The 288,358-nt window shown below is 35.9% G+C and overlaps 3 protein-coding genes across 3 annotated transcripts in view; 2 read left to right on the top strand and 1 right to left on the bottom strand.

Annotated features, from left to right (window-relative positions):
- Nucleotides 1–14,792, bottom strand: part of Ccdc178 (coiled-coil domain containing 178) — a 386,593-nt gene extending 371,801 nt beyond the window's left edge. Inside the window, 2 exon segments of the mRNA XM_087188664.1 lie at nt 14,368–14,458; nt 14,721–14,792. Coding sequence (XP_087044790.1) covers nt 14,368–14,458; nt 14,721–14,792 — 163 coding nt within the window.
- A 101,464-nt stretch (nt 14,793–116,256) lies between these two features.
- LOC147830127 (putative Polycomb group protein ASXL3) lies at nt 116,257–174,168 on the top strand. Its single transcript, XM_087193633.1, has 4 exons — nt 116,257–116,509; nt 146,217–146,299; nt 160,585–160,782; nt 161,212–174,168. The coding sequence occupies exons 1-3, from the start codon at nt 116,456–116,458 to the stop codon at nt 160,703–160,705; spliced, it is 258 nt and encodes an 85-aa protein (XP_087049759.1). The 5' UTR covers nt 116,257–116,455; the 3' UTR covers nt 160,706–160,782; nt 161,212–174,168.
- A 4,334-nt stretch (nt 174,169–178,502) lies between these two features.
- Asxl3 (ASXL transcriptional regulator 3) lies at nt 178,503–288,086 on the top strand. Its single transcript, XM_021236659.2, has 10 exons — nt 178,503–178,611; nt 179,906–180,011; nt 196,636–196,757; nt 203,162–203,279; nt 204,253–204,372; nt 215,192–215,355; nt 268,194–268,290; nt 270,087–270,192; nt 274,555–276,514; nt 279,425–288,086. The coding sequence occupies exons 1-10, from the start codon at nt 178,534–178,536 to the stop codon at nt 283,154–283,156; spliced, it is 6,603 nt and encodes a 2,200-aa protein (XP_021092318.1). The 5' UTR covers nt 178,503–178,533; the 3' UTR covers nt 283,157–288,086.
- Nucleotides 288,087–288,358: the final 272 nt, after the last annotated feature.

Here is a 288,358-nt window from a genome sequence, read left to right as displayed (position 1 = left end):
TGGCAAACAGGTAACATCAGAGAATGCTGTGATGGTACAGTCAAGTATCTTGATTGTGTTGGTAATTATACAAAGCTAAACGTGACAAATTTCATAAAGTTTTACACACAAATATCTACAGCTATTACTGGTGAAAAATAAATAAGCTGTATGATTTGTATCAATATGAATTTTGGGGAGGTAGTCTTATGTTACAGTTATATACAATGTTAACATAACATTGGGGATAGTGGGTGAAGGGGATACAGGACCTTCTTTATATTGCTTTGTAATTTCTTATGAATCTAGATACTTCAAAATAAAAAGCTTAAATAAAATGATAATGAAAAAATAATAGCTAGAAAGCTCTTACACTTGTGGACGTTAAGAAATACAGTTTAATCCATGTGAAAGAATTATCACAATGTAATTTAGAAAATATATTGGACAATGATCATGAATATAAACTTATTGTAACATGTGGAACACAACCATAGCAGCAAAGAATGGAGATGATGTGGAGGAGGGAGGAAGTCTGTTAGGCTGTTCTGAGAAGTCGTATTTGAAGAAGTGACATCTGACCATGAGAAACTGAAAGAATGTGCTAACAGATGCTAGGGAGAAGTTTTTCAGGTAGAGCTGACAAAGATACAAAGGTCCTAAGGCAGGAATGTGCTTATAGTGACCCAGAAATAGCAAAGGAAAATAATCATTAATTCTAGAAACAGTTCTAATGCAAAAGTGTAAATTAACAACAAAAAGGTCTGTTGCATTCTAGGAATATTCAGTGTATCCCCAGTCTCTCCTACTTAGAACCCTCAGGCTGCTTCCATCATGCCAGGAGAGCTTGGTAGTTTTCTAATAAGGGAAAGTCTCAAATCTTTCCATGCTCTTGCCTAAGAACTTCTTTTTGCCAACTTTTAACTCATAATACAGCTGAGATTCAAATTGAATAGCCTGATTCCAACAAATTGTCTAACTATATCACTTCTAGATCTATACAATAGATTAAACATAGCAAATAAAGAGCACAGACCACAAACCTGAACTATCAAGAATGGCCGAAATTAGAGTCAAGGTACTGACTCTGGTCCATAGTTAGGGATTTAGAAGTAGAAGAGTAACCCAATACTATGGAGATTAATAATCTACAATATCTAAGCCAGGTTGCCATTACATTAGTTCTCCTATTGCTCCAGAGGAGAGAAACTCAGTTTAAGCCAAAACAAACAAACTAAAAACAAAAAACCTACAACATCAAAGGCACTATTGGGGGGATGGGAAATACTAGCTCTCCCATCTGTAAGAAGAGCAGAAATATAAAGACTTGAGTTCTGTTAGCATTCTCTCTGCCTTGGCCCCAGATTCTTTCTTCATAGTCATTTTAGCTCTCTTTCTACAACGTGACTTCTACATGTTTTAGTAATTTTGGCTGCTAAAAAAATCCTGAATATTTTATTTCACTTCAGCCATTCATTAACTCTTTAGTAATGTTTGGTATGTATCTTGTTTATAAAGTGTAATAAAAAATAAAGTGAGTGTTGATGCCGCATGCCATCGTACAGAAAGGCAGTCTCATAAAAACGTTACAGTGTGTCCTGATCACTTTATTCACTGGATCTAGCACCATACGACTTTCAGCTGATCCTCAAATTCAAAATGACTGTGAAAGGTAAACATTTTGAATCAATTCATGACATGGAGGAAGCCATGACAGCACAACTAAGGACACTCACAAAAGAGCACTCCAGAACTGTTTCAGAAAGTGGCAAGAAGGAAAGGATAATTGTATTTAAAAGAAGAGGGTATTTATTTGAGGGAGTTAATAGCAATGTGTCATTTACCTCAATCAATTATTTTAAACATTCACTGTATCTTTTGATCACACCTTATATATCGCTATATAACTTATTTAGGGAACAAAGACAAGTAAGATAATCTGTGTCCTTAAGGATTAATTAGTGTAGTAGCAATGAATTTTTATGCAAGGCTCAGAAGTTACATATTCAGGAGCCAATAAATTCTCCCTGGATACATGTCTGTCACCCCTCACTTCTTTACTACGTACTCTACACGTTCTGTCCTTGGCCATCACAAAGCAAGCCGTATCCATCCATGCTGCCATCCCTTTGTGTGGTTTCATCTCTGCCTTTAGTTAGGTCTCTATTTAACATAAAGTCTCCTTTTATTTCTCACTGTAAACCACTTACTTTCATCTTCTCCCCTGTACTCTCAAAACTTAGTATCATATTATACTTAATGTTCTAGAATAATTCCGTACATGTATATTTTTCCCTCTGGATTATGAGGCCTGAGAGGGCAAGGACATTGACTCTTTTTTTAATAAGCAAAGCTCAACTGAGTAAAAATTTTTGAAAATCATTTACTGCTTATTTGTAATAAGGAAGATGATGAATAGTGGGAAATTTTCTGATAAAGTATGATCTTGAAAGTCAAGGTTTGAGTTATTGTTCATAAAACAAATTAAAATAATTGACATTTACAAAAAATTTTAAAGAGTTTGAAGATGTAAAATTTTCTCCAGATTTTTCAAAGTTGTACAAGTTGTCTTGAAAATAGGGGTTTTATTTATGATTAAAGTGTAAGTTAGCATTCCAATCACAGATTCTAGGGAACACATTCTAATTTTCAAGATGCAATCACTATGATCCATTTCTGATAATCATTTCAAATTATTTTATGCAATGATTAAGAAAAACATTTGCCAAATAAAACCAAAACAATAAAAACAGATAAGAATACTAAGCATGTAGCTATCCAGTATTAACTTTCATTTTAACTAAAATTTTAAAATGTTAAAAATCACATTGGAGAAAATTAATAACATAACAGAAAACAGTATAAATCATACCTTGGCAGCTACTTTCACAGAAAACATTTTCTAATAATCTATTTTTATTATATAGTAATTGATTATTTTATGACAATGTTGAAAATAGGCAAAATAGTAAAGAAAAATCATAAAACATGGGCAAGTCCACATCTTTCTTACACATAATAATTTCTTTTATAAATCTTTAAACTCTATCACTATGTTTCCTAATCACTCCTTTCTTGAAGTTCTATTGACTTTTTTTATGTCTGTATTACATCCAACAGATTAGAGTTAAGATGCAGTAAGTACTACATCTCATGGTTTTGCTAAAGCCAAGCACATCTTTAGAAAGATTAAATATCATCTTTCTCATACAAATCAAATTAGCAGGGAAAGAGTCAGCTTCTACAAATATTCACAAAGATATCTCATATTGTATTCACAATTTGTCAAGAAAAGTCTGAGCCTTTCACCTTCTGGTAATTACTTGAGACTTAAAGAATCACAAGCAATTCAAATAAGCTTTTATGCTGTTAAATTATTTCATAGGTCAATATCATATATTAAATTATTATTTCACCTCTGAGTTACATCAAACAATTTTACAGCTAAGTATACCAAGAATCATTTACATTTTCTGGCAAAATATAAAATATTAAGTTGTTCATTTTTAATAATTGCTTTTCATCTCAAATGTAAAATAACACATTATTATAAACTTGAAGTTTACAAATTCTCATGTAAGAAATAACTTTGACCATTAGAAAATATTGCCATTGTATTATACCACTTTTGCTCCTCAATAAATGTGCCTTTCAGTTCTACTTTTCTTAGAGCATAAAAAGCAGTTTCTTGAACACTTCTGTGTATTTCTGCTAGATATTTTAGGACATGCAAGAAAAAGCTAAGACATAACCTTTGCCCTCCAGAAGTTTTCATTTATTGGGAGATATTACAAACTCATGAAATATCCAGAGCTTTTTGACCCAAGCAAAACAAAAATGATAGTTGTACTTAAAACATACCACATGTTTATCTACTCCTCACCTAAACTCATGGGCCCTATTCTGCAAAGGTGACCTCAAAGCACTGAGGGGAACCACTTGCTATGACTCTATGACTCTGCAGCTGGGAAATGGCAAACACAGATTCAGCCCAGTGTGTGTCTTCAATATACTTGCTACAGAGATCAGGGAGTGAGGAAGATTATAACCAGCATCCCTGGGACGAAATGAAAATAGGAAAAGAGTTCTCAGAACCCTTAATATGCTACTGTGGCAGTAAAAGTTTTAATTAAGAATAACATGTGTAGCATTTCCCAATCAAATTTTAATATGCAAGCCTCGTTGAATGAAATGAGAGAAAATGATTACAAAGTCTCTGCTTGAAATATGGAATTAATTTTGAGAGTTAAACAGATTTAAAAGCTCAAATTTAAAAGAAAAAGACACAACTAGATACAATTATTTTTACAGAAATAAAATGAGAAAGGCCTCTCTGAGCATTACACCAAAAACAAAATAATTTATAGCTTTGCTTCCATAAAAATATGAAGCAGTTCAGCTATTTTTAAAAATCACACAAACCAGGAAAAGATACCTGAAATATGAATACAAAGCATTTGGGCCTTAATATATCGTTAGAAACACTAGAAAGAAAAAAATATAATATTCAAATAGAAAACATGAACAAATGACCTAGAGCTGGTCATCCTTACACACGAGAAAGAGAGAGAGAGAGAGAGAAAGAGAGAGAATAAAAAAATGTTGGGTCTTTAGTGACCAATAACAATATGAAAATTTTTTCGCAGAAATCAGAATACAGTAAAGTAACAGAGAGAACAGAGTTGAGCTATTGCAGAGTAAAATGTAGGAAAGACGTGCAAACTACAAAGCAGTAACACATGAGCAATAACATTTAGTTTGTGAATGAATATATTACCTGAGTCCTATAAAGGAAAGAAAATAATATATAAAATAAATAGGATACATTTGTCTTTAAGAAAGGATTACATATTTTTTAAAGGACTTCTTTTAGTTCAGGTAACTACCCACATGAAATAGCAAATGCAAAGAAAGATCTATCTCATCTGTAAATTCTACCTATTTAGGTAACCATGTTGTAAATCTTCACTCCTCATTCAAAATAAGGACATAGAAAATTTGCAACCTGGGAAACCAAACAGAGACGCTATCGTTTGACAAAAGTAGGCTTAAACTTGAGATTGTGTTGCTTTTAGAAGTAGTTTATACATGCCATTATTCAGCCATTCAGTAGAAAAAGATAAGTACCTTCTTGCTATAAAATCATTTTCTCTCCCACCTAAGATAAAAAACTTTTTGTTATCAATGCACATTTAGTATATGTTTAGATAATTATGACACATGATAAAGCATAGCTACTATGAGACAATATTGATTCATAAATTGGACTTAACTGTAATCACTTCCGTAGACCTATACTTCATAAAATTATATGCCAAAACGATTAGCTTTCTCTGCAAAATCAAAAACAGCCTTGCTGGGCCAGGGATTTAGCTCAGTGGTTCCGTCGCTTGCCTTGCAAGCGCAAGGACCCAAGTTCAATCCCTGGTACCAAAAAAAAATATTTAAAAAAAAAACAAAAAAACAAAAAAAACCAGCTTTGCTAAAATAAAAAAACAATTCTAATAGCTACTAAACCTAAACATAATAAACCTATTTGGAATTCCCTATTTATTCTCAGACATAATTTTTACAACAATGTATAGCCTCTCAGTAGCAAATATATGAAAAGTACCATGAAGTACTTTTGATTAAACATTTTTGTATCTTAATTATTCTGAAGTGTGTACCGAGATTGTGGTAAAGACAATAGCATGTGTTCATCACACATTTTTTTTCTTCCTGGGCTCATGGAGAAACTATATTTGCCAACCTCTCCCTTGAAAACAGTTTCAGGCAACATAACTGGAGTTTTGGCCATTGGAAAGAGAATCAATCTTGATCTCAAAGATGTTCTGTCTGCTCTTGCAGCTCTTTTCTCCTTTCCTTCTTTCCCCCTTCCAACTTTGGTAGTCATGTGCTCCATATGGTGCAGCTACCATGTCAGAAGCTGGATCTCTGGAGCATGGCTTGCATCAGACACACCAAAGAAAGGTACCTTGCCTGCATCACTGTGATAGCATCAGAAAAGTCCTTTGTTTGGGTAAGCCATTGCAATTTTAGAACTTTTACACAGTATATTCTAATCTGGGCAAACAGAGGTTTTCACTATTAAATTGATTAACTGACCAAAAGTATCAATCAGAACCTTAAAACCATAATTGTTTAAAAATGAGCTGGAACAATAATTAATATGAAATAGAAATGGCTTAAATGACTCACTGTCCTCAAAACAAAAAAATCAAGTCCACATAAGTAAAATGTATACTTTCAACATAGTAACAGAATAAGGAAAACAAGCCATTTATATGTTGGGAAATTTTCTCTGTGTTGAAAGCTAAAAGAACTTCCTGTATAGTAAAACCTTTGTGGCAGTATCAGTTTTAATTAAGAATAATATGTATCCTGATCAATTTTTAATATGGAAGCCTAATTGAAATGGAATTAGAAGAAATGATTACAACGTGTAGTAAAAACCTTCACATTTTCCTTGGAATACTTAAAGTACACACATTCTCAATTATAAACACTATTTTTTTGAATTTAAAAACAGGATATTTTACAGAAACAAGGTATATCCCCATTATTTCATGTCTCGTCATCTGTATATCACCATCACAGTTTTTACTGTGTTAACATACTATCAGTGGTATTATTCAAACCAAGATATCCTCATTCACATTTTAATAATGTATTTTCTACTACATACTAAAATGAAGACATAGCAATTATAATACAAATTTTCATGTACAAAGTCACACTATTCTCGTTACTGCAAGTGATGTAAGTACTCCAGTTAGGAACTACCCTTAGTGTTAGGTTCCTGAGTAATCAAAATGCACTCTCCTTACTCCAAATAACAGCATGCTTGTTAAAATATCTATCTATCTATCTATCTATCTATCTATCATATATATAATATATATAAATATTAATTTGCCTCTGGTCCCCCAACTCACCCACTGCCATTTTAATCTAAATCTTTGTAGTTGTTTGTCTCAAGTGGATGGGCCTAGAGAAAACCAGAAATGATCTGAAATCTCTTTGATCTTTAACTCCTGCCACATCCTGGACAGGAATAAGGCTGTTCAGTCAGTAGGCAGAAGTATTCCCCAAGATCTGGTGATGAAAGAGGTCAGTGAGCCCAAGGAGGCTGTGGCAGCAACAGAGGAGGTGACCAGATTTCAGGGGGATGACTGCTGGGTGCACTTAGTGTCTATCACAGGTGTAAGGACTCCCATCCACACCTCTGCTCCTGGTAGGGTCAAGCCAACCGAGTAACTTGAGAAGTTCATAAGAAGACTGGTAGTTTCATGACAGAACACATGGCAAGAGGGTGCTAGGTGGAGACAGGGACTACACTTGACAGAGGCAAAGGCCCCAATAAATTTGGCAAAAAAAGAATGGTTTGATTGGGTATAAGGCTGGGGCAGAGGCAGAAGTGAGACCAAGACTACTGACTTCGAGAAAAATTTCAAAGGGTGGATTCGTTACACGAATCTGTGTGTAGGCTTTCTATACCAGTAGCAGTATATTGGAAGTTGAACTTAACTATATATTTTAGCAGAATTTTTCTAAGGAAACTATGAGTTTACTTAAGGAAGGTAGTAATATATTTCTCCAGTATTTCTGTAATTTAGTACTAATCTTTCACGCCTTCCACATGCACACACACACACACACAGACGCACACACACACACACACACACACTCCTCAATACACTACTTCTAGGCCCATAAACCTGTAAGGTCTCTTCCTTCTAATTTTATGAACTCTAGACCCCCTCAGCAATAAATAAATATCTTTTGAGAAGTACATCCAGTAACTTAATGGAAGAAGTACTGAACCTACTAATGGGGGAAGCATTTTCTGTATCCTGTTCTATCTTGAAATACTTATGCTTAGCAAAAGGAAGTATAGAAAATATCTTGGTAAATTACATGCATTTGTCCACCAATTAAAATACTTTTCTTAAAGATATCATCAAGCACCTGCCTTCAATTTTTTCAAGTCTACTGCCTATTGAAGAACTGAATGTTGAAAACTCAGTTACATTTATTGAAGTGGTATTAAAATATACAAAATGAATTTTCTGGAGATTCAATAACTGCTTTAATCAGAAAGATAGATAAAACACCTATTCCAAAGTTATATTTATAGAATAAAAAATAAATGATTTAATGTTTAACATTAGTTTAGAAATTTTAACAGTACCCATCAAGAAGTGTTTATCCTTCTAAGTCATCACATTTTATTCTTCTAGTCCTTTATCTAAAGTCCTTGTAGGGTTGAAAGGCTGGATAAACTGAGAGGAATTTTGAGTTTTCCCACAAGGCTGCTTCTAACATACTATTGAGAATGGTTACTTAGGGCTGATGTTTCTACTTTTGTGAAAAGATACCCATACATTGGCTCAGAGTCTCCAGAGTGATTTAGATTTTTGTGCATCCAGAGCCCCTAAATGATCTTCCTCAAAATGGGAACTACTGAATTAATATAAAGCACATGTTGCTAAAACAGGAAGCATTCTAATTTGTAGGAGTTCCCAAATTAAAGTTTAATCAAAATGGAAAGTCTAACTCTCCATTAAATTCGACCTCAGCCAAAGGTCCTGGTGCCTTTTCCTCCTAGAGGTCTTCAAGAACTAAATTAAAACCAGGCAGTGCTCTGCTGCCCTGCGCCAACTTCCTAGTCCCTCTGCATTTCTCCTCTTCTGTTCTTTGCCAGAACCTAGTGAGATATCTAAAGAGGAGGGAAACATGATACTAAACCTAATCAGAAAAGAAAGAATCAGGTGAAGTTTGACATTGATGCTTTATGTTCTCTACCTATAGCTTCAAGCTGTTAGTTTAGAAAATTTAATAAAATGCTGAAGTTTCCTGTTACATGTTTCATTATAAACAGTAATGCAGCTAAAGATCTTCCCACTCCACAACTGGCCAATAATTCCATAGCAGTACCTTATCTTTACAGAAAGGTAAACTTTCCTATGCATATTATTAAGAAAATCAGAACAGCTATCACAAATAAGCTTTTTGTGCTGCAGGAAAAAGTAACATCCTTACTTATGATGGTATTACTGAATTATTCTTAAATATAAAGATTTACGTTCTTTTTAAACTACTATGATTTATAAAAGATAACATTGTGAGAAATATTTAGTATATTTTTCTAGAAATTATAAAATTTAAGTACTAATTGCTTTGAATTATTAATGTTCAATATAGAAACCAAAATCCATCCAACAATACAGCACTTGAGAAATATTAAATTGGACTGGAAAATTAAGCTTCCCACTAATTTCCTATTGTTCTTAAATTGTCAGTTAAGGAAAACAGGTTTTGTTTGCTGCAAAACAAGCCAAAAATATAAATAAAAATAAATAAAAAATAGTACCTAGTAAGAAATCTGCACTTAGTGAAATAACAGACAAATAGAGTGCAAATGTTTAGCCATCTGGAGAATAAGAAAATCAGAAGCAATAAGCAGCATTGGGAATTTATTACAAAGAAATTATGCCCAGAGCTTCTTATAGCCATTTTCTATGGAAATGTTCAAATTAGTGGGCAAAGAAATACACTTTATACTACATATTTGAACCCTACTGGTATCATTTTAATACATGATCTCTTGCATAATATTTTCTAACTAATCTAAATTAGCATGGCTATAAATGCTGTCATACTGATGCAAATTCTCTAGCACACTACAAAGATCCAGTTACAATGAATGACAGAGTTTGATGGGATTGTCTAGAGCTAGAGGGATATGATATTGGGTCTTCTATGATATTGTCTTACTGAATTGCAAAAAATTAATAAATTTGAAAGTAACGGAGATACCAAGAAGATATAAAAGAGATGGTGGAGAGGAGATAATGAATATTACATCAGTCCAAGAAACAAGCAAGAGTTCATCATCACCATACTTCAGGGGTATATAGTGGGATCTGAAATGGCTGTGACTATCATAAGCCACTTTGACATTTCTACTCATATTTGCTACTTCAGAGTCTACATGGAAGAGGGGGAAGAGGAAGACAAGAAAAATGATTAAAATATTCTTTCCCACTGAGTTAAACTTTCAAAACTTTCCCTCAATTTTTAACATTTCAGGCATCAAATTTCATTATCCAGTGCTATTTTTTCATTAATTCATATTTATTCTTATCCTCACTTAATTTTTTTCCAACTCTAATATATATTCCCCAACATACACAGATGTGCAGACTCACAGCTATAAGATAAAAAGAAAATAATAACATAATTCATTAAATTGTTTACTTTATACCATGATAATTTTTTCTGATATCACATATATATGACTATATATAATGTTGTTTATAATACACAATATCACCATGTAAGTACTGCATAACTATTTTAGTTTGCAGAAAAAGAATTTAGCAATATTTATTTCCAATAAATATTTTATATAATCTATATATATTATATGTATTTTTCTGTTCAGTGCCATTCTTACTTCCATATATTAATTAAGCACTTAGAGTGCATTGAATATATTGACACTGTGATCAAGTCACTGGACAAGAGTGAGCCTAAATAGCGTACAATAATGACAAATTCTCTAAATATAAAAGTATTCTTTTGTTATGAGTTTATTTTAAAGTATTCTTTTTAGATTGGAGAGAAATTTTTCTTGGTGCAACATGGAATACAGAAATTACGTATTTTTTTCTTGGAATCCATAATTCCCGTCAAATGTTGTATGCTTGAACAGAATTGTCAGACTATGTAGACAAGAGTACCTCCAAAGTTTTAATTTGAGGGAGTGATGATGTGGTTCATCTCCAGAGCTATTGACCCTTGCCCAGAGCTGTGAGATGCATAAACTACAGATCAATGATGGTGTGTGAGTACGGACCCTTGTGTTGTTTCAGAGCAAGATGTACCAGCCAGTGTCGTTTAGTAATTGTAATTAGATTGGTAATTGCATTAATTTGAGTGGAGGGAACGTTGAAAGTTCAGACTGGTCATGTAGCTAGAATATGCCTCTCTGAAGAGATCAATGCAAGAAACCTCCACCAAAACCTGATTTGAGTTTCCTGCTACATTGATGCTTCACATATGCACCATCAGTGGTTGTGTAAATCATTGGATCTTTTCTGTGCACATCTTTCTGTTGTTTCTGGGGTTTGCTATATTCTCTGCCTATAATAATGCTGTTCTGAGAGCATACACTGAGCAAACTGAATTCTACAAGGAACAAATATTTAAGCAGGTGATCATCACATAATTAATATGAACTAATATAACCAAGATTTGCAAACCTTTTTAAAGAATGTGTCACGAGCATAACTTTGAGACCCAACCATCACAGTTCCTGAGGACAGTTTATTTTTTCCACTAGGAAAAATATTAAATAATATTCTCATTTCCACAAAAAAAATAACAGAAAGAAAAATGCTTGTCTAGTTTGTCTACCAAACATCTTGTTCACTATCAGCACAACGATATTCTTATAGTTGATTTCCATACAAACTGTACCCTCTTAATTATGTTCTTTCATTTTCTTCATTTGGTCACCACTCTTTTGCTCTCTGATGTAACATTCCTAGGCATCTCATCCATTTCACTGGATTATGGTTAAATTCAATATGTTGCCAGCATCTAAGGCTAGCTTGGATCCCTTCAGTCCATGCAAAAAGATCTTCTAATCTCTACCTCAACATCCTATAAGTACCCGGAAAAGTAGGCTAGAGGACAACCATTGTAGGTATACCCTGACATAAAATAGACCAAGATGGTGAAGAAAGCAGAAGGTTACTAGGCAATTTAACAAAGTACCAAAGAACATAGCTTTTAAATCTATTAGACATGGGATTAAATTCCAAGACCACCTTACGAGCTACACAACCTTTGGAAGAGTACTTAATGTTCTTTGAGTTTCAGTCTTTTCCTGTGGAAAATGGTGAAAATAGTCATGCTTCACAGTCAGGATTAAATAGGTAATATATGCAGATTGTTTAGACCAGTGACTAGCATAAAATAAGCACTTAATAAACAGTAGTGATTTAAATTCAGTGAACTAAGGTTGATTAACAAATTAGATGTTCATAAAAACAATACTTAACCTGCCCAAATTTTCATTTTGTAATGTGAAGATGAATTTGCATGAGTATTAAGAGAACTGAACATAGAGACAGTGGCCAGACCTCATGTGACAATAGAAGTGCAATCCAGAACCCTTGCATCTACCACTTCAGAAAGCCAAATTTTAATTCTGCAGTAATCATCCCAGAAAAGTCAAAACTGTGTCAACAGATGCCAGCTTTCCTGAGTTTGCTCCTCCCATTCCAATTTAGAACCAAAGAAAACAGAAGAGCTCCCAGATCAATCATCTAGGATGCCTGCTTCCAGTTTGCCCGCCTCCAGCTTTCCCTGTCAACAACCACCTTTCCTTTCCTTCACTGCAAAACTGGCCCACTCCTCTATCTGCCCTTGGGTTTCTGCCCAATCCAAGCCATGGCTGCTGATTTCCTTGTTTTATCAAGCTCTGAATAAATAGCCTATGTTTATTCTCATTTCGGTGCTCCTCATTTCCACTGAACTATCACTGAGATGGACAGTTCAATGTCTATTTTAAAATGCGATGCTATATGTTTCATTACTGGTATTGTGCAGAAAACAGATGTGAGGACACTATGGCCATGAGCACTCGATATGTAACAATCAGCTTACAGACATAATCCACTGTTTATAACATGATCAATCCTCTATTTTCAACTCCAACTAAATTCAACTACTTACTCTCTCCATTTTTCCCATCTTATTATATATCTTCTTTTCCCTTTCGTCTAGACTCCAGAATCTAGCATTTTGGCAGGGAATATCCTCAATAAACTTCAGTTCCATATGCCTAGATAAAGTCTTAGTAGACAAATATTGTTTCTATTTTTTATCATAAATTGTCCATTAAAAGAAAAAGGGATTCCTTTCACTCAAGAAATTGTTTTCCACTCCATTCACAAGGTTTGAAAAGTTGCTAATCGCTGCAGCCATGTCCCAAAGTGAAAGGTCTCAGGACAGGTAAACCAGCTAGCTGGGCCAGGATGTTTCCAGATTTTCTCTTTAGGTACAAGTTGGGAATTTGGTGAGTCCAGAGCTCTTGGAAATTACAACTTTAACCTGGAGGAAGAGGCCAAAGTGGGAATATGGGGTCCATTTCCAAAGGGAAAAAGAAAGGCGACTGTAGGCTGATAGCATTTGCTACTGTAGAGAACAGAAAAGGAGAGAAACATAGAGGATGTAGTCACAGGTTGGCTGAGTCTGAACTTGAGGTGGGCGCAAAGGAGAGAACGTTGGGTTGTAGGTCACCAACACAATGGAGCGGCACCTAGGGACTGATAATCACACTCATATGTTTGACAGGTCCAGAAATTAGATATATAAGGTTTGTGATAAAGCCATAAAATACAATTATATAATAAAGAGTATTATATTCTAAGACAGAAATGTACTAGCCTCGCATATAAATATCTGGTCAATAATCCAACATAAATAGCGGAAAATTTTACAGATTGTTGGAAGCATCTTCTTATTAGTCATCCATTTGTGTCTGAGTTTTAAATTCGGTCAGTGGTACTCTAAAACCTATTGCCATAGCAGGTTCAAGAAAAAAATGGGGACTGGATTACCTCAAGAATGTTACATTTGGGTTAAGATGCCCAAAGAAATATACAACAGGCCATGCAATAAAGAGGAGTGGGAAGATACCAAGTGAACTCACAAATATTTATTGACCAGAGGATGAATGTCGAGAAAGAAATTTAAAAATGCTTCGAATTGGGAGTAAAGAGACCCTTACGTGTCCAGGGTCTGAAGGGGCTGCGTTTGACTGGTCAATTCGGCTCTGAGCACCACGTTCTTGTCTGGAGAGGGAGGATCTGGAGCGACTTGCTTCATTTGTGGTGGGTTAGAGTAAATAAAGAAATCAGATTCCAGCCTCTCACACAGAGTATTTGAGCTGATTGAGCGGATAGTTGCGGGAGATAGAAATGCAGTATGGAAGGAAGACATCAGCACAGGTCCAAGAGAATAATACGTGAGTTACCACAAGGCGGCCTTGTAAGCAAATTAAAGGCAGAAATAATTATTTTAAAAGAATAGTAAGACCTAAGGGAAGCAGTTCTGGATGGCGTGAATTCAGCTGAGCCGCCAGCGGAGGGAGACTCTGCGTCCCTAACCTAGCCCCGGAAGCGTTCCCAAACTCGCGGAGGGGTGGCCTTCCCTCCCGTCCACTCGGGGCGCGACAGCAACCCCGACCCCAGGCCGACCCCTGTGTGTCACCCCGGCGGCACCACGTCCCTCTGTGGCTGCTCCGCGGGGCGGCACAGGTGGCAGCCAGAGAAGCGGGCGCCCAGGAAAGAGATCCACCCGCCGACTCACCGGCGCCCCAAGCGAAGCCCGGAGTCGCCGAGGCCCTGGCTCTGTTACCTTGGTGAACCGCAGGCCGCGGAGGCCGCACTACGCCCAGGGGCTAGACAGTTGCCCAGCGCCTGGCTCGTGCCCCTGCATTTGTGCACCGACCCTCGCATCTGCAGCTCTTCTGTGTGTGTGTGGGGGGGGGATACCTAAGGATTGAGGCTTTCGCACTGAGCTACATCCCCACATCCCCAGCCCCTTTCAAAAATTTCTTTTGTTGTTTGAGACTTAGCCTTGCCAAATTGCCCAGTGCCCGGGGATACCTGGTTTGGTTACTCTTTCCACGGTAACTTCACTATGGAGAAACCTCCACAAACTGCTCGGGAGAGTTGTGGAATATGTTTTCTCTTGGAGGGTTGAGGTGGGGCAAAGTAGCGAATTCCAGCCATTTGTCTTAGAGTCTATTTCTGACAAAATTTTAAAGCATTGCTCCTCTCCACAAAATATTAAGTGGCACAAAATACATTACCTAAGTTTTGTTTCCTTTCTGTGAATATCTACTATGACCAGAAACAAGCGTCAAGGAAAGATTGCTGAGTCTCAACGCTTTTCTCACCATCTGCTTTTTTCTTTTTCTTTTTGTTAGTATGCTTTTGTTTTGGAGTCCATGCAATTTATTTTCATCTTGGGGAGTGGGTACATGTACGCAATACAGCTTGTTTCTTGTTTTAATCCCCTTCCCACTCACCTCTCTCCCAAAATCTCTAAATCCTGTCTCCCCTTTTTCATTTTTGTTATTATTATTCTTATCTCAAGTCTATGACAAATAATGTTTACACTCATTGAGGTTATTAGGCTCCTGTACACACCATCTCTTATTGTATGTACTTCCCTCCCTCTCCTCGCCCCTGTCTGCTGGGACCCCTTCCCATTTTCACCATCTCCCTTCTTGAATGGAAACTGAAGATGGTTAAAATCATAGGGTGGGGATAAAGATTCCTACTCTCTTCCTGACCAATATTTCCAGGCAACAGGAAACAGGTAACTGCTTGCCAACGTTAAGTCAGCAAAATCCATTCCTTTAAGAGGCAATTCAAATAATAATCCTTTCTAATGGGATGAAATCCACAGGGCCATACCTGGAATAAGATCCTTCCTGTGGAAGATGCATAAAGTAAGAGTAATAACAGGCAACTGGACAAGGATCTTAATTTCACATTAATATAGACAGAAGCCTCTTTTAAAGATTAAAAAAATAGATTTCAGAATGGACTCTCCACTCTCCCATCTTCCTTTATTTATTATTTAAATTTGACTTGTTAAGAATACAGTGTTGGTTTGGTATTCATGAAGTTCCTGAGGTGCTCTTTGTCATGAAAGTATCTTATTTCTCCATCAATTTTGAAAGATAGTTTTGCAGGGTACATTAATCTAGGTTGGGAGCTGTTTTCCTTTAGGGCTTGTAATATGTCACTGCAAGCTCTTCTTGCCTTGAGGGATTGCACTGAGAAGTCTGCTGTGATTCTGATGGGCTTTCCTTTGTATGTGACTTGTTTCTTTTCTCTCACTGCTTGTAGAAGTTGGTTCTTCGGTTGGGTTTCTGGAATCTTAACCATTATATGCCTATGTGTAGATTTTTTTTTTGATCAAGGCTATTTGGAGTCCTATATGCCTCCCTTATCTGTATGTCAAGTCCTTTTCCCCTCCTTGGGAAGTTTTCTGCCATCACTTCTGTGAAAAGTTGTTTTATGTCATCAGCACTCTCTCCTGTGTCTTCATTGACTCCAGTCTTATGTTATCCTTCTTTGCATCATCTAGCAGCTGCTGGATTGATTTCTCATTGTCCCTTAGTATTTTAAAGAATATTTTCTTTTCCTGGTCACTAATTGCAATCTTATCTTCTATATCTGAAATTCTGTCCTCACATTGGCTCATTCTGCTGTGTAGACTTTCAATGGAGTTTTTAATCTCCTGGAAATCTGTTTCTATCTGTTTTATGATTCCATTTGTTTCCTATGTTGGGATTCCATTGTGTTCCTCAGCTCCTTTATTTTTTTATCTGTATCCTCTCTAGATTTATTAATCATGTCCTGCACTATGGGCACAATCTCTGCTGTTATTTGAGAAATTATTTCTGATTTCATTTTTTCCAGATCCTCTTTTGTTGCCAGTTCAGGGAATCCAGGTGGTTGAGTATCAGAGTGTTTCTTCTCATTTCCCTTTGAGGTTGCAGTAGGTGATCTGAAAGTCTGGTTTTGAGACTTGTTTACATATCTTCTCATTTTGATGGGGTGGGGGTGCTGTTGGTGCCCTCCTCTGTGCTGGGAGTGGTGGAACAGTGGCACGGAAGCCCCTTCCTCTGGGCTGGGAGCAGTGGTGTGGTGGCCTGGAAGCCCCTTCCTCTGCACTGGGCACCTTAGGAACTTCATGAATACCAAATCAGCATGCCAAAAAATTTTAGATAATATCCTAGTAACAGACAATGAGGATCACAACCCTAGGAAGCACAGCAGAATGAATCCATCGGGCATGATAAGAAATTAAATGTAAAGGAGGAGAATCCAACAAAAAGAAAAAGTCATGACAATGGTAAGTCAATATGTATCAGTTATAATCATCAATGTTAATGGTTTCAATTCAACAATCAAAAGAAATAAACTGGCAGAATGGGTCAAGATTGAATTGCTTTTCCTTATTCTTTCTCCATAAGTAAACAACAAATCTTGACATCAGATATAAAATAAACAGGATTGAAAGGTGGAGAGACCAGTAGCCTTGGGAGAAAATCCATCAATATGCTATATACAAGAAACAAACTTAATTAAAAAAGAAACTCACAGATTGAAAGTTAAAGGGTGGAAAACAATACTCCATGTGACAGGAACCTGTAAAAAAGCAGGAGTAGCTATCCTCTTTGCAGATGAAGAGGATTTCAAACCAACACTGATTAAAAGAGACAAAGAAGGATGCTACATCCTTGTAAAGGGAACAATCCAAGAGGAAGAGATGGATGACAATCATAAATATCTATGCACCAAACACTAGTGCACCCAACTATATAAAAAAAACCAACATGAAAAGTCATAGAAGCACTAATACAATAGTAGTGGGGGACCTCAATAGCTCACTGTCACAAATAGATACATCAACTAGACAAAAAATAAGTAATGAAATAGTAGAACTCAATCGAACTCTTGAACAAATGAACTTAACAGATGTTTACAGAGGGTTCCACCCCACAAAATCAGAATACACATTCTTCTCAGCTGCACACAAGTCATTCTCCAAAATAGGCCACATACTTGCTCACAGAACATGTATAAGTAAGTGCAAAGGAATCAAAGTTATCCTCTGTATATTATCAGACCATAGTATGATGAAATTGAAGATCCATAGCAAAAAACCCGCAAAAATTTCATAAACACATGGAAATTGAACAACACAATTCTGAACAAGCAATGAGTTCCAGAGGAAATTAAAGAAGAAATCAGACAGTTCCTTCAGTTAAACGACAATGACAGTACAACATATCAGACTCTATGGGACACAATGAAAGCAGTCTTACGAGGGAAATTCATAGCAGTAAATAAGCATATTAGGAAAACAGAGTGAGCCCAATTACACAACCTGATGCCGAGCCTCAAGCTTCTAGAACAAGAAGAGAAGGACAAAACCAAAGCTCATATAAGGGAGGAAATTATAAAGATCAGAGCAAAAATCAAATCAATAGAGACTAAGAGAATGATACAAAAAAAATCAATGAAGCCAAGAGTTGGTTCTTCAAAAGAATAAACAAAATTGAGAAAACCTTAGCCAACCTTATCAGAAAAAGGAAAGAAAAGGCCCAAATCCATGCAATTAGGAATGAAAAGGGTAAAATTACAACAGACCCAGCAGAAATCCAGAGGATCATAAATACCTACTTCAAAAATCTATATGCTAATAAGATGGAAAACACAGAAGAAATGGACAGATTCCTAGATATGTATGAATTACTAAAGTTGAACGAGGAAGACCTAAAAATTCTAAACAACCCAATATCAATGAAATTGAAAAAGTAATTAAAAACTTACCAACTAAGAAAAACCCAGGTCCTGAAGGCTTCTCTACTGAATTCTAGAGAGGAACTACTGCCACTACTGTTTAAACTCTTCAATGAAATTGAAAGGGAAGTAATACTCCCGAATTTATTCCTGGAAGCAAGATCACCTTGATCCCCAAACCAGGAAAAGACCTAACCGAAAAAGAGAACTATAGGCCGATCTCACTAATGAGCATAGATGCAAAAATCCTTAGTAAGATACTGACAAATAGAATGCAGAAGATCATCAAGAAGATCATACACCCTGATCAAGTGGAATTTATCCCAGGGATGCAGGGATGGTTCAACATATGCAAATCGATCAATATAATAGACTATATCAATAGATCCAAGGACAAAAACCATGATTATCTCCATAGATGGAGAAAAACCATTTGACAAAATCCAACACGCATTTATGATAAAAACCCTAAAAAATTGGAATAGCAGGTCTCTACCTCAATCTGGTAAAAGCCATCTATGAAAAACCAACAGCCAAAATCATACTAAATGGTCAAAAACTGAAATCCTTGGGCCAGGGATTTAACACAGTGGTTTCGCCACCTGCTGCTCAAGTGCAAGGACCCAAGTTCGATCCTCAGTACCAAAAAAAACCCAAAAAACTGAAATTCTTCACACTAAAATCAGGAACAAGACAAGGATGTCAACTATCACCACTACTGTTCAATATAGTTTTGGAAATATTAACCATGACAATTGGACAAGAGAAAGAAATAAAAGTAATAAAGATAGGAAATGAAGAAGTCAAATTGTCATTATTTGCAGATGGCATGATACTCTATATAGAAGACCCCAAAAACTCCACCAAATGTCTTCTAGACTTAATAACCAAATTCAGTAAAGTAGCTGGATACAAGTTCAACACACAAAAATCAATAGCTTTCCTCTACACAAACAACAGACTCACTGAGACAGAAATAGGCAAACAATTCCTTTCACAATAGCATCCAAAAAACTGAAATGCCTAGGAAACAACCTAATGAAAGAAATCAAAGGCCCTTTCTCTGAAAACTATAGCACTCTGAAAAGGGAGATTGAAGATGATATCAGAAAATGGAAAGACATCCCCTGCTCCTGGGTAGGAAGGATTAATAGAGTGAAAATGGCCATACTTCCAAAACTGCTATATAGATTCAATGCAATCCCCATTAAAATCTGAGCAGCATACTTCATGGACCTTGAGAAAACAATCCAAAACTTCATTTGGAACTATAAGAGACCCAGAATAGCAAAAGCAATTCTAGGCAATAGAGACATGCCAGGAGGTATCACAGTCCTGTACTGGAAACTATACTACAAAGCTAACATCATAAAAACAGCATGGCATGGTACTGAAAAAGAAATAGACCTGAGGATCAGTGGAACAGATTAGAAGACGCAGAAACAACTCCAGACACACTCAGCCACCTCATCTTCAATAAAAGAGCTAAACACCCTCATTGGAGGAAAGATAGCCTCTTTAATAAATGATGCTGGGAAAACTGAGTTTCAACTTGCCAAAGATTAAAACTAGACCTATATCTCTCACCATGCACTAAACTAAAATCAAAATGGATTAAAGATCTAAATATTAAAATAGAAATGCTGAATCGAATGGAACAGAGGTTAGGTAGAACTCTTGAAGATATTGGTGTAGGAAAAGATTTTATGAACAAAAATTCAGGTGCCCATGAACTAGCACAAACAATCAACAAGTGGGATCTCTTCTTATTAAAAAGCTTCTGCACAGCAAGAGAAACCAACAACAGTGTGAAGAGACAACTCATAATGTGGGAAAAAATCTTCATCTGCTTTTCCTCAGACAAAGGTCTACTATCTCAAATGAATCTATAAAGAACTTAAAAAGATCAGACCTCCCAAATTTAAAGACCCAATCAAAAACTGGGCATCTGAAATGAACAGACATTTCTCAGACAAATAAGTAGAAATAGCAAATAAACATATGAAACAATGTTCAATATCACTGGTCATTCGAGAGATGCAAATGAAAACAATGCTGAAATTCCACCTCACACCAGAAAGAATGGCTGCTATTATGAAATCAACCAATAACAAATGCTGGTGGGGCTGTGGGGAGAGAGGAACCTTGCTTCACTGCTGGTGGGAGTGTAGACTGGTGCAACCACTGTGGAAATCAGTATGGAGATACCTCAAAGAACTAGGACTGGAAGTACCATTTGACCCAGCTATTCCCCTGCTGGAGATCTTCCCCAAAGAATTAAAAGAATCATAGCACAGTGATATATGTGCACCCATGTTCATAGCAGCACAATTTGTAATAGCTAAAACATGGAAGCAGCCCAAATGCCCATCGACTGGAGACTGGATAGAGAAAATGTGTTGTTGTTTTTTTTATAAAATGGAGTACTAATCAGCCATAAGAAATGAGAAATTAGAAACATTTATAGCCAAATGGATGCACATTGAGGCAATACTCTTAAGTGAAATAAACAGGACACACATTTGTAAATACCAAATAGTTTCTCTAGTGTGAGAAACTGAAAGTGTAAATAAGGACTAAAAGGTATAATAGATAATGTGAAATAGGAAGAAAAGGGGTAAAGGGGAAGGGGAGGGGGAAGTGGAAGGGGTAGGAAAAAGGAAATAAGGGAATGAAGTTAATATTAGAAAATGAAAAAATGGAAACAAAGTCTTTGTAAATAGGTAGGGTTGGAGGGGTTGAAGGGAGGGGAGGTGAAGGGGGAAAATAAGAACCAAGAGAGATTATGTAAAGGTGCAAATTTCCAATGATGAATGTCATTATATTGTATACCTAAAATGTACCAATAAAATAATGTTTTAAAAAAAATATAGTGTCAAGTTGTAAACCAAATGAATTATTTGCATACTAGGAAATATATATATTTATGAGAGTTCAAACTATTTAAGTAAATATATTAAAATTATACCTAGATATTTTTTCATAAAGTAAAACTTCTCCTTACCAAGGTTTTTTAAAAATTAATTAGAACTTATGGACAATTACTACCCCTATTGCAGTAAGTACAATTGAAAGTTAAGTCCCAAAACTTTGAATATCTTACGTAGTCCTCAAGACTTAGAATGGAATGCTTTATTCCTGTGATCAGTTTATTACATGACACAGTTAACTCAAAAGGCCGTAACCCAAGATGAGTTAGCCATAACTGGGTGGGGAGAGGGGACTTTAAAAAGGAATGGCTCTGGCCAGGGATTTAGCTCAGTGGTTTCATCACCTGCTGCACAAGCACGAGGACCTAAGTTCGATCCCCGGTACCAAAAAATTAAAATAAAATTAAATAAAATAAAAAGGAATGGCTCTTCCTGGAGTCTGAAATATGAAGCTTAAAAGAAAAGGGATTTGGCACCAAGAAATATTTTCTATTGGCAACTTTGAAGACTGAAGGGATTATATAGCATGGAATGCAAGCAGATTCTGGGAGCTGAGAATACCTCCAGGTGACAGCCAACAAAGAAATGGGGACCTCAGTCCTCTACCCGCAAAGAACTGAGTTCTACCAACAATCTGAGCAAGCTTGAAAAGGATGCTGTGGTCCAAGTGAGAATGCATCTTGCCAGTGCAGTGCCAACAGCTTTGTGGGATCCTGAGCAGACAACCAGGAAAATCCTCACTAGGACTTCTGACCTACAGACCCCAGAGATATTAAATGGATATTGTTTAAAGCTGTGACACTTACAGCAATTTATTACATGGTAAAAGGAAGCAAATACTGTGTGCACATTAACTTCCAATAGACAAAAGTGAGCATTTTTAAATAAAGATACAGAAGAGTCTCTAGAAATCTAAGGCTGAATAGTAGATGAAACTCAAAAAAAAGAAACAAAAAAAACAGTAGGTGAAACTCAAGGACAGGTATAAAACAGGGAAAAATGAAGTCAATTCTAAACATATTGTCATAAACGGGAACATAGTAGTAATGGAGTTTAGGACACCTTACCCCCAAGTTTTATAAGCTGGAAATTTTTAAGAAAAAAGGCGGAAGTAGAAAGGTCACTCAGATCTTCCATACCCTTCCACCTGAAGCAGATCTTAAAGTCTACAAAGGATTTCCTGACCTCCTCTTGACACAGGTTATAAAACCCTTCATGAGAGGTCCCCTCCCCGTTCCTGAAGGATAGGAACATCATTATTCCTGAAGATACAAGGACACAGAGAAGAATTAGAACAGGCCTTGTTCATTTTCCCTCAGTTCACAACTATTAGTTCATATTCCTTTTGTCCCATCGTATTTTTTCATCACTCCTCAAAGCTACTAGGGAAAATAATCACAATTAATTTTTTCTTCAGGTCCTCATTTCTGAAGTCTCCTGGATCTCATAAAACATATTAAATGTGTTTGTTTTCTCTCTGTTAATTTATCTTTTGGTATAGAGGCCTCAACCACGAACCTAAAACATGTAAAATCAAAGCTATACTTCTTCCCTGTTATGGTTTAGATCAAGACTGACCCCCAAAACCATCATGAACTTAGGAGGAACTTTTGGAAGATGATTGGATCATGGCAGCACTATAGCTGGTTTGCAGTTGGGAGGTGTGGCCTGTTGTAGGGTCACTGGGAGTGTGGCCTGAAAGAGTAGATCTCTCTCCCCGGTCTTCCCCTTGTTCTCTGCTTCCTAGGTGCCATGATGTGAGCAGATTTCCTCCACACCATTTCTGCCTTGGAGCCAGACATCCATGGACTGAAACTTCTAAAACTGTGAGCCAAAATAATCCTTTCCTCCTTTAAGTTGTGGATGTCAGGTATTGTGTGCCAGTGAGGACAAAAGTTACTAAGTCATTCCCTTAAAATGACAAGGTGATCTTACTAGCAAATAGAAAAAATGATTTTCTAGAAAACTAGAGCAAGTAACAATAAGCAGATTTCCTATGCTGATAATAAAAGTCAAAGAGTAGAATGATATATTGGCAGTGTTTAGAGTAAAAAAATAACCAAATAAAAATATTATCCTTGCAAAAGTATAATTCAGGAATGAGCAAAAAGGAAAGCTAAATGAAAAACCATATATTTTCAAAGGATAAAAAGAAATTTTATCATTAGCAGACCCATACTGAATAATTTACTTCAGGAAGAAGTAAAATAGTAAAATCGCCAGAAAGAAGTGTAATTAAATCTGAATAAGCTTTGGCTATGTGAAAACATCTTCCAAGATCCACTTGTACTCCAGTTATTATTCATGGCTTTGTCTTTCTAATCATTCCTTATCCGATTCATATTTAAGACTTGAGCATACTACTGTTTTAACGTATCTCCTGGCAGTTATTGCAGGAATTGGCTTTAATTTCTGGACCCCTTTTTAAACTTACATCAGAAAGATGCAGAGATACTCTTACATTACCTAAATGCATACCATACCTGCCACTGAGAATGCACTTGTCTTTGTCACTTTCTTGTGGCTGAAATGCAACACCTAATACTCCCAAATTAAAGGAAGAGAAATTTGTTTTGGTCACAGTTTAGTTGACATTTGGTCTCATTTGGATCCAAATGAGAACAGCATGGCAGAGGGACAGACAGAAGAAAACTGCTCGCATCATGGTGGCAGGAAGCAGAGAAAGAAGAGAGGAGCCAGGGGCCTGGACATGCCCTTTTAGGTCATGCCCTCAATGTGTCGCCTCTAACCAGGCCCCATCTCCTACAGCAAGTCAGCTGCAGCCCCATGATCCAGTCAGCTTACACCAGCCCTGCCCCTGAGCACAGAAGACTTTGAGGAGCCATTCCAGATTTAAACCACAACAGAACTACATCCTCTTTTTACTGGGAATAATGTTCTTTTAAGGAAAGGTGACCAAGAGGTGGAGGAAAGGGGAAGTGGGGAAGGGGATGAAAAGAAGAATTAAGATGTATTATGTACATGTATCAACTCCAGATGAGGAATGTAGTCATTAAGTATTGCAAATATGAACCAATGAAAAAGAACTGAATGACCCCTAACTGAGAGAGAGAGAGACAGAGAGAGACAGAAAGAGAGAGAGAGAGAGAGAGAGAGAGAGAGAGAGAGAGAGAGAGAGAGAGAGAGAAAACCAGAAATGCCCTTGGGAGAAAATTTCAATTGGAACTAATATCTAATTATAACTGAAAGAGAAACAGAATACCAGTTTTTCAAAATTAAAAATTATTGTCTTGGGCTGATAATCTCCAAAATGCAATATACTTACATCAAATTAATTCCTACAGTAAATAAATGCATTCTTATTTTGTAAGGATTTCATGTTGATATACAATGAGAAAATAAGAAGTTCCAAAAGAATATTAGACATTTCTCTTACAGTGAAATATGTTTTGAAATATTTCAAAATCAGACCATTTTGCCTATTCATAAGTGGTGTAAAATTTGGAGACAACATTAACTTTGTTCATACGCTAAAATGACACTAAAGCTTCCTCGGGTAAATATCAATTGTACCTGCATGCTGACCATTCCTACACATATACTGTTGTCACTCTGTGTAAGTTGTAGTCATTTACCCTGTATTCTGATGCTTAAGTTTCATCATAGCATTTCATCCACATCATCTGCTCGCCATAAAGCTTGTGGATCTGTCCTTCATCCATGTGTTTTGTAGAATATCTATAATTCAACACTTCACCAGAACACACAACCTCAAACCCTGGGCCGCATTAATAAAAGTTAACCTGACAGGATACAATTTATATGATATTAGGTATTATAAAGATGGAAAACATTATGCTTTCTCATCATGCTTTCAATTCTTTTCTTGACTCAGATGAAACCATCACCAGATGCTCAGATATCATCACCTCACTACAATACAGTCATTTTTACTGTGTTACATTACTCTTTCAAATTTTTCAGATGGCATTGTATTAAAAAACATATGAAATGTATCATTACATTTTTTAAAAGTTGTGGATGATATTGTCCATCCTATCACTCAATGGTCCCATTTAAAGTTCTATGTAAGCAATTGGTATGGAAGCTGAAGGCAGGGAAGGAAAGTTTGAGTATGTTGAATGTTAGGGATGACCAGGCACAATTTTTTAATCCAAGAAGTCAATGTAAATCACGAGGAAGTTATGAGGTTTATATAGTTATATAGTTATTTACAAGTTACATAATCATCTCCTTAAATCTTATATTAAGATCACTTATGGCAATTATGTTAGCTCTTTGTTCCTTATTTTCTAGAGAAATCACATTATACCAGTATTTTTCATATATTTTGTTGTATCAATACTAAATTTGTGAGAAGTAGTGAGTTATAGAAAAATTAAAATAAATCAAAGTGACTATAAAACAAATGCCCAATAAAGATACAGCCTATGAAAATCATGTAATTTAACAAGCTATCAGTTTAATTTATGCACTATTTAGAGAAAAGTACATTGTTTTTCTCTAAGACTGTCATAATGTTATGTGAGCCATTACACTCTCTTAGTGCATTTAGGTATTGCCTATATGATAATACTGTCTAAAACTGAATCTAGTATCGTAGACTGGATCATGATTTCGGAAAGTAGCAGTTTCATAGCCTGCTAAAATCACGCATGGTTCTTCCATCTCCAACTCCTCTTGGAAACAGATCTAAGTACTGTAGTGAATAATATATTTTTTGCTGACTTTGGCTTATTATGAGTGTCAGATTTCCTGTCTCAACTACTCATGCATAACCAATCCTTTTAGTAGAAAGCATCTTCCCATATTTTATAGTCTGTGCAGTCTTTGATTTTTCCTTTTCCTCCCAAATGGGAGTCACCTAAAATTCTGGGATGAAACTTTCTTTCATCAATCAAAATAAGGCAATTAAAAATATAGATAGATACATATACATACACACAAAGACATATGTATCATAGTTAGGTCTCCCAATTTGTTTTTCACTGAAAAACAAGTAAAAGAAAATGAAGAAACTTCTGTATTTCCTTATGATTATTGCTATAATCAATGAGAATGATCATTTTTTGATTTCTAAGTTTATTCTTTGGTATTTTGTTTTCCTGAAAAGGTTTTGGATAATAATTACAAAAGTTTTGTTACCACTAATGTATCAAATACTATCACAGGTCAGACTACATACTTTCCTGTACTAAGATCTATCTTTTACAGAAATAGTTATTATCTCTCTTTTTCATAACAACTGTGATTTGAATAAGGTTAAATAACATGCCCAGAGCCACACTGTTGGTACAGTGGAATAATATTCAAACCCACTGTGACTCAACTTTGTGCACTTCACAATACATCACTCAGCCTATTTTATTAGGATGTACAAAAGATTGTATTTAAATAGTGAATTAATTATTGTTTAAGCCACATGTTTTCTATGAAATGTGAACCAAAAATTAAAATGACCACAATAATCATGAGGGAGATGGAAGATGAGAGTCAGAAAGAACAATGTTGTCCTCAGTTGGATCATTAAGTGAGGTTGCTGTGTAAAATCTAACCACATTCTTCATGAAGTGTCCATAAGGCTACAATTTGCAGAAAGCTGTCACCACCCAGAAGGCAGGCACCACCAACTACCTGAAAAAGTACAGTGTGGGGGCATGCTTAGATCTTAGAAGTCACCACTTCATCCTTAAAAATCAACAAGTCTTCTTATATTCATCAGAGAAACAAGGTCATAGGCAAAGATTCCATCCATCACCTGTTTTATCTTTAACCTTCACTTGGACTACTGTGCCTTGATAGCATCGGGGGTCTCCAGAGATCATTATCATTTCAGAGAGAGGGTCTAAGAAGGCTGAAAAGTTCTGTGTGGATTCCTGGTAGATTCTTTAATCTAATGCGTATGTAATGGACATACTTCCTTCTGAGTAAGGATTAAAGAGTCAGTTATCATGTTTCATGTCTGAGAAATAGATGAGACTTGCAACTATTAAATCTCTTAAGGAGACTTTACTTAGGGTTGCCCACAAGATCTAGAGTCTATCTGCCTGTGCATATCAGGAAATACCTCATATACTGTCTATTTTATTGCTAGAAATTCTATGTTCCTATGCAGCATTTCATCTGATTGTTTTCCTAATCCATACTGCTAATTATGATCGTTGTTCTAATTGTATTTGACAGTAGAGTATGTCAACCTGGCTTTTAAAGAGAGGAGATGATCCTGCCACAATGGAATTCACTGAGATTTGGGGTTCACATTCCACATCTTTGTATGTGTCTATCCAATGTTTCCCTTTTCATTGACCAGTGGCTCTCTGCTTTTCCATCAATACCCTAAATGTACCAGAGAGACCTGAAAATAAGGAGCACTTAATGTGCTGGATCTCCTAAGTCTAACCTTCATCATAGTCTTCACTGTATTTGCTTTCAGACTTTAAGACATAAACGAGTCCCTGAAAGCTAACAGAGGTGCTTTCTCATTTTTCACTCATGTTCTGAATTAGCATGGAAGGCACTAAGTTACTTACTTTCTCTGCATTTACTATGCAGGGTTGCCTGAAAATGTCAGCTGACCACCCAGCCTTCATATTTGTTATTGTTGCCATAAAGAATAATTTTAAAACCTATTAACTTCCCACGTGTTGTCTTCATTCCATGCTTTTACTGGTAATAATCTGAATAACAGAAAGGGCATCACAGGACTCAGTTTATTATGTTACATTTGTCTCTAGCAAGTTGGCTATGTGCTCCTTAGCTGTATCCAAAAACCAATCTCACAATCCAAACTTGAAGATCTGATTCCTAGGGCTTCTTATGATGTCAAAAGCCATACTAAAGGTATTATCAGCAAAAAGAGGCCATTTTAAAATGGAGAACTAAATAAATATATTCTGCAACTTGTACACAGGTTTAAGAGAAACCAAATTATTGGTTTAAAAAAATCCTAGGGCTAACAAGGGGTGGGGGGGCTTTAACCAACATAACTTGATAGTGTATGGGAAATACAGGTTAGCAGAACCCAGAAAAAGTTTAGTCCTGTCATCTAACAGGAATTCTGACCTTCAGTCACCTTGTAGAAGTGAAATGAAAGAAAAAGCACTGTAAAATCACTGACCTCCTTTCTTTCTGTCTTACGCTATTATCTCCCATTAAAAGACGGAAACCAGAGATCAAAAGCCCCATTCTCACTGTTCAAATAACTCAGCCTTCAAGGGAAAGAGGAAGAGGATGAATGTCGGAGAAGCAGTTCCAGAGAAGACAGTAACAAGTACCAGCAGGATGGTAAATGTATCTATAAATGTCAAAGAGGGTGTCCCATGTAAAGCATCAACCTGGCCTCAGGCTAAGGCATAACAGTAAATAATAGAAATTTGATAGGAAAGCAGGATACATGAGCCTCTCTTTCTGTTTGAAACCCAGAAGATACCAATCCTCAGGGTGAAATATCTAAAGTCAGCATGGTATAATGACAGTAGATTAAAAATTATGACAGAGCAATTCCATCTGAGAATCTCAAAAGGCTTCGCACCGTGCTGAAATCTCTCATAGGTACAGAGAAGGGAGAATGTACAGCTCAGTTTCTCAGGCCCACCGCTCCCTTGAGAGGATTATAGAATAAAAGAGCTGTCAAGATGCACGAACAAATGAAGTCAAATAATCCACAAATCAACTAATAAATGCTAAAGTGAGGCCTTAAACATAAACTAAGATGTCAAAGGTCTAGATGCTAATGGACTTTAGGGTCCTTCTCAGTTTGGTGGTGCAGGACAAAGAATATACCTCACTCATTGATGACAAGATGCTCCACGTAGAGAGAAGAGACTTGCATATATTCTGAGTCGATTGAGTACAAATAATAGGAAAAATATTAAAATCTGAGCCTAAATAAAATTGTCTAGATTCAATGATCAGCCTATCACTCAGAATGGGTGTTCAATTGAAAATTAAAATGCTGCATTTGCCACCTGAATATATGACTTGAAAATTTCTGTCTAGAAAGCTACACACACACACACACACACACACACACACACACACACAATGTTGCACTAGAATAAGTTTGAGCCAAAGTTTATATCAAGGTGAACACAATTTAATATCCGTAGATCTATTCTAATAACCATTGGGCATTTCAATTTATAATCCCAACATATTTTATCCAAATACCTTCCTGTGTTAATCAGCACTATTCAGCTTATAGTGCAAGTTTTCTCTTCTGCATACATATTTTCTATAACTCAATCAAAAAGTTGTTCCTACAGCAGCCAAGACATTTCCAGCTATTTTCTTTTACTTGAATCAGAGACTAATTGTACTTAAGGTTTATAAATTTTACAAAAAAATCTATAGCTATTATCCCTAATGAAGCCCCTGTGGTGTGTCAGCCCCACCAGTGACGACTCCCACTTGTCTTGTTAAGCCTTCAGATTTTCCCTCTGCCATAACATGCTACTAGTAAGTAAATTATAATCTAGAATGCCCATTAAGTTTATGTGCATGTGTTGCCTTGCAGCCTTCAATATTTAATCATAAATTTTATGACAAAAACTTCAAAGTAGTAAAACTCTACTTTCCATTAAACTTTAATGAATTAGAAATATAAAGCTAATGTTTTTCATGTTTTTCAAAAAAATAACAGTGAAAGTGTCTATGTAATGGAAAGCTGTTTGTGCTTCAAATGAACACAGCATATGCAGGCTTCAGCCTCAAGACAATTTTTATGACCAAGTCACCAGATCCTAGAAAGAAGCTTTTATGGTAGAAATGTCAGTTCTTAACATATACACAGTACTTTCAAGGCTTTTGTCACATTAATTATTTCTGTTAATAATTTGGAGGCTCAAAAGCAATTCATGATTTTAAATATGGCACAATATCTGTTAAAGTGTTTTTTTATATCTTCTATCTTCCTATTTCTGCTACAAGCTGTATTGTTTGTTGTAAGATTTATGCACCTACATAGAAATACACTAACCAAAATAATGCTTCTGAAGCTTTGTTCAGGAAACAGCTACATTGAAATGATTAATACTCCTCTTAAATTATTATTTAAAATAAAGTATTTCCTCATTTACTTACATAGCAACTAGCTCCTTAAATTCTTTGGTTCTTGTCTTCATTAACCTGCAGCCTCTTTTAGGAGGAACAGTGATATCTGGCAAACACTTATTATACCTAGTGTAAATGTATATACTCAACACTGTCCTAAAAGATTTACATTCATTGATTTATTTAATAATTACAACAATCCTCTGGGAACAGTTACTATTCCTACACCATTTTTGTAGATGAATGAAAGAATACATGCCCAAGACAGCACAACAACTGGTAAGAAGACTGTCAAGTTAAGCAGCTGAAACACAGAGCCCCTTTGGTGCCTGCCCTTCCTTACAGGTGAGAAAAGGTGGGAAAATATTAAGTACTCTAAAATTGCAATCTTCTACTTTTACAGTAAAATTTAGTGAATTAGATTTAATTCTATACCATTGTACCTGTTTCAAGAATCAACTGTATTTTGGAGAGCTGAACTAAAGCATATGGTTAAAAAAACTACCAGAAAGGAAATTTGCCATGAAGAATAATTTTATATTCCTGAAGGATGCATTTTTCAAGTCTCTCAGAGCTAGGTTATGTGTCAACCTCAATGAGAGAGGCAGTTATTGCCTAGAGTATAATTTTCTAAGACTAGAGTCTATTAAGTCATTCAAAGGCATACTATAAGTTTCTGTGCTAAGGGGCTACTTCTAAATACATAAAACCTACTTCCAAATGATAATTAGTTCCATTTTGCTATGCTATCAATACTAAAAACTCTCTATGGTAAACATCTTTGCGTCCACATTACAAATTACTCAATTACTCATGACTCCAAATATTTATCAGACCAGCACATTATATAAGAAATGCTTCACCTGTGAATGTATGAGCCAACTTAGTCCTCCCATTTTAGATTTTTTGTCTTACCTCCCCCACCCTTCTTTGCTTTTAACCCACTACAAACTTGCATGCATTCCCATCCCCACTCACACCTCATAGAAGACTTTCTAGCTCAAGGAACATAGAATAGGATAGTAAACTCAAGGAAAGTTCTAATTGTGCTCAATCAAACTTTTTGTTTCTCTGAAGAATTTTTATGATCGGAAAATGAGAGTCCCTTCTTCTCTCTCACACTAGAAAACAAACAAAATAGTCTCAGATAATCACAGCCCTGAAAGAAAGAAGTAACTGGGGAGCGTAAATGTTCATGTCAGCTGGTATTGATTCATTGACTATCTCATTGGAAAATAAAACATGTAAGTAAATAAATGTATGTGCGTGATTGTACTCACTTAGACTTCATTTTTTTCTGATTTAAAGATCTGGCTTGCCTACTATGCCACAAAGCTTTAAATTACTCTACTGAAATTATTAATGGCAACATTAAGCATCCTTAGGCAATTTTTCTTAGTCAAAAGAAGTTCATTGATTATATTTAAGTTGCTAGCATTGATTTGTAGCTACATGTATTAACTCCGGAAATTAATTTTTAAGTTTGAAATAATTTCTTTTATTTAATATGCATTTGAAAATTAGAAATTATTTTTCTAAAGTTTTCTGTAGTACAAATATTTATGGTAAAATTATTTATTACAAGAAAGAACTCTTTGCACATTGAGTATTTACTTACTCAACAAATGTTTATTGAGCACTTAGCTAATATTTTATTGCAGTGAATGAAACAAAAAGTCTCATATTCTTCTGGTGGAAGGAAGACAATTAATACACAAACAAATGAATACAGAATGCCAAGTGGTAAGGGAAGATCAAGAAATCTTCTCTTGGGGATAGAGTAATAAGAGTAGGTGTTATCCTACATGTTCAGGAAGTCTTCCTCTCTAAGGCATCATTTGGATAGTTAATTCAGGGAGCAAGTCATGAAGCTATTTGCAGAAGTGTTATTGACTGAAGGGATCACAAACACCAATGCCCAAAGGCAGGAACATGTAAATGCTTCTGTTATTTTTATATATTTATATAGCAGTTGAAAGCAAAAATTTTTTCTGTTGTGTCTGGTGGGTCTGGATCCAGGGTCACCAGATTCACCCTTGTGGGGCTTGTCTCTCTTTGTAGTGTAGAAAGAGGGAGAGGAGTCAGAAGACCAGGGTAAAGTAAAAGTAATTTTATTGTAGGTATTGCAAGAGGAAGTGGTAAAAGCCAGTCCAGAGGAGTAGGGATGCTCAGAGCTAGGTCACCACTGAGTGTGGGCCAGCACTTTGGGGGTTTCTAGTCCCCATGGAGCATTTTGATGGACTTCAAAGTAGGCATTGTCTACTTTTGTAGCAGAAACTGGAACCCTGTCTCTTTTTCCCCCTTGACTGAGAATCTCGCTGAGAAGGATCATAACATCTACCCATGTCAGTTTGAATAGCGAGGTCACTTTTCTAAAGGCCCTAATATATCTATTAGGGTCATCAGTAAAATTTTTCAAGTCTAGTTTTATTTTCCTGAATTCTGGATAAGTAAAGAGGACCTGTTTTGATATCCCCTTGAAGTTGGCATGGAGGGGAAAAAGTTTTTCAGGCAGGGCTGTGTAAGTCTAAGGAGCAGCCTCTGAGTGAGGTGGAACAGGGTTCTGACTCATTTTACTCTGGGGAGTGCTCTTCACCAACAGGCAGGAAAGAGGCAATGTCTCGAGGAGCAAGGGGTCTAAGGAACATGTGGACATCTATTTAGAGTGACCCCAAAGAGCAAAGAAAAGCTGGACATAAGGTGCCTCACTCCATTTGCCTTCACTCTTGTGAAAGAGATCTAAGTGGAGGTTGGTCTTATAATTCAAGGACCCTTTTAGGGTCTACTGCTCTTGGTCCTCTAATGGGTACTGTATCCAAGCCTCTGTACAATAAAAGATAAGAACTGTTATTTTTAAGTGACTGAGGATCTAATTCCTTTGACCAGTAAGGCCAAATCACAGAAGCTCTCGTATTCCTGGGAAGAACTTTAGTAAAACCTGGTCAGCAGGGAGTCAGACAAACAGATCAGGGATTCAGCAGTATTCTGAGATCCACCACTCTACCAGATGAGGGTGAAATCCAAATCCTTCCTTGACAGTCAGAGATTATACTCGATCCTGCTGGCACCTGGGGCCCTCTAACCCTAAATAGAGCCCAGCTAGAAGATTTCCAGTGTGTTAGATCATGGTGGGAGGTATCTCTGGAAAACAAGTTGAGAAGAGGATGAGTGTCCTCCCACATTCGCTCAGGTTTACGCTGGGGATACTGACCGTGTCTGTTGGTCTTAGTAGTCTTTTTTAAATCCCAGATGAGCCCCCAGATTATGTTATACCTGGTGGTCCTGGGGTCTAGGGTCCCTAGACTCACCCTTACCAGGCTTGTCTCTCTCCAACATAGAAAGAGAAGAGGAGTCAGAAGACCAGTGCAAAGCAAAAGTAACTGTATTGTAGGTATTGCCAGAGGAAGTGGTACAAAGCCTCTCCAGAGGAGTAGAGGTGCCCAGAGCTGGGTCACTGCTAGGTGTGGGCCAGCAGTCCTGTTTTTATAGAGTTGGGGTCCTATCCCCACTCCCCCCTTTGAGGTGTCACTACTTGATTGGTTATTGGACTTGTTGCTAGGGGGCGAGATTTGGTGAGCTAATAGGGGAATTTTGAGGGGAGATTTTGTAGGGAGAAGTAGCCCACCTGAAAAGGTGCTTAGGCAGGCCAGTGTCAGCAACACAGAGGCAGGTATCAAAACTGCAAGCTGTCAGCTCAGTGTCAGTGACACAGAAGCAGGTGTCAAACCGAAGGCTGTCAGCTCAGCTGCTAGCTGCAATGCAGAGGTTATCTTTTTATTTCTTAAAGGGCCCAGTTCCCTGATCCAGCCCTAAGGATCCCATTTTTCCCTATGCTGCAAAAACATGTACCCAAATTAATTGGATTTAAAGGGGAATTAAGATTAAGAGCAGATTGTGCAAAGTCTTTTCATCTTTGAAACCAGAAAATATAGACATTGGTACCACCATCTACATCACCCAAGCAGGCAGTTAACCGAGTAGTGGCTACAAGCAATAGATTAGAAATCAGTTAACAACACAATATCAGAGCAGAGGTAGCCAGAGTTGAGAGAACAAAGAGTAAAATGAAATTCCAGGAACATACGACAGCCATCAAGTGGCATACGTACATTCTGATCCACAAAGCAGGGAGCCACAAAGTCTGGGGCTGCATTAGGGCAGGAGATGCTGCTACAGGGGCCCTGTTTTTTTTTACAGTGAGTTCCAATGCAGCAGCTGAGTGAAGGCTTCTTTCTTTCCTGTGGAGCAAGTTGTGATTTTCTCTTGTCATTTTTGTTCCCTTTGTCCAAGAAGAATCACACATAAACTGAGTGCAACCTCACATCATGCTGAAGTCATTGCCCTGTACATGATCAAATGGAAGCTCATTTGCATCGCTGAAACGTGTAATAGAGAAAAAAAAAAACATTTGGTGGATCAGAAAGAGAAATATTAGGGCAGTGTGTCTGGGGGTCAAGGGTGAGCGAAGTATTAAAACATAAGCTGAGGACCAAATCCTGTGACACTTATGTAGGGCAGCCACGGCAAAATAACACAGTATTTAGGTCTTTAGCTTTTACTGTAAATGTGATAACCAGTCAGAAGATTATGAACTAGAGAAGGAAATAATCTGGCTTCCTTCTTAAAGGAACACTCTGGTAGTTGTGTGGAGAATAAGGCCTAGGAATTAAGGAAGGAAACCTGAAAATGTGTTAAGTAGCTATCCTGATAAGAGATTATTACTGATTAAATATCATCTAATTATAGTCATGCTAATAATTGGTCAGATATTGAATATACTTTAAAGACAGAGTAACAGGACTTTCTTATAGATTAGATGTGAATTGTAAGAAATAGAAATCAAGTGTCACTGCAAGGGATTTTGTTTTGGTTTGTTGTTTTGTTTTGGTTTTACTTGATCTGATTGAATAAAGATGGCACTCACTGAGATAGGATGAGCAGGAGGAGAAGTAACTTTACAAGAGATTTTAAAAAGAACCAAGTTCATTTGGGACTTATTAGGACTAAGATATCTGATAGAAACCTAAGAGAAGATATAGAGTCCCTAATGAAAGAGGCTGCTTGGGCTAAAATTGTACATCGTTGCATCGGAAGAATATAGATACATTTGAAAATATGGAAGTGGATGAGCTCACCTAGGAATTAAAAAAAGATATTTCAAAAGAGTACACCAACATTAGTATTTTTGAAAAACCAAGACATGTAATAAGAATCAAGAAAGAGAGCCTGGGATTAAGAGAAAAGTGAGAGAGACACTCAGACAGTATTAGCAAATTAAAGCAAAGAAAATCATTTAAGAAGGGAGAAGTGTGATCAACTGTGTCAGGTGCTTTTAATAAGCTGTATGAAGTGAGAATCTACAACTAGACACTGAATTTCAGACGTGTTTCACTGTGAAATCATAACTGCATGGTCTTAGGCAAAAAAAAAATGCACTGAGAACAGAAAGGGAGAAGAAATGGAGTTGGCAAGTAGAGACAACCAGTGTGAGGTGTGCACTGAAGTAGAAAAAAATGCGGGCTCTAGCTAGAGGGAAATGTGAGGGATAGGAGGTTTGTAATAATATTGGGAACAGTACAGCATGTTTATGTGGTAATAGTGAAGGTCTAGCACAGAAGGTCACTGGATGCAAGGGGACTGAGGGATAATGTGGGTGCAAAAAAAAGTTAAAAGAATGAGAGTAAAGATGCATGGTATATTTACACTCTGAGGAAACTACTAGACTCAAACTCACAGAAAATAAAAAGAGAAAAGTTTAGAAAAATATTGCTGGCTTCACAAACTAAATATTTCTAAGAGATGAAACAGAACAGAAGTGGAAAATGGCAAAAGAAGCAGAAGTTTGTGCCCTAGAAATCAACAGTGGCACCTAGAAGTTGTGTCATATGGAACAGGAGAGACTAAAAGTACTTGCAAGAATCCATGATTGCAGTCAAGCTTTCTTCTGGAAGTATTTTGTACAAAGGCATCTTGCTTTTGAGCAAGTGCCAAGGTCGGGGAGGAGCTAACAATTTGTTGGGTTTTTAGCATACATAAAATACTGTTTCAGGAGAAAAAGAAGGCAAAGGTAAGTGTGGACAAATATCTAGTAACTGAGCCAAGTCACTTTTGGGTTAATGACTTTTTTGAAGAAGTCTTGAATAGTAGCATGGAAAAGAAAGCCCATAGGAGCATTAGCAGACTTGGGTTAAATAGATGGATCTCTGTTTAAGTACTAGGAGAGAAAGAGGAGTATGTATTTAATTCAAATAACTCAGCAAATCAAAATTGCGAACCAAGAAGAAAATATAAAAAAGAGAACCAACAAAATCAATAATTTGGAAATAAATTTAACTCAGGTAACATAAAAATTAGAATTGTTTTTGCAAATTGCTTCAAATAATTATATTTAAAATCCTAGATGATACTTAACAAATATCTATGAAATGCCTATGCAGTGTGAGACACAATTCTAGGTGCTGTGAACAGAATATCAAAAAATAAGACAAAAATAGCATTGCCTTCAAGGAACTTAAATTTTAGTAGGTTAGATAACTAAAGAAATTACATCCATAAAAATTTATAGGACATGTAAAAATAGAACAAGAAGAAATGAATCATATGCAGTCTGTATAAGTTAATCAATGAAAATATTGGAAATGAGATAGTCATTGACATTTTAACGCAAAAGCTCAGTAAGACCTAGATTGAAAACTTGAAGAGAGTCAACAAATAGGAAAACCAAGGACACATACAAAAATGGAACACCATTTGAAAACGTAAAGAACATGTTAGAAAAGGTAAAGTAAATATTACTTCAACACACTTTTACATAAAAGAAATTCTGGAACAAGAGTCAGAAGACTTTTTCTAAAAAAGACTGATAGTAAAAATTTTCAACTTTGCAGGCCAGTTTCTATCTTTGTAAATACTTTCTCCTTTCATTGTACTTCCAAAGTAGCTATAGAAAATTCATAATTATTATGTGGCAGGCAATACTCTCCAGTTTGGTCTATGGACTTAGCCATTCTCTCTTCTAGAACCAAAGAACATAACTGATGAAAAAGCAATATTTAGAAATATGAATATAAAGAATTTTCCAGGAATAAAAAATTTATTGATAACTCTATTTAAAAGGACTCTCTGAGAGCTAATCAGAAGTCATAAAAAAAGGCAACACAGAGACACATTATAGTAAATCCACGAAATATCAAAACTAGGAAAAATTTTAAAAACCATCTAAGAGACAGAACTGTTGCTTTACAAAGGAGCGATAATTTGACTTACAACAAATTTCCTATTGACTTAATAGTGCCAGGAGAAAAAAGTATACATATGCAAATTATCAACCTTAACCTAAATTTAATACCTTACTAATTATTTTCCTAAACAAAGGCCAAATTGAATGACTTTATGATGAAAAAGGTGAAGATAGCTTATCACTATTGAAAACACACTAATAGATAATAAGCATGAACTTCAGCAAGAAGACAATCCGATAGAGACTGAAGAAATGACATCAAAATGTAAAGACATATTTGTGATCCCACGCACTCAGGAGTCAGGAGCAGGAGGATCCCAAGTTTGAGGTCATCCTTGGAAATTTAGCAAAACTGTTTCTTCAAATTTACAAAATATAAATAAACAGGACCAGGGATGTAGATTAGCACTCACTGGATTCGATTCCCAGTATCACAAAGAGAGAAAAAGACAGAGACCCATAGAGAGCAACAGTTATTCTCATTACTCATCATAGTAGTTAAGTTCCATTAAGTTGCTGAGAACACAATTCATGAATACTGAACCACTGCTCCTCGTGGAGTTATATACAGAGGTATCTGCAAGTGACCATCTATACCTATGGATATATACATAGAGACTATAATCTAAACCCTAAAAATGATTCATCTTAGTGCATTCTTTTTTATTTCAATTCTCAAAGGAGAGACTCAGGTTCCAAAGTAAGTGACTCGAAACCTCACAAATATGTGTCAAAGTAGAGAATCAAACTCAATCCACCTGGCCCCTCCTCTGGCACTTCCTGTGCACATTTTAAGCCCATGCCCTGTCCATTCTTTGGCCATTGCTCTATGAACAAGGAAAGAAGGGCAAGTTCAGCCTTGTGTAGCCGCAGATGTTAATGTGTGTGTTGGCCGACTCAAATTTCTCTTTATCATGTGCACATCGACAAGTAATTATGAAAGTTGTGAGTGTGGGTGTTAGAGTTCCAAATAAATTCTAGAAAATAGGCAAATTTATAAATTAGGCATCTGAGAATAATGAGGATGGACTGTGTATCTATCTGTAGTCAATAATATCAATATATTTTGCTACTACTTGAAAATTAAATATGATATATTTTGTTCTTTAAAAACAAAAGCTTAAAATATTAGACAGAAAATACAAGAGGGGCACTGTTCGTGAAATGACTAGCTTATGTTAGGTTATGTGTCCCTGGGGAGTAAGCTAGAGCTATCAAATTGTGCAGAAAAGATTTAACATAATAGATCTAACACAGCTATTCTTAGAAACTTGTAAGGTGAGCTTTTGGCTAGAGTCTGGGAATAACATTTCAGGAAGGTTCCCACCAATTCCTAAATGATAAAGATGATTCACTGGAGCTAAAGGATTTGTGCAAACAATGTGGTCTGTGTTGAACACCTGTTTTCCTTGTAGGACTCTGTAATTTTCTAATCATGCTAGGTGGAGGGCAATGAGTCTGAAAATCCTGGGCACAGGGTCTCTAACTAGCCTCCCTGGCACACAGAATTTTATTCAAATTGCCCCAACTCATTGCTGGAGAAATTAAGTGATCGCTGAGAGAAAACTCGGGACAGCTATTGTCTTGTTTCCTCTAGACTTCACCCCATGTACCTTGTTCCTTTGTTGATTCCTTTGCATCTTCTTGCTGTAACAATCAAGAAATCATAGCCACAAATATGATTATGTACTGAGTCCTGCGAAGTCTGCCTTAATGGATCGCCAAAGCTACAGGCTACAGATGCTCTGGGGGACCACCACACACAAGTGAATTTGGGTATTTTATTCAGTCTTAAAGAGAAAGATCATGCCATTTGTAACAACAAGGATGAGCCTGGAGTACGTGATGCTGACAACATTAGCTGGACATGATGCAGAATCTCATTTACATGTGGAATATTAAAAAAATCAAATGAGTAGAAACTGAGAGTAGATCTGTGGTTACTAGGGACAGAGATTTGGTCAAGGGTACAAAGTAGTGGTTATTTAGGATGAATAAGTCTCGAACTCTAATGCACATCATGAGGATGACCATAGTGATTATATTGTACCGTACACTAGAAGTTGAGTCTATTTTAAGTACTCTTACCATTCACCAAAAAATGCTACTTATTTGAGATAGATATGTTAATTTATTTACCCACAGCAATCATTTCATTGGATAAAGTTTTACTAAAACATGATGTTGTACGTCTTAAATATATTCATTACATATTTAACAATTTAAAAAACTTCTCAAAAGAAATATTTATAATTTGTTACATAGAGATTATAATCTAAACCCCAAAAATGATTCATCTTAGTACATTCTTTTTTATTTGCTACCATGTATAGACTTAGTGAGTGTTGCTTCCATCCATAATGGTATACCCACTAAAGGACTTATTTTCCCCTTATGAACAATAATAAACTGGACAAAGTACAGAAGACATCTCTTTTTTGCAGCATTAAAAAGCAGGCAAAGCAAGGTTGAAGAGAAGAGAGAAACATGAGATGAGCAGCGGGTTTACCCAGTGCTCTGCCTGGGAGACCCTTCCCCTTGTGGTTCAAGAAACTGAGGCTCAGCAGTACTGGTGGCCTCACTGAAATGAGGAGGGAGGGCTTGTACAAGGCTAGCAAAGCAAGTACATTGGGGCAAGGAAGTAGCAGGAAATAGCTGCATGGAATGGCAGACCTCTGTACTTCCACCAGGCATTCATGAGGTTTGGAGATACTAGAAAGATCCAGAGAGAGGTGATTAACAATTTTTAACAGGCCACGAAGATTCAGTGGCAGACACAAGAGCCATTGATTCAGAGTTCACCCTCATGATATCCATGCAGTAAGGCACATGTCAGACAAGGACTAGGAAAAGTATGCAGTAGAAGCAAGGGAGTTAAGAATTCATTTAAACTGGGTGTGATGGTACAAGCATGGAATCCCAGCATTCTGGGTGAAGGAAGCAGAAGGATTGCAAGCTAGAGCCCAAATCTTTGGGCAGCATAATAACTTGGTGAGAGACTGCCTCAAAATAAAAAGTAAAAAACGGGCTTGGGATGTAGCTTAGTGTGAAGGTCCTAAATTCAATCCCCAGTAATGAAAAAAAAATCTGATACATCTGACAGGCTACCTGACCCCAGTACTGAAAATGCTTACTGTTAATGCCAAGTACTAACTAGCGTGGGACAGAGGCCTGCAGTCCATTAGACTCTTAGTCTGACACTATAGTTTCTTTGCATATTTTACAATATTTTATCTGTTGCTTACTTATTGTAAACAACAATTAAGATATATTGTATGAAAATTTGATTGAAAATGTATCAGTTTATGAAGGTCAGTGAAACAAGTCTTCTCCTTCTCATTGCTAGCCTCCTTCTTAAATGCAGATCCAGACTGTTTAATATTCAGAATGACTCCAGAAATTTTTAAACTGCATATATCATTAAAACACATTAAGCAGTTTTCCAAACCTGATTAATGCAAATTAATATTCACAGTGCCTCCAACCCAAGACTTCCAAGTCGTATTTTAAAACTCCAAAATGAGAGTTCTAAACTCAGGGAGCAACTTTTGAAGACGTTTTTGTTCCACCACCTCCTACCCTCCTTTGCACAGAATCCAGTCAGGTGCCAAGTCAGGTAGATGCCATTCTGTGCTTGGTGATCCAAGCAGATTAGCATTCCCAGACCACAGCTCCAACAGTGTTATTTCCCTGCCCTCAAACCACTCTTCCCCTGATGCACATTAGTTTAATTGTGTAGAAGCACTGAAAAATAAATAGTTGCATATACTAAATTTATAATCTTAAGTATAGAAAAAGGAGTAATGTTGCAAGAATGCTGAATCATCTCAGCTCTGAAGGTTAAGGAAAACCCTCTGCACTATTACACCACTAATGAAGTACAGTAGAGAAATTCAGTTATAACACAAAATGGCCCTACAATAAATAACAGGAGCCTGTTTAATATGTAAATAGCAAAGTTTGCCCTCAGCAGATGTTGGTTTCTATTTGTTAGTTCTCAAAAACTTTAAATATATTTCCAAACAGTGTGTGTGTACATGTGTGTGCATGTGTGTATGAGAGAGGAGAGAGAGAGAGAGAGAGAAATTTCATTTACTTTTTGTAATCTTTTTTGTAATCTATTCTGATCACAGCAATGCCTGCTGGCAGAAATACTTCGATTTAAGAGGACAAGCATATATCACTAGGCAAATTTATTAAGATATAAAGGTTGCTTGGGGTATAATAAACACATTAATTCACAAAAATAATAATAAATATTCTTAATAGTTGTAAAGCCATCTTGCATTAGCATTACATGTTAAATAAAAAAGAGGGGGAGGAAAATTAGTTATAGAAAGAAAGCTAAGAGGTAATCTTATTTGTATTGCTACTTGTATTAGTTACTTTTCCGTATCCTGGACAAAATACCTGCAACTGAAAGGAGGAGAGGTTTATTTTGCCTTGTGGTTTTTTGAGAATTTAATCCACCTTCACTGGGCTCCACTGCAGAAGAAGCATGGTGGAAGGACCTAAAGCTTACACCATGGCAGCCCGGAAGCAGAGAGAGACAGGAGGAAAGGAGGACAAGACTACACCCTTCCAGCTCACAGCCCAGTGAGGCACCTCCACCAAGATCCCACCCCCTAACAGCACATTTTACTTAACAATGGATGAATATACTGCTGAGTATAGCACCCCTACCATGCAATCACCTGGTAAACACCTGAGATTTGGGGGACATTTTAGATCTAAACCATAATAGTGCTGCTTTACATCATGGCGGTCATTGTTTCTGAGCACTGTCACTCAAAAATTATTTTTATTTATCTCCTTTAACTTCCTCTCTCGTTAACATCATCACTGCTCATCTAAAGCTAGCCAGATGATCTATAACCCTTAGCCACCCTGTTCACTGAAAAAGTGAGCTTTCAAGAACATTATCAAATCTCTGTCAATCTTCTTCCAGAAAATTACTCACATTTACATTTCTCCTTTTCGTCTAACTTCCTGTATGAGCATAATGTAGTTTTCTTGAAATGAATCAATTCCTTCACCTGTATTTTCTTTTATTTTTATAAATAATTTAATTCCTATTTTTAAAAGTAACAAACCCATGTTAACATAAATTTTGAAGAGTATACTGTAAAAGTAATATTAACGAAAAGCAAATCTTAGATCAGATTCTTAGTATCTTCTCCTTGAGGCACTCTTTGAAGCCTTCAAGAAATTTAACAACTTTGTACAGAAATGAAGGTGCGCTACTTATTTTTTGTGTACCTTTTGATCCATTATACTCAATTCTTCTTCCTATATTTCCAGCCTTTCTCATGTGCGTGAGTGTGTGTGGTGTGTGTGTGTGTTTCATAGCCTCTTTTACTTGACTCTTAAGTTTTTTATATTCTACAAGTCTTTTATGTTTCCCATTACCATTCCCTCCAAATTTTACTATAATTTATTGCTTGACATTTACAAATCTTTCATCATGATCCAAGTTTGAGCTGGCTTAAAAGCATCAAGTGCAGTGTATATGTACACTTATGATGTATCCAAGGCCTCCTAAATCACTCAGTCCCAAGCTGAACTTATCTTTAGGAAATTTTTTTAAGTCACAGGCTTTTTCTAGTCTTACCTAGTAACTTACAGAAATAAAATCTTTATTTCTGACTCAAGGTGCAACAAGCACTAGTGACACATTATTCAAGACTTCTTAAAAAGATCACATATTTCAGGTTTAGAATTCCTGCATCTACGCTTCCCACATTCCATCACTTTTAATTGTGGCAGAACATATGTTAAGTCAGGCCTGGTTGGCATACACCTGTATCCCATCACTCTGGGAAGCTGAGACAGGAGGGTTGCAAGGTCAAGCCCAGCCTGAGCAACTTGGCTATTTGGGGCAACTTTGTCTCAAAGTTAAGATAAAGAAGACCCGAGGATGTAGCTCAGTGCTAAGACTGCCAAAAAATATTATAGAGTCTATTATTTGTAGCATCCCATGCCCAAGTACAAGCTCCTATTGAGTAAAAATTATTTCTGAGTTCAAACAAGAAAATGGCTAAGTAACAATTGACAATAAAAACAGCGGATACATATACAGGAAGAAGAACTGAAGAGATAAGAATTTATTGCCATTGGTCCAGTTGTTCAATTACATTTCTGAGGACTCAGCTGTACCCTTTCTACCCTACCAGGCACAGAAATTTGATTCATTTAAGGCTTCATTATGTCATATCCATTTTTTAGAAATGGAAAAAATGATTTGTAAATGATTTGTATTCTCTTAAGAAAGTATTTTTCCATAGATCAAAGCATGTGCTCTTTTGTACTTCACTGTTAAAACAAAGTGGCAGAGAAAAGTAATTCTAGTTTCTAAATTATGTAGGCTACTTATAAAGATACTAGATTAACCAATCAAGAGTATTTGGTCCAAGAGTTCTCCAAAATTAATGTTATTAAACAACCAATCCAAAAATATATAACAGATTACTGCCTTAAGATTTGATCCACCTATAATCCCAGTGTTCTAGGAGTTTGAAGCAGGAAGATGATAAGTTCTAGCCTAGCCAGAGCAACTCAGAGGCTTAGCAAGAGCCTGTCTCAAAATAAAAATAAAACTGGCAGACCATGTAGCTCAGTGGAAAGGCCCTGTGTTCAATTCCTAGTAACCACACACACACACACACACACACAAACACGCACACACACAGAAAGACTCCTTTCAGGTACTCTAAGAAATATAAGCCTCTTTCATGTATCTAAATAAGCAAAAATAAGTGTATAGGTATGAAATAACTCAGGAAATAAACTAACGTGATGTTCATAGAACTTCATCTGTGAGTCTAGGATTGTTGTTGTCAGTTCCTTTTTTCTGAGTTTTTTTCCCCTAACTCTCCAAATTTTGTGCCATTAAAAATACTATTGAAATATATTTTAAGAGAATTATATAGAATTTAATGGATAAGTTTGTAGAAGTGCCAAAATATTTTTAATATGAAACTATTTTTCTGCATATACAGACATGAATATATACTGTGTCTAGATACATGTACATACACACTGTATACATGTACACATGAAAAAGTTTCCTATTAACTCTACTTTAATATCTCTAAATGTATAGGAATAAATACAAGTATGTTTCCTCAAAGTTTTGCAACATATTTATAAATCTTGATATAATGATTTGTCTAATTTAAGAATTTTTGGAGACTGGATAAAGAAAATGTGTTTTTTTTATAAAATGGAGTACTACTCAGCCATAAAAAATGAGAAATTAGAGACATTTATAGCTAAGTGGATGCACATTGAGGTGATACTCTTAAGTGAGATAAATAAGACACACGTGTAAATACCGAATAGTTTCTCTGGTGTGAGAAACTGAAAGTGTAAATAAGGACTAAATGTATAATAGGTAATGTGAAATAGGAAGAAAAGGGGCAAAGGGGAAGCAAGTGGGAGGGCTAGGGGAAAGGATAGAAGGGAATGGGATTAATATGAGAAAATGGAAAAATAGGAACAAAATCTTTGTAAATAGGGAGGACTGGAGGGGTTGAAGGGAGGGCTGGCCAAGGGTGAAAAATAAGGACCAAGAGAGACTATGTAAAGGTGCAAATTTCCAATGATGAATGTCATTATATTGTATACCTAAAATGTACCAATGATTAGAATGAATAATTGATAATGTAAAATAGGAAGAAAAGGTCCAAAGGGGTGGGGTAGTGGGAGGCACAGGGGAAAGGAAAGAAGGGAAAGGAAAAAATGCTGAGAAATGGAAAAAATGAAAATAAAGTCTTTGTAAATAGGGAAGGGAGGAGGGCATGAAGGGAGGGCTAGGAATGGGGAAAAAATAAGAACCAAGATGCGTTATATAAAGGTACAATTCCCAATGAGAAATGTAATTGTGTTGTATACCTACAATGTACCAATAAAAGAATTTAATACAAAAAAAAAGAATTTTTGTCCTTTAATATTTACCAAAATCACAACCTCATGATTATTTTTTAGCCAAATAATATATGCATTATCATTTTTATTCAACACTTTTATCTCTTTTTGTTCTTATTGCACTGAACTTGTCACTCGTGGTGCTTTAATTAGCTAACGACATCCATGAGAATGTGTTTTTCTTTCACTCATTCAGAATCGTTGAAAGACACTAATATTTCCTAGTGTAAGCAAAGGATTGATGTGGGAAACACATAGGATAAATGGGTCAGATATGTGTACCTAAGTAAAGCTGGGTGGGGTGTAGTTACAGAAGGTGAGCTGGGGAAGTATTAGAAATGTTTCTCAACAATAGTGACCTCTGATATAATGCTAAGAATTTTATTAAGCAAAATTCATTTGGGGCCCATTATAAGTAGAACTTTCAGTATCATTCAATATTAACTGCTTCAAATGTATATTAATTCCTTCTGTCTTAGTTACTTTTATCTCATTGCTGAGACAAAATATCAGACACCCAAAGTTAAAAGAGGAAAGGTTTATTTAGCTCCTAGTTGGTAGAGGTTTTAGTTCATAATCTTTTGTCTCCAAGGCAGGGTGGTACATGGCAGAGGGCAGTGCATGGTATAGTTCTTAGCAGCTGACAAGAGGTAGCAAAACAACAAGGGAACTTAACAGTGTCTTTCTATCCCTTTTATGTTATCCAGACTACTTAGAGCAGGTAGCACTCAGAACCTTAATCTTGGTGCCCTTGAGCCTAGCATTACACCATAAATCAATCACACACTCTAGATTCAGCCACCTCTGAAAAAGCCCCACCCACAACCACATGAGGCTTTGGGGGAACATCTAAACATAAACCATAATACCTTCTTATAGCAGAATGTCTCTTTCATAACACCTCTAGCTTCCAGAAACAGAGTTACCGAAGCCTAGGTTTTTAATTTAGCAGTCTGTGGACAGTACAAGGCAATTAATAAATCAGCTGTAAATCTATTGCTTTTCTAATTCTGATAATTTCCAAACCTGAAAACATTTTGGTCTTAGGTAGGTTTCTTGTTTTAAGTACGATTGTCATGTTTACACATAGGGAGTGATTAAATTGTGCTCTTCAGTTTTACTTTGATAATTGATACTATAATTTAATTTCAATTAAGATCCCAGCTTATTCAGATAGTATTTAATTAGAAGGATGAGAAAGAACTGGAGGCTATCTTTTATGCATCAACAAAAAAATGTGTTGTTTTTACAGCCAATTCAACAAGGCACTGTGTAATTTACAAAGGAAAGCTCCTAAATTTAGCATAAAAATATTGTTTTGTAGATGGTATAATGTTCTCTGTACTTTCTCTTCATATAAGAATGAATGCAGACTCTATAATATGCTCTGAGGTGATACAGATGAGGCGTAGTTTAATTGTTGAAAGATTTTACTGCAGAAGATAAATGCTTGGGATGTAAGAAGTCATTTTTACATGATGTTGCTGCACTTTTGCTGATTTCGAACAGATGATTGTGAAGGCATCTCAAATGGGCTTAGATTTGTGCCAACGATTTTTTTATGAGTAAAAGGAAGAAAATACCCTTCAGTCACTCTAAATATCAGAGAACTCCAGTGTGTAACCTCTGAATGAGGGCTTAACTAAGTCACAGGGAGAAAGAACAAGAGAAAAAGCTTATCAGAAGCTATAAATTGTGTCGAGATAAATCTGACTGTGCTTGGCACCTTTACCCATCTGTTTAAATTACTTGAAAATGCTTTTTTAGGTGAGAGTGACCTTGATGAATTAGATACTGGGGAAAAATAGGCTGGCTTATTTTCTCTTAAACAGCAATTTTCATATTAACACAAGTGTAACCTATTTAAAGAGGAACATACTACTAAGGAAAAGAAGATCATAATTCAAGAAAATTACTGAATAAGTCTTAGTTAAAAATAAACTTTGTGAAATATCCCTAACTTTTGAAACATTTTTCATCTTATTTTTCAAATGGAATTGCCACAGGAAAAAAGGAAAGGAAAAAATAACTGGAGCACTGAATAAAATCTAAATATTAGATAAACAAGACATCAATTTTTAGTATAAATGTGTCTTACGATATATTTTAGAGACTATTAAACTAAAATATTATCATTTGTCTGCTACTATTTTCATAGAGAAAAATAAATAACTACTTTTTTTGGTAGTAATGTATTTGAAATTATAAATACTATATCTGATATACGTTGTCTTTATATTTTTATTTCTGTTACATTCAATTTTATTATGAAGACTAACTGAAAATTATATAAATACAGAAAAGAAAAGAATGAACATTGAAAAATTTTCTTCCAACATGGTTGGATATATTCTATAGGTAATTTAATACAGGCATATTGTTCACATTAGTAACTATGAAGTGAATGAAAAGATTCATTATAATACTTGTGTACTCATTAAAACACTGGGTATATTTTCTAAGTTACATGGAATAATTCTAACAGCAAGGCTTTTGATGGATAGCAGTGAAAAAGTTTACCAGACATATTATAGCCTGCAAGCAATTCCTTTTGAGGAATTTCCCCAATTCCTTTTGGGGAATTGGTACATGTACATAGCACATCTTAATCATTTTTGATTCCTTTATTTTTCTTCCTATCCTGTCTCCCATCCCTTTCTTCATCTGCAACAAGTTTACCTTTTTTGTTTTCTACTTTATTTTACTCTTGTATTTATGTTTTAGGTTTCTCATATAAAAGAAACTATGCAATATTTAACTTTCTGTGTTTGACTTGTTTCACTTCACATTACAGTCGCAAGTTCTATCCATTGTCCTGCAAATGACATAACCGCATCCTTCGTTATGGATGAATAATATTTTACTGTGTACAAGGTCTGATGAAAACATATAGTGTGTGTTTAAATTTTTAAAAAGTATTATAGTAAAGACACATTGTCATTAATATCCCTCAAAATATGCCCTATTCATTTGAATACATTTACCCCATTGTTCTTGCTACTTGCTGAAGCGGTTGTGGAAGTCTTCTTTTTTGAGTGTCTTTATAAGGTTTGATAAAAACTACAGTGAATGCTGTGGCTGAGTGCCATCCAAGGAAAGACAGCTTGCAAAAATATTATGGCTTGCCCTCATTTACCTTATTCACTGGATCTAGCAACATGTAGCTTCTGGCTCTTCACCAAAATCAAAGCGACCATGAAAGGTAAACTTTTTAAATTGATTTAGGACATGGAGGCAGCCATGACAGCCCAACTGAAGACATTCATGAAAGCCTATTTTCAGAACTGCTTCATAAAGTGGCAAAAATAATGAGATAAGTATGATTAAACCAATAGGGAGAATTTCGAGGGAGAATTATGGCAGTGTGTCATTTATTGTAATAATTTTTAAATTTAAACATTCGCTGCTTTTTGTAATCATATCTTGCATATGTATCTCATTCTCTTTATAAACTCATCTATTGACTCATGTATTTCCATAGCTTGACTATTGTAACTTGCACTGCTATAAACACAGTATGTGTAAATGCCTATAACATGGTATTTTTAACTCTACCAGTAACATGCCAGGAGAGGTATAGATAGATCAAATGGAATTTCTATATTTAATTTTTGAGGAATATCCACACCGATTTCCATAGTGATTATACTAGTTTACAGTTCCACCAACAATATAGAAGTGTTCCTTTTTCCCTCCCATCCTCATCAGCATTTGTTGTTTTTTGTATTTTTCCTGATAGCCATTCAGATTGAGGTAAGATGGAATCTCAGGATGTTTTGAATTATATTTTCATAATGGCTAATGAATGTGAACATTCTTTTTAGTATTTAATTTCAATTTGTACTTCTTTTTGAGAAGTGTCTATTCAGTTCACTTGCCAATTATTGTATTGGATCATTTGTTTTTTGGGGTTTAATATTTTTTGAATACTTTATATTTTCTAGATATTAGTCCTGTATCAGAAGAGTAGCTAACAAAACAATTTTTTCCTGTTGTGTAGATTGTCTCGTCATACTGTAGATTGTTTCCTATGCTGTAAAGAAGCTCTTTAATTTGATATAATCCCTTTTGTTAATTCTGGATATTATTTCCTGTGCTACTGAAGTTCTAATTTAGGAAGTCTTTGCCTATGCCTATGGCTTCAAGTATTTCCCCTAAATATCTTCCAACAGTTTCAAAGTTTCTGTTTTTATATACAGTCATTGTTTCATTTTCACTTGATTTTAGTGCAGGGTGAGATATATGGTCTAATTTCAATCTTCAACATGTGGATAACTAGTTTTCCCAGCAACATATGTTAAAGGGGCTATCTTTTCTCCACCATATATTTTTGACTCATTTGTCAACACTCAGCTCACAGAGCATGGATTTGTTTCTGTCTTCTCTTCTACACATCTATTTTTGGGCCAGCCTATGTAGTTTTTGTTACTACTGCTTTGTAGTAACCTGAAATAAAGAATTGTGATGTCTTTTGCTTTGCTTTTTTGCTCAGAATAGTTTTGGCTAATATGTGTCTCTTCTGGTTCCAAATAAATTTTAGGATTGTTTGTTCTACTTCTAGTTGAGTGAAGAATGTGGTTGGTATTTTAGTAGACATTGTATTAAAACTATAGATCACCTCTGATAACGTGGCCATTTTGACAATGTTAATTATGTTATCCAGGAACAGAGAATGTTTTTCCATTTGCTTCTACCTTTTAAACTGCTCTCTTCAGAGTTCTGTAGTGTTCACTATAGACATCTTCTTTCACCTTCCTGGTTAAATAGCTTCCTAGACTTTTTTCTAAGCTATCATGAATGGAATGTTTTCCTAAATTTTGTAAGATTTAAATTTTATTTAAAAATTTTATTTACTGTAATGAAAGACACTCTGCTGTGAATCCTTTTCACAGTACTCCCCCTCACTTCAAACACACTTATCCCACGTTTTTGGTTTTGGTTTTGGGGTTTTTTTGCTACTTTCAGAAGTAGTTCTTCCACCTTTCCTGGTGCATTCATTATTGATGTGCATGAATGGTATTGATTTTTGTGTATTGATTTTTTCGTCTTGCCATTTTGCCAAATTTATCAGCTCTAAGAGTTCTGGCAATTCTGGGGTCTTCTATCTATAGTATCATACCATCTGCAAATAGAGGCAATTTTTACTTTCCTTCTTACTTATATCTTTTTTCCTCTCTTGCCTGATTACTCAGACTAAAGTTGCAAGTCTTTAAAAAATTTTTTATTAGTATATGTTTGCAGCACATAATGATTACATTCATCACGGAGAATTGATGTTGTGTAGAAGTACCAACCTGAGTACTATTTTGAGCAAAAGTGGTGAAAGTAGACACCTTTGTCTCATTCCTGATTTTTAGCAGAAATATTTACAGATTTTTCCCATTTGATATGATGTTAACAGTGGGCTCACCACATTGGCTTTTATCAGTTTGAGTTAAGGTTCCCTCTGTATCTATTTTTATCATGAAGGGGCACTGGATTTTGTCAGAGACTTTCTCTAAAATTGTTGAGATGATCATGTGATTTTTACCCTTGATTCTATTTATGTAGTATATTACATTTGTTGATTTATATATGTTGAATCATCCTTCCATCCCTGGGCCAAAGGCAACTTTGTTGTGATATATGATCTTTTCAGTGATTTGATTAATTCTGTTTGCAAATATCTTATTGAGAATTTTTGGATATATGTTCCTCAAAGATATCAAGCTGTAGGTTTTGAAGGTTTTTGTTTATTGTTTGTTTTTTTCTAGTCAGGAAGTCTTTATTCAGTTTTGGTATTAGGGTAATGCTAGCTTCAAGAACTGTTTGGAAGTATTCCTTCCCTTTCAATTACATTACAAAGTTTGAGGAGTATTGGCATTAGCTCTTCTCTAAAGTTCTAGTAAAATTGAGTGGTGTGGTGACTCCATCAAATGCTGAGCTGTCCTTAGTTGATAGTTTGTAATGCTACATACATTTCATTGGTTGTTATTAGTCTGTTCAGTGTTTATATCTCTTGATTCAATTTTGGTATGTCATATGGTTCTGGGAGTCTGGATTTTGTTAGTGTCTGTTGTAAGTTCAACTTTTTCATTCCTAATTATATTGATGCAGGTCTTCTCCCTCCCTGTATGGTTTTTCTTTGTTAGGGGATTGTCAATTGTGTTTATCCTTTCAAAGAAGCAACTCTGATTCATTGATTTTTGTAATTTTTTTTAGATTCAATATCATTCATTCACACTTGATCTTTAAAATTTCTCTTTGTGCTAGTTTTCAGTTTGGACTGTTCTTCCTTTTTGAGGACCATTTTTTTGAGGATCTAATTTACTTATTTGTGATCACTTTTTTTCTAATGTAGCCACTCAGAGCTACAAACTTTTTTCTTAGAACTGCTTTAATTGTATCTCAGATTCTGATACATTGAGTTATGATTATCATTTGAAGCCAGGAATTTTGAAATTTCTTCCTTGATTTCTTTTGAGATCCATTGATCATTCAAATTTCTGAAAGATCTTGCCTACTGCCAAGACTTTCAATTGAATTTCCAGGATTTCTGCTTGATTCTTTTTCACTACCTCTAATTCATTACTGAAGTGGTCTTTCACATGCTTCATTACACTCTTTAATTCATTCCATTGCTTTTTTGTATCGTCTGTAAGCTTGTTGATCATCTTTGTTGATCCCTTCATCTACTTATTTGTGTCTTTATTTTGCTCATCAAACATCTTAACTTTTAGTTTTCTAACTTCTTTGGAATGCATAGACTTCAATGTCTGTGAGATCAGCTTTTGGGGAGTTCTGAATTTTTGGAGGTAACCTGTTACCTTGTTTTCTCATGCTTTTTGTGTTTTGGTGTTGAAGGTTGTAGATTAGTCTGGATAGAATCTCTGACACTGTAGTAGTAGAAATGTCTTTAGTAAGTGGATTTCTCCCTGCAATATGCCCTTGACTTTGGCTATGATTCAATGTGCACACATTTAACTTACTCAGAGTATTAGTATTGTAGACAGCTAAGATAATTAGATATGTTATAGGCAGTTAGACAGGACTGGGCCCTCAAGGGAGTCAATACAGAAGAGAACAGTGGCACATTTACTAAAGGCCAGGATTCAAACTACACTCACATATTTCTCCTAGGGATGCACAGCAGTGACTGATACTCTAAACAGGCATCAATCACCTTGGGTGCGGACCAAAACATCCTTAGCCCATTCCTTCCTGGAAATCCTTGCTCTTTCCACGCATACTTGCTATGTGACTTGCTTCCCCGTTTGATCACCATTTAATCTTGCCTAAGTGACTATACTTGTAATCTTATTGGTTGACCACAGTTTTGTCCCACTTCATACCCATCTTGTGTTTTTCCATTGGATCTTATTAGTTTACTATAATAGTGTCCCACTTTGTACCCACCTCACCTCATGGCTTTGTCCCATAAAAGTCCCCTGAGAAGTGGGGTCCCGGGCAACCGCTTTTCTGGGTGTCTGATCCTGTTCTTCTCAGGGAGGAGCTGTCTTTCCCTCAATAAATATTCCTTACTCTTAACCTTCATTGTTCTTAGAATTCATTCTTCGATTTTAGAGAACACAAACTTGGCATTTCAGATATCTAATAGGTTGAGATTTATAATATTTTCCTTATATTATTTAGATCATTTAGAGGTCCTATATCACTAGGATCAGTCCCCAGCAAGGAGAGAACCAGAACTGGTAATAAATCCCAAAAGTCAATCATATATCAAAATATAAACCTTGTTTAAAATTTTTCAATTCTTTCAATAATTTAAGAAGATGAGAGAATAGTAATAAAGAATCAGCTGGAGATTAGGAGAAGGAAAAAGAAAGAGGACCAAAAGAAATTTTAAAAATAGGTTTTGAGGGTATTATTTTATTTTTATGCCCCAAAAGGAGAGCTGATGAAGAGGAGATTTGAGAGGTTATCTGTGAGTGCAGAAAGAAGAAAAGAGAAGAAAATATAAATATAAATATAAATGTGAGCAGCTATATGGAGATTGGGTCTAATTAATGAGATAGCTGTAATCCAATTTTAGAAGACTCAAAAAGCAACCCTTAGTGAGAGAGAACCTGACAAGTCAATGTAAATCACTGTAGATATTAAACAGTAATTAACAGTCATACACCACTGCATGTACACATACACTTCACAATACACAATGAGAGTGAGGAGTACCAAGGAACTCCACAATCTGTATATATACACGTACATATATGTGTGTGTATATATACAAATCATATACATATATATGTATATATACAAATCTAATTATATTCAACAACATACTCATAGACAAGAAAAGCAAGGAAGGGGACACACACACACACACACACACACACACATACAGATATAGGGCTAGAGGTAGATAGGTGATAGATAGACAGGTCTGCTCTGCTGGTTAGAATGAATGTCCCTGATTAGTTCATCAGTGCTGCTGTCTTCAGGTCACTACATTCAGAAGCCTCCAGGTTCCCAGGGACCGTGGAGTGGAGTTGGTGTACCCCTGCCTGGCCCGTCTTCCTCAAGTCCCTGCTGTCACTGCTTTGGCTTTCTTTTTTCACTCTGATACTCTCATAGGCCTGCTGCCTTGGTTTTGCGGATTTCTCTAGGGCATGCAGTTCCCACCGTGCTGGGGTTCCAAGGGTGGGAGGAGCCAGTGAAAGTGCCAGGCAGGACCTTAGGACCATCCCAGTGCTCAGCGTCTGCCAATGCCTCAGTCTCCGGAGTCTCCCTCTGGGCCATAGCTCCCTCAGTGCCCACGCTATGGAAACACAGGCCTGGGCCTGGCCCGTGTGGTCCGCAAGACCTATTTCTAACTCAGTCCCATCTTCCATACTCCTGTCTGGCTCTTAATGCCCACAGAGAGACCTGAATCAGGGACACCCGCCTTGTGGCAAATACCTCCAGGTAGGTGGTCCCAGCGGGAATTCCACTAAGTTCAGCCTGCCCTGTGGTCTGGGGGTGGCAAAGTGAGCACTAAACCAACTTCCACCTCCAGGAGCTTCTGTTTGGGAAGAATTTGGAGCATTTCAAAATGTAGCAAAATTACCAGACCTACAAGCAGCACTGATGTAGGGTGGCAGCTTCGGGTTGTATTGTAGCTTCTCCTCCACCTATATCTCACTTGTTTGCTCTCTTTTTCAGTTTATATTCCCGTGGGGGGGGGGCGTTACTTCCCCAGGCAGCCATGCAACTGCTAATCTGTATCATGCCGTAGGCACCCCGTGAGTGTTGTTTCCTCTAAACCGCCATGGAGAAATCATGAAATATCCATGAAAAAAACCTCATAATTAAACTTCTGAACATTAAATACACACACACACACACACACACACACACACACAAACTTTTAAAACTACACTTATACAAGGATGATGTATTACCTACAGAAGAACACCCATGAGAATGGCAATGTATTTCTCAGCTGAGACAGGGAAGGCTATAAGCTGTTTTTAAATGACAGCAGTGGTAATTGCTACCCAGTAAGAAAATTATAGAGTGCAAAATAAAAGACAGACATAGGAAAAAAGGGAAGGGTATTGTAATCCAGTATGGGTAGTGTATTTAAAGGTTTACCTTGACTTAGTATAATTGTCTTATGTGTTTTACATGTTTTGGGACCAAAAAACATAAAGAAGTAGAGGGAAAGGGGGAAAAAAGAATTGAGGTGTATTATGTGCATGTACCAGTTCTCCACAATGAGTAATCATTGTGTACTCCAAACTAATAAAATAAAAATTTTTTAAAGATAAAATGAACTGAAATAATACTCAAGTTCAAAGTAAATTCAGGCCAATAAGGAGCAGAGGAAGAGGCCAGCTCTGGAGGAAGGCAAGTCTGAGTCTGCCTTAATGGTGTACTATAAAGTCCCATTCGCCATGTGTGGTACCATTTACAGTGGTAGAATGGGAAGCAGAAATATTTAGGTGGTCATTATTCAACCTACCACATAGTGCATCACCTAAGAGATTAAAAAAAAAAAATAGACAAAGGGAAGTAAGGAAAGTAGAAAGAGGAAAACAATAAAGGCCATTCAGCATCTTGTAGATAAAACCAAATCCAGCACAGATCTTGACAAAGCATAGATCGAAAGCAGTTCATCCTCATAACCAAATGAATTTCACATCCCTGAAAAAGATGTAATTTGCTGACATAAAACAAGGTAAGGGGAGAACGCAATGCAGGTAACACAAAGGCTGTGCAATTTGAAAAGTACCATAATCTAGAAGAGTAGGGAAGAATTTTTGGAGGACTCCACTGCAAAGATTCAGAATAGAGGAGAAAATAACAAGCTCCCATTTTCTTGCAGCTGAAGGGAATCCCTGCAAAGGAATAGGCCTTTCTGTAATGAGTTTGTAGCCTTTCCTGCCCACAATCCTCCCTTGCTTTCAGCCTGATGGATCACACTGGAGAGTTCAGTGGAGGAGAGTGCCACCCTCTGTTTGATTTCAGTCATGACAGATCCTGCAGCGTGCTAGGAAGGAGGCTGCCGTGGGCGCTGTCTGCCCTGGGGAGGAGGCTGTGCCACTCGGCTTGGCTGGGTCAATACTGGGCTGTTTGCAGCCTATTTAAGAGATATAAAAAGTTACCAAATCCGTCAGTGCATTTACATTCTGGAGACAATTTCCATATAAAGGGCTCATTCCTTCCTATATGGCCAGGCACATAAAAGCTTTGAATTTTAACGAAAATAGTTAATAACATGTTAATTTACTCACTGGAAATCCTGGCTACAAATTATTTTTGTCAAACTTGTGTTTTTAATAGAGAAACAGTGTTAATTATTCATAATACGTAGATATCTGATTTGAGCTATCTTGTCATGTCATTAAATTAATCATGAATATGCATTTGTGAAACATATTTTCATCATATCTTATGATTTACAGATGCTTCTGAAAATGCCTGTAATTCAGCCTTTCATTAACTTTGCTGAGCGAAATGTATTTTCAAGAAAGAAGTCTTAAAAATACCATGAGATGTAAGCAAAATGACTAAACTGAATCTTAACATGGAGATTTGTTTAATAAAGATTATGAGAAAAATATTCATGAAGCACAAAAGGAGAAAGTTATTATTCAAATAAAACAGGAAGGCTTTCTATTTTTGTATACAAATGACAAAAAGAGAAAAAAAGGTTTTTACTCTCAATATAAGCAGTAGTATGTCTACTAGAAATGAAAAAAGCAGTATTTCCATTCAATGCAACTAATGTCATATTTGTTAATAGAATAAAAGTAGGAATTGGGTAGATAGAATTCACAGAGAGCTACAAATTTCATTAACTTAATGCCACTGCACAGTATTTGGAAAATAGACAAGAATAAATAATTACAACATATATCAAACCAATTCACTATAATTTAAAACATATGGCTAAGAGAACATGTCATTCATGCAAATTAAATATAGTTGCAGAAGCCAAAATGAAAGGGAGGAGATACAACAGAGATGCCATTTTTCAAAATATTTTATTAGTAAAAATCCAGAAGTGTATGAGTTATACACCCTTGCCTTCACCATTCCTCAATCAAGTGTTTATCAAAAACTTATTCTATGAATAATTACTAGATGACTAGATGAGATATTTTATTAGCTGCTGCTCATTGCACTCATACAGTGCTCCACGGGGAAACCTTGTCCTCTGGATCATCCTTAGGAGAAACTATGAGCTACATTACACTGGAAGCTTGCAAATTTTGTGTCTCACTACACAGACAACACCATCCCGGTGTCTCTTCATGTCTTCTCCTACTCAGCTTGGGCCACAGGCTTAGAAGATTTCCTAATGGCCCTTCCTAAACCCAGTATTTGAATATTTATCCCATTTTTTCCAGGGTCTTATGTCATTGGCTAGTTAACTGGGAAGATTAATTCCAGCTGTGAGGCACTAAAGACAGATAATACCATGCTTGTTAAATTGTAGTCTGAGCTGGGAGAGCAGCCAAAGCCACAGGACAAATATGGAGAATTAACATTAGTTTCAGGCTCTCTCAAAATACTTTTGTATGTATAGTCTCCATTTTAGCCACAGTAAACTATCTTTAGGAACTATGGTATATCTCCTTGAAAACTTAAATCAAACTATATTAAATATAATATGTTGATATTAGGCTGTGAAAAACTTACATAATACAAACTGAGAACTAAAAATTATTTCAAAAAATCATAATTATTTAGTGTGCAATTCTTGCTTAAAAATAAGTCATTGTGTGATAATATACCTATAAGCTATGAAAAAAAGTTTTGTCTTTTTCTAAAAGTAACAGAAATAACTGTTGGAGTTCATCTATATGAAGCCAGCTATTGAGTGGCTAATCAAAATACCAGAACAGAGAAATATAGTGCTAGAAAATAATGTTCAATGAAAATTGATAAATAATTATTATAATTATTTCTATCTTATAAACTTATTTTGTGGGATTATTGTGCTCTAAGAGTACAGATGTTTTAAGTTTGACAGAAAAAAAATTAACAATTAACTTTTGTTCACATTGCAATGAGAAAAAACCCTCAGATCCAAATTTGGGCAATTTGGGGCCATCTCAATGACCCATTTAGGCACAGCACAGTTCATTAAGTAGATTGGACCATGTTAAAGTGGACTAAGAAACTAAATCAACTGAAAAGCAGCTGCTTGGTTGGTATGGTTTGACATAGCCTTAGTAAGTGTAGGAATTTTCTCAATATTTAATAGTACTACTTCATTTAAAGGAACTTCTATCCAAATATGGAAATTTTACTAAAGTTAAGTTTTACATTTTTTATGATGAAAGGATACGCTAAAAAATTGACAGATACAGTGTTTAGGGATGTTTATTTGCAACTGTTTTCAAATACTGGAGTAGTAACTATTGGTATAAAAGTGATTTTAGTTTTACTTTTATTAGTACATATTAGCAGTACATAATGATTACATGCACTATAGGGAATTGGTATATATATATATATATATATAAAACATATTTCAATTCTTTTTTTTCTTCCACCTCACATTTATTTTTCTAGCATCAGATTCATTTATCTTAGAAGACCTTATAAAATTTATTATCATGGATACAGACTGAAAAACCAGCCTAGTAGGCCAAAGAACATATAAAACATGGAAGACAATTGTACTAATGTGCATGTTAGACGTGTGGCCTTATTCTATTCCTTTAAGCAAATTTAGCAAGGCCTCTGCTTGGCAGATCTTTGTACTTAGTTTAAAGAATTGAATGTACTTAGAAATGATATTGAAAATTGGAAAAAACAAGATTTTTAATTTTATTTGGCTCATTATTCCCCAGATTTGGGTGTCCCAATCATCAAAGGCATCCTGGGAAACACAGCAGCTGCCTAGCATAAAGCTCTGTGCCTGCATCATTAATTTATAAAACAGGTGTTAGCCCTGTTCTTTCAGTCTTCATCGTCATTGTTTTTTTTAAAGAGGCTATAACTGATCTATAATTCAAATATGATCAAATTTATCAAGGTTTAATATATAAGAGAAAATTGGTCTACAAAAAAATTGAAAGTGACAAATTAGTGATTTTTAAGGTTAAGCACACTCAGAAGCAGCAGAGAAGAATCCAGGAGGGGATGGGTTTTTGTTGTTTTGGTTTGGACTTTTTGTTGGTTTTTAGTGCTGGCTGTTATTTCTCTGTTTGCTATTTTTGGCAGTGTATGTGGTTTCCTTCCAATGCATACAGCACTTTGTTCCAAAAGTTATATTCACAAGACCAACTTTCATAGGACCCAGGTGCTTAGTCATAACTAATTTAGATGAGCAACTAAAATTTCTATGGCAGTGGCATGACTCTGTAGGGTTTTCCTCTGCTGTATCAGTTCTACTTCAGTGCTTATTCCTTATATGTACACTAACTTATTAAAAGTCATGTAGAAAAATATTTAGTGAACTCATGTTATCCAAGAAAAATAGGGGAAGGAAAGACAAAAAAATAGAGAAAGTAAATGTATTATTTTTGGTATTGTAATGATCCCCTCAAACCCACCTGCAGAGAATCCAACTATGAAAAACTATGTCACGCTGGGGGAAAGGAGAGGTTCATGTCCAGAAGGGAGCTCAGAGGGGCTTCTGGTAATGTTGTTTCTAGGTCTATCTACTGGCTACAAAAGTGGGTGTAACAATTCATCAAACTGTACACATATGATTTATTTCACTAAAATATCTTAAAACTGTAAAACAAGGCAATATGCATTAGATTCCACTTGTTTCAAGTGATTTTGAAAGTGACTTTAGGCATTAACTTCCTAATCAAATATGGTCTTTCTCTATTGAAGGAAGATAGCACGGGACTGCTAAGGCTGGGGTTCAATTCTGGCCTCTTGTCCTTTAACAGCTGAGTGTTCTTAGGCAAGTGCCTTTACTTCTCCACCAAGGCTCAGTTTTGTTTTGGAAATTGTCACAGACTCAATTGCTGAGATACAAATCCCTATCTTGTTTTTCTGCAGTATAATGGACATTCAGTCTGATGATTTCTGGGCTGTTATGCTCCAGGACTAATCAACTCTCTTTGGGTTTCAAGACCCATCATGAGAAAACCTCAAACTAGACTTTGTTGGAAAGAACCACACTGGTCTTTCCTTGGAAGCTGCAATTTTAGCCTTGTTAGGTAGGTAGAGGGCAGCTGATGTATGTTGAGATAGAGGGAAGTGAGCTGGAGTCCTGCTGAGAAAGAGAGAAGCGGGCTGGAGTCCTGTGTCTACATGGGTGGAGGAGAAACAGGCTCTCTGACTAGCTGAGTGCTGGTCACACTTCTTAGTTCACAGTCAACAGCAAAATCCACATGGTCTGTAGCATCCACCATAGTTTAGAGCAGATCTGCACCCGACTGATGTATTGGTCTGGATAAGTCATTGTTGTCAGAGCTGTCCTGGGCAATGTAAAACATTTGGCAACTTCACTACCCTCTACCTACTCAAAGCTATTAGCACTTCCCTTGCTTAAAGTACTAGATGCTGATTTGGGCATAGAAAGAATGAAGAAAATAGATGTCAGAAGCTACAAAGCCACTAGCCTTTGTGCGGGCTTTGCAACTCGCAGAAGGAGCATAGGAAATGAGCTTCATACAAACTAAGCAAAGACCAACTTCTCAAGGTTGTTTACATCTAGATTTTATAAACCTCATATCAACCCCAAGTGTTCTGAAGTGAGAGTCAATTGAGAATGTTTCTTTCATAAACCCAGGTAGGTGGGAATTAAGCCTGATTCGGTTTGATTTGACTTGAAAAACTAAAGAAATCTAACAGTTATTTTACATGTCATGATGGAAATTTGTACCCATTATGTCTATTTTTTAAAAACTTATCAATGTCCCTAACATGTAGTAAATACTCAATAGATATTCAATGTGTTATTTTCACCCCCTACTTTATACCTGATGAAAGCCACAAAGAAGCCAAACAACCTTAACGAGAAGGGGAACCAAGTAATAAACAAAATGGAGACCAAAATGAATTACTCTTTGTGTCCTTATTCTGCATAACATTGTTGCCTTTGCTAATAGTGAATTTTTATTAGAATGTCTTAAAAGTACTGCTGTACCTCCTCTCAGTCAATTTAGAAATACAGCATCCATTAAATTCCTAACATGTTTCTTAATCATTTCAGGATACAAGAGTAATATCTCTCTCTCTCTCTCTCTCTCTCTCTCTCTCTCTCTCTCCCCCCACCCCCACCCCCACCCCCACCCCCCCGTCAGGACACCTGAAAAAATGTAAGAACCTGGTAGGATGCAGGTGTTAAATATTACCATTATACATTGTTGGTGGAAATGTAAACTAGTAAACCACTATGGAAATCAGTATGGATATTCCTAAAAAAACCTCAAAATTGAGGGCTGGGGATTTAGCTCAGTGGTACTGCCGCCTGCCTCACAATCGCAAGGTCCTGAGTTTGATCCCCAGTACCAAAAAAAAACCACCTCAAAATAGAAATTCCATTTACTCCAGCTATTCCCCTTCTAGTTTTCTTCCCTAAAAGAGTTAAAGACATCATATTGATATGAGCATACCCATGTTTATAGCAGTACAACTTACAATAGCTAAATCTTGGAAGTGGCCTATATGTCCATTAATAGATGAATAGATAAAAAATGTGACATTTATACAGAATGAGTACTACTTTGCCATAAAGGATACATTTAAGTCACTTGTAAGAAAATGGATGCACCTTAAGACCATAATATTATGTGAAACAAATCAGACACATGACTTACACGTTGTGTGATTTCTCTTTTATGAGAAACTCAAAGTTTAAATAATTTAAAGAGAAAAGTAAAAGATAGATAATGGGAAACAGAGTTTTTTGTAAATGGAAAAGTAACTAAGTATGATGGAGGGACTACGAAGGGAGGAGAATGAGAGGGAAAGTAGAAAGAATTGAAATGTGTACATGTATCAATTAACATGTATTAATAATTTTTTTTAAATTTATAATAAATAAATAAATGACTAGATAATTTTGAATAAGAAAGCTCAAAATAAATCAGGATAGTTGAGGAAGACGCCATGGAGTTTAACTTCAAAATCCAAGCCAGAACGAGTCAAAAATTTGAGGAAAGGCTCAGAGATAGATAAAACAATGTATGTATTTCAATCATATAAAGTGCAAAAATCCAGCCTGAATGGTCATCTCTAGCCTCTGGCCACCTTACTGCCATTGTGTCCCTTCCCTCTGTGCACACCACAAACCAGTCTTTACAAGTCTGCTGTGTCAACTGCGTCAAAAGCTATCTGAGACTCGGACCTTGGTCCGTGATGGAATCATGACGCTCACTCTGACCCACTTCTCCTGCAAATTTCAATCTTTCCTTCAAATTCAGAACTCAAGTTTGCCTCCTCCTATTTCATAAGAGAAAATCAGCAACTTCTCCCTCTCCATTTCCAATTCTATCATGGCACTCACAACATTATTTGGTGATTTAACCTTATAACCCAAACCCAGACCATGTATCAAATACAGAAGCTCTAAGTAAACTTGTATTCATCCAGCATGGTACAAAATTCTGCTTGACCTTTTAGTTGATCATCATCAAAATTTATTAGCACAAATACCCTCCAGGCCCTTTCAATTCATTTTTAATTTTACACCCAAATACATGAGTCTAACTTCATTTTACATTTTCAAAAAGCTTTGACATAAATCTAAAAAATTCTCTTTGATTACAACCCCAATTTAGTATTCTCTATCATTACCATGAGGAAATTACTATTTTGTCTTTTGTACAAAATTCCTGAAGAACTTTTTTACCTTAATTTAGCATATATATGATGTTTAAACTATTTTGTGTGTCTCTTTGCAGTTAGGTGGTATCATATTCTACTCACTATCTAATATGTGATTTTTAAAGTTATCTGTATTGATGCTTGTGGGTTATTTTTTTTAATTCACAGACAGTATTCCATAAATGATACATTCCACATTTTTTAAAAAGGCATTAAGCTTCTTTTAAGCATTGCGATAGTCCAAGTAATGCTACACTGAACATTATTTGCCCTCAGGCACAGATATCTAGAAGTAGAACCACAAGGTCACAGGCTCAGAAAATTTACTTTTAATTATAGTTAACAATTTTCTACATAAAGTGAGTAAATCAATGTATTCATATTCTAAAAGTAGCTTAGAACAAGACCTATTTTCTACATATTTTCTAACACTTTTTATTGCCAGATTTTTTTCTTTTGCAAAGGGGTAAAACTAATTTTAGTATATGTAATAAAAATATATTTGAGTGAATTACTTTGGAGAAGAGTGAACATTTTCATGTACTGAATTTTTTTAGATCTATTTATACCATTGAATAAAATTTTATTATTTTCTCCATAAACATCTTGCACTTCAAAAATGTATTGTTGTTGTTACCAAATACATTATATTTCTGTTACAGTTGTAAAGCTCTTATTTTCTATTTTAATTTTCAATTTCTTGTCAATGAAGATTAGAAAATGCTGATTTTTTTTCATGGAGAATTTCCTCTAGCCTAAGTTCTTATATTAGTTTAATTTTTTCATTCTTTTAAATGCTCTAGAATGATCATCAGTTAATCTCTTCAATCTTTCAGCCTTTTTCTTTGTTTTCTTATTTTAGCTTAAGTTGCTAGCTTAATATAATAGCAGTAATAGGAATTATAATTATTCTTCACTAATTTATATGTTATAGGTTATATCTGGATGTACCCCCAAAATCTCATGTCCTCAGAGACAGGGATTTTTGAAAGGTTCTTGAGTTTGGTAGGCATTATAGTTGACTTGCAGTTAGGAAGTAGTGTTGGGGAGAGGAAGGTCACTGAGGCGTGACCCAGAAGAGTATGCAGTATCTCCCTTCCTGGCTCGTCCTTTCTCTGCTTCTTGGCTGTCATGATGTGAAATTTCTTGTTGTGTTTTGTTCTGTTTTTTCTTCTTCTTCTTTTTTTTTTTTCTTTTACACTGTTCCCTTTTGCCATGCTTTTTCTTCTGTGGAGCTGGCTAAACATGGACTGAAAAGTGAGCCAAAATAAGCCTCCTTTAAATTGTGTGTGTTGGATATTTGTATCTCAGCAATAAGGAATGTGAATAAGATACGACATTGATAGGCATATTTCTAATATTTTGTGATTCACTATGATGTTACATAATGATGATTTTATGAGATATCTTAATGCACTAAGAAAGTATTTGTCTTTCTCATTTAGACCTGTTACCATGAATGGATATTAGATTTTGTCAAATTATTTATCAGTATCCACTAAAACAAACATATAATTTCTCTTAGAGTATATTAACAAAGAAAATTACCTTGAAATAATTTATGTCGATCCATCTTTACAATACATGGATAAATATTTTGTGTCAATGTTTCAGTTTGGAATTACATTCAGCTACTAATAAGAGAGACTTGGCTATTGTGGTTTAAGTACACAAAAGCTTGTACTCCTGAAATAATCAGATGCCTAGAATAAAAGTTTCTGTCATTGGTTCAGCAAACTGAGAATATAAAAGAGAAAGTTTTTGTTTTCTCTTGTTTTTCTATTCTTGTTTTTCTGTTCTTCCTTGTAGTCCTACGTTCCCACTAGAGATCCAGCCATCATGTCCTCATCAAAGGCAGGAAAAATGAATAAAACGGCAGTAGGAAAACAGAAAGCAAAACCCACAGTTAATTCCTGCTTTTCATTGGCCACTCAATCTCCAAAAGGTTGAGGGGAAAATAATTTTTAATCTGTTCATGTCAGTGATTAGATCAAAGTCAGAGTTATGTGATTAGAAAAGAGAAATGAGTGTTTAGTCGGTAGCTAACAGTCCTCCCTACAGTCACGATACACTGTTCGGTTACCATGGGGCTTGATTTGAATGACTGATGTTTTCTTTGTAATTTTTCATTGTCATTCATACAGTGAGTATCAATTTAGAGTCTATTCAGATTTTACTGGTTATGTAAGCACTTATTTGTGTGGGGAGAGGGAAGGGGCAGAGTTTATGCAACTCTGCTCTGTTTGAAGCATTAAGTAACCACCACAACAATCAAGATACTTAATTTGTGTCTATTCTTCTACTGTATAGCCATGCTGACTCCTGCCTCCTTGTCCTAACCTTCAGTAATCAGTAATGTGCAATTATATGATTTCACAAATTAAATATGAATGAAATCACACCAAATATATATGTGTGTGTGTGTGTGTGTGTGTGTGTGTGTGTATATATATATATATATATATATATATATATGGTGATACACTCTCTCAGTATAATTTCCTTTGGGTTCAAACAAGTTATTGAACATTTTAATAGTTTGCTTCTTTTCACACCTGAGAAGCATTCCATGGTGTGGATGTACTACTGTATTTCATCAACCCTTTGTATTAGTCAGCTTTCCATTCCTGGAACAAAATGCCTATAAACAACTCAAAGGAAGAAGTTCTTCTTTTGGCTCACAGCTTCAGAAGTTTCTGTGTATGGCTCCAAGACAGAAATATCATGGCAGATGAGGATGGTCGCAGAAAGCTGCTCAACTCATGTCATTCAAAAAGCAGAGTCCTCCAACTAGGACCCTCCTCCTAAAAGCTCATTAAGGTAGAAATTAGGGTTCATCCATTGATGAGATCAGTGCCCTCACAATCCAATCACCTCTCCAGTAGTCCCTTAATAGAGTCAGGTTGAGAGGCAAGATTAACCAGCCCACCATTCCCCACTGAAGAACATTTGGTTATTTTCTAGTTCTTGGCTACTACAATAACACTGCCATGAATATTCATGTATGTGCAAAATAAGTTTCTGTGCAAAAATAAGTTTTCATTTCTTTGACATATTTGCACAAGACTACAATTGCTGGGTCATATGGTAAGTCCATTTTTAGCTTTATGGGAAACTGCAAGATATTTCAGAGTGTTTATAACATTTTATATTCCTACCAGTGATACATGAACAATCAGTTTTTCTATGTCTTTACCCATATTTAGTATTAGTGCTCCTTTTTATTTGGGTTTTCTGATGGTTATTTACTAATCTCCCAGTGTGGTTATAATTTTTATTTATCTAGTGATTAATGATGCTCAACATGTTTCTTGCATTTTTTCCACCTGCATAACCTCATTGGTGAAATATCAGGTCAATTTTTTTGCCTACTTTCTAATTTGGTTATTGTCGTTTTAATATTGAAATTTGAGAATTCTTTATAAACTCATCCTATACATCCTTTATCAGATGTGTGATGTCCAAATAATTCCCACACTGGCTGGCTTTGTTAGTCTCTTAACAGTTTTCTACAGAGAAAGGATTTAACTTTGATGAGGTCCAAGTTATCAATTTTTCGTTTTAAGAATCATGTTTCTCGGTAGGCATTGTACTATGGAAATTTCCCAGTCCCATGACCCTTTCATTAGCCCTATAGTAACCTAGAGAAGCAAGTTACAAAATCATGATAAATACTCTTACATGGTGATTATGTGAAAACCCTTCAGTCTACGAAGGAGAAAGAACAAGGATGGATCTCTTCCAATGCCTAATTTCCACGTAACTGTCATTTTTGACCCATCTGGCAGCTACTTGAGTAAAATCACTAGTGAAGCTTGTCATTATTTGACCTGATACAGACCTGACCCAGTGTTTCAGCCTTTTGACTGAAAATGTTTATCAAAATCAATCAACCACAATTATTAAGTATCCCAGGTGCCTGAGCTGGTAATAAGAATAAGGACAAACAATAAGTAGATCCAAAATCTGGAAAGGCAAAGTTTGGGAACAAAATATACATAGGTGACAGAAGAGCTCTGACATATTCCTAGTAATCTGGGAGATGAATGTGCATCCATGAGTCTGTTGACATGGCCATGAAAGACCTGAGTTGGCTCAAAGTTCTCATTGTTGTACGAAATTGAAGGTCTGCAGAAATAGTAAAGGTAAGGTGAAATAGGAAGTGAGGATAAGGTAAATGCCAAAAAAGAAATAGGGAAGTATGACCCATACTTGGGGAAAAGGCAGCTGATGGAAACTCCCTAATGATACCACAACATTGGACTTGCTACACAAAGTCTTAAATGGGCCATTTTAAATAAATTCAAAAAACAAAGGGAAACTGTATTTTTTTATGTCTCACACATTTTTACTTTATTTCAAATAAGATATGTATATATAAGAAAATGTATATTGAAATGGGAGATTTGTATGTCCTTTTTCCTCAGATATTGCAAGTCCTATGGCAGTTAAGATGAACTGATTATTATCCTCTTGGAGTCAAGTAGAGCAGAAGTTATTCCTTAGTTTTACTTAGACCAGTTTCTCTTTTTATGTTCCCAACACCCAATCTCTGACACACCTGCCTTATCTACATAGTCACTATTGGAACTGGAAAATGAAGCTGGACTTTCAGGTAATCTGGTTCACCTTTGAATTCAACTCAGCCTGGGCCTTTGATGTCAATCACCATATGAATCCACAACACTAAGTAATTTTTCTTTGCTCCAAATACCTTTTGCACTCCTGTTTCTTTTGTTGTTGTTGTCGTTGTTTGTTTTTGTTTATTGTTTTTGCTTATTAGCTCGTTTTTTATTTCTAGTTTTTGCAGAATTTGAGAAGGTGGATACACATGTTGTGAAAAAAAATTGTTTGACTATTCAGTTTATTTGGGGGTTTAGGGCTCATCCAGATTTCGATATATTGTATACCCTCAACCCACAGTTGACTTCTCAATTCCTGTGGTCAATCCTTGTAAGGCAAATTGAGTCTCCATCCACCTGAATTCAGACAAGGTGCTCAGTTTCAGCTATAGAACCCGTCTGAGCTCTGTACTGACCTGTGAAGGGCTTATTTTTTTCCCCAATGAGTGGTTCTTGCTGTCAGTGTTACCATGGGACCAAAATTGTATTACAGCCATTTTACATGTTAATCAAATGAAAAGTCTGTTTACTTCTTATCTTTTTTGTTTGCTAATAAATATATTTCAGTTCTGCATTTTTTTCAGTAAATGATAGGATTTACCTATCATTTGTTTCTAAAAATTTAGTTTCTACTTTGATGCTCTCTTTGATCCATAATTGTGTTCCAGATTCCTTGGACAACATGGTTATGGGCAGGATGTTCAAATTTATTTTATTATCTACTTTTATGTGCATTGCATTTTTGTCAGGGCATAGATTGCTTATTGTCTCTTATGTTTTAGAATATGTTCAAGAATTTTATGGTACTCTAGCCTATTTACTTTGGTCTTTTAACATTCTTAAATGTAATATGTAAATTTTGGGTGAAACTCATTTATTTTTTTTTTGAAACTCATTTATTTTTAAAACTTCTAGTGTCTTACTTTATGTCCATCAGTCTGAGATTTTACAATATCTCCATGCTAGATTTGTCAGCTTTTCATTGCATTTTTTCAGTTTACTTAGGTTGTAAGAATCATGACCCCTACATTATTTTGAGAAGTGTTCATTTTATCAAAAGGAAATACCTTTCTTCAAACCTTTTAATGCTCTGTGTCTAGGATTCTGGCTGTTTAAATAGAGTTTATCTATTTTCTTTTTGTTAGAATTTGTTAGGCTTTTTTCTCTACTTTTTTCTTTTCCATAATCCTGTGCCATATTGCTTTAGGGATGTGTCTAGTCAATAAAATTTAGTGGATTGTTAAATACAAAGAGTTAAGATATTTAAATTCTATTCATTGTCATTGTTAATTTATTTGAACTTATTCCTGGCATCTTATTTGATGTTTCATATTTATGATGCTGTTTTTTATTTTTTTAATCTTTTTTATTATTTGCCTGATTACATTTTCTTTGTTCTATTTTCTTTTCTGTACAAATAGAAGTTTTATAGGCTCTTTTTAGTTATTTGCTTTAATCTTTATTATAAATATGGGGTTGGATTTTTTAAAGCGTCTAGATTTGATCTATTCTCAGTTTCTTCATATAGCTAGCCTGCCATCTTGAAGCCAGATGTCTTTCCCAGATATGTAAGGTTATACTTCACTGAACTTTTAAAGGAGATGCATTTTATTCAGATGTCAGCATTTATGCCTTTAAAATTTTTCTTCTCCAACAGTGCATTTTAGTTCTCAGTGCTTTACTAAGTTCAGTTTGGCCACTGATTTAGTAAAAATGGAAGGGTGATAAGATGGAAAGGTCCTATTGATCCAGTGGAACAAGGACTTACACCAAAATTACAGCAATTAAAAAGAAGAAAGTGAACCAGTAGGGTTTTATTTGCACACAAATAATACTTTCTATATATTTGAAATTCAACAGGAAAATACTTTACAGACAATATATCTTATCTGTAGGTTGTGTGCAAGGATAACAATGAAATAAATCTTAAAATTCCAACATATATATATATATATATATATATATATATATATATAGTGGTCCAAGGATTATACAGTGATTAGTTGTACAAAGACAAACAATATAGACATGTCATAAAGACTACAAACAAATAAGTCACACAAATAAAGACATTGTATTAGGATGTTCCCTGGGAGATGAAATATTTAGATTATTTTATTTTTTTCCATAGAGAGAGATGCCAAAAACCACACAGACTTTTAAATAAGGTAACTGAAGAAGGCCCCTTTTCTCCCTCATGAATAAGTTTAGTAACCCTGAAAGCATTGAACTATTTAATTCAGTTGTCTTTGGAAAGCTAAAGTAATTATAACTTTTTGTTATGTGGGTTGAAAAAAATACTGTCTAAATTCTAGGGAATAGATCCCCCCCCCGGGAGAATATTAAATATATATACCGAACTCTAACATTGTCCACCCTGACTCCTATAAAATATGTGTGTTTATCTGTGTTATTAATGTTATCCCTTTTACAAGTGGAGATGATGCTTTTGTATGTCTTAGGTAAAACTTCCAACATAGAAGTCCTATGAAATGCTTAGGATTCAACAACTTACAAATAAAAGGTGGAAAATAGAATGGAGTATAGCACACTATTTAGAGTATCAAATTAACAAATCAGTGCAATATAAAATGGTGACGGGTGGGCTATGCCTTGAATTGATAAAAAAAATCTGCTTTCTTCATGGGATTATGAAAAGCTCTGGAAACAGGAATCATATTTTTGCTAACATGAAAAATTAATTGAACTAGTGTCATTAACAAACAATTAAACCAGGAAAACTAAAGTCAAGTTCATTAATCATTTTTAATTAATTATGACAATGATGTTAATGATAATTTTTACATTTGCATTTGAGTGAACATTTTGGAAAATAAATATGTGTATATTAGAGACTTTGGAGTAGTAGTTATCAAAATATAACATGAATCAGAATCTTCTTGGGAGAAGAATCTTGTTAAATACATATAACATCAAATCTTGCTCTAGAAATATAAGTTCATTAGCTACAATGGATTCAGTGGATAGCTCTTCAAGAACATGGCTCATGAAATAAAACACTGATTTTGAAAAAGAATTGTTATATGATCTGTTGTGAGTTACTATGTATTTGATTTTTTAACTTTATAATATTATATTTTTAAGTAATGCTTTCATTGCTAGGTAATGAGATTTAATTATCTGTAGATAGTAATAAGAATAAATCTGTAAACTAATGAAATTACTACAAAAACAAGCCAGCATAATTAATTTGAAAAGTGATCTAGATTGGTCTACCAGTGAGGTGCTAAAATGGTATAATAGTTGGCCACTTCCTCCAAGAGTAGCCACAGAAAAAGTTCAGTAAGGAAAATAACACGGAAGAAAGAAAAGTGTGAAAGTCTTATGGGCCCAAAGTAGAAAAGCAGTAGCAGGAGTTCTGCTTTTGCAACTTCCCTGTCATTGCCTTGGTACACAGTAGGTGCACGTGTCTCTAGGAAGCAATTCCTGTAAGGAAAACAGTAGAGCTTTGGGTCATCAAATTAGCTAAAGCACCAAGAATGGAGATTACTGGAGCCTCACAGCCTGAAACATTTGCTGAATTTTGTAGTTCTGTGAGCTGGGAAGTAAACAAGCTGAAATAAAAACCAGAGTTAAGTTGTGTGCAATCTCAGGAAACAAAGATCTTTCTTTCCAGCAAAGAAGCAACAGTGAATATACCAGGACTACTGAACTGATGATCTGAAGCCAGTTTTACCAGTGGGCATTTTACTGATTCGGGGAAGTTGGGGCTATAGGCTGAAAATTATGGTTTAGAAAGAGGACCAAGAGTAAGACTACAGCCAACCCACAAGATTGGAGATAAAAGTAGATAATTATGCAGTCTCAAACACGCAAGTGGTTTTCAAAAAAAATTTACAAAATTTCAAATCTCTTAAATTGCAGAAAACTAGAAAGTTAAGCTAAAAATCTAAAAGGAGCAAAGAATTTTATGGGATCTTGCATTGCTGAAAGGATCCCATCCAACTAGCGGTAGATCCTCAATGAATACAAGTTTATTCTAGTTGAAAATTGCTAAAAGGCTGTGCTCCAGCAATAGGACAAATGAGTGGTGGACTAAGATTTACTAAAATATCAGTCAGCATCCAACTCCACTTCACTGGAGGAAAATGTAAGAAGTATCATGGACATGGTAACATCATCAGAGAGACTCAATAAAATATTAAGAAAAATATTAAGTATGCCAAGAGAAAAGATAATACAACAAAGCCAAGGAGAAATAGGCAGTAAAAACTAAAAACTAAACAAAATATTCGAATTGATAGGCAGACTTTTAAATAATTATAATTAATATGTTCAAGAAAATAGAGAAAAGTTGTAGAAAATACATAAAAATATTAAAATTTTCAGAAAATTGGGATGTACAAGAAAAAAAAACACAACTGAGATTATAGAAATTGAAATGTAATGTCTGAAAAGAGAAATTTAATCGATAGGTTCAACAACAGATTACAAAAGACAACCCAAACTAATGCACAAAGAAAGACCTAGTAAATATGTGTTAATAGTTCCTGAAGAAAGGAAGAGGATGAACCAGAGAAAAGTCATAGCTGAATATCTTCAAAAGTCCCTAGAAATCCTTAAAAGAATAAATGAAAAGAAAGTCTATCTAGGTCATGTGTTATGGTTTGAATCAAATGTCTCTTAAAAGATTTATGTATTCAGTGGTGGGGATTGTGGAAAGTGATTGTGTCATGGATGTGCTATGATAGCTGAATGTACCCCCAGGAGGTAGGGCTTTGTTAGAGGAATTAGGTCAACAGAGGCATAACCAGGAAGGGTTTATTCTTTTCTGTGATTCCTTCTTTCTCTAGCTCTTCCTCTTCTCTCTGCTTCCTGACGGCCATTGGTTGAACAAGTTTTCTCCGCCATGCTTTTCAGTCATGCTTCTGCTTTGGAGCCAGCCACCTATGGACTGAAACCTCTGAAACTGTGAGTCAAAATAAAACTCTTCTCCTATAAGTACCAAGAATTTTGTCCCAGTCATGAAAAGCTGAACAATGCAGCACACCATAGTAAAATGGCTGGGCACCAATGATTAAGAGAAAATGCTAACCACAGCAAGGTAGTGAAGACAGTTTACCTTCAATGGAGTAATGATAAGACTGAAAATTGATCACAATTTATGATACAAAGTAAAGGCCTAAAAAGAAAAGCTGACAACTTAGAATTCTTTATATAGTAAAATACTGTTCATTGGAGGCAAATAAAGAAGTTTTCAGATAAACAGAAACTGCAAGAATGTGTTGCCTAAAAACTTGCCCTAAAAATATAAAGCATTTAAAAGTATAGACTTCTGCTATGTAAAGAGCTTGAAAATTGTTAGGCCCATGCTTAGAACAAGCTAAATCTTGAACATAATGAAAATCAATGCTTTTTTTTTTAGACCCATCAGAAAATCAGAATCACAGGTCAGATCATCACCTTGAAATTTAGAGAGATCCACAGCTGAGATCTGCTTACCCAGAGCAGAAACCTCAGGAACATAATCTGGTAGCAACAATTAAATGACAGTATTGAGAAATTGCTGGAGATTAAGAGTGGACTAGCATTAAGAGAGAAATTCTGGCCACACTCCTCCCCTCAAGGGGCCATGGATTTACCTCTAGGAACCCTTCCAGCTTCTCATGGGAAAGATCTAAGAAAAAAATCTCCTGTTTCTGGCAGGAGGAAGGGCAAAAGTATCCATTTCGAAATACATTCACAGCATTGTACATTCAAAAGGCGGCGGGGGGGGGGGGCTTTTTCTCCAAGGGAATATACTTTAACCAAGGGAATGGACAATTAGCCCTCTCTAACCTTCCCATCTCTCCTACAGATGAAACAAAGCTGTGAAACATTTTGAAAGGACTTGAGCCATTAAAAGACTGATGAGATTCAGCCCGACTAAAGCCTAATTTTAATGAAAAGATTACAAAATGCTTCACCTTTTTACCATGTCAGTAAGACTACAGTATTAGAACTTTGAGTGCAACCAGAATTGCTAGGAGACACACAATTTGTTTAAGGAAGAATTCTAAGGAAATCCAAAGAAAACAAATAAAACAACAAAACAAAGTAAAGGAACTGAGGATTCTGGACCTACAGCTACAGAAATATGAAACATAATGCAATGATCTGTTAAGAAAATGGAAAACAAAATTATCTAAAATGCTCAATTAAAACCTGAGAAGAAAAAAAATGAGGGTAAAATAAAAAACAATTATAACTAATAAGAATACTTACAACATGGTAATACTAATTCGACTATATCAATAATAACTTTAAATTCAAGTGACCTAAATATTCCCATTAAAAAACAGACTATCAGAGTTGGGGAAGAAGAAGGTATTACCACACTATCTATGGTCTACAAAAGTTTGCATTAATATAGAAATACAGATAGGTTAAAAGTAAAGGAATGGAGAAAGATATTACCACAGTAATACTAGTCAAAAGAAAGTAAGAATATCTATGTTAATTTCAGAGAAAGAAGATTGCAGAACAAGGAAAATTTTGGGGGATAATGAGGGTCAATTCTCCAAGAAGACTAACAATTGTTAGTATGTATACACATGCCTAACAACAAAGTACACATTTCAAGATGGTAGCTATTGACCCAAGTATATCAATAAATTTAAACCAAACAAATATTTCAATAAAAGAATATCAGATTCAATTTTTAAATGGCATGCTAATTAGAAGAGATATATCATAAGCTCTATAACACAGAATGTTTGAAAGTAAAAAGATCAGAAACATTAGCAGAGTCACTTGGGCGCACTTGATAATTATGAAAGAGACAGTCCATCTCTTTCCTAAGTCCATGTGCATACAATTACATATTTGAAAATATATCACACAGAAACTGACACAACTAAATGGTGACATAGACAAATCTATAATTCTATTATGAGATTTTAATGCATCTCCTTTAATACCAGAACTGCAGAGATAACCACCTTTGGCATTTATTAAAAGACAAAACTTGAAAATCTAATGAGAAGGGTTTCCAAATAAATAATTATCTGTGATTTTCTGTCATTTGGATCTCTCTACACATAGACCATGAGATTCACTCTCAGAAGTCCCGGGGCTGTACAATCTGAGATCTGACCCCAGGTACTCATTGTTTGACAGGATTATCTGATGTCCCTAAGAGGAAATGTCTGCACAGAATGAAATACCGAGATATTTGAAGAGAGCACCCATTTGCCAAGAGGAAAAAAAAAGAAGTTTCAAAACAGTCTTTCAGAAACAAGCATTATAAGAAATAAATCAAATCATTTACATAAACCTAATAAAACAAACCAAACATATGGAAAGATTAACAAGACACAGTTTTTTTCTTTTTAATTCTTTTATTGCTACACTTTAGGTATACATTTACATTTATCATTGGGTGCTTGTACCTGTACATGATGTATCTTAGTTCTTATTTTTTCCCCATTACCTGTGCGCCCTTCACCCCTCCACCCTTCCCTGTTTACATAGACTTTGTTTCCATTTTTTTTTCTTTTCTCATAATTTTTCCTTTCCCTTCTTCCCTTTCCGCTTACCCTCCCACCACCCCTACACCTTTGGACCTTTTCCTATTTCAAATTATCAAGTATTCATTTTAATCATTTTAATCCTTATTTACACTTTCAGTTTCTCACACTAGAGAAACTATTCAGTATTTACACGTGTGTTTCCCAGTTATTTCACTTGAGAGTATGGCCTCAATATGCATCCATTTAGCTATAAATGTCTCTAGTTTCTCATTCTTCATGGCTGAGTAGTACTCCATTTTATAAAAAAAAAAAAAGCCACATCTTCTTTATCCAGTTTCCAGTTGATGGGCACTTGGGCTGTTTCCAAGATTTAGCTATTACAAACTCTGTCACTATAAACATGGTTACACATATATCGCTGTGGTATGATTCTTTTAATTTTGAGGAGAAGATACCCAGCAGGGGAATAGCTGGATCAAATGGGACCTCTAGCCCTAGTTCTTTGAGGTGTCTCCATATTGATTTCCACAGTGATTGCACCAATCTGCACTCCCACCAACAATGGAGAAGGGTTCCTTTCTCTCCACAGCCCTGCCAGCATTTGTTATTGGTTGATTTCTTAATAGCAGCCATTCTTTCTGGGGTGAGGTGGAACAAGACACTTTTATCCTGAACCAGAATAAGAAACACTGAGGGAATACACAGAAAAACTAATTGAAAAATAAGATAATTGATTCAAGGGGCACAGTATTTAAGTAGAGCTAAAATGAAAATTACAACTAAGGGAAAATTCGTAAATAGACACCTCAGTTGAGTAACTACCCAAAAGGAAGAAGTAAATATAATGAAAAAGATAATAATTTTTCAATTTAAAATATGGAAAGTAGAATAAAAATGCATACAATGGAATCCCAAGAAAAACAGAATAATAGAAATTGAGAGAAGGAAATATTTAAAGAAATAATAAGAATCATATCTTAGAATTACAAATAAATGAAACATATTTTTCCATTCAGGCTATTATACCAAAAATACTGGATAGCTTATAAACTGTGGCATATAAAGTGCAAATATTTATTTCACACAGCTCCAGAATCTAGAAAGTTGAGATCAAGGTGCCAGGAGGTTCAGCGTCTGGTAAGACTCTTCCTTGTGCATCAGGCCTTGTTGCTGTGATTTCACATAGCAGAAAAAGTCTCCCTGGGTCCTTTTTTTCTACAGACACGACTCCCATTTATGAAGGCTGTTCTCATGACCATATCGTCTCCTAATGGCCCCATTTCTACATACTATAGCCTTGAGAATGAGGTTTCAAGCAGGAAATACGGGGGGACATGAACATTCAGATCATAGAAAATCAATTCCTTCCACAAAGACTCATAGACTGTTAAAGTGAAGCTATTAGTAAAAGGGAGCCATGAAACCGCAATTTCCTTGCTCCTAAGATCTGTTCAGGCTGTTCTCAGGGTGCAGGTAAAGAACCTGAGGACCTGACCTACAATGACCTTGAGAGCCAGGCTTTCACTAGGGAACCTAAGAACAGAGTCAGGCCAAACTAGATGAAAAAGAGGGGTGCTGCCAACAGGTGAAAGATGGATACGACTTTTCCTCAAGATCCAGCCAAACCTGTGGACTATTCTTCTACAACTCCTGCTTACAGCCAGTCAGTACTATACTTTCCTTACCCTGTATCAACTAAATTTCTTCACTACTAGCTGACCCCAGACACAGATGTGAATCTGCCTCCTGTCTCTTTATGAAGCAACAATGAAGCTCTTTTTGCAGAAGCTGATGCTACCATACTGGCTTCTTTGTACTCTGGGCACACAGTGACATTACTGGAAGAACATACTTGAGAATTAAAGTACATATCAGCCAAGAGGCTTCTAAAATCTTCAGAAGAAAGTAGCAGATCAAGGAAAATAATCAGGTCAACATATTTTTCTTTTTTTTCTTTCTTTCTTTTTTTTCCAGTACCAGGGATCAAACTCAGGACCTTGTATTTGCAAGGCAGGTATGGAACCACTGAGCTAAATCCCCCGGCCTCTCAACATATTTTTCAATATCACTGGAAGCAGGATGAAGACTGAACAGTATTTTGAAGAGATTGAAAGAAAAAATTTGACCATGTTTACTTAATTCCAGCCAAACAAATTCAAACACTAGAATATGATTTTTAAAATCCCATAAATTCAAAACCTCAGGGTTTGGGGATTTAGCTCAGCAGTTCTACCACCTGCCTCACAAGCAGAAGGACCAGAGTTCGATCCCTGGTACCAAAAAAAACCCAAAACAAAAACCTCAGCTCCCCCCGAAAAGACTCACATTAATACTAAGACTCATAATAATATTATTTTGGATAACATTTTAAATTATAAAAATTTAATCTTTCGATGTATAAAATTCTATAAAAGGCATATGAAAGACAAATTAAAATGTCACACATTCTTGCTGTTTTCTTTAAAAACATAGTGAGCATTATCAAGCAGACTATGTAGGTCTATTACACCAGAATCAAAAACCAAATAACCTCAAGCAAGGAAGGAAAGATGGTGTGACAAAAGCATGAGAAAGTATAGTGAATACATCATCTTGTTAGAGATGAGATACAGATGACATTCGAAGAAAGTAAGTAAAACCATCAGATGTAAAACAGAAGTGTGGAATTGAGATAGATCAGGTTGTGGCAAAGCTGGCTGGGGAAGTGCTATAGATGTGACTTGTTAGTAACAAAGATCCTGGACACAAGCGTAACACAGTTCCGACTTCAGCAGGTTTTCAATAGGATGGCCTAGATCTGAGGTCAGCCTGAGGTGTGGGATCTCAGGATTGCCTCTCAGGACTCGGATGCAGTTCTCACAGGTTTTCTGGAGATTTGGACGGCATAAAAGACACAGGAAAACTTGCTGCTCTGACTTTCTTCATGGTAGCCCACTCTGCTTTCTCCAGGATGTCCTTTTATTGCTTTTCCTCTTTTTACTTGGCCCAAGCTTGCTGGGCAGAACCAATTTCCCTCTCACTCTTCACGTTTACTTTTTCAAATAAACTTGGCCACTGCTTTTTGTTCATTTCATGCAGTTCTTTGTTCAGACAAGAACCTGGAATCTAACTCCAGAAAGAGAGGCAAGCAACCCAGAACCCGGGAACATTTGGTTGGTGAGCCACTTTTAAAAGGACCAGCCCAATAACAGAATGACATAATAAACTGAAATCTTAAAATTAGATAGAAAAAATGTAAGATATAGACTACATGTTTCTAGCTTCGCAATTTAAGACATGTTTTCAGATTGGATTTTAAAAGAATGAACTCAAGATGTGTGTTGTTTACAAGAGAAAGACCTAAAGAATAAAGACACACAAAAAAATCAAAGTATTTCTTTTAAATGAAAACATTCTACCAGATGAATAGTAACCAAAGTAATTTGGTTTAGGTAAACTGCTACTAAAACTTGCAGGAAACACACACTTACATGTACAAAGCAGGATATATTCTGCTATCTCCCTTATTTTTTGCCTGAAGATGTTTCTGATCTGCAACACAGAGAAGGAAACCCAAGCTAGGGTCATGCTGGGTAGAGGTCACAGAGCTCAGAGCTGTGGGGAGCAGAAGTAGTTGGTAATTGTAAGATTCAGTAACAAAGATGGAAATCCCACACAGTCACCGAGTAAGGGATCCAGAAAATTTCAAATCTGTTCCTCAAAGAGCCAAAGAGGTGTGAACTGGATCCACATCCTGCAAAGCCGACATTCCCGTCAGTTAGAACAGAGTCTGTGGAGAACCCCTGAAACCTTCAGAAGAGGCTCTTGAAGAGCCAGGCATTAGGACAGGGCTAAATTAGCTCCAAAAGAAAAGCTATGATAAATGTACCACAAGAGTCTTAAAAACAAACATCCAATGAAAAACACTGAAAAATCTAAACAACCATATGTCTTTTTGAAACATTGAATTCATAAGTGAAGCAGCTATCCCAAAAGATTCCATTCTAAATGGCTACAGTGGTAAATTCTCTCTAATATTTCATAAGAAATAATAGCATTCCTACACAAAATCTTTCAGACAATAAAGAACACATGCCAACTCATTTAATGAGAACATATTACCCTCCTACCAAAAAAAAAAAAGCATTACATAAAAAGAAAATTACACACCAGTTACTTGACTAATAGATAGAAGACACATAGCGTAAACAGGATTTTATGTCATCCGTTTGTTAAATGATCAGGACATTTGCTGTATACTTCGAGGCAAGATGCAGGTAAGAGTTTGGATGGGTTAAGGACTTCGGCGAATGGGCGATGAATAAGAAAAATCAATGTAGTTTTAGAAAATGGTCTACATGGAAGTATATGGTCAGGAAATTGACAGCCTCAAAATTCTTGTTACCCCTGTGCCAAGGTACTAAGTTTGCAATCCTACGCTAAAATGCCAGTCATATTGGACAAGTACCTGCACTGTTGCCTGAATGAGGTTTCCGGCTTCTTCAGAACAGAAATTTGGTTCTAGGACTTCGTTCTGCTCCACCTTTTAAATAGTTCACAATTGTGTTTTATTTACTTTTCACTTGCTCTATATTGTTTGTGCTCACAGACATGAGAAGCGTAAAGATAATTTCATTTAAAAATCTCCCTTACAATTGAATCTTAAAGTATTTATTAGAGTTATTGTTATTTATTTAGGCTTGAGGATTTCCTCCATCATCTGATTAGATATTTACCTGATCACATTGTTAGAACATTGTAGCATCTGCCTCCCATGAAAGTTTCATGCAAAGTGTTTTTATCATAATTCCTTAAGGACAGAGAAGTGAGCCTTTACTACATCTAAAAACATAGGTTGTTTATTGTTTTTATGCTTGCCTGCTAATAAATATTTAATGGTGGCAGAACTTGCCCAAACATTGCTTTTATTATAACATAAAATCCAGCAGAAAGTTGCAAGGGAGTCCCTAATGCACTCATACGCAACAAATTGTTTCAGAGTGCTATAATTATAGATGGCCAAACTGATTTGGGGCAGCTCAATTACAATACTCCTCTTACTCCTCTATTCTCCTTTGTCTTCCTTCTCCCTCTTAATATTATACAGACATTCCAAATGCATGCACAAATATTGTAGCATATTTAATCCCCATTAAGTAGGTTCTTAATGATCATTTCAGATCTAAACAACTTCCTAAAAATAAACAGAGCATTTTGAAAATTCATCACTATTTACTGGAACGCTACAGTGGCCTAAGAATATCTCAATATTTCTAAATAATTCAATTTAAATTTTAAAATATTTAAACAATTGTGGAATCCAATTTTAAATGTTGACTAATATCATTGATTTCTGTTTCACTACCACTTAAATAGTGATTGGCTTTTTCCAGTACAAATCAAAGTTTGGTACAGAAAACCATATACCGTATCCTTTTCCTCTTTGCAACTGTAACCTTAGCTGCCAGCCAACAAAGTTCCTTGGGAGTTTTAAAAACATCCATCAGTTTCACAGCTGGAGAGAAAGCATTTTCTTAGGGAACAATTTTCACTAAAAGAAGAATATGCTTTGTCATTTTTGAAAACATACAATGAGTTAAATTTAAGAAATTGGAAGAAACAGCTTTTCACTCACAACTGACTTATTTGAACAGAAAAAAATAGAGTAGGTAAAGTAGTCACTTACCAGGTTCCTCACATCCCAGTTACTCACTGGCCTGCAACAGTGAACGGTGCCGATGACTCCCAGACAGGCCGGGCGCCGGGCATGCAGGCTGTCTGTCCAATCCTGGCAAAAGGATGATGGACCAAGGCTAAGACAAAGCACTTTATTATGCACACTTCTCCTTGAGGTCAAAGGTCTAAGCCTCAATCTAGGTAAGCATTTCCATTGATTCCGTTTACAAATTCTGCTTATTTAACTTTCCCTTTCCCTTAAACTTGATTTTTATTCACAAACATAACAAAGTTATAGAGATAATATCATCAAAGGATCTCCATTATAATTTTATCTTGAAATATTTATTATAGTTATTATTAGTTCACTTAGATGGAACATGGTGGTATATCCATAGTATCGTCCTCTCATTTTAAAGGAAAAATATGGTTCTTAAAGGGAATAATTATTTGGCATATCTAATAAAGCTTGGATCATGGAAATTTGTTTAAAATGAGAACATTTGTTTCCCTATGTCATCATAATATTTTGATGAATATGCAGAAGAATCAAGAGGATTCTTTTCACCAATTAAGATAAATGTAAAATATACTATTGAATAAAGCTCATTCATTTTTTGCTGGTTCATACATATGAAAGAAAACTAACATGCTACATAAAAATTGAGCTATTGCGCCTCTAAAAGTTAATATATCCGTCGGCAAAAATGCATTCATCTGTGGCTGACATATTAAATAATAATTTGGTAATTAACATTTAATTCCACTCAAGGAATTATTTTAAATAAACCGTAGCAATTCCCTTCAGAAAAATCTATCAAACATAGTAGCAAAAAAGAGAATGTTTTATTTGTTTTGTAATTTTTACTAGCTTCTATGTCTGAAAATTTAAAAATCACCGATTGTGAAGATGGATTAATCACTTGAAACTCTCATTTTGATTTTTACTGTATAAATGTAAATGTATCACTAATAAGGACTCAAATGTATTTTGAAAGAGCAGCGTGAGGTTGTCATTTTTTTATTATAGATTTGCTCATACTATTTGTCTTGTGCTATTTGGTTTTTTTGCTTTGGTGTCTGTTTGGTTTGGTTTGGTTTGTGTTTTTGAGACAGAGTCTTGCTGTGTAGTTGAGATTGGCCTTGAACTCTCAGGGATTCTCCTACCTCAGCCTCCTGAGTGCTGGTATCACAAGCATGTACCTTGGGCTATTTGTTTGAACTGGCTCTGATATGAAATGAACGGTTTTATTCCAAATGTATTTGTCAGATTTCTCCTCAAATCCTAATTGTGGTATCTTTTATATCATTGGTTTAAATCGTGTTCTTTTTCTGTTAACAACAACAACAAAAAATAGCCACATTGAATATAACAGCTTGATGGTGCATGGGGAAGCCCATGGAGAAAGGCAGGAGAAACAGTGAGCAGTGTAAGAGAGGAAGTAAAAGTTGAACATCTCATCTATGTGAGATGATTCTCAGCATTTTATCTTTAACCTTCACAGGTATATCATTGTTAGGTAATTATAATATTTCATATTTTACAAATGAGAGAATTTGGGACCAATAAGATGAGGTAACTTTCCCGAAAGTCATTGATCCATGGTGAGCAACATGGCCCTTCTTCATAATCCCACAGAGGTGAGCCTCAGCCTTTCTCCAAGAGCAACCACAGAGCAGATAAAGATTTAAAATCTCAAAACTTGTCAATGCTTTCTGTTCTATACCATACTACAAATGCACTCTATCTGGTCTCACATTCACCCCGACAGCCCTGAGGATGATCTTCGCCGTCCCTCCTATTTCTTCATGACTTACTCTTTGCTATTCATCCTTCTTACTGTCCGTTCACACGTGTGAACATTTGCCCACCGAATACTGAGTGTTTTCCATATGCCAGGCATTGTTGGGCACTGAGGGTCCTAAAGAACCCTATCCATAGCCTTTGTGGAATTACCATCTAATAGGACCTGAGAAGACTCTTATGAAGATTGTCTAATTACACACATAGTAAGGGTTTAAATAATAATAATTCCTTATTCTCCCTATCATCAGTTCCAGTCAAACTTATCTCTAAGGATGGCTTATGAAAATGCAAAGTAAGTTAGAAATCTGAGCATCTCATTTTGCCATATTCTTACAAGAGTTTGCATCAAGCTAAAAGGTGGCAGGGATGGTGGGATGACACAGGAAGAGGAGACTTTGTAGGGGACATCAGAGGTAGTACTGATCAAAGGAGCAAAACGAGAGGGTAACCTGTGAGATGATTAGTCAGGACTGAAAGACAAGGCAAAAATATAATGTTTAAAAAACTGTATTAAAGTGAGTCTTGATTAGCAAAGGAAGTGCACTCATCCCTCTACAAACTTCCAACTCCTTAAGAGAGGAAGCAATTGGACTTATTTATTATTTATTTGTGCATCATCCCCATATCATCTACTCTGTTGCATGTACAGTAGCATGCATTCTCTAATGTTTGTTGAATGAAAGTAGAAAGGAGAGGAAAAGCTCATTATATTGGGCTAATATGATTTTAATATCCTTTACTGATGATTGATAGACAAGTTGATAAACGTATATAACTCTGTGTCTTTTGGCTCCCACAGTATGGTAACTTAAGAGATCTGCTTGTGACTTTCAAGTATCAGGTTTATTTTCTGTGGTAATCATAAAATCTCTTTCAACCCACGGAAAACAATTTACATCAAATGAGTGAGGTTTTTTCTTCTACCAAAGACTAGTTTCCAACTCTCCAGACACTAGCTGGGTGTTCTACAGTTTATTTAAATTCTAACACTAATTACCTAAAGTCAGCATTAGACTCCACAATTGGAGGGCTCAGTCCCACAAGATTGCCCCCACTTCAGATAGCAGTTACACATCCTGGACCACCAGGACTTCTGACCTTCGGGCTATAAATTTAGAGGTTTCCCACAACTCCATCCTCAGGTTTAATAATTTGCTAAATCAGCTAACAGAATGAAGGAAAATACATTTACCAATTTATTATAAAAGACACTATAAAGAATAAAGATGAACAACCACATAAAAAACATATAGCCTGAGGTCCAGAAAGGTTACAAGTGCACATTGTCAGGGAATACCACCCTGCCTGCACAAGAATATATTCAACAACTCCAAATGTCATCACTTAGGAGTTTTTATGGAGGGTTCATTGAATAGGAATGATGGATCATTAACTCAATCTCTAGCTGCTCTGTCTTCCTTGGAAGTTGGGGGAGTAGGACTGAATATTCATAGTTCTGATCACGTTTGGCCTCTCTGGTGACCAGCTCCCATTCCTGAACCTATCTAGAGTCCGATCAGCAGTTGCCTCATTAGAACAAATAAGGCTCTTATTACCCAGGAAATTCCAGTAGATTTAGGAGTTCTGTGTCATTCTCAAGAATGACATTCTCATCATTCCCTTCACTCACAAAACTACAGGGTTTTACTGTGTATTAGGAACGGAGATTAAAGATCAAATATGCATTTCTTATTAAGACAAATTCATATACTAGTCTGTGCTGATTTTTTAGTTCTAGACTAAACATAAATGTCAATAACGTGAAAATTTTTCAAACCAATGACTGACACAAGTACTTTCTTGACTCTTTGCTATGAGAATCCTCATATCTTTTATATGCCCAGCTTGACACCGTGCACTTCAATCAAGCTGACTGTTAGAAGGCACACTAACCAGCCTGCACCTCCTTGTAATGATCCAGGGCACCCTTGGTTTCTGATCTTTGATCTGATCTCTTTTATCTAACACCATGCATAAATATTGCCTTGGACAGAATTTAGTTCTCCTTATTGTACCTCAGAACTCTCTGGTTCAAGACTTCACCTCACCCTTCAGTTCTTTCTATTCTAATAACCATAGCATATAACCAAGTTTCTAGTCCTAGATCAGCAGTTTAGCCAGCCTGCTTTACTACTTGTCTGAGGCCTACTCTGCCTCCTCAGAAAATGAATTAAATTCTCATCCTGCCTATGCAAAGAATCTTGAAATTAGATTGGACTCCGCGGTTCTTTCTTACCGTGAATTAAACTTATTTCTGCCTTTGACTAAATTTTTCACTTTTTTTTATGTTCCTCTTATCTCCTCAGGTTTAGCCTCTGCTGCTTTGTCAACTTGAACAACAGACACTAGGCTTTTCTGTCAGAATTTTCCATTTTCTACTGCTTAGACTCTGTGCTTCTTTATTAGATGGAAATATCTGGAAAACCAATTGGATAGGTTACCAAATCAGAATACAGTTAGCCAATCTTCCCAAGGAAAACCTAGTAAAAGTCCTGAAGTAAATTCAACAATTTTAGAAGAATATGAACATAAGGCTTTTGCTCTAGAGAAGTGACTGACAGAGAAAATAATGAGGGCTCATGCTGTCTCTTCCCTCAGATGATACCTGTGATCCTCAGATTTGAAGAGGGCACAGCAGAAATACTAGACATTATCTCTCTTGTGACTCTGTATTATCAAGTCAGATGTTGATATGCATGTTGTTACATGTCTTTGTTATCATAGGTCTCTTTCCAGATTTGCTGGGAATAGAAAAGCAATTCACTCGGTGCAATTGCTATTTATTTCTGTGACACTAATATACATTTATCCAAGTGCCAAGGAGGTCTTCTGGTTCCAAATGCTGCCAGAACCAGAACTAAGATACCTGAACATTTAATGGATATCTGAAAATTTAAGGTGTATTTATTTAAAAGGAAAAAAATAGATGCAAGTATAATGAAAGGAATCCTTTATTCTGAATTCCAGGATATCATTGTGCCTCTGTCCTTCAATATTTAATTTATAACTCGATAGTTACAGCCATATATATATATATATATATATATGTATATGTATTTCTTATTGCCTAAGGGAAATGTTATGCATCTTTCTCCGCTGAATAAATGCATACTTAGCTGTGTTTATAGAGAAACAGAAGAACATTTGGGCAGGAAAAAAAGGAGGATACTCAAGGGCAAGTGTGACTCTCTGACCTGAGATTTATGGCCTCCCCTTGATGTGGAGACAGTTATGCACGTAAATCTTTAGCTACTAAAAGTGAATCTATTCCCTATGCTCTGTGTTAGGTGGGGGCAAAGAATGCTCAGCAAGAACAGATGTGGCCATTTGTTCAGTTTCCCAATGAAAACAAGTAATTGCCATGGCAACTAGAAAATACCATGTGGGACATGAACTGACCTTCCAGACTCAGGGTGCTTTGCCCGACAGGAATTGCATACGTATACTTGTTAATAATGTAGATTTCCTCCTATGTCAGAGTACTATGTTGTTAAAACAAATATGTTTTCTCTTTCTCTAATACCCTCTAGCTTTACTTTAATCCAGATCTGAACAACATGGAAAGAATACATAGTCCTTGATGTCAGAACTAGAAAAGGAACCATTAAAAGATGTAAATAAGTGCTGAACTACCATGAAAAGATGAGAAGACTCCTACTTACAAATAGCTTGGAGAATAAAAAGCTCAGGTTGTATTTGAAAGCCTATCAGCAGCCCTGCAAAATTGTTGTGAAAGACCCAAAGCTGTATTTTTAGTCATATTTGTTTGATTCTTGTACCAACCACACATTCTTTCAACAGGAAAAGTAACAACAAAGCTGAATGAACAAAATGATTGCTGTAACTAATGGATGTGTGTGGATAAAGTACATACACTAAAGGTAAAAGTAAGTAATTAAGCATTTAGAATGTTTAGTACTTTTCCAGTTATGGGAATTTGTTATAAGCTTGGGACTCTAAGGGGATAATTACAGTAAAATTTCTCTGTGGTTAATGTTCTCCATAATATGAACAATACCTAAAGCTTAACTTTTGCATGTGAAAACTAGAATTAGTTCAGCCTTTACTAGAGCATTTCTCTGACTATGAGAACAGTGTTCTGGGAAGTGAAATTAGTAAGCTTCTATAAGTTAGATTCATTTCTATTTGGTTTGCCTCCCACCTGCAGAGAGCAGGCCACAGGAAAAGAAACATGTGTGGATAATACCCATGCATGCCCTTCTCCTTAACTTGCGGGTTTAAAAAATCTTTTGAGTTGTGTTCTTACTCTACCCCATGTTAAGAAAGTTGGTGTTATTTAAAAATCTGAGGATTTAAAACCTGAGTTTCTAAAATCATATTTCTGGAAGGAAAAGAAATACACTGTTAGGAATATTAACTGACCCTGAAAATTGAAAGGCATCTATATTTTTCCTCAGTGATATTTTGATTGTGGTTTATTGGAAACTTCCGTGAACTAGAAATAAATATTGGTTCTACCTGCAGGTGCTCCATGGATAGAGGGAGTTTGATCACAACATTCTCTGGACTTTAGTTCTTTCTTGTGTAAATTGAAGAAAAGATTACCTCCAAGGACACTATCAATCCTAAAAGTAACAACTATGTAAAAGTAGTCTTTAATCAGTAACATATAGTTCCATATCCTTTAAGAATTCAAAGCTCACTGATGTTATTTATCAAAAAAGCAATTAATTATAATGTATTCTCAATAAAGCAATAAGGCAATTGTTAAAAACAAATGTTTTCTAGAAGTTGAAATATTACTTTTTTAACCTGAATGTCAAATTGGAATTATATGTCAAGAAGAACTGGAAGAATTATCAGTACTCCGCTGCCTGCCTCGCAAGCACAAGGACCTGAGTTCGATCCCCAGTACCCACCCCCCCAAAAAAAGAATTATCAGTACTCTTTCCTAGTCAATCAGAATAAAGAGACATTATATTCTACATTTTTAATAATTAAGAACAAGTCATATATAGAATACATCACGAAAGTTAAAAGAGAAGCAACATATTTAAAGTTATTCACAACATAGAACTCAAAAATATTGTGTCTAGAATATATAAATATATTCTATTATTTATTAATTATTCTATGTAAATATATATCCTGAAAACAAATAAGGAAAAGAAAAAAATGCAATAGAATACAAGGAAGACAAATGGGAAATTCATGAGAGAGGAACTGCATGTTAGCCGCACATATTCTTCACAAGAGAAGGTCTGAGGATGAGAGAAAGTACAATTAATGTAATCAAATCTGTCATTCACTGTATTGGCAAATATTAAATGCCTGACATATTGTGTATTGGCTTAGTGAAGAAATTGAGATTTATTCCCAGGTAATAATATAACATATTAATTGTTCGACACATTATATAATCTAGTAAAATTGAAAATATGAATACCTTAAGGCCCAGTAGTTTTCAAATTACTACTCTAATGGAAAAAATTATCACCCAACTGGTCATAAAAAGACATAATACAAAATTATTCACTGTAAAATTGCATATGAATAGCTATGACATGGATTTGAAAATGTAGATTATCAGAATGGAGTAGTATGCAGACAGTAGTAGGGAAATAAAGTCGTTTTATACACTGGCAATGATAAATGTTTTAAAAGGCAGTTATAAAATAACATGATACCATTTATAGATTTTAAACACTAATAAGTTGTATTTTCTTTATGAAGTAATATGTACGTATGTGAAAATACAGAATAAGAACTGAAAGAAACCAGATTATATCAATAACTTTGAGTGGAAAGAACAGGGATAGTGGACAATGGAACTTTTCCTTTTTGAGAATAAAATTTTTAACAATACCTGATTTTTCTTTTACTATAATTTATGAAACAAATAAGATGAAATATTAATGTTTACTAATTCCAGTGATATTTCTGCATACTACTAGTTTTAATTGTTTTAAAACACTTTTTAGAAATGATTTGATTTATAGATATACTTAAATACTTATATCCTTCAAAGTAGGAATAAGCATGTAGGAATCTAAAGTATATATTTAAATGAGTCAGGCATCTTTTATAACTAAATTCTGATGTATTTGTTCAAACTATTATTCTCTGATCACACTAGCGACGGTAAAAACTAAAACACACTGTCTCTTTATTTAACATAGGACAGAATGACTTCATCCAACAAAATTGGTGAGAATTAAGCATAATCTGGGGATATAAATCTAAACAGTGCCAAGAAAGTGTCTTAGAGCTCTCAGCTGTGCTGACAACGCCGCAGAAGAGCTGTGAGAGAATCTTTCATTTATTTGTCATTAGAAAAGCACTTATGAACTGAATGACCAAAGAATTCATGATCTGAAATATGCATATTTTTACAGCATTTCAAACTGAAAGAAGTGATCAATCAGGACTTTGGCTTCCTTAACATAATGATCAAACTCTAAATTAAGAACCTATGAAAGCATCATACATCACAATTGACTGAGATTGGTACAGTGTGACAAGTACCAATCCAGTCGTTGATTGTAATTACTCAGTTAGATGAAAAGTGAAGTTGAATGCTGTGAATTTAAAGGATGGCACCAAGGAATCTCTAGAGATATGTGACATTTCCATTGCTTAAGAAAAGAAAGAAATATTGAGGTCCAGTGTAGGGCACTCGCATGTTAAAACAGTCCTGGATTTCCTAGATACTAAGCATTCTAAAAAATATCAGTAATGTCTCTTAAAAGAGCAAGGGGGGAAAATACTTGTACTTTGTTAAGAATGATAAAGAGTGGGTAGGAGCCCATTAATGGATAGTTTTAGAGCTTTCTGGCTTAGAGAGCTTACCCTCAAGTAGTGCTAAACCATTAAAAAGCAAGCAAGCAGGTGGGGAACCCAGTGGATTATGTTCTCAATAGGGCAAGATTTTCACTTTCCTGTTTATCTGAAACCCAAACCAACAATCTCATTATTTTTAATGTTTCTCTGAACAGAATTAGTCCATTTAAAATAAGTATACTTATCTAAGAAGGAGCTTGTTTTCAAGGGTGGATCTTAAAAGAGTAAACATGAGGTTTCCTTAATTGGAGCCAGCTAGTCCCTGACAGAAGAAGCAGGATAAAATCAGTGGAGGAAAAGAGGGTGGGTTAGAGCATGAAGGGAGGTTGGGAAAAAAAATTTACTTTAGATGAACTAGAAGAAGATAGTCTGAAGAGTCTAAGCAGGAAAGGAATAAGCAAAAGTATCAAGAGAGAGGAGAAAGGACCAAGTAAATCTGAATTTTGCTTGACTTTATAAGTAGTTAGAAAAAGTGACCTCTCTTAGACGGATGCAGCTAATATTTGAGAGGAGCACAATTCAGATAATCCCACTTGCAGGAAAGACTTTTTTTTCAAATTAATTCCTGAATTCCTGAAAGCTAGGAAGTTATACCACATCATGAAATATGAGACAAAACAAAAAACAAGACTTCACAAGTTTGTTTTATGATCTAAAATTTAATTTAAGGAGACATAAAACGTTAGACCAGGGACTCGGGCAGAAGTTTCTGGGAGGATCCTCTCACACTCTATTGGCTGTACAGGGTCTTTCTAACAGCTTTGAAATTTAGGTCTACTGGTGCTGTGTTTTCAGTGGGAATTAAATGTAGATGAATTAGAATTAAATGTGGCTTGACAGCTCTAGAGAACTCAAGTGACTTCCTCAATGAAATGAATATATTCTAGAAATAATCATAAAATGTAACAGCTGAAATGTAGACTTGAAATATTTTATTAACTTGGAGAAAACGTAAGGAGGAAATCTCTCTGACTCCAGGACCTCCCTTTGAACACAGCTGGTCTGTGAGATGCACAGTGTTAAACAGTGTAAATTTTATAATACAAATTCTAAGAATTTTACCCACATATTATAACAGAATTCTGATCTCTCTGTTTCTGGCCTTATACTTTGTGGTGTTGGTAGTACCAGGAATTCAGGGGACATCAAGGCAAAAAGGATTATAATAGAAGAAACAGAATAATTTCCCCACATTAAAGGATATTTCTCAATATTTTAATGCAAAACCACCCTCAGGGCCCAAGGGCAATTTCTCTTAGAATAGATTTGTTCACCAGAGACCACTAGGAACTGGCACGGATTATCATCACATGTGCCCAGGCAGGCACAGCAGGGTTGGTTTTTCAGAAGGACTTGTAAGTTTAAGGAGAATATTTTCAACTCACAAGGCTTGACTGTTGTAGACTCCTCCACTGGTAGTTACAGTCAATTATGTTGAAAATACCGACTCAGGAGAAATGTCTAAAATAATCTTTATCTTGATAATTACAAATAATTTATTAATCTGAATGAAGAGAAAGATCAAGAAACATGAGAACTCAAAACTGAATGTCAAATATTCATTTCAGGGGGCATTAAAAATGGCAGAGTAAAGACCAACAGAAAATATAGCCCCTTTGGAATTGAGATGCCTGAAAGAACAGCAATTTACTGAAGGAATAAAGAAGTAGATGTACTAAGAAGGAGCCAGCAGGAAAAGTAAAAATTATAGAGAAACTGGAGAAACTAAACCCAACAGAGGAAAGAAGGAAGCAGTTTAGAAGCCTTCTCTCCAGGAAAGTGCCTGCCTCTGCCTGGAGAGCTTTGGCAGTTCCGGGGAGAGACAACAGACTTGGCTGGCTGCAGCACAAGCCCATGGTCGTTATAAACTGCATCATAGCATAGGGTTTGAATCTGAATGTAACTCCTTCAGCGTGGCAGGCTAGAGTTGGAGAAGAAATCCATTGCAGGGACTGCCATGTTTAAGAGTGATTAATCAGGAGCCATTTTAGAAAGGGGTTAATTGTTGAAAGATTGAGCTACGCTGGGAATCAGAAGCCACGAAACAACTGCACTTTCGGTTTTCTAGGGTCACTCTACCACAGCGACTGGGTGGAAGATGACTATAAGAAAGTTGTAGAGAGGGAGTGGGCTAGACATAGACTTACTGAAAAGTTAAGCGCAGTCTGGGAAAGATGTAAGGAGTCCTGTCCTCCGTGATGAGAAGCCAGGCAAGTCGCATATAGGGTCTTTGGAGGGGGCAAGGTCTGCAAGTGTTGGTATCAAGTCCAGTGGACTGCTTGCCCACTCACCCTTCTGCCTATGTCCAACACAGACCTCGGGCATCTATTTGCTTTCTCCATATGCCAGCATGATCAGGGATACACCTCAGGTTGAATGGTAGCCTCAGTCTGAAGTGAACAGATCAGAGGGTCTTGGGAGCATGGGAGGCAGCTCACTAACCTACAGGCCATAAAGGGGGCACACAGAGGAAAACAGAAATTTGGGAGTGGCAGGAGTGAATGCAGTCCCAGAGTAGATATCATTTACTGACCACACCCAGCAGAAAGGCAGGGATGAACTCAGCATTCCCACACAAAAAACATGAGCATGAAAATAAAATAGGACTTAATAGTAGCTCATTATCCCTTCCTCATATCTGGTAGATCCTAATATTGCAGACCTCAAAAAGAAACCATTCATTCAAACATATTCAGGAAGCTTTTGGACTCATTTTTTTTTTTTCATTAGTTTTTGTGGGGTTGGAATATTTTTCTTTCATTAAGTTTTCTTTCTTTTTTTTTGCCTTTCCTTTACTCTTTTTGCTTTTCTCGACCCCAAAATCACTCCTAGAACTAACATTCAGCAAGGTCTCAAGATAGAAAATCAACACATGGAAAATCAGTGGCATTCCTGCATACAAATAATAAACTCACTGAGGAAGAAATTGGGAAATTGTCCCCATTCATAATAGCTTCAAATATATTAAATAATTAGGGATTAATTTAACAAAAGAAGTAAAAGTCCACTTTACAGAAAAAACTATAGTATTCTGTAAAAGGAGATTGAAGAGGAAAATAGAAAATGGAAACTTATCTCCTGTTCCCGGCTAGGCAGAACCAATACTATAGTCAACTGGCCATACTACCAAAACTAACATACAGATTTAATGCAATCTGAGTCAAAACACTAACAGCATTCCTTACAGAGGTATAAACAATCCTGAAATTCATGTGGAACCAGAAGAGACCCTTAATAGCAAAAGTAATTCTGGGCAACAAAAGCAAAGCTGGAGGCACCACAATCTTGGATTTCAAGTTATTCTGAAAAGCCACAGTGATTAAAAAAAAAAAAAAAAAAAGCACAAAAAACAAACATGTGGATCAAAGGAACAGAATAGAGGACATGGAAACAACCCCCAGCACATTAAGCTATGTGATCTTTGACAAAAGTCCCAGAAACATTCATTGGAAGAAAAATAGCCTCTTTAACAAATGGTGCTGGTTAAATCGGCTATACCCATGCAGAAGACTGAATTTAGATCACATCTCTCACATGACAAACCCAAAGCTCATACAAGAGAGGAAATTATAAAGATCAGAGCAGAATTAATTAATTAATGCAATGGGGACTAAGAGGATGATAGATCGCATCTCTCATGATTTGTTAAATTAAAATTAAAATGGATCAAAGATCTAAATATCAAACAGTAACACTTCTTCTGTTGGAAGACAAAATAGGTAAAACTCTTGAAGGCATAAACATATGTAAGGATTTTCTGAACAAAATCCTAATTAAACAAGCAAGATATAACATCAAGAAGAAATAAATGGGATTATATCAAATTAAAAAGCTTCTTTATAGCAAAGGAAAAACCACTAGAATGAAGAGACAACCAACAGAATAGGAAAACATTTTACCATCCAGCCCCTTGGACAGAGGATTAATATCTACAATAAAGAACTAAAAAAATAGACCTCCAAAAATAAAAGGTGAATGTCTGATATTTATTTTATGAACTCAGCAACAATTTATCCCTAGACAACTTAATGAATAAACTGCACTTTATAGGAAAATGGGCGGCTGAAATGCAATCTTAGCAATCTCAATAGTGTGATCCTTTTTATGTCTTCTAGCCTCTCTTCATACACTTTTTTATATAATCTCTAAAATAGAGGAAAATATCTCCTTTATAGATCTGCAAACTTCACTGTAACAATCAAAACTGATAATGGATCTGAAAATCCTATGTAAATTTTAAATAATATGTACGTAGTTTACAAGGTATTTCTTAGAAGTAGGAAAGCTAGTCATGCATTTATTTGTAATTCATATTTATAAAACATTTATCTTTATAAGTAAATAATGTTTTTCTATTTTAAGTTACACATTGAACATATCCATTATTAAGTGTTTATAGTAACATCATATAATATTTACATATGGTTTAGAGAAATTGAGTAAAACCATCTTAGATTAAATAACACTAGAAAAAATAAATTTATTGATCTAACATTCATGTAGACAAGACATAGAAGAAAGTGATTAATGACAACAGTTTACATTTTCACTTAAAATATTTCAAAATGCTTTACACATGTTCAAATTACCTACCCTTTACAGTATTTATTGTGTTTATTTTCTTCCAACTTGCCTCATTTAATGAACTAAGCCACTTATTTAACTTCCTAGTGCACTTCATTAAATTAACTCTAAAATGTCTTGTTAGAGGCAATTTAGCCAAGCAAAAGCTCAATATTGTATTCATTAACATCCATTTGTTCAAAGAAACTGTGGTGGATTTGCCCACAGACTAACTCAGAATATGAAGCAAAGCTACAAAGACAAAGCAATAAATTGATTAGAGGATGAGGCAAATAAATTTGTTTTTAAAACCTGAATTGCCAGATCAGTTAATATAAAATCAGGATGTAGATATGACTTCTGCAATCAAATGGTTGTCTCAGTTCAATTTGTCAAAAGACAGTTTTGCCCAAGGCTCCCTATTCTGAATGTATAGTTACTCTCAAATACAATTCAAATAATAAGAGTGTGGTTTGTATTAAGTATCATGGGGATCATTCTACACAAGAGACAAGATTATGACAAGGAGGTTTCAGAAGTAAAGTGAATTACTATAATACTTTCAGTTCAAGACAGTCATAATGAAACCATCTACAGTTCTTCATATATTAGAGATACTATTAAACCCATTAGCTGACCTGTACATTGCAGGTTTTTCTCCCAATTTTCATATGTTCTTAGGGGTGCCTTTTTCTGTTCTTACCATGCAAAAGTACTGGTTTAAAAAAACTATGGAATCCACCAATTTTTAAACATTACATTTGAATTTTAACGCATTTCTAGAATCCTTTTCTGCACACAGGTTATTGAGGAACATGTATATGTTCCCTTTTACTGCTTCCATGTTGTTTGACTGTTTAGGTCACTGGTCTAGTTGAGGTTTATTTTTTCCTTACATATGTTATGAGATATGAATTCTCATTGTCATATTTTTCAAAATGGATAGCCAGTTATCTCAACATCATTTTTCAAAAAGCTGATTTAGTATGCCATTTTTATCATATTATTTCCATATATGCTTTGGTGTGTTTCCGAAATGTCTGCTCCCCATCAGTTCATCTGTTTATGGGCCAATCTTATACTATTTTGCTATACAGACTATTTCACCTTGTGACTCTGGTCCCTTATACTTTCCCTTTTTCATTATCTTTCTACCGACTTTTGCATGATTATTTTTCCACCTTCAATTTTGTTTCAAGTTCTCTAGTGGCATAAAACTAGTTTATTGGTACTTTGCTGAATTGTGTAAAATTTACAAATTCCTTTTAGGAAACTGACGACTTTATGTTATTAGCTTGTCCTGTTGAACATGAAGTGAATGTGTTTCTTTGTTTAGACCCATCTTTCTTTTAGGAACATTTCAAACTTCTTTATACAGGTTTCTTCTTTCTTCTTTATACACATTTCCTATTAAATTTGTTTCTAAGTATTTTATTTTCTTTAGCAATAAAGCTTTCTCTACTATTTTATCATCTGACTGGTTATTTATATCTATAAAGGTTGTTGATTTCCATACATTATTTGTGTAGCCTATCTTATTTTTTATTTGATAGTTTTACTGATTCTCAGATTTTCTAGGTGTATTGTTGTACCTTTTGTTAACAGAATTTATTTTTTCTAATGCATATGCTTTAATTGATTTATTTATCTGACTTGAACAATACATTCAATATAGTCATGTATATAATAGATGGCAGAGTGGAAATACTTGCCTTATTCCTAATTCATGCATGTTCATGCACACATACACACACACATCATGGATTGATATAAAAATAAAATTTATATGTAATGAAATATATGTGAGAGAGCACCAATTTAGCATTTCTAAAATGAATTCCACTGGATTGTGGTTACATATGTCTTCATTAGTATTTTATTTTTTCCAACTCTATTTTGTTCTATCTTCATGTAGTTTAATTATCATTTTGAATTTGCTTGGAAAATGTAGCATTTTTCTTCATTTCCTCCATTCAAGACACATTATGTAGTATTGTGAATATCTGTTCTTTAGAGATTTGCTAGATTTCCTCTGGGAAACTAACTGGGCCTGGTTCTTAATTATACAGAATTTCCTTAATAACTTTATTTTCTTCTACAAAAATTAGTGTGTCTAAGCCTTCTATCTCTAATTGAACTCACTTTTGTAAAGAATCATTTTCCTATGAATTTAATAATTTCAAGTAGATTTTTAGGTCTATTTGTGTAGAGGTTTTCAAAGTAGTCTTTTCTAATACAAAAATTTCTCTTCTGCTTTAATGTTGTTACCATCATTTCTTCTCTAAGTCTGGGAGTCCATTTTCTCCATTGTCTTTGCTAAATTATTTAGAAATTGAGTATTTCATTTTTCAAGTAAGTATTTTTTATTACAGTTATGAATTTTTTGGACTTTAGCTTTTTAATTACTGCTTTTACATTTATTATTTTCTTCATTGCGCTGTATTTCATTTAAATTATTAGTAATTTCTAGCTCAAGTTTAATTGAAATTTTAATGTCCTTATTTTATCTTTCATTTTTCTTGATATGATATTAAGGCTGTTTTCACACACACCCCCCATGAGGCCTGCTAGATAGCATTTCCTGTGTTATTATTTAAAAAATTTTATAATATTTGCTTTTATTTCTCCTTTTGTCTAACATTGCTTAATAAAAATGTTTACATAACTATGAATTAAAGGTCTTGTTTTTTCTTTTTAATTCTCTTGCTAATGTATAGTTTTATTGCATGGTGATCTGAGAGTGTTATTCATAATAAATACATAATTGCTAATGAAAATTAACAATACATTTTTGTTGATCTAGTACATGATTAAATTTTACAAAATTTGTTAGTTTGACAAATTTTACAGTATATCATAATGTGAAGTTTGGTATATATATATGTGGGATATACTAATTATGCTGTGTAGGTCTTCTACATAATATACTGTGTTCTTGCATTATGAGTGTTTCAAATCTCATTGTATTATTTTTATTTATTTCTCTTTCCATTTTCTCCTCTTTAAATGTAAATGCTATTTTATTTGAAGGAAAAATATTCCTAACAGTTTTATTTATATTGCAAAACAGGGCCTTTCAAAATAAAATGTATCTGCTTTTGTCAAGGTTTAATGCTTTTTCTTTTTTCTCTCTCTTCTTTTCCTCCCATGGTTTAGTATGTTTTGACTTGACTTCTCCATTTACACCACCCCCGGAGGGTTGTTAGTTGCAGGTGGGGGTGAAGATCCAGGGTGCCACATGGGCTCCCCTGACACTGCAGAGGTAAGGGAATTTCATTTATACCAGGCATGGATGAAGGTCCCAGACACCCACTCGGGCTTTCCTGTTCAGTCAGGTAAGGGTAGATATTTAGGCTCTTCACTTGGCCTTTCTACTTGAGTAGGAGCAGAGTCACAATTTTTTTTCCTTGGAGTATTAAGCAGATGCAGAGTTATCATCTAAATATGTCGTATTTTGCTTGGCTGCTCCTTTCCTGGTCCTTTGCCTAGAGAGAGCAGGCCTTTGGTGGGGCTTTTATATTTTTCCTGTATCTTTTGGCATTTTTGGGTAGTCTGCTTCTCCAATACCCTGCGAAATATATATGAGATGAAATGCAGGTGATATATCACTATGTTATTCCTTACATTCCAAAATTCCTAGCCAATCTTCCTCTCTTTACATACTTTTCAGAGTTGTCTTAAGCTTATTTATATATAATGACCATGGTGATTAGTTCTATTTATCAAGAAGAAAAGAGGTAAATATATCTAATCTATGTAATCTTCCCTGAATATGCAGTCTCTAGAACTGTCCACTTTATTCTTCTATAGGTTCAGTGTAAACCTAGGTAGTTTTAAAAATATAAACATTTGAAATTATATATATTTACTCTTTTATCAAACACTGAGATATTGAAATAATAATGACAGTGGCCAGTTATTAAGTACTTTGTATACATCAAACACTATATTAAAAACTTTCATACATTAAATATGGAGAGAAACGTGTGAGGCGGGGGTTAGTATTCTCATTTTACATTTATGAAAACTAAGGCTCACAATAACTATTCCACATTAGCTCATACAGATAGAAAAGAATAAAGCAGGAAATGTATCATTGGCGGAATGTGGATCCAAATCCAGGCCAGAATCTGAAATTCTTTTTACGTAGTTAGTAGCCGTGTGATTGCCTTAGGAAGCCATAATCAAATGGATAAAGATAAGCACATAAACCAACTTGACAGTTACACTGAAATATGAAGATTGAGTTAGTAGCTTTCAGCATAATACTTTATAATGGCTCACAAACATTTTAAAATAATATCTTACAAAGTGTAAGTGTAATTATCTTCCATATTGTCGTTAATCTCTCTCTTGGCTCTTCCTCTCATGTATTGCAGGCCTAATCAAATTCACAGCCAATTTTGATTGCAGAAAAGAGAATATAGCATAGATTCTGTTACAACATTGAATGGGTCTTGGAATAGCCCAGCTTATGTTTGAGATCTAATGGCTGATCCCAGATAATGTGTTCTTTCATGCTTTCCCTCTCTTCTCCCACCAGGCCTCTCCACTGTGAGCTAAAGGGTGATCAGGTATAAATCATACTGGCCTGAATCATACCCAGGCACTCCAAACAAAATGGGCCTATCCCAGGTTACATGTAAGATGTTATACGAACAAGTTTGAAAAAAATATTAAACTCTCTATATTTCTCTACATTTTCTTTGAAGAAGAAAAATATAAACATGCATACTATTATTTAATGCATAGAGTGATAGTGTTATACATGCCATGGAGACAATATGAATTATCCTGAAGGAAAAAAACAAAGTATACCCCATGAAGGGATGGACAGTGGCTTTCTAACTCACCGAATGAGTTCTAAGACTTTTGGCATATTGTGAAGTAATAGATTGATGTGATTTTAAAATGGTGGAATCTTGGAGCCCTTTGTGAAGACATCAGAAGTAACAAGGAAAACCTTTGGGATAATACAACAGTTTGAAGATTACCCAATATAAAAGTACTTTAAAAATCATTCAGTTTAAAGTGAATTACATAATGTTTTTAACAGAAATATATTTGTTCCAATTTTCAAATCTATTCTGTAATAATACATGGTTGTCAGGCATAGGCTGTCTAGATATTAATACATATATATATATCTCCTTTATAGAGTATCATTTTCATTTTTAAAATAATTGAGAAAATAACTGCTTTTTCAAAAGAATCTCCTAGAATAAAAGGAGAAGTTAAAAATGTATGCTTGAAAAATGTTACTATCACTGTGCAATTTTTATCACCCAAATGATAAGTATTTCAATTCCAAAGAAAAGGTTTTAATATTTGAACAACTTAAAACACCTGAAAACTATTTTGCAATGTATTATCTTGGAAATGAATAATTTCAGGAGTTAATTTTTATCCAATTTGCTAAAATTATTAAAATCCAACATTTTCCAATTATTTGCTAAAATAACTGTTTGGCATTAAGGAGATGGAAGCAAATTACCTGAACTCCAACAACCTTTGCGTGATTAGTGAATATGGTTGAAAAATGTGTATCATGATGTAGTAACTGTATCTAATAAAACCTTTCTGCCATTAGTCTATGTGTCTTTGTGAAATACCCTTTTCAGCTTTCCTATCCATTAGAAACAAAATTTCAAGGAAGTCTAATTTAGAACAAAAGTAGGTTTGCTTTAATTTAGTCAATAAATATATTAATTAGTTAATTTAGAGTTACACAAGCTTTTTCAAAAATAAAATATTTTAATTACAGTGCTCTCACCATAAACTAATAGATTAGTTGTTATTTCAGTGAGCAAAAAAAACTCCTTGGTATTGTTAATGAATTAAGGGAAATGAAAAATAAATAATTCATTTAACCACTAGAACTTCCTTTATAATTTGTGGTTTTTTTATGTTTAATAATAGATAAAATTTGCTACAGTATAATACAGTATACAGTAGCATAGCAGCACATACGGAGGGTTTTGACATAGCCTTTTACCCCTTAGGGGGTTCATGTTTTGATACCTACATCACAAAACCACTGCCTATGAGCCTGCAGCTGCCTTCTAGGTCCTCTTGGAGGCTAATTGTACCCTAGCACTTCACACCAGTGTGAACAGGAGATAAAAAAGGACCCCTCACCACACACTCACAAATGTATAGCCAGGCTATTTACACATAAATACACAAATGCACAAAGAGAACAAGTGCAAGAGTGACCTATATTGGCGAAATATTGAATCCTTGGGGAGAACACACATATTCATCCTCCCAGCTTTTAGCTTTTTAAAATCACATTTCAGGTAAAATATTTGATGGATAAAGCTCTTTGTCTATACATCCAATATGAATAAAATAAAATTGTAATATTAATGTATTTCCTAAATACCATGTCTATTCAACAAATAATTTTGGATTCTTGTTATATTCAGATGTTTAATTGAAAGAATTTTTATATTTACCTTATATTTCCCACTTCAATTTGCTCACACACAGATAGTGCATATATATAACATCAAAAATGGCTTTGTTATGTTTGGTTTTTACTATAAACAAGTTCTAATACATTAGCTATTCTAACACAGGATTTATTCTTGGCAGAATGCATTCTGCAGCCCTACTCATATTCATTCTATTTTAATATTTTCTTTATAAATTTGTAAACAGGAGCCCCTATTTAAAAGAAAAAAAAGTGATGAAAAACTCAAAAGCGTTGATGTTGCCTGTAAAAAAGAGGCTGAATACTGTTCACCATGGGAACCATCCATAATTCAAAACTTACACAGATTTTCAAAACACCCTTTCAAATCTCAATGCCATTAAAGTTGAATTTCATAGGTTCCCCCTACTGCATATGCATAACCCGAGAATAGAAGCCATTCCTGTAAGGAGACTTATATACATATATCAAAGAATTCTGATGATATTATATTAAGCAGTAGAGTGGAGCTGGGGCAGTTTATGATGATTTTGGAATCTAAAGACATTTACTTTTTGTTATAAAAGAGTAATGAAACAACTGACAGACTAACAAAATTATAAAAGAGGACATTTCCTAGGAGAAAAAAAAGGGTGGCATTTGATTTGAACTGCAGAGTGGGTGTTACAAACTCACAGTTGTAGATGTACCTACTATTACATTTATGGTAGTTGTGTTATCTAGTGAAGAAATGCAGTGCTTCCAGAGATAGATATCAATGTAACAATTTTCATTCCTTGGTGGTTGTTATGGTGCAGGCAAGAATTTGGGTTGATGGTGTCCTTTGCTTTTGTTTAATATAGAAAGAACTGTTTTTGCCTCAGGCTAGGGATTTAGCTCAGTGGTTCCTTCACCTGCCTTGGAAGCACAAGGTCCCAAGTTCGATTCCAGGTACAAAAAAAAATAAATAAATAAAATAAATAAAGAACTGAGTTTGCAAAACTCATGTGGACAGGTTTTTGTGTTTTGCTATTAGGTGTTTGTGACTCCAAGTTCTTTATTGCTGCAGGAAATTTAGGTCAGATTATTTTTTAAATTTTATTTTACTTATTTTTTATTTTTAAAATTCTTTTGCAATACTGGGCAGCCCAGGATCTTGCACATGCTAGGCAAATGCTAGGCAAATGCTCCAACACTGAGCTATATCCCCTTTCCTTTAAAAAATTTTTTAAAAATTCAATCACATAGGCTGGCCCTGAAATTTTCATACTCTTGTCCCAGCCTCTTGGTGGCACATGCCACTATGCCTAGCTAGAGCATGGAATTTTTTTTAAATAGAAAGAGAGAAATAAAAATGTTTTTGATGATCAGAAACATTTTCATCCACCCAGGAATGCAGTAGCATAAGGTGCTATAGGCACAAAGTTTAGGGCAAGAAGACCAATACTAAGTGTTGGGAGCTAGAAAGTGTTAGAGGAAGTATTGTCACATCCCAGCAGCAGAACATTGTCTTCTTTCACCGCTACTGCTAGAACAACTCCCACACATGCTCTTCCTCCTTTTTATCTCCAGTTCATGACGGCACCTTGCCTCCTAGTTCCCGGAGCTAGGATGAGAAGCTGCATGAGCCAAAGTAGCTGGCTAGTCAATGAATATTAGGAAAAAGTAAATTATTACCAATGTACTTACTATTAATCTGGATACTAATTCAGCCCAGAGTTACCTATCTGCTGGGGTTTTGTTATATGAACAATAAAGACCCATAAATTATTTAGTGTATTTTCTCTTTATGAACAATACATCTGAAAATCAACAGGCAGAAGTAGAAGCCTGGAAAATTAACATTACACAGAGGTGTGTGTATCCAAACATTTGTATTTCTATGAATCTAACTTGCTTGTCTAAGATTTAATTTCAGTATTGAACTTATTAACACCATATTTTAAGCAACTGAGTTAACTAAGCATATATTACATAATTAAATTTTTTCTTAAATGATCTTTTAGTTGTAAGCCCATTTCAATGAAGAAATAATAGTATTTTAAATAAATAGTGCTAGAACAATTGCACTTTCATCTGTGAAGAAGAGGAAGGAGGAGGAGTAAGAGCAGAAGGAGGAGGAGGAGGGGGAGGAAATGGAGGAACACGAACCTTACACCATTTCAAAAGTTAATTCAATATGGATAATAGGTCAAAATGTAAAATATGAAACTATAAAACACAGCAAGAAAACTTGGAGGGGAAACTAGGAACCTTAAATTTGATAATGAATTTTAGCTACAACACAAAGAAAGGAATCCATGGAAAGAGAAAAGTAGCAAGTTGGATTTAATTCAAGTATAAAGCTTTTACTCTGAGAAAGACTCTAAGATAACAAAAAAGACAAGACCCAGAGTAGGAATTAATATTTTTCAAGACACACATGTGATAAAGGACTTATTTCCAAAATACGTAAAGAATTCTTAAAAGCTCATAATTAAAAACAACTTGGCAAAAATTTGCACAGATAATTCAAGAGTTCACCAAAGAAGATTTACAGATGTCAAATTAGTATATAAAAATGCTCAACACCATTTGCCTTTTAGGGGATACAAATTTAAACTACAATGAGATAGAACTACGCATTTATTAAAATGTCTAAAATGCAGCAAAACTGAGAATACCAATTACAAGCAAAGATGCAGAACCTATAAGCATTTTCATTCACAGCTGTAGGAAATGTAAAATTATGCAACTTCTTTGGAAGACAGTTTGGCAGTTTCTTACAAAAGGAAAAATTAATACATTTTTACTGTATAGCCCAGCAAATGCATTCCTAAGTTATTTACCCCAATGAGTTGAAAGTTTACATAAGACAAAAATTAAGTATTTAGGGCCGAGAATTTAGCTCAGTGGTTCTGCCACCTGCCTCGCAAGCACAAGGACCCGAGTTTGATCCCCAGTACCACACACAAAAAAATTAAGTTTTTATAGTAATGTTATTTATTCATAATTGCTAAGGATGCCTTTCAATAGCTGAATGGATAAACTGTAGGACATTCTTAAATAAAATGTTATTTAGGAACAAAAAGGAATGAGTTACCATGCCGAAAGAAAATGTGGATGAAACGTAATGCATATTGCTAAGTCTGAACAAATTAAATACCATATGATTAAAATTATATAACATTTTGGAAAAGGCAGAATGGTAAGACAGTAAATGAACAAGTAGTTGACAGAAATTTGGGAGAGGGGACGGTTTGAATATATGAGACATAATGGATTTTTAAGGCAGCAAATCTATTCAAAATATTCTATTTGTGAGAAGGTTGATCTGGATTGTCAGTTTGGCTGGATTGGAAAACACCTAGGAAACTGTGAAGCACACTTCTGGTGTGTCTGTGAGGATTTCTGGATTGGTGAGTGGGACAGCAGACAAATGGGAACGACCACCCTAGATGGCCAGAACTGTCCAACAGCAGCACTAGGGCCCAGATGGAACAAGAGGGGAGCAAGAAGGAGGCCTGGGAGAATAGGTTGTCTACTCTCTCTTTACTCCCTGCCCACAGCCTCCTCTGCCACTCCCTCTCTCACTGTCATGAAGTTCTGACTTGGCTCGGGTTCAACTTACTGGAGCCAACAGACCAAGGACTTAAACCTCTGAAATTGGGAACCAAGGTAAATCGTTCCTCCCAGAAGGTGATTTTTCCCAGGTATTTTGTCACAGATCCAGAAGGCTAACTAACACAACAGGTGGATGTATAGCATTATAGAATGGGAAAGTAGAATTCAAAGATATCTAACTTTGCCAGAAATGTAGGAAGCCACATCACTGAAGAGAACAGAGGGAAACATTATTGACATAACTAACTTTGGAGATGAGCGGACTTTGTAAAACTAAAGGCAAAAAGATCTATATATGAGAACTGTAAACTTGTTTGTTTTTCTTCCTGTGGGGTTATTCTTTAACAATTCTGATACAGCTGTGAGTGAATGCTGAAATCGAACAGTTATGTAAACAGGTGGAAGATGGTGTGAACCAAGCTTTTCACTGTTGTAATTGGAGGTTACATATGAGCAAGAAGCAGAGGCTAAATTGATCCTTTTGATAATGAATTAGAATTGAAGATATCAGTAAGAACTTGTATTTTGCTTAATATAGATACAAATTGTTACATTCACACAATGTGCATAGGCATTTGAGCACAAATATCAGTTAGTAGCCAAATAGGTATTTTCTTGCTTTGCCAGTTGAGAGGGGCTAACATTAAGCACAAACACACCTAGCCTCAGATCTTGGTTTCTAATACCTTTATTCAATTAAAGAGCCAAGACTTCTTGGAGAAATGCTGACTTTAGGAATGGGGTAACAGATATACAGGATGAACCTGTTGCATGTTGTAGTTCCAGAAAGTAGAAAATGCTCAAAAAATAAACAAAAAGAAAATACAGTGATGGTGGTATGTCAAACGGACATGATAGTCATATGAGAGAGCTCTTCAAACTGGAGCAATCTGAGTACCAAACTAAATAGAAGTGTATTGACTTACAACTCAAAGGATAATATAAATATTTGTGATTTTGTAGTAATATTAACAAAGATTGAATCAAGAAATGAGGAGAAGAAATGAATTTCTCACGTGGAAGAAAATAAATGGTTTATGTAAATACTCTACTTCTTAAGTGTTTCACACAGTGATTTCCTTCCAGAAAGGTCAGTATGGAAAGGAAGAGAAGGAAAATGACTTCGCAGTAAAGAAAATCAACAACCACTACCTCAGTTAGGAGATCAAGGTCAACATCAACAGTGTAAATCTTGCTGATAGTATTTACTTTTCATATGATATAATAAAAATGGCATCTTAACTTTATGGTCTTCCTTCTAAAAAGCCACAAACCCATTTTAATCATGAGAAAAACATCAGGTAAATTTCAAGGGACACCAAACAAAATACTTGAAAACATATCTGATCACTATTCCTCAAAAGTGGCAAAGTCACCTAAAATAAGGGAAGTCTGAGAAATTGTCACAGTCTGAAAGAGCCCAAAGCACCATGATATCTAGATATAATATGGTATCCTTGATGAAAAGAAGAGAAAAGTGACATTAAGCAAAAATTACGGTAATACAAATAAAGTACTTTTGAGGGTGGGGATTTAGCTCAGTGGTTCTGCCGCCTGCCTCGAAAGCACAAGGACCAGAGTTCAATCCCCCCATACCAAATAAATAAATAAATAAATAAATAAAGTACTTTGGTTAATAACAACATATTAATATTAACCAATTATGACAAGAACATCGCAATAAGATAATAACATGGAAAACTAGATTAGGGTATAGGGGAAACTGTATATCTTATAATTTTCCTATAAATCTTAAACTGTTTTAGTTTATTAAAATAATTATCTCAGAATTTCTAAAGTACACAAACACATGTTGCATAGTAATTTGGAAATGAACATAAGTACTCACAAACAAAAAGGAAACAAGTACCTTACTCTTTTTGTGGCATATATACTGCAAATAATCTTACATATTATAAATTATATAGCCTTATTTTCACACATATGAAATAAAAAAATTTTATAGAAGAAAAATTGTATACTGCTGTGGCAAAGTACAGCTTTTTAGAGTAAGTGAAAGTGAGAAATTTTGACTTCTATATTCTCAAAGCTTCATCTCAGCTTTTGCAAGATGTATGACATTTTATAATTTACCCAAAGCCTCAATTCCTCATTGTTCATAGCTCGTAATACTCCCAAGTAACAAGTACAACAATGTCAATGGCATAATGAGTGATCAATATAGATCATAATTGGCATTCTCTCAAAACCATCAATTTCTACAAATGTATTATCTTTACTATGGAAAAATATTTGACTTTTTGATACAGAAAAGTGTCAATAGAATTTCTCACAATACAGCCTTGCAAATATGAAAGGCAGAAAAATTCCATATTGATCATTAAGGTATCAGAAGGACCAGTCCAACGGCAACATCTCTCTTTTCCTCCCCCTCCATTCCTTCCATTTTTTCCTTTTCTATTCCTTGCCCCTATTACAAAGAATGACTATGATTGCAAAGAAATACAAGAGAAAATAGAGAGCATACTTTGGAATATACTGGCCTGAGATGGTTGGACTTGACTAGACTGAGAATTACTGTATAATCAATCCAGAGTGGTGGTTGTGATCACTTCATTATTTCTAACTAAATGTAGTGTTTTTCAGAGACATATTGCCTAAACAAACCAAGTGAGTACAACAAATGCTGCCTTTGTTTCTTGGAAGTTCATGCATTTAGTTCATTTGATATTGGTTGATAACTAATATGTACTCTGACCTAAGTTACTCTAAGTGCTACAATGGTCTCAAAAAGGACATCATTCCTTTCCTTAGAGAATATCCAATCAATGGAGAGAATGATGACTGATAATTACAAAACAGAAAAGACATTTGAAGAAAAAATGGCTGAAATTTCCAAATTTGGTGAAAACTTTGTATCCACAAATGCAAGAAGCTCCACAGACCCTTGGCACAAGAAATATGAAGCAAACTACGCTAAGATATTTTATGCCAAAATTGCTCAAACTCCTAATAATAAAAAAAAATCTTAAGCATCCAGAGAAAAAAATTGACTTATTTTGAACAGAGAAACAAAGATGGAAATGAGTGCAGATTTCTCATCATAAATAATGCAATTGCAAAGAGCACGGAGGAATTTGATAGGGACTGCTTGCCAGTAACTTCACCTCTTCTCCCATTTGGGGTAGAAATTGACAAGCTGCTTCTAACATTTATGTGGAAATTCAGTAAAATTTGAACAGCTGTAACAACTTTTAAAAGGTGAATAAAGTTAGAATCTAACATTACTTGATTTCTCAATTCATAATATGCTACAGTAATCAAAACAGTGTGATAATGACACAAAGACAAGCAATATAATAAACAGATAATTATAACCCATATAATTATGGTTGGTTAAGTTTTGACAAACATGCTAGTACACTACAATGGGGTAAAAGGATAATCTTTTCAAAAAGGATTAGGGAACAATTGCCAAAAACAATAAAATGATACTCATACTTCAACACATGCAAAATCCATACCATAACTCAAAATCAATTATATACATAAATCGAAGAACTAAAACTAGAAAACTAGAGGAAAATCTTAGATAAATATCTAAACATTAGGTAAACATGCTTTTCTCAGATATGATAAAGTTTCATCAAAATTGAAATAGTTTAGCTTCAAAGGACAACATTAAGAAAATAAAAAAGATGAAAATATCTTAGGGAAAATATCTGTAATTATGTATCTAATAAAGAACTTGTATTCAAAATATATGAAGAATTATTAAAAACCAATAATAAGACAAGTGACATGATACAGATTAGGTAAAATTTTGAATGTACATTTCACCAAAAATAATTATAGCAATGTGGAAGTATATAGTTTAAATAAGATACATCAGGGCCAGGGATTTAGCTCAGTGGTTCTGCCACCTGCCTCACAAGCCCAAGGTCCTGAGTTCAATCCCCAGTACCAAAAAAATAATAATAATAATAAATAAATAAATAAGATATATCAATTCAAACACTTAGATGTACACTTAAAATACAAGAATTTTACTTGTATTTACCAAGAAAAATGAAAACATATGTCCATACAGAAATTTACACACAAATGTCTTTAGTATTTTTTTTTTTTGGTACTGGGGATCGAACTTGCATCCTTCCCTTTGCGCAGCAGGCGGTGAAACCACTGAGCTAAATCCCCGGCCTGTCTTTAGTATTTTTTATAATACCCCAAACTGGAAACATTTTAAATGTGGTTCAACATTGGTAATGGAAAAAAAGTTGTGTGCACATTAGAATACTAGTTAGAAATAAATGGATGCAAACTACTGATACATCCAATGAAATGGATAAATGTAAAATAGTTCATATTAAATGGAAAAAGCTAGACATAAAAGAGTACATACTTTGGGTGATTCCATATCATGGAGGTGGGAGCTAGATTTGATTTCAAATGGGAAGAAGATACTTTTGTAGATAGCTGAAGGATTGTAAACTTAGATTGCTTATGGTCATATAACTGTACAGATTTATAGAAACAATAAAGTTCTATATTTAAAGTGTCTACATTTATAGTATGCAAATTGTATAAATTTAAAAATCCCATAAAAGTGATAAAACTTTAAAAAAATTCAGAGAAAGAAGAATAACATTAATAAACTTTCATATATGATAGAAATTTAATTTGTTGGCAGAAAATGTTTTACACATATACATACATGTGCACACATACTAACAACTTTGTTTCTACATAGATTCAACAGTGAATTCTAACAAACATTTGCAATTGCAATAATTCAATGAAAATTGTTCCACATTTCAACATACACAGGAACAAACTTTCCAATTTATTCTATGACTTAGCTAATACTATGATACTCACATACCTCAAAGATATTAAAAGAAAAGAAAGTTAAAAATCAATATTTCTGTTGAACATAAAGACAAGTTATTAACAAAATACTAAAAAATGAATCTAGATACCTATAAAGGTATACTTTAAAAGACCAAGTAAGATTTATTTTAAAAGTGGTTTAACATTAGAAAATCAATCAACATAACACATTACATTAACAGAATAATGGAGAAAAATCTTATGATCATGATCATCTCAACAGATGCTGAAAAGCTTTTAATAAAATTTATGTCTTTCAGGCCCAGGGATTTAGCTCAGTGGTTCAGGTGCCTGCCTCGCAAGTGCAAGGTCCTGAGTTTGAACCCCGTACCAAAAAAAAAAAAAATTATGTCTTTCTTGTCAGGGCTTGGGGAATCATTATTAGCTTTCTAGGAAAAAAAGAGAACTTTCCTCAAACAGAAAAGGCATCTGACAAATTCATACAGTTAAACATGATAATTAAGTGAAATATGTATTTCTTTATTTCAATCTTTGGGAACTGGATAAGTTATTTCTTCCACCATTTGCATTTATAATTATTCTACAAGTCCCAGCCAGTGTAATAAATTAAGAAAAAAACATAAAATGCATTAAATCTGAAAAGAAACATTTATGGACAATATAATTATACATATAGAAATTCCATAACACCAATAAGTGAGTTTGGCAGAGTTACAGTACACACAATCAATATTTAAAAATCAATATTATTTCTGTGCATATTTAGCAAATAATCTAAATACCAAATTAAAATAATATTTCAAATAGCATGGAAAATATGAAGACTTGAGAATAAATATAACAAATATGCCCAAGAGTTCTACCTTAAATATATATATATGTGACTGAGAAAAATTAAAGAAGTCCCCTTAAATGACTTTACCTTTATGGATATAGCAATTTCAATATATTCATTCATCCATTCCTTCTAACTTAGTTAATTCAATACCAATATAAAATGTCTGATATATAAAAATTAAAATATATAAAATATATAAAATGTCCAATGTATAAAAATGTCCGATCCTTTAATTTATATGAAGATGTGAGGAGCTAGAAAAGCCATAAAAATCTTGAAAAAGAACAAGAATTAACATATATGATTTCAAGTTTGCTCTAAAGGTATAATAATTAATACAATCTATTAAAAGTATAAGAACAACTAAACAGATAAATAGAATAAAATAGGGAGGCCAGAAATAGGCCCACATGTATGCAGTCAACTGACATTTGGCCACATTGCCAAGTCAATTCAATGAGCAAATAGTAACAGTAAATTACATTAAAAATTTGGATTCCCCATTTTATATACAAAATTAATTATAGTTACTAGATCATACAAACATGTAAAATATATATATTTATATAAATTCAGCTTCATTAAATATACCAGACATCATTACAAAATAAATAGATAAACTTTTAACAGAGGAAAATCGTAGCAGTCCTTTAACAAGTCAAACTCATCTATGGTAAGAAAGGTGCTTGCTTTCATAGGAGGTGAGGAATGGATAGAAATGTGTAAGGAATCATCGTGATGGTGAAGGAAGCATTCTGTATCTTGTTTTGAATACCATGTGCTTACAGTTATCAAATTGAACACTTGAGACATAAATAATTCATGTTCATATATCTTAAGTAAAAAACTCCCACAAAAATTAAAAGAAAATTTCAGAAATGTTACCAATGTGCCTTTGCCTGCATAGAGAACTCAGCAATAAAACCATGAAGAGCAAAAGGTCAAGGGGGAGTGTGGAGTTGATCTCATATAATGGAAATTAATGAAATATTACGGGCTATGTAGAAAAGTTACGATCTGGACATTTTGGATCTTCTACAGTGTTAATTACCTCTTGGTCTAAAAAAGGAGAGCATCTCCAGAGAAAAGAATTCTCTACTAAAAATGAGCATTGATCAAAGTTCTTACCAGCAACTCAATCCACGTATTGTTAAAAGGCACGATTCATTATTTTGACATCTAAATGTCATAACTATCTTTGATCTTTTTCCTTGGGGGATATCTTGCCAACATGCGATAGAGTGGTAGAAAGTCAGGGGGAGCAGGTGAGCAAGAATCTCTTTTGCTTGGTCTTTCTATTCTCAAACAAGGTAAGTATACTTAGCTCTCACCCACCCCTAGCCTCACTGGGGCTAAGAAAATTCGAGACGATTTGGGACACTGAAGGGTCTTTATTGCTTTTTCTTTCTGACATATAGTCCTCTTGCCTTTCCTTACTCCCAGGTGGGTCTCACTGAGGGTGGCGATTCTTGTGTTCCCTCCACCTTCTTCTTTCTCATCACATAAGCCAGTGAACAATTGGATGGGATTTCCTTGACCACAATGGGTCCTAAGAGATCTTCCAGTTATTCCTGCTATATGACTAATCAATCATGTCATCCCATGGTTACTGGAAATGTGTTGGCTACAGGTGATCAGCCGTGTCCCCTGCGATAAAACTCAACAGGAAGGCAATAAGAATTCTTCAGTTACAAAAGAAGCCCTATCTCACCATCCCTTCAATCCATCCTTGTAAATGTTGCAGAATAACCTTCTATTTTCCTTTGTGCTTTTAGTGCTATTTGTGGAATGGACAGGAAGTTACTGTACAACTTCAAATAGCAGCTACTGGAAGTCACTGGAATAAATTACTTTTTAGTAATTCCTGTGCATTTCACTTTTAGGGTATCAATCACCTAGATTATCCTTTTGGTAAGCATGGAAACAGGGATGCAGAATATCAGTAACATAGCCAAGATTCAATTCAATGTTAGTGGCTGAGACAGTAGTGGTAATCAGAATTCTAGTCTTCTTCATGAACTAAGAACATTCTTTTCACACAAAGATGAATTTAGCAGCATGTAATTTTCCTTCTTATCCACTAAATGTAGGATTGAATTAGCATTTACCTAGAGAAATCTAATTCATAGTTTTGAAAATAAGCAAAAGCTGTTAGACTGCAATGTTGAAATTCTGATCACATTACATATTCATAAGAAGATAGTATCAAGCAAAGCTTTATTTACATTTCCTAAGTGGGTTTTTTTCCGTTTTATATAAACTAATGAGTTGTGCTGTTAGGGAATATGTGTATTCCTCTTTGTGTAATGGATTAAGTGTGAGTCCTGTTAAACCCTAGGCCATAAATCACACTGTGCTCTCTCTGCCTAATTAACAATTTAAAGGGGTGAAAGGTAAATTCCTGAATGAAGGTCTGTACTCAGCAGTCCTGTTTGTTATCGTAATAAAGAAGTAGACAAATAAAACAAAAAAAGGGCAAATTTCAGAAAATGAACAAGGAGAAAATTATGAAAATATTTCACTTAATTTATTCTATTTCTCTTGGTTTTAAAAACATTTTAGCTGCTAAGATTCTATACCACAAAAATTTAATTTAATAGGTGCAATGATATGTAATAATATTAAACATTGATCAGAGAATTAAACATTTCAAACTATAATTAGTTTTAAGTACAAAACGATATAAATTGGCAATATAAATAAATTCAGCTGCAGGAAAGTTTAGAAGAAAAATAAAATTCCTAAGTTTTTAACATTTTAGATATATGTATATCCATAGAGTACACAGAATCTTAAAATAGTATGCTATTATAGATTTAAGTAAGAATAGAAGGACCACAGTTAACACACTCATTTCCTAGTGGAAGAATTTTTCCAAGTTAAGATAAAATTAGCCTCAGACAATATATTGTCACAATATAAACTAACCTAAATGACTATTTTGAAAAACTTCAAAGTATATTACACAGAATGTTTAGGGTTAGAATAAAATGGACAAGTCAAGATTCATTAGTGCATCACTAATATATCTGACTATACACAATTAATAATACTGATACTTGGTTTTATTTCACTTTAGTTTGTGTTATGCCTGCACTGCTCATTGAAATATGGGAAAGAAAAAAATTATTAAGAAGAAAAAAATGAAAATATATCTTGATTCACTGGACTTTTACTGTATTTACAATAAAAGAGATCAATTTACTAAATCTCTAATTATTTTTATTAAGTAAATGTTTGTTGTCTAGATTATAACAGATAATTAGCTTGGTGCTGGAAATTCAATGAATTCAGTAGTGGACAAAGGAGACAAGTTGACCAATTTCATCAATTTTCCAGACTGTTAGATCTTTACCGATTATTAAAAAAATATTTTTAGAAGAAAACTTATTATTTGTAGAACTCAGAGATCCTGAGCTTGTGCATAATAAATATATTTGCAAAATAAAATCCATGCTGCATGATGAAGACCACTAAAGCCTCTTTCATCTTCCCCTAAAACCCCTGGCATCTTCTCATCTTTCCTTCCTCACAGCACCATCTGCTGGGTGGGGATGTATGTGGGAAGAATAGAAGGGATTTGCATTCATTCTAGATTTCCTGATGTCATGGGCACCTAGGGGCATAGTAGCTGTGTACACAAGGGGTTTGAATGCCAAAGCAATTCCTGCCTCTTTTTCCTGTCTGCAGCACCTAAACTTTTCCATTTCTGGTGAACTTTTTGATTAGGTTTCATGCTGAAACCTTGTATCTCCTGAGGGACCCAGACATGGCACAATTACTTCTGTTACTGAATTCTAGAGTCTCTTCTCTTAGTATTAGAGTCTTATATAAACTTTGACAATTGCTCAGTACACTATCACCTCTTTTTGTCTTATGTAAATTGGCATTTATTGTTGCTTGGGTTCTGTATCTATAAAGTGTTCCTCAATGGTTAAACATGTTGCAATATTTAAAAATAATAACATTACAGGACAAAAAAAATCTACTAGAATTGTTGAAGAGAAATGCACCAAAGGAATTTGAATTGTTGGGTTCAGAACTAACAGCCGGAAAGGAAATGAAGAAAGCATGGAAATGCAGAAAAAGTGCTGTTACATGTCAAATGAACTCAGGAGCACTGACAATTGCTGTAATATTAGGATGGGGACTAGAAAAAGGAAGAATTTATAGGCAGTTCTAACTGGAACCTCTGCTTTGAATTATCACTGGTCTCATTTAAAGGAGGGGTTGTGGAAATACACATGATCTGATATGAACTTTACTGAATGTTAAGAGTACTTGATAGGTGTCATCTATCTGTTTAAATATTTTCCTAGCTTCTAATTGTACTAGCTGACCTTTACTGCATTTGTGTTTGGAAAAGCTTTTCACCCTTCTTACAAATGTGAATGTTCAAACCCTATGAAATCTTCAGATTCTATTCCAAAGGACCTGTATCTATTAAAAGCATTTTAAATTTCCCCAGCAGAGAATTATTCATCTGATTAATTTTCACATAATTTTACTTATATATATTTGTGAAGTTTACCAGTCTGTTAAAAAAGTTATTCATATAATTTAGCAGACTCTAAAAGATCTATAAGTGACACATATGTATTCTCTCCCTTGCCACAAACATATATTGAGAGAACAAGTGAATCTTAAGGAAAAGCAATTGGTTCAATGTAGTTAGGTAAGTGTAGAAGGAAGGAATATAGTAATGGCCTCTCTGGAATTGTGGCTTGTCTCTATTCTGACCTATTTCAAAAATACGTTATTTTGACATGGAACATTCACCAATATTTGAAACTAGACCTACTTCTGATAGACTATTTATATTCATGTACTCCAAAGTGGAAGTAGAATCCAAGAGTCAGTTCATAATATTGGTTATTTATCTCAGCTCCCAACAGAATGGGTGCATAAACAATAGACATCAATTTACATCTGCTTCAAGGGGACTATAGAGTTTCTCTTCTCTAATAACCAGAATTGCCCTTTCTGTGAAATAACTGATTATGGATGTTTTCCTTTAACTGGCTCCAAAAATTATTAAGCACTGTTTCATAGAAAAATAACAAATTATATGTTATGATCTGATTGCTTAATATAGGTACGTCTGAATAGAAGAAAAAACATTAGAATCAAAGTACTTTAAAAATATATCAATTACTTTAGTCATAAAGAGCATTCTGTAGAATAAAAGCAGATGTGAACATGACTCAAATTTAAAATATTTGAAATGTAAAGCAAAAAGATAATACACCTGGATAGAGTTATGTAAATTGCACGGGTAAAATTGTCCCCTAGGGATACTTCAGCATGTTCTCTTAATCCATGTTTTAAAAAAGAAGAAAAATGAGCATAATCTTTGGATACTTCCTTATACTGATGCATAACATTTTCTTATTCTAGTTAATTAATAAAACATACGTTCTTAAAGAATTAGCATATGCAGCTTTTATGATTATAAATTATCTGCTTAATTTTTATAATCAAATATTTTTATTACTTCAGTCATTTGACAGTGTTCTCAAAGGAATTACATGACCATAATCGGTCTCATTCTTAGACATGTGTCTTTTCATTAGATTTAAGTGTTCATTTCTTAGAATGAGTATGTATTTTTAAGAATAGTACAATGAGAGTGTAAACAGCAGGGGTTAGGGTGAAAAGATCTGGGTTCAATTCTTAAAAGTGATTTAGCAAGGGAACTTGGATACAGACTGATTTTTTGAGGTTCCTCTTTTGCGCAGAAGGGAAAGTATATTTATTGTCCAGAATCAGATAATGTAAATAAAAAAACACAAAGTATTATATACATACCATTATTATTGTTACTTTAGATAAATAGTCTGCTACAAGTGATTTGTTTTGATATTCAAGACAGATACACACATCATTAACGTGTGGGTCAAAGTATCATTCCTTTCTTTAACAATTACAGTACTTTATGGACCTAAATAATTCAGCGGTGTAAGAAGTTAGAAAGGTTACTATAAACTTTTTAACACTTTTTTTTGTAGTTCACTAATATAATCCTACCCCTCATGCATCCCAAGTCTGCACATTATGAATAATTTTTTTAAAAACGCAAACGTTAGCTTTCCAGGTGTTTACATATGTATCATGTTTTACGCTGTGAATAAAGACTACACGTTACGGAAATATAATTAGTACAAAGCAATAGCATTGCACTGATCCACGGCCGGGCTCTTCGGTGTTGCATTGTTCAAGAGCACCTAGGCGGCTGGCTGGCTCAACGTTAAACCAAGTTGCACACTCAGTATTAGCTCTGCATCCGAAGGGGCTGGTTCTGTTCCACAAGGTTCTGGGAATTCGCCCAGTGGAGCAGAAACAGGGTTAAAGGAGTCCAGTAGAGGGGAGCAGTGCGTGTGTGTGTGTGTGTGTGTGTGTGTGTGTGTGTGTGTACGCGCGCGCCCGCGCCCGCCGGGCAGAGGCTCCGAGTTGCGGAGCTGACTCCCTACACAAGTTCCAAAGGCCACCTCGTCCGCGGGGTTTGGCCCTAGCGGGACGGTGGGACAGAAGCGGATCCGCCGGCCCAGAAGGGGCAGCGCCAGGGGAACCCGGGGTTGGCTTGGAAGCCGAGGGGTCTCGCGAGGGTTTCAGGGCGTGGCTGGAGGAGGGGGCGCGCGGCGAGTGTGCGCGGGGGTGCGCGCGCGGAGGGCGAGTGTGAGCGCGGAGGGCGAGTGTGAGCGCGAGGGCGAGTGTGCGGCCGCGGCGCCATTCCCCGTGACGTCAGAGTGTATTGTTGTGCGCGGGGCCGAGCGAGCATCCCCGGAGCTGTCACCGCGGCGGCCGCGGCGGCGGCGCAGCACGAGCCCCGCACGAGCGAGCCGGCCCGGCCCGAGCCTCCCAGTCCCCGCCCCACCCCCGGCCCGGGCCCCGCTGTCGCCGCCGCCGCCGCTCCCGCCCCCGGCCCGCCCGCCGCGCGCCGCCGCCGCCTTCGCCGCGCGCCCCCACCCGCCCCTCGCGCTCCCTCCTCCCTCCCGCCGCCCGCGCGCCTCCCCCCGCGGAGCGAGTGCGGGTCACCGGGTCACTGGGTCATTGTCTCCGCGCCCGCACCCCGAGCGCCCCGTGGAATCCCCCACGTCATCATCAGCACCATCAATGAGATGCAAACATGAAAGACAAGAGGAAGAAGAAGGACCGCACCTGGGCCGAGGCTGCCCGCCTGGTACGTGCCGTTCCCCGCCCGCCGCCCGCCGCCTGCCGCCCGCCCGCGCGTCCCACCGGCCCCGCTGCTCCCTGGCTGCCGCGCCGGAGACGGCCGCTTCCCCCCAAGCCGCCGCCCGCCCGCTCGCCGGGCTCCTGCTCTTTGTTATTCCGCGGGAGTGGGCTCGCCCGGGGCCCCTGTGTGTGCGTGCGCGCGCGGAGGGCGCCGCGATCGTCTCGGGGAGCCCGGCGCGCCCCGCACCGCCCGGGACACTTCTCCCGGGACTTCGCGCTGGGCCCGCGGAGCCTTCTCCACCCGCGAATCTCCGCGCGCTCGGCGCCGCTCCACTTCTCTCTCTGCCGCTCCGGAGACCTTTGTGTGGCAATTACCACTCCCTCCTGGCCCCTCCACCCCCCGGAATTTCATCAATAACTCTGTGCACGGTCTGGGTGTGTGTTCGGCGTTTGTGAGTTCAAACATTTCACACGTGCATGTGTGGTGTGTGTCCGACACGGAGTTGTGGGGCGTGTGCATGTGGGGCGAGATCGTTGCGTGTCTGTGTGCCGCGTCGTGTGCATTATGTATGCACACCGATACGTGCATGTTTTGCGTGGATCCAGTTCGCTGTGTTTGTAGGTATTGTGCTCTAATCGATGTTTGTGTGTACATTCTGTGCACGTGTGTTCAATTCGTGTGTGTATGTGTGTACCGCGTGTGTGTCTGGTGAAGTTGGGTCAGTGTCATTTGTCCTGGGAGGTTAAGAGTGTAAAGCTAGGTGTGTTTTTACTGCTGGCTTTCTGGGCGGTGTTACTTGGCTGCTTTTCTTAACCTTTCTGAGCTAACGTTTTAATCATGGAAAGAATGTCTCTATAGAAATGCTGGCTGGCAGAGGGGCGTCGGCGTCTTCGGTTTGATGCATGTATATATGTGGGTTTTTCTTCTATTTTCTTTTCTTTTCCCCCTCGTCTTCTTTTAAAGGACAGCTGTAAACGGGCTTTTAAAAAGGATATTTTGTACAATGTGTCTCACGGGAATGCACAGCATTACATTTGAAGCGGAGGCTTTCAAGGTTTGGGCTGCATAAATTAAATATTTATCCACCAACTTACTATCTGTTATAAATTGGCCAAAAGAATGCAGGCTGCATGCAGGGGAGGGGTGGTGGTGGTGGCGGGGACAGGGACTAAAGGCATGTTATTGGATTGACTTTGTAAAGATTGTTTTACTGTAACTGTAGTCATTTTTAAAAGCTTTTGAGTAACTACATTATGCTCTAGGAGAACATTTGTCAAAAGTAATTATCTAAGTTTCTTTGAAGGGCCTTGCTGGCATGGCTTTGGATTCTAGCAAAGCGTTTTAGATAATTGGCCCTATTGCCCTGCAAAGAAGTGACAAAAGTCTTTTTTAATTGCGGTCTAGTTATTGGTGGCAGGAGTGGCCGGGGCCTTTTACTTCTTCATCTCTTCATTTGGTAGTGGTGTGTTATCATTTTGCCCCTTATCTGTGATTGTATTAATCGCTAAATCAGTCTCCGTGGGTGAATGGCCAGGTAATAGTCATTCTCTAATGAACTGAGTCTGGGAGAAGAAACTTAGTTGTGGGGACCATGTGAGAAGTAAGCAAGTACGCAGTAAGTGTTAAGTAGATGCCAGATTGATGTTACCACTGAGGTTTTTTTTTTTTTTTTTTTTTTTTTTTTGCCAGAACGTAGTACATTACTTACGGTTTGTTGGGCCATTAATTCAGAATTGTGTGGGGGTGTGCAGCTTCTGAAAATGCATTATTCACGTTCCTTGGAGTGGCAATCAAGTACTATTATCAGGGTTTAGTGTAGGTATTTTAAACAAGTGAACAATGAGTTGATTTATAAATATTTTAAAATAATGATTCATGAATTAGCTATATCTGCCTGTGGAGAATTATTTAATAGATAACACTCTGATGGAATTTAATGCTACCTATTTGCACTCAATCAGGATATGTTACTATTCTCAGAACTACTGAGCATTATTTGATTGACTCATGATGTATTTGTATTGATATATCTTGCAATAGATTTCTAAGTCTCAGGCTTTTTTTGTGGAAAATTGAATTTTTTTCTTGCAAAGTTCATTAATGGGAAAAGACACACTAGGAGTCATCAACACAAAAGAATTAATGATAGACCAGATGTCTCTATTTTAACCAGACATGTTGAACTAGTAGTTATGGTAATTTTTCAATTTGGTTCAAGTTATTTTTCCCCTGGTAGTTGTACAAATGTGTGTATGTTCAAAATGTGACAGTTGAAATAAACTATTGAATAAAGTAGCAAGTAATTGTACTGGAAATATCATTTCCAGAAATTTGTGATTTGTGAAAGTGAATTATGGTATTTCTTATTTTGTGAGTAAGGAGAAATTAATCCATTTGGGTAGTAGTAACACATTTTATGTTCTCTTTTTCATTACGTGAAAGTATATGGCCTTGAACTTTCTTCCAAACTTGTGTGATAAAATATTTTACTTATAATTGATAGTATTAATTTACATTCAGTGAAAAAATTTTTTAGCATCTCTGTGCTGTATTGTCATTCTGTATTTTATAATACTTCTGATGATTTTACTGTCATTTAGGACTTTTTGCCTTATCTCCAACAAATAAAAACTCAGGTATCTGATTTTAAAAGTAAAAATTAAGGATGAATGGAAAATATTCAACTCAGTATGTTTCTTGTAAGATGTCATTTACAGAGCCAGTACTCAAATTGCCATGAATCTTCCAATTCATACAGAGTATATGTGTGGTTTTCTTCAAAAAAAAAAAGAGGACACAGGGGGAAAGAAATGCAAAAGAGATATTTTGACCAAAAGCTTATGTTTAACTGTAGTTTTGTCTGCATTTTAAGAAAAACATATGGAAGAAAACTATTTTTTTCTACAGTAAGGATTTGCGATTGACAGCAGAATTTCTGCTTTCTTTGTGAGAAAAGTATACAGTCTCCAAATCTGTGAACTCTGAGGGGCAACTCCAGGGATTTTGTTTTAGATATGGGTGCAGCTATGAAACTCTACCATTTTCCTCATAGAGTATGTAATGCTTGTATGTACAAAAGAAAGAATAGTGGTATAATTTGCCTGTATTTCCAGGAAGGCAGAGATTATTAACAGGCTGCCATGTTAAAACAGTAATGCCACATTCTCCCCCCACCCTTTTTTTTTTTTTTCTCTGTGCCCTGCATCAGTTGCAGAATTTCAGCCTTTAGATTCCACCCCTCCCCCTCGGCCTTCTGCAGTTGTAGTTGTTACTTTGCGCAATGCCATTTAATATGGAGTCTGCTCCCAAACCAGATGCATTTTCCTTTGCTTTATCTGCTCTTCTAAGGTTGTAGAGTCTCAGAGGAACCCATAATCAAATGGAAGTATCTTCTGTCTTAATATTTGTAGACCACAATAAGAATAAAAATCAAAACCATAACTCATGTCGAGCTGGGGCTTTGACTTTAATCCTTTTGACTTTTATCTCAAGTCTTTACTCTGTTACTATAAATACAGTTTAAACCATTGTGAAAAGATCTTCATGCTTCTTTGTAAAAAATGAGGATTTGACAGGACTTTGTTTTACTGCACTAAGGGGTTTCTTTGTTACTGACTTAACACAGAACATACTGTTATTTATATATTTATTCTAGGTTAATTCTTTTTTTTGACATGCAAAAATGTTGTTGCTTTGAGGAGTGCTTTTTGATAGTTTCATCACTTTGTTCTATAGGGAAGGCTGCTTTTAAGATAATGACTTAAGGCATTAATTTGTTCCCTGAGTTTCCTTTTATTGGTTTTATTCCTCACAATCTTTGTTAAGTCTCAGTGGCACCTAAAAATAAATCATAACAATTTCAATAGCTTTATGCTTGGTAACATGACTGATTTACTTACTCATAGTTTAGATGTAGATAATGAACATCAATTTGTTGGACTTTTTTTTTTTTTTGGTAGTTCAAGGTGACCTTTGGGGGATTTTTTTTTTAAATAGCAAATTTATCTCATTGTTAGAAGCAGGCAGGCATATATGCCCTAATGCTATAGCAGGGTTAGTGAGGTTTTAAGTAAATTGATTGAAGTTTGATAAATCATATTATATTAAAAAGTAAGTAGGGGTTATTAATTAAGGCAAATCTGTGTGAAGATTCTTTTGCATCATGGATTACATTCTAAATAAACTGCTAGGGTCTCTGTAAAATAAAGCTCAGTGATACTGTAGTTGTTAAAATGGAACAGTTCATAATTATTTGTGTACTGGTTGCTGTGCCTTTTGTCTTTGTATCTCAGACCTAAATATAATTTCTCAGGAATGATAAGCCCAGAGATGGAGGAATGTGTTCAAACTGCTTTTGCCACTTTCTCATTGCGCTAGTTGTGCTTATGTTTAGGTTATGATCAGTTCTCTTTAGCAGTAAAGGCAATTTTGACTGGTGATTTGAGGTCACCCTAAAGGTGCACATGAGCTTAATTATGAAAATTCTTATTGGCTCATAAGCCTGGTTAATCTGTTTCTGCAAATGGAGTTTTGTTTTCAATTACTAGCATTTTTACTTGGTTTGATTCAGCTGTTTTCTCTGGTCCACACTTAGCATCATCTCTTTATGTCTATATCTCATCATCTCTTCTTTCAAATATGGAGCCAAATTTCCATTTTGCAATCTGAAAGATAGAAAAGAATTTAATGGTTTCTATGCGTATTTAGAAAGCAAATGAGTTTCAAGTTTGGAAAAAAGTATTTATGATTATGAGCTATGTGAACTTAGGCCTAGTGTTTAAGTTGTTAATATTTTTCCCTAATGACGTGAAAGTTAATTTTAAGAATTGATTCTTTTTTTAAGTCATTTTCTTCTTTGAGAATTTTTTTGGTAGCAGACAATTCCTTGGCTGTCAAAAATGGACTCTTTTCTTGGTATACTATTGCCTTTAGCCTTGTTTCACCAAGAAAAGATAAACAGTAAAGGAATTACAGCCTGTGAAACTTGACTGAAATGTATTGGAAATGTGAAGTATCAGCCCTAAATATTTTGTAGGGTCCTTTATCTTTGGTTTACACGCCCGGGAAGATCCAAAGGTACATCCTCAAGGAGTATAAAGCTCAGTAGAAGAGCAAGAACAAGTGGAGGACAACTGAACAGGCACCACCTGTAGGTGACACGTGGATGATCAAGCAGGTGCTGGTTTACACATTTACAGAAGGGAGAAGCTATGTGGTGTGTGGAGATTGTGGAATTTAATGGATTAGATGAAACTGAGTTTGCCATTGAAATAGGATTAAGTTTAAACAGGTGATGAGAAGTGACCTTTGTGAGAAGAGAGAACTACTTGGGCAAAGGTGTAGCGTCAGGCAAGAGGTTAAGTTTAGGAGGCAATGAACAGATAAGTCTAGAAATATCAGGAGACTGAAAGGAATAGGTAGTGAGATATAACTGAGAATTAAATTGTGGTCAGATTGGAAGGCAGTTGAATAATAGTATGGAGCTGGTAGAGTAAGTGATTGTAGTAGGAAAATTAAAAACACTCTACCTTCCCCACTCACGTAAAAGCACAAAAGAAAATGCATATCCCCTATAATATATGTGTTTATACAATGAGAGAGGGTATACCAGTTGTCCGGGGTATCTCTGCATGCCCCCTTTAATTGGCACTAAAGAGTGAAAACAAAATTTAGTAATACAGCTTCAGTCAGTCCTATATCCTTTACCAAATGAGGCAAAGTAAAAATCCATAAATATTATACATTACATTGGTAGAAGACATACACAGAATGCTCCATTTGTTCCCTAAAATACTCTCTTGGAATTGATAGGTAGCTGGGATTATCTCAGTAACTGTCTACCGGGTGCTTTAAGGACACCTCCTCATCACCAAGTCCCTAAGGAGCAGGGCCAGGCGAATTTCTCCCTCCCCTCCCCCCTCCCCTCCCCTCCCCTCCTTTCCCCTCCCTTCCTTCTATTCCACTACCTCTCCTTCTCCCTCTTCCTCTTCCCTTCCCTCCCTCCTCCTCCTCCTCCTCTCTCTCCCTCTCACTCTCCTTTTTAAAAAAAATAACATGGGCATTTTAACTGATAGAAATTGAACTGATTCGTTGCTTGATAATATAAGAAGGATTCAAGCCTGTATCAGACTTATTCTCAGCCTTCTAGGTTGCTTGCATTTTCTTTTTCTCCTCTCCACCCTCCTGTTCACTTTCTCTGTCCTCTACTCTCTCTCTCCCTCTGCCTTCCAACCTTTCTCTCCCTGTAGGAAATTCTGCACGAAGTTATTGCTGTTCTCATTTTGTATTTCCGCCTTCCCCCCAAAGCTTGTGCTGGTAGCTCCGTCTCCTTCCAGATTGGGCCTGGAGGAGGGGCGTCTGTGTGGAACCACTTTCAGCTATTTGCCAGCACTGAGTGCCTTGATTGTTCTGCCTTTGTCCTTGCACAGTTGGTAGCTGCTGAATTCTAGCCCTGCCTGAAACTTTCCCTGAAGAGCCCTTGGGGAACAAATAGAAACATTATATGATTAGCCACATTGTTTTCATTATTAAACAAATCTACATAAAAGGGTGGCAATTAACAGCTTTATCAGCCTGAACTTAGACACCTTCCTCTCCTCTTCCCTTAGTATTTCCACTTGAAGGGTAACAATTAACTGTTGCTGGTTTTAATGTCAGTAACTGACAACACTAAATTGGGAATAGGCACTTCTCCCGGTTGATTGACATATAGCCCTCTGACACATTCTTATGTCAGTTTAAGGCAAATTCATGCCCTGGGGTTAGAGCCAAAGGGCTTGTCAGAACACTGACTTTAATAGCTGAAATATACAACTTAAATGACATCCAGGACCTCAGCTTTGGTGGAACTTTTAGAACCTAAAGAATTCTCCAAGGCAGTGTAATTTATACTTTGTGGACAGGCTTAACAATTTGCAGATTTTTCTAAATATATACACATCTAAACTTAATTTATGATATAATTATTTATCATGAGTTTATTTTGTGTAACTTTAGCATAAATTAGTTTTTGGAAAAGTTGATTATGATATTAAAAATTTTACATTTAGTAGTTTTTGGCATGTAGTTCATATTTAAGCAACACTATTATGCAGCACTTGATTTCTGAATTAACCTGAAGATCAATAATAAATCATAGGTATCAATGACTTAGAGAAAGGAACAGGACGGACCCTGTTCACCTTTGTCACAAGACAGATGGGACTTCTAAGATTTCATTAACTAACATACATCAGAATATATTTTAATCATTTCAAAGGATTAGAAATTGAGTTTGGGTCCTCAGGCTTGTTTTGCAGCTCAGTCACAGGAAGTAATGATACAATGAAGCTATTGTTTATTCTTTAGCTTGTTAATGTCAAAATTAAATGACTGCATAAGTAATTTGTATACATATCAAAACATTTTTGGCATGGCCAGAGAATGACATTACTGTCTGGACCATTGGGATTCTTTGTGACCCTCCATCCCTCTCAGTACCACCCCTCCAAACACAGATGAACTCTTACTTTAAAAAATTTTAAAAGAAAATTGCCATTCTTTTTTTTAAAAAGTGTTGTAATAGCTTCATAACTTTGTAACCATAACTTGTATTAACTTGTATTGTCTTTACTAAATACTTTTCATTTCTTGTTTCACTCTTTTAAGTCAATCCTATTATTGGATTACATTTTATAATCAAACTTCTTTAATATTCTTCTTGTTCTTTTTCCGTCACTCTTCTTATTCTTTCTGTCCATCTCCTTCTGTCTATTGACCCCTTAATGCTGACCTCAGTCGGGGTTCTACCTGTCTCCCCTTTTATTCTCCTTGCCCCCTCACAGTCTTACCATCCCAGTGGCAGTTCTCCCATGTTGAGGATGCCAGCCCTGATATTTTTCCTGAATTTCAGATTTATATTAATTTCTATCTCTTATATCTAGGTAGGATGAATATTTCAATTGAAATTTAGCCAGTTCATTTAAATATTTATTGAACACTTCCCACAAATGTGCCATCCATTGGGCACAGAAAGAGAATGTGACAGCATTCCTGTTTACCTATGGGTACCTAAACACAGAGTCCTAGGAGAATGGGTAGTTCTGTCTGCTAAATTTAGCTCACCTTCAGCTTCTCTTTTCATCCATTACATATTAGCCAGTTCTGACCTTCCAAATAATTTTTGCCTGTAATCTTTTCCAAATCATAATTTACTAAGGCTGTATATTATCTTTCTAGAACACATCTTTCTCAGCCTTTCTTCTGCTTAAAAACTTTTGTGATTACCAGCTAAAAACCAGCAGCCATGAAGAACTTTTCAATACTGAGAACAGCTTTTAAAAAGTGATGTTACGATGTTATGATTATCAAGTTCTGTGCTTAACTTCTTGTGCTGTACCTCCTCTTCTGAAATTGCCTCCTTTAGCAGCTTTTTAAAAATTTATTTTTTGTGTGTGTTTGAAAGCCTTTGGGCCTAAACCCTTAGTTTTTGTTGTAGTTAATTTTGAAGTATAGACTACCATGATTTTACAAGAATTAGAAAATTGTGAATAGTTATATACTCTTTATATTATCTATATCCTCACCTAAAATTATTTCTACCCTTACAAATTGAGTCAAAAATGATCAAAAACAGTTTTTTTTGGAAGCATTACTCCCAAAATATGTAGATTACAATTCAAAAAGTGGATTCTCTACAAAACTCAACATATTTTTTATTTTAAAAAGTAAAGGAAGTTTGCAAGGGAAAAAGTCAAAGTCCCATGTTTTCACCTTTGAATGATAATTTAGCTGGTTATAAAAGTTTGATTTAACCATCCTCAGTACATTAGACATGTTTTCTCATTATGTTTATGTATCAATGAAAGTGACCCCTGCTCTACTGTGATTTTAATTGTGAGTCTTTAGGAGGCAATATGCTTTTTAATATCTAACAGTTGGTACATATTCTTTTCATCTTTGAAATTGTATAGTTTTAGTATCCTTATCTTCATGGGTGGTTTGTTTTTATTCTACTTGATATTTACAGTATATTTAATTGTCACTATTTTATGGTTTAAAATGTAGATTTTGTTGTTTTTTAGAACTTATTTATTGCATTGTATTCTTACCAGATCCTGAATTATTTGAAATCTTCCAAGAGTCCTTTAAATCCAGCATCTCTAATTTTTGGATTAGAAATTTTATAAGAACAATGGGGAAAGGACTCCTTTAATTCTGAACCAGATACAGTGCTGAACATGTTGATTTTATCAGACAGGATTATGTGTTCTGAACAACAAAAAGCAACTCTTATAAACAAAGGCAAACAAGCAGGGTGTTTTAGAGGAAAGAGGTTATAAAGTAGTTCATATAACCATCAGCTATGATCTGGAGAATCAAGCTTGAAAAATAGACAGGAATCCATACAGTCCTGGCCTGAAAAAACACAGAAGGTTATGCTACAATAGTTGGGATATTGCTTCGAGCACCATTCCCTCTGGCTACTCCTGGATCATCACCCCTGGGACTGCGCTTAGCGGACTCTAGACTGCTGCCAGCAGGTCATGACTGCATGGTAATCTTCTGTCTTTGCATCCTATGTCATGATTCAAATTCCCAGGCAGAAGCATCTAACTAGCATACTCAAGGCCCCAGTTCTGTTCCTCAGCTGCTAGGAAGTAATGAGAAGTTATATTTGACCTCCTCCTCCCGCAGTCCCTGGAGTGCAAACATCTCTAGTTTCATTTTCATAGCAACAATAAAGTCCGTAAGATTAAAGCTGACATCTTGGCCTCATCGCCACCTCCTGTTCTCAGCAACGCTGCTCCCCTTTCTTACATCTCTCAGTGAAAGTCACCCCACAGCTTTATAGTTGCTCTAACTGCAGACCTTCTTTTTATCATTAATTCCACCTTGTAGTTTTTTCTTTTTTCTAGTAAATCACTGAAGTCTATCAGTTTTATTTCCCTTTCTTCAACTCTTCAAATCCTTATCTTTAAATCCTATACTTATATCCATTCCTGTTTCATTTGGCTTAATTCAGGAATTATATGAATTAGGGAGACAGTTTAATTATAGGCCTAAAACTGGCAGGTTTGTGTTTGAATGCAAATTCTGCTACTTCCCATGCGTTTGACCTTGAGCAAGTTATTTTACATCTCTCAACTTTAGTTGCATTGTTAAGGAATAATAATATCTACCTTAAAGAGTGTTTAGAACATTTAAGATAATGTGCATAAATGTGTTTAATACAGTGTCTGACATTATAAGATGCCAGTTATTACTTTCTGGCAATCTGTACTTGTAAAATTGCTGTAACCAATTTGTACCTTGTTTCACTGACTCTAGACTGGTCTTTACTAAGAATCATTTGAGCATCTGTAACCACTTATTTAAAAGTAAAAGTGGTTCATAGTAACTCCCTTGAGTCCAACTTAGTCTCTGTTGTGAACAAATGGCATTGTCTTAAAGGAGCAATTGAGAAAGTTAGGGCACAGTTAAAGAAAAGAACAAGGAATAGTAAGGCAAGTTAGGGATAGCAACATCAGGAAGTTGTTAGAATCCTTAGACTTGAAGGGTCAAGAAGAATGGAGTGGTGACTGACCTGAGGTTGGCTAATGCTGTAGGAAAAGGCTGCCTGACAAGAATCATGGCCTCAGGTCATGGAACATTATCTTCTTTCCTGCAAGGAGGAACCATGGGCATTGATATTCTGACTCCTCCCTGGTTCCATTCTCTGAGCTCTAGTTGGTGCCCTGCCTAGGGGCCAAACTATCCAGAAACCGTAGTGAAGGAGAACTCCTTTGAATATATCCATAGCCTAACCAGATACAGAACTACATGGAGAAAGGTAGATGATCAATCTGGAGGTGCTTATAGAGACTGTCCGACATAAATTTTTTTGTTTTGGTACCAGAGTTCGAACTCGGGACCTTGCGCTTGTGAGGCAGACAGCAGAACCACTGAGCTAAATCCCCAGCCCCGACATACTTTTGAATACATCTTTTAATAGCTTCCCATTATTTCAAGAGGACAGTTCCCACATGTTTCAAAACCTTCATATCTGCCTTCTGCATACTTCTCTGGTGTCATTGTTTATTCTCCTGCCATTGACATTCTAAACTGCAGATCTATTAAAGTGCTGTTGGGTCTTTGAATTTATCATGCTCTCAGTAGTTTGCCTTGACTTTGTACATGTTCATTCTCTTTATAAAACCCTCTCTTGCCACTCTTTCTCTTTTATCTGATAAATTTTTAGGCGGCTTTCAGATTTCAGGTTCCTTTGAGAAGCTTTTCTAGGCTCCCAAAGCACTTTGGAGTTGTCACAATATATTATAATTTTCTGTTTGCTTTCTTGTTTCTACTTTTTCTTGAGTGATGCTGCACTGCCTAAGTTGGTTTTGGTTATAGTTAAGTGACTAAGCCAAAGAAGATTTTTCAGAGAAGATGATAGAGCCAAGTCTTTAAAAGTTTTTGATAGAAATTTTCTGTATAAATGGAGAAAGGCTTCTCCATACAACTTATGTCTTCTTGATTTATTTCTAAATATCAGTGCTACTGTGAAGTGTAAAGAGATAAAATTTTCTAAGAATCAGTTGAGAATTTATGAATTTTGAAAATATATGTCTGCTTTCAGACCAGTAGTGGCCCCTTTTATTTCATGGGGATAATAATTTTGATAGACATTATAATTAATAGCCCTGACAATACTCACTTCCTGTCATTAATATGTTAGTACTGTGTGAATGAAATAAGTTCTGGACCTTAATCTTTGGGCAATTAACTTAAAAAAAGAAAATAATCCTGGGGGCCCAAATGAGATTCTCCTCTATAAATTTAAAACTGTGTGGCTTAGTAGAAATCTCATCATTTAAAAGTAATCTTATGTGTTTGATTTTAATAAGGCAAAATGCTGGTTTATAAAAGCTCACTATGACTTTCAAATCAGTTACAAATCAAATTGGAAATATTTGCAAAGTAACTAAGGGTTTTTGTATGTACAAGTAAAATATTAATAAACTCCGTGTCCCAGTCTCCCTTTGAGAGCATGGGACTCGAAGAGAACGGTGAAATATTTCTAGCCTATGAATTATCATAAAGTATTATCCCCACAGTGCAGTGCTGTAGTTTGGAACTGATGTGTCCCCCAGATGTCCAGGTGCTGAAGGCTCAGCTCCTAGCTGGTGCTATGTGGAGGTGGTGGAACCATGAAGAGATGGGGCCTAGAGGGAGGCCTTAGGTTGCTGTGGGTGTGCTCTTAAAGAAACTGTGGGAGGCTGATCTCTTCCTCTCTTTCCTTTTTTAGTGGTTAGTCCTTAGTTAGGTTAGTTGAGGTTGATGTGTTTCTCCACCACACGTGCCCTGATGTGATAGGTTACCTTACCACAGGCCCTAAAGCAGAGGGGCAACCAACCATAGAAGGGAACCTCTAAAAACTGAGAGCCATACTAAATTTTTTTCTTATCATATATTTATTATTTCAGATATTTTTTAGACTAACAGAGAACTAAAATAAACACTGATGCCTTTTTCAATAGTGATAGCTGATAAAAACAAATTTTAGAGGGGGATAATTATATGCCTAATATTGAAAGAAGCTTGTTGTATGTATTGTAATGATTAATCCTATGAGCTAATTTAAGACACATTTTGTAGTATCATCTACATTTTCAAATAAAAAATTTAAGATTTAAAAGTGCTGTTAGTTGAATTTTTCCGAATTGCAGTGTAATGAATTTAACTCAAATGAAATTAAAGAGAAAGGCTGATAGAGCTGAGAAATCCAAGAATAGACTTCAGTTTTAAGAAGATATAGAGATGAGAGAATGTCAACGAGATACTGTCTTTTCCTATCTTTTGTCCTTGTTTTTTCTTTGGCTTCATACTGTGGGCAGGGTTCTACCCAAATCTTGGGGAAGATAAGGTGGTCAAGGCATTACAGACCTGCGTCCTCCAAGCTTAGCCATACCAATGTAAAGAAAATGAATCTCAATCAATTTTTTTCTCTTCCTTTCTTCCTTTTTCCCTCTCAGTCTCTGTCATTTTTAAAATGCCAACCCTGGGAAAGACTTCCCTTTGTCCTTGCCTGGCTGATACACCTATTCCTACATCAACAACAATGGCCACGATCAGGTAATATGATTGATTGCCACACAAGGATCACATGGAACAGAAGAAAACTACATAAAAGCACCAATAAAAGGCAGATGGAAAATGTGCTTGGAAAACAAATTATAAATGTCAGTGCCTTTGCTACACACAGAGTGAGTTAAATTGCTCAGGTAGTAAGAGGGAGAGGAATGATTAAAACTTATGTCTGCATGACTTCAGTGCTCTGAACCTTAAGTGTTCTCATATAGGTACTTTCTTATTATTTTTGGTGTTATTTTGTGATATTTATTTTACACTAAAAATATATGAAAGCCAAGGCAACCATTGAAAATATCCTCAATATTTCTTCGGTTTGTTTCCCCTGAAACCTACTTTCTTGATTTAGAAGCTAGAAGTTTCCATAGGTGGTTTCTGTTCTGGTTTCCTCCACAGATTGGTTTCATTAGAGTTCTATATGAATGGTCTCTCTATTATATTTCTACAACACTATGAATGGTATTTATATAATATTTATAAGACATTCATGGTTGGATCTATTTAGGTCTTAACATACTTAAGTAGATATTTCTGCATGATGTTTCCAGATACTTTTGGGATGCAAGTAAATATGTTTATTCTGCTAAAATGCCAAATTCCTTCCCTGGGTTGATCATCACCCTTCCAGGTTAACTTAGCCAAAGCAAACCAGCCTTTCTTTTCTCAGGAGTGAATCATCATTCCTTCCCCTGAGTGCTGAGATAAGGTCAGCTGAATCAGACAGAGAGTGACTCCTTATTTCTGTTGAAGTCTGTGGACTCAACAGTGTTAGTACTGTGATGTCCTGTGACATTTCTCTTCTTGTAGAGCCCAAATAAATGAGATGTGATGCTTCAGAAAATTTCTGTCTCCACTTCTTCCTCTTTCAAAGTCTATCACTCAGCTTTGTGGAAATTTGCCTTATCTTTTCAGCTTAGAAGAATGTGAATGTTCTGAGGATCAATGTTTATTCATGCTCTGTTCTAGGCAGAGTTGCCCACTGTATAAAGAGACAAATACATTTAGTCCAGATCTATTAGGATCTTCAAAAGAAAATGAGAAAAGAAAAAAAAAGATTCTATTTAACATAAACAAAAATGTTATCTCCTTGTTCTCAGCTTTCTTTCAATTTTTATGTCTGTCTTGTTGCTCTATGCTAATGCTATCTTTACCAACCATGTTTCAGGAACTAAATACGGATAGATGGACTGTCAGTGGGAAAAACAAAGAATCAGTGGGAAAATACAGATGTTACATTTCCTTTTTAATCTTCATATGACTCTAGTCTTTGATTTTCAGAATTCCCCATTCACTGAGCTCAATTTCATAGTAAGACATGCATTCATGAAAGTTAAACACTTTTTTTTTTATTTGTTAAAAGCTTTAGTAGAGAATGAAGCCCTTTCTTTAGTTAACTAAATCAAATCCATCTTTTCATGAAATGTTATCTCTTATCCTTTCAATGCTAAGGGCTAGTGGTCAACAATTTTAGTACAGAAAGCAACTCTGAGCACTTGAAAGCTATTATCCAGAAACATGAATGATGGAGAAACCAACAGTAGGACTTTAATAAAACTTAGTGTTTTGCTATAATTTTTCCATGTGTGTTTGTGCATACATCTTTATGTTGATGAATAGCATGTACAAAGGAAAAAGATAAGTGTTCAAAATATTTCTCTGTTTTTAATACATGGGCGAGATTTTATTTTTAATCAGTAAGTTGGTGCGCAGTTCTTTTCATTTTTCCACCCTAGAGACCAGAGGTGGGATTGCTCTTCTTTTCTTTCTTGAAGTTACGTGTGACTACTTTTGTTACCCCTGGTTTGAAACATTTTACAGCCAGTGTTTGACTGAACTGATTTCTTTGCTGGGTGTGTTTGTCACCGAAGCTAGGGGCAAGGTGGAATTTTAGCTAACTTGATTTTTGGTTAGACAGCTAGATGTGAGTGAGAAATAAGTATTTGTTTTAGTCCACTGAGATTTAGGGGTTGGTGCTTACTGTTGCATATCCCTGCCTATCCTGATGGAGACAGTACTTATAGCAAACCTAGTGTTTTTATTTCATGCACCTTTTACCTTTGTTTAGGAGACACTAAATATATAATTCTGTGCTTAAGTGGTAAATTAGGTTAAGTCCCCTTTTCTTTCCTCTGCATTAAATTGATTTATAAAATCTTCCTCTGCAGAATTGTGCTTTGGTATTTTGAAGCTGTAAACAATAGAGAATTGTTATTACTGTGAAAATTCTTCTGTATTCCATCTTAGATAATTCTGTTTGTGTTTTTGCCTTATAAAATAATTGTTTTTCCTCCCATCTGACTTCTGAGGAACATTTTCTAACCCAACAGAATAGAACAACTATGGTTAACAGGATTGAATTCCAAGATAATTGAAGAGATAGAAAAAGAGCACCTGATATTTTAAATACATTAAAGTTTCCATGTTGAAACAAATTATGTGTCATTAAAAGGGTAGGGTCAGGTTGCCACACCACTCAGCAGAAAGCTGATGCTGTTGTAATACTACTTTCTTGTCTTCCTTTGCTTTTTAACCCCCACCCCCTTTGGCTTAGGGGAGTAGTGGTCACCTCACCTAATGGATTATCTCCCAGTTGTCTGTTTAACTGATGCCCACGTATGTTTCCATCCACTGGGCCCCTGATCACCCTTGGGCTCATTTCTACCATTACCCTCTTCTCTAGATACAGACTCCTTACCGAGTCCCAACCAGTTTTATAGGAACAGAAAAATTGGAAGAGAACTAGTCTTGAAAGCCTATAGACTTTCATACCACAAGAAATGTGTTGACCGTATGCATCCTAAACCAGATGAGCAACATTGTCCAGTCCTTCAACTCACAGAGTCATCCAGGTCTGCACTGTGCAGCACCCCAAACCCTAAACCAGGATGCTTTTTAGAATTTTCCACCAATTCTTCCCCCAAATGGAGATGACGTTATAAATGCACAATCTCTGACATGTTACTTCATTGGCCATTTAAAAAAATCTCTGGCATAGTTTATCTGGTGAGGATATTGATTTTTTTCACTGATTTTCTTATTTACAAAATTTTGTCCTTTACACAGGGTACAGCCACTTCATTATAATAATTATGAGTTAGGCTGAATTGCTAGGGTCACAGATTTGTACCTTCTCATTTTTAATTTCCCATAGTGTACATCAGATATATTTTATCTTTATATACTTTCAGCGTCAGAGTACATACAGGTAATTCAGAGGTTTTTCATCTTCTGTGTTCTCTATACCATAGGACATGCATAGTTCTCTTAAAAGTGAGTGCAAGGGTAATTTGCAACACTCAAATTGTTCTATAGAAAGCTTGCATTAAGAGAACTGGTTCCTTCTGAGCCTAATGTCGGCTGTCTGTAGTTGAGCGAATATAAGAGAATAACATCTGGTCTAATTTATCTTCAGGCATAATTTAATAATGCTGAATGGTAACCTTTGGGATCAATCGAAGTAAGACTATATGTGAGGGCTAATTCAGAGTTGCTTAATAGGTAACTTGTTCTTTGTATTCCTACTTTCAAAGGGATAGATATTTTGATCACATCAAAGTTAATCATTTTTATTTATTCCAACATTAAAATGTGGTATTAGAATAGTGAAATCCCATCCTGGTTGTAAGCAGAACTCAAATTCTAAAATCAGAACTGAGGAGGGCTAGGAAGCAGTAGGAGCTATCTGATTTCATAAAGAATCTTTTGTTGGCAAAGGTAAATTTTAATATTTCATTGCCTCCTTAAAGAGACTCAGCCTATATTTCATACCAATAAATATTGACTGATGAAAACCAATTCTGCTTGCTGTGTGCCCTGATGAATATGGCCTTCATTTTTCTAGCACATGGCTTAAGAAACGGAACAAGAAAGAGGAGTAGGGTTGGAAACTTGTCTACTATTAAGGTAGTACATCAAGTGACATATAAAAAAAACTTCAAGGGTTTATTCAGCATAAATCCTGATGTAGATATTTTCATGTATTGTAATTATTTAAGTACAAAAAATTGGGGTTTTTTGTACAGAGCATTACGGTTGATTTTTATGCATGACTTCAGTTAGAAATAGGGACACAGTATCTGGAGAAAGGCCTTTGGATCATATTTCTAAAATTGTAGGACACCTGTTTCATATTTTTTAAATGTTAGTCCTCTTCTGAAGCCTAGGAATTAGGAATTTCTTCAGCTATTACTCATCACATTTAAGTTCTAGGTAAAGATCATTTACTATTAGAATTATTTATAGCTTTTTCTAGGGAGATCCTAATATTATAAAATTATTTAAGTTTTTAGATATCTCTTTACGTAGATCAAAATGTATTTAACAAAGGGGTACATTCTGCCTTCTCAACATTTTAGTTTGCTTAGGATTTGAGTTCAGAGTGATAAAGAGGTTTTTGTAATGGCTACCCTTCTATTTGTCTTTACAGTGAATCAGAAAAATTAACATTGAACCTAGAAGCATTTATTACTACTACTACTACTACTACCACTACTACTACTACTACTACTACTACTATGTGGGGCATCAAACTCAGGCCTTTAAAAAATCTCCTGTGAAAGGAACCAACCATGGGCTTAATAATTAATGTAACAGATACAGTGATCTTGAGTATGTAGGTATCTAACTTAAAGAAAATAATTTATTGGAAGACATATACAACTGTAAGCCAGTAAAGGAGATTGCCAGGTCCAGACTAACACCTGCAAAGAAGCAATGGACATGTCCAGGATGTTGTCACCTTTATTGCTCACTGTACACCAGCCTTATTTTCTGAGGTTGACTTCTTTCACATGGCTCGGACCATAGCTTCTAGCAAATCTCAGGGTCCCATCCCCTAGTGCCATTACCAGAAAGCAATGGAGTTTGTTTTTGTTGATTTTTAGGCTTATGTGTCCTGGAGAAAATAAATGATTAATCCTCCTTGTGTACCCAACCCCAGCTATCCCTTCATTTCATTGTTAGTAGTCAACTCTCAACTCTTTTCAATATCTATGAGAATATGATAAAATTCATTCAAACTAAAATACAGAAGGACATGCTTCAGAAGGAAATTGGTAGTTGTTCACACAAAACATTAAATTGAGCACATGAATACATAATTATTTGTCATTGATTCATCTTGTAGTCATTTATTAGCCATGTTTATATTAATGCCTACCATGTGCTGGGGACTAGAATTATACCAGCAAACACACAATCACAAATAGTATAATAATCACACACCTATAGAATCTGAAGTACAAGACCACTGCCTGAAGTAGGTAGGCAGTGGTCATTTCTATGTAGACCAGATTGGCATTTTGAATAAAGATGGAAGAAGACATATAGTAGTCTCCTTCCTTTTATTTTAAATCTATTTTTTAAGCAAATTGGGTGCTTGCCACTCTTCCATTTTCTACTGAAGTAAGCCAGAGAATAAGAATCTCCAGTGATGGTGATAGCATATTTTATTCTATTTCATTTTGGTGTGTCAACTTGGTAAATATTTGTTGAATCAATGAATTATTGAGGAGGTAATGCTTTGTCCAACTATAGTCAGGATAAAAGAGTTACTATTAACTGTAACAAAATAAGCATCATTGTCTTTGTCGTTCTTCAACATTTAAGGGGGTAGAATCAAATATTTCCATATAACAAAGTTGTTTCATACAATTATTGAGAGATATATTTTACAACTAATTTCTGCTGGCAGATACATCTGGATGGCATGTCATTTGAGACTAGTTTGTGGGAATAACATTAAGGAAATTTCCTGACTCAGATTGAATGATGATTAGTGTTTGCTTTAGAGAATATTCAATCTACCTATATTTCCTTTTCTTTACTGTGGTTTACAGTATAAGTTATATAACTGTTTCTGTTCTTGTTTGAGTATTCATTTTTGGTTCTTGTTGGAGTGGATGTTTTAATTAGTTATTAACCACTATATAATTTATATAAAACATGCATAATTAATATAATTTATATAATATGCAGATTATGTAAGTATATAATTTAAAGATTATGCCAGTCATTTGTGTTTTTAAATACAAAAGCATAATAGTGTATGAATGTTTATCCTTTAGTGTCCACCTTATGATGTAACAGTTGTTAATTAACTCTTAAATATTTTTAAATTATGTGAATGTGGAGGGTGGTTTGTGGATTGATGTATATGAACACTATGTACACTGAATGTATACCTTACCCTATAAAAGATTTTTTAACTTGCTTGTTTTTACTCATCACTTTCTCTGGACATCCTTCCATGTCAGTACATATTTTCTTATTTGTTATTCTGTTTCTTATGATGAACATGCATTATTTTGTGGTATATATGTAATGTACCTTCATTTATTTAACTATCTTCTTAGATTGTGGGGTTTTTTTTTGGTAATTTCATATAATGTTTCACCGAAGGTGCAGAATGAGTTTTAGATTTCTATAAGAAAAGTACTTAGCTGGGGATTTAGCTCAGTGGTTCCAGCGCCTGTCTCACAAGCACAAGGATCCGAGTTTGATCCCCAGCACCAAAAAAAAGAGAAAAGTACTTAAATGTGAATTAGATTTAATAAATAATATGCCTATCTTTTACAATTTGAAGTAAGTACTGCTGAATTACCCTCCAAGTAGGTCTGTACTATTCAATTCAAGCTAGTGTATTGGTGAAACACATAGACTAGGAGGGGCTGGGTTTGAATCCAGAAGAAGCTCCGCTTCTTACTTGGGAATACAGGTATACATGAATTAATGTATTGGTGTCTCTGTTCTGTCGTCTGCCAAAAAATATAATAAAAACCTACTGAACAGATGATTACAAAATCAAATGTGTTAACACAAGTTGAATTGTTAGAAAAATGCTTAACATATTTTTATTACAAAGTGCTTTCTAGCATTATGTAACTATTAATTGCTGTTATTAACACTAGCACCTTGTAAGGACTCCCAAAATATCTAGTGATTGCTGCTTCAAAAGAGTACTGCAGAGGATGCTGGCTTTGACCATACATATTTCTGTTCATTTTCATAAAGATAAGGATTTGGTTCCATATGTGGGTAAAAATACATATTAAGAACATTAATTTTTTATAATGTTGCTATCTGAAAAATCTAGTTTTTAGTTATATGCTTATCCATGCTTTGTAATAAAATATAAATAAACTCCAAGTTGTTAGATTATGAAACATTGATTTAATCATGTTGAATCTTGAGAAAGTTTTTCTATTTGGATATTTCACCTAATAGTCTCCATTATATTTTTGTGTTACATTTGAATTTTTATGGGAGGACTCACAGCAAAACTTACATACATTCTATGTTTGCTTTTGGAAAATCCTTATTGAGGATACTGTTACCACCAAGGACTTTGTGAACTTCAGCTAAAACTAGAAATTCTATTCAACCCAGATATTCCACTTCTAGGTATCTTCCCCAAAGAGTAAAAGACATCATATTACAGGTGATACATGCACATCCATGTTTATAGCAACACAATTCATAATAGCTAAATCTTTGAAGTAGCCTGTATGTCCATCAACAGATAAATGGATAAAGAAAATGTGATATTTATACACAATAGATCAATACTCTTCCATAAAGAAGGATAAACTTGAGTCATTTGTAGGAGAATGGATGTACTTTGAGACCATAATATTAAGTGAAATAAATCAGACACACAAGCTTAAATATTGCATGGTTTTTTTATATGAGAAAACCAAAATATGAATATAGAGCAGAATAAAAGATAGATCATAGGAAATAGGAAGATAGATGTTTTGCAGAAGGGAAGGGGATCAAGAGATAGAGGGAGGGGGGAGGATGGAGGGGAGAAGAAGGGGATGGAAAAATAATTAGTATGTGTTATATACATATAATGACTTCCTGCAAGAAGTGAAATCATCGTGTACTGCAAACAAGTCCTAAAAGAAAAAAATAGGAAAACCTTTATCTGCTCTGACAAACATGTTTGTTTCACTCAGCTAGTGTGAGTTAACTAACACTACATTTTGCTGCCACAAAATTAGGACAGTGTTCTAGATCAGTCATGGCAACTTTGTCATTAGACATGATTTTTCATTTTTGAAGCATTTCATTGTATTTGTCTGTTTTAAAATTAGGGAAAGTTTCTCTCAAGGAAGTGTGATAAGGAAAGTAAGATAGAAGTTATATAGGCTGTGAATGGGGTATGGAATGGTGAAGTATGAGCTCAATGACAGGACACTGAAAGAGTTTACAGACAGAAACAAGGTTATTGGGCAGATAACCATGGGAATAGTCACAGACAGTCACCCAGATGTCCTGGGTTTATATCTTAGTTCTACCCTTTGCTAGATATGAAACTTTAGCCTCATTTAAAGGTATTACTCTATGCCTTAGTTAGTTCATGAATCATTTTTAAAGTGAGGGTGATAGTAGGCCCTATGTGATTGAGTTGTTTGTAAGATTAAATGAGCCCATGTGCATGGCAGCATAAGGATTGATGCAGAGTAGCTGTTATGTAAGTATTTGCTATTATTTTTAAAACGGAGAGTAAAATTTTTGACATCACAGAATATTGAGCTTTATCTCAAATCTTAGTAAAATTCTAGAGTATATTATTAAAGAGATGACTGTGAGCATTTAGAAATGAAAGTAAGGATCCCTGGAAGACATTATGGATTCTTGCAGTTAATTCATGTCAAACTAAATTAATTTATTTTTGATAGGATTAGTAGGCTTATCCATCAGGAAGATGTGCTTGTTAGAGGTAAATTTCAGCCAGTCCTTTGACATGAGTTTATTGTGAAACTCTTTTAGAAGTGATGGACAGTTATGAACTGAGTGATAGTATAATTAAATGAATTTGTAGCAGATTGAACATCTATAGGCAAAGAATATTGATTGAGTAATCAGCATCAGTCTAAAAGAAGATCCCAGCAGCAGCCACAAGGGTTTGTTTTTCATTGCTTCATTTGGCTCTGTCATGAACACTTAAAAGGTGTGCATCAACAGTGTGCTTGTCAAGTATAAGGATTACACAGAACGAAAGGGGAAACAACTAGAAAACAGAGTAATGATTCCAAAAGAACAGTATAAGCTTGAAAACAATCTCACAGATAAGATAAAACTTACCTAAGACTGTAGTGTCTTTTTCTTACACGATTTTTTTTTCTGGGGTACATAGAAAACTGGGGAGATTTCTGGGATGAGTTGAGCTGTTAAGCTTAGATAATAAAATATTTGTGACTAATAAGATTTCAGAGACTGCCCAAATGGATTAAAACATACACAGTGTGTTAAACAAAGACATATTTATGTTTGACAAGTTTGGAAAATACACCAGAGCAGATATAATTTCAGGAGAAAATGTCGAAAGAGCTGGGTTTTCATTGACTGACATTATGAGTTGCTAAATAGAGCAAGTGTCATAGTGGGATACATCAACATACTTCCATGGGACAGGAGGAGCAATTTAATAGTTTTGTATTTTATTCTGATTAAGCCTCAGGTAAAGTTAGTATCAATGGTATTTAATTTATTTTAATGAGTACAATTGTTAAAGACATGCAGTGTTTTAAAAAATGACATTGGAAAACTGAAGAATTATCAAAGAAGGATGATTTGGTTGGCAATATTTGCAAACTTTTATTTGAAATAAACTGATTGATAAAAGAAACTAAAGTTCCATTGGTCTGGACACAAAGGGCATTAAAGACTTGGCCCTTAATGGTGTAAAAATCATGAGGCATCCTATCCTATAAAATAAGTTACTGGACCTCATTATATAAATCAGTGTAACACAGTTGCTTTTGAGACTTACATTTTAGGAGAGTGCTTATAATTTAATATAAGATAATTATTGTTATATTCAAAGACAAAAATTAGAAGTACTTGGTAGAAATAAAAGAAAGCAAAGGAGAAGCTTTACTTGATGCACAGAAGAAAGAGGCTTTTTAATAACTGCTTGGCTCTGAATAGAGACTGCCTACAGACTTCTGCAATGGGAGAATCTGTCTCTCATGAAAGAGATGTTTGACTTTTTGAGACAGTTCTCATATTTATAATCATTTAAACAACTGTTATTTTTCATTTACTTTTTTAAATCATCATGTAGGTTCTGTGTGTCTCTCACTTTCCATTGCTATCTGTATAAAAGAAGAACACCTATGCCGTGGTGAAACCAGGTATGGTGTGGTTCAGGTTAGCTTTGGATCTCTGGTAGAATACATGTGAGGGTGGCCAGGAGAGGAGGGATGAGAATGTCTGGCTAAACCTGATTTGTAGAGAATGGTGTAGTTTGCTCACAAAATCTCAGAGAGACCACATATAAATGTCTGTCAGTGTCTTAATAGCTGTCTGGTGTGGGTTGACAAGATCTGTGTTTCTAGGCTGAACACGAAGGGGGCTTTTCTCCTATGGGGGTATTAGCTAATGTAAACTCTCACTGCTTTTGGAGATCATTTGGCTCATTGCTGTAAGTGCTTTACATTTGTTATCTCATTTAGTCCTCACAACGTTTTTATGAATGATAAAGTGAAGAAACTGAGACTCAGGGAGGTGAAATTTCTATCTAACATCACACAGCTAGTGAGTAGGGATTCCGAGCTCATCTGACTCTGAAGCTCATTATCTTCATTATTATTCTATAAAAATTCTAAATATTGAATGAATCAAGCCATCTTCCCAAATTACCTTAGTCTTTATTTATTAAAGCCTATTTCACAGTGCTGCAATCTGGGGATGTAGATATGAATGAGGACTGAGGCCTTTCATCTCATGAGGCTTGCTTGCAGTGTAGTGGCAAGAATATCATTAAACAGGTTACACTAATTAATGACAGTTTTGACAGATATTGCCAAGGGAATGTACAGTTTAAACCACATCTGAGAGTTCTATGAAAATGATTGTTCTTGAGTGTAAGATTGCCAAAGTGGGACAGAGCCTGTATATAATATTGCCATTAGGCCATGGGTTTCTGAAATAGCCCTGGGCTACTGATGAAAAGCAGTTCACCTTGATAGAAAGAACAGACGTCAGTGTCCGATGGGCTAACTTCTAGCCGTGCAATTTTGGGACACACTATCTTCTCAGAGTGTGCTGCATTTGTGTGAAGTAGGATTCATTCTCTGGGCTGTTGTAATGATTCTTTATGTCTTGTAAGTCATACATTCATGACTACTACAGCATATAATTTTCCCATAAAATGCATTCAAATAGAATAGAGAATTCTATTCTTTTTAACACCTTAATTAGTAACCACGTATGCTAGGAGCAAACAACTGACTTGATCTGTGAACTTGGTAGTTGGCAAGGTGTTGTAACATTTTAGATGATTTATTTTCTCATCTGAAGAGTATAAGTGATCCTAATTCATGTGTCATCAACATGATATTGGTCTTTTGAGGGTTTTGAAGAGTCAGAGATAGGAAAGGTTGCATATAGGATTCTAGAGGTTAGTATAATAATGTCAAACTACTACAGAAGACTAGGTACGCAGGAGTTGTTTAATAAGTACTAACTTACCCTATTATATTTAAACATTGTTTTATCAATATCATCATAAATACAAGTGCTGTTCATTCACTTCCTAGCTTTATGGCCTCAGACCAATTAATTCAGCTCTGTACATCTCACAGAATGTTAACAATGCCTCTTCTATGAAGCACACGGATTAAATAAAATAATGTTATATAAAAGCAAATGAAATAATTTATGTTGTATGAAAATAATCTGTAATTGTGGAGAACTATATAATAGTTTATTGTTATTATAACCCCATAATCCTTTACCCAGGACATGGGGCCTTAAACATCTAAGCACTTTAATGAACTGCCAGTATGGATTAGGAAAAGACACATTAATGTTAGGAAAAGGACAGAAAGCCTGTCATTAATACCCATTTAGGATTCCACAAATGTAAACACTGAAGTGATTTTTAAATGGTGGCGAGGTTTTTTTCTTTTTTTTCATTTCTTCCCTTTTTCTTTTTGCAATCAAAGAGGCTCTCACAGAAAGTTTTATTTAAGTCCTGAAAGGGCAAAATTTTAACCTTCAAGTGAACACTGGTCTATTGTATTTATGTTAAGGACACTTAAAATGAGTTTTCTGTTTGAGAGGCACTAAGGAATTCTTGAGTAAGCCTTTAAGATATCTGAGCCAGTGTTCTTGGTTCAGAAGAGTGCTTAAAGAGTGAACTTAAGCATGGAAAGGCACATTCTCTGTGTTGCAGCCAGTGCCCTAGGTGGTTCGCCACTACCCGGTCACTGCGCCTCCCTTGCATATGTTGTTGTCTTTTGGGGCAGATTTATTTCTTCCCCCAATGAGGCATGTGGAAGTCTGCGAAGGAAATTTCTGGGATGAGACTGTATTGCTTCTGATTTGCATGAATCTGGATGTCTGTGAGATAGGCTCTGATTCAGCCAGGCAAGGAGGTGAAATACAATCCTGTATTTGCCAGTTCTGCACATTTGTTCACCTCCCGTGAAAAAGAAAAGATCCTTTACTAGGAAGGTAGCTGATGATATGTGCCCAGTGTGTCCCTGACTGTGCAGAGTTCCCCCTTTCAGAGAACAGTGTTGAATTTGAAACCTTGCCTGGAAAACAATGCCAGAGAAAGAAAGTAGCTGAAAACTGGAAGAGGTGGGCAGATGCAAGGCAGCTCCTGGAGAGGGAGAGTGAAGTAGGATCACGAATGAAGCTCTGGCACAGGAGAACAATCTGTTGTACAAAGAAAGAAAGGACATTTTATGTTAAGATTGAACACTTGGACAGATTGATTTGTACAGAAGAGACAGTGACGTCTGGCCACTGGTTTCTAATTACACCCTTCAATTGACAGCACTCATTCTAATCATTCTGGATATAGCCAGATGTGTTAGCCCAGGCCTGTAGCCCCAGCATTTAGGAAGCTGCAGCAGGAGGCATGAGTTCCAGGACAGCCTGGGCTACATAGCCAGACTGGTCTCAAAAAAATGCTTATCTTTAGCAACAAATGGCAGCAGGAGTGTTAAGGGCCTGTTTTTGAGGAAATAAATGATAAAATTTTCAAATTTTTTTGTAATAGAAAAGATCACTTTTCAGCCAAAGTAAATAATATGAGAAGCAAAGTAAAACACACATGTTAGAAAGGGGAGCCAATGCATCTTATTTGTAAAAAGAAAGGTTCTTTACTTTTGTATAATCAGAACTTTTGAAAATTCAATTAGTTGTTTGTATAGGTAATTTTCAGAATTCAGTGGCTGTTGAATGCACTAGTAATAAAATATGAAAATATTACAGAAAAAGTTCATAACTGCAACTGAAAGATATAAAGCAATAAAAAGGTTATTGTACATTTAAAAATAGATCTTAAGTGGAATAATGTGTGTACATTCCTTCCAAATTTAATTAAATGTTTCACTCAAATCCAGTCTGAATTTCATCTGGAAAAATAAAGTGAATAATTAAAAATGTAAGAAGAAATAATAAGAGATGTGTCCTGTTCAGAAAGTGAAATGTATTATAATGTCACAGCAATTACAACAGTGTAATGCTCACATAACAGTTGACTGAAAGAGCAGTGGAACTCAGCGGGATCCCTGGAAAGCCCCAAGAACTGTGATTTGCAGGTTAGAAACCCTCAAGATTCCTAGATATACCTGTAGCCGTTAGAGGGAGTAGTATGGGGGTTCTCATGTCTCATCTGCAGCTCAACAAAAACAGTTCTGTATGTGTTTTTATGTAGGGTTCCCACATTTATATGTTGGTTTCACATTTTGAAATGTTCTAGTATACTCTTATATTTATATTTGATGTTTATATTTATATATGGTAGAGAATGCCTCACCATGTGTGGGTTATGGAACATGATAATGTTAGAGAAATGTGGCTTATGAGTGGGAAGTTGGGGTTTAAGTCAATATTTCAGCTTGGTACAAAAATAAAAACTTCAGATGAACCAAAGAATAACTATATAAAAATACTTAAGAGAAACATTTGTAGGTATTTGGATGCTGTCTGGATAAAAGGAATTTCAGTGCATAAAATCAGAAACCAATGTATGTGTAAGGTGATAGAATTGCTTGTATAAAAATAGAAAATTTTGCATATATAGTTACAAAATCCAAACAAGTCCAAGGTCAACTAATGCCTCATGCCCAGGAGCCTGCTGAGGCCGTGACAATTAGTCTACCATTTGGACCTGAGAGCTTTAGGATGCCAGTGCACTCTGACTGTGAGTGTTCCCCACTCTAATGTTTGGAGTATGACTGTCTGTGAGTCTGATTCATGTCTCTACCTTGCCTCACATTATTTCGATGGTATCAATGTTTTGTTCAGCGATGGTAATTTCTATCTTGTTCTATTGTGTACACAGCTAGAGTTCAGTAAAGCTCGCTTACACCCAGGAACCTCCTCTTCTCTGTCTCCTTTCTCTGTCTTGCAGGAACTGAGGGTGGCTTCTGGTGCTCTGTGTGGCTTCATCATTTCCTTCCTGCCACTCTTCCACTTCCTGATGTAATTCTTGGCACTTTTACTTCCTTTGTAGAGTAGGATGTGATGTCATAGAGAAGGGGACAGGGCTATCCAAATTCTCTCAATTGCTGGGAGGAGCTGCCCAGGTGTGCTGAGGGGCCTGTACTCAGGAAGAGAAACAGGGAATCCTCCACAGTGAGTAACCCCACTTTTGAGTGCACCAAAATTTCTGTTAAAACATTGCCCAGTACACTGGAGTTTCCTCTTTGGCCCTTTCTGGATTGAACCAGTTTGCTTTTAGACATTCCCAGTTCAGCTCAATTTTCCTCCTTTATTTCCCATCTTTCCTATGCCCCCTCATCCCTCAACCCTACTTTCCTACTTTCCTGTTCCCCTTGTCCTTGCTTGCTTAGTGTCTGTCTGTGTCTATTGGCCTTCTGCCCATATCTTTTATGAGAGACCATTAGTCTTCCCCGCATTGCCTCTCATTTGGGATGAAGCCCACCGTATATGTAGACCATGTGACCACAACATCTCCTTCCTGTAATTCATAATTATATGCTGTTCTACTTACAATCTCTCTTTTTTTGAAAATTCTGTCAGCTATTTTTGTTTTCATGTCTTATTTCTTTCCTCCTTTCTATGTGATCAAATCTTTTCCCCCTTTCAGCATTATTATACAGTTTCCTTATTGCCTTTTTTCCAATATTTTTTTGCCTTTGCTCTTTCTCCCCCATACAGTTTTGCCTGTTTCTTTTATCCCCTTTCCCAGTTTTCAGTTCAGCTCTTCAGTTTCGTCCTCTGTGAGGACCATTTTCCTTCTTTCCTGGGGACATACTTACGTCACACACTCTTTCTAGTGTGACTCTGATTTCTATATTCTTACGGAGCTTACTGACCAGGAGTAAGGAACTGATTAAGATTGAGAAAATGGAGAAATGGCCCATGAACTGGAAAAGGGGGAATAGGGAGCTGCCTAAATGTGAGGGTTTCATGTATCTTGCTGGAGGACCCGGGTGGACAGAGACTTTACTATTGAGCTAGTTGAAAGTTACCGTTGACAGTAGAAGAGATCATAGAGCTTTTGTCAACAGATTGGGAAGCCTTTTAGGGTAACCCTGTTAATTCTTAATAATTATAATCCCTCTAGTAAATAATCATAAATGAGAGTTCTAGCACCATCCAGTTGAATGGGGCCATGACTTGTGAAGGAAGCTCCATTATAACATCTTTAATTAGGTGTAATTTCCCTTAGAGAGGAGGTCATTTGAAGAGATGTGTAGTCTTGTTTCATATACCCAGAGGTGGTCCCTGAGGTCCATGTGGGTGAGCAGTGTGGGATCTTCTGTTGATTGCTTCTGCTGCATGGAGTTAAGTCCCTGGATAAATAAAAAAATTTGATTACCAGGGCTGGTGGTCTAATGCCTGTGGAAATAATCAACTGTGTTGCATTTATTGCCATACCCTTTGTTTAAGAGAACCCCCTTCCCAAAAGTATAAGCAGGGCAGAAGAGGAGAGAAAGAAAATGGGACTGAATTCATAAAACTGAGATGGGCTGAATAGAAAGTGGAAAGGATTTACTTAAAATTAATTGGAAAAGGCAAAGGAAAGGAAACTGAGCTGAACTGGAAAACACACAGCAGCAACTGCCCTTGGCTTCTGTATTCTCCTTCCGCTATTTTAGCATTGAAGATTTAATTTTGTTTCTTGTTTTTAAAAATACCAATGTGGTTGATCAAACTATGAATATTGTGAGACTGTTTTTGACCATTTTGTTCTTTGCTATTGGTAACATCCAGGCTTCATATTTCCAAGGTCTGAGAACTAAGGAAACATTTTAACAGCCTGAAGATGTGTTTTTGGCTATAAAATATTAGCAATTTTTAAAAATAAAGATTATATCCATATATTGGCTTGGTTTCATTAAGTGTCACTTTTTTTTTTTTTTTTTGGTTTGTGTGTAAACCTCCTTGACATTTTTTGAAGAATGGCCCCATATACTGCAGAAATTGCTGATTTAGAAGCCCAGCAAAATATTACATTTTCCCTTTGGACACCTTAGCTGTTTGATGAGAACTTAGTTTGATATAAAAGCTCCTTCCCCTTTACAACTTTAAGCAATGATTGCATGATTCACACACATTTTCATTTGTATACTTCCATCCAATAATTAGGAATCTTATGTTTATATTTTAGGCACTAGAAAAACACCCCAACTCACCAATGACAGCAAAGCAGATACTGGAAGTCATTCAGAAGGAAGGATTAAAAGAAACAAGGTCAGTATTTGTTTTTGAAACTTTTCCTGTTATGATTGATTAATAGTTTCCACTAGATTCAAAGCAATAGGTAATCTAGATTTTCACATTGTAGTTGATTGTGAATTAAGTAACTACCTGCAAATTCTTTTGTGATTACAAAATATTTGAGTGACCTAAGATTTCCTTGGAACTGCCTGTTAATAAGTAAGTTGATAGATTGATATAGACTGAATTGTACTTTGTGAACAAGGGGCAGTGCTTTGTGATTTAGCCCCTCATTAGAGTTAGCCCTGTTTCTGTTTCTTGTAAGAAGATTTTGTCTTTCTGAAATTAAACAGTGAAGGATCGCAGGATACAAAGATGAGCCAACACTAATAAAATTGAAAGCACCAATAAACGTAGCTAAGAGTTTAGTGTCTTACTTTTAAGAGTTCTTATTTCAGGGTATCTTTTATCAGCTGTTGGGCCCTCCTACACCCCCTTTTTAAATAAAAGCTTTATTGAGCTAGAATTCACATATTATAGAATTCCCCCTTTTAAAATATACAAGTTAGTGGTTTATTTTGTATTCACACAGTTGTGCATTCATTGCTACTGTCTAACTTTAGAACCTTTTTATCACCTAAAATAAACCCCATCCCCATTAGCAGTCACTCCCCATTCCCCACTCCCCTGGCCTCTGGCAAACACTAATCTTTATGGTTTCTATGGATTTGCTCTTCTGAGTATTACGTATAAATGGAATTCATATAAATGTAGCCTTTGGCTTTTTCACTTACCAAGTAATTTTTTTCAAGGTTCATTCATGTTGTTGCCTCTGTCAGAACTTTGTTCCTTTTTGATGCCAAACAATATTCCATTTATGGTTCTACCACATTTTCTTTATCCATGATGGCCCTTTATTTTTATTTCTGTATTAGTTTTATAGATTTGGCCTAGCCAGCAGTCTAGGGGTATGTAGGTAACACTACTTAATGAGGAGAACAAGAGATTAATTCTAAATTAAAATAGGGATGATAACATCATATGTGTATGCCATTCCCCATGTTACAATGAGTACACTTTATACGTGAGTTGCTGGCTGCAGTTCATTGAGATAGCAACATCATAGTTACAGCAGTTTTACCTTGGTTAAAATGAAACCTACTAAGCTACCTTTTCCAGGTTTTTTGATTGCTGTAGAACTGCTGAGAGAAATAAATATTCTGAGGCCAACTTTTTCTTTAAAAATGCATTCCACCTGTAATTTATGTAACTTTAAAGTGTGGGTAACGGCATCTTCTAGCTGATTAAAATGTATGCTTTGCGAGTTCGATCCAGGGGTATCACAGTTCAGTGGGATATCAGGCGCCAATGCTCAGAATTTCATCTGTTTTGGAGGCATTGTTGTGCTTGCTCTGAAGAAGCAGCCTGAGATGGTATCACTGCACTGTGCTGGCAGGTATTTGCCCCCTCATTCAGTGGTGGCAACAACCACAGACTTGCTGCTGATGGTGCTTCATAGCCCTGTTGAAGGTAATTGTGTTCCGAATCAGAGGTCAGCCTGAAGAGTTAGGGAACCAAACGTGGAAAACTGGAAATTAATTTTATCCTTGCCATCTGTCAATAACCCTGAAAATATTTATGCTATTTAGAAAGCAATAAAAACATCTGTGACACAACCAAAATTAAAAATGAAAGTAAACATGTGAAGATAGTAGTTCCTGTTGAAAGTGCACTCTGTGGCAGAGTTGTCTGCCAATACTGACATGGGACACATCTCCTAGACATAGATGTTTGCATCCCGTTCAGTAGGACAGCCTTTTGCACGGGAGTGGCTGTGTTGCTGTCAGTTGGTATGTACCTTCAACTGTAAAATTCCTGTTTGGGCTCCCAACAGCACTTTAAAATTTAAAAGTACTGATGGACCAGTATAGTGTTATTAGAAGTCCTACTTGAAAGCAAGCAGTTCTCAAGTTGAAGAGGAAAGGGAAAAGGCAAAAAAGGAGACTACCATTCTTTTTAAGTTCTCTTTTGTAAAAGTAGGTCTGCATTGAGTGGCTGTAGTCTACGTATTTGTGTTTTCATTTCTCTTCACTGTTTCTGTAACTCTCCTACTTCCCATCAGTTGTGACCTGTTCCTTACAGCCCATGTATCTCTGCTCACTCTTCCTCTGTGTTCTAGCTCTTGTTTGTTTATTAGAATCATCTGTAAAATAAACATGCTTAGTTTTGAGTGAGTTTAGGGACTGTCTTATATGACATGAATGTTGTTTTAGGTTTTACACACTGACATTTATTTGCTGACTAAATGTACTGTTTTTGTACTTTTCAAGCTTTGAAATGTTTTCCAAATATTTAAGGTTGCTCAGTAAATGAAGTGTAACTGTGTATGTATTTTCCTCAAATTTAGAAATTCCATCATCAGAAGGTCAAACAAGTCTGACTAATTTCTTGGTACTTATTAATGATATGTTTTTCTAGAAACGCAGATTGCCTGATAAAAAGTTGCTGATGTGGCCGTAGCCCTCTGGTCTCTGGATAGGTGATAATGTTAATAGTCCTTCCCCACACGGGCCACCACTGTACCTAGCATTTTTTTTTTTTTTTTTTTTTTTTTTTTTTTTTGTACCTGGGATCAAACTTGGGTCCTTGCGCTTGCAAGGCAGGTGGCAGAACCACTGAGCTAAATCCCCGGCCCTGTACCTAGCATTTCTAAGAAAGAGAAGACAGGGTCTGTATCCAGCATCTTTCTTCTCTGTAATTAATAAAAAGCCATTTGTGTCACTACTATGGGGGTCCTCATACTCTGTGTGCCAGCCATGTCTCCTCCTGCGTTTACCTTACTGTACTGTAATTTTGCTTTTGTATGTCTTCCCTCGTGTCTGTGAGCTCTTTAAGAGCAGCATTCTGTACCTAGGACTCCTGGTACTTGGTAGATACTCAATATATAGTTGTTGAATAAATAATCTTTCTCAAGATGATACTTTGCTAGTGCTTAGTGATGACTGGCTTGGATTCAGACTGAAGCTTCTTAACATAATGGATTATACTTTTCATCCTATTCGGTAGTTGTTTTTAATTCAAAAGGAGCCTATCCATTTTGAGGGAATTCTGCTAAGTATATGCATGTTGATAATCTTAGCAGATTATCTCTGAATAAGTAAAGTGGTTATTCTGTTGCTTTTTTTCAAATACAGTACTATAAAAGCCACTGGTTTTCCTTTGTAACTTACAATTTAAAAAAACTACACAATAATTTTGGCAAAGCTAATATGGGTATTTGAATATGTTCAGTATGTGTGATGTTGTTATTTTATCTGAGACCAAATTTTTGACATTGTACTGTTTTTTATCTTTTCAAGTGACACTTTATGTATTTTTACAGAGACAGATAAAGAGAGGACCACTTTTGTACATCATATTTTGTGTAGCATCATGTTATTGAATGAAATTTGTAGTGTGACTAGAGTCTATCTGAAAAAGCCAGAATGAAATAAGTAATTTTTATGTGAATTTAAAAAAAGATGTCTGAATATGATACATTGTCAGGATATGTGGTTTTTGTTGAAAAAATATTAATGATATGGTATTAGCATGATTGTCCTAGATCTGGTTCTTCTTTTAGTGAAAATATATTTGGTAAATTTTACTTCCCCTTTATATAATAGGATAGAAGGATTTATGCACATAATTGTATATTATAAATTGTCTCATCCATATATACATTTGCTTTACTGAGGATTTTAGGCTTCCATTCTTTTATGTATATTGGCTGTCAGCAATTGATCAGTCACAGTTGTTTCGAATGTTTTTCAGATGACCAGAATCTTCTGTTCAATCAAATAGCCATGCTACTTAGCCAGAGGGGATTACGTGCATATTCTAGTCTGCTGCTTTTGCAGTGGGATATTTGATACTCTTGTGGACCCTTTAGCTAAACATTTCCTCTTCTTCAGGGAGTTTGTCTGCTGTTGTAGAATATGTTCTTGTCTGCAGTATTTGTGTAGAAAAAGAAAAGCAACTACGATTACCCTGCTCTGGGTGATTGTGGGGGTTATCCTAATTCTGCTTTTGATTTGCTTATTGAGAACTTATCTTTCCTTTACAAAGAGGATTGTGGCACTTTTGATGCCAGAGGATTTGTTTATCTCTGCCCTGTCTAGTGTAATTTTTACAGTGATGCTTTCAAAGGAATGTGTGCTCTGTTAATGTGACAAGTCCAGGGGCTGCAGGGTCATGGAGTAGGGCTCGCCTTATTTACATAGCCAGAGCAAAACAACCATTCATCAGTGAGGACTGATTTTTTATGTGCCGAGTAATACCATTACAAAATGCTTGTCATTAATGTGGCATGAACCATGATACGATTTTATGTTACTTAATAATAGGTGAGTAGTTTCTAATGAGGGTAAGAGAGTCATAAAGAGAAACACACACACGAACCACAACCATACAAGGCAATAAAAATTCTGTTAGGTTAGAAACAGGGCAATATTTATGAGGCAGGTTTTAATAATATCATAGATGCCTTACTGTAAAAAAAAAAACCTGTTAGATGAACTATTTACAGAGCAGCAGCCTCTATTTACATATCCTGGTAGGGACATTTAAAATGTTTTATAAACAATCTCTATTGGGTTTAATGTTCCTTAGACTATAGAGATACTGTATAGTAGATTTTGCAATGTGGAACATTCACTTGACAGCCCTAGATTTTGTAATTCTTGGCATATGGATGATTTTTTAAAATTCCTGCTAATGCTTAGAATAAATTTGTTTTTACCTCCTGGTTTAGATCTTTTTATGTTTTCTGTTTTGCAGTCTCTGTGATGATATGGTGAAATTAGGATCTCTGCTTTGTACTGTGGCTTATTAAAGATGTTACATTTTTTAGAGGAATAAAATGTCAGAAATTGTATTACCATGTATAGTGACAAACAATAAAATATCTTGGCATTGCTCTTGGTGAGATTTACGTTGCTAATTAGTGCTATAGGAGATGATTCTTTCTTGCTGCTGAAATGTTTTGTCTGGAGATAAGAAAGAAACACAAATAATTTTTATTGAAAAATCAGTTCTTATCTGCAGTCTCCATGTTGGCAACCCTCCTTTCATGCTGAAGGGGTGGTCTAGTTTGTTTGTGTCAGGGCATTTCAGAATTACAGTGTTAGCACATGGTGTCATCCCTGCCATTTGTCAACATCTAATTCTCTCATTGTGTGAATGGTGTGCACAGTCAGCTACTGAGAGAGAAATGTATGAGACAATGGTGTTATTAAACAGAAATATAGAGCAATTTGCATATGTTTATGTGTGTGTACATGTGCATAAGCAAGCCTCCGGAATAATCTAGCTCTCGGTTTACATAAACTTTTATTTGTCAGCATTAGTTAGATCAGAAATCTACATTAGAGTCATTCTTGGCTCTCTTCTCCCACTCCCTCATGGCCAGTTGGCTCATGGATAGTGTCATCTCTGCTTCCTAAGTACAGTTTCCTTTCTTTCTTACCTGGATTATTGCACTATCTTCTTATCTGGTCATCTAACTCCCAGTCTTTCCCTTTTAAAATCTGTTCTCCCTTCAGATCACTACTAACATTTATAGAATAGCATTTCTTATATCCCAGAATATTCCTGAGTCAGTATCACATTTAGTGAATTATGAATCAGAAGCTATTATAAGTTGTATGCTTGGTGATAAATAGCTGAAGTTAGGTATATATTCCTTATAAAAATGGTATCTAGAGAATCCATGATATTCTGATAATAAGTTACTTATGATTAAAGTATACACCATACATTATGTTTAGGTGAAATTTTGCACTTTTAATCTGATGATTTTCATATACATTTAGTTTTCTCCAAATTGTGTCATTAAAAATATTTATTGACATTAATTGCTTTATGTACATAATTAATTCATTTAAAATAAATAGTATGACATTGATTAAATATATAGTGATAGTTTATACGTGAATATCACTAATTGTTTAAAAATGACTTTTTCATCTGTCATGAATTAAGCTTTCTTAAAATTACTGTTTTGCACAGTGACAAAATAACTGAGATAATTCCTGAGAGGGATACACTTGGATATTACTGTGGAAGCAGTACCTAAGTTAACAAATAATTATATGGAAATTACCTCATAAAGGAGTTCCAGCTTCTTAGCACAACCCTATCCAGCGTGGACTTAGGTGGCTGTAAAACCCTCAGAGTTGACCATCTGATGTTGTAGCCACAGTTGATTATTTGCCTTTCACTGTGAAACTCCCCCCATTAGTTTTGTTTCTTTTCCTGTCTTGAAAAATAGTAGAGCCCCAAGGCACTCAAGAGCTTTGTCGTGTGTGTGTGTGTGTGTGTGTGTGTGTGTGTGTGTGTGCATGACTCACATGTATTTAAGGTAGTTATTACATTTTTGATGGAAGATTGGATTGCTGAATAAGGACAAAATACTTTTCAGATACAGTATTTCATTTACAGTAATGTAAAAGGTGTGGATAGACTCTTGCTGGTTCTCAGATCAAAGTCATGTTAGTAGTGATTGTCTGCTCATGCTGCAATAACTAAGTGGCATAGACTAGGTGTCTGAGAAAGCAAATTTATTTGCTCACAGTTCTGGACCCCAAAGGTTCCTGGTCAGGGCCTGGCAGGATTAATTTCTGGGGACCTCAGCTGTCTTCTGGCTTGCACCTGGCAGCCTCCTTGCTGTGTGCCACATGGTCTTTCCTCAGTATGGCTGCACAGAGAGACACATGCTCTTTGGTATCACTTCTTATAAGGACCACAGGATCAGGGCCCAAACCTCATTTAAACCTAATAATTTCATTAGAGGCCCAACTATAATCATATTGATGGCTCAGAGTTCAACATACGAGTTTTAGGGAGACAACAACATTCAGTCCGTAACAATGATTCAGAATTTGGACAACTTCTAGAATTCATAACAGTATAAGAATATTTATTAAATTTTGAGTATCTGATTTATTTTGGAAAGTATTCACTCAACACAGTACTGTGTTTCTGTTTTGTGTACTGCTAATGTGTTTTCATGTTATTTCTTACATAGAAGCCAATGAAATTCATGGTTTAAGAAGTTTCATGTTCAAGTAAAATGTGTATATTCATAAAACATAAATTGATTTGCATTTTGTTTGAAGCCTTTGGTAAAAATAGCTGTGGTGACTGCATATAACCCTCAAGACATCAATATCCACTAAGCTATGCAATTATAACTATGAAATGGCTGTTGCTTAATATATCTTTTTATTCTGTCAAGCTTTCTTTTTCTATTCTTTCAAATAATTGAACAAAAAAGGTAATTTAAATGATTTCAGCTTTACCAAGATCTAGGTATAATTTACTTCAGAAACACTGAACACTCTATAAATATTTCAGTGCAGAAATAGAACCAGAAATGGATATGAAATTACACTGTGCATGAGTCTTTCTAAGTATTCTATGTAGGTGAAAATCTTTGGGGAGGAGTAGGCATTTAACTGGGGTGATTTTATTTAATTTTTTTTTCTAAGTGGTGCTTTTCTCCTCATCTTTTTATTTCATTGCTTATGCTCTTAATTGGCACATGCCTAAATGATTTTAGTTTTGCTCCATTGTTTTGGACTTGACAACATAATTCAAATGCAAAACAGTTGATATGCTGACATGGGGACTTCTTTTTATAGTTGATTTGTTTTCAGTAGGAATAAAAATCATGGTATTTTGTTGAGCCAGGTTTCCTAAAAGCTATAGTGAATAATCTCTAAGAACACATTCAAGCAAAGTTAAATTGATAATTGTTGGCTTGAATTCTCTCTGAAATTCAGGTGGCTATTAACTTTCATTTTTGGAAGTTCAGCCCTGTGCTCGATTTGGTTCAGGATTTTGTATTTGGTCTCCATTCTCTTCAAACTGTTAGTAATCATCTCCTGGGCAGTTCTTAGTGTGCAGGTGTAGATGTCTAGGGTGCTTTGGAGTCACACTGGAGAGACATCAAAGAAATTAGAGGACATTAGGGAAATTAAATTTGTGGAGATATGGCTATCATTACACAAAGTTAGCCTATTAAATGCCTACTCAGTACTTACTTGTAAGATCCTGGGGGCCTCGTAGAAGATTTAAGGCAAGTATTTATTCGATTAGCTTTTATTAAGTACATGCTATATTCTGGAGACTTAGAAGTTATTGGAGTTAATATATGAGCAAAATGTAGTCTTTACTTTGGGATTTAGCAGTGTGATTCCAGATTGATCTGCGTGTTACTTAATTAGGTCTCTTGACCTCTGTGAAGCCTGTCTTAAACCTAGTGCATAAAGTTTGTATTACATTTTATACTTGGGAATTTCTACATTCTCAAATACTTTATAAGTACAGTATATGACATTCCAACATGTCAGCAAATGTCTTTCCTCCATAAACTCATATTAAAGAAAGTAACTCACATCTTTGTATCCATTAATTTTCTTGATATAGCACTGAGATTTACTGTGTCTCATGCAGTATGCCAAGCAAATTAATGAGTAGGAGCTTGATGATAAAAAGAATACTGAAGTTTATTGATCCTTTATATTAGGCTTAATCCTAAGAACATTACATAAAAAGTCTGTGATGTGGGTAGATATTCTAATATTTGCATTTTACAGGAAAAGAAAGAGGCAAATGAGAAGGTTCATTCAGTAGCAAGTGATAAAACCTGAGAGTTGATGGCTCAGTGTTTGAAGTTATAGCCAGTTGCTCTTAATCTTTTTATACACTTGTAGCCTGAGTCTAGTAAAATTATGATTTAAAAATATCAGGCTCAAGATCCTGTTATATACTTTAGTAGCTTTTCTGGCTCAGTATTGTTGTCTTATAGGTATTACTCATCAAGATTAAAGTCTAGCTTACAGATAGGTGTATTGAAGCTCTTTCAGTTTATAGCCTAGTTGTAAGTAGAGTAGAATGGTGAAACAAAGTATTTCCATAACCCACTTAGAGTTGGAGGATGCAGAGCCTTAGATGAACATTTTTTTGAGACAAGGCCTTGCTGTATAGCCCAGGCTGGCCTCAAATTTGCAGTAATCCTCCACCCTGAGCCCCCAAAGTGCTGAGATTACAGGCGTGTGCCACCACATCAGCTAGATGAACATTTTTATGCTTGTTCAATGTGAAGAAGATGATTTTGAGTGAAGATTGAGTTTATGGACACATTCGCAATATACTTTGTTACTGTTTGTTTTAGAAGACAATTTGCAAGGACACAGAATATACTGTAATAGGAGATCCAAGAACTTCATAGGACTATTGCTGTTTTATTGTTGATCTTGCATCTGTGGATTGAAATTCTTGCTTCTGGGTAATTGGCTATTACCAGTCAAAGAAGAATTGGTAACAAAATGTAGATAATCCAGAAGGTAATTTTAGAGGTTGGCAATCTCTACACTTTGGGAAACAACTGAATGAAAATAGATGGTATTATTTAAACCACGTTTAGGTTTAAGTACTGGGAGGCTGAGTTACAAATGCTGTTTTTCTTTGAAGAGATATAAGTATGGAAAGAAAAGGAGACCAAAATGAATAAGTAAGTGTGGTTTCAGAAGCAGCATCAGTATATCCTTGAGAAAATTTTTCTTAAGCAGAGAATAATCAGAGGTAATTCACTGTTATTTGTCATCTATATCATGACTATTTGTCCACCGCCTTCCCCATTTAAGTGCTACTGTTACCCGTTTAGTGTACTTCTGCTGAAAAGTTTAAAAATACAACTTTTAGGGGCCGAGGATTTAGCTCAGTGGTTCCGCTGCCTGCCTTGCAAGCGGAGGATCTGAGTTCGATCCCCCGTACCAAAAAAAAAAAAAATACAACTTTTAAACTTAAAAATACACTTTCATTTAAAAAAAATCTTTGTAATAGACATATGCAAAATTGCCAGGATATCCTGAATGCATGACTTAGATATTTTCTAGCATGTCTTCATGAAATATAATAATTTGTATAATTATTATTGTTTAATCAGTTGCCTAATTTGTGCCCATTGAAACTGACCTAGTAGACATAGAAAAGTGGCATTCTGTGATTATGTGTTGAAACTGGTCATTGCTAATGGGATAGTTGCAAGAATGGCCACCTCAGATCTTAAATTGTTAAATGGTCAGGTTTGCAAATCTGACTTTAGAATTCTCTGTACTCTCACACCAAGGAAAGGTCTGAATCAGGAGCAGAGTTCTTTAAGAATCACCTTTTTAAAGATTCAACTTTAATATTAGAAATTTATTTATTATTTTCATATATCATTCTTCTATCATATTACTAAAATCCAGTTACAACTTTAATTTTCAGAGTTTTATAAATTAGTTTATAATAGGTATAGCGGCAGTCTTTTTTTCTCAAAAGAAAGTAATAAGGAGTTGTGAAAAATAAGCAGGCATTTTGATTGTCTTGGAACAGATAATTATCTAAAATTTAAAATGTAGTCTTCCCCTTTCCCAACTTTTAACTACAGTACCTAGTTTCCCAAGCAGTTTCTAGCCTTTATTTAAAAAGTATGCTTTGTGATAAGAAAATAGGGGCCTAAATAATTCTCAAGAGCTGGGTAGTTATGTACTTTGGTAAACAGAAAAAGACTGGACCGATTTCTAGTAAAGATCATTATTGTTCTAATTATTATTCCAACTCTAAACCATGCTTTTGATAAATGATCTAAACACAAGTTTCTTTTACAGACAGATTGTTCAAAGCAGCCCTTACTACACTAGGATACAAGCTAAGATGTGAATGAAGTTTAATTTGGAATTACGTTTTGTTTCTGGTCTTAGTAGACCATGTATGTAGTCTTAAACTCTACTTTTACAGACCAGTAAACTAAGGTTTGGAAAAGTGAGTTATCTACAGTAACAGAGCTAATGAATATTTGGCTTATTTTTCACATAGAAGTTCATTTCTCACATTAGTAGCTGAAGAGGTAGTTGGAGAAGTTTTGAGATAGCTTTGTGCTTTGTAATCTATCCCAGGATATCCAGACAACCAGGTCCTTGCAGCTTGTTGGTTTGCTATAGATACTATGAGGTTGCTCTCCTCCTAGTGGTCTTAGAGGGCCTACAGCTGGAAGAAAGAATACATGTAATCCCTTGAAAGACATGTTCTGGAAGTTGAGTGCAATTCTCTTACTGGCAGAATTCATGTCTCATTGATCCTTCTCTTCCTTATGGTGCCCTTTATGCAATAGGATCATGGTATTTTCCTATACAGTGAATGGAAATTTGAATTCTAGCTGTATTTCTGCTTGTAACAAAGCATATCATTCTGGTTAAGTCACTCCAGGGTAGGGGAGTGTTTCCAGTGAAATAAGGAAAATTATAACTTTATTTGCATTATAATGCAGTTGTAAAGATAAAATAATTTGGAAAAACTTTGAAAATGTGCTGCCAATTTTAAGATACTTGGTTTGTGAGATTTCACTGTTGGCTGCTTTGTTAGCAATTTGAAGACAGTTAATCAAGATGGAATGGAGTCCAGTTTGTATTGTACGATATTTTATAGTAATATTTTGGTACATGGGTGCCAAATGTTTCATATTTCAGTGAAACATATATAATATCTACTACTATTTATCTAAAATTTCATCAGAAGTTAGAAAAGGGATTCTGGTAATGTTCTTCATTCAGATGCCATGATAAGATACAGAACTGCTGTTACTTGATGGAGTAGAGCCTGTGTTGTTTTTAGTCTGACATATGCCAGTGACTAACGTTGGATCCTAGAAGCAGGAATTTCCCAATGTACAGTATACCAAGTAAAGAATAAGTAAATTATTCTTCAGTAAGTGAGATCCTTTTTTTCTCTTTGGATCTTATTTGTAATTCAGGGACTGCATGTCTCCAGCTAGCTCCCACATGTTAGCCACTGTAGCTTTCTGAATGTATGATATTGACATAGAATTTTCTTTGCTGTCCCACCCTCTAAACAAATATGTGTTAATGTGTAGTATACTGACACAGCACACCTGATACTTATCTAATTGATATTGGGGGGGATAAGGTGTGCTTTAAAATCCTATATATTCATACTCTCATCTAAGTCTTCTTTGAAATTTTATTATAAGCTTTAAATATATAAAGTGAAATTTTGGAGAATATATTTCATCGACCATACCTCTTTGCTGTCTCTGAGGTGACCTACATTTACAAATGTAGGAAATAAATAATTATTTGGAAAATCTGTGTTATTATTTTTGTACTGTCATCGAGATTCTCACTATTTAGTATTTAGTGAACATTCATAGCATGTTAGGAATTTTCCATTATACTGAAATAGTTTTGCTTCCTCTTAAACTGAACATAGAATATATTTTAGTTTTGAGTAGTGAACTGATTTTCAAGATTCTTATAAATTGCCTAGAAAATAATGTCTCAGCTACTGTTGTAATTCCCATAACCCCCACCCTAATACTTGTTTGTCATTTAAGACATAGATCGTCACCTCCCTTGAAAGACTTCCCCTACAATGCCCAGGCAGAAATATCATTCCTTCTATTATTTTTCATAGAAAGTTTTTTTACTGTATCGTTATGATAGTTGTTTTGTTTACATGCCTTTCTCTCAGCTAAACGATGAATTCCCAGATAGCAAGTGATACACAGTACCTTACTCATGTTTGCATAATTGCCACAGTTCCTGGGTCATAACGGGCATCCCAACAGAGGTTTATTTGAATGAACATATTACTCATGGATATCTTTAACTGATATCTGCATAAGGGATGGTTTGAGAAAATTGATACAATTACTGTTCTAGTTCAGAATCTCAGGTTATGTAACAAGGACTAATATGTCAAACATGAGGACTTAAAATTTTATGAGGTAAAGCGTTATATATTGCTAAGCGCCAAGAAGTATGTACATTTGAATTAAGCAAGCAAAGATTATCCCTTTAATTTTTATATCCCTATCCATTTTAAAATAAAATTTTTGAGGGTTTTTTTTTTGCCTAGGTAAATCATTCATTCTTTGCATGATCCTTAGTGAGAGACATGTCACTTTTTATGAGATGCAGTGGAGTTAGTGAAGGCTGTCCAGAAAAATACAGTAAATGTTGGTTTGGTATAAATCTGAGGTCCAAATCTGTCTGAAAGATTTCTGGATATTTGACATCAACAGAATAATTGAGTTGGGAGCAAAAGAATATACCAACTGGGCAGGCGAGGCAATATAGCAGGTGTACATTTCCAGGCTCTTACATTTAATATCAACTGAATGTAAGTGACCAGGATGAAATGGATCTAGTCAGTAAAGCAAGTGAGATGGAGATGAGAAGACAGAATTCTATTAACTTTAAATGGAATTATATAGGATGAGCAGTTTTATAGATAGATGTTTGCTTGATGCAAAATTAATTATGGGTAAATAAGGCTCTAGTTATTTAACTCATTTAATTGTATTTTAAACAAATCCTGGAAATAGAGACTTGGTAAAACTTTGTGTTGGAATTGACAGTTGTCTTGTCAGTGATGCATTATTTAAGGTAAGAGGAGAATACAAGAAAGAATTTTCATTCCTATATTAAAGGACCTAAGAATATAAAAATAGTTAAGTTCTCTAGTTAAACTATGAATAGTGTAGATAATATTTATCACTGTTTCTAAAAACACTATGAAGTAAGAAAATAGGAGGGACAGTTGATTTTTTAAAAGGTATTTTGAAATTTTTTTTGGTTTTGATGGCTCTTGGGACTCCTTTGATCATTTAATATTTTTCCTACAATTCAGAGATGTTGTCCCTCATGATTTCTATCCCTGTCTCCAAGATAAGCAAGGACAGTCAGTTCAGAGCTCTGATATCAGTAGAGATTCAGATAATGTAGTCAAGATGATGATGGCAGCTAGGAGTTTGAAGCTCTGTCCATGCAGTGGGATTCAGGAGGAGTCAAGGCACACGTGGTAATATGAAACAGACCTTCAAGAGTTCATCTGCCATTGCTATCCTACCTCCTAAAAAATGCTAGGGCTTTGAAGAAAATTACTATCAGAATAGTTTGATCTTGTCCACCAAGTTTAGATGATTAGCCTTGGAAAGCAACATTGTGTTTACTCTCTCCCCTTCAGGACAAAGTATGTTTCATTTGGGACTGCCTCAACTACCTACCAGGCAGCATCAGGCCTTCATATGCTTTAAGTTTATATCCCACTATGGAAAAGATCTTTCCTTGAATGTTCGTATTTTCACCTTGAGAAGGCAATATGTAGAGGATGGGTTTAGCAGCTGTAAATAAATATGATAAAGTAGAAGAGTGGTTTTTGGGAGTTTTACCATATATACACATATATAATATTTTCCAGTCTGGTTTCAGACCCCGGCATGGCTTGGAGACAGCGTTGGTGTGTATGAAGGATCTTCCTCGAATGAAGGATTTGGGACAACTTTCCGTGATGATTATATTAGAGCCTCAGCTGCTTTCGTGTTGGTCATGAGGTGATGCTGAACCGAATGCTTGAACTAGCAGGAGTGGCTGGGATTGCGTTGGAGTGGTTCCGTTCATTCCTTCCGGGTAGGTACCAGCTAGTGATATGGGTGAAATGGACATTGAGGGCCTTCCCATAGGGAACCCCATAATGGTCGGTCACTCATTCCCTGGTTCATGTTTAGTGGATATGAGAGGGCAACTGGACACTCGAAGGCCAGGCAGTGTGATCTGAATGACTGAGTCGAAGGTTATAAGAGTGATTTCCAGATTGATGTTGCTCACATACGTTATTTCTGTTTTGTCAGTGTGATAGGGTAGGCTAGCATGGAAACTGAGAAAGCGTGACTTGTTGGAAAGTGAAAATATGGGAGGCTCTGGTGTGCTTTCTAATTTCTCTGAATTACAGTTTGTGTAAACTATGGCCATGTTTTAAGCATAAAATTATCTAATCATAAAAATTCTATTACAATATTAGGTGGACATATTTTATTTTCCTTTCTGCTATATCTCCAGAGCCTTCTTCCCTGTGAACAGTGACTGCCTCTCCATGTGTTCTTGCTGAAGTTTTAGTCTACTTATTCACCCTTTTGCTTGGGGCTATTGTAAGCAGAGCAGCCTGACTGCATTAATAAATATTTTTGAGGCTGATGGCTGATTTTTCCTGGTGAGTGTTTTGCTTTATCTTCACTGAAAGCACTTCATTATTCTGTGTCTTTTACTGAGAATCAAATTGAGTTGTACTTTTAAGGAATTTTCCAGGATAAATACTGCCTCTTCTTTTCCTGAAACTGCTCAAGCATTCTAAGTTTTTATAAGGAATATGCTAGAGTTTCTTCAATTTTGGGACATGTTCCTTAGAAATTTGGTGTCTCTTCTTGGTTATTTATACAATTTCAGTCATTTTCCTGTAGAGTAATAAAAAGCTTGCCTAATGTGGAACATAGAGGAAGCTTATTAAGCCTAAGAGTAAAATACAGGTAAAAAAATGAGAAGAAGAATCACAGATGCATGTGTCTGTAAATATCATTAGACCTATCTGTTGAATGTCATTTCAGGAAAAGGGCAGGAAGCTAAGATTTATGCAGTTAGTGATCAGTGTTAGACACTGAGCACAGCTTTTCTATTTTTTAACTCATTTAATCCTCCTGGTAATAGTGAGAAACGGGTGCTGTTTCTTCTTTTTACAGACAAGAAAATTGATACTGAGAGAAGTTGGGTATGAGCCTAACTGTACACAGTTATAAGTGGAGGATCTGGCATTTGAGCCTAGGCAGGCTGATTCCACAGCTCAGTATATCTATCACTCTGGGCCACAGGAAAATGCCAGTCTTGAAGTGGAGGTCCCCAGAGAAAACAACAACAAAAAAAAGGGAGGAAAAGAAAGAAAAACTGCCCTATTAGGAGGAATGAACAAACCAAGGAGGAAGTGGGAGACACGGGAATGTACTAGCTTAATGTTTAATTTGAAAACTTCCAGAGTTTCCTTAAAACTTAGTTTAACAAGCAAGTGACAAAAGGAATAATTTTAGGGTTAGCAAATGTTTACCATTTAAGAGATGTACAGGTTTAGAATCCAGATTTTATATCTTGTTCTGACATTTGTTGACTATTTGCACTGAAAATGAAGAACCAGTGATACCCCAAATGAGATCCTAGAAAACCTCCATACAGATCATAGCCTAGAGCCAATCAAATCATAATTATTCTAGAAAAGACAACATTTGAAGGCAAACACAAGGTGTTTATTGTTTATAAAATTTTTTTAAATGTCTACAGAATTTTTCTATGTGGAACCTGTGCTACCAGTACTTTCACATATAAACATGGTGCAAGTGACAGAAGGTGTGAATTTTTGTGTTCCCCTTAAAGAGTAAATTGTCTGGATTTCAGTAAATGATTTTATCTCTGATTGAGAGTTAGATCTGTAGCAGTAGTTTTCCCCTTTATATTGATTAGTAACTATCTCTCACTATCACAATAGATTTGTCTCAGGCATAGATAGATAGAATGTTGTTTCTGTGCTTATAAAGTGACATTTGGCAATAGGAAGGTACTATGTATTAAAGCTGCAATAGTTATCCTAGCATAATATGCTGTTATTAATTATGTTACTGGTACCTTAGAAAATAACCTCTATCCCCTCACAAAAAGAGGTAAAGCTCATTAACTATAATGGTGTTCAATATTGGTGCTATTTTAGCAGCTCATGAGATAGCATTCATAGTTAAATTTAGCGTCTTAAGATCTCCTGCCTTAGCTTAAATAAAATATTGATTTCATGGAATTGGGTGGCAGGTGCATCAAGGAGATGTTTCCTGAAAGGTTTAAGTAAGTGGCCACAGAAAACCTCCAGAATATTAATTCTAGTTAAATGAGTGGATTGGAGTTGTATTTACTTAAATAAGATGTTTGACAAATGGCCAGAAGCCATAATAGCTCAAGTTATGTTTTTAGAAAGATTAGAAAAAATAAAAGAAGACAAAAAACATTTCTCCTACTGTTAAACCTTTTAATAAATAATTTTAGCAGTTGTTTAATCAGTTGCCATTTGGTTAGTTGATTAAATAGGACTACATGTTTAAAATAATTTTTCTCGAACTATTAACCCAACAATTAATTATCTTTTTTTCTATCCAATTTTATTTGCATATTTTCTCTCCCTTTTCATTTCTGGACTTGTTCTCTGTATTGTACTTGGTTAGAACATTGATATTGCTGTCAAATAATGTACAAGTATTTTTTTTTGTCTGAACATACATTTCTCATGAGCGCTCAAAATGTACAATGGCAGGCCGGGAATTTAGTTCAGTGGTTCCAGCACCTGCCTTGCAAACGCAAGGTCCCGAGTTCGATCCCTGGTACCAAAAAAACCCCATAATAAAAATGTACACTTTCCCTAAATAAGATGTTAATACTATAAAACAAACATAACAAATATTACCTAATAATAGCATTACTTTTGGAATGGAATTTATTAATATGCATGTTTGTGTAATTTTGTAGTTTCAAAACTGTTACCCTGAAACATTATTTACTCTCTTTAAACCTTTGTATTGCTTGTATCCACCCCCCCCCCCTTTCTGTTTTTTTCTCAATATGAAAGAGTATTGCTATTGGCCTGTAGCAAATACAAACATTTCTGCATTCACAAATTCCAACTTATGTCTCTCATGAATCATATTTCCCTGAGGGAGAAATTAAAACAGGTGCATTATATTTCTTTTAGACATCCTGCCTATTCTTTTTTTTACTTTTTTTTTTTTGGTACTGGGGATCGAACTCAGGACTTTGCACTTGAGAGGCAGGTGGCAGAACCACTGAGCTAAATCCCGGCCCCCTTCCTGCCTATTCTTAAAATGTAATATTTTTAAGTGTTGCATGCTAAGTTTGTAGAAGAGAAAGATGTTTAAATTCAGTGATCTTTATATTTATACTTCTTTTCCAAAGTGTATTGTTTAAGAGGTCTAACCTTGAAATTAGGCTTTTGTAAAGTAAAGATTGTTTTTACTTTATAATTTTATTTGAAATTTGTAGATATATTTCCATACTACCCTAAATAACTGAATTTCATAAAGTGCATTTTATATCAGAAATCTGTAACTTTTTGTACAAAGCTGTGTTGATTAAATACTTTTATCTATTAATATTTCTAATAAAGTAGGATATATCACTGCAGAAAGTACACTTAAGATAAAAAAAAGAAAGTACACTTAAGATATAATGAACAAATGAAGAGGAGGAAAGAAAGAGGAGGGAAGGGGAGGGGAAAGCTAAATTAAATTGACATTTATCTTGTAGTATAAAAGCCATCTTTAACAGTGGTGGTTGGTATAGTTATTTTTAGGAATTTCCTTTATCAAATATTTAAAGGTAAAAATTTCCCTATAGCCAGAAAAATTCTGAGCTGAATTCTTTTGACATTCTGCTGATCAAGGAATTTCATGAGTGGTATCAGAGATTTTTACAGGGAAGGAGTAAGATAATAAATCAGAAATAAATGGACAAGGGAATGCCACCCCTTTTCTTTCTGACCCATAGAAAGTCATTATAAATAATAAATTTTTATGGAACATATAATGTGCTAGTTGTGTTTTATGAGGAAGATATGGTAGAATATTTAAATATTATAAGTTTATACTATTGGGCAAAATAGAAAAAAATCAAATCAAAAAAATCAAATTTAACTCCATCTTTGATAGGGAAATAAGTTTTCCATTTTGATGCTATCAGATAAATCATGAAAGAAAACACGGACATATGAAGCTCATGATATGCCTGCTTATCAAAAATAAACACTAAATGACAACCTATGAAGAAAATACTTCTAGTGAGAATGCTAGCAGTATTCTATAAAGAAATCATTAGAACTATGAGGAAAAAATGACTTTGAAGCATTGTGGTGTGCAGACAAGAACAAGGGTGGTCCTGTGCACAGAACTAACAAACAAGGTTGTGCATAAGTGGTATTGCCAGTAACCAGAAGAATGCAGATTAAAGCAATGCGTAGTGATTTCTTTGAGTTTACTTACCAAATTAATCCGTGAGCTTTATCTAGACTCCAAGTGATACTTCCCACTTCTGTAATACTGCAGAGGTATAAACTAAAAGAACTCATTAAAATTCCAGTTGTCATTGTTCATAAAAGGTCATTAAAATAAACTGTATCTCATGTGTTGATAAAGCCCTTTCTACAAAGCTTTCTTAAGAAAGTATTCTTGACTATAAGAAAAAGATGGCATGTGCATTGTATAACAACTATTTCAGTTGTAAGGGACATAATTTAAATGTTTATTGGTGATGCTATTGGTTCTCAAACTTGGCTACACGTTAGAATTATTTAGAAAGATTTCAGGAAATGTTAAAGCTTGGATGCCACCCAGAGATTTTTATTCAATAGGTGTGGAATTAATCCTGAAATTTACATTTTAAAAAAGTTTGCCTAAAATTCTAATACACAGCAAAGTTGAAGACCACTGACTTGAAACAAATTAACAAAATATTTTTAACCATTTGATATGGTGCTTTTGCAGTAGTATGGAAAAGAGTATAATGTCAAATTAAATATTATGTGATACTGAGGTAAATTATAACTTTAAAGTGGGTCGGGGATGAAGCTAAGTGGTGCCTTGCCTACCTGGCAACAGCAAGGTCCTGAGTTCGATCCCTGGTACAAAAAAAAAATGTTTAAAGTAGTGAAAACAACAAAAGACTCGAAGAAAATTTACAGAATGTCCAGAGTATTTCAAGGAATTTGATTTCAGGTGATTTTTATTTTTTTTCAACTGGCAGATATTTAATAATGTTCTTATATTACTTTTAAACAGAAAACTAGAGAATCCACCAAAAAAAGTAATCATATTTCAGTAAAAGAAAAACTTGTATAAATGTTTTAATAGTAAATTTATTGAGAGACCGTGAAATTAATATAAGTTACCTTTGGCCCCTAGAAGTATAAGAGGTGCTCAAATTGATGGCCATTTGCTTCCAGACAGTTGTTAATACGGTGAACTGTTGTTTGGGTAACCTTGGTCCAAGTGTCTACTGAGACTGCTGCACACGCATTTTCAATTTCTTCTCTAAGGGCTGGCAGTGTAGTGGGTTTTCTGCGATGTACAACATCCTTTGAAGTCTCCAGAGATAAAAATATTAAAATATTTATACAAGATTTTCTTTTCCTGAAGTGTGTATACAATTTATTGGTGGACTATGCATATTAAATGAAGTATTCTTGCTAGAATGGTCCTCTTAATAATTTCCTTTTTACAGGTTTTTCTACCTATGAATACGGAGATTTATTCTGGCTTCTAGAATAACCATGTGCTCCTATTAGAACACACCTTATAATATCACAGTGGAATCTTAGCAGGATTTTTCTCCCTTTCTTTGGTTTCAGAAATGTTTTCTCATATAGTTTTCTGATGTTTAAAATGTAATAAAATCAAGTGAGTACTGTTTTTCCTCTTCTATTACTCTGCAACTGTGCCTATCAGCTGTCATCATTCTGAATACCTTTTGTATATTGATGATTACTAGTGTTTATCTCCAACCTGATACTGACTCTGGGATGCGTGTGATGTATCTGAATTTTGTATGCATACCTTTAAATTAATAAGGCCAGAGCTGAATTCACCATATTGTTCCAAATCTTCCTCTTTTATATTACTCATCTTATTTATACCACCCTTCACCATTAGTTGTTAGCTCAAATATCTAGTCAGTGTCTTTGTCCTACTTATTTTTCTCACCATGCCCTTTTTGACTCTTTCTCTGTGTCTCTTAGCACATCTCTATCCTACTATCATTGCTCTGCTTGAGCTCTTAGCACTTCCCTGCAGGCCAGTTCCACAGGCTCCTAGTTGGTGTACCTTCTATCTCAATTTCAATCTGTCCTCTTACTGACAGATGGAGAAGATCATTTTCCTTGTTAAAATCCTCCAGGGCTTATGATCTTATCCTGCACAAAGAATAAGCTGTTTGCTGTGGCATTTAAACTTTGGTACTAAATGTTACCTACCAAGACATGGTGCATACCTTCCCTCTGGACTTAGATCCCTACTCTCTTCTCTTGTATGCACTGCTCTGGAAATGCCAACTGTTCATGCTACTGCATGGGACATTCTGTCCTGTCCATCTGTGCTTCCTTCCTGTTGGTCTCTCTATTTGCAGTGAGCTCATCGCCTCCACCCTTGAATGGATTGGCAAAAATCTAGAACACTACTATGTACATCATTAACTGGGAACTCTTACTGAAAGATAGCTGTCAACATTTTCAAAGCATTCTTCAGACTGAAATCTCAACTTTTGGGATCTATTATAGAGCGATCTCTTTATTACTCTGCTATTTAAATAGGCAAAATTATATATAAATTAAGTATTCTATAATAAATACTCAAATTGTGATACAGTATATCCTATAGATTCTTAAGAGCATTAAATACATATTTAAAACATTCAAAATCCTATAGAATATTGAGCAAAAATATTGTTTTGTGAGAAAATCTCCCAGTCATTGTAAGTACAAAAGCACACTTACCTTTATGTAGTAAATGCTCTCATTTGTATTGAAAACAAGGATATCAAACCATAGAGCTGAATAAATATGTGTTCCTGTAGGTGTGTGTATGTCTTTGTGTAAATACAAAAGGATCTGAAAGAATACCTGATAGATCTTCAGTAAGCTGAAACAGTGGGTGGAACCTGAGGGAAGTTGAGAGGGAGGGATAGATAGATAGATAGATAATTTAGGTAGTTATTCATGTGTCATTGGGGTTCAAACCCATGGTGCCCAGTTACTAAGCTATATCCCTAGTCTCCCTCCACCCCCAGCCCTTTAAATTTTTGAGACATGGCTTGGCTACATTGGCCCCCAAGACCTTGAACCTGCATTCCTCCTACCTGAGCCTCCCAATGTGCTGGGATTACAGGAATGCCTGGGTATAATGATATACCTTTTACTTCCCATGTAAATAAATATTTACTTTCTTGCATAAATATTATTGACCATTAACAAAAATTGAATCAAGGGAAAAATTTGATAGACTTAGATATAAGCCAAGTTGTGGGTAAAAGAATAATAAAAATATATCATTTTTTTCTATCTTAAAATTTTAGAAAATTCAACAAAATGCCCATGTATCAACAGGAACAAGGTAGAATTAACAGTCTTGGACATTTGGTTGTAGTTGCTTCAGATTCTTAAATAAAGTCTAACAGTAAAAGCTGAAGTTCCTTTGATTTCCTTCTCTTTCTCATCAGAGGCTACCAGTGTTACAGATTTGTATGTCTGATTGTAGTTTGGAATTTTACGCTTTTGCTATGATTATCTAGGTCAAAGTTTATTTCTTTAGCTATACTCTACTGAACATTTAGTATATTTATGGGCTTGCTTCCTCTATAACAAATAATAATCTCCTTATCAAAATGTGACTTTTTCTAAAGTTTATACCAAAAAGTGGAATTATTGATCTGTAGAGCATGAACAGATTTTTTCTCTCTATATTGCCAGTTGTGTTTCCATATTGGTCATATCAGTTTATATTCTCACTAGAGTATTTCATAATTTCCATGTCTGGATGTCCTCAGCCAATTCTTGGATTTGTAAAGCTTCAAATTTTGCTCTACTCTGTAAATTATAAAATGTTAGCCTATCAAAAAACCTCTGAAATTTTTCTAAATGTTTAAGGTTGACAGAACTCCAAGAGGGAACATGAAGAATCATTAATAAAGTCAGAGTCCTTTGGGCACTGCTGTAGTTGCCTCAAGCAATGTGGTGTTAGACTGGCCACAACTAAATACTGCAAGGACTCTAAAGCCTGTAGAGGTGTAGATGGCATCATTATGGACTGGAGAGGTAATTAGTAGTTTTTAGGAGCAAAGGGCACTGGGAATAGGGAAGTATTCAGACAGGAAGCCCAACTGGAATGAACTTTAGAAAGCTCATAGTCAAGCAATTACTAATTGTCCTTAAAACATTAACCAAAAAGAAATTAGTAGAGCCTTAAAACACACCCATTTTAAACTCATCATTTTACAGATGAGGAAAGTGAGGCTTAGAAAAATAAAGTTAGCTTGTGTAAGTCACTTAGGTTCTGTGTTAGATGTCTAAAGTATAGTTAGCAGGGGATTTATTGGCTTATTAATTTAGACATCCAGCAGGTTGATCTTCATTGTGACTACATAATTTAGGAGTTCAAGTGATACAGTTTCTCTCTATTTTTTTCTCATGTGTTGTTCTGCTTTTCTCTGGTTAGCTTAATTCTGAGCAGCCTCTATTCTTGTGGAAGTACAAATATGCACCAGCAAATCTTTTTTATGTCTTTATAGTGGATGTTTCTACTGATGAAAATTACTTATGGTATTTGCCCTTATTTTTATATTAATTGTCCCCAAAATACTCAAACTTTCACCACTGACTCATCAGTATGACTAGGCAGGTAGTTTAATCTGGCCAGGTTTCTGATACAGAAACTAAGACCATTTCATTGATTGCTACACTGGCTTCAAATCAGTAAAGAATATTTCCTAAAATAAAGGACCTCATGTCCACATTTAAAGTGGTCACTGAAAACTGCTTGATGTGTAGAGTGTCTGCAGACATGTGGATAGCCATGAATTAAAAAGAAATTGGTGATATTCATTGCAGGTTTTTTATAGGTCTACATATCCATACATCTAACCATTTTTTTTTTTTTTTGGTACCAGGGATTGAACTTGGGTCCTTGCGCTTGTGCAGCAGGCAGCTAAACCACTGAGCTAAATCCCGGGCCCAATCTAACCACTTTTATAGCAGTGATTAAACTTATAACAAACACCTTTTGACTACTTTGAGATGGCTTGTTAGTCAAAGATAAATATGTGACTGTCTCTTAGGAAATTTCAAGACTTGTAATAAAGATAGGGAATTTAAAGGTGAAAACAGAGACAAGAAACCATGAGAGAAATGCAAAATGTGGAGATTGTTCTAAGGAAAGGAGGCTTATTTTTGGATTACAAAAGGCTTCATTATGAAGGTAGTAGTGAAAAATCTCCTTTAACTGTATTTTGAGTGGCAAAATGAAGCAGAATAGGAGAAGTGATAATTGCAGGCACAGGGCTTCACATGAGCCAAACCAAAGAAGAGGGAAACCACAGAGGCATTGTGATTTTCTGAGTTGGATCAGTCATTAGGAGAGCTGCCCGGGATCTGGAGTAGATGAAGATGAGGTGGCTGCCAAGCGTACTATAGAGGACTCAGCCGTCAGAACGAAGAGTTTGTACTTCCTTTGGTGGGCAGTGAAAGCCACTGATTTAAAAAAAAAAAAAAAAAAAGCTAGTGAATAGTATGTCCTAAGAAGCAATCTGAGCAGTATTTTTGTTTTGAAATAGGAAAATTGTTTGGCATCATTGTGTAGGAAGAGATGGAGCAGGAAGATAGTGAGGGGAGGGAGAATAGTTAGGGGCTATAGAATTGTGCTCTTGTGAGTGATGCAAAAATTGAATTCGAATGTGAGAAAATAAGAGTGTAAATTTAAGATGAGCTTTGTTGAGGCCCTGGAGAGAAAATGACTGGAGTAGTATGAGAGATGCTCAGTCACAGGAGATGAGGAGGAGGATAAGAACCCATCAATAAGTGAGAACAATCAGGTATTAGGAACAAGATCTGCATTGGGGAAACTGAGTAAAATGTTTTTCCCATTTGGAGTATCATCTGTTGGAAAGTTTAATGTTGAAAATATATAATATTCTCAATTATATATGGATACTGCTTATAAATTTTTCAATGCTATTTCAAATTCTTGGCTACATTTGTAAATTACACAGGAAAAACCACACTGCATTGTTTTTTCACGACAAAATAGATGTTTTATACACTTTGAAAATAATCTTAAGAGTTAGATAATAAAACTAAACATTCCTGGGGGTGAAGACAACTAAATATTTTTTTCCCTGATGACCCTAACCATATTCATACAGTATAGCATTTCCCCATGTATATTTTTTGGCATACCATAATAGGAGATATGCTAAACTATGTGTGGAGATGTCTTATTTTATGTGCTTAGGAAACATGGAGTTAAGTGGGAACTTTCAGATATTTAAACATGTATTAATGCATTTGATGAGTTTGCAAGAAGAAAATACAGCATGCTATCTTCTAAACTTCTTTGATAGTTTGTTCGGAGCTTCATTTATGATCGATATCCCATAGAACAGATTTTTAGAATGCTGCAATATTTTGTTTGTTTGTTTTTGTTGGTACCGTGGATTGAACTGAGAACCTTGTGCTTGCGAGGCAGGCAGCGGAACCACTGAGCTAAATCCCCAGCCCAGTTGGAATGCTGCAATATTGACTATTGCTACCACATTGGTGAAGATAAGGAGCTACAAGTAAAATAGGGCAATTTACATTTTAATGATACTAATTTATCATGCAGGATATAATCACAATATCTATTCTGTTCTTTAACAAATGAAGTTAACTTCTATTTTGGAAGACACATGTTTTGGCTTAATTGGAAATATTCTGTCTGGGCTTGATCGGTGAAGAAATAGTACAAAATCCTAAAGAGTCACCAGTGGCCATGGGTTGACTGTCACTAAATTTGGGGTTGATGATGTGAGAAATTCACACATGATCATGTCTCAGTCGTCTTGGAAAAAACTAAGGTCAACATTTAAATCTGCAGATTTCCCTCTTGTCTGCCTCAAGGTTGCCTTTTTCTTGAATCCTCTGTCCTCTCATATGTATTCAGAAAATTCAGTTTGGCTCAGGCTACATTTCTATTATGTGTAAAGCACTGTCAGAGTGTAGATTTATTTCAAGATTAGCTTGACATATATAGTGTTTGAATAAATGTTTGTTCAGTGAATGGAGTGTTTTTTTTAATGATCCAATTCGAAAAAGGCATCTCAATTATAGGTCTGAATTCTTTGCCATATTTTCTCTAAGTTCTTTCTTCTTTCATTTTCATGGATAGCATTGCTTGAGGAAGACACTGACAAAGTCATATTCAGCAGCCTAGGGCTTTATTATAATATTGGAAACCTACCCTGGGGAAGTCATTGCTATATGCAGAGTTGAGTGATGATGAAGCCAATCACTTTACCATTTAACAGCAGCTGGCCTTTGTTTGTATGTTTCTTTCAAGTGCTGAATATTCTTTTCCAGTATTCAAGGTAGATTAAATGGAGGATGCAGTTCTATGGAGAGAGAATGTACGATAATGTAAAAAGCATGGGGTTTGGAATCAGATTAGAATTTGTATTTCAGCTCTATAACTTTGTTGTTATTGAAATTCAGTAAGATTCTTAATCTCTGAGTCTTAGTTACTTCTGTAAAACTGAGAATTCATGCTTTGGGTGGCTGTGAGAAATACAGAAAACAGTTGTGAAAACCAAGACACATTATAGATGCTCTTAATAAATGGTAACTAAATTCTTAGTGCTGTCATTCTTCCTGTACCTTTACTAAGTTATCACTAATTTTCAATGTTATTCACATGTGAAAGACTATAGGCTAGGAGTGTTCCACATACCCATATCTTCAATTATTTTTTGATAACGAGATTAAAATGAAATTAGATGTTTAAAAAATCTTACTTGAAATACTTCTTTATATAAGCTATCAAATGCTAATTTCTTTCCATTTGCCATTTTAAGGACCTCTGGCTGTAAGTTATTTTCAATAATAATTGCAGTATTTAAAATAATAGGTCACAAGTTTTAAACATGGCATGGCTAGCACCATTGTAGCTGCTTTCCATGTTTTCACTCATTTAATCTTCAAAATAATCTATGACAATGTCATGTTATTCACAGCTTATAGTTGAGGAAACTGAGGTCTAAAAAGGCTAAATCTAGTGTGACACATACAGTAAATGGCCCCACCTTTTTGAACTCAGACTGACTTGCTTCAGAATCCAGTCTTTCTTGTTCATTTGACTCTACTGACTTCCTTAGTACCTGGGGGTAACTTGCTGTGTCGTGACATGCACAGCTGGGAAGGAACAATTGCCAGTATCTAGCTATACATGTGGCATGTGGTCTACCAGATGTCCATAATCAAAGATGACCACCTTGGCTACTGCTTTAGTAGAAAGTCTTTGAAAACTATAGGTTATATGTTTTGTTAATACTTATATAGGGCTATTTTTTAAAAATCTTCTTACCCTATATTTAAATAATACTAAGTAAACTCTCTTGTCCTTCCTTTAATGATTTAGAATTTTTGCTTCCTAAAACAAAAAGTTGGTTCAGTGAGTATGTTTGTATGAATTACTGCAGTTTATCTAATAGTAGCTTATTAGTCTCTGTAAAGTGGGTAAAAAGTCTAAATCTGTCGATATTCTAAGAATAATGTATTTTTAGATTGTTCAGGTCAATCAGAGACACTCTGAGGTTTGAAGTCTGTAATTATGCCTCCAATTTTAAGAAGACATTGTGCAGTGTATTTTATTTGATAATTATCTCTTGCCTCAATATCTTCTCCTGACAGGGCTAGGGATTTAGCTCTGTGGTTCTGTGCCTGCCTCGCAAGGGCAAGGTTCTGAGTTCAATCCTCGGTACCAAAACCAAAACACCCAAAACCAAATATCTTCTCCTGACAAGAGAAACAGGACTTCCAACTTTTCCTTATGATATTAAATATTGAAAATCATGTAGATAATGCCAACAGAAATCTGCAATACATCTTCCTCTTAAATATGACCTATCTCTTACTTGAGCTGATGGGTTGATCCAATTTATTTTAAATTTTTCCAATTTTTAAAAAATTATTAAACTCTAATTTTTGTTTTTCTTCATATGTAAATGTTCATTAAAAACTCACATTGGTGATCTTGGAGGGACCATGAAGTTTGCACTGTTCTTTAACATCAGACTTTAAGTTATTGCAGATTATGTTTTACTCATATTTTGTGCTAAGATTATTCACTAATATATGTAATTATATGTAATCTTAGATATTTAGATGTGTTTGATATCTACTTTTGATAAAGGTTTATTTTATAGTCATTTTAGAGATTTTGTTAATTAGCAGTAATACTTCTTATGAATAAGAAGTTAATTTGATCTTGCTTCCTAGGATAGTTTTAATCATCAGTTTAAATTATCTAGGATAGTTTTTAATAATCAGCTGATTTACATTATGTGACTATGTGTATTTAGAAATCTGTCTCATACTGGTAAAAATAGTTTTATCTCCACTAGTAGGGACATAACTATTAAATATATAAATAAGTAGCCAAATAAATCCAAGGGTAAATTACTGACTTTTAATGTTTTTGTAAAGTATTATATACATATATATAGTACAAATTCTAAGTATAAACAATTTCATTTTCATAAAGTGAGCGCAAAGATCCTATACAGACAACACAAATCTGCACCACATAATGTACTGTTGAAAATATATACTTTATAATTGATATTTTATTACAGCTAATATTAAGAATACTTGAAAGAATATATTAATTCTTTCTGAGAGGAGAATGAGTATATAATTGTTTATATTAATAGCACTGTGTAATAATGCTGTGTAATAATTGCATATTGAATTTGTTGAGTTTTGAGAAAGCATTATTATTTTGTACGTAAAGGAATGGAGGCCCATGTTATGATATTTCTTTGTCATGTCTGCACATCTTTCAATCACATTCTCCTGTACTCTTTCTAGTTTTTAAAATTAGATAGGCTATCCATTTCCTTCACTGAGTATTCAATATTAATAAAATTTTATGTGTTCCATCAGCAATTTGATGACATAAAGCGATGATTTTTCTGTATTTCACAACACATCAGGGCTCTGCAAAGTGTCTCTGGGGGTCCTTTGATGTCTAGACAGTTTAAATTATGCTTGCTCCCCTGCCTCCAAATTCCACCCCTGTTTTGCTTCAGGGGTTGTGGGAAACAAAAACAAGCCAGAAGGGTTCCACAGCCTTACAGTCCAGGGAGAAAAACAAACATGTAGAATAAGCTGTATATCTACCGTGGCAGGTGTATAGAAAAGGCCCAGCTGATAGGGGATAGAAGAAAGAAAAGAATTGGGGGCAAATATTATCTTGCTTACCTATTTCTTATTGCATTGATAGTATGAAAATATATGTGTATTAGGAACAAAATGAAAACACTGTAGAAGTATTAGGGAAGAAAGCCACAGTCACCTTTTAGCTCAACGCTCTTTTCCCCTCCCAACCTCCCCACAGGCAACCAAATCTAAGGCTTTGGTCTAATTCTTGTACATTGTCCTATTTATTGAAATGTTAAAATGAAGAATTATGTTTTGTGGTAGAAAACTAACTTTATTTTTCTTCCTTTTCCTTGTTTTCCTTTTATAAATTGGGATATCATGGTTCCTCCAATTCATCTTATTAGAAAGTAAGTACTTCTGAAATTTCAGAGCTATTTTCTTAAAACCTTGATGTTTTATTACTTAATATGCAATTACAGAATTTTAAATGTTTTAATTCTGACTGAGGTGATTAACTTTTGCATTAACTATCAAGAAAAAATTTTTGATTAAACTAGAAATAAGCAGTGTTTCATAGGTGTTCATGATCTCTGAGAATACAGACTTTGGAAGCATATTTGCCTCATCTTCTTTCATAGCCATAGTTAATCGTTGTGTTTTAAATATATATGCATAGAATATGTTTGGTAAATTGATTTTTTCCAAATATAAATATACTAAAATTATATAAATAAGATTTTAATTTATTCCTACTCATTAGCAGTTAATTAAGACCATAGATTTCTTCAAGAAAAGGAGTACAAGTTTTCTAGGCTTTATGGAATTCATGAGAAAAATAGAAATCAGTAAAAATGGTGGTAGGAAAGACTTTTACGATGTGTTTTCCTATTGTATCTATTGCATTGAGTGAATTAGTTACTTCTTAATTAGTATTAAACTCTTTTGAAGATTTTAGAAATTGTTTTAAAATAAAATAGAGCAGAATTATGCAATCAATATGCTTAATACCAAGTGGCTAGTCAGTGAGTGAACTGAGTTGTGAAATATTGTCTGATTTTTCAAAATGTAAATGTTTATGGTTTTTGAAATAAAACAAATTTCCTAGGTTTGTTTTTGCAAAGATTTGGAGAAATTATAATAGTCATTTAGACTTTTGAAGAGGTATGGCCATGTGATTTTGAATTACATGTTTTCAGATTTTTCCATATAAATCTTAGTTTACTAAGTTAATAAGCAGTATAATTGAATAATATATTCATACTCAACAGAGCTTATTATTTGTATGAAACTGGGTACTTAGCACATATGTTCGCAGTAAGCATAGCATTCAACTGCTATTTAATAGCCAATTTATCTTTTATAATTATCTTTACCTTAGAAAGAAAATTAAATTTTAGTGGTGTTATGTTTATTCAATATTTCTAAGTTGCCTCTAAATCTGTACTGCTCTATAATGTTCTAAATCTAGGTCCTTAGAATTGTGTGCATTTGGAGCTTAGTAATCAAGAGCAGGAAGAATACTGTGAGGCTTCATGTTAGATGGACAATTTTATTAGACTGCATTTTAAAAATCTACATTGTGTCATTTTTATGTATTGGATTCTATTTTACTTGTCATGTTCACATCTTCCTGCCAAGTCCCTACGGAAAGCCTGCTTTTCTGACAGTTTCACTAAATTAAAACTCTAAAAATCTGGCACAATGATTCCCAGCTTCAAATTTTCCAAAGAGTATAATGTAAAAATGTATATTGTGCAGTGTTCAGTATAACATGTATTGCATTATTTATCTGGAATTCATTCACCAAGAGACATTTGTAGGGAGATAAATGTATTTCACTTTATAGGTATGACTGGGATAATTTAAATATGAGCAAAAATCTTTTGCAAGGGAGAATAATGAAATGAAGTCTGTAAAATCCTAGGAGCTTCATGAGTAAAAATATTACATAAGCACACAACATTATTACCATGTGTACTTTAGTGCTACAACTGCATTGTTCTATGACAAGATTTATATTAGGACTCTTGTTTCTTGTCAGATCCAATGGAATCATGTTTATGTGTTGGCACAAAGAAGCTGCATCCTAAAATAATAGAGAGTATAGTCTTCATATTACTCTAATACTTACAAACCTTTATGACCATGATGTATATATATGCTGACTTTCTGCTAAGTGTGCTCTGGCAGCTCAGCAAATTTGACTTTTTCATTTCACTGGTGAAATTTTAAGGTAAAAGATTTGATAATCTTGGTTTTTAGACGTTTTAAGTTAGTAACATAAACATGTTTTTACTCCAGAAGTTCAAAGTTTTAACGTTCAATATTTTAAAAGCCTTCTTGTCTAAGAAAATTTTGAGTTAAGAACCCATGACTCTGAAGAGGCATATGGGGTGTAGGTAGTGCTTGTAATCAAAATTGTTTCGAACAAATATTGGTCTTTTAGCATATTAGGAAATTAAATGTATATAGAAACAATTACATAAAAGCAATAATTATAGGTTAAATACTATCTTGGAAAAAACTAATTTGCAAGCAAAACACAAAAATGATCTAAAAATCTACCCCAGGAAATACATACATATTTTATATTTTGCAAATATCTTGGCAGTTAGATAAATAAATCCCAGTAATGTTTGCACATATGTGTTTTGATATTTTAAAATCATTAGTTTAATACTGTTTGATTTCTTTTTAAAAAACTGATTTCATAATTCAGCCACTTGCATTTTTACTGCAGAACATAATTATTAGCTGGGCAGAATTCCCAAACATATTTTTTGTATTTGACATAATTGAGAAAAGGATGTCATTGTAGAAGCTGTAGCAGAGATATGGATACAGATATAAATTGTGATTTGGCCATGTGAGAAATGCATTCCTGTGAGTAACTTAAATGCTTACAATTTCAAATCAGTTCTTCCCTGGTTTATTATTCTTTTGTTGCTTTTCAACCTAGGAGATGGAGCTGCCCTTGAAGTTGTTTTTTTTTTTTTTTTTGATCATTCAAGTGCAACCATCAAGTTGTCTCTAATATTTTAAAACTGAGGCTTCATAGTCTAACACCACATAAAAGTTGGGGCTTTGGTTTCTTTAAATACAGTGTTGGTTGCTTTATGAATAAAAACATAATTTCAATTTAGGGGACTTTTTTGCCTGAAGCCTGTAAGACAGATGCATCTGATTAACTTTGGTGAAACTGGACTGGCCCATTATTGTAATGTAGATGTTTTCAGGGTTTTTAAAAAGGCATGCAAGAAGGTTTTGTTTTTTTTTTTTGCTTTGAGATTCAGAGAACAGTTTTGCCACAGAAGCTGCATATCAGATTGCTTCATTTTTGCACACTTTTATTTTCTAGTGGAACCTCTCCATTAGCCTGTCTGAATGCAATGCTTCACACTAACACTCGAATAGGGGATGGATCATTCTTCAAAATCCCTGGAAAGTCAGGCCTCTATGCTCTCAAAGTAAGTTGGATTGTGTTTGATTTTGTGTATTACTACTGTGCATCATGCATTTTTTCAAACCTAATGAAGGTAAACAAAATTAGATTTGAATGAAGAGTAAGAGAATAATTTAGATGTTTTAAATATTTTCATACGTAATAAAGTTATTTCATATTAAGAATAAACAACGACATATTTCTTTAAGGAAAATATATCTGTGGTTTCCTGCATAACACGTGGTAATGGAAAATAGTGGTTTCCTTAAAATTGTTGATTCTTTAAAATTTATGTGGAAGAGTGTCATGGGTCATCAGGCAGGACTTTAAGATGATCACAGTTGCCATAAACTCTTTGATTTAATGACCATCGGTTGATATACAGGCTTCACACCTGTATGCCTTTCTGTTTTTTGTAAAAATAAGTTATTTATTCCTTATGCTCAGAAACTTTCTGATATAAATCAGGTATCCAATTTGACAATAAATGGTGATCTCAAAGAAGTCTTACTAATAATTCATACTTGTTATTTGGGCAAAATACAAAAATAAAATAGAAAGTTTCAGATAACTGAGTCTTAATCATTTTAGTGTAATTACCATTTCCATCTAGAATGGGATATGCTATCTAAAATGTAAAATTCCAGAGGACTAAATTCTTATGATTTACAAATGATTGTGTAATTTATAACAAGTAAATATGATATATTAATTCTTATGAATTAAAAAGGAATCACTTCTTTAATATATGATGGGTTATATTTAAAATTCATTGATTTCTTCTGAGATTTTTTTCTTTAAAAACTCCAAGTTATACCTGCCAAAAAAAAGCAGGGATTTTTCCTTAGGTATGGGACATTGGATTCTTTTTTTGGGGGGGGGGGGGGGACATTGGATTCTTGTCACTGTGTGATTTTCAGAAAATAACAGGCTTGTCAAAATAATGACTTTTTTAGTTACTTTTTGTACCTATTTAGTATTTAATTTACTAATCAAAATTCTGAATTTTTAATCTATTTGTTTACATCAGGAGGATTGTAAAATTGAAAAAATGGAAGTAGTATATATCAAAAGAAAAGATTTTTGTTTTAAATTTTGGTATAGATTTTGAAATGTTGGCCCAAAATACCAACCATGAAAAGAGCTTTCACCAGATTTTATTTTCATCCCAAGGAGTGACTTTTACACTAAAAAGTAAATCTGTTTTCGAATTCCAAATCACATTCAGCTGCAATAATGTTTTAGGGTTCTCAAAGTATTTTAAATGTTTTCAGTTGCTAATACATCTCCATAAATCATCATTTTAAAAAATAATATAGAAAGAGGAGTCGTGCCCAGCAGATGGAACTTTGGATTTAGTCTGTGAATCTGAGCTGGATGGCACAGAAATGGCTGAGGCAAATGCCAATGGAGAGGAAAATCGAGGTAAGTGTGAGGAGCTTTAAAATAAAAACCCTTGACCTTGTAGAAGTAGCCTAGAACTCCAGTAATTCACTAATTGATCACAAGCATTGATAGATAAAGTTTTCTTGTGTTTTTACTGCTTACTAGGGAAAGTGGGAGGGGTAGGGGAAAGATAAGAAGGGAAAAGAAAACAATTCGAGAAAAGAAAAAAAATGGAAACAAAGCCTTTGTAAATAGGGAAGGGGGGGAAGGGAGGAGGGGGTGAAGGGAGGGCAGGGGAATGGGGAAAAAATAAGAACCAAGATACATCATGTAAAGGTACAAGATCCCAATGATGAATGTGACTGTATAATATACATAAAATGTACCAATAAACTTAATGAAAAGAATAATAATTTTAAAAGATTAGCATATAAGAAATGTATACTGTTCTTGGCCTTTCTTTTTTAACAGTGTCTCTTTTCTTGAATCACTTTCTGGAGTGTTACCATTATCAGTGTATTCCTCCTGTAAAGGTAATAGAGTAATTGGAGGTATATAGTGGTTTTATTCTTTGGGATGGATTAAGAATACCTACTTCTGTTTTATTACTAATTGTATTGCTACTTCCTGTGATTCCAAGTAGTTTTAGAATATCTTGATTTTCCATTTTGTTCTTTGTAAATTAAGCTTAGCATTACTATTCCTAACAGAACAACAACAAAAAAAGGTCCAAATGAGATGTTTTCTTGTTAAACATTGTTGAAAAGGGAATAACCTTTCCCAGATTTTAAGGAGATATTTTCAAGCTCTGAATTCTGACCTTGTTATTTCATTTTTATCACTCTCAAGACAATTACATTGTGATTCTGTTCATGTACATAATTCAGTATTGCAGTTTTGTCCCACAGAAGCTGCTATACCTTCACCCTGCTCATTCATCCCACCATTGGTCCCCAGTCATGATTTGGGAGGAAGATTGTAATTAAGATCTGCCAGTAGACTCATAAGAATCAGTAAATTGTCTTTAAGCAAACAAATCTTAAAGGACCCTTACAGAAATATTGTATTTCAGTAATAACCTCAAGTCATTCATTTTGTTGGTGGCCATCAGAATCCCTTCCCATGTTCTCCCCATGTTGACCACAGTCCTGCCCTTTAAACTGACTGATGTGCTAGCCCATAGGCCCGTAAGACTGATAGTACTTCATTCCTATCTGATTTACTGCAGGAGTTGTATATTTAACATAAGAAACAGAGATTCTTCTCTTAGTAAAATAGCTTCAGACATTTAGATTATTTTTACCAACTTGCACTTGCCTTGATAACTCTGTATCCCCATTTATCTCCCACCCCTCAACCCCATCTTTGTGGTGGTATTTTAAACCTTGGCAGCAACTTGAGGTTAAAGAGAAGACAAACCAAAGGTGCACAGAAATTTCTGGCATTCTGGATGGGCCAGTGAATGGGGCATCCTGAGATGAAGGAGAATCTTAGCTCATTCCTGTTGATGTACTCTCTGCGCAAGAGAGCACTCATGGTCTCTCTCAACATGTGTTGAGATTCTACTCTGTGCCTGAGCATTTCCAGCAGTAAGAAAGAGAAATAAACCTCTCTTGGAGCTTATATTCTTTGAGATGGCCAATAAGCGAAGTAAATACTTAATATTTGTAGCTTATCTAGTTATGACAAGTGATACTAGGAAAGATTAAGAAGAAAGAGTAGAGGAAAGGAGTATATTTGAAAAAAAAAAAAAAAACCTGAGTGGAGTGAAGGAACAGGTATTGAAAGGTAGAGTCCAGGTAAAGGGAATAGTACTTGCAAAGGCCTTGAGGCAGGAGAATGCCTGAAACATTCCAAAAGCAGCAAAATGCTGGTATCATAGGGAACTTAGAGTGAACAAAGGAAGAGATTACGGTAAGACATGCAACCAGATAAGTTATGGGAACCAGATCATATATCATCTTGCTGTAGGCTTTTGCTGTGAGTGACATATTATTCTGTTACGGGGTTTTGAGCTAGAAAGACAGCGATCTCACATTTCAGCTATATTACCAAGTGTAAGAAAACAAGGACAAAAACAGGAAGCTATTGCCATAATCTAAGATATAGCCAGAATGTAGAGGAAAGATAGTTACTTGAGTGAAAGGGGCGGCAGTGGATATGATGAAAAGTGATTAGATTCAGGGTACATTTGAAGGAAGATTCAGTGGGAGCTGCTGACTGATGAATGTGGATACAAGATAAAGGAATCAAGAATGACTCCAAAGTTTTGAGTGTGAGCAAGTATAAAAATAGCATTGTCTTTACCTTAGACATAGTAATTTTTTCTGGATTTTGAGTAAGAGATTCCATTTTGACATCCAGATGGATGTGTTAGTAACCATGCATTTATTTGTCTAAAATTCAAAGGAAATTTTAGTTTAGTACATGGTGAGATATACAACTAACATCAAAATAGATCAGAGATCTACATGTTAAAACATGCTGGGAGATAAAATAGGTACAACTCTTGAAGATACAGGCTTTTTGAACAGAACTCCAATGGCACAAGAAATAATATTAACTGTCAACAAATAGGATCATATCAAATTAAAAAGTTTCTGTACAGCAAAAGAAACCACAGAGTGAAGAGGCAACCTACAAAATGGGAAAAATTTTTCCAGCTATTCCTTGGACAGAGGACATCTAGAATATATAAAGAACTCAAAAATATTAGACTCTCCCAAATAAAAGAGCCAGTCAAAAAATGGGCAACCTAAGTGAATAGACACTTTTCAGAAGTACAAGTAAATACAGGAAAAAATGTTCTACACCACTGACTATTGGAAAAATCCAAATTAAAACTACATCGAGGTACCATCTTACCCCCAAAAGAATGGGCTATCTTCAGAAAAACCTAGTAATAACAAATGCTAGGAAGAATCTGGGGAAAAAGGAATTCTTCTCCATCATTGATTGGAATGTAAACTAATACACTGCAGCAATCAGTTTGGAGATTACTAAAAAAAACGGAAAATAGAAATCCTTTTGACCTAGCTGTCCCCCTTTTAAATATCTTCCCAAAAGAGTTAAAATCAGAATATTACAGGGATACGTGCATACCCATGTTTATAGAGCACAATTTATGATAACTAGGTCTTAACCTACATTTATGATCTAGATCATGTAACTGTGTATGTCCATTAACAGATGAATGGATAAGGAAAATGTGGTACTTATACACAATGAAGTACTACTCTGGCATAAAGAAAGATAATTGAGGTATTTGTAGGTAAATGTATCTAACTTGAGAACATAATGTGAAGTAAAATAAAACATACAAGATTAAATATTGCAGTTTCTTTTATGTGAAAAATTCAAAATACACAAATTAAGAGCTAAATAGAAAATAGATAAATAAGAAATAGGGAGAGATTTAAATAATTCCCCAAATTAAATATCCATCGTTTCAAAAGCTTTTAAGTATATAATATTTGTTTCGTTCATACTATTAATTTCTCTTAGTTGAAAAGAAAATGTTCTGCTACTGTTTCTTCTTTGTAAGAGAGAATCTTTTTTGTCTATCTTATACTCTGAGTAACTACTTTGAAAATGATACATGGTGTATTAACTATTATTGTTCTCTTATTATTTTGTTAATGAAAGTTTGTATTACTTTTCCATAAAATTAAAAAAACTATTAAAAAAAGAAATACAAGAGAATGACCTTGCTGGAGTTAGAGTTGAAAATGGTCACTTTTTAGGTGGCATTTATAGACATGAAACTGGATGAGATCACCAAAGAACTGAAGGTAAATCACAAAGTAAAGAGGTCAAAGACTGAGGTGAGGGGCACTTGAATTTCAAGAGGTTGGAGAGATGGTAGGAAACAGTAAATGACACTGATGGTAAAGGGATGTGAGAACAAGTGTTCTGTTGGGAAACCAAGTGAAGAAGGTGTTTCAAGAAGGAAACTCAAATACATCAGTGCTTTTGATTTGTCAGGTTGTGGTGGGTGAGAAATTACTACTGTATTTGCTTTGTGATTATGGGTGAACTGGACACTGACACTTTCTGTGAAATGGTAACAGCACACCTGAATGGAGTGGATTCAAAAGCATGAGTGGAGAGAAATTGGAGATCACAAGTGTAGACAATTTTTTGAAGGTTCTTTTGAGCTAGAGAAAAGGAATGAAGTGGGAAAATGGCTGGAAGAGAAAGTAGATTCAAGAAAAAGGTTTTGATTTTTTAAAAATGGAAAATCATTTATTAGAATGTTTACTGAAAAAAGTTGATAATGTAGGAGGGATGTCATACTGTCATGTACTTGATTGGATGGAAAAGAATGGGACCTATCCGATGAGACTGGCCTTAGCAGGGTGTGGACAGGTGCTGGAAGGGAGGCTGGAGGAGAGTTCAGCTTATTTCCATAAGTGTGAAGGTATATGAGCACATGTGGAGGAAGTGTGGAAGTTTGCTTATTGAAGCATTTTCTTTATGAAAGAAGTGAGAATGGTGGGATAGTTTTAGGGATTTAAGGAGAAGATTTAAAATACTTGTTTAAGAGAGCCTGATAGCATTAAAAGCACTCTTAAGGTTATTAATTTTGGGGGCCAAGGATTCAACTCAGTGGTGCTGCATCTGCCTCACAAGTACAAGGTCCTGAGTTTGATCCCTGGTACTGGAAAAAAAAGGGTTATTAATTTTGAATTTAATAATAGGTCAGTAAACACAGCTGTGCAACCTCCCTCCACCCAGTTATGTTCAGGACTGCTGTCAAGTGCAGAGTGGGTACGTGGTTAGATTTGACTAGATTTAAGGGTTTCCCAAATGTGACTATGAAGCAGGAGGACAGAGGAGTTGAGGGATGTGTGAAGTGAAGTTAAAAATCAGTGTTTAAGCTGGATGTGGAGATAAGTGACAACATGAATGAGTATGTGAAGGATGGTGTGTAGAAGTCTCACTGAGATGGAAGGCCTGTTTAAGATGGCATTCTAGAGAAAATGAGTTAGACGCAAGAGGATAAGAGAGTGGAGTCTAGGACATCGACTTTAGGGGAATGATGTGGAATATGTGTCATAGATGAAAGAAGGGAGCTAGGTCTACAGTGGTCATGAATGGTTAAGCAGTATGTGTATTTTTCAGAGTTGCCTGGAGGAGGGGGCCATAGAATTTGGCAGATACGTACCATAGGAGTAGTAGACAGTATAGTCTGATGCCATGAAACACAGTGCTGGCAGCATCTAAGCAGCAGGGAGGGAGAAGAGTCTTAAGAATGGGAAAAGGCTAGCTTGTCTATCTCATTCCAGATGCGGTGGTACAGGGCAAGAAAAGACAGTGGCTACCACTGGAGAATGTTCTGGAGAAATAGTGTCTGAAGGAGAGAGCCAGGTTTTGTAAACCAAAAAGTGAAGGAAGTATTCAGAGAGAATATGGGGATTGCAGGAAATTTTTCTCAGGATTAATACTGAATTCCAAAGCAGACAGAGGAAGAGTTTTAGTAGTTGGGCACGGGTGGGAAATAGGGTGAGAGCACTAAGCCAATAGTTAAACCAAAGCAGGGATAAGCAAACTCCCGTAATTTGACATGTGAATAGGTACTTCATGGAATAATGCATACCCCCACATATCCAGCTAAAGCAACCCAAATTAGATTTCCTGGCCTCTCTTTTGAAGTTGCATTAGAGAAATTGCTTTGGGGAATCACTGAAAGAATAGTAAATAGCTTATTTCCTTGAGTATTTCCTTGACTTGCCCACTTTTGTATCTTATTGCAAACCACAATTGCTTCTTGCAGGACGAGCATATTTTCTATTTATGTAAGTATCATGCACCTCTGTGTACAGCCTATTAATCTAGCCTCAAGATACATTTTCAAACCTAGATCTATTGAGTGCTTCTAAGCCTTTGTAAACTGTTTACATCCATATTATTTGATCTTCATAGCATTTCTGTGAAGCACATGATTTTTATAAGCTCTGTTGTTTTATTTTAATTACCAGTGGGGAAACAAACTTAGGTTAATGTCTCATTCAACTCTCAAGCTCAGGTATGTGGGATACAAAGACTGGGCTCTAGTCACTCAGACACTGTGCCTGGAACCAGAGGGGACAGTTATCCACCAGTGGCCACTGATGCATTTTGCCTTTTCAGCATTACTGCATATCCATTTTGGTCATAAATTTGAGAATTTGACCAAGAGGAACCTCTGGCTTATTCAAATGAAGCAGTGGGATACCACATGATTACTTAAATTTCAATAATAAATCCCAGGAAACTGAGCTGCTTTACGTGATTTCCTTGCTTACTGTACCTACATATCTGAACCAGAGGTTAGAATGAATGTGCTTTCCATACTTCTTGCAGCTGTACAAATATATGAAAATCTGATGAGAGAGAAGGCGAGGTGCATGTGTGGGTGTGGGTTTGAGAGGGAAAGAGGGAAATAAGGAGAGAGCAAGGAAGGGAAGGTCCCACTATTTGTTTTTCTATCTCTGTTCCTTCCCCTTCTGGTATTCCTGCATTGAGGCGAAAAGTGGGAAGTACTGTATTAAGGTAAATAATAACCATTGATGGGTAAAATACTCTTGACACAATCAAAAGAATAAGTATGCTACCATAGTTATTTTAAATTAATAAAGATTAATTGACATTTGAGTCACAAAACTGAGTTAAGTAGAGAAGTATTTGAAAATAAATAATCTTACAGAAACTGATAACCAGAATGAAATCTTAGCTTGATGCCACTCATTAACACTGGCATCCATAGGTAGAGTTAAGATAATGACAGTAATGCTTTAGTCTTCTTTCCAGAATTAGTTGGCTAGCAAAGCGGATTCTTTGAAAATGGGAGATGCTTTGCCAAGATACTTTTTTTAAAGTTTTGTTGAAAATTTTTATGGTGTGGGAAAAGTGTTATATTACTGATTGTAGAATTTAGGAGACACAGAACTATGATTATGTGTATGTTTCTTTGACTTCTGAACAGTCTCTCAAGTTAGTAAGTATTGGAAATAAGACTTGAGGAGGTAAACTGTTTAAATTTTACAAGCAAAGCTCTAGAGATCAAAGAGTGATTTAGGTGAATCATTTGATATATCTGTGTTGACAACCCATGACTATTTATGCCTATATAAGTATAGATCTTTGTCACCCAAAGAAAATATTATGAATTTTATAGTCTGTTTTAGTCAGAGACTTGTAGGTATGTTTGTGTCTGAGTTGTTTTCTGAGCATAATACATTGGCATATCACGAGTTTCCTCACACATACTAAGTTGACTTACAGTGCATTGCTAATTTGCAGAGTGCATACATATTTTATATAAAATGATCCCATCAGTTGGCAGTCCTCTTCCTCTTCATTCTCTACCTAAAAATTGTTATTAATAAGAAAGAAATGCGTTTTCCTTCTTATGGCTATATTTCATGTTTGAAATCAACAGCAACCATCCTATTTATTTTCCTAAAATGAGAAAACCAGAGAATATACAATTTTCATTCACAGAGATCAAAAGGGGTTCTGCTTGCTATTAACCCTAATGGCTTTCAGGGAGGAAGCAGCACACAAGGGAATTTGTATTTTTAAATTCCCATTTACAAAAAAAAAAAAAATAGAGAACATGCATCCTATGTTTTAGACCTTAAGCCCCAGGGTAAATAATGATTCCAACATTTCAAGAATTTTATTTGGCCTCTTTTCATTATTCTTTATGGCCAATTTTATAAGTGACTTTCTGATTGTGTGATTCTTGGCAGAGTTGTGTTAACTTAATGAAACATTATTCAGCTTAGTCTTTGTTTTCATTGGCTCAGAGACCACAGTTTGAAGGGTCTTTTATCAGAAATGAAAAGTGCTTTAAGGTGGCCCGAAGTCTGTGGGTAGGATCTCTGTTTGAGACATCAATTACATACAGATGAGGAGCTTTGTGGAGAAAGTGAGGAATATGCTAATAGAAACTCAGCCCTCCACTGAATTTACAGAGTATATTCACAGGAGGGGAAATTAAAGGAAAATGTGGGTGACAGTGGAGCTGGAAAGAATTCTTTGAGTAGCTTTAGAGGTTCCCCACCTATTTGGTATCTTTTCCTTTGTGGTCTTGTTTTGCTGGAAGTTTTCCAGTGGCTTACCTGTGAGTGCTCCAGTGTGATTTCACGTAGGATGCTGTGTGTGGTGAGGTGGTGGTGGGTGAACAGTGTTGGGAGGTTCCAGAGTGTTAATGGAGGAGGAAGAGACAGAATGATCAGTTTCTACCTGGCACCCCTTTCTAAGAGTCTTGTAGGTAAGGGAAGGGAATTCCTTCAGTGTCTATAACAGGCCCCTTGATTTTCTTGGGCTAAGCAAATTTGTTTTTCATCCAACATCTCTGTATTTTAATCAGCATTTTGTTAGCTCACGGAGACACCTGCTCTACATTGGTGGCCTAGAGAAACTTAAGTATGTGAACACTGTGTTGTTTTAATGATACATAGAACAAAGTACAGAGGAAAGAGAATACTTTTGACAGTCCGATCACTGGCAGGATATGAAACTTCCTCTGCCCACTCTTTCTCATCCTGTTTTCTTTTATCCCTGCCCACAGGTTTCATAGATCATGAGAAGCATGAGAGATTTCAAAGGACCATGCAGCCCTGGGTCCTGTCTCATGCCAGGGTTGTTCTTAAACCAGTCAATTCAGTTAGACATATTCTAATAACCAGTGTCCAGAGGGATAGAAATTTCAGTCTTCTTGTATTTGTCCCTTTGTGTTTTTGATAACCTTTATAGTAAAGATTTTTGTCTCATGTTGAAATCTTTTGTGCTTTTAATTTAACTAATTTCCTTTTCTTTCCCCCTCTCTGATGATGGAGAACAGCTGGTCACCATCTAGTTACCACCCCCTTTATCTTCTCCAAATGTTTGACTCCAACTCTAGCAAACATCAGTTATGGATACTATTTTCCATTTCTTTTATTCATTAGGGACCTCTTCTCAAGTTTTCTTCCTTGAACTGTGAACTTTGTTGTTGTGCAAATGGGTTTTAGTGGGTTTTAACAGTCCAGAGACATGGAGGAAAAAAGGTTTCTTTTTAATTGCAGATAAAGTGACCCATTTAAGTGTGCTTTCCCTTTTTTCTTGAGTTATGGGGTAAATATTTCATAATACAGAGATAAAGATTGGAAAAGTATGATCTCATAATGAAAATAAACCCTCTTCTCAAATAAAAACAAAATTAAAGGTATTCCCCCAATTGCTCATCTTAGCTAGCCAGCCAGTGTTCTCTTTGACTTATATAGTCTGTGATTTGTACATAGAAACTAAGCACCCATAATCTTAAAAGAAAAGCACTTGTTCATTGATGGCAGAACAAGAAATAATCCATTCTCTCTTTTGATTGTAAAGTGACTATACATAACCATTTCTTAAATAGCCACCTGGATACCTTGCCTAACTCCTCCCTATCGTACATGGGAGTTGATATTTTATATGTGGAAGTAATTAGTAAGGATGCCCACAAGTGAAGCACTCACCCATGACCTTTGCTAACCTTTTGCTGATATCCTTTCTGTCCACTTGTTTCTATTTCTCATTTTCTAGGTTGATTGCTTTATTTCTGTATAGCTGTTTCAGGAAACTGATGCAGCATGGAAGGTCACAGGTGTTGTGCAAGTACAAAAGAAATAGCCTCTAACCGTTTTTCACCTCACACAGGCAGCATATGGTGTTATTACTCTGTATTGTTCTGAGAGAAAAATCATTATTGGTTCTATACCAGGATCATTAGGTGGTTAAAGGCTGCTACTGATAGGATATGCTTTTTTATTAATATATTTATTTTGGGGGTTGTTTCTTCTTTTTCTAGTTTGTGTTTGAAGGGATTTTTTAGTGGTATTTAGAGATACTAGTATAACTGATAAATTGAATGTTGACAGGTGGGTGGTATTCTTGTAGCTCCATCTTCACTGTGTAAGTGCAATCCCGAGTGCTTGTGAACTACTGGGGGACACTGTAATGAAGCTGTGGTATATCCAGTTCTGTAGTGAAGCTGTGGTATATCCAGTTCTGCAGTGAAGCTGTGGTATATCCAGTTCTGCAGTGAAGCTGTGGTATATCCAGTTCTGCAGTGAAGCTGTGGTATATCCAGTTCTGCAGTGAAGCTGTGGTATATCCAGTTCTGCAGTGAAGCTGTGCTATATCCAGTTCTGCAGTGAAGCTGTGCTATATCCAGTTCTGCAGTGAAGCTGTGCTATATCCAGTTCTGCAGTGAAGCTGTGCTATATCCAGTTCTGTAATGAAGCTGTGGTATATCCAGTTCTGTGACAAGTGAGTGTCATTTGTGGCATCAGTATCAACTAAAAAAATCATTAAAGGGTCCACCATGATTATATCCTGAAGGAGCATTGTCTTAGTGTTATCTCTAGTATAATCATCATCTTATTCATTACTTACATTAATTTACTGTGCTCTTTTTTCTTCTAAAAGCCTCTCCTGAATAAGAAGAGGGCTTCTTTGGGCTAATGATGCAGAATAAGTAAAATCTAGTAAAAATTTAAGTTAATTAGGTATATTTTATTCCTAGAAAATATTGTCCTAAATATTATCAAGAGATTAATAGTTATTCTGAACCCTTGCCCTTTGAAAGCTTTTTAGGGAAATATTGCTATTTCCATCATTTTATTGTTAATATTGCTCCATTTAATTGCTAGTTTTTCTTGGCAACTTGTGTCCTTTGAATGAGCTTTTTTTTTTCCATTGAATGCAACAAGAAAACTTGTTTAAGCCCACATGCCTATACCTATCTTGTGGAAAGGAATATTTTTAGGAGGACAGTCCTCCATAAACTGGATCCAAAAATGATTTAGGAAGTACCTTTATCTGAAAGAAATGGAAGTGCAGTAAAGATTTTGTTGAAGTCAAATGGATTTCTCTGATCTTTTAAAGTCAATTTTTAGAACTTTAAGCACATATTTTGTTGTTGTGTATATCCAGAATATGTGATGTATACCATCTCAAATTTAAATACCATATATAAAACAAATTACAGGTCCAGGATCTGTTATTTGCCACTTGGGAAAGATTTTAAATTATCAGCATATTGATTCTTCAAAACAAATTTTAATAATCAGCAATATGTTTTCAGAGGCCAACTTTTCCTCACATAAAATGAATGGTTCTACACTATTTGTCTTTGAAATAATATTTTTTTAAAAACTTTATGGCCTCTTGGTTCCTGTTCATTGTTTTTCTCTCTGCCTCATATATGGGACTTAGTATGTAGAAAAGTACTTAGTAATAGATATGTGATCAAACTAATGATTAATAATAAACTTTGAAGACTCAACCCTCCTTTAAAGTGTCAGTGAATTCTAACCAGTCGCCACAGCATCATCTACACTGTACTACATACTCTTAGGTTCATTTTTGTATTCATTAGAACTTCATTAAGCCTATAGTGTATTTCGGAATCAATTCTACAGAAAACTGTTTGAAAGCATCTAGTTATACTGTTTGGAAAATTAAAAGGGAGTATATGGATAGAAAAAAAGAAGGTCAAATGATAATAGCCTTACTTGCCTTTATTAGATATTCGACACCAATTCCCTCAGCCTGTTGCTTACGAGGTGGCTTAGTAGGACATGTATTAATTAATGGTGCTTTATATTTGTGTTGCAGTGACTGTGTAATATCCAGGTTCTGGTCTGTGATATGGTTCTGCACCTATATGACTCCTGCCATTTATATAGCGTAATGATTTGTAATTTTGACTTCTAAATTTTACTTATTTTTATTTCCCAGTGCAAAGTATAGAACTGTGCCTTCCCTCTTAAAATAAAGCAATGAGAAAGAATGGAAGAGGGAAATATATCTATAATTGGCAGCAATACATGCAACTTCCCCCTAACTTGCATAGGAAGGTATATGGTTTGGCTTTTGCATTTTCCCTCACTGATTTTAGGTAATTAGCATTATTTTTTTCAAAAAGACTTCTGTTTTCAAATTGGAAAAAAATCATTTTTATGTATGAGTTTTCCACAGTAAAATTACATTTGCTGACCTCCCCTTCCATGAATTATTGTTATAAACATTAATTGAAAGTTTATTTCAACAGTAGATAACTTTAAATTTAGTGCAAATAAAATTTAGAATCAAATTTAGAATTTTAGTTTAAAAAACATAGTTTAACCATTCTGAGCCCATCTTTGCATATAAATTGCTGAGCCTGTGGCTTCTGAAGCCAAGACAAATCCCAGGATTGGAGGGAACTGTCATGGATTCACCTAAATTCCCAAGCATGGGTAGGGAAGAAGCAAGTCTGTCTCGAGGATAGTCCTAGAAGCTTCTGGGGGGATGTTTAACTTTGATCTGCCACGATGAGTTTGCCAGGCAGAGTGATAAGATATTTGGAGAATGGGCCTTCAGAGCAAGAACAGCAAAGAAAGCTGCTAGATGTTTTCAGGAAGCACTGAAAGGATCAGCACTGGCTGGCTCAGAGGTGCTGGGAGTAGGGGGGAGCCAGCAAAATGTGAGACTAGAGATGGAGACATATCAGGCTTATGTTCTGATTTCTCCTTTCTTTATATCTTGAGTCAAGGGCCAAAATCAGAATTGCAAGTGTCTTCTTGTACACCTGTCAGTGGGCTAATAATTAGATTATGAGATACCACTGGCTGTATCTCCTCTCTAGCACTCAACATAGGAGCTCAAACACACATTTTCTAGTTCAGTACCATGTTCAGCTTGAATGGTGAATGAAAAAAAGAAGGGTGACAAGTTAGAGACATTGAGAAAGTGCTGTCCACAGTTTTGCTGGAAATGGTCACCAATTTCTCTGGCTTTGGCAGCAGCCTTGTGATTACCTATAATTTTTCACCTGCCTTTGCCTCCTGACCTTCTAAACAGGATATTTTGAAGGATGGCTTTGAGAGTGTTAAGAGCAGTGGTAGATAAGCGGTAACCTTAAAAACCAGCAGATTAGCTTCAACTGTAGCTTTTGCCTTGCCTGATTTTGGGGCAGCAACAAAATATAGGGCAAAATAGCATTTCTACACTTTTAAAAATTGTTGAATAATGAAAATTCCAGGAAAAACTTGTCTTCTATTTATTTCCTTATCGTCAATTTGTCTACCTATGAAAAGGACATTCTATCCTGTGGACTTTCAAGGTGTACAGTGTTGGCACTACAGTATTTTTGTGATCATGCCGGTAAAAGGTTAAAAAATAGTTCCCATTCTGTCCAGAATGCCCCAAAAATATTCATTCTGAAGCTACATGTCAGTGTTTGATATTTATTGGGTAAAACATTTGTCCTAATTCGTCAGTTTTCTGGCTCCTGTTGTAATTTTACTTTTAGGGGATTTCCTTGAACATTAATTTTTTTTTGACTTGTATTTCAAAGGCCAGACTTATTCCTTGAGTTGAGCATTCTGGAAATTATTTTTAGAATACTCTTAATTATTTGTTTATTATATCTGTTATCAAGAAAGTTGCAAAAATAAGTAAACAAGGTGCAAATCTTGTGTTTCCTCAATGCAAATCCACATGAACCTGTATAATTCAGTTACTCTGAATGAGTCATCCTTATGTCATATATATGGCAAAAAAACAAAGCAACTTGTGTTCATGTTAAAGGTCTATATTTGTCAGTGCTTAAAATAATGTGTATATTATATTCATATTATATTATAGGTATGCTGCTTAGAGCCTATGGATGAATTGCATATGCACACTACTTGTAGTTTTCTTTCTTAAATTTTTTCCCTAAAAATAAACTTTTAGCCCAAAGGAACGGTCACTTACAGAGTTTATTTTTTAATAATTTTTGATTTTCTATAAAATTCTATAATTATTTTATCAGAATCAATTAAGGAAAAAATGGTCTAACCCATAGAAATGTCTCAGGTCCAAGTTCTAAAAGAAGGGATCAGGAAGGATAGTGCTGCCTAGTACATGAGTATTCATAGTCCTTTTTTGGATTTGGAATGGCCTGTAAGATCAGACAAAGAGCGGGATAAAGGAAGATACATTGTATTGATAACTCACTTCATAGTATTACTTAAGGGTCGGTTTCCCAATTCTGTATTCCTCCCTCCCTCTGAAATTCTGTGCTCTAAATTGAACAGAATTTTTCTTTTGGAAACTACCTATTCAAATGTACGGGAATTAATATAGTGAACACATTGCAATAATAAATTTAAACCATGAGACTGATAGTAAAATATATTTCCCAATCATCAGATGCTTTCCTAGGTCAGAAGCAAACAGAGCAAATGGTGAGCTAGCTGGTTGTTACCGTTAGGAAGGCCAGGTGATTGTGCACTACTTAGGGGAGCTGTCAAAAAATAAGAGGAACACAAAGGCTTAATTGTATACTCAGAATTTATTATTTGATCCTGCTGTATTTAAGCTCACCTTTTAAAGCTGTGTGAATAAAAGCATTTTCCAAGCAAATTGGTTGTATATTTGAATTTAGATGTCCAATATGCAGACACATTCTCATGTTTTCCATAAATTCTCTAATATCCACGGACTGCTTTTGGTTCTCCTTTTTATTCAGCCAGTAAGTTTTCAGTTTTCTTGATGGAAATACAACTGTGAATTAAAAAGCAATAAAATGTTTGCTATTGAATACTTTGATGGGTTTACATTCTATCCATTTCTGTCTGTTCAGTTGGGATTGTATATCTTGTCTGCCAAGTTTCTGTCACCTCCTTTGTTTGTAACACTTTGTAGAGACTTCACAACATTGAAAAAAACCCGTTCTAATAGTCTTGGTAAATATGGTATGGCAAAATGTTATAAATTACTCTAGTGATGGTGTCAGGGAGTGAAGCCTGGGAACCATAGTTTATATAGGCTGTTGTAAATTGTTTCTTAACTCAAACAGTTAGACTATCTAAATGAAAAATGACATATTGTATCAAGTAGAAAAAAGTCACCTGATCTTTAATTCAAGGACCTCTGTCACTGTATATATATGTGTATAAATCTTTTTGGTCATAGTATTTCCTGGGCCTGTCACTCTAACCTATAGTTCTTTTTTTTTTTTTCATGTGAGAAATTGAATGGCTTGTTTCTGTTTGACCTTATTAACTTCCTGTTTCAGTACCTGCAATATAAAGCAACTAAATTACACTCCTGTAGAAATGGAATTTTTTGTATCTGATTTTACCTTTCAAGATTAAATATTTCAGGTGGAAAAATTATGGGCTCTAGAATTAGAGTGGGCTGACCTTGGATCACAGCTGTGCTGTTTCATTGCCTGGGCTACCGTGGATTAAGTTTTTAGCTATTCTGCTATCTAGATTTCTGTATCCAATATGGAGATAGTACCTTTTTGTCTTACAAAGAAGCTGCAAGGACTAAGTGAGATACATATAAAGTGCCTAGTGTTTCTTCCTAAATTTGTTCATTTGGCTTTCTGATTACTTTCTGTATTAAAACAAAACCAGATTAATTCCTATTTCCCCCAAATTTCCTTCTCATGAACCACATCTTCATTTCTAGGCAGGATAGGCTTGTGTCTGTCAAAAGCAATTTAAGTGTCCTCAACACTGTGTATATGCTTCCATTTTTACTATAATTACTATAAAAATAATAATCATTATTGTATGCTGGGGATTGATAACTAATAATTTCACTTCTCTGTTTATCTCTACAGTCCTGGTCAGAATCTTCTCAAATTACCATTACTTGGAAAATTTTCTTAGCATTTACCCCAGTGCCCTTAAAAAATCATGTTTTGAGAATTTACAATGTGCCCTGAAGATATTTTCTTGCATCTAACTTCCTCTTACCTCCTGCTTTTGACATATGCCTCCTTTCTGCCACTAATCATAGTACATTGCAACTTTGAGTCCCCAAATAACTTCTTCTCCCCTACTGTACACAGAGAAGGGCCTGCCTCTGTGCTCCTGCCAAGATCCCTGCAGTGTTAAACCCAGTTTCCCAGGGGAAAGAGGACTGGAGGGCAAGTTCCAGCTCCCACATGGGTTTCATAGAGCAGGAAGTGTCTGTGGGCACCTTTTCCCATGTCAGTGAGACATCAGTTCTCTTACAAAGTAGTCTTTTGGAAGAACACATCTGCTAGAGAATAAGCCAAGGGAAAGCCTGACTTTGTAAAACTGTACAGATTATATTGCAATCAGCAGAGAACACCATTTCTTGAAAATGCTATAATTGTCTTGAGTTAACAATAAGCATCTCAGATTTTCTTTTCTCCATGCTGTGTCTCTTCCCATCGGAGATGGCAAACATATCCTTGCAGGATAAAGGGAAGGTTCTTTAATAGAGCAGTCATAGTATCTGTGAAGTCAGATGAATTGAAAACAGTATTATTCAAATAGTTTCGTTAGAATACTATGTACTGCCTGATTTCCATAGTTGGATTCAGATGTCTGCTGATTCCCAACTCTTGAAGAAGATATTTTGCTATTTTTTATGGTAATACAGTAGCTCCGTGACATAGAAATTATCGTCAATTAGAAGGTAAGGAAACACAGAGGCCGACAGAGGTTAAATGGAACTGTGGCCACACAGTTACTAAATGATCCCTTCTCAACTTCAGATACTCTTCTTTTTACAGTGCTAGTTTGCTTTATTTTAAGTATCCATTTTCAATTGGAGAAAAGCTCCAAGTGAGTTAATTACAGTGGATGTAAAAAAAGGAATTCAAATGAGTAATATCATTATCTCTCTCCATTTCTAGTATGTACGAAGCAGGTAACTGATGAAGCATCTTCCACTCGAGATTCAAGCCTTACTAACACAGCAGTGCAAAGCAAGTTAGTGTCTTCCTTTCAGCAGCACACCAAAAAGGCTCTGAAGCAGGTAAGAGAACTGCCATTCATTCTTTGCCCTTTGGGTCTACCTACTTAAGGTAATGAGTGTCCTGCTGATTGAATAAAATAAACGAGAACCTAGCAGTCAGAAAGCAGTAGAAATATCCTGATTTCAGCCACTTCCACATTCTTTAACATAAAAATTTTAACCTATCCTAAAATGTAGGTGAGGCCTAGCTAGGAATTTTGTTATAAAATAGGAGAGGGAACATACGCTTGAAAATATGTTAAAACTTGTATTAAATTTATTTTGTATCGTGTGTATGACTTGTAGTAAACCAGTTGAGTTTTCAAATTAAACACGTTGTATAATTTGAAAATAATGTCTATATTTATGATCTCACTGTTTATCTGATGTTGATGTAAAAAATAAATGATAATTTCTTTCCTAATACTGAGATACATTAAGTTACAAATAAGAAAAATCTTAAGTGTAGCTTAGCTATATCTAGACTATCCGTCAGTGAGTGTTTGGTGCTGAATGGTATCATCCTGACTCTGCGTAAGCTGTCTTGGCCTCTGGCCTTGGCCTGTCTGGCCTTGTGCTGAGATGATGGTGGGGCTAGGTTGTGAGGGGGCTCAGGGTGCTGGCCTACGGTGCTTTGAGTCCTTGTTCCTCACTCTGTGAATCTAGCCAAACCACTTGGGGCTCTCCGAATCTCAAATTCTTTCTCCAGAGAATGTGCAGTATGATAGTGTCTTTCACAGGGATTGATCTAAAATAACTGAGGTGATACATTGAAATGTATTGTAGTGAATGTCTAGGCCAGAATAATAATAATAAACATTAGCTACTGGGCTCACTCTAGCAAATGCTGAATGGTATAAGAGCAGGCGGAGATGCTCTGAGTAGATGGGGTTGCAGCATGATGGTTATACTAATAATCGAAAGTTCTTATGCTTAACCTTGAATTCATGGTTTGCCCTTGTTTAACTGCTTTCCTCTTACAGTTTCATTTTCATCTTTTCTGCCCCCCTCCCCCCTTGACCCTTACAAGGTCAAGAAGAGTGGTATCATCCTATGGATGCATGTCTGTATATCATATCATATCATGTCATATCATATCATATCATTGCCTGTCTATGTATATTAGAAAAAGCGAAACCTTGCTTTCTAAATGAAAGTTCATTTAAAAAACCAGTTCCACCAACCTGAAAAGATTCTTAATACTCATGTCCAGTCTTCTAGGCTTGGACTGTCTCCACTCACCTTCTCCTCTACTTCAAACAAGGAAATGTAGGGAAAAAACTTAATGCTTTCATACTAATTTATATTACCTTTCTGTTCTGTATTATTAAAATTGTACCATTTCCATTTATTGGCATTGTATTTAAAGTAATAACAGTATCCCATCCAGCGTAAGTTAAATAATCTCAGCTTGTCATTTATATCCTGCCTTCTGTGAAACATTCTAGATGCTGGAGAACAGAACTACTCTCAGTGTTGAACTCCCTGTTAATTGGTGAAATTAAGATAGGAGCAGGTAGGGGAGTCTGGGAAAAGACTCATTCAGGCGGCAAATAGGATGCAGGTAATAAAATACTAACCCGGACAGAACAAAGGATACAGAACTGGACACTTGTAGCTATGACATTTAAGAAACATCAATGAGATCATAAATGAAACTCATAATTCTGAAGTGTAGTGAGTTGGAAAATATGCACACCGGTTAATCTTCCTGTATGTGAGGGGAAGGACGAAAGATTGGTCTCTGTATTGGTATACCACTCTTACTCTCTTTGTTTTGGTTTTATAATATCACTTGAACATTTTTGTTTTACAGTTACTAAAGTGTTACACAACTTTGGGTGGCATTTTGTTTTGTTGTGGAGCATATATTCATAAAACTTGTGGGCTTGCTCAGGAGCGAAAGCTTGGCTTAAGAAATATTTCCTGTATATTTCCTAATGTCCTGAAAGAGATATTTATTAATTTCTTAAAACTTTTTTTCTCACCAAGTAGCAAATTCGTAACCAAGAGAATATGGTTCAGTATATAGCAGATATGCTAATATTTGATTAATAATCAAATCCATTTTGGAACTGCACTGAGAAGAAAAGCTGTGCTTGCAGAATTTTGTGCAAATTCCCTGTAATTGTTGAATTTCTTAAAATAGAATTTGAAAAATTGACTGAACATATGGCATTTTAAATTGAAGCCACACATAAAATCTGCAGCTTCTTTTTCTTTCGGCTAGTTAAATGACCATAGTAGACTTTAAAAAGTGATATATATATATATAATATATAATAATATGATATAATCATATATGATAATATAATAATATAAAATAATATATACATATATAATACACATTATATATATTTGTCCCTATATGCATGTTTTTCACATCTGTGAACATATGTTTTGTGTATATGGACACAAACACAAATCATAAGCATACAAACCTCGGCCAGTTGCATACCTTAGAAATAATTACATTAGCTAATATTTACATTGTGCCTTCGTTTTGCATATACATTCAGTCCTCCTACAAATCTTTTAAGTAAGCACTCATATCCTCATTTTTTTAAATAAAGAAACTGAGGCCCAGAGAAGTTAGATAACTTGCCTAAGATCATCCAGGAAGGAGAGTTTGGAGATGACATTTGAATCCAGAGTCATAGTTTCAGATTTTAACCTCTTCACTAATAACTGCCTTTCAGCATATGGTATATAATAGGGGCAATCAAATTTTGACACTATTCAAGGAAATTTACATAATTGAGTTTTTGTATAGCATAAGGAAAATAATAAAGTATAGTCATTGAGAATTTCATATGAACACAGGCTATTTATGTTTAGTACCAGCATATGTTAATGACTCACACTCAAATATATTAGCCACTATTATTTTATTTAAAATATTTTATGATTCAGTAGCACTTTAGAAACCCAGTTATACATTGGCTGGTATAGATTTTAAAAAAGAAATAGATGAAAGCAAACAATCCCTAAGAACCCAGTAGCTTCATAATTATATTTATAGTGAAAAATAATAACATAGCAACTGCCATTTCAAACTAAGCTGTGCATATTTTCCCAAATCTGAGTACCTCACACCTCACTTGCACCTTAAGCATGCCCCCGCAGAAAGTAGAGTCTTTGATTTTGTAACACTGTTGATTGAGGAGTACATATAGGCTGGAAAGTATGGAAGCTATAATGCCTCTTGGTTATTGACATAGAGTTTTTTTTTTTTTTTTTTGCTCTCAAATATTTGGGTCCCTTTTACTTTCCAATCATCAAACATTAGTTAACATCATATGTTGGGCATAATTGCATGAATAATATATTTTCATTTCAGCTTTTTTTCTGAATAAGTGTGCTCAGACATCTCTGGAGAGCAGCAGATTGCTGATTATCACCTTGTTCCCCGTTTTTTCTCCCTTGGATTTTTAGATTCTAAAAAAGTGTAAAATGATTAGATTTTGAATTTTAAAGAAGGATAATTAAGAAAGATTAAATTTTGGAAGTTTTTAAACAGCAGGGTAAAATTAAAGATTAAAAAAGGATGATTTCTGGGTGGAAAGTGACATGGTGGCAAACTTTTTATGTTGTTTCTGTTGGCTTATTGTATTTATTTCATTAGTTATTTATGGTGGTAGAATTTATTCATAAAGTTGCAGACCTTTTCCCCACTTGATACTGCAAAGCAGATACATTTTTGGTGTTTTGCTTTAGCTTTATATGTTTGACCAACCCTGTGAAATTCCAAAGGTTATGGTGCATGATAGCATGTTCTGAACATGGGCATTGACATTTAGCATATTAGCAATAATGCAGATTGTTGGTGCCTGACAGAGCCTGCTGTTTCCTATATGTATATTTCTTATTCAAGCTTTAGCATTCACAGCATGAGAGATTTTCAGTAAAGGGCTTATTTTATTCAGTGTATTTCTAGGTTACATTGTTTGTGGTGTTTCTCTAAGAAAATAGAGTAAGCAGTACTTATTTAAAATCCCAAGTTAACATAAAAGCCTCTGATTTTCAGTTTTATTTTTTCCATTAGCCTAGACATGAGTATCATTCTGTATTTTTTAGAATTATGTGATAAAATTTCTGCCTATGAATGAAATGTTTATCTGGAAGTTATTCTTCTCTTTACAAGAAAATATTGTACTACATCTCTAGAGAAAAGGATGTTCAGTTAGCATCTTGTGATTTCTTTCCTTTCACTTAAAAACATAATTAAATTGCTAGAAGTATGATACGATCTTTACTTTGCGTAGAGTGATTTAGCTGGCTCATGTTTGTTTCCACTACAAGTAAGTTTATTTTCAGGTTTCAGTCTATAAATTTCTTTTCATTGAATAGTACTTGCAACTTTCAAACTTGGTAAGACTAAATTACACTTCCTCTTAGAACATTGTAGGTATGGAAATTTTACCCTGTAGTTCCAGCAGAAGGTACATTCCTTCATAGTAGACTGATTTGCATTAGCCATCTGGTTATTTATCTAGGATCTGATATTCCTTACTTCTAGATTTAAAATGACAGAATTAAAAGATGTTTAATAAGATAATTCATCAGTATTGCAAAGTGTAGCTGAGGGTGAGACAATTGAAGTGCCTCCTTGATATCATGCCCCTAAAATGAGTGTAGACTAAAATAGTAAGTTTATATAATATTGATATAAAAAACATCTTACAGGCTAGCCAGCAGGGCCATCACTAGCCTGGTATGGAATAGAAAAAACTTCCCTCACTTAAGCTCTCTCACCAAAACAAACCAACCCTTTTTAGAGTTACTCATGTACAGGACACACCCTTTACAGCCATCCACAGGAACTCTCCTAATCCTATTTATTTAATAATGGCAAAGATGGACTTAATTGTAATTTAAAGGACCATGTTGCCTCATTCTGTTGTATTATGGGATTGTTAAGTAAATCCCTTTAAAGTGTTTTGAGTTCTTATAGGAGACTAGAGAGATTTATGCAAGTATGTGCACAATTTATGTGCAATTATGTATACACCCCGAAGAAAGAATAAATGTCTTAAATATTTTATAGCACATATGCCATATTTACATATATTATTAAAATGAGAACGATGACATCTTATTAATCATTGTATCTCTTGTCTGCCCACAGTGCCTGGTCTTTATAAAGGTTTATAAATGTATGAAATAGACGGAACATGTCTTGTATTATCATTAAGAACCATATCATTTATGATAGATTTCCTGAGCCTTTCCTTTCTTGTTGGGCTTGAAATTTCCTTTGAATAAGCCTTTTCTCATTTAAGTGATGTTTAATTTTTCACTTCCGCAATTATTTGATTGCTAAATTTTATGGTCAACAAGTTGAACATTCAGCTAATACTTTGGGCAAATAAAATGACATCCTTTTTGACAGCAAGGCAGTGTACAGTCAATGCAGTATTTCAGGAGATTCTGACAACTGTTAGTCAAAGAACATTAATCAAGTAACTGAGCTGTTGTAAAATTCGTAGGAATTACACAGAAACCAGGAATAAAAAGGTTTGAGACAGTCTGTGGCCAGCCTTTTAACCTTTTGAGGAGTTTTAGCATTCCTGTGACTGTGAATTTAATAGCTCTTCCGTTTTGTGTGCTTAAGATCCTTTTTATTGCAGGTAATTTTCTATATAAAGCGATCAGCTAGATAAAGCTGTATTTCAAAACTTTTAAATGTCTTTTATTACATTATCATCACCATGGTGGATTCATTTATGAAACACAAAGCACTCCCATTTGGAGAGATTTATTCTGGTATCTCTTTTTTCCTGGATTTGCCCAAACCCTGTCATGTTCGTGTTCTGAAGGTTAATGCCCAAAGTCAAGCAGACAGAAGCCAAGTGCTGCAAGGTTTCCAAGATTAGGACTGATTCCCTTCACAGAAATAAATGATTCCTGCCATGTTCAGTGATTTTGTGCAGCGCTCCCCACGGCTGAGTGAATGCATCAATACTGTAGTTCTTACATGCTGTACATACTGATGACACACAGTGTTAACTGATTGACGGAGCAGGGCACTGGAGACGGCACACCTGGAGGAGAAGTGCAGACACATATATTTTTATCCTGGCTTCAAAACATTTATTTTACATTTATTTTATTTGTGAGTCATAGTTTCAAATTCCATGGGCTCTCAAGCCACACTGCCAAGGTAGAACAAACTGTTAAGTGCTGCTTTGTTGTCAGAATTATCCCAAAAATGGTCTCAAGCTTATACCCTTTGCCAAAGCACGATTTTATGCTTTTGATGGAAAATGACATGAAGGTGACTACTAAGGATCTTGACAGATTAGGGACACTATGGAATTTAAGTCTCTTAAGAGGTTCTGTCCAGGGATGGGCAGGTGGATCGTTTAATTCAATTATAAGAAATCATGTTGGCTATTTTTATATTTTATTATCATGTTTTATAGGCTTTGAGGCAGCAGCAGAAAAGAAGAAATGGAGTCTCAATGATGGTAAACAAGACTGTCCCTCGTGTTGTTCTGACACCATTAAAGGTGTCTGATGAGCAGTCGGATTCTCCTTCAGGTAAAGAGCTAAAATACTGTATGCCTTGCCAGTTTCTTCCCAGAGGAGACTTCCTCACTGAGAGAGATCATGAGTTGGGTTTTTTTTTTTTGGTGTTTTTTTTTTTACTGAAACTAAAAAATCCTTCCACTTGAGATTTGGTTTATTCTTTTTATTTTTTTGTATCTTCAACTCTTTCAGTGATTCAAAAATATATTTTCTAGTTTTTTAGCAAAAAGCACTAGCTTACTTGCTCATCATCAAATGACTTCATTTGCTAATGTGGGGTGTGAGAAAGTGTGTGGTGACGCTTCATGGGTTTTGCTGCTGTTGCTTTGCCTTTTGTTTGAATGTTGGACTTTACTGGTGGACCACATGCTGATGTGTGACGCCGTCAGAAGCGGTTCTTGCATGAGTGTGAATTTGTTTTTCAGTCCTCTCGTGCAGAATTGGGGACCCTTTATTAGCTTTTGTGTTCTAGCAACATTCTTTGCACCTCAGTGCAGCCCTGACCTTTTCTTCTAATTTACCTCCTGTCACTTTATCAGCTATGTACCATTCTATGGTTTATAGGGTAATGTTTGCATTTTCTCTCCCTGGTTCAGTATAAAGTTTTGATGAAGGTCTGATCTCTTCCTTCTTCCTTCATCTTTCTGTCTCTATCTTGTTTTGTCTCTAAATAACATTACATTGTTCAGGCTTATGGGAGTATTTTTACAAAAGACCTGACTCTGTTTCTTTTAAGAGCTATCAGATCAGTGAATGTGTTTTTGACTCTGCTATTAGGCCATCTGTTCTTGCTTTTTGTGCTGTTTGATTGATTTATTGGGCTTTTCTCTTTATATCCAGTAGAGGAATCAGATTGAGCCCAAAGGTAGTATATTAACTCTTAGAAGAAAAGATTGTATCTACGGTTCTTAAAACAATTTTAGGTTTTTCCTTTCAAGGGCAATGAGAGTAAGATAATGGCATAATAACTATTCCTTTTCCTTAGGATCCGAATCTAAAAATGGTGAAGCAGACAGTTCAGATAAAGAAATGAAACATGGGCAGAAATCTCCCACTGGAAAACAAACAAGTCAACACTTAAAACGATTAAAAAAGTCTGGTTTAGGTGAGTGTTCAATAGATCGCAACATTTAACATTTTAGAAATGTGTGCTTTTTCAAATAAATTATGGACTCTTCTCAGGATTTTGTTGTTGAACAAATATAACATCCTAAACTGAAAGGAGTATTAAATAAGGAAACACTGGACAATTGAATGATCTTAAGCTTGTAACTAATTTATAAATATTCTTGGGTACAACAAAGGTAAAGATAACAGACTTAAATATGTGTTAATAATTACGTACCTAGTCGTGATTCTGTATAATGTGCAGTGTTTTGTCTGTGCAGCTATGTTTCATTTTCTTGGACTATATTGTATTGGGGAAAATTCTATTCTTAGAACTTGAACTTGGAGAACATTGCCACTGGTATCTTTTGCAGTACTAAAGCTGCTTGGCCTTTTCTTTGTTTATACTGTTGGAGATATTAGTGCCTGTCTAAAAAATAGTGTAAGATTGCTAAGAAGTAGGGGAGATGTACTCTGTGGGTCTTGCCTGTTAACGGCGAGTTAGCACCACGTTCTCTGACCTCTTCATCAGGGACCTGACAGCAGCGTTCAGGAGGCTGGGAATTAAAGAGACAAAAATAAACGTGTCCTGGCTGAATATTATGATTGTTGAACACACCAGCTTTGTTGAATTATCTAGAAATAATGACTTTGTTTCTCTTTTTTATTTCATCTGTGAAAAAGGGTTACTAATCTGTATCATATTAATAGTTTGTCAGACAGTTTGGTAGAAACTATAGCTTTCTTAACCTGAACATCATAATTAATTCTACCACTTACTTTCTTAGCAACTCATTCTCTTAGGATCATTCTTGTTTGCTGAGTTTTTTTTTTTTTTTTGCGAAATTCAAGCCAGATTTTAACATATTTATTTATTGATAAAGATTTATAGATTGTCTGCTATTTGCCAAGCATTTTGCTATATTCTTGAAATATACTTTCAATAAAAAGCCTCAAAATAGAATTTAAATCTTTGGATAAGAGATTTCTGGAAAAGCAGAAGCTATTTTTTACTTAAATTCTTTATAACATAATTACCTATTTTATATTATTTCTAAGGCTAAATAACTTTATAGTTATATCTGGCCCAAAATGTATTTTGTGTCTTTGGTATACATACCCTGTCATGTGTTTTTCTAGTCTTCTACGTGTTATAAGTATCTCTTGATATGGAAAACTAGACCAGGAGAGCGACATGTAAAGAACAATCTCTATCCAGAACAGCATCATGTTACAATATACAAATTGGTTACAAGTCAGTGGTACCTGGAGTTAGAAACAGTCTGCTACCAAGTTCAGTAAAATCAATGCTATACAATGAGAATGAGAAGATTCAAGGTCGTGGGCCCTCCCGTTTCCCCTAGCTAACTTCAGGACCGGAAGTTAACAGGATGGCTTAGTGCCCTGTGTTACCAGGACCCTTAGGGTAGGGTCTTGAGTCAGAATTACTTGTATTCTGATTGTTTTCAACTTGAAGCTCATACTCAAAGTTATAAAGAATCAGAATTTTTTTCTTATTGTTTTTTACATCAAAAGTCAACTGAAAGATATAAAAGTTGATCTACAAGCCTGATCTTAGGGAACACTGTGCACTGCTAATTATTTTATGTGTTCAAAATTGTGCTGCCAGATTCTTTTGGCAGATTTGTGAGCAAAGTAAAAGTTAATAAGGGAGGCCACCATGATCTTTTTGACATTTCATGTTAAACTACAAAAATAATGAAGCTACTTTAATAAAGGAAGGAAGATGTGAAATCATATTCACTGCCCATATTTAATGGAATAGTCTAGGTATTTTGACATGTCACCTTATTTAATATTTCAATATTGTGCAATAGAATGATTTTCATTTTATAGCTAAAGAAACTGAGGCTCAGAATAGTTAAGAAGGTTGATCATAAATGACACAGCTAAGGTATAGGCCAAGGCTTATCTTATTGGATGGAATCTGGGTGTCAGATCATCTGTCCTATATTGTATACCTGTAGACAGCACTGAGAAGCAGTCTAGCACAGTATGACATGAGGAGTTCACCATAGGTGTGGAAGTGCAGGCACACAAGTTACACATGGAAGGAGAGCAAGCCGACTTAGATTTCCTGGCTTACCCTATATCAAATAGAAGGAGGGAAATGGTGAGATTTAAAGTAAGTCAATTAAGGTAGAAACCTGTCAAAAAATAAAATACAAGTTATTACTGGCAAGGAACTGTGACTGACTAAACTAGCAAGCGGTGAATGGAATGGCTTGCTTTGTGCAGTCGGTAGTACTTACTGAGCCCAGCAGTATAAAATGAAAAGTGAAAAAAAAATGTAAAGTGAAAGAGAGAGCCTTAAATAAAACCATCTCCAGACAACTCATGTCTCTTTTAGACAGTGGTATTTTTGATGTTCTATTAAAATCAGTATACTTAGTACTCAGCAAGGCATATTTATGTACATTCTGCTCTCCCTTTTCCATTAAGTTGTTAGTTCCCTGGGAATAGTAACCTTCCCCTCCATCTTTGTGGTCCTTTTGGCACCCATTGTATCCCTTCTGTTTAGTGTTTGCTGAATCCATTTTAAATGAATGAATAATATGCAATCAACTAAGTAAGCTTGTAAATTAGTATGAATGAATGCCACATTCTATAGGTTTCAGCCACTGATCTCTTCTTGGATATAAATGACCCTGTGTGTTTGAGAGAGTTCATTCTTTGCAATCCCATGTGTAGCTTGGAGACCCAGGGCCAAGGAGTGACCCAGTTCACAGCACTCAGGTAGCCAGAGGGGAGAGCCGGCTGTCTCACACGTGTCCTCCCTTGAGTCTGATATCTAATTCGTAGTTTTGGAACCATGTTTTTAGCTTTGTCTTTTATTGGCAGGCTTAGCTGTAGAAGTTCTAATCTGTTGAAACTATTCTGAATTATAACAGATGCCATAAGTCTGTTCTGGATTCAATTGATAATTCTGAAACAGAATCCAGTCAAATTTAGACTTCATGGTATAAGTCTAAAGTTTTATTCTCATTGTGGTATTTTCTTAGTGGAATAAAAGAAACTACTTCTGGTTATTACCCAAGTGCTTCCTCTTGATTTCTGGCAATTGCTTAATTTGTGAAATTACAAGGTAGTCACTCTATTCAAGGTATAGGTTTCATTTGGGTCTTAGAAACTCATGAGTTAGCCTAAGACCCAGCGGACCTTTGGTTGTTGGATCTATGAAGGATCTGTGAAAGATCTGTCATATACAGTGTCTCTAAGCCCCATCAGTTGTCCACCTTCCTAAGACAAGTTTCAGAACACACAATAAAAATAATATGATAGCCAGGCATGGTGGTACATGTCTGTAAGCCCCACAATCTGGGAAACTGAGGCTGGAGGAGTGCAAGTTAGAACACAGTCTAGGTAGTTTAGTAAGACATTGTCTGAAAGGGTGGGATGTAATATATGCAGGTGCAAATTCCCTAGAATGAATGTTATTATTATGTATGCCTAAAATGTACCAATAAATGTTTTGCTATAAAAAAAAAACTGGAAAAAGGCTGAGGATGTAGTACAGTGCAAAGGCCCTGGGTTCCATCCCAAAGTACTGAAATAATGATAAGAAAGAGGAGGAGGAGCAGAAGGAAGAGGAGAAGAAGATAATAAGGAGTGTCAGCATTCCTCAGTTATTCTAATTTTATGGTAATCTTGATATTCTTAGGAGTATTATGTTACTAGTGTAGGAACCCACTGTGTTGCTGTAGGAGTTTTGTACCTTTGCCTTTGGCCAAGTTTGTGTACAACTTGGGTGTGGAGGGGCATGGCTCAGTGGTAGAGCTTCTGCCTAGCATGTGCAAGGCCCTGAATTTGCTCCCCAACAAAACCAAAATAAAAACCAGGTAATGCATGAAAACATGTGAATATCTGTCTGAGTAACCTCTGACTGAATAAAATTGGTAACAGGCATGAGAGTTGTTGAAAACAGTAACTGTTTTATTAAATAATATTTCCCCCATGATGTTATAGTGAAACAGAAAGGAAAAGTTGTTCTTCTATTTCTAAATCAAGCTCAATAGAAAACATGATCCTAATATGCATAAAAGGAAATGCTAATGATGTTTGCAAGGGCCCCTTTGTTATCATACGCCTTGACAATTAAAATAAAGGTGAGGTTACCTTAATAACCAGGCAGCAGAAACCTCATCCATGAGAGGAAAGGTAGGCGTGGCTGGAGATGGGTTTAGAAACAGGTTTTTCTTGCCTAATCAGTTGTTTTAATGTCATTTGTCTTTTTCTTAGAAAAGGATGAAGCTCACTTAAAACCTCCCCAGTGGAGTTTTTTGAGAAAACCCTACATTATCATTGCACTGTCTTCACAGCACTTGAAATATAGATTTGAGAACATTTTGAAAAATTCCTTAGTGATACAGTCTTCTCACCTGTTTTGTATTTATCCTTTAAATGAATAATCTTTATTTTTAGAGCAATTTTATGTTCACAGCAAAAATAGAGTTCCCCTATACCCCCACGCCACACATGTACAACCCTCTCCATTGCTGAAGTCCTATACCTCAGCGGTACATTTGTTACTATGATTGGGGAACCACACTGATGCATCATTCTCACCGGGATAGTTTACTGAGGGCTCTCTCTCGTCTATTCTTTGGGTTCTCAAAGGTGTAACATGACATGTATCTACCACTGCAGTATTACCAGGGTCGTTTCACTGCCCTAAATATTGTCTGTGCTGTGCTTATTCATCCCTTTCTCTCTTGCTTTGTATTGCTTAATTTTTCACATTTTTTCCTAAAATTTAAGTTCCTTGAATTCAGGATCTTTGCCCGAAACTAGTTTTTACTTATACTTCTTCCTGCCCAGTTACACAGTAAAAGTTTAAAATGTGCTTGGTAAACAAATCTAAGATTCTGATGTCTCTGATGGGGTTTTAATAATGTCCTCATTGAACCCAATTTCTGGGATTCATGCCAATATTTTTTGTTACTGTCTAATCTTTTGTAGTAAAGGATAATATAAGTTTGCTGGTTTTATAAAAAGGTTACCTATTCTTTAATACAGAAAAGTAAAATGAAATTTGAATAATAACCCCACATCCTGTCATCCCAAATGATCATCCTCACTGATTTATAAACATTTGACATTTCTTAATGTTTATCTATAGCCACACGTCATCTTATAGTCATTTCATTTTAATTAAAAGTACTAAATTTGATTAATTTTCGGATAAATAAGAAACAGAAGTAAAACTAAAAACCCAAATTTTTAAACATTACTCCATGATTAATTCATATCTCTCCAAAGACATTAAAATAGGAAAAATGAAATAGGACTGATTAGCTTTTCAACTGTTCAACCTTGGAGAATATATTATAAAAGTGGGAGATAATTATGCTTACAGACTCTTCTACCTCCATGTTTTTATTATATTATTTTTAAACATCAAGGTTGATAACATTTATATTTGAGCTATAATAGCAATAACTTTTAACTCTAGTACTATATTTGAATGGATTCAGAGCTCTATGTTAGACTTTTTTGGGAGGGTTCCGAACTCTAGGACCTTGTGCTTGTGGGGCAGGCTTTGTGCCACTGAGCTAATTCCCCGGCCCTATTTTAGACTTTTTACACAGTTTCATTTGTTAAATTTATGTTGATTCCAGTTATTTATGATTAGATTTTATCTTCTGACATATTTTTCCCCCCTTGGACTTCATTCTTTGAAAATCTATCTTTCTCCTCTGAGATCTGTTTCAGAATCACTTCTCTCCAGTTTCTTTGAGACAGTGAAGAATTCTTCCATTGTGAACTCCATTTGTTTGGGCAGTTCTGTTATGTGTTCTGCCTCACATACATGCTTCTTTTCTTCATGCGTGTCTGGATCTCTGTGTGTACATCTTATGCATAATTCTTTTGCTTTTTTCTTCTGGAAACATGAGCTTCAGAGCCATTAGCCTACCTGTGATCAAGAGGTGCTCAGGAATCTGAAGCCTTTACTAACTTGGTGATATTAAAACTCCTTGGGCCAAAATGACAGAAAATTGCTGATCTTGGTAAGACATTCGCACTATTTTTATCATGACATCAGTCCTCTTACGTAGCATAGAGGGCAGTTCATCTGGCCATTCAGCAGTTGTTGCTTCCCCTGTCTCCTTTGCCTTACCTCACCTGCTTCAGATCCTCTCAGCCAGTGGTGGCAAAGCTAAAGCATGCGTGCCACAGCGGGCTGTTTGAATCATTGAAAGCTCTAAAAGGTTTGCCATCATTGCTCTAGGCTAAGTGTCTGGGAATTAGACACTATATATGACAATGTCTTTTTCCTTCTCTGAAAGGAAAGTGTAGGGGGATGTGAACTACTAGCTTTAATGAGATAAGATGATCATATATAATTGGATTGTTCTTTAGCCAATTAAGAGTACAAGTATAAGGATAATTAAAATTGAATTAAACATTCTCTGTGGCAACAAATTTAGAGCATCTTCTCTTTGTTCCAAAATTATAAAACATATTTTTGCTTAGATGGACATCTTTGAAATAGATCTTTTGGCCGAGTCATAAGACTGTGTATCTCTCTGACACTTTTTTTCTTTGATAGGTTTAAAGATTTGAACTGTACCAAATGGTTATAGCAACAGCCTACTTCTCAGATTGCTTTTCATAGCATATATTTCAGAAGTTTTACATTTATCTTCAATTTCACAATACTCCCATCCAATGAGAGCTTCTCTCAATAAATTACCACAGCACCTTTATAAAAGAATAATTAGGCCATGTAATAAAAATTAAGCCAATTGCTATTTATATATTTTCTAATTTCTGTAGATGTTTCCGCTGCCTCTGTTGTGAAGAAAACAAAACAAATGTCTTTGTAATTCTGCTCTCCCCATGGCTTAAGTTTTTCATTATTGTGAAATACTTCAAATGTATGAAAAAGACAGATACTAATGTAATGGATGTTGATATACTTGATACCTCAACTCAAAAGTGTTATATTTTTTAAAGTAAATATAATTTCTGTGCTTTTTGTGTTTATAAATGAGATTCACTGTTAATTTTTTACTCATACTGTTCTTATCCTTGTTTGGGAATAAAGATTATAGTAACTTTAAAAAGTAGATTGAGGAGCTTTTTTACTTCTTCTCTGGAATCTGTATAAAATATAATAGTGGGAGAGTTCCAGAGAACAGATAAAGTTCCTCAGCACACATTAATTTATCTTGAGCTATTTATAATTTGTGCTTTGTGTATATGAGGTGGGCATTGCCTACTGATCAGTCTTTAAAGTTTTTACGAACTTATCCAGGTTTTCTATTTTAAAGTTAAATTTTAAAATTTATAAACTGAAACTAGTTTATCTGTCCTCAAAGATACTGGCAAAAGTCACAGTATTATATATATATCACTTTAAAATCTGTTTTTAATTATATCCATTTCTTACATGTGTACTATATCCAGTAACATGTCTCTGCTTTTCATTCCAAGTCACTTTTATGTCAACAGATAAATCTATTTTATTAGTTTAATTAACAACAAAAACAACCTTTGCGGTAGCATATACTTGTATCCCAGCAATAGATACAGATATATCTATAGATATATTTATTTTATTAGATAAATCTATTAGTTTAATTAACAACAAAAACAGCCTTTGTGGTAGCATATACTTGTATCCCAGCACTCTGGGAGGTTGAGGCAAAAGCCCACCCTGAACAAGATGTACTTAGCAAGGCCCTGTTTCAAATAAAACAAAGCAAACAAACATAAAACATTTTTATTATTCATGATCTTCATTGTTCTTTCTATTTCATGAATTTCTACTCTTATAAATTTTCCTTTCTTCTTAAGGTTTTATTTGATTTTTTTTAACTTTATGATTTGACCACTTAACCCCTAAATTTTTAATTTTTTTCTACAATATTTACAATTTATCTTTAAAACTATTTGAGAAGTATTTTGCAAATGTTGGCGTTATAATTTAAATTTCCTTTAAAAACATACTTTCAGTGGGCCTGGTGGCTCCCGCCTATAATCCCAGCACTCTGGAGACTGAGGCAGGAGGATTGTCGAGAGTTCAAGGCCAGTCTGAACCATATAGTGAGAACCTTTCTCAAAAAATCAAAACAAAAACAAAAACACCAGGACAAACAAAAATATACTTCCTCTAATTTGCAAATTAAAATATGCTTTTGAATGTTCGCATATATATTATATGTGGCAGGAAGGTGGTTACAAGTCTCTGTCTTTGTATTTTGATACCTGTTTCTCTTTGGACAGAGATAGGAGGTTTTGTAATTATTCTGTGTTTGTTGAGACTCATTAGCAGTGATTTCAGCAGTGATTTATTTTTCTTTTCTGTTCCTTGACTGCTGGAAAAAAGTTGCTTTTTTTAATGGCCCACTACAGTACCCTATATGAAATTCATTGGTTCAAGAGTGATTATTGAGCTGCTAAAATCCTCTGCATTCTTAAGATAATTTTATATCTATCAGTTTTGTATAATATATGTGGAGACCTCATGTAGAATTGTGATGTCAATTATTTGTTTTTATTTCTCTGTTACATTTAAATAGTATTTAAAAGAATACAGGTTCAAAGCCATTATATATTCTAGTGAATTATTCCTTACACATTTAAGGAATACTTATTATTGCCAATAATGTTTTTACATTTGTTTATCTTGTATGATATTAATATTGTGTTATTTTTCTTTTTTGTTTTACATATCTAGAATTTTTTGTTTATATTCTAATTTCCATCTTTCCCATGAGACTTAAATTTATTTTATTTTTCTCCTTTATGCTTCCCAGTGGGTTCATTACATTTTTTCTTCCATTTATTTATGTGAAAATCATAATTCTTTTTCTGTTCTTCCAAGACTACATATAAAATTTTAACAAAATAAAAAATTAATCCATACGTTTCTTATTCTCCATGACAGGGTCCTTAATTATTCCATTTCAATCACATTATCCCATTTTGCATGTAATTATTGTTAAGTATTTTATTTCCACTTTAACTGCCATCAGTCATAATATTATTTTTACAGTTAATGTTTGTTTAGAGCAATTTATATCTATTAGTCTTTCAGTTTACCATTTCTTCTGTGACCCTGTCATTTCTTCTTTGATAGAACTGATTTACTAAGAACACCTACTTGTGCTTATTTCAGCAAGATTCTCTAAGGAATATAATTTCAATTTTGGATACTGAAAATATTCTCATGTCATTGCCCTTTTTGAGAGATGTAGTTACAAATGAAATTCCGAATTGCCATTTATTTTCTTTTGGCTCTTTGGAGATATGCCTCTCTCATCTGTTACTTATTGATATTTTCTGTCCATGTCATTGCCATCCCAATGGAGATAATTTATGTTTTGTTCAAAATAAAATGACTTTAAAGTAGCCTCTTTTTGCTTTTGGAGATTGCAGTGCATCGATAGAGGAATTAATATTTGTCTTTCTTGAGAATTGGTGTATTTCATCTGAGAACACTTACATTAAAATATTTAAGCCATTAACTATTCAAATATTGCCCCTCTTCATCTTTTCATTCTGAATATAGATATGCACCCTGACTATTTATTCCATTCTCTGTATTTTTGTCTTATTCTGTCTCTGTAGCATAATTACTCAGTAATTCTTTCTTCTGCTGTATCCACCTTCTGTCTGGTTCTGTTTAAAATCTGACTATTCATTTATCACAATGTCTTGGTTTTTTCTTATTTTTGTATTCCTTCATGTTTAATTGTTTGAAACAAAGGTCAACAGATTTTTTTCTGTGAAGGGCCAGTGAGTAAATATAGTAGGTTCTGCCAGCCATTAGATTTCTCTTACAACTGTGCAATTCTGCATTGTTCTGCAAAAGCAAACCTAGATGGTATGTAAACAAACCAGGCTTTATGGTGTCCCAGCAACATTTTATTTACTAAAACAATCATCGGATTAGAGAATTCATGAGCTATAATTTGCTGACCTCTGATTTAAAACATACTCTTTATAATTACAGTCAAATAGTTCTCTTAGCTCAAGTAACTGAGAATAGTAATTCTTTTCAATCTACCAGTTGACTTCTCTTATGGTAGATTGTTTTCTTGTTGGTCATAATTTTGAGTTGTGAACTCTATTAAAGCCTTTTGTTGGATGCCAATGTGCCTTGACTTGTGTAATGATTCTTCAAAGCATATTTACATTTCAGACTTTGTAACACATTTATATCTAGATTGGACTTTTAGATTACCACCCTCAGAATTATCCTGACTAGGAATATTCTGAAATAATGCACTGTTCAGTGCACTGCCTGGAACATGGCAAAGACATAGCTACTATAGCTATCATTGTGTTCATTACAAGTGACCACACTAGCCTGGATTTGTAGAAGTGGTAGAGTGCTTGTCTTGCAACAAGGCCCTTGTTTTGATCCCCAGCACTTCAAAAATAGAAATGAAAGTAAAATTGACAGCCCTGTCGTTGTATTTATCAATGATCATAAGTCTTACAGAACTTATATGAATTGTAGTTGTTGATGTATATGCTTTCAAAGTTTTTGAAAATTCTGATTAATTAAAATTTCCTCATTAAAATGCTTCTATATTGGGACATGGTTTTACTTTGAGTTACAAAATTAGATGATATTGAGAGAAATATATCTTATGGAAATTGAAAATAAGTGAGGCCAGTTACAAACATAAGGAGCTTTATAGATTTCTCTTCTGAAATATTTTTACAAGAGATAGAGTTAAGCACATTTTTGAATATATGAATTCATGTTGTGCATATTCATGTGTGCATTTGTACTTTCCTCAATCTGTAGTAAACTTGTACCTCTTTCTTGTTCATCACAGGACACTTGAAATGGACCAAAGCTGAGGACATTGACATAGAAACCCCAGGATCTATTCTTGTCAACACTAACTTGAGGGCATTAATAAATAAACATACGTTTGCTTCCTTACCTCAGCATTTCCAACAATACCTCCTTCTTTTGCTCCCAGAAGTGGATAGGCAGGTAAGTAGAAGTCTTACACATTGAATGTTAGTAGTTATATTATAAAGTGGCAGGTCCTTAATCAAAGATGACTGATATCAGAAAAGATTGTTTTGTAACAATGTAGCACTTTTGTATAATGTATGTCTATGTATTTATTGCTGTCATTGGCTTGTTTAATCTGCCAAATAGAACCATTTTCTTAAAACAATTGTCTTTTGCTATCCAATTCAAATTTTAAAACCAAGTACACTGTGGTAAAATGAAAACTATAGACCTACCCACACTGGAAAGGGAAAACAAAGAAATCAAACCTTCCACTATGAAATAAATCTTTGAAGTAGCTGCACCTTTGCCTGGAGGGAATATTGGAATTCAGTAATAAAAAGCTAGAGTTTCTAAGAAATTATGTAAATGTTTTTATTCTCAACTCTTTCCAAAAGGCATTTAAAATTTATGTTTGCATTTGCTTTCTGAGAGTCTATCATCATGAATATGATTGCCTATAAATAATCACCTTTGATCTTTCCTTTTAGTATAACTGGAAATGCTTTAAATGTATTTTTGAAAAGCTTCTAAAATAAGGAAATACAAATATAGACTCATAATAGCAGGCATCAATCATCTTCTAAAGCTGTTTCCTTAGGAAAGAAAAGGAAAAAAATTACCACATAAACTTTTATGAAATTTCACAGAATTACTGAGTAGTATGTTGGAATCCTTTTTCTATGATTCTTATTTCAGCACATTCCAACACTATATTGTTTCTAATTGATAAGCTTAACTAACATATATATATATTTATGAATTTGTATTTTCAAAAGATGTGTGCATCTATGAATTAAAATGGGCAAGATTGAATCAATATTTCCACATTACTTTGAGTTTTCTTATTATTTGGTAATTGTTTTCTACACATTTACCCATGTCTTTTCATAAATATGATAAAGAAGAATTTGTTGCAATTTCTATACATCTCATTATTGGTGATTATTGTTAATATTTAGAAAAAGATTATTTTGAATTCAGATGATTATAATTTGACTAGGAGTTTGCCTTCATTCAATAAGAATTTACTTAACATTTACTGTACTAATATGTTAGGTGGCTTAGGATAATAGAAAGGCAGTAAATTCTTAGTAAAATATTGATGGAATGAATGATTATATATACTCTATTTGGATATATACTTCTTATAAATAAAATATGAAGTAGAAACAGGTAAGCTTAGAGGGAAAGACACAACATAAATTGCACTTCAATATGCAAAGGGACCATTTGAGACAAATTGGAGATTCTTGAATTCAGCTGAGATACAGGTAGAATTTGAATAAAATGAATGAAAAAATAGCAAGAGACAGGTCCAAAGATACAGAATCAAAAGCTAGTTTGGTGGTAATCTAGATTATAGAAAGAACAACGCAAATGATTCTGCAAAGGCATTGAAAATACATTTGGAAAGAGTCCTTGAATATGAAGCCAAAATGTCTGAACAGTGGTTCCCCAGTTTCTACAATACAGAGCCACTGACTTTGAACATAGCTATAAGCATTCTGTTAGTTCTGAGAGGTTACGTTACAGATGAAAAACATGAAAATGAAAAAATAGTGAGCAATTTCAGTTGTTCCCAAAAGTAGCATAATGGGGGCTTTGGGGAGATAGCACTAAAATTAAATTAACAGGAGGAGGAAAATACAATCCTCCTCCTCATCCAGTGGTAGTAATTTTACATTTTGTTACCTAACCTTCGAAGCAAGGTACAGGGAGAAGCCACTGATGACTGTCTGGTTATAAGCTTGTTTGAGAATACACTTTAGGTGTCAAAGAACTTTTGAGAATGATTGATTTATTAGCTTGAATAGCTCTTTCTGCCACTGAACCATATGTGTGGTTTATCTTATTTAAAATTCTGTCTCCAGCTCCTGAAACAAAGTTTGGCATATACAAGGTACTCAATAAATATTTTTGGAATGAAAAAGTGACAAATTGTTCTAGGTTTAGCCAGATTCAGTAACACAGGAGGCCAGAGTCTAAACCTAATATTTTATTCAAGCTGTAGCAGTTTCTGTTACTTGGGGTTTTTTTTTAGCCACTGAGAAATATATATGAATATGGTGCAATTCCTATCCTCAAATAACATTCAGTCTCTGGGGAAGTTATTTATTTATTCAAGAAATATTTGCAGAGCATGTATTGAGGCTGTTTGCTTTGCTAAATACAGAGTACACAAGAATGAGTCTTGGGGAGAAATAACAGAGGATAAAGACAACCTCATACTGAAATATGATACACTTTTCTCACTACTAAGAAAGAAGTTTAAACACCAAATTTAGTATAAGATGAGACAGCAAAACAAATAGCAAAAGAGAAGAATAAAGAAAGGTCTCTGCACAGTTGAAGAAATGTAATGTGGATTTAGTATTTAAAAAGATTTTATGGTGGAGAAAACGTTTCAGTTGAACCTTGAAAAACTAGTAGGTGTTTCTTAAGTAGAGCCAAAAGAAAGGTGATTGTATAGAAGGAAGGTATGGCATTCCAAAGACTGTTCTAGTAGATTCCATTTTTCTATACGAATAGCCTACAGGAGGCACACGGCAGGATCCTGTGCTGAAGGAGACCATGATCTACAACCTGGATGGTCTGGTTGCGGCTAAGCTCTTTGTACTTTTTCGAAAACCAGTGGGTACCACTAAGTGTCTGGACTGGTGGAAGGGAAAAGGATGCAAAGGATAAATAAAACACAGTCATTCTTTTATGTAAGGATCCCGTAGCCCTGTGAATGATGTATTGGACAGGCAGAAAGATAAGACACAGCAAGACTGGTTAAGGGACAATTGCATTAGTTGAGATAAGAGATAAACGTCTGACCTTGGACATTGGCCTTGGAAATTAAAAGGAAGAATTCCAGACATATTTTTAACCCAGAATGAGTAGGAACAAATGACAGATTGCCTATGAGTTGGAATTGTTAAAAGTGGAAAGAGTAACTGAAGATTTTATCTAGGTTGATTTGAAAGGACAGAGGTGATGTGGGCCTGTCAGCATTTGAAAGCACAAAATTTACAGCTCCTTGAATCAGTCAGCTTTCTCATTGCTGGGACAAAGTACCTGACACCTACAACTTAAAGGAGGTGAAGTTTACCTGAGCTCACAGTCTCAGAGGTTTTAGCCCATGTTGAGTAGGCTCCAAGGCAGAAACATCATGGTAGAAGAGTACTGTGGAACAAAGCTGCTCACCTCATGGCAGCCAGGAAGTAGAGGCCAAAGGAAGAGCTCAGGGAGAGATGCCCTCCAAAAGCACACCCCAGTGGCCCATGTCCTCCAGCTACACAGTCAGCTGTGAACATCAGAGGATTAATACACATTCGTATCATACCCCATGATCTAATTACCTCTGCAGGAGTCTCAGTCCTCTCAAGTTGGTCACCTGGCATTATTTTCTTCTCTCCTTTGTTTTCTACTTTGTCCCCCTAAACTTCCAGGTGGATTCAAACCTCTCTTACAGCAAAATGGAACGAGTGGCTCAGTGATCCATGAAGCTATCAAAACTGGTGCTGTTTTAGTCTTGATGATAAATATTTAAATGAGGATGAATACTGTTTCCTGGGTCAGGATGAGTACAATAGAGAAGACATAGACATATGAATCTGATTAGATTTGTTGGAGCCAATGGAAGGTCCTACAATTATGTAGAATACCCCAGAATTTTAGCAGTATGAAGGCTTAAATTCAAAATATGAAAGTCTTAGCTCCTTTGACTACCTGTGTCTGCCTGCTTCCTAACATAAAGCAGTCGTGTAGGGATTCTCACACTGGCCCTATATATAGTGGAGCTACTTCCATTCTTGCATTCTTAATATTTGGGAAGCTAATTTTCCCATTTTTCTGCCAGGGCCAACTGTTAAGACAATCTCTGGATGTTTGTTTTTCTATATTTATATTTTTTGCTCTTTATTTTTTAGAGGCTTGTTTGTCTTTGTTACTTTATATTTTTTTTACATCTTTCTGTTTTATAATATTGTTACATCTGGTTTTATATTTAATCTTATTCCTCATCAATTATACTGCAAGTAACAGAAAATTCAACTCAAATTGACTTTAAACCATAAAGGGCTGTATTGGTTCAGGTAAGTAGAAGACAGAGGTTAGGGGATGATTTGGATTGTTAGTCCTGGGATTCAGTAATTAGCAAGAAACCATTTAATTATTGTTTAATAATGCATTTAAAATGTCATTCTCCTTTCTTGTTGACGTTATAAGCCTAAAATCTCTGTGATAGGATTCCTAGCTGGATTGAAAAAAAAAAAGATAGGTCCTTGCCTCTTGGTTTACATGCATAGGGAAAATCCATCTGTCCCAGTATTTCAAACCAAAAACTGAAGGTTCACACTAATGGTACTATTGAGATCACATGACCATTTCTTAAACAGCCAAAGAAGTGGAATATTCCAACTGACTTAAGCCCACTAGGCCTACTACCTTGGTGCCCCAAGTGTGTTCTCTACTCCTGGAATGAAATGGTACACTAACATTAGAGCTCAGCAATACTTTTAAATGGTGTTTAGGAAGTTTTAGTGATAATTAATGTTACTCATTGAAGTGGGGTTGCAATTGGGTCTGGTGGGCTTTTAACATTTTGGATTAAGATGCTTCTACTGTATGAAATGTCTAGAAAATGTGACTATATTTAGGTTTTTTGAGACTGGAGAAGATGGAATTAGCAATACAATGCACATAGATTATTGTATCAGATAGGAGATTTGATGAAATTGGGAGACATCACAGTCACCACATATGTATTGAGAGTATAAGTAGAGACAGTATGGGAAGGAACCAGGGAATAGATAGAAAATGCATTTGTAAAAGATCATCAATGCAGAGATCATATATAGGCAGCAATGTCAAGTGTACATGTGGAGGTATTTGGTTTAGACTCACCCTTCAGCCTTCTTTACTCTGCCTTAGTCCAGAAGCAAAGCTGGAGATGGACTCTTACAGCAGGAGGACCTGTGCCCTAAACTCTTCTTTGTGTTATTATTTTAAATTTTGAAATAGTAATGCAATTTTAGGAAATTTTAAACTACATTTGAAAATATTTTCAGCTAATGATTTAGTCTTCCTCCCACCCAATACAGTACGTTATGAATTTAGGTTATATTTCTCTAAATAAGGACATTCTCTTACATAAGTACTATATGGCCAATTAAAATCAGGAAATTAATAGTGATTGCCATGTCATTCTTACACTCTATCAAATTTAGCCAGTTGCCCCAGTAATAGCGCTTTTAGCAGCAAGATCCAGTACAGAATCTGTCATTACATTTAGTTGTTTTGTCTTTAGTTCTTCAGTTCATTTTCATGACCTTGATACTTTTGAAGATTATAAACCAATTTGAGCTCGTGTGATACTTCCTTATGATCAAGTTCAGGTTATGTGCCTTTTGGAATAATACAATAAGTGATACTGTTTCTCTCTTTGCATCCTGCTTAGTGGCACACAATTTTATTTTGTCTGAATGCTAATGTTGTTTACTTATTCACTTGATGGAAGTATCTGCTGAGCTTCTCCAATGTAAACTTCCTCATCCTCTCTTTACAATTACATAGAATAGGGCCAGGGATTTAGCTCAGTGGATCTGCTGCCTGCCTCGCAAGCACAAGGTCCTGAATTCAATCCCCGGTACCAAAAAAAAAAAAAAAAAAACCCAACCCAATTACATAGAATATTGTGAGGTGATTCTTTCTCTTATTTGCCGTTTATTAATTTATTATATCTGTATGGCTTCATTGTTTCCCATTTTTAATAAGTTATTAAACTTGAGTTACGACCAGCCCTTGGGAACGAATTGAGTTCAGTAGTCAAGGGTCCACTGTAGTTTTATTCATCCCATAGCTGTCTCTCACTTCTCTGAGAGTAAAAACTGGCTTTTAAAACTCTAATGTATTCCAGCTTTGCTGTTCTGTTGCCCCTCCGCCATGAGGATAATCTTCTCATTGCACTCAGTCTGACTGTTGATGACAGATGACCCACTCTTTCACCCATATCACTTAGACATTTTCCCTTTTCAGTGGATGTCTGAAGCTGCATGTCAAACCACTCCTGTGTGCAGGTGCTGCCCCTGCCCCTGTGCTCAAACACTGAGATCCTCCCTAGCCTCCCCCTCCATATGGACACTTGGCTTACTCCAGTAGCTTCTGATTCCACACTGGGCCATCAAGGACCTAACTCACTTTCCTACACACATTTGCATGTGTACACACACACACATACACACACATACACACACACACACACACACACACACACACAGTATTAGGCCTGAGTTGCTGAAGAGGGGAAGGAGGAGACCCTCTGGCTTCTGATTGAGCTCAGCTATTTGGATTCCCAATAGGAGACTGGATTGAGAAGGAAGAGTGAGACTGAGCCCCACACCATCCCTGTGTGGCCAGCACAGGCTGCATCCACTGACCAGCCCTTGCCACAAGGTCCTCTCCATACATTCTTCTCTCTGCTAAATTCTGGAAGCTCTTCTTCACATTTCAGGTCAAATATTCATTCTTGTTATTGGCTCTGGTTTTCTGCATGGTCCTCTGTGGTTCTGCTGCACCTTTGTAAACTTTCATTTAATCTACTTCTCAAATGATGCTAACCTAAATGAGTCCCATGTGACTGCTAGGACCTCTGACTCACAGGCCTTTTGAGGAAGTTGAATAATGTGAATGCACACAAGTTACACCTGCTTATAGTAGGAACAGAGTATATAATTCATTCCATTATTTAACCAGTGTTTATTTCACATCTGTTACGTGGCAGGCTCTGCTAGGCAGTGACAGTATGAACATTATTAAGTAGCAGTTCTTGTCCTGAGAGAAATGAGAAAGCCCATAGTTGCAGCACTATGTTACAGTGGCGGTCCTTGCATTGTGCTGTGGGAACATAAAGGAAGTAATTATAATCTGTCCATGAGAATTAAAGAAGTGTTGAAATAACAAGTGTAATTGGACTAGATCTCGAAAGATGCAAGGACATGCCAGGCAAAGAAGTTTGGAGGGCAGTATTAATAATAAAGTTGATTCCTTACAGTACTAGGCCTTCTGCATTTTATCACTAATCTTTACAATAATGCTTCAATTTTATTAATCTACTTTTTGTATATAGAATCTGAAGATCAAGGAGGAAAAGTCTTGCTCAACTTCTTCCAAGTAAAACCATGGAAGTCAGATTTTGAACACAGGTTTTTCTAACTCTGTTTCCCCTATATGATGTTCCTTGTCCCCAAGACACTAAGGCAGAGAAGTGGGCAAATTCTGTCAATACACAATTTGAGACAACCAGGATATAAGGTGAGGTGAAAAAGTTAGATTGGAAAGCGTGTCAGAAGCCTTTCAGATGTCATTAAGCCTGCCAGGATTTTAACCTGGAGTGTGACCTGGCTAGGTGGATATTTTAGAAAGAAAACATTGGGGGAAGAGTGCAGCGTGGGGTACAGGAGAGAGGCTTCCCCCACCGCACTTTGTTGTGGGTTGGCCACAGCCTTCCTTTTTGCCACTCCAGCTTTCTCAACTTTATGCTTGCTAGCAGCTCCGTTGGGCTTTGTTGCCATGCTGGCAAGCCCAGCTCCTTCTGCTTCACATGTGTTATCTCCTCAGAAAGTCTTTTCCTGCTTCACCAGCCACCTAAAGTTCCCTCTTTAGTTATTTCTTATTTTCTATTTATTTCCTTCCCAGAACCAATCATGATCTGTCATTAACTTGAATATATATTTATATGTCTTCATTTGAATAAAAGCCCTGTGACAGTGCCTTTGTTGCTTTTGTGCTATCTACGCCTGATACAGGCTAAGTGCTCAGTAAATGCTTCATGAATGAATGAGTGAATGAATGAATATAGGCTGTGAAGTCACTTATAAGTCTAGAATAAACAGAAGAACTTTAGTCAAAGACGGAATGAAAAGAAAGGCCTAATTCATGAGATAGTGTACAAGTCCAGTGCCTGTATATAAAATTCTGTGGACCGAGTGGCTCAAACAATAGAAATTTATTTTCTCACAATGCTGGAGCTGGAAATCCAATATAAAGGGATAGTTGGAGTCTCCTAAGTCCTTTTTGTCTCCTTGGCTCACAGATGGTCATCATAACCATGTGTCCTCACATGTCCTTTCCTCTGTGAGAGAGTATCCCTCATGTCCTTCCCACTTATAAAGACATTTAGTCTTCCCTTGGACTAGAGCCCTGTCTTTGATATCATTTAATCTTGGTCGCCTCCTTATAAGCCCTGTCTCCCATTAGCGTCATGTTTTGGTTACAGCTTCAACTTGTGGATTTGGAGGATACAATTAAGTCCATGTCAGACACTTTGGAAATAAAGTCAAGAGGACTTGATAATTGAATTTCAGGGGAAAAGAAAATGTGGAATATATGTTTTAGCAAATATTATAGAATTAAGAATAGAAAATTACACTTAGAGTATATTTAAATATGTTTTGGCCTAAAAAATGAGGCATTTGATGCAAAGATGCAAAAAATAAGATTTGATTTATCGGTCAAAGTTGCAGAATTGATGAGAACAAGTGGATTATATTGAGAGAAAAGCTTGTTTATGAAAAAAGGGGACAGGAGACTGATTCCTGGGATCAGAAATCAACAGGAAAGAAGTGAAGAAATAATTAAATGTGAAAAGTTAGGGTATTCACTTGGTTGGTGTGCTTGCTCCGAGACTAGAGGCTGGGTTTCAGGAGAGTAAAAAGGCTTTGGAAGGCAATGTAATGGATTGTCTTGGGGATTCATCACTGTGAAAAAAGTAGTTGAAGTTAGCTGGTAGTGGATGCAGCTAGTCTCCATGTATGATTTTCACCATAGCAATGCTAAATATTTGTGCATTTAACTTGGTGACAGCTGTGCCAGAGATTGACTTTTGCAAGGGTTGAAACTTTGCAAAATCTCAGACTGAAGGAGTTAACGAATTTTGAGAGACTTGGAGTGTATGATTATAGTGTTTAGGCTAAACAAGGAGGAAAGTAAGGTTGGAGGGCTAGACTGGAGGTACAGAAGAAGAAAATACAAGTTTGAAGGAAGTAAGCTTTTTGTTGAATGAAGAGTCTCAGATAGGGCTGGGGATTTAGCTCAGTGGTTCTGCTGCCTGCCTCACAAGCACAAGGACTGGAGTTCGATCCCTAGTACAAAAAAAAGAGTCTCAGAATAACCTAACCCACTTCCGCTATTATCAGGTTTAGGGAACACATAGGTCAGAATTCCTCTATCTCATCACAGAATTTTGGTTCAAACATTATATACAAAAGAGACAGAGTAGTATTGGTCAGAGCTGGCAGATAGGCAGAGTTACTCTAGTCTTTCCTTCCATGCTCACATGGAAATATTGGTTCAGGGAATTCAGTGCTTGGGTGGGTAGCCGGATGTACCTTTGTGCATAGCTCTCTGCAAGATGTGCGTGGAGAATTTTTAGAACCTTCTTGATTATTCATAGCAGATCTGCCTTTAAGAATTTGTACTTTATATACTCTGTCTACATAGAACAATTTTGTGACCTTTTAAAAATACATGGCAGCTGGTGGAATAAATGTCATCTAAAGTGGAGTCATATTTAGGTTTTTATTACACTTTCAAATGGAACCTCATTGATGAATAGGTTGTTGTCATTCTTGTCATCAGTATCACTTCTGAATGATGTTCTTCGGTGCCTCTATTTGGTAGCAACAGGGGCTAACAGAACTGTCTGCAAATACTTGTAAGACCACTCCCAGCTACTTCTAATAAATTATGCCTATAATTTTTTTCTAAATGGTAATTGCAGCATTTCAGTCCACTCTTACTAATCTCTCAATTTTGTTCTGCATTGTATCTCTGTGTCTGTGGTCTGTTAAATGACTAGGCATGGAAGGATATGTACTGTGTAGGCTCTTTAAAATCCTATCTGGCTTTGTGCTCCTCAGGTTTTGCACTCACTGGCAATAATGCACATAATTTTAACCATGGAGAATGTCATTAAACTAAAATGGAACATTTATACAGTCCCTTTTGCAGAGAATTTTGGACTAGGAAAATGAATGTGTGTGTCAGACATTTACAGCACAGGAGAATATGATTTATTGATCTCTGATGGCTCTGTTGGCATCAGTGTATATATTTAAAGAAGCCTTTATAAATGCAAATGGGAAAGGACTCTCCGTCTTTTTCCTCCATGGAAATAGCTCACACATTTTCAATAACTCAGGCTTCTCTTAGAGATTGCCCTATGTACTATATATATCTATCTATATATATATATATATATATATATATATATTTAAAAATTATACTGTTATTTTATTCTGCAAATAGCATATATAATGAAATGTCAATTTACCTAAAAGATTATAAAATTCCAATGTACTAAAGATATGAAAAATACTAGTATCTTAGGCCTTTAGGAGAAAGTAAGTGTGTACTTGAAATGTATTTATTTTAATGGAGCTGACACTTTGGCTTTTTCTTTGCTTCTGAAAGCTTATCTTAAAGTACTTAGAAAATCCATTATTCCTTCTTGCCTAAGTCACTTACTAGTGATAGTAAATCATACACAGCCAAAGATATCCCTGCAGACCATGCCTAGATATTTCCATTCTCGCTCTCAGGCAATATATAGGTTCCAGCAGTATACATAATTTGGTTAATAATATGGAAATCACTTGTGCAAGAAACTGATTTAATCTGTACATTACTTCTTAGCTAACTGATGGTTAACATCAAATCCTATTTATCAGTTTCTGCTTCAACATATGTTCAGTAACATGTAGATTAGACTGAACTATAGGTAATAAGCCGTCTGACAAATGAAGCTTATTTTAGTCCCATGCATAAGGTGGTTAATAGAAGAACACATACTCATTCAACCTAGAAACCATACCATTTTGTGCAGAAAGCTATTTTCTGCCTCTTTTATATGGGATATTAAGTGGCAGCTTCATGGGCAGGAAGTGTATCTTTGGCCAGGTGCTACTACCACTAGCATATTGCCTTACTAAAATTTAATACTGCCATATAGTTGTTTATGTAATTATCTTTTTGTTATGTAACTTATTTTACATATATATTTCCAGTTTACATAGGGAAAATAAGGGTTATAATTTTTTATCATATGTATAGAAAAAGACAATACTAGAATTTGATGAAGAAAGTTGTTTATGTGGTGGATTTTACATTTGTGTCTGTCATTTTAATAAATCTTCATGACAAGGTCACCATAGACTGTCATGAACAGGTGACATACATTGTCTCCTAAATATGAGTCAAGGGGAAAGGGAATAAAACTGATTTCACTTATTTGATCACCTTTAGAAATCACAGTAATTATTAAACCCTATTCAAAAATATAGTTGTCAAAGAAAATACTTTAATTCATTTATAAAATTTATTAAAGATATGTAAAAGACTAAAGAATGAATTATAAGGAGGAAGTCAACAATAGCTGGATCTCTTCATTACTGTGGCAGTATAAGTATGCATATTTATTTCCCCTTGATGCTTCCAAATTCCCGTTAAAGTGACACTGCCCTTTTTTCATTGACATGTTTCTATGTTGGTCAGGATTTAATCACTGTAACCAAAATACCTAGGAAAGCAAACTTAGAGAAGAAGAGGTATTGTATTTTGGCTCATGGTTTCAGAAGTTTCAGTCCATGGCTGCTTAGCTCCATTACTGTGGGCCTAAGGTGAGATAGAAACATCAGAATGGAAGGGCATGGTGGGGCAAAGCTGATCAACTCATACCATTTAGAGAATAGAGAGGGTAAGGGAGCCAGAGAGGAAGGGGCTGGGGATCAGGAACACCCTTCCAAGGCATGCCTGCCTTCCCAATGACCTATTTCCTCCAACTAATCTCCACCTTCTAACAGCCCATTCAGCCAATGCTCTCATCAATGGATTAATCCTTTTTATAATCCAGTCACCCCTTAGGCCTCATCTCTGACTTATTACTATACCGAGATTCAAATCCTCAGTACTGTACATGAATCTTTGAGGGACTCATCATATTTAAATCATAGCAATTTCTTTATCAGTTTTGGAACCTAAGGGGAAAATGTCATCCAGATGGCAAAAGCTATAGGAATATCCATAGGAGATAATGAATGTGAGACTAGGTTAACCAGAGAAATGAGAATGAGGTTAACCCTGAGAATGAGAGTGACTGAGAAGGAAAACTCTTTCTGGTCTCTTACAAGAAAGGGTTATAAAGATTTTTGCTGTACAGAGCTAGCTCTGATGAAGCAAGTGTGGAGTGGTCAGGAAAGCAGCCATCAGTATGACTCCTGATAACTGAAATAGGTTGAATTGGGTGAAGAGCATGCCCTATGCTTTAAATGCATGTGTTCACCTAAAATTCCAGTGTTGGAACTTGAACCCAAGGTGATGGTATTAAGAGAAGAGGTCTTTGAGGTAGTTACTAAGTCATAGTGACTCTGCCCTTGTGAATGAGATTAATGTCTTTACAATAAAGCATACTGAGGGCTTCTTGACCCTTCCATCTCTTCTACCACTTGGGGACACAGGAGCAAAATAACATCTTGGGAAAGAGCAGTCCTTGGCAAATATTACATCTGCCAGTGCCTTCATCTTATACTTCTCAGCTTCAAGAACTGTGAGGAAATAAATTTTTGCTCTTCATATCTTACCCTGTCTAAGGTATTTTGTTACAGTAGCACCCTAACCTATGGCAGACTTAAGTCAGCATCATTTTAGTTTTGGAAATGTTGGCTCTGAGACACATTTGAGAAATCTCTGTGTAAAATATGAATTAGAAGCTGGCTATATCAGTCTGTGAGGTTAAACTACAGTTCTAAGCTAAAGTTAAAACGGTGGGGACCATTGATGTAGGTGTGTTAATTAAAACTGTAGATATTTTGCTGAGGTTGTAGCCCAGTGGCAGTGTTATCAGCTTTTGGGTCCCGAATAAATTCTTTCAGATTCTTGGTGTCCTGAACAAGGAATTGGACAAGACATGCAGAAAAGTTAGTGGGGACTTGTATTTATTGAAGGTGGAGAAGTATGCTTTGCAGAGCATGGCCACAAGGATACGAGGTAGGGTGTCTTTTGTATCTCCAGTTCCTAGATTGCTTCTCCCTCATGCAAACAAGGCATTTGGAATGATTGTCCTATTGGTCTGGTGTCAGATTTAAGCTGTCCTATTGAAGGCTTGCTTGGTTTCATGACAGATGTAAAGATGGCACTTTGCTGATTGGTCCCACCTCCAGTGTTCAGGAAGTGCAGAGTCATTCCAGATTCTATGTTCTGTGCATGTGCCCTGAGTCTTGGGACTTTAATAGAGTACACCCACTTGCTTGACTGAATTTGCCCCAGCCCTAATCTCCTATTTGGATAGAGTAGGATAGAGTACTTGCCTAGCATGTGTGAGGCCTTGGATTTGATTGCCAGTGCTGCCTGTAGATACATACATACATGTACACATATATGCATATGTGTTTATATATATATATATATATATATATATATATAAAATGTGTGTGTGTATATGAGCTATAGATAGTATGGGACAGGGTTTTGTTTTGTTTTTGGTACCGGGGCTCAAACTCGGGTCCTTGCGCCTGCAGAGCAGGCGGCAAAACCACTGAGCTAAATCCCCAGCCCAGGACAAAGTTTAAGACTAAGGCTTAAGATTTCCAGGACATAATGGTTGAATAAAAGGATATACTTGCAAAGGAGACTGGAAAGTGACAGCCAGTGAGGCAAGGTACAGGAAAACCACGAGTATCATTGGAACCAGGAGAAGGGAACATTCAAGAAGCAGGGCATGTCTTGTACTTAAATGCTGAAGATTGAGAGTTAGCCTTCAGACTTCACATATGCAGTTCACTGGTGATCTTGACAAACATAATTTTGGTGGTGTTATGGGGTGAAAAATCAGTTTAGAGTTGCTGAAAAAGTTAGCAGAAAGAGAATATCTGAATAGAACTCTCAAGTTCTGCCACCTGTGAAGGGGAACTGAGAAGTGGTACAGTGGATCTCAGAGTTTCTTACTGAATTCACTGAGGCCATTGCTCTTTTAAAAATTACTGTTGTAAATTGAGTCTTTTCTTCCAGAATGTAAGTGTTGTGTTTCATGGATATGAAAGCTATTTTTGAGACGTCTTACTCAATTTTTAATAATTTTAATTGTTTTTCATTTTATGCTCTTGAGTTTTCCAGATAAGTAATTTGACTTCTTACAAAACACATTATAGTTTATCTCCTTCTTTCTAATTTGTATACTTTTTGAGAGCTATTTCATTTAATTGATAAGGGAGAAATCAAGATTGTTGTTGGATGAGAAATGAGTTAAAGGAAGTAAAGAGAACAGCCTTGTCTGCTGAGATTTGGCATAAGATGGTACAGATATGGGGTAACTGGAGATGTCTAAGTTAAACACAAAGGTGAGGTTTGGTTTTGTTTGGTTCATTTGCTCATGTGACATCTTTGTGAGAGGAAACAATTAAATGAGCAACATAGAAAAGAAAATTGTTAGTTTACTGGATTGATCTCTGAAAGGCAGGGGATGGGACAGACAGTGATCAAAGACATTTTCCTGAGAAAGGAGGCAAAAGACTGCTTCCAGGAGACTTGAAGGGAGGAAGAAAGTGTGTAAAGTCAGTGTGTATAAAGTTTGGTAATGGAAAGTTTAGGGAGCTCCTGTCTCATCATCATAGGTTCTTTTTCCCTAGGAAAGTATAAGTCAAGATAAGTACTCAATAAAAGAGATCAGGCTTGCAAAAGAGACCAAAATGGGTAGGATGAGGCTAGGGAAGAAGTAAAATGCTTGAGGAGAATGGAGTTAGAAATAATATGAAGGGCAAGAAAATGAGTTCTCTAAAAAGATGCATTAGGCCAGCCAGAGTGATAAGGGGCCTGGGGTTGAAGACTTCCTTATCAAACCCATCTGCTTAAGAATTAATTTTTTTCACAAGTGCTGACTATAGAACAGTAAAATCCACAATGAGTTGAGCTTTTGTCAGATGGGTGGATCCAAATCACAAGAAAGACTCTAGAATATTGTGCACACAAGGGACCAGAAAATTTGAACTTGAAGAGTAAAGGAAAGTGAATAACAATGGAGTGAGTAGAAGTACAGGAATGGATGAACACCAGGTCTTCATGAGTTCAATGGTCATCATAGGAGTCAGCGAACACACAAACTGGAAGGAGAGAGAGAGATTTAAGAGTTACAGTGGTAAAGCAGTTTAGGGAATTTTTCCCAGGAGATCTACTTACTTTTTTGTCTTTCTCTTGGTTATTAGTACCTGTACAGAGAATTTGAGTTTTGAGGTTGTTTGTCTAGTATAGGAATATATATCCCTCACAGTTGATATACAGATATACTCTAAAAATCCTAATCTTTTTTATATTTTTAAATTTTTTCTGTAAGTTTTAAATGTGTGAGTTATACTGTTTCATTTGCCTTTCTTCACATGGTTTTGTCTATTGTAAGCCCCTGAATTTTTGAATCAGCTTGTCAATTTCTGTGAAGAATGCAGCTGGAATTTTGACAGGGATTGTTTTGAATTTGCAGATCTATTTGGGGACTATTATCATTGTTTAACTATGACAAGCCTTCCTATTCATCAACATAGAATTTCTTTCCATTTATTTAGATCTTATTTAATTTTTTCAATAATGTATTTTAGTTGCCAGTTTATGTTTCTTTTGTTGGATTTCTTCCTTGCTATTTTACTCTTTTTAGTGTTAATTGTCACTTGATTTATTTTCCTTCATTTCATTTGTGGGTTGACAAGAAGTAGCTGTCACTGTTAGTGTGTTTCTCTTACACATGACAAGTGGGTTTCTCTTGCTGCTTGCAAAATGTTCTTTTAGCTTTTAGGATTTCTACTACGATGAATATGGTGGATTTCTTTGCATTTATCCCAGTTAAAATGTGTTAGATTCTTTTAATTTGCAGGTTGTTCTCTGTGAAATTTGGAAAGTTAACCATAATTTCTTTGAATTCTTTCTTCCTCATTTCTCTCCTCTCTTTCTGTTACTCTGATTTCTGGTACAGTGGTGGTTATGTCCCACATTTCTAGGACTATTCAGTTTTTTAATTCTCGAAGCTCTCTGTTAAGAATCTGTTTCAGTTCATTTTTTGCTGCCAAAACAGAATACCACAGGCTGGGTAACATATACAAAAAGGAAATTCATTTCTCATAGCTCTGAAGGCTGGCAAGTCTGGTATCAAGGTATTAACATCTGATAGGACTCTTCTTGCTGCATGATAATGTGGCAGAGGGCGTCACATGGCAGGGGCACATGCCAGACAGGAAGCTAGGAGCAAGAGTAAGGGCATGAGAGAACTCACATTTATAACAAAGCTGATCACCAGGTATCTAACCTAACCCTATGATAAGGGCGTTAATCCATTCATGAGAAATGTTTTGGCCTGCCCCTCTCTACTGCACCCCTCGGCTGGGAGCTGAGAGCAGAGCGAGCTCCCTCCTCTTGGCCACAACTGCCTAGAGAAAAACTTTTCTCATGGGAACCTGTTCGGAAGGGAATGGATCAGGCCTTCAGTGGCACAGATGCTGGCTATGGTTATGGAAGCTTAGCTGATTGTTTGAATAACTGTTTCTTCATTTGCATTATGCCAGTAGGATAGATTCAGAGCCTTAAAATGGTTATTTTTTTGGTATTAAATTCTTTTATTGGTACATTGTAGGTATACAACACAATTACATTTCTCATTGGGAATTGTACCTTTACATAATGCATCTTGGTTCTTATTTTTTTCCCCATTCCTAGCCCTCCTTTCACGCCCTCCACCCTTCCCTATTTACAAAGACTTTATTTCCATTTTTTCCATTTCTCATCATTTTTTCCTTTCCCTTCTTTCCTTTCCCCTGCCCCTCCCACTACCCCTACCCCTTTGGACCTTTTCTTCCTATTTTGCATTATCGATTATTCATTCTAATAATTGGTACATTTTAGGTATGCAATATAATGACATTCATCATTGCAAATTTGCACCTTTACATAGTCTTTCTTGGTTCTTATTTTTCACCCTTGCCCAGCCCTCCCTTCAACCCCTCCAGTCCTCCCTATTTACAAAGATTTTGTTCCTATTTTTCCATTTTCTCATATTAATCCCATTCCCTTCTATCCTTTCCCCTAGCCCTCCCACTTCCTTCCCCTTTGTCCCTTTTCTTCCTATTTCACATTACCTATTATACATTTAGTCCTTGTTTACACTTTCAGTTTCTCACACCAGAGAAACTATTCAGTATTTACACATGTGTGTCCTATTTATTTCACTTAAGAGTATCACCTCAGTGTGCATCCACTTAGCTATAAATGTCTCTAATTTCTCATTTTTTTATGGCCGAGTAGTACTCCATTTTATAGAAAAACCACATTTTCTTTATCCAGTCTCCAGTTGATGGGCATTTGGGCTGTTTCCAAGTTTTAGCTATTACAAACTGTGCTGCTATGAACATGGGTGCACATATATCACTGTGGTATGATTCTTTTAATTATTTGGGGAAGATCCCCAGAAGTGGAATAGCGAGGTCAAATGAGACTTCCAGTCCTAGTTCTTTGAGGTATCTCCATACTGATTTCCACAGTGGTTGCACCAGTCTACACTCCCACCAGCAGTGGAGCAGGGTTCCTCTTTCCCCACAGCCCTGCCAGCATTTGTTATTGGTTGATTTGATTAATATAGTGAAAATGGCCATACTTCCAAAACTGCTATATAGATTTAATGCAATTCCAATTGAGATCCCAGCAGCATACTTCATAGACCTCGAGAAAACAATCCAAAAATTCATTTGGAACAAGAAGAGACCCAGAATAGCAAAAGCAATTCTAGGTAACAGAGACATGGCAGGGGGTATCACAATCCCCAACCTGCAACTATACTACAAAGCTACTGTGATAAAAACAGCATGGTACTGGCAAAGAAACAGACCTGAGGACCAGTGGAACAGATTAGAAGATGCAGAAACAACACCAGACACACTCAGCCATCTCATCTTCGACAAAGGAGCCAAACACCCTCACTGGAGGAAAGATAGCCTCTTTAATAAATGGTGCTCGAAAAATTGGGCTTCAACTTGCCAAAGATTAAAACTAGACCTGTATCTCTCACCATGCACTCAACTAAAATCAAAATGGATTAAAGATCTAAATGTTAAAATAGAAACTCTGAACCAGTTGGAACAGAGGTTAGGTAGAACCCTTGAAGACATCGGTGTAGGAAAAGATTTTATGAACAAAACCTCAGTTGCCTGTGAACTAGCACAAACAATCAACAGTTGGGATCTCTTCTTATTAAAAAGCTTCTGCACAGCAAGAGAAACCACCAGCAGTGTGAAGAGACAATCCACAATGTGGGAAAAAATCTTCACCTGCTCTTCCTCAGACAAAGGTCTACTATCTCGAATCTATAAACAACTTAAAAAGATCAGACCTCCCAAATTTAAAGACCCAATCTGCAAATGGGCATCTGAAATGAACAGACATTTCTCAGACAAAGAAGTAGAAATAGCAAATAAATACATGAAAAAATGTTCAACATCACTGGTCATTCAAGACATGGAAATGAAAACAACCCTAAGATTCCACCTAACCCCAGAAAGAATGGCTGCTATCATGAAATCAACCAATAACAAATGCTGGCAGGGCTGAGGGGAAAGAGGAACCCTGCTCCACTGATGGTGAAAGTGTAGACTGGGGCAACCATTGTGGAAATCATTATCTAGAATCTGTAAAGAACTTAAAAAGATCAGACCTCCCAAATTTAAAGACCCAATCCGAAAATGGGCATCTGAAATGAACAGACATTACTCAGACAAAGAAGTAGAAATAGCAAATAAATACATGAAAAAATGTTCAACATAACTGGTCATTCGAGAGATGCAAATGAAAACAACACTGAGATTCCACTTCACTCCAGAAAGAATGGCTGCTATCATAAAATGGTTATTTTAACAATTTCCACCACTGTGGTTGTTTTACTTAAGAACAAGTCCACAGAAATCTTCACATCACCAGTTTGGAAGGGGAACTCCACTACTTTTAGATTTTTAATGTACTGTTTATATATGGTGACAGATACTGGTTTAATTTTTTGGTCTGGAAGATTACCAAGTATGTCCAAGCCATTTATTAAGTAAACTACCCTTTCCTCCAAAGTGATATATTAATAATGCATGGATATTTCAATATGTGCTATGATGTAGTAAGTATTCAATAACGATTTTTGAGTGAAATTCAGATTAACATCTTATTTCGGAGTAAAAACAGCTTTAAAAACTGCTTTATATTCTCCCTGTCATCTTAGATTACATTTCATATTCACACTTCAAAAAGTATAGTTTCGGTTTTGCTAAGCTTTTTTATTTATTGCAGAATCCTCTAAAGAGGGTTACAGTAAAGTATAGATTATCTGAAAACAATGCAAGGGTGTATAATCATTTCCATTGTAAATGTCTGTATTAATGTAATAATTTTCAAAGTATTTTTCCTCAAGGAATATTTTTATCATACCTTCATTTTATCCTTATTTACCATACTGTTTATATTTCTTTGGATAATGGGATAATTATAACTGATTTTTAAATGGTCACGATACCATTGTATTTTGCTACTCAGACCTGTAATATTCCTTTCTTACAATGTCCTCTCTATTACTTATTAAGCCTAATTCTAAGTATCTTGTTGTTCCTTTGCTAGCAGTAATGATAAAGTTAATGAGCAGATAGTGCCTGTGCTCAAGGATTTTATAATCTAGGAGAGTCAGATATGCAGTCTCAGAACATGGTGTGATAAGTTAGAAAACAGAAGCACACCGCTGATGAAGCAGGTGGGAAATGCTAATGACAGTGACAATATATTTTTCTTGCACAACGTAATTTTTCATCAAACCTTTACAGATTTGCTTCTATTATTTTATATTTTTAGTGCCAAATTTTTGAATTTTTAAATCTGGGGTTTTGTATACTAGAGGTATTATTAAATAAAGGGTGAGTGAAAGAAAGCATGCATTGATGGGGAGTTGAGGAAATGCTTCAAGTGATTCAATTTCCCCACTTTTTCTAATCTCTTCCTGGGCTAGTTTCCAGAATGTTACTTTCTGTACTCTATGTTCCCATTTAAATTCTTCTCCTAGTGTTTTATCCATTCGTAAATTCTATTGAAAGGAAACAAAATAATAGGAAAAATCTGTTAAACAGGATCAAATGAGCTATTATTGATGCTGAGATATTATTAGATATGTTTAATGGCTTATATATATTTAGGTGTTTCTAAATATCAACTTACATTTGATTCTTAGAAAACACAGAATGTTTTTATTTCTGGATATTTTGAAGTATGCTTGGAAAATGTTTGTAGTACAGAAGAGAAAATAAAGTTATAGCAAAAGGCTGGGCATGGTGGCACATTCTTATGGTCCAAGCATTCTAGGAAGCTGAGGCAGGAAAATCATAAGTTGAAGCCCAGGCTGGGAAATTTAGTAACTTAGTGACACCTTGTCTCATAATAAAATATTTTTTAAAAAGGATGGCTGTGTAGCTCAGTGTAAAGACCCTGGATTTGAGCCCTAGTATTGGAAAAAAACAGAGCAACAATGAATCTAGCATTTAATATGTTTTAAATATCTTTTATTGGTATATTTCTTTGGCGAAGAAAAATTCTGGATTACTGTTCACCAATTTTATACAGACCCATTTAAAAACTTCAAAATGTGCTACAAATTATTTTCTTATTTAGATAAAAATATTTTCTTTATACTTACAGTGTGTAAAAAAATATCAGATTTTAAAACATGATCAATTAAAAAATGTAAGTTTTTAACTTGTAGAAAATGAGCCATTTGCAAGGGCAAAATAAATTTTGAACAGTAGATAAAGTTGCATTTCAGGAATTAAATGAGTCTCTTATTCCTAGGTTATACATAAATGCACATACACATATAAATGCAATTTGTTGGTATTTTGTCTAGGATTCTCACAGATTTGAAAGCAGGAAAATAGGTCTGTAATGTTCCTTCCTTATAATGCCTTTGATAGGTTTTGGTAATAAAAGTAATGGTGGCCTTAACATCTGTTAGAAAATACTGTCTTTGATGCAAAATTTGTTTTATATATATCTTTTCAAAATGTTAGGAAAAGCTCACTCGTGAAATTATCGAGGTTTAGAGGTCTCTTTGGAAAACTTTTTTTTTATGTTAAATTCTTTTATTGGTACATTTTAGGTATACAACACAATTACATTTCTCATTGGGAATTGTACCTTTACATAATGCATCTTGGTTCTTATTTTTTCCCCATTTCTAGCCCTCCCTTCACCCCCTCTACCCTTCCCTATTTACAAAGACTTTATTTCCATTTTTTCCATTTCTCACAATTTTTCATTTCCCTTCTTTCCTTTCCCCTGCCCCTCCCACTACCCCTACCCCTTTGGACCTTTTCTTCCTATTTTGCATTATGGATTATTCATTCTAAACATTGGTACGTTTTAGGTATACAATAATAATACCATTCATCATTGGAAATTTGCACCTTTACATAATCTCACTTGGTTCTTATTTTTCACCCTTGCCAAGACCTCCCTTCAACCCCTCCATTCCTCCCTATTTACAAAGATATTGTTCCTATTTTTCTATTTTTTTATATTAATCCCATTCCCTTCTATCCTTTTCCCTAGCCCTCCCACTTCCTTCCCCTTTGCCCCTTTTCTTCCTATTTCACATTACCTATTATATATTTTAGTCCTTATTTACACTTTCAGTTTCTCACACCAGAGAAACTATTTGGGATTTATTCATGTGTGTCCTATTTATTTCACTTAAGAGTATTGCCTCAATGTGCATCCACTTAGGTATAAATGTGTCTGATTTCTCATTTTTTAATGTCTGAGTAGTACTCCATTTTATTTAAAAACCCCAACATTTTCTTTATCCAGTCTCCAGTTGATGGGCATTTGGGCCGTTTCCAAGTTTTAGCTATTACAAACTGTGCTGCTATGAACATGGGTGCACATATATCACTGTGGTATGATTCTTCTAATTCTTTGGAGAAAATCCCCAGCAGTGGAATAGCGGGGTCAAATGGGACTTCCAGTCCTAGTTCTTTGAGGTATCTCCATAATGATTTCCACAATGGTTGCCCCAGTCTACACTTTCACCAGCAATGGAGCAGGGTTCCTCTTTCCCCACAGCCCCGCCAGCATTTGTTATTGGTTGATTTCATGATAGCAGCCATTCTTTCCGGGGTTAGGTGGAATCTTAGGGTTGTTTTCATTTCCATGTCTTGAATGACCAGTGATGTTGAACATTTTTTCATGTATTTATTTGCTATTTCTACTTCTTTGTCTGAGAAATGTCTGTTCATTTCAGATGCCCATTTGCAGATTGGGTCTTTAAATTTGGGAGGTCTGATCTTTTTAAGTTGTTTATAGATTCGAGATAGTAGACCTTTGTCTGAGGAAGAGCAGGTGAGGATATTTTCCCACATTGTAGGTTGTCTCTTCACACTGCTGGTGGTTTCTCTTGCTGTGCAGAAGCCTTTTAATAAGAAGAGATCCCAATTGTTGATTGTTTGTACTAGTTCACGGGCAAGTGAGGTTTTGTTTATAAAATCTTTTCCTACACTGATGTCTTCAAGGGTTCTACCTAACCTCTGTTCCAACTGGTTCAGAGTTTCTATTTTAATATTTAGATCTTTAATCCATTTTGATTTGAGTTTAGTGCATGGTGAGAGATATAGGTCTAGTTTTAGTCTTTGGCAAGTTGGAACCCAATTTTTCCAGCACCATTTATTAAAGAAGCTATCTTTCCTCCAGTGAGGGTGTTTGGCTCCTTTATCGAAGATGAGATGGCTGAGTGTGTCTGGCGTTGTTTCTGCATCTTCTAATCTGTTCCACTGGTCCTCAGGTCTGTTTCTTTGCCAGTACCATGCTGTTTTTATCACAGTAGCTTTGTAGTATAGTTGCAGGTTGGGGATTGTGATACCCCCTGCCATGTCTCTGTTACCTAGAATTGCTTTTGCTATTCTGGGTCTCTTCTTGTTCCAAATGAATTTTTGGATTGTTTTCTCGAGGTCTATGAAGTATGCTGCTGGGATCTCAATTGGAATTGCATTAAATCTATATAGCAGTTTTGGAAGTATGGCCATTTTCACTCTACTAATTGTTCCTACCCCGGAGCAGGCGATGTCTGTCCATTTTCTGATATCATCTCCAATCTCTCTTTTCAGAGTGCCATAGTTTTCAGAGAAGAGGTCTTTGATTTCTTTCATTAGGATGACTCCTAGGTATTTCAGTTTTTTGGATGCTATTGTGAAAGGAATTATTTGCCCTATTTCTCTCTCAGTGAATCTGTCATTGGTGTAGAGGAAAGCTATTGATTTTTGTTTGTTGACCTTGTAACCAGCTACTTGACTGAATTTGGTTATTAAGTCTAGAAGACTTTTGGTGGAGTTCTTGGGGTCTTCTATATAGAGTATCATGTCATCTGCAAATAATGACAATTTGACTTCTTCATTTCCTGTCTTTATTCCTTTTATTTCTTTCTCTTGTCTAATTGCCATGGCTAATGTTTCCAGAGCTATATTGAACAAGAGTGGTGATAGTGGACATCCTTGTCTTGTTCCTGATTTTAGTGTGAAGGATTTCAGTTTTTGACCATTTAGTATGATATTGGCTGTTGGTTTTTCATAGATGGCGTCTATCAGTTTGAGGTAGACACCATCTGTTCCAATTTTTTGTAGGGTTTTTATCATAAATGCGTGTTGGATTTTGTCAAATGCTTTTTCTGCATCTATGGAGATAATCATATGGTTTTTGTCCTTGGCTCTATTGATATAGTGTATTACATTGATTGATTTACGTATATTGAACCATCCCTGCATCCCTGGGATGAATCCCACTTGATCAGGGTGTATGATCTTCTTGATGATCTTCTGCTTTCTGTTTGCCATTATCTTATTAAGGATTTTTGCATCTATGTTCATTAGTGAGATTGGCCTATAGTTCTCTTTTTCAGTTGGGTCTTTCTCTGCTTTGGGGATCAAGGTGATGCTTGCTTCCAGGAATGAATTTGGGAGTATTGCTTCCTTTTCAATTTCATTGAAGAGTTTAAACAGTAGTGACAGTAGTTCCTCTCTAAATGTCTTGTAGAATTCAGCAGTGAAGCCATCAGGGCCCAGGCTTTTCTTAGGTGATAAGTTTTTAATTACACTTTCAATTTCATTGGTTGATAATGGGTTGTTTAGAATTTTTAGGTCTTCTTCGTTCAACTTTGGTAATTCATATGTATCTAGGAATCTGTCCATTTCTTCTGTGTTTTCCATCTTATTGGCATATAGGTTCTGGAAGTAGGTAGTGATCCTCTGGATTTCTGCTAGGTCTGTTGTAATTTCACCCTTTTCATTCCTAATTGCATGGATTTGGGCCTTTTCTTTCTTTTTTCTCATAAGGTTGGCTAAAGGATTGTCAATTTTTTTTATTCTTTCAAAGAACCAACTCTTGGCTTCATTGATTTTTTTGTAACATTCTCTTAGTCTCCATTGCATTGATTTCTCCTTGATCTTTATAATTTCCTCCCTTGTATGAGCTTTGGGTTTGTCCTGCTCTTCTTTTGCTAGAAGCTTGAGGTTCAGCATCAGGTTGTTTAATTGGGCTCGTTCTGTTTTCCTAATATGCATATTCACTGCTATGAATTTCCCTCGTAAGACTGCTTTCATTGTGTCCCATAGGTTCTGATATATTGTATTGTCATTGTCACTTAATTGAAGGAACTGTCTGATTTCTTCTTTAATTTCCTCTGTGACCCATTGGTTATTCAGAAATGTGTTGTTCAATTTCCACATGTTTATGAAATTTTTTGAGTTTCTTTTGCTATGGATCTCTAATTTCGTTGCACTATGGTCTGATAATATACAGGGGATAACTTCAATTCCTTTGCACTTACTTAAACATGTTCTATGTGTGAGTATGTGGTCTACTTTTGAGAATGACCCATGTGCAGCTGAGATGAATGTGTATTCTGATTTTGTGTGGTGGAAGACTCTGTAAACATGTTAAGTTCATTTGTTCAAGAGTTCAATTGAGTTCTAGTATTTCATTACTTATTTTTAGTCTAGTTGATCTATCTATTTGTGAAAGTGGGGTGTTGAGGTCCCCCACTACAATTGTATTAGTGCATATATTACTTTTCATGTCCGTTAGTATTTGTTTTATATAGTTGGGTGCACTAGTGTTTGGTGCATAGATATTTATGATTGTCATCTCTTTCTCTTGGATTGTTCCCTTTACAAGGATGTAGTGTCCTTCTTCGTCTCTCTTAATCAGTGTTGGTTTGAAATCTACTTGATCTGCAAAGAGGATAGCTACTCCTGCTTTTTTTCAGGTTCCTGTTGCATGGAGTATTGTTTTCCACCCTTTAACTTTCAGTCCATGAGTTTCCTTTTGAATTAAGTGTGTTTCTTGTATGCAGCATACTGTTGGATTTTGCTTCTTGACCCATTCTGCCAGTCTATTTCTTTTGATTAGTGAATTGAGACCATTAACATTGATGGTTATAACTGAAACGTATTGACTTGTCTTTGCCATGACTTTTTCTTTTTGTTGGGTTCTCCCCCTTTACATTTAATTTCTTGTCATGCCAGATGGGTTCATTCTGCTTTGCTTCCTGGGGTTGTGATCCTCAATGTCTGTTCCTAGGATATTGTGTAAAATTCTTTGGAGTGTTGGTTTGGTATTCACGAAGTTCCTAAGGTGCTGTTTGTCATGAAAGTATCTTATTTCTCCATCCATTTTGAAAGCTAGTTTTGCAGGGTACATCAATCTGGGTTGGAGGCTGTTTTCTTTTAGGGCTTGGAATATGTCACTCCAAGCTCTTCTTGCCTTGATGGTTTGTGTTGAGAAGTCTGCTCTGATTCTGATGGACTTTCCTTTGTATGTGACTTGTTTCTTTTTTCTCACTGCTTGTAGAAGTTGGTTCTTCTGTTGCGTTTCTGGAATCTTAACAATTACATGCCTATGTGTAGATTTGTTTTGATCAAGACTATTTGGAGTCCTATATGCCTCCCTTATCTGTATGTCAAGCTGTTTTCCCCTGCTTGGGAAGTTTTCTGCCATTACTTCTGTGAAGAGATTTTTTTAGGTCATCTGCACTCTCTCCTGTTTCTTTATTGACTCTGATCAATCTTATGTTATTCTTCTTTGCATCATTTAGCAGCTGCTGGATTGATTTCTCATGTTCCCTTGTAATTTTGAAGCAATTTTTCTTTTCCTGGTCACTAATTGCAATCTTATCTTCTATATCTGAAATTCTGTCCTCACCTTGGCTCATTCTGCTGTGTAGACTTTCAATGGAGTTTTTCATGTCTTGGAAATCTATTTGCATCTGTTTTATGGATTCCATTTGTTTCCTATGTTGGGATTGCATCTTGTTCCTGAGCTCCTCTCTAGATTTATTAATCATGTCTTGCACTAGGGGCACAATTTCTCCTGTTATTTGATAAATTATTTCTGATTTCCTTTTTTCCAGATCCCCTTTTGTTGCCAATTCAGTGGGTCCAGGTGGTTGAGTATCAGAGTGTTCCATCTCATTTCCCTTTGGGGTTGCTGTAGGTGATGTGGAAGTCTGGTTTTGAGACTTATTTATGTGTTTTCTCATTTCAACTGGGGGGGGGGGGAGTGCTGTTGGCGCCTGGGTGGATTACCTCCTCTGAGTTGGGAGAGTTGGGACAGGGGCTGGGAGCAGCGATAGGGATGGTGACCCAAAAGCCCTTTCCTGTGGGCTGGGAGCAGCGGGAGGGATGGTGGCCGGGAAGCCCCTTTGTCTGGACCAGGAGCAGTGTGACAGTGGCTCAGAAGCCCCTACCTCTGGTCCGCAAGCAGTGGGAGGGATGGTGGCTCGGAAGCACCTTCCTGTGGGCTAGGAGTGGTGGGACAGAAGGTAGCCCAAAAGCCCTTTCCTCTGGTCTGGGAGCAGCGGGAGGGATGGTGGCAGGGAAGCCCCTTCCTCTGGACCAGGAGCAGTGAGACTGCGGCTCAGAAGCTCCTACCTCTAGGCCAGGAACAGCAGGACCCAGTACCGTGGTCTGGTGGTCCAGTGTCCTCTGCATCGTTGTAGTGTTGAACCAGGTGGGTGTACAGAGGAGCGGCAGAGGGCGGGGGGGTGTCCAGTGGATTGGTGCCGGGGCGCAGGCTGATTCGGCATGTTCCATGCAACTCGCAACCTCGGTAGGGTGGCTGCAGGCCAGCGGGCTAATTCTGATAGCGAGTGTGTGGTCCTGGGTTCAATCCCCTGAATTGCAACTACACACAGGAAGACCGGGGGCCGGGCGATACCCAGCTTGGGCAGCAGCTGCTTCAAACTGGCCTTCCCTCGGCCTCATCCTCCCCAGCAGGTGGTCACTCTGGGTGTTGGGACTGGGCGGGTCAGGAGGTGGCCAGGAGCTCGCAGGGGTGCAGGGCGTGGGCTTTGGGCCGTGGCAAAGACTTTGGCGAGCGCAGCAGAGGCTGCGGCAAGGGCCTCTTCAGAAAACTTTTAATTGCAGACTCACGTTCTTTAATAGTTTGGAACTTGAATATAATCTCTTAAATTTAGTCATGTTTTATAAATTATTTTGAGAATTAAAAGCTTAATAGCTCCATTGATGTATAGTTGACCTAGATCTGTGCATGTTGAAAATGTACAAGCCAGTAAATGTTGATAGGGAAATACAGCCCTTGGAACCATCAGCACCGTCAAGACGATGGCATATCTATCACCCAGAAGAATGCCTTCCTACCTTTCTGGCATCTGTGCAGTGTCATCTTCCAGTCTGTAAGCATTGTGTAGCCCCTTCCTGCCATCTGCTTATGTCTTCTCTAATTTCTCTTTACCATTTTACAGTTTTTCCTGGATAGCAATTTTCTCACCCTCAGCACTAATGATGTTTTACTCTAGATAATCCTCTGTGGTAGGTGTGGGAGTGGGGAAGCTATGCTGTGTGTCATGGGATATATACTAACATACCTGGCCTCCACTTCCTAGATATCAGTAGCATTCCCAGCAGCCATGCCCTCAAGACATTGTCAAATGTTCCCTGTGGGACAAATTCCCCAAGGCCGAGAAGTTGAGAACCACCAATATATAGGTCTCATACGTCTTTCCTTTAAGTTCATGTATTTATTTATTGGTATTATATATAATATCTTTCTAAGAATTTAGTCTTTGTGGTAACATTTAGCAATGAAATTGATTTTTATTAATGAATGATATAATGATTCAACAATTTAGCAAAATTTACTAGTTAATGCTAGTAAATTTTTATCAATTTGAAGGAATTATGGGAACTGACATTCTTTAAAGAAAAACTATGATACACACATGGTCAGTAAACTGATGAACAATTATTCAGCCTCATTGGCCATTAAGGAAATATGCAATACAGCTACCACCCAGAGGGTGACTAGTATACAAACAAAGATAAAAACATGTATAGACAATATCAGATGTTGGTGAAGAAATGAAGGAAACTAAAATCTAATAATGATGAAGGTGAATAACTACTTTGAAAAATAGCTTGAAAAAATATTTTTACTAAAGTTGACACCAAAATTTAAACTATGTTTATGTCCCATGAAAATCATAAATATATTTATAAAAGATAGGAGCAGAAGTGTTAACAGCCATATTGATCATCATAACCAAAACATAGAATCTCCTAAAATATCCAATAGCTTTATGGATGAATAGATTTGTTGTATAGTATTCCAGTGTTTGAATTTGCCACAATGGGAAAGGATGAACTACATCTGCATACAACAGACAGTATGAATAAATGTCACAAACATAACATTATCATAAGTTATCAGTATAAAAGCATCAGTACTATATAATTCTATTTTTGTAAAGGTCCTAAAGAAGCAAAAGTAGATAACCCTTCGGAATTAGTACCTAGGGGGGAGCCCTTCTGAGTGTTGTTAATGTTCTGTTTCTTAATCTATTAATATTATTTCGTAAGTTATAAAACTTCTATTAAAATATATCATAGGCCAGGAATGTAGCTTAGTGGTAGAATGTTTGCCTAGCATGTGCAAGGCCCAAGGTTCAATCCCCAGCACCACACATGCATGCACACAGAAGCACACACACACACACACACACACATGCACACAAACTTTAAAGAAAATTACCGTTTTCCTTCCTTTAATTTGTCTCTGCAGGGGGCAGTCTGTTGTGTTACACAAGCAGCTAGAGTTGGGTTCCTCTTCCTTCCCACCATTATGTCAGTCCCACTCCTGCAGTAGCCCCAGTTCTTGCCACGTAGTGTCAGTAGTCTCACTTGAAGGGTGAGTGATGGCCATTGATACTCACACATGTAATATTTCCCCTTGTGCCTTGTGTCACTATCACCCTAAAAGCCAGCTAAGAAACTCTAATTGGCAATGGTTTCAGTTTAAGAAATTGTGCGCACAGAATGTCTTAACTAGAAAGAATTGTCCACAATGACCTTTACTTATTTTAATTTTCTCTTTCAGTTGATTGTCATTCACTTAGAGAGGAGTGCTATAAATTTCTAAAAATGCTCAGAGATTAAAAGTTGGCCATTCCTCTTTATCTTATTAAAGAGATATCTTTAGTAAGCTTTTTAAGTAGGTTTGATTTAATATATAATGTGTCCTTGATTTTTTGCATTTGATTTGACTCAGAATTTCCCACTTTATATATTAGTAAAGGTTTAACCTAGTCTCACTTTCACTTTTATATCTTTCAGGTATGAGAGGAATTTATTCATAAAATTATTGTCTTTATATTATTGAAAAACATGGATTTTCACTTTATCTAACATTTTAAATTTTTTTACCAGATATTTTATTTTTTTATTTGCTTGCCTTTGGGAAAAATTACAAAGCATTTGTTTTATAAAATACTTAAAATTTGTCTGATAAAACAAATTTCTATGCATAGTACTCTTAAGAATTATGCATATTTTGGGGCCAGGGATTTAGTTCAGTGGTTTCCCCGCCTGCTGTGCAAGTGCAAGGACCCAAGTTCTATCTCCGGTACCAAAAAAAAAAAAAAAAGAATTATGCATATTTTTCATACGGTTGTTTAAAAAATGTCCTTTTTATTTAGTTCTGCAAGATTTATTAATTCATTTAAATTTTCCATTTAGTTTTCTATATTTTAAGCCCAACAGAACAATTGTATCATTTTGGAATGAATGTAGATATCATTTTCCTTGAATCGAATTCTAAATACGCTAAATTATATCTTATTTTATAAAAAGATGTTTATATTTGTTGCATTGCCATAATTTCTCTGTTCCTTTGGTAGATATAGATTACTTTTTATTTCTGATGTCCATGGCATACACATTCACTTTCTCTTTTACTTTCTTTTTTTTTTTTTTGCCTTTATATATAGATTTCATGAATATTTTCTCATTTACATTTTTTATTTGCCATATGCCTAAAACTTACCTTCAAAATATACATATCTCCTTCCAAAATTTGGTTTTATTTCCCTCCCCAGTTGTACAAAATGCTATTTATATTGACTACATTTTATTCCCTTTAATGAGATTAAAAGCCTTCTCATGGATGATCTGAATTCCCAAATCATTCACTGGTCAGTATATGGTTGTTATTTAATTAAATGGAAACGTTTTTCAGTTATTGTGGTAATGAATTTTGTCACTGGTATTTAAAGAGTTTGAATTTTAAAAGCCATATCACTCCTTTTTCTTGGAATAAAATTGTATGGATGGTTGAGTTAATTGTTTGCATGTTGGGCTGCGTTGTTGAGCAGTTGCTTCCCTACAAGCTCCTCTCCCACCTCACATGGTCACATTTTGGAGCTAGTCTTTTATATATCGCTCAGCAATACAAAAGTTCTGTCAAAAAGATTAAAGTTCTACACATTCCTACAGTTGCTGGAAAAAACAACAGTACAGTCACAAAATATGTAGTCCTTATGTTTTTACATCTTCATTCTGTATGAGATTAATTACTTACACATACTTAATTTCTAGTTTAAAAACTATATTATTATTTAGAAATTATTATTGCTTGTTAAGATAAGATACAGAATTAGAAGGGAAATGAATAATATTTTGGCAAAAATTTGAGAACTGTTAGTGATATTATAGCTGCTACTGTTCTTTGCTGTAATACTCATTTCAGTGTATGTTTTCCATAGGACTAATCATAGAGTTGGGCTTTGTCCTTTTTACACATTTTGTATTTTTTGCAATAAATATAGGCTTTAAAAATTCATCCTTTATTTGGAAAGAGAAGATGGATGATGGTATTTGATGGTTTCTTTCATTTAAAGGAGAATTGTATTATAGATTGAGAATCTAAATGATTGTAGCTCCTGGTATTTACAGTGACACACTTAAATAAGCTTTGACATTCATTAAAATTACTTGCTTCCAGGCCTGAAAATAAAGATGAGATACGAAAGGATTTAGGCTACTGGGGAAGGAGCCAGTCATTTAATCATGTTTTGTATTTCAGCCTATTCTCCTGTTTCACCTGTATATTATAATGCTGGCTGACAAAATGTGATTCCTGCGACTGCTCCAAAACAAAAGCTCCTCTGATGTTTTTCTCTAGTTTTTCTAAGAGACCTTTTAGATACCCCAATTACTAGAAAATGTTTACCACAGAGTACAAAAGACTTGCTGAAACTTTGGAAATTTGACACAGTACTTCGCATGTATGGATGTGTGTGTAGGTGTATGTGTGTGCATTTGTTTGTTGTTGTTTCCAGGGTACCTTAGCCATGTTGGAGCCTCTGTTGCTATAACAAAGAATCCCAGAAAAAGATGGCTTAATCATGGTAGCTATTTTTCTGTCATTTCGTAGTGCACAAGAAGTAGTATGCACATGGTAGTTTAGCAGTTTGACACCTTAGAGTTGTGCAGTACCTCAGTTTCTTCTCTCTTCTTGTCCCATCTCCTGACAGGCTGTTGTCCTCATTCCTAGTGATTGAAGCTAGTGCATCCCGGTTCTAGCTGGAGGGCCAGGGATAGGGGCAGGTGGGCAGGGCTGAAATTTATAGGCAATGCACAGTCACACTCATCCCAGTTGTTCACATTCTTATGTTGAGAGCTTAGACACAAGACCACAGTACCTGCAAGAAATTCTGGGAAATATCACCTTAATAGAGGTCAAACTCAGAAGAGTTGTTTGTTACTTTCCAAGAATACAAGGAGAAAGGGATACTGAGTTTTCATCCACTGGCTTCACAGAATATTGAAAAGGCATTGCCAACTCAAAACATTTAAAACCCCAGTTAGTAGAGTAGGTATCAGAAGCAGTAATTCTGTTTTAAAATGCTCATCTCATAAAGCTCTGTTATTGTTTTTAAACAAAGTCACAAGCAATATAACTTCCTCGCATATGTTTTCTTAAAATATTGTCATACAGTACATTTTATTTTAATAATACAATAAATATTACATATGAGAAAGAGAAATACTGATTAATCAAACCTGTGTGTTCCAGGATGTCTATGGTCAAGCATGAACATCTGCACTGCCATGATAGAAATTAGGATACCAGATCATTCCGTGTGTACATCAGGAGACTAAAACTGCCAGAGCTGCATTTGGAGCCTGCTACCCATATAGGAGAATGTTGATAGAAAAACCATAAGTGGTCATAACTTCAGTGGCATAGTTATCCTTGAACAACTTTTGTACAAGTTCTAAATATAAAAAATACAATAGTTTCTCCAATTACAGATTTGGCACATTCCTAGAAAGACAACATAGTATATATTAAAAACCATACAAAGCTATAGTGTCATATTCTTGTGTCTGGTCAACATACAAGCATTTTATGTGGACACATGTCCAATGAGTCAGTTGTAAGGCATATAACATGCATCTTTCCTCTTTGCCCATGAAAGGCCAGAAATCTCAGCTTATACACTCAAGTGACATTTCTTATTTTTGGAATGCTTTTCTCTTGAAAGTCATCATTACCTTTTGCTTTTTTACTTCTTCCTGAGACCGTATGTTCACAAACTGGTACATGGCATATCGGCAATTGTCCATCACATGTTTTGCTGCAGCGCACCTTGAAGGGCTCAAATTACATTCAGTGTAGTCAGGTCACAAGGTCATAGAATCCTACCAGTGGTGAGCCTGGCCTTCCTAATTCCTTTTACCCTGTTTCTGTTAAGCCTTGAGTCTTTGCATCTAATCATTCTCACTGTTTTTCTTTTGTTTTGTTTTGCTCTACCTATGTTGTAGAACATTGGTCTGGAAGAAACATTAAATATCTATTTTATTTTATTTTTTATTTTTTTTTTATTAAATTTTTTATTGGTACATTGTAGGTATACAGCACAATTACATTTCTCATTGGGAATTGAACCTTTACATAATGCATCTTGGTTCTTATTTTTTCCCCATTCCTAGCCCTCCCTTCACACCCTCCACCCTTCCCTATTTACAAAGACTTTATTTCCATTTTTTCCATTTCTCATCATTTTTTCCTTTCCCTTCTTTCCTTTCCCCTGCCCCTCCCACTACCCCTACCCCTTTGGACCTTTTTCATCATTGGAAATTTGCAACTTTACATAGTCCCTCTTGGTTCTTATTTTTCACCCTTGCCCAGCCCTCCCTTCAACCCCTCCATTCCTCCCTATTTACAAAGATTTTGTTCCAATTTTTCCATTTTCTCATATTAATCCCATTCCCTTCTATCCTTTCCCCTAGCCCTCCCACTTCCTTCCCCTTTGCCCCTTTTCTTCCTATTTCACATTACCTATTATACATTTAGTCCTTATTTACACTTTCAGTTTCTCACACCAGAGAAACTATTCGGTATTTACTCATGTGTATCCTATTTATTTCACTTAAGAGTATCACCTCAATGTGCAACCACTTAGCTATAAATGTCTCTACTTTCTCGTTTTTTATGACTGAGTAGTACTCCATTTTATGAAAAACCGCATTTTCTTTATCCAATCTCCAGTTGATGGGCATTTGGGCCGTTTCCAAGTTTTAGCTATTACAAACTGTGCTGCTATGAACATGGGTGCACATATATCACTGTGGTATGATTCTTTTAATTCTTTGGGGAAGATCCCCAGCAGTGGAATAGCGAGGTCAAATGGGATTTCCAGTCCTAGTTCTTTGAGGTATCTCCATAATGATTACCACAGTGCTTGCACCAGTCTACACTTCCACCAGCAGTGGAGCAGGGTTCCTCTTTCCCCACAGCCCCACCAGCATTTGTTATTGGTTGATTTCATGATAGCAGCCATTCTTTCTGGAGTGAAGTGGAATCACAGTGTTGTTTTCATTTGCATCTCTTGAATGACCAGTGATGTTGAACATATTTTCATGTATTTATTTGCTATTTCTACTTCTTTGTCTGAGTAATGTCTGTTCATTTCAGTTGCCCATTTTCGGATTGGGTCCTTAAATTTGGCAGGTCTGATCTTTTTAAGTTCTTTACAGATTTGAGATAGTAGACCTTTGTCTGAGGAAGAGCAGGTAAAGATTTTTTCCCACATTGTGGGTTGTCTCTTCACACTGCTGGTGGTTTCTCTTGCTGTGCAGAAGCCTTTTAATAAGAAGAGATCCCGCTTGTTGATTGTTTGTGCTAGTTCACGGGCAACTGAGGTTTTGTTCATAAAATCTTTTCCTACACCGATGTCTTCAAGGGTTCTACCTAACTTCTGTTCCAACTGGTTCAGAGTTTCTATTTTAATATTTAGATCTTTAATCCATTTTGATTTGAGTTTAGTGCATGGTGAGAGATATAGGTCTAGTTATAATCTTTGGCAAGTTGAAGCCCAATTTTTCCAGCACCATTTATTAAAGAGGCTATCTTTCCTCCAGTGAGGGTGTTTGGCTCCTTTGTCGAAGATGAGATGGCTGAGTGTGTCTGGCGTTGTTTCTGCATCTTCTAATCTGTTCCACTGGTCCTCAAGTCTGTTTCTTTGCCAGTACCATGCTGTTTTTATCACAGTAGCTTTGTAGTATAGTTGCAGGTTGGGGATTGTGATACCCCCTGCCATGTCTCTGTTACCTAGAATTGCTTTTGCTATTCTGGGTCTCTTCTTGTTCCAAATGAATTTTTGGATTGTTTTCTCGAGGTCTATGAAGTATGCTGCTGGGATCTCAATTGGAATTGCATTAAATCTATATAGCAGTTTTGGAAGTATGGCCATTTTCACTCTACTAATTGTTCCTACCCCGGAGCAGGCGATGTCTGTCCATTTTCTGATATCATCTCCAATCTCTCTTTTCAGAGTGCCATAGTTTTCAGAGAAGAGGTCTTTGATTTCTTTCATTAGGATGACTCCTAGGTACTTCAGTTTTTTGGATGCTATTGTGAAAGGAATTATTTGCCCTGTTTCTCTCTCAGTGAGTCTGTCATTGATGTAGAGGAAAGTTATTGATTTCTGTGTGTTGACCTTGTAACCAGCTACTTGACTGAATTTGGTTATTAAGTCTAGAAGACTTTTGGTGGAGTTCTTGGGGTCTTCTATATAGAGTATCATGTCATCTGCAAATAATGACAATTTGACTTCTTCATTTCCTGTCTTTATTCCTTTTATTTCTTTCTCTTGTCTAATTGCCATGGCTAATGTTTCCAGAACTATATTGAACAAGAGTGGTGATAGTGGACATCCTTGTCTTGTTCCTGATTTTAGTGTGAAGGATTTCAGTTTTTGACCATTTAGTATGATATTGGCTGTTGGTTTTTCATAGATGGCGTCTATCAGTTTGAGGTAGACACCATCTGTTCCAATTTTTTGTAGGGTTTTTATCATAAATGCGTGTTGGATTTTGTCAAATGCTTTTTCTGCGTCTATGGAGATAATCATATGGTTTTTGTCCTTGGCTCTATTGATATAGTGTATTACATTGATTGATTTACGTATATTGAACCATCCCTGCATCCCTGGGATGAATCCCACTTGATCAGGGTGTATGATCTTCTTGATGATCTTCTGCATTCTGTTTGCCATTATCTTATTAAGGATTTTTGCATCTATGTTCATTAGTGAGATTGGCCTATAGTTCTCTTTTTCAGTTGGGTCTTTCTCTGCTTTGGGGATCAAGGTGATGCTTGCTTCCAGGAATGAATTTGGGAGTATTGCTTCCTTTTCAATTTCATTGAAGAGTTTAAACAGTAGTGACAGTAGTTCCTCTCTAAATGTCTTGTAGAATTCAGCAGTGAAGCCATCAAGGCCCAGGCTTTTCTTAGTTGATAAGTTTTTAATTACATTTTCAATTTCATTGGTTGATATTGGGTTGTTTAGAATTTTTAGGTCTTCTTTGTTCAACTTTGGTAATTCATATGTATCTAGGAATCTGTCCATTTCTTCTGTGTTGTCCATCTTATTGGCATATAGGTTCTGGAAGTAGGTAGTGATGATCCTCTGGATTTCCGCTGGGTCTGTTGTAATTTCACCCTTTTCATTCCTAATTGCATGGATTTGGGCCTTTTCTTTCCTTTTTCTCATAAGGTTGGCTAAGGGTTTGTGAATTTTTTTTATTCTTTCAAAGAACCAACTCTTGGCTTCAGTGATTTTTTTGTAACATTCTCTTAGTCTCCATTGCATTGATTTCTCCTCTGATCTTTATAATTTCCTCCCTTGTATGAGCTTTGGGTTTGTCCTGCTCTTCTTTTTCTAGAAGCTTGAGGTTCAGCATCAGGTTGTTTAATTGGGCTCGTTCTGTTTTCCTAATATGCATATTCACTGCTATGAATTTCCCTCGTAAGACTGCTTTCATTGTGTCCCATAGGTTCTGATATATTGTATTGTCATTGTCACTTAATTGAAAGAACTGTCTGATTTCTTCTTTAATTTCCTCTGTGACCCATTGGTTATTCAGAAATGTGTTGTTCAATTTCCACATGTTTATGAAATTTTTTGAGTTTCTTTTGCTATGGATCTCCAATTTCATCGCACTATGGTCTGATAATATACAGGGGATAACTTCAATTCCTTTGCACTTACTTAAACATGTTCTATGTGTGAGTATGTGATCAGTTTTTGAGAATGACCCATGTGTAGCTGAGAAGAATGTGTATCCTGATTTTGTGTGGTGGAAGACTCTGTAAACATGTTAAGTTCATTTGTTCAAGAGTTCAATTGAGTTCTAGTATTTCATTACTTATTTTTAGTCTAGTTGATCTATCTATTTGTGAAAGTGGGGTGTTGAGGTCCCCCACTATAATTGTATTAGTGCATATATGACTTTTCATGTCCATTAGTATTTGTTTTATATAGTTGGGTGCACTAGTGTTTGGTGCATAGATATTTATGATTGTCATCTCTTCCTCTTGGATTGTTCCCTTTACAAGAATGTAGTGCCCTTCTTCGTCTCTCTTAATCAGTGTTGGTTTGAAATCTACTTGATCTGCAAAGAGGATAGCTACTCCTGCTTTTTTTCAGGTTCCTGTCACATGGAGTATTGTTTTCCACCCTTTAACTGTCAGTCTGTGAGTTTCCTTTTGAATTAAGTGTGTTTCTTGTATGCAGCATATTGTTGGATTTTGCTTCTTGACCCATTCTGCCAGTCTATTTCTTTTGATTAGTGAATTGAGACCATTAACATTGATGGTCATAACTGAAACGTATTGACTTGTCATTGCCATGACTTTTTCTTTTTGTTGGTTTCTCCCCCTTTACATTTAATTTCTTGTCTTGTCAGGTGGGTTCATTCTGCTTTGCTTCCTGGGGTTGTGATCCTCAATGTCTGTTCCTAGGATATTGTGTGAAATTCTTTGGAGTGCTGGTTTGGTATTCACGAAGTTCCTAAGGTGCTGTTTGTCATGAAAGTATCTTATTTCTCCATCCATTTTGAAAGCTAGTTTTGCAGGGTACATCAATCTGGGTTGGAGGCTGTTTTCTTTTAGGGCTTGGAATATGTCACTCCAAGCTCTTCTTGCCTTGATGGTTTATGTTGAGAAGTCTGCTGTGATTCTGATGGGCTTTCCTTGGTATGTGATTTGTTTCTTTTCTCTGACTGCTTGTAGAACTTTTTTCTTCTGTTGTGTTTCTTTAATCTTAACAATTATATGCCTATGTGTAGATTTTTTTTTTTGATCAAGGCTATTTGGAGTCCTATATGCTTCACTTATCTGTATGTCAAGCTTAAAGATCTATTTTAATTGCTTTCATATGGTTATAGTAATTTGCCCAAGGACATATCATTGTGATAGCCCTAAAGCAAGCCAAGGGTCTTTCTTACTGCTCCCGTATTTCTCATGAGAAGCCAGCATTCTTTTTATTCCATTAAGGTTTCCTCTAAGTGAACTTCAGACTTCCACTCATATTCTGCATTGTTGGTATTCTGTACAGCCACAAGCCTTCCACACTCTTCCCCCATGTTCCTCACTTCTGGTTCTTGTTTCCATGTGAAGAACAATGAATCCAAGCCCTTTTTCCAGTTTTTCAAAACTAGCTGTGCCACTATTTATGATTGGTGAAATTATTCAACTGAATACAAGCTGAGGACTGTTCTTTGAAGTGGACTGAGAGGGAATGAAGGAGCAAGGTTCTTCTCCTTGGTAGAAGGACCCCCACTCTCCTTAGCCTACCTCCTTCAGCAAGTGACTCAAGACAGTGGACATGAAGGTCCAGTGAGGTCCTTTACATTTTACCCTTTTTGTGCTTCTCAAAGGATCATTGTATCCACACTCTGAGGCTGAATGTAATAACTGGGTTGTTGTATTTGTAAACTTGCTGAGAATTCCTAAATTCTTTGTTTTTTTCAGGGTATTTTCCCTTTGTCCTGGGGATATAGCCCTGGGTTCAATCCCTGCTACAAGGGAATAAATACATAAGCAAACTCAGTAGGCCTACACTTTCTGCCCCTCCCCTATAATCTCTTTGCTTGTCAGTTTAACCCTTTTCAGTGCGAGTTACACAATTTGCAGTTAGCTTAGCCTTTTGTTATCCCTCAAGCTGGAGAGAATAAGCCCAGTGCTGATTTGTAATTATTGAAGAACTCAATGTGATTGATATCTGAATGTGATCAGTAGGATTGCTTCTCTTTGTGTGACTAATGATTTGTCACTAGTGATAATATTTCTTTTTTATCTTTAGTTTTAGGAAGAATGAAAATTTTAAATCAAATATCTTTGGAAGACCCAAAGGTGGTAAACTTCTTCTATTATTTATAACTTTTCACATTTAAAAATATAGAGGTAAACATTTTTTAAATGGAACCTTAGAGAAACATAAGAAACAAATGGCAGGAAATAAAGAGCTTCAAAGAGACTAAAATGTGGTCATTGTATCAGAAATGCCCATGAGGGGGCCAGGATTTAGCTCAGTGGTTCCTCTACCTGCCTCATAAGCATAAGGTCCGGAGTTTGATCCCCAGTACCCGCCCCCCCAAAAAAAAGAAATGCCCATGAGGGAGGGCCAAGCATTTGAGCACATGTTTATTTTAGAGGCTCTGGAGAGCTAAGATAAAAGACAAATACAGTAAGTTCTCTCTCCCTCTCTCTCTCTGTCTCTCTCTCTCAATAAAGGTATTAGTTTGCATGAAATACCAAACATTTGAATAATGTTTCAATGATTTTATAAAAATGGCAAGGGCGTTTTTTTTCATATATCCATTTCTTTTTCAGGCTTTTAACAAAAAATTGAGAGTTCATTAAATTGAAGTTTATACAGATGTATGAATTCAGGGCTACAGTGATAAAGTAGATTCTAGGTCTGTAATTCTCTACGGCTCTGATCTGCTGTAGTTTAGTGTAAGGCAAATTTTGTGCAGTGAACATTCTGTGGAAGGCAAGAGGTTGGGGAATACTGTGCTAATTTGCAAAATAAATTAGAGCTTTGCAATGGGAAACAGTGTTTAACTTTGTGTAATTGGTGTTTTGCAAACTTAACCGATCCTAAAATGCTTTCTTTCCTTTAGAACATCTTTTATAGTTTTCTATCATAAAATCTATTTTGGGAAATTGGGAAGTAAAGGGACAAAGGTCTGGAATGTTGCTAATCTTCTAACCAACTGTGACATAAATATTCCAAAACGTAGGTGACATTCTTATTACTTATTGAAAGAAAGTTGTATGCTTTAGAATTTTCATCTAAGTGCTCATGTGGGTATGATTTAGGGGTGTGTTTGGCATTGCATTATGAAAATTTGAAGAATGCTTGAAACTTGCTGAAATTTGACCCTTATAGTGTCCTTTAAGTTGGCTTGTTATTTATTAGTTTGCAGTCCAACTTTTTTCATGGTTTTTTGCTTTTTTTGCAAATGAAATTTCTTTCTCCAATGAACTGTACACTGTCTTTGAAGTGGAAAATGCTTAAAAGATTACTTAGTGTAGTACTCTCTGATTGTATCGGTTTGGTCTTGCTTAGATTGCAAGAAATAGAGATCTGCTTGGGGAGGGAGGAGACCCTAGGTAATTTTGTGGAGGAGTGTTAAGCATCCATTGAACTCTGTTCTTTTGCAGTACAATTCTAGAGTATCTTTGTTCCTCTCATAATGTCTCTTCTGTTGCTTTACTCTTCGGGTATTTCAATCGTATCTCTTTCACCTATACATGAAGAAGATTATTAACTGAGTATCTTTTTTTTTGGTACCAGGGATCAAACTCAGGACCTTGCGCTTGCGAGGCAGGTGGTGGCACCACTGAGCTAAATCTCTGGCTTTAACTGATTATTTTAAACCATAGACTATCTCCCTAGGACAGCTTTGTCTCTGTCAGTGATTTCTTGGCCTACCAGTTATCACCTAATAGTAGGACTGATTTGTTCAAGACTAATGGACAGATTTCTCAAAAAGTGACAACAGAAGTTATGTGACCCAGGTACACTGAGTCAGTAAGATACTAGACTCTGTAGCTGTAATACTGAATGAAAGCACAGAGTCCCTTCTAAATATTGCTTTCTTAGATGTCAGGTGTTCAGAGATTACACGTGTTCAGAGTCACAAACATACTTGAGAATTCTGAGTTTAAAAGATCACAAAAGAAGCACAATAAATAATGATTAGTATAATTGTATTTTCATCTTATGAAATTTTACTCATGTTACTCATAGGTAGTGTATTAGGGTCTTTACATTATTTCTAATTCATATTAACTGCTTTGCAATTATGTTTACTTTCCCTATTTGGATAATGAGACAAATTAAAAACAAGTAAGAAATTACTAGTAAGAAACAAATATCTAAAAACTAGTAAGAGATGAATTATCTTCAAACAACTGTAAAGATGCAGAATTAGGTTTGGCAGACCAGATTGGTAACTTTAAAGCCACCACTCTTTCCACTGTGACATCCTGAGTTACTTCATTATGGAGAATAGAGTGAAATGTCTTGAATGTTTCAAAAGTGTGCTGATTTTTTTTTTTCTTTCCTTGGAGGGTATAAGAGGAACTGGGGTATACATAAAATTTAAATTGTGCCAGATTTAATAGAAGGAATGGTACCTTCCCTTTTCTGGATTGCCTACATCTGATTGATTTAATTTGAAGAGATACATTTTCCACACTTTGGGATTCTGTGTTACAGTAACATAACTGGTGTTGATAACCCCTGGGCAGAAGCTAAAATCCATTGTTTCCTTTTTGTCCTTGTTGCTTTAGATAAAGTAACTTGTACTATCTATGTGTTCCTTAGAAAAATCATTTGTTTTTACATCCTAATAAAGGTATCTTTTGTGCACACTTATCAGAAAACTGGGTAGGGTCACATGGAGACATCAGACAGTGAAACTGTTTGGTATACTACAAAACTAATTCATTCAACAGTATTTAATAAACTCCTACCTTGTCACAACATGTAGATCCTACCATCTTGGAAGGTACAGCTTGCTCTTTATAATCCGTGTCTTTGATATTTTGAGAGTACTTTACTCTCTCCACCTAGCCCATAGATGCAGGTTACACACACACTCGAGTTGGCAACATAATTTTCTTTCTTAAGTGGTAACAGAGAAGCAATCCAGTGTGTCTCCTCATCTCCACTGTATTAGTTTTCTATGATGTGTAACACATTACCGGGAATGCAGCAGCTTAAAAGTGGCCCGTATTTAGTATATCTAGGGATGAGGAGTGAGGTCAGTCCCCATGGGTCAGGAGTCTGGCCACAGCTGAGCTCCTTCCTCTTTTCTGGGTCTGAGCAGGCTGAAACCAGCGTGTGGGTTCATCCTCCTTTATAGCATGGAGTCCTCTTCCCAAGCTCTTTCAGGTGCTGGCAGAACTCAGGTCCTTCCAGCTGCTAGGCTTCCACCTAATAGGCTACCTACTCCTCTCAGTAGCAGTTCACATGGGATTGGGTCCTGGATGCCTTCTAATGTAATGTGACATAATTTCAGAGTGACAGCCCATCACCTTCCCAGTTTTCTGTCATCTAGAAAAACATAAGTCACAGGTTCTTCCTGTACTCAATGGGTAGTGATTTGTAAATTTGTGATTCACTGGGGCCCTAGAATAGTATTATACCTAAGTTGTTGATAAATTTCTCTAAACCAGCTTTTCCCAATGCATTTTTTACATATGTTTATCTAGTTAATCCTCACAAAACTCTATGGACTAATTTGTTAGTCATAGTTTATAAATGATGAAACAGAGGCATAGAGAGATGAATTCTGGTCAGCTAAGACATTTATTTAAAAAGAATTAAAGAGACAGTGGCCCAAAAAACTTGATGCCACTGATTCCTTCAGCAGCCACATGCTCGCGTCAGTTACCCACCCTTCAAAACAACATTCTTCAAATCCCTTCTCAGGGTTGTGGTGGCCGCTGTTTTCCTATTCCTCTCTGCTCTCCTCTCTCCATTTTTAAGTTTTTGTGGCTCACACCTCTCCACTCTTCACACACAACTGTTCAAAGAAATGAGCATCTCAGAAAGTCCCCTCTGCACACACACAGGCATCCAGATTTGTCTCTCACTGTAACTTTTTTTAGCGTTCTCAACACAGTTTGTAACCCTAACTTTGTGGTACAAAGATCACATCTTTGTTGAATGCTCAGCATCTAACTCATAAACCCTTTGAGCAGAATAAAAGCCTACATGTTCAGTAACAAAAACCACTTGGTGAAAAAGATAGCGCTTGAAGGGGTCAAATCCTGTTTCACAGCTTACTACCATGGGCTGAATGTGACCCACCCCCTTATATGTTGAAAAGTAACCCCCTATAGCGATGGTAAAGGAAGGTGATGATGAGGGCATGAGGGAAGAGCCTTCATGATTGAGATTAGCACCCTTGTAAGGGACTCAGAAGCTAGTGAGTCCCTTCCACATGTGATGATACAGGGAGAAGCTACCATCTCTGAACCAGGCAGGAACGGCCCCTCACCACACACTGAATCTGCTGACTCCTCAATCTTGGGCTTGTGTGCCTCCCGAACTATGAGAAATAAAATTTAGTTGTTCATAAGCTACCTATTTATGGTATTTCGTTGTGGCTGCCCAAACAAACTAAGACACTCAGATTGAAGGTTGTTGTAAGCACTAAATTAATGATATAATATCGGTTATAGTTTTAATGATCAATAAATTGAGGCCATTGCTAAAGTGGAGAGAGGAAGAAACAAGTGTTTTAGGTCATAGATATCAAAAGACTAAAAAGAATAAAAAGGCACACCAGCACCCAAGTTTGCCTAACACCCATCTCTTCGCTGGCCACTTTTCTGTCCCAGTATGGGTGCCAGTCTCTAGGGGAACCAGAAGCTGACTGTCCATTTTACAGTTCTTGGCATGGAATAGATGCTTATGAAATGTTTGTTAAAGAAATGAGTGACTAATAGATAGTCACTTAAACACAGCTGCTCAGTGTAATACAAATGGAAACAGTGACTCACTGATTCCCCACATTATAACATAATCTTATTTTATCTATACAAAAATATAAGCTTGAGTTTCACTAAATAAAACATTAGTGTTCTGTTGCATGGATGAGTGCTTGGAAGTGTGCTTTTTCCCCCCTCTCCTCCCACCGAGGGAACATTGATAAAAATAGTTATATGATTGTAAGAGATCTTGCTTTTTAAGATATGCACACTTTTTTTGAGATTGAATCCAAGGCCTTCATGCTGACTATACACCAACCAGAATTTTTAAATGTTTATAATAAGACCAGGTTTTGCTAAGTCACTAAGTTGCCCGAGTGGGGCTTGGACTCAACATATGCACACACTTTCACATTGGTTAAAACTTGGTTGAACTTTATTATCTGCCTTTGGCTTGTTTTAAAAATATCACTTCTAGGAAAAGGAAAAGTTATGAGAAAAGAAAAAAAAATGGAAATGAAGTCTGTAAATAGGGAAGGGTGGAGGGGGTGAAGGGCGCACAGACAATGGGGAAAAAATAAGAACCATGATACGTCATGTACAGGTGCAGGCACCCCGCGATAAATGTAAACATATTGTATACCTAAAATGTACCAATAAAAGAATCTAAGAATAAAAAAATAAATAAATTGAAAAAACAGTATCACTTCTAATAAAGGCTGATTAGATTGTCCCAAAGTATGGTCAGGGGTTTTCCATAAATTTGTCATGAAGTAGATCTATTGTGAACATCAAAATGTACAGTACTTCTCTAATTTTAGATTAAAGCTTGATCTGCCAATGCCTTTGCTTTTGCTTTTACGTGTGCTTATTTCATGTATTTTCACTGATTTTGCCATGGGCTACATTTCTTTTGAACAGACTACTAAAGCATTGGAGAAATTACAGAACTTTGAATAGTGATTCCTCTTTTTGCAATTTAAAAACAGAATGACTCTAAGGAAGGGTGATAGAATAGTAAAATGTAAAATAATGTCATTGGAAATAATTATTTCAATAATATTTTATGGAAACTTAACAGAAATCATTTTAGTCCAATGGTTAGATTGCTTACAAATTGTATTTTAGAGAAAAATATGTGAAATACAGTTTGTGTATGCATTGTATACACTATATGTAAGTTTACGTAAATGTATGTACAGATATAGATATGATAGATACATATGTGCACAGACGTGTGTGCTATTTTTGATGAAAAGGGAATAACTGTTTCCCACAAGAATAGATACCATTATGCCATATTAGTATCTTACTTTTCAAGTCCCTTTGCACTTCATGTGTTCAGAAATCTCATTTCATAATTAAATTTTGCCATACAATTCTCCTGTCCACTCACTGGCCTGAAAAACTTGATCCTGGTTAACAATTACATCAGGCATGATCCTGTGTATGGTGGAACTTTCATTTCCCAAATCTTTCCATGCTGAACATTATGTCTTGTGATTTTTTCCCTAGTGCTTAACAGTAAGCACAAAAGCAGCAGCTTGTAGTAGGAAGAAATCATCTCAGCTCAGAAAAGAGGCTTTTATTATGAAAATCAGCTTTAAAACTCTGTCAAAACAATTATGACACAAAAAGCCTTCCACTTTTCCATCTATGTGGTGTTTTTTTCATAATATTTTCTCTTTGAAAATTTCCTTTTGTTCATTTTTAACTTGATTCTATGCATATTTTTTGAAGTTAGTTAGAAGGATGAAAACTATGTATTTTTCTTTAATCTCCATATGATGAAATAATCTTGTTTACACATTTATAAAAAATATATAATTTTAAAGTTGTTATACACATATTAATTTTTTTCAAAGTAATAGTAAATAATAAAGTTTCCTGCAGTGGGACTTGAACTTGAATTTGTTAGGCTTAATGGATTAAGGCATATTATATCATCCTTTATAATTTCTTACTCTCTATCTGCTATGTTCTGAAAATTATACCATGTACAGATCTTTAAAAAGATCACCAATTACTAAATCAGAATTTTGTGTATAGAATATGTAAATTCACTGTCTTGGTTTTTATCTCATTTGCCTGCTTTTGACAGTTATTTTCTGACAACTTTTAATACGTCGTTCTAAGCTATGGAGTGCATTACTCAAAAGTTTGGGAGAAATTATAGCATACTGGAGAATATTTACAGCAAAGGAAACTATTCAGTAGACAAAGGCTATATTTATTGAAGAATAAAATTCCTTTAGATAGGCTTACCTACTAAAATCGCCTGTTAAAATATCTTTTCACAAAGCACAGTGTAGGGAGTATTGTCTTACTCTAATTCTGGAAATTGCTCTCAAAATTATTTGCAAAACAGTCTTTAGTGTACTGTTAATCTTATTTTTTAAATGATACTCTGTCTTTTAGAAGCCTTCTTTCATTTTTACCACTATCTTTATGTTATTCAAAAGAATAAACTCTTCTGTCATGGATAAAACCTGAGCATACAGAGTCTCCTGAGCCATCTGAATTATACTTAGTGGTAAAGTAAAATCTGAAAAGTTACATTGTAGAGAGAATAAATGGTATGGATATAATTCATAATGATATGTAGACTGCAAGGATGCTGGATTCTTGATCTGGCCAGTATAAGGCTCAGTAACATCTTATAGTTAGCATGTTCTTTACCCTTTTGATACTGAATTAGATTCCTCCTTGGTGACTTACTATTAAGGTTACTTTTGCTCTAAAGGCCCTATTGATTTTTTTATTGGACATAGCTGCTAGCATAGTGTACTGCAACCATATAGATCTAAGCGGTTTAATAGACATCAGCACATGCTGACAATGGAGATTGTCTTCTGAAAATACTTCCATTCCTTGCATTTCTGATGCCACTAGCTCTGATTTTCTATTCACGTCTGGCTGTTTTGCTTAGTCTTCCTAATAGGATTTTCTTCTTCCTAGTCCTTCTGTATTAGCACTCCTCAGGGCTCTGCTTAATGCCTTCTTCTCTTTAAGTAAATATTCCTTGGACATTTTCATCTACACCTCTGTTGCTAATAATTCCTAATCATCTTTTTTCTAATTGCAATTGCTCCTTCACTGTTGTGCATCTTTCCTCTATGCTCAGTTATTAATTAGACATCTTTTCGGATGCCTTCAAGATACACTTAGGTCAAAATATCCAGAGCCAACCCTATTATTTTTTGGTCTTAAGAACTATTTTTCCTCATACCTTTTTTTGTCCTGATGTCTGCTATCAGTGTCTGCCCAGTTACACAAGCCTTACTTCTGCATGTCATCTTTTACATCTTTGTCTCAGTTACCACCCATACACGTGCTCTCTCAGTGCCATTGATTCTGGTTCCTATATCTCTTTTGAATGCTCTTCTTCCTCTTTATTTTCACTGTCTACATAATCTCAAGACTTTTTATCTTCTGTCTCGTGGTGTTCCCTTAATGCTTCTGGACAAGAATTGCTGTCTCTACTCTGACATTCCCTACACTATCATAGGAGTGATACAGCTAAGTATAGATGAGAGAATTATGATCAGCAGCTCAACTTTAAGTGTGCAAAACCAAACCTCTTTCTCCCATAGTCTTCTTTTTTAGTAAATAATTTCATTCTTTTAAGTGCCAGGGCCCCTAATCTATCTTGTCTTCCTGGGGTGATTGCTTTCATACCAGTCACCCAATCTGTCAAGTCCAGCTGTCTCAACCTTGTGAATGTAATCAGTCCCCAACCATTCTTACCACATCTTTCTCTGGATTATGGCAACCACTAATAAGTCTTTATTTTTTTGTTTGTTTGTTTTTGGTACCGGAGATCAAACTGAGGACCTTGTGCTTGCGAGGCAGGTGTGGTGCCACTGAGCTAGATCCCTGACTCATAGGTCTTTATTTTTTAGGCCTTCCAACATGGTAGCCACTAGCCACCTGTGACTGTTAAGTACTAGAAATGTGAATTGAGATGTGCTGTAAAAAGACACAGTCAGTATTAAAGAATTAGTATTCAAAGGAAATAAAAACTATCATAAAATATTTTATATGGGTTACCTGTTGAGATAATAGCATTTTGGATAGATTGAATTAAATGAAAAGTATTATTGGAATTAATTTCACATTTCCGCAGACTTTTCCAGTGCAGTTACTAAAAAAATTAAAATCAAATATGTGACTTACATTTTATTGCTATGGGATAGTTCTGCCCTAACGTCTTTCCAATCCAGCAGTCAGATTTTATCATTCCTCTGGCCACAGTCCCCCAGTGGCCTTCCAGCTCCCTCAGGGAAGAAGCCACACTGTCCAGGGGGCGACAGGGCCTAGAAGACCTGTGTTCTTTCACCTTTTCCTCCTGCTCTCTGGCTGCTGACCAGCTCTAGGGCCCTCTCAGACCCCCGTCTGAGGGCCTTTGCTAACATGTTCCTGTAGTTCAGCTAATGCTTTTCCAGGTAGCTCTATGGCTGGCTTTCTCACTTCAGATGCCTACCCCGGGAGCCTCATTAATAGTATCAAGGAGTCTCATCCTGACACCCTGTCTATATCAGCAGCCCACTTCCTGCACACACTAACATGAATCTTTTTATAAGGTTTTGACTTGACTTTGAACAACTTCCCATTAACTGTAGAATGAAATCCAAATTACTTGTATTTCTGGATATACCCGTGTTATTTATACATTTTCTAACTTCAGCACATTTCTCACTGTTCCTGTAATCATACATACATTTATCACATGTAGGAAACAAAATAAGATAAAAACTGATAAAGAATACAGCATGGATTTTAAGGATTATTATTAAATGTAAATATATTTTTGTATTAAGTTAACATTCCTCCAACTTCAAACATTGAATGCTGTGCAATAGCAACATTTGTTTAACCCTTTGAATGTCATGTGACATTCATCCTATAAAATGTATGGTAATGTAATCAATAGCAAAAGCAAATGATAGACTCATCAGAGGAAACAATTATTTTGGTCAGAGTTTTTCTCTTGTTAATTTAAAAGGAAGCATAATTTATCAATAATTTAGCTTGACACCTCATTATAGTTAGGTGATTTTTTTTGGAATGAATGTTTCTATTGTGGCTAATGAAAAATACAGGAATTTATAGCTCCACAGTAAATACAGACTTTTCAGAAATGTTTATTGTTCTAGTTCATTAAAATGCTGTATCTTTTACACAGTATTTCTTAAAGGCCATAAAATTAATAGTGTATTTTAAAAGTTTTATTGGCATGTATTTCCTAAGTCTCATTTAAGCCCTAATGTTTAATTGTGCTGTCTCATATTGGCTTGGAATCTGGCAGTTCATATTATTTTTTCTGTTTCAAAAGAAAAACATTTCCCTGCAGGGCTAGCTTCCATATTCTTGAATGTGTTTATATCACACTGCTTTGCATTTTCATGTGCTGAAATCTTGAGAATCTGTCAGATGTAATCTAGATCTACTGTTTCTTTATGTCTTAAAATTATGCTGAAATATTCAATTAGTAACTAATCAAGTCCCTGGCCTGGCAGGATACATAAAACTAAACTTCTGTATATCAGCTCCAGAGCTTAATTTTAAATCTTTCACTAATGAAAGCAAAGACAGTGCAGTAAACTTTGATAGAGTATTGGAGAGCCAGTAAGCATTGTATGGGGTATAGGAGCCTCTAAAGCTCTCTACGTGTCCTTAAATACAGAATAATTCTGACCTTTTCCACTGCAACTTTTGTCTGTGTACTCCATACTACACAAGTTCCTTTGCCTTCTAAGAGAATTTACCCTCTCCTCACTCATCCTAATTTAAATCTATCAATGCAATAATATAACTTCCCTTTTAAACTTCCTCAGTAGAGTCGCTTTTTGCTATAAAAGGTCTTAAGCCAGGAGGGCATTTATTTGGAGTCTGTAATTGCATAAAAATTGAACTTCTTAAAGGCATATTCAAATGTCTTGTCCGCAACTTTATTGCTTGTGGTAGACCTTCTTGATAACTTTCCTTGAAGACTTGTACTCAAGGGTGGCCATCATTTTCTTCTCTTCCCACTCCCAGAGCCATCTTAAACAGTTTAAATATTTCCTGAAATTTTCTCCTGATGCCTTTACCTCCTCAATCCTGAAGACTGTTGCCCAGTCTTGAGTATCTCAAACTTGCCTTTCTCATCTTTTACAGACATATTCCAGTACCATTTCTAGTGCAGCCTGTGTAGCCATCTTTTCTTCCCCCACTCATTCTTTATACAGTCCCTGAAGTAATCTTCTCAAGCACAAATCTTTGTAGACTTTTCTTACACTTCAGCATTTTGGATAGTTTTTGCTTCTGAGCAAGGTTCTCTATAGCTTTTCCCCCTAATGGCTCACATTGAAAAAGATAATAAAATGTGGAGATAAATTGAAGAGGAAACTTGGTCTTGGAAGCCAGTAATCTAAGGCCTCATGTTCACCTGTGATACATGCAGTCCCAGCTAGAGGTTTTAGCCCAAACTTGATAGCTGACGTGTCTTATGTAGACATGTAGCCCCTTTCTTCCCAAAGTAGAGCCTGTACAAGTACTAAAGGACTGTTAATTTGGAAGCAGAAGCCAGAGATTAAACAGTGTGAGAGAGTAAGGAGAGAGGCCTCTGGACCACTAGGACTCACTGCTACTGAGGACCCTCAGAGAAAATGTGTAGCAGGAGCCACAGAACTGTCCCACAGGATAACGGGAGAATGGGGCCTTTCCTACATTCTCTGTCTCCTATGGATTTGCATTGCTCCCAGGACTAAATGCTGCATTCCTCGGCTACACCTGAAGGGTACCTCAGAGACTTTTGTACTTCTTTGGAGTCCTAGAGCTTTGTAGGGCCGAATGAGGCAAGTGAATTGACCTGTTTACCCAGGTGCTTTGTTCTACAAGGTTAAATGACATGGAATAGAGTATTACCATTGTCTAGTACTTTCTACCTTCTGTACTTCTCAGATTGTGCTGTACCCCACATGAAGGCCACTTTGTTCCTAATTCTTTAAGGAGCTGGTTATGATGTGTTGGGAAGGAGAAAAAATATCATGACGTAAGCCAGAGGGTTAGTGGACCAACTACAGGCTAGTCTTAAGCTGGTATTATGGCTGTGTTTGTAGCCCTTTATCTCTTTCCATTGAGTAGCACTTCTGCTGGTTTGCCTGATGGAATGACCCAGACCAACATCTCTGAGGATTCTGAGACCTTGGCTCCTTTAACCTTCAGGCTGTCACTGCTGTCATCCTTAGCCTGTTTCACCAGGGATGGAAGCTCCAAGAGGTGCCTCAGTGAATCTCCAGATTTCCAGGATCCTCCTTTCTTCAACAGTTTTATTTCCTCATGATGTTTAGGAATGATTATCCCATTTGTCTACTAACTTTTCCTGCTGGTCCTGCAGCATGAAAAGTAAAAAGTAACCAGGCAGAGCTTAGCTACAATGGAGCGCTTACCTTGTCTTCTAGTCCATTAGTTACTATCTGGGGATGATTTTGCTTTCAGATAATATTTTTCAGTCTATGGTGTTATTTTCAATTGTCACACCGGAGGTAAGAGTTGCAGTTGGTATCGGATGGGTAGAAGCTAGGTATGCTGCTAAGATCCTACAATTCACAGGGCATACAACAGAAACATTTGGCCCCAAATGATAGTGATGCCAACATTGAGAAACTCTGCCCAAGTAGAAGTGATTCTACCTGCAGAGAGTTTAGATTTCTAATCCCACACAATCTAGAGATTCATAGTATGTAAGTGGGTCCTTGTAACTTACAGTACAAAGTCTTAAAGTCTTATGTCAGACACATGTATTCTAGCCCCTGGGACACATCACTAAATAGCATTTGGTAGTTTAGTACATAAACAGTGTTCTAGAGGAAAGTGTCCCAGAATTATCCAAAGTATGGGAAAGCTGAGACATTTTCCCCTCGTGTATTGAGTCTGTGGTAAGTCCATGAGGTGGGCCACTGGCATGGCAACATACATATATCGTACAGCCACATTGGACCCAGGTAGGTAGAAGGATATACAAGAACCAGGGGCAACTGTTCTATTGTGGAGAACATTCAGAATACAAGTAGAGGGCCTTTTTCTTTACTGCCACTATATTGCTAGTACTCTACAAGTGCCAGGCATATAGGTTCATATAGCTGGCCTAGTAAGTATCTGTTGAATAAAGATGAAAACAGAATAAATAATGAATGACTGAATGAAATCTTACCTGAAATTTTCCAAATGTATTGAATATTTTAGTGTGGTTGCTGGTTTCTTCCTAGGTGAAGAACCACAGGACCTCAAATCTGTGGCCTCCCTATAGATGTTATAATGTCAGCAATTAGCATATCTCCTGTTTGTTCCTATTACCTTTTTTTCTGGGTTTTATTGGCCATAATCCAGTTTGCAGTAGATAGTATAATACACAGATGCAATATTCTCCCTTGCTCCTGAGCAATGATTTAGCTGACATATTCCTGAAATCATCGAGTTAAATCTCAAAAGGGAGTTAGTTTCTCAGTGGATGAAGGTGAAGTGTAAAGGAAATAATAAAAAATGTGGGGACAAAAAATGTGTTCTCAGGTAATAGTATCTAGAGTAAGAGAAAATCTTTGAAAAGTAGTTTGCGCCGCAGTTTGACAGGCCTTTAGGTATCAGACTAAAGCATCCGCATGCCTGCCTAAGTAGTCCAGTACTGATGGTTTACCATCTTCTGCCTTTGTAATAAAGCTCATGTCGACTGACAGTATATTACATGTTTCAGTCTCTAACTCTTCTGTTTAAATCCTGTCAATCTCTTGGCCCTATACTAATTTCCCCTCTTGCATCCAGTTTTTCTAACCATTCCTGTCCACTCAGATGTCTCCCCCTAACCTCTATTTTTGGCACTTCTTAATTCCCACTCACCTAATGCTTTTTATGTTTTTATCTCACTCCTCAATGACAGAAGAAGCCTATCAGAGACAATATTCTAATTATTTCTGTGCTTGATATGACAAAGCAGAATGCACACAGTTTTTATGTTACCCCTAAACACACACACACACACACACACACACACACATGCACGCACAGTCTAACACTATTCAATTTTGCTTCCTTTCTACATTCTTTTGCTTTGAATTATTCCTGATGGAATCTTTTTTTTTTTTTTTTTTTTGCTTATTTTCTAGATGGGAAGTGATGGAATTTTACGCCTCAGTACTTCAGCTCTAAATAATGAATTCTTTGCATATGCAGCACAAGGGTGGAAACAGCGACTGTCAGAAGGTAAATTTCAGTTTTCTGTTTTGTGTATCGGAGTACACATATTCTACTGATCTTTATACCTTTCTCTGATTTCCAAGTTTTTGTCCCCTTGAAATATAATGCAGTAACAACTCATATCTGGTTCCAAATGACTCCACTAATTCTTTTGATACACTTACAGTTTTTGAAGAAAGCGTGATATTATCTAGGACGTGATAAAAAATCCTGATACAGCATCATTTTCTTTGAAATGATAATTTTAATTACATGGATTGAGCCATTAGTTATTCTAAGTGTCCTGGAGTCTAAGGAAACTTCTTTTAATACTTTTTTTTCTCCAAAAGCCGACACATCATCCTTCCATTCCATTAGTCACCAAGTTTCTTGAAAAACTAATGGAATTTAGTGTTACCCCATTTTTACTTCTTACACTGAGCTGCTGGCTCCGCCATACACACATGAAATACTGCTAGAGAAGACGACTGTCTTTCTGTGGCCAGCTCTAGTTTCCTTTTTTCTTCTTGTTCCTTACATGACCCGTTCCTTCAGTATCTCTGTGTTTTATCCTGTTTGGTGTGAAACCATCTACCTTAGGCATTCATAATATGTTTTGAGTTATTTGCCCAGGCTGCATTTCTGATAGCCCTTCCTCACCCTCCCTGACGGGTTCTTATTGCTGCTCTGTGTGATAAAAAGTATCTGTACTATTTTCTTTTCTAACCATGTATTCTTCTTAGTTTTAAGTGTTGCCCATATGCCAAGAACTTCCAGGTCTGATTCTCACTCCCTTCTCCTGATCCCTAGTATCCTGTTTCCAAATGCCTACTGGATCTTGCTCTCTGGTGTCAGGCACCTCAAAATCAAAATACTAAACATAAAATGTACTATTTTTCATATCTGCTCTTCCTTCTGCTTTCTCTGTGCTATCACCACTGTCCCATGGTTTAAAGCCTAAGTGTTGTCATTGACCTTCTTCCTCTATCTTCTCCTGAACAATTAATTGCATCTGATTCCTCTGCATCATCCCCCTCCTGCTAGCCCAGTGGAGTCTGTGTCTCTCATACTTGCTCATCAGGACCCCCTAGCTGGAGCCCTGCAATTTCTTCACTGTATTGTCTGCTTTATCTTTTTAAGCTGTTTGTTTGGCCGTGTCTCTCGCTCACTGAATGCACCAGGGCCTCCTTTTATCTCCCAGAGGGAAATACAGAAATCTCTTTGGTTCAAACTTGCCTTGTGTAACTGGCCTCAGCTTTTATTTCCTATTTTACTTCATTCATCCTATGTTCTGCTCATAATTGGGCTCTTTCTAGAATGTAAATAAAAATATTCTGATCTTTGTGCCTTGTGATTTAATCACTTTATGAAAGCCTGATCATCCTTCAAAAGCTGACTCAACTCATATATGTAATCCTCCTTAATTGATTTAGGCAGAATTAAGTGCTTTTCCATCTATACTTTTACTACGTATATTATTATTATGGCCTAAATGGCGCTTTTGCCATTCCTTCATAAGTCAGTGATGTGCCTTTGCTCCCATCAGGCTGATTTCCCTGAGGGACAGTGAGTAGCTGCATGCTGTCATTTGCAGCCCGGGCACGCAGTACATCCGCTAAATGACGTAGAGTTCTTCGAAGACAAAATGACTGTTGAGTGATGTTCATAAAGAGAGAAGCTGTAGAAATGTTATCATTACTTAATCTTTTACTTTTCAACATCCATAAAAGTGTAAAGAAATGAATCAATTACATGTTTTCTTTATTAATTGGGGAAAGATAATGTGACCGTTTTTACTCAATATATTACCATTTTCTTTCTAGGAGAGTTTACCCCTGAAATGCAATTACGAATAAGGCAAGAAATTGAAAAGGAAAAGAAAACAGAACCTTGGAAAGAAAAATTCTTTGAGAGGTTTTATGGAGAAAAGTAAGTACTAGAGCAATTTTTCTCATTTCTCTTAGAAGGAAATGAAAATGTGATTCTCTGCTTCACGTAGCACACTCATATGCTGTAAAACTTAATAAACCTGTGATAAAAGCCAATAGTCCCTCAGTGTAAGAAATTGCGACTAAAATTATAGTGGCATATCAGCACTTAAATTTTTAAAAATGCATTTTCAAGGATTTATAACTTGTTCATGAAAATTCATTTTGGACTGAAAATAGCACATGAAACCCTATAGAAGTCAATTTGGGCTTTCATAAGAGAATCTCAGTACAATTCTCCTAGTGTTTACCCAAGTATTTTCATTAATGAATTCTTTAAAGATAAGAAGTTTTAGGAATACATTCAATTCTCAATTTTTTTCTGAAAATATTGACTATGCATGTCCATTACAATATTTATTTAGTTCTTGTTTTGAGAAGAGCCTGAGGTATTATCCTTAACATTTTCCATCTTCTTTGTCAATTGTAGCTTGTTTTTAATTTCTTGTTTGTATGTGCATGTTTTTTAAAGGAATGCCATCCACATATCAGAATGATAGTAACTAAACTAACTTGAAAGGAGTTTTTGCCTCTGCCTCATGTTTAGCACAGATGTATTTTGCTTGAGCAGAATTAATGTATCAAAGACAATCTGATCACTGGGGAGAGAGGTGAGACATTTGGGAACTGACTATGGACAATAATTCTAGGTCCTCCTTAGTAGAAGAATTTGTAGCAGAAGCACTTCCTTAGTAGAGGCCAGCCTTGGCTCACTGTATGCTCAGTAGTGGTGCTCTTCAGTTGTAAGTCCTGTTTTTATTGCTGTACCAGAATTTCTGGATGTATGTATATATGCATACTTACGCAAAACTAAGTAGAGATAATTAATGCCTTTTCTCAACAGTTAATAATGCGGCAAGCTACTTACATGAGCAGTATCACTTCAGTCTGCCTACATCAAAACCTTCATTGTGGGGCCAGGGATTTAGCTCAGTGGCACCGCTCCTGCCTCGCAAGCACAAGGTCCTGGGTTCGATCCCCAGTACCAAAAAAAAAACCCTTCATTGGATAGGTACAAGTTGGGAAAATAATCTCCAGGCATGAAATTCAGGAATCCACATTTTTAGAAGCTTTCTAGGTCATACTGAAGCCCAGCAGGGTTAAAAACCCTAGAGAATCAGACTGAAAAACACTCAGGAAACCTCCCTCCTTTTCTCTGTGAAAGGGAAGGTTGGGAACACTCTTTTTAGTGATAGCAGAAACAAAACTGAGTTACTTCAGGGCACTGGTCCTTTATTTTTGTTGAACGTTCAACCCATATCTCAGTGATATTTATCTACCCTCTCCTCCATATCAGACACCATTCTCAGTGCCAGGTGTGAGGTTGTCTGTAGGTTTCCGAGGCTCTGCTCACAGAGAGCCTACGTGGCAGGGACTTTGCATTATACAGAGCTCCCCTTCTTTCCACCAAAAGCACTGAACATACTCTGCCTGTGATATGTGTCTAAGAGTTGTGCCATGTTCATTCACTCATTCCTCCCAATGATCTTATAAGGTGGGTCTCATTATTATTTTTACAGGAAAAGAAAAAGATTAGGAAACTGAGGAATAACGAAGTTGAGTAATTTTCCCGGGTTTGCACATGGAGATTAAGTAAATTACTCAAAGTCAGAGTCTTAAGAAAAATTCCCACATGCTTACATTTTTTTTTTATGATGTTGGGAAACTTCAGACTCCCATGAATAGTAGGTTAAAGGCCATTGTCCAGAAGGTGACAACTACAATACTGTGAATAAATGTGACTCCCCATCACCATCACCAAGCTCAGGAACAAAATATTCTTATCCCAGGACCCTTTTCTTTCTGGGGCTTATTAATATTTTCTGGGTTTTGCCACTCTATCAACAAACTTGTCTCATACTCTTTTCTTTTTTTTTTCCATTACCTATGTGCCCTTCACCCCTCCACCCTTCCTTATTTACAAAGATTTCATTTCCATTTTTTTTTTCTTTTCTCATAATTTTTCCTTTCTCTTTTTTCCTTTCCCCTTCCCCTCCCACCACCCCTACACCTTTGGACCTTTTCCTATTTCAAATTATCAGTTATTCGTTTTAATCATTTTAATCCTTATTTACACTTTCAGTTTCTCACACTAGAGAAACTATTCGGTATTTACACATGTGTGTCCTATTAATTTCACTTAAGAGTATGGCCTCAATATGCATCCATGTAACTATAAATGTCTCTAGTTTTTCATTCTTTATGCTGAGTAGTACTCCATTTTATAAAATGACCACATCTTCTTTATCCATTTTCAGTTGATGTCTCATACTCTTTTCTATCTTTGATTACATACTGGATAATTGGGGTATTGTGGACATCTCCTTGATTCCCCTCCTCATTTTGTTACTACTAGATTGCCTGCATTCCCCTAAAATGACAGATTTTCCTTAGGACTAGACAATTTTCTCTTGACCTTTTCATTTTTCTAAGGTTTTCCAAGAATGGTGCCATCCAAATGTTTCTATTTAAGATCTGACTTGGTTTAGATATTTATTATAATTTTTATTGGCTTAATGTGCTTATAGTATAGCACTCCTCCATATTTGTTTTAGTTACTTGGAGATCGCTTATCCATGTGCTGAGAGTTAAAGTGTTCGTTTGTAAATTCATGGCCCAAATCTCTGGTGTCAGGTTTTCTTTTAGATAGAAATGATGTGTTGTGAAGGTCTTCCTATGTCAGTAGCATCTTAAGTATGTGTAAGTATATTTTATACATTTTAACTCTATACATATATATATATATCCTTATCTATGTGTTTCATAGTATTGTTAGTAGCTAACAGAAATTTACCTGCCAATATCTAGATTTCTGTACGTTATGTACCTAACTAGTACCAGTGGTGTGCCTGCTTGACCCAACTCCAGAGGACCTTATCTCTAGCTGATCATTCTGGTTTAATTTTCTATAATACACTTGTTCTCCCCCTTTCAATAGAGTATAACTCTAAAGTGTAGCTTTGCTTGATTCCCTCTTGTGGAAAGTTGCAGAGAGTAAGCTAATCACAAAGACAGTATTTTCCATTATATTTCCAGAGCCTTCTCGGTTGTTTTAAAGAAGACAGTGTTCAAATGCCCCCAGAGTACATTCAATTTTTTTTCCCTTTCATTTTGGGAACTAAGTAAGAGTTTGAATTGGATTTCATTGAGATATTTTCTTGTGTCAGTACTATTAGTGCTCTGTTTCTTCACTTAAATGTGTTTCTGTTAATGTTCTCTGTTGTTCTTACTTTAGGGTACATTGCCTGTACCCTATTTATTTTCACTTGAATAGCAAATTTCTCTACTGTGTGATGCTGATGTCATATCTAAGTATGACCAAAAAACCCCAGTGACTTACAGTATACTTAATTGTAATTACAAGATGCTTGATTGTAATTCTGAGTAGCTTTGCTGCAGACCTGAACTGGATTGTTCATTGACCCCTGACTGGATTATTTCTTGATTTTCTTCACTATTTTGTGTAATATCTTTACAGTAAACAATCTACACAAATATATTAGAAATGCTTTCTTCACACAGATGTAAGCTGATAGGATAACTTTGATGAACCTATTTTTTTATTCTTTAGTAGAATTTCCCTGTTATATTATATGCTAGATGCTGAAATAAGGTGACTGAATAATATTTTTTGGATTAATTTCAAAGATTAAGAGAGACAAAGTTTGGAAGACGTTTCAGTTTTACTGTGTGCTTGTTTGTTTGTTTGTTTGAGACAGGGTCTCACTATGCAGTTCAGGTAGCCTTGAATTCACTATGTATCCCAGGCTGACCTCGAATTTGCAGAGATACTCCTGCCTCAGCCTTCTGAGTGCTGGGATTACAGACCTTGACCACCATGCCAGGCATCAGTTTTAGAATTTGATGTATTTCATTTATTTACCATTAATCTTAATTATTTGGTTCTGTTACAACCCCTGAAGTCTCCATCATTTTCTGTCATGAGGGCATCTTTCTACTTTCTGACTTTAAAAAAATTTTGATCTTTCGATAGTATAGTTCTTTTGTTTTTCTGCCCATATTTTCTAATCTTTTATTTGTAATTTTATTCTTTACTAATACTTGGTAGATTAAGGTTTCTATCTCCTTGTCTAGAAAATAAAAATCTGTACCTTCCTTAACCAAAAACAATGGAGAAATTATATCATCATAAAATATTTTATATAAACTCTTCATGTTACATAGTGATAAGATTAATGTGATGCATTAACTTTTATTGAACATTATATTTGTAAGAGATCCAAGTTGTGGCTTTCATGTTTTGTAGTTGAGCAATAATTTAATATCTCTAATTGCTGTTTAGGTTGGGCATGTCAAGAGAGGAATCTGTGAAGCTCACTTCTGGACCAAACAGTGATGGAGCCGAAGGTAGTTCCTCATGTGGGACCTCTGGCCCTCCCGGTTCTTCTGCACAGGCCCCCTTGGAAGAACAGCACCCCAAAAGTATGGAAAATCCACCTTCTCCAGAGCCAGATTTCTGCACTACACTTTGTCCGATAATAGAAGTTCCAGCTAAAGATGTAATGGCGGAATCAGAGTCAGTGGATATCTTGATCCCTGAGGAGTCTGTGATTCAGGAGGAAATTGCAGAAGAGGTAGAGACTAGCATTTGTGAATGCCAAAATGAAAATCACAAGACTATAACTGAATTTTCTGAGGAATCTGAAAGTCCAACCACCTCTCATGAGGAGCCCCAATTAGCACCTCCAGAAGATAACTTGGAATCCTGTGTTATGATGAATGATGTTTTAGAAACTTTGCCTCATATTGAAGTACAGATAGAAGAGAAATCAGATTCACCCCAGGAAGACATGTCAGTTGTTATTGATCAAATAGAAGCCTGTGACTCTCTTGTTCCTTCTACTTCATCTGTGACTCATGTCAGTGATGCAGAACACAAGGAACCAGAAACTGCAGTAGAGACCAATACTCCAAAAGTAAAAACAGGGTCATCTTCTCTAGAAGGCCAATTTTCAAATGAAGGAATTTCTGTAGACATGGAGCTCCAGAGTGATCCTGATGAACAGCTTTCTGAAAATGCCTGCATCTCTGAAACCTCCTTCTCTTCTGAGAGCCCAGCAGGAGCCTGTACCAGCCTACCATCTCCAGCAAGAGAAATCCAATCTACACCCGAAGAATCATGTACTCCAGCCTCCCTGGAGACAACATTTTGTTCTGAGGTCTCCAGCACTGAAAACACGGACAAATATAATCAGAGAAATGCCATGGATGACAACCTTCATACATCTTTGATGTCAGAAATATCTCCAATATCCACATCACCTGAAATATCAGAAGCATCTCTTATGTCCAACTTACCACTAACATCTGAAACATCACCAGTATCCAACTTACCTTTAACTTCAGAAACATCACCGATGTCTGATTTACCTTTGACATCAGATACTTCTTCAGTGTCTTCCATGCTTCTCACCTCTGAGACCACTTTTGTATCCAGTTTGCCACTTCCTTCAGAAGCATCTCCAATTTCTAATTCTTCCATGAATGACAGAATGGTGCATCAACAAAGAAAGTCACCCTCTGTGTCTGAAGAGATGCTCTCTCCACAGAAAGGTGAACCTTCTGCCCCTGGCAAATCCCTGGGAGAGAACCTTATCTCCCAGCAGAAGACTCTCTCCAATACTTCTGAACCCATCAAAATGTGTTCTTCTGCCATTGCTCCTGAAGCATTTCCATCTGAAGAACTGCACAGTAAGACCCTGAGTCAGCAGCCTTGTAAATCACATATTGAAATTGAAAAGCCCTATCCTCCATCCATTGCAGAACTTCCATCTACAGAAGTGATGAGAGTTAAAAATCACAGTGTCCTGCAAAGAACAGAAAAGAAAGGGGTGTCCTCACCATTGGAATTATCTGTCTTTTCTGAAGATACTGACAGTAAGGGAAATGAGCCTCCATCAACTAAATTACAGGACAAACAGTATGTCTCATCAGTGGATAAGACTTCATTTTCAGAAGGTTTGAGAAATAAAACACATAAGCAAGGGAGCACACAGAATCGATTGGAGACCTCACATACTTCCAAGTCATCAGAACCCTCCAAGTCACCTGATGGCATAAGAAATGAAAGTAGAGAATCAGAGATATCAAAGAGGAAAACTGCAGAGCAGCATAGCTTTGGAATCTGTAAGGAAAAGAGAGCTAGGATAGAGGATGATCAGTCAACCCGGAATATATCATCTAGTAGCCCACCTGAGAAAGAACAGCCTCCAAGAGAAGAGCCTAGGGTCCCCCCTCTCAAGGTATGGTATTACAGAAGGTAGATCCACAGATAGGCTTCCCCCATTTGGAAACAAAATTTGCGAGAGTAAATTGGAGTTTTCTATTTCTAAATTTTATATAGCAATTTATAATCTGTCAGCATCTGGTCTACGAGAAAAGGATCATTGTTAAGCTATGCAATAGACTCGTAAGAAGTTCAGATATACGTGTATATTTAGACATCAATATTTAAGTAACAAAACTGGGGAAAGACAACAGGGTCTGAAAGAGCAGAGAGACTGAAGCACCAGGACTTTTAGGATTTCCAAGTTGCAAAAGAAACCTGAATAAACTTGGAAAAATTTGAAAGGCAATAGTGTCCTGTGAAAGTGTAGAATGACTAGGAAAAGCAGTTAAGACTCAGAAGTCAGCACTGCAGAGGGAAAGGTACATACTATTCCTTCATTCATTTTTCTAGAAACATTCAACACCACAGTTACTTAACAGAAAGAACCCTGGGACATGGCTGATCATAGAGCCTCATTAAATATTTCCTGAATAAACTAGTAAGATTGAATTATGAGCTCTGAGGGGGAAGGCTGTAGATATACAGGTGTACAGATGCTATATTTTTGCTTCCAAGATTATTAAAGAGGTGTTTAACATCACAAAATAATGAAAAAAATTCCTATTTATATACGTCTCTGATCCTAAGTACATTTTTACTCAGAAAGCAAAACTATTATATAAATTGGATCTGCCTAAGGAAACTGAAAATGAAGGTTAATTCAAAAGAAGCCCTTTGTTTAATTTTTTAACCTCTGTAATTTTTATTTATTTGATGCTTTTATCTAAGCCCACTTATATTATTGTACAAGGTGAATATTCTCCCATGATGGAATTAGTTTAGAATTATAAACATCTCAAGCTTTTAAAAGTATCCTTATTTTTAAAAGTATCGTATTTTGCTTTCGTACATATGTATTTTTATAGATGACACAGGATCTCTGCAAAGGTTGGCTGTTAAAAGTTATGGTTGTAGTTATTCCATTTAATAGAGTAGTGCCTATTAAGTAAGATTCTAGATGTGTAAAATACCAACATCAATTCCAATTAAAAACCCATACATATTTTAATTTGTGAACCATGAGAAGAAAAAATGTATGTATCTTTTTAGATGAAATGTTTTAAGCATACCATCTTAGAGTTTTGGTTAAAACCTCATTTTAAAAGCAAAATGCACTTTATTTAATGATAGATAAATTAGATAGATGAGATAGATACTAAACACATATTTGATGGTTAACCTCGAGTTCTTAAAGAGATTTAGGATTAAGTTTTTTAATGTTTTAGACAAGGGGAATATTTAAAAGGAAAAATTGAATCCCCATGCCAAATTCATCTCTTCTTGGTCATAGATTAGAGGGCAGGCATCATAAGTAGTTTGAAAATGAAAAATGATACAGCTCAGGAAGGTAATTTCATCTATCAGATTTCCAAAATATAACTCTAAATTAAAATGATCCTGTAATATGCGTCAAGTGGTTTCCATGTAAATGTACGTAGGTTGGGAAGAGAGATATTTTCTAGAAAAGGGTTATTCTAGATGAGAGTAAAAGGGAAGCAGAGCACCTGTAAATGGCACTGAATTTAGAACCCACACTCTGTCACCCACTGGTTATGTGAACCCATGGCAAACTACTTCACTTCTACAGGCTCAATTTTTTCAACTATAGAATGAAGACTTTCATTAGGGTCCTTCTAGATCTACAGATCTGTGACTCTAAGACTGCTTTTAGTGACTAGAGCAGTGGTGGCGAACCTATGGCATACATGTTATTTGCTTTTAAGAGAAAAAGGTGTTAATATACGAGTTGTTTTTTCTGAACTAAAACCTCAGTGTTCAGGTTTAATTGCAGTATTGGCACTTTGTGATAAGTAAGTGGGTTTGGGGTTGCAGTTTGGGTCCTCATCTCTAAGAGGTTCGCTGTCACTGGACTAGAGCATAACAGCATTGCTGTGGGATCCTGGGTGTTGGGACTTACGCTTTATAAATTTGGTGGTGAGTCTCTTCATTAGCATGATGAGGTGAACAGTGTAGACTGGGACATGTGGGAAATTTAGCAGATGGTGAGTTACCAATATCAAAGGAAACTGCCCAGCCCACACTTTCTTTGAAAGGCAGAAAATCAGAATTGCCCTTGCTTTTATGAAAATATAATGATAATGTAATCCCTTTGGAAAATAGAGCACTCTCACAAATACAGCCTCATTCCATCTTTATAACAGCTCTGTGAAGGAAATAGACCAGAAATAATTCATTTCATTTTACAACTGAGTTTACAAACTCATATACTGTGCTCATACATATAAAGCAGCATGTTAGGTGGGGTTGGAGTACATCAAATGTGCACAGTCCCGGGATCAGGGTTACTAGAGAAACTGAGGTACACAGTAATTTGTCTAGGATGATAAGGTATGTTTGGGTAAAGCCACGATGAGTATTCTAGTTTCTCATCTTCTTGTGTAGGACTTTTTACTTTGGTTCAGATTAATACAGATAAACTCAAGTAGTGCACATGTCCATTTTTGTTCATTCCAGCAACAAGGATAATTTAAATATGAAGTATCTCTTAAGTCTTTTTTGCTAACTAAATTTTAAGAAGCATAGATTTTGTTCCCATTTATACAAAGCCTTAAGATGCTTTATTCCCATGCAAGTGAAGTCGCTGTTTGATGTTTTTTTAATAGAAAAAAACCCTCCTTAATATTCACATTCTTGCTATATTTGTTATTTTCTCTCCTCAACACCCATTCAGGAATTAAGCTATGTTTCATTCCACATGATGGGAAAAGGCACCTTGTCTTCCCTTTGTGTTATAGCATCCCATGTGTCTCCTCTGCAGTCACATATAAAATGCTTTAATCTTTCCATCCTCTCCTTCTTTTAGATCCAGCTTTCCAAAATTGGGCCACCTTTTATCATCAAGAGCCAACCAGTGTCCAAACCAGAGTCTCGAGCATCCACTAGCAGCACATCTGTCAGTGGAGGGAGGAACACCGGAGCCAGGACCCTGGCAGACATCAAAGCTCGTGCCCAACAAGCCCGTGCACAGCGTGAGGCTGCCGCAGCTGCTGCTGTAGCTGCTGCAGCCAGCATTGTCTCTGGAGCCATGGGAAGCCCAGGAGAGGGTGGGAAGGCAAGAACCCTGGCACACATCAAGGAACAGACCAAGGCTAAGCTCTTTGCAAAGCACCAAGCACGAGCCCACCTCTTCCAGACCCCTAAAGAGACGCGATTACCTCCTCTCAGCTCCAAGGAAGGGCCTCCAAACTTGGAAGTCTCTTCTATCCCTGAAACAAAAATGGAAGGTTCTACTGGTGTCATTATTGTCAATCCAAACTGCAGATCTCCTAGCAACAAGTCTGCACACCTCCGGGAGACCGCCACTGTATTACAGCAGTCTCTTAACCCTACTCAGCTTCCAGAAACTGCCACTGACTTATCCGTGCATAGTTCTGATGAAAACATACCTGTGTCACATTTATCTGAGAAAATTATTTCATCTACCTCTTCTGAAAATAGCAGTGTGCCCATGCTTTTTAATAAAAATCCTGTCCCTGTGTCTGTTTGCAGCACTGCTATGTCGGGAGCAATTAAAGAACATCCCTTTGTGAGTTCTGTTGACAAATCCTCTGTTCTAATGTCTGTTGACAGTGCAAACACTTCAATTTCTGCTTGTAATATAAGTATGTTAAAAACCATCCAGGGAACTGACACTCCATGCATAGCCATTATACCAAAATGTATTGAAAGCTCCCCTATTCCGGCCACTACAGAGGGCACCGGCATGTCAAGCCCCATGGATGATAAGCCCTTGCTAGTACCAAGCAGCAGTGCTACTAACTTAGTCTCCAGTCACTACACCTCTGTGCCAACTCCCTCGATTGGAAATACTTTGCCAAACCATCTCTCCACTAGCTCTGTCTTGATTCCCCCAACGGGAATGAACAACAGATTTCCTTCTGAGAAGATAGCCATGCCTGGGAGTGAAGAACAGGCCACTGTATCCATGAGTCCCACTGTGAGAGCAGCCCTCAGCTGCAGCGATTCAGCAGCAGTCACCGACTCTCTGGTTACACGCCCATCTGTCGCAATGTTTACTGGAAACATGCTAACTATAAACTCTTATGAGAGTCCTCCCAAATTAAGTGCTGAAAGCTTGGACAAAACTTCAGGGCCTCGAAACAGGGCAGACAATTCTGGGAAACCTCACCAGGCACCAGGGGGCTTTGCACCAGCAGCCATAAACAGATCGATACCCTGTAAAGTCATCGTCGACCACAGCGCCACGCTGACCTCCAGTTTGTCTCTTACTGTCTCCATTGAAAGTACAGAAGCCAGCTTGGACCTCCAGAGCAGGTCGGTGAGGACAGAAGTATCTCTACAGCCCATGGCATGTCCTCAGGTGTCTGTTATTAGCAGGCCCGAGTCAGTGGCCACTGAAAGCATAGATCACAGTTCTAGTTTCATTGCTGCTTCAGCAGCCAAACAAGACTCTAAAACCTTGCAGGCCCCCTGCACCAGTCTCCGAGAATTACCCCTTGTTCCAGATAAATTAAAGGAGGTGACTGCTCCTAGTCATAGCTTTGCTGAGCAGGCATGTAACCCAACTACTTTCAAAAATGAAGCAGACACAACTTGTAGCAATCAATATAACCCAGGAAACCGGATTTGCTGGAATGATGATGCCATGAGGAGCACAGGACAGCCTCTGGTTAGTCACTCGGTTTCAAGTAAACAGAGAGAATACCCTGAGCAGAGTTGCCCCAAGGCCATCAAAACCGAGCACAGCAGCTACTCCCATGTGCCAGAACTCCAACCCAGGAATCTCATAACCAATGTCAGTCTTCCTGTGAAGTCGGAACCTCATGAAGTAGACAAGGGCTTTAGAATGGAGACTGAAGACTTCTCTGGCCCTGAGCTGCCTCCCCCGGCTGCAGAAGTGGTCTCCAGTGTGCAGCAAACACAGAACGTTAAAGCTTCCACCTCGAACCCCATGGAAGAGGCTATTTCCTTGGCTCCAGACACGCTGAAAAGAGTTCCTAGTACAGGAACCTCAAGCTGTCGCCTGTCATCCGTGGAGGCTAACAATCCACTGGTGACACAGTTACTGCAGGGCAACCTGCCTCTGGAAAAAGTGTTGCCACAGCCCAGGTTGGGAGCCAAGCTTGAAATCAACAGGCTTCCGCTGCCCCTTCAAACTACCTCAGTGGGTAAAACCGCACCAGAGAGGAACGTTGCTGAGGTGCCGTCCAGCTCTCCAAACCCAGACGGCAAGGGCCATTTGGCAGGGACACTTGTGCCAACACAGATGAGAAAGCGAGAAAACCACCCCAAGAAGAGAGTAGCCAGGACTGTGGGGGAGCACACTCAAATTAAGTGTGAACCAGGGAAATTGTTGGTGGACCCCGATGCTAAAGGAGTACCATGTGTCATCAGTTCCGGCATTAGCCAGGTAGCACACAGCCAGCCATTTAAGCAAGAGTGGCTGAACAAACACTCCATGCAGAACAGAATTGTGCACAGCCCTGAGGTCAAACAGCAGAAGCGGCTGCTCCCCGCCTGCAGCTTCCAGCAGAGCCTGTTTCATGTGGACAAAAATGGCGGCTTCCACCCTGATGCTGGTACCTCACACAGACAGCAGTTTTACCAAATGCCTCTGGCTGCCAGGGGCCCCATGCCCACTGCAGCTCTACTACAGACGCCTTCCAAGACCCCAGTGGGCTGTAATGCATTTGCCTTCAATAGGCATCTTGAACAAAAGGGACTGGGAGAGGTTAGTCTTCCATCAGCACCTCACCAGCTAAGGCTAGCCAACATGTTGTCCCCCAGCGTGCCCATAAAAGAAGGCGATGATGTGGGAGGCGCCATGCACACAATGCCCAACAAAGCACTCGTGCATCCTCCACTGCCGCCACCGCCGCCTCCCCCGCCCCCTCCCCCCCCTCCACCCTTGGCCTTGCCCCCACCGCCGCCACCGCCACCGCCACTGCCACCTCCACCTCTCCCCAGTGCAGAAGTCCCATCCGATCAAAAGCAACCGCCAGTTACCATGGAAACCACTAAGAGACTTAGTTGGCCGCAGTCCACTGGCGTATGTAGCAATATAAAATCGGAACCTCTTTCTTTTGAGGAAGGTTTGAGCAGCAGCTGTGAACTGGGAATGAAACAAGTTTCCTATGACCAGAGTGAAATGAAAGAACAGTTGAAAGCATTTGCGCTAAAAAATGCAGATTTCTCTTCCTATCTGCTTTCTGAGCCCCAGAAGCCTTTTACTCAGTTAGCTGCTCAGAAAATGCAGGTGCAGCAACAACAGCAGCTCTGTGGAAATTATCCGACAATACACTTCGGTAGCCCGAGCTTCAAAAGAGCAGCAACTGCAATTGAAAAGTCCATTGGGATTTTGGGAAGTGGTTCCAGTCCCGCCACGGGCCTGCCCGGTCAGAACGCTCAGATGCCCGTTCAGAACTTTGCCGACAGCAGCAACGCGGATGAGTTGGAACTGAAATGCTCTTGCCGGCTGAAAGCCATGATTGTGTGCAAAGGCTGCGGGGCCTTCTGCCATGACGACTGCATAGGCCCTTCCAAACTCTGTGTAGCTTGCCTGGTGGTGCGATAAGAGCACAGTGAAAGATGCAGTATCCCTTTCAACCCGGAAAAGCCAAACAGCATCAGCAACAGCAAATTGAATAATGCAATGGCTCATATGCTAATTTATTTTACTCTGGAACCGATTATCTTTTCTCTATAGGATTATGATTTTCTTGCATTTCTCATACAGCAGAGGATGCATCCCCACTGAATGGCTCAACAGTGTCTTTTATGTGTTTAGTTGCCATTCCTGGCTCTAAAAAGTGTCTGTCTGTTTATACAGTTCACTGCCCCATGCCCCCACCCTTTTAACCCAGGTGTAGATAGGAAAATGACATTTTTACTTGCTGAATCACCACAAATGCAACTGTAGAAAGAGAATGATAACAGTGAGTTAAGCTGGTCATGCATTTTTCTATAGATAAGGTGATTACAGCAAATGTCTTTACAGATGACTTTTCCAGACCCACCTCGTCCAAAATGACTAAGTTGTATTTGGAATGAGGAATCTGATTCCTGTATTTACTCATATCCAGAAGATACATTAAAGGAGTATACCACTAATGAAACCCACTGTCCCTGTTCTCTCTCCTCCCTTCTTACTCTTTCTCAAAGACTATGGCAGAAAATCTGGATCTGCCTTGGATTTTGTACACAGATTATTGTGAAGTGTGTTCTGCACCTAAAACTGCAGAATGGGCCTTGTGTCCAGTAGCCTGGATCAAGCCCAGAGACACCTGACAGTATGATCGCTTGGCCAACAAAGAGCTGAAGGCTCAGAGGATTTTTGGAGCTTCGTGTGTCTTTTAAGGGCCATTATGAAAGAAACACGCCCTCTAATTGAAAGCAAAGAAAGTGCTATATGTGCATGCATAAATGGGTTGATAATGTAAATATTAGTCATTCTATTCACTCTAATTCAAATGCTAAATATTCCAATCAGAAAAAACAATAGTAACCCTTATTAATGACACCACTGCTTGAGGCCTCCACCTATATGGAAGTTGGCCATCTCTTTTTACAAGTGTTGTTGATGATAAAAGGGACTACAAAAGGATGAAGTGTGACTTTTTCAGAACCATCTTTTTCCTCATGATTGTATATGATTCTAGCCCTTATTAAAAAAAATTATTATTGCATGTTTTGCTTTGTCCCCCCTCTTTAAATCTGGGGGAGTGGTACTGCTCTCAGAAAAGGGATACTGCATCTTAAAATTATCATCAGTGTTTATCCAGCATGGTTTGAGTGTCAAGTATTTGAACTACATTCCTTATATTCTGGCCACCCTCCTCCTGGAGAACAGCTGTAGTTTTAGGAGGCTCTGTTCCCAAAAGCAAGTTCAAAAGCACACACATATTGTGAGAAGATGAAAGAAAGCAAAACCACACCCATTTAACTTCAGATTACACAGCACAAAATGTGGAGTGCCATTAACCAGCTGATTGATTCTGGCTGTAGAATTAAAAAAAAAAAAGATGGGGGGAGTATCATCTCTATCCAGGATAAGCATGACAGACATTTTCACATGTGATCACTTGAATTAATGTAAACTTTTTGACATGATAACATGTCTTAAGAATTAACTGGAATGAGTAGAAATTACATTCCTGAAAGAAACAAAAATACTTGCAACTTTTTAATGATAATCAACTATGATATTTTTTCCTTCATATTGTTGTGATGTTGCCAAATTTCTTTAGGTGACAGTGATGTCGTTTTTATTAACAAGTTGATAGTGAGAGGTACTATATCTTAAGAAAGAACAGCAAAGAAAGACCTGCCCTGTGGCCATGATTTGGTGGTGGTTCAGTAATGTTTCTTCTGCTTTTCATATTAAAATTAACAACTGAGAAAGTTAGCAACACACTCAACCAGCTCTTCCCAATGAATGCAGTGTGAGTGCCAGCGGATCCTTAGGTAAGGGCACACCAAGTTGCATTTGGATGGTGATGTCTATCAGCGATGTCTCTATGGTCTGCTTGACTGATATCATCTTAATCTCGAAGATCATGCTCTTAGCCTCATAGCAGGCCACCCCTGTAATATAGACACTTGCATGTCAACTTCTTCCAAATTGAGTCGCTGCTATACCAGTGTCAGATACTGTCTACACCAGCAGATTGAAAAGTACCACACCAGTAACTGACATATTCTGACAGAAACTCCAGCCTACAAAACCTTTGTGCTCTATATGAGGTACAATTGAGGCTGACGCGACCCTAAGCTCATTGTCAGCTCTGTCTGTCACTGTTGAATATTGCCTGCAAGTTTCTTACTGGGAATACGTAAAGTGTCCTTCTGTATGTTTGGAATTTTTTCACATAACAGGTTTGGAGAAATCAGTTGTGGTAGTGCATGGATTCTATTGCCCAGGTCCAAAGAGCATAATTTTTCTGTGCCCTTGCTCTCTTTCACCCCAGTTCAAATTTGTAGTATTCTCATATGGTTCCTGTCACTGAAAAAATTAATATCTTTGAGCTAAAAATAATGAGAGAAAAGAAATTCAGAAGTAAAATGTGGGTGAGCTATGTTATGGGTGTCCATTGAATATATATTAATATATATTAATGTGTATATTAATATATATGATATATATACAAGAGCCAGTATATTTGAATTAGGTGAGTAGGTTCTTAGTTTCCTACTTTCTACATGTCTCTGCCTATGTACAAATAGAGTATGTAATTTACTACTTGGTTATTGTGGTGTAATGTACAAATTTCAGTGTGTGCATTATCCTGATTATGGGACACTATTATATCCCTATCAGGAATAGGACTTGCACATTTAACGTATTTTTCTTTAAATCACAAAGGATGTATTTCCCTAAGCAGCACTTTTGGAGCAGGGGAAGGAAGAAAACTGCTATTCCCTAATCCCTCTCCTATATGATATGCATATGCCTGAGGTGTATAAAGACATTTAGGTAGTCAATGGGCATGTTAATAAGAGAGTTCTGATGCAAATTCATTTTCAAAATGAAAATATTTTTCCTTCCCCAAAGTGAGAGTAGCAGAAATTTTGGTGAATCTAGCACTGTAGTTACATATATTTCCCTGTTAAGGTCTAGTTTGAAGAAAAACTTGAAAACAAACCTATAAGGTTGAGCCTGGTTGCTATAAAGACTTTGTGATGTTGTGTGTTTCTGGGATGAGCTACAGGACATGTAGTTGACTTCTGGACCTGGATATTCTTACTCAGTTCAAAATAAACATACAGAAACAAGCTGGTGCCCATGGTGCTTTATAATGCAGTCGAGAGTCAAAATCCAGGTTGCTGCAGCCCCATTTCCTTTGCAAACACTCACACAATTTCAAAAAAGGAAGTTGTTGTGGCCTCTAGTTTCCTGGGCTTCTCAGGGGTATGGTGAGGTCCCAGTTTTAGGAGCTGAAGCCCAGCTTAGGGGTGCATGTTCCTGTGGTGCTGAGGCCCAGCACCGCAGTGGCCGCCTGGGGGAGTGACCCCTGCTGACCGTGCCGAGCGAGCTCAGCCTCGCATCCACCCATGTTCCCAGAGAACAATGTGAAGAGTCCTAGAACAGGAACTCAGCAGACTGTCAGGGGCCTGTGTAGCCAAAATGTTACTGATTATAAAAATCTTATTGTCTTCAGTCCTCATGCTTTGTCACTGTAAAGCAAACAAAAAGCATTTTTAATATAATTTAAAGGAGCTGCTTTTTTATAGCACATACTATTTTGCTTTGTACTATATTTGATAGTTGCAGAATAATTTAGACTGTAGAAGAACTTTGTTGTATTTGTACTGTTTATGAATGTTTCAAAGAAAGTGCTTTACTTGGTTGCCATAATTTTCTTGTACTGCTGTATTTTTCCCCAACTTCATGGAAACCTAATCTGATTCATACTTTCAGTACAGTTGTTGTTTTTTTTAAATGTGTTTGTGTATTTTTTTCTTTTTGGTCAGTATTCTGAATGTTTACATGTGTTTAACATTAGCCATTGAATGCCTTTTTTTAAAAAAAGGCAGGATTACTCCTACGGTGTAACAGCAAAACGTGAAATCAACCCAATCATAACATGCATGGTAAACAAGAACAGGGCGGACGCCCTGAGCATACATCGCCATTTTGTATCAGCACACAGGCAAGTAAAAGCCTCCTTCAGTCCTCTACCAAAGAATATATTATTCCCACAGGAAAAACTCTGAAAGGTGTGTAAAATCCTCAGAAGGGGGAGCAGTTGATTCAGTAAGACTGCTACAAATTAATACTGCTATGCTTGCTTTGATACCTGACTAAATGTGACTGAGTGCAACAAGCATTTTACAAAAAAATTTTAGTGTTTTGTTTAGAATTCAGGGATCATGCATTTTTTAATGGTGCTGTTTGTTTTTTTATTTCTTCTTTTCTATGAAGAAAAAAAGTGTTGCCTACAAAAGTGACTGCTCATAATACCATAAGTTAAATGAAATTAAATGTTTGTCTCCTCATGTTTCTCTGGTTTTTTCCCCCTTTCTCAAAGTAACAATTTGGGTTTCAATATTAAAATATTCTGGAGAAAATAAAGAAATTAAAATGGAATCAATTTGTCATTTTAATTTAGTAATGAAATGAGGTAGTTTCTATATATATGTAAAGTATACTAATTATTCATTGAACATCTTATTAGGAAAAAGGGAAAACAAATCATACACTGTTAAATTATGTACTCTTATTTTTGGTATGGTGAATTCTCAACATATGGTTATAACTATTGTTTGAACAGTTAAAAACTAAAACAAACCTCTGAAATTAATGGCATCTGCTACGCTTATCACTTAAAATTATATTTTGAACCTCCTGGTTTTCATAAAGATCTTAATTCTTTATATCAAAAGGCGTTCGGGTCAAACAAATTGTTACTGCCATATTCAGTTTTACCTTTTGAAATGAATAGAACAGAAAATGATCTTTTAAAAGAATTGTTCTGGTTCTTTTTTTTATCCTACATTAAATATTATAGCTAGAGTTATTTGAATAAAAATGCTGTGAACCATTAGAACAAAATTGCCTCAGTTATATTTACATAAATGAGTATTTTTTTCAGAAGATGAACCAAAAATTGTTAAACATATTAGTCTGTTAAGTCAGTTCAACTGTTTTCATCTACATAGAAAATGTTGTCTTTAGCCACCAGATGGCGAAAGAGCTTGTTTACTTTTGAAGGGGGAGAAAAACCCCCAAAACATGCCTCTTTTTCCTGCAACAAGCAAAATGATTATAAGGAAATCC

Source organism: Heterocephalus glaber, unplaced genomic scaffold (assembly GCF_053883595.1).
Source record: "Heterocephalus glaber isolate CG9 unplaced genomic scaffold, H.glaber_assembly_v1.0 deba00000331, whole genome shotgun sequence".
Classification (NCBI taxonomy): Eukaryota; Metazoa; Chordata; class Mammalia; order Rodentia; family Bathyergidae; genus Heterocephalus; species Heterocephalus glaber.
Note: the sequence above shows the minus strand (reverse complement) of the source record. Positions and strands in the feature narration are given on the sequence as shown.

Bases quoted from the DNA above. Each gene is read 5' to 3' on its own strand.
- LOC147830127 (XM_087193633.1), top strand. From the start codon at position 116,456: ATGAAAGACAAGAGGAAGAAGAAGGACCGCACCTGGGCCGAGGCTGCC. The intron at 116,510-146,216 runs GTACGTGCCGTT...TTTATATTTTAG, and splicing joins GGGCCGAGGCTGCCCGCCTG to GCACTAGAAAAACACCCCAA. The intron at 146,300-160,584 runs GTCAGTATTTGT...GTCTGGTTTCAG, and splicing joins GAAGGATTAAAAGAAACAAG to ACCCCGGCATGGCTTGGAGA.
- Asxl3 (XM_021236659.2), top strand. From the start codon at position 178,534: ATGCTTCACACTAACACTCGAATAGGGGATGGATCATTCTTCAAAATC. The intron at 203,280-204,252 runs GTAAAGAGCTAA...CCTTTTCCTTAG, and splicing joins GCAGTCGGATTCTCCTTCAG to GATCCGAATCTAAAAATGGT. The intron at 215,356-268,193 runs GTAAGTAGAAGT...CTTATTTTCTAG, and splicing joins TCCCAGAAGTGGATAGGCAG to ATGGGAAGTGATGGAATTTT.